The sequence below is a fragment of the Mastigoproctus giganteus genome, chromosome 3, assembly GCF_048544385.1.
Source record: "Mastigoproctus giganteus isolate SK-2022 chromosome 3, ASM4854438v1, whole genome shotgun sequence".
NCBI classification, from domain to species: Eukaryota; Metazoa; Arthropoda; class Arachnida; order Uropygi; family Thelyphonidae; genus Mastigoproctus; species Mastigoproctus giganteus.
Genome location: NC_143577.1, coordinates 227,748,235 through 228,035,352, shown reverse-complemented (window position 1 = coordinate 228,035,352; position 287,118 = coordinate 227,748,235). Strand labels below are relative to the sequence as shown.

Sequence of the window (287,118 nt, the reverse complement as noted above, 5' to 3'; positions counted from 1 at the left end):
ATTTGAAATGGTATGGCAAAGTGGTAATCATCCTGTGATAATTCATGTTTGCAGTTATTTGCCGAGCCATTTTATAATGAGATTAGTAGAGTTGAAGTAAATGTGAAATTTTTCTAGACTCTTCTGTATGATCATTGCAGTTATTGTGGATTCATTTAGTGAGACTAATTGAAGTTACACTAATTGTAGATTCAAGTATATATGTATAGTGCAGAACTTACTCTCCTTGCGTACACATAGGGGGGCAAAGTTTATTGCACGGTCCGTTATGTCAATCTTGCACATTTTGTAATTTTAAGTTTCCTAAGGCCCGCAGATATCTGATCCGACTCTGCTTAATGCAGCTTTGTAATATAATTACAGATATTTATAAATTATTTTTCCTTGTCAATATTTTTAATTTGTCTGCTGTTTCTTGCTGAATATATGTACATTATGATATCACTGTAATTAAAAGCTATGAAGCTTGATTCATCACAAATAATATGTATATAGAATTTCAGATTCTCTATTCTCTGAATGTCTTTATTTATAAAAGGTGCCATTGCTAAAGTAACAAAAAAAATGCTGTAATTAAAATACAGAATGTAATTTGTATGTGTGTGTATATATATATATATATATAAAATAATAAAACTTCTGTAATTAAAGTGGCTTTGGTTATTTGTTTAATCAGAAGAAATAACATTTTGGGATGCTTTCATTAACCCCCCTCAGTAGGTATGTTTTCATAACATGCTCAGAAGTTTTAGGTGGGGTGGGTCTTGTTCCCCAGTTTTAAACTCTTATGGTACATCCATTTTTCAGTATTTTTCATTTGTTTTATCACTGATTACCAAAACTATATAGACTCTGAATACAAAATATCATTTTCATATAAGGAAGGTGGATTTTTTGACTCCAGTTTTAAAAGTGTTTACTTTTAAAGTTGGAAATAAACAGCATGGAAATAAATATTTCTCGGTGAATTTTTCCTGTTAGTAAAGAATACTATAATTTTTTAGGATGTCTAATATTACATTCATATTTACAGTAGTTATTTTTAATGAAAATTTTAAATAACTTTCAAAATTATTGACACAGCAGCATATGAAGATTCATTACTCACCATTACAAAAATGTCAAGGATACTGTTATCATTAAAAATATAAAATTTCAAGTTCATATCAGCAATAGTTATATTTTAAGAATTTTTTTAGTAAAATCATCTAATTTAATTTTTGATAAAAATTTATCTGGCACTTTTTCAAAGGAATGGCTTGCAAAGGACAAACTATTACATAAATGAACAAATAATAAGGGTGACTTGAAATTGTTTATGTAAGCTCCCTCACTCTCAATGGGAGTGTGAAAAGAGACTGCTCAAGCCATAAAGTCAGATATCGTGTGAAGAAGTAAGCAATGCTGACAGTGCGTCCATTGAACTAACGTTAGTTGAATAGTCAGACTGCTTTTTGCTTAATTTGTCACAATTATGTTATTGACTCCTCAAAAATTGTGGTATTTCAGCCTCTTTCAAAGCTACTAGCACTAACCAAAAACAATGTACTGACCATTTTTTTACTGCATTTTGCTGTATGGTGACAATAAATAGATGGTATTATTATCAAAAAATTTATTATATTTTATTTGAAGGTAGTGAGGCTCTCAGCAAGTTAAAAACTTTCTTTGTTTTTAAATGCTCTAAATGTCTTTGGCTCTCTACAGAATTTGATCCCCCATGTGCTTAAAGAAGGGTTAATATAAATACTGGAGTTAAAAAAAAAAGTCATACAGGCTTTTGCTAAAATTCAAAAGACATCCCCCTTATTGCTAAATGGCCTTTAGATGGTTCCTTCTATACAATATGATTCATAAATAGAGCACACTCTTTTTGTTGCTGTTGTGGCACAAAATTTATAGCTTATATTCAAGATGTGTATGGGATGTGGAAATCTTGATACAGTCTCTTTTTTTTCATATTTTTGACTCCAGTATAAAACAGCATAACTTCTAAACTGGTAAACACATTTACCTCTGCATGTTGAAAAAAGACTTTCAGAATTGGTTGAATTCTTCTGGTGTGTTGCTGAATCCTATATTTATTGCTTAGATTCATCTGTGTACTTCTGAAGCATACATCGTACCCAGTGGTGGGAATCAAAAAGTTCTCTATCACTTTACTTTCCCTTTTCAAGGTAAAAAAAAAAAAGAAAAACCAAACAAAGGCCAAAAATAGCATAGCTTGCATGGCATTCAGTGTGAAACGGCCTTTAGAGACTGGTTTGGGAAATTCTAGGAACAGGTTTGTGCGAACCGGCTAAATTCCACCACTGATCGTATCCCTCTAGTGACCCCAAAAATATTTATGCATGAAGCAGACTCAGTTTCCTATTTAAATGCAAAGTCTTACACATTCATTCTTGGCATGCATAGCATGTTTTCCAGTTCACATCTACATGTCAGTTTGTTTTGGTCAGCATTTGACAGTATGTCAATGAGTGAACATAAAACTTTGTTTACAGCTGGGCAAGTGCCACAGAGACAACCTGTTGTAAGAAGCTTATGGTGATGAAGTTTTAATGTGTTCTCTTGCTCTAGAATGGTGTTGTCGATTTTTGCAATGGAAAAGGGAGTGTCAAAAATGCTCCGGGATTAGCCAGCCCTCCCACTGTATATTTGGATGAAAGCATCAACAGAGTCCATCCAGGAATTTTTGCAACATGATCACTAACTAACTACAGATTAGCTGAACATAAGTAAAAACAGTTGTAGTGAAATTTTAACTGAGATTTGGTAATGATTTTTGAAACTTGACAGTTTTGCAAATCAAAAGGCAAGTTGCAACCACCATTTCCTTATACCACATGTCTCAAATGCTGTTTATTGTTCCATGCTGTGATTCCCCTGTAAATGTGACTCATTTTAAAGTATGGGATTGCCATAAAAATTGGCCAGTTTTTATATGCAAGTGGGAAACTTGACTTGAGCACAAAAACAGGATTGAAGCATATATAAATATTATTTATTACTTTTTTAACATCAAAATGCTGCAATAATAAAATATTTGTTTGTGGGGGGGGGGGATATGCTCTGAAATTGACCATTTCAAAAGTTTGAGTACATTCAGTAATATTTCCTTCCATGTGAGTACATGAAACATTTTCATCCTGTTTACTGGATTGAAATTTTGGGATTTTTATCCAGAAAACTGACCAAAGAATACATGCAGTTATACAGAGAATATACTAATGACCTTGGTTGCTTTGGCATTTAACATATAAATGGAGTAACAGCTGTCAGTGTTGACAAGAAGTGATTGTGCATCAATTCAGGAGTATTTACTTATGAAAATGCAACTCCAGGTGTTATGCAATCTTATCGGTGAATACAGCAACTTTTGGAGTGATATACTAGTATCTCTGCTTTCATTTGCTTAACAAATTTTTTTTTTTTTGTTCATGCTAACTACACTTACCTTAAACACTGGTCACTAAGTGGCACCACCCCAGCCTCCACATAGGGTTGCTGGTAACCTGGGAGAGGAAAGCAACCTTCCCAGAACTAAAAGAACAAAATGAGAAATTCCAAACCTTCTCTAGGGTCTTCTGCAAACACCCAACCAAATCAACATCCGAATAGTAAGGAAATGAATACTGTTAAAAGACAAAGACAACTAGCCAGAGACTGGTTCGATGTTTATAATCATGCATACAACTGGAGAACAGGTGATAGGGAAAATGTCATCCTTAGAGATTGGTAGTATCCCCAAAGCAGTTAAATGGCTGAGATTATATTCAAGACATTCAGAGAGCTTATTAAATGCTATGAATTTTGGAGGAATATTGATATCAGTAGCAACACTACTCTTCATTATGAGGAGTAATATCTGAATGGGATTTACTCCACATCCCAGAGGAAATTGCTATCAAACTTTAAGGACCAATGGGTAACCCAAATCAAATGAATTTCCATCCAAAGAGATGGATATATTATCCCCACCAAGCACCTAATACTTTGACATACCTTGGTTCCCAACCTGTATAAAAGTGGGATATTTAAACTCTTCTGTGAAAAAGAAGACTGATGTTATTAATTACAGTGTCCAAACTTTAAGAGTGAACACCCAGTGCATTGAACACTTTGCAGTGTTCTTGTTTATACTCTGGCATGACCATCAGGTCAGTGGAGTTTACAATAAATCAATCAGTACAAATTGTTAAATCGTATTTAGCAGTCACGGGCTTGAACCCGGGTCCACTCAAAAAGTGTGCTACTGCACTCAGCTATGTCAGGCCTTCTTGAACATCTATAAAATAGGAAGGAAAAAGATAAACATAAAACCAAACTGAATATTGCATATTGTGAAGAAGGAAAACTACTCTTACCCAATATCAGCTAGTTTTCCTACGCTTACACAATAACAAACAAAACTTCTATAGGAACACAAATGGAAATTGCTATTCCTCCACCTGAGTTTTTTGCTCCTTAAGCAAGAGATCTGCTAAGCAAACCACAAACAAACAAAGGGACAAGCAAAATACACCCATATCAGTTCCTTTGAATACTATACAAAAATGGATTAGCAAAGAAACATTGACGATCAGTGTGCATTCTCCAAAAGACAAAATGGGCAGTAAATAACAATCCTTGAGTTATTTACAGAAGATATGGATCCTGAATGTCCATATTTTCAAGAAAAAAAAAAAAAAAAAAAGGACAGACATATAAAAGAGAAAAATATAAACCAGTTTCCAAATAATAAACAAGACAATGGAACTGATCAGGGTTTTAGATTTGAAATTTTTTGTTGTGGTTTTATTCAGTCTTTGCAGTATGCCATAGCTTCAAATTTTGGGATCATCACTAGATTTAAGGTATGTAAACAAACCAACCAGCTAATATTTATGGATAAGGAGTTGTATATCATTGAACCTCTTTTGAAGTTATACAGCTCCTTATATGCATAAATACTAGTTGGTCTGTGTTTACATAGCTTAAAGCTACAATGTACAGCAGACTGTAGAAATAACAGAAGATTTGAGCTAACAGCACATTGAGATCAGATGTTAACATACACTGCAGATGTCTTGCGGTGCCGAAAAGAGGAAAACAGCAAGTCATGTGATTACTGTATTTGTTTACGCTTGTCATTTTGAAAGTGAATTCTGTTCTGATATCGCAGATTATACCGCTGTTTTACATTTATTTTAAATTAAAAACCCCTCACTATGGCTCCTAAAGTTAATAAACCTCATATAGAGAAGAAAAGAAGAACATTAAAGCTTAGCGATAAACTTGATATAATCCAAACTATTACATTAGTGTCATCCAGAAAGTTAATTCATATACCCACATCTACTGTGTCTATAAATTGCATGTATTCTCTAGTCAATCTGCCTGTTTTACTGGATGAAAAACTCCAGTTCCTGGGGGGGAAAAACCCTTGCTATCTACACCTGACACCAACTAACTCAGCCACAGAGTGAAAAAAAAAAAAAAAGCCCATAAAAATTACTTACATCATCGACGGGATTTGAACCTAGGACTTTTCCACCCGGTGTGGAAAGGATGGTGGTGATGATACCACTGTACTACCCATGCAAAGTAAACTTGATATAATAAAGAAAATAGAATGGGGCATAAGCAGCAGTGTATTAATGGCAGAAAATAACATTTGGATCATCAACATGTTTATGTTATTTTATGTGCAGTTAATAAAACTGCATTCTTAATCACTCTATTTCTTATTTAGCTTCATTAGTTCTGCATTAAATATATTAAAAATAAAACTTTCTAGATAACAGAAAAATCAAAATAATGGTACTTTGAATTCTCGAAGGTGCCATTATTCTGAAAGTCTGCTGTATATCACAAAGACTGAATTGGAGATGGCCCAACACATGGCAGTGTGATGGCAAACAACTCTTCCTACAACTCATTCTAACCAGTACCTTGGAAGTAGTAGTCATCAGAATAGTCCTAGAAACTCTTTACAGTTTGTTCAATTCACTTACCACCTGCAAATGATATCTTGCAAAATATATCTAAATGAAACCATTTCACTTCCTCCTTTTTGGCCTAATATATATCACGTTTATAACTCACTGCAGGAAAGTACACAACTACACAGGCAAGGCCAAATTATCAAACATATGCTCAAATGTCAAAACCTATCCAATCCATCTGATAATGGCTCCAACTTTCATTTCCTAACATGTACCTCTCACCATTCAATTTAATAGTTTGTTTGTTCTTCTTCCCTAATCCCAACTTTAAACTGGAATTAGGGAAGAGGAACAAACTGGGATGTTGAGAAAAATCCTTCTGGCAGTGACCATTATCCAGTAATCACTACCATGAGCAACAGCCCTTGTTGTCTTGGTCGAATTCTACTTTAATTTAAAATATGCAAATTGGGAAATGTTTCAATGCTTAGTACAGTTTGATCCAAAAATAGTCTGCAAAGAATCAAGCTCTACTGTAAAACATGTCACAGAGCAACTTATACAATCAGAAAACCATGCAATTCCAAAAAAAATTCAAGTGCCTCCCATCTTATCCTAGCTAAGAGCATGGTGGAGCCAACAATGCATTGAAACTGGAAAAGTACAAAACAGCTTGGGATACTTTCTGCTGTTATCCATGGAAAAAATGAAGAGAAAAAAAATCATGGATTCATTTGCTTCTGTAACCTAATCTACCAGGCTCGAAGTAGTTTGGAATACAGAATGTCAGAAAAATATAAATCATCCCTCTGAAATTTTGCAATATAAATGTCAAACCATAGCATAATCTGCAGCCAAAGCACTGACAGAAACTTTTGCCAATGTCTCAAATGTCTTATCCAGATTTTCTACCTATTGAAAAATAGAATGAAAATCACAGACTAAGTTTTACATCCAAAAAACTTGAAACCTTTTACAAGAGGATTATATAATGGTGAGTATGGACTTGGCACAGCCAGGGTCCTGGGCTGGATATCATCATTCTTCTCTTTCTTGGTGATTTCTCTCTTTCAGGGTAACTCAGATTTTTTTTTTTTTTTTTGCCTGGTGCAGCAAAAGCCTCAGGCTTCCTTGCACCATATGGCTGATAATGATAATCTCTTACAAAATGAGCACAGTGGTATACCTCACAAAATCCACTATATGCTGAAACACCTCAATGAATCGTGTAGACAATTTTTTCCTCCTACATAAATCTTCATGGAGGAAAATTTTCCGGACGTTTGGCTTTGAATAATTGTCCTAGCAATTCCAAACACCCCCTTCTGCCTGTAATATAATCCAAAAATGACATAACTATCCAACAGCCTTAACCAGTTGTCTCTGCAAAGTCCTTGAAATATAACTAAATGCATCACTAACACGGTACCTAGAAGAAAACAAACTTCTACCACCATACACAATATGATTCCAAACATAACAGGTCCACAATGGATAACTTAGGATAGAAGCCAGTATCTGAGATGCTGATATACATGGTAAGCTGCAATTTTTTGATCAATGGATTTGCTAATTTTGGGGGGGGGGAAATCAATTGGTAAAAAAAAATAAAATTTGTTTTTTTATTTCTCCTCTAACTAAAAATGTGTGAAGTGGATGAGGAAGGAAAATGGGAGCATCTGTTAACACATATCACCAAAGATAGGGTGTTATAATGTGCCACAATTCCTATTGATTTTTTTTTTATGAAAACCCCAAACAAAAGAGGTATTAGAACCTATAGTACTTAGTACTGTGCTTGGGTTGGAGGTTGAGAAGACAAAAGAAGATATTTGTTGATATTAGACTTGAACTACTATAGACTGTAATTTTCAGGAAATACGTATCAAGGAAGGTTACAGAAAACGGCAGCTGAATGAATAAACGAGGATGATGAAAAGTTGGTTCTGTGAGTTTGAAGTTGGACAGTAAATGGATGTTGGCTGGTGGCAGCTCGTGTTCAGCCTTTTTTGAAAGAGAGAGTGGGAATTATAGAAGCCAATTCAGAAGAACAGTGCCCATGGAAGTATCTGTAGAAAAGGCATGCAGCAGAAACAGTACGTCTATATGAGACAGCGAGTGGAGAGACTGTTAGAGAGGAGTCAATAATTAACCTAACTGCCCTCTTCTGAATAGAATCTAGAAGCCTGAGAGAGGTTTTGAGGATTTGAGGATAGAATTTGCGATTTGTACAGAGTGAACAGCTGTTTGGAAGAAAAGTAAAAACGAGAGTGAAAGAGTAAACCAAGTTTTTTAGATGCAGAGGAAGCAATATTTGTAATGTGCTTGTGCCAAGAGAGATGAGAAGTCAGGATAATCCCCAAAAGATATATCATTTTGCCTAGAAATCGGAGTGTCACCAAAGAGAAGCATAGGAGCAGAAGAATCCTTTTTGTGAGATATAAGACAAGACTGAGTTTTAGAAGGATTGAAATCAACTAAAGTTGTCTTTGCCCCACTGGAGAATTACCTACAGATAGGCTTTTAAGGAATTGGTAGTGGATATTCGAGAAGTTGAAGCTGATTGAGCAGGGCAAGGTTTCTCAAAATGGAAAGTGGAATGCAATGTGCTATCAGCAAAACTATGGATAGGATTTCCAGTCAATGGAAGAAGGTCATTAATATACAAGAGGAAAAGAGTGGGGAAAAGAACTGAACCTTTGGGGACACCAGCATTAGTGGAGAAGTTAGAAGACAGAGAGCCATCACACTCAGTGAGTGATCAGAGAGAAAACAGGATAACCAATTACAAAAAACAGTTGGCAAACTATAAGATGGAAGCTTGTTTAGAAGACCTTTATGCCAAACATTATCAAAAGCCTTTGAGATGTCAAGAGCAACTGCTTGTGTTCCACCGAACGTTTCCATTGAATTTGTCCATAAATGGGTAATATAAGCCAGAATATCACCAGTCAATCGACACTGATGGAATCCATACTGGTGATCGTTGATCAGACGAAAGATTTCTAGGTAGTTTAAGAGTTGGTGGTTAATTGATTTCTCCATTATTTTAGAAAGAGTAGAAGTAATTGCAATGGGATGATAATTGGATGGGATTGATTTGTCACCCTTTTTAGGAACTGGCTGGATATGAGCAAATTTCCAAGCAGAAGGAAAAACACCTTTGGAATAAGAAAGTGAAAAAAGGCGGCAAAGAACAAGAGGAAGTTCTGGAGCACAGGTTTTGAGAACAAGTGGAGAAATACCATCAAGACCTGCTAATGCGCCAATAAAACCCAACCAACCAACCATCAAGACCTGGAGCTTTCTGAGCATCAAGATTCATCAAAATCCTTCTGACATCCTTTTGACGGAAGACCACAGGAGGCACTGAATGGAGCGTGTTGGGAATGGTGGCAGGTGTTTTACCAAGATCATTAATACATGAGTTGAAAGAAAAATGGGATGCTAGCAGGTCAGCTTTATCCTTGGCTGAAGTGACAACAGAACCATCTGGTTTTGACAGGTGGGAGCAGAGATGGGCAAAAGTTGTGGCCAGTAGCTTTGGAAAGAGACCAGAATGCTTGGCTACCATTAGGGCAAGAAGCAAGTTTTCTACTCTTAGCCTGTTCAAAATCTAGTTTGGACTGATTAATAACTGCTTTACAATTGTTGTGAACTTTGGTGTAGGCACAAAATGAAACTGAAGAATTGGAAACTAGCCAATTATGATATGCAACGGTCTTCTCTTGAACAGCCTTAGCACATTTATTGGAAAACCAAGGTTTACATAAAGGATGAGATTTTAAAGTGGAGTGTGGAATAAAGGATTCCATTCCTACAAGAATAATTTCACTGACACGATCTGAGCAAACGTTGACATCAGAAGTTTTTAAACAGTAAATCAACCAAGGAAAAGAAAAGAAATCTTGCAGGTCATCCCATTTTGCATTCTTGTAATGCCAAACAACACGAGATTGGGAACAGCCATGAGCTAAAGGCTCCATTGGAGAAGAGACAATCACCAAGTTGCGATCTGAGGTGCCTAAAGGACCACTCACTTCAACTGTGTACTCAGATGGGTTGTTTGTGAGAAAAAGATCAAGCGTGTTGGCTGTGTGGTTAGGATTTTCCAGTATTCTTGTAGGTAAATGAGCAATCTGTGCAAAGTCATTAGTAATTGCAAAAGCCTCAGCATCTTGACCAGCTGGGTCAGTATGACTAGAAAACGGAAGCCAGCTGGAGTTGTGAACATTAAAATCACCAAGGAAAATTACCTCTATGTTAGGAAAGTTGGACTGGAGAAAGTCAAGTTGCAAAGAGAAGAAGTCAAAGAGCTGCAAGTGATTAGTGGAGTTGGGAGAACGGTAGAGGCAACAGATGAATTTGACACAATGAGGTAGAGAGATTTTAAGCCAGAGGAGATTCCAAATTACCAAGTCTCTGACAGGGAATATCGGAACGGACATATGCACAAGTACCACCTTTAAGGCAAAAGGAATCATACAGCGAATAATTTGGGCAACTGAGATGAGCAGTAGTTGAATCAACTGATAACTGAGATTCTGTCAGAAAAAGTACATGGGATTTGGCGTATTGCAAGTGGAAAGGGACATCGTTGAGATTAGAATTGAGACCACATATATTTGTGAAATGAACTAGGAAGTGATTGTGGCCATAGTGGTGCTGATCTAAGCAGACTCTGTAGTGGCTCTATTTAAAGTCACATGCATAAAAACTACTATGTGGGCATCACTTTTTACAAAGTTATGACCCATTATGTCTGTAATGTATGACTGCCACTGATTTGGAAAAATGGGATATCTTAATAGCATCAGTGTGATCTTTGAGTTGGTTCTCTGGATGATAGATAGCCTTGCAAATGGCTTGCATTAATCTCTGTAGGATATATGACCCCACTCCTTTGCATATGGGTAGTATAGGTATTTTCAAAGGGAGAGGGAGTTATATAGTCTGATTCTCTACCAGGGGTTTGTATAGTAAGTAGGAAGACCTTATTATATACAGTGAAAATTTGAAAATGAGACATGCTTGGAAAAAAAAAAAAAAATGAACCATGTATGAGTAAACTAACCTTGGTTTATTCAAAGTAACTTCCTCCTGCATCCACATATTGCATGCAATGTTCACAAAACAGCTGATGGAAGGCTGTGACTGGTATACCATTCAATGTTCTTGTCACAGCTCTTTGAATGGTTTAATTGTCATGAAAATAAGAGCCTTTCAGTGATTACTTAAGCTTTGGGAACAAAAAAGTTGCACGGGGCTAAGTCTGGTGATTACAGTGGGTACGACAGTATGCAGACTTTTTTGCTAGTCACAATTTTTTTCTCCCAAACAATGAGAGTCTTGTGGCTTGGTGCATTGTCATGCAAGAGGAGGAACCAACTGCCATCTTTTCCATACTGAGGCTGCATACAACAGATCCTCTACAACAAATTGTTTTAAAACATCCAGACAAAAGGCAGCAATAACACTTTGGCCATTGGGCATGAAATCTTTGTGCACAATTCCCTTGCTATTGTAGAAAGTGATAAGCATGGTTTTGATTTTTGACCTTTCTCAATGAACTTTTTTGGCTTTGGGAGTGTTTGCTGACCTCCACCCACACCACTTTGTCACTTCACTGCAGGGTTGTACTGAAAACTCCACATCTCATCACCTTTAATGATCGAATTCAGGAAGTTCAGTTTTCTTCCAGCAACCTCAAATGAGCTTTCTGCAGTGTTCAACTCATGCCTGTCACTGATCATCTGATAATGAATGTGGAACAGACCATGCACAGATCTTTGTTTTCTTCAAATCCTGGCCTATTATTTGTGGAATGGTTTTCTTATTAATGCACAGATCAAAAACATTCAGAGCACTAGGCTAAGTCTGGTGAATATGGTGGATGTCACAGTAAGCAGACTTTTTTTCTATCCAAAAACTCCCAAACATAAGGCATTGGTAAGGATTTTCCCCTCACATTTTCAATCAACTCTTGTTTGAACCATTTTTGCTGGGATCTAGATGTATGTTGTCTTCCAGTAATTCTCTTCCATGTGAAATGTTTATGCCTATTGAACACACATGCACAAGACAGACAATTCTCACCATATCGTTGTTTCATCATTTGAAATGTTTCCATGGCACTTTTTCCCAGTCGAACACAAAATGATGTTTGCTCTCTGCTCCATTGTCCCTCCACAATACAAATACAGGAGAGACGTGCAGTTCAGCTCACACTACATTCTGAAATGGCAGCAATTTCCACTGATCTTGACTGCCGTGCTTGAGGAATAATTACTCTTTCATTCATATTTACTTCTAGTAGATGGCAGCACCAGCACTTGTCTCCTAACATCAGTCTTGTTTTCCAATTGCTGCCCTGGGTACAAACCCCTTTCTACAGTAGGAAGACTTACTTCTCCGGTATTGCTGGAAAGGAAAGTGTCTGTCTGGAGATGAACAGTGTGTAAAGTGTTTCTAGTAGTATGCTTGTATTAAAAAAGTTCTCAGTGGTTAAGGAGATGCTCACGATAATTACATTTTCTAAGATCTAATATAACTCTAATTTTTTTTTTGCTTGTCTAATCCATTAGAACAGAGTGACCTTATTCTGTCCATTAATTGGAGGATTCTTCATACTCTTGGAAGGTGATTCTAAAGGTACCCTCTCATTAAAGGGTTCTTCAGTCACCTTTATCTTGTGTATTTTCAGATGTGAATGAAAAAAAAAAAAAAAAAAAAAAAGGTGAACTGCAGCCATTATCAATCCACTGCAGAATGAAAGCTTCCTCAACAATTCACAGTGAGGGAAATGGACCATAATCTGCCATGCTGGTCCAGTGTGGGTTGGCAGATCGACCATATTTAACAGTCAGAGCTTGAACCTTGGTCTACTCAAAGAGCGTCTGCTACTACACTCCTGCTCCTGTGAATACTGGATCCTAACTAAAGATTTGTCACTCTTTAGTGGCAAATCTTTCATCATGTTATCTTTATAACACAATACTAGTCTTGTCCCCAAGTGGCTCTCTCCTTATACTACTGTAGACATTAATGACAATGGGATGGTGTCAGAGGACAGCTAGAATGCAACCCCATTTCTCAAATAAATTTGGTAATCAATCTCCTCAACACAGGCACTGATGGAGAAGTATTATGATGTTGAAAAGCTGGTAGGTTCTGACAGATCATTTTCCAATTGACTGCAGATGGATCCATTGCTCCTTATGTTCTGACATTCCTGTGCGACTAGAGCCCTGCCAACATGTCTGAGTGCCTTCCTGTGCCTGCTGAATGCCAACAGCATCTTACTGTTTGGGCATTATAACCCACATAAACAGCAATTTTCTGTGTTGCTCATACAGCTTCTGACAACCCAATGATTCAACTGCTTTTCAATAGCCCATCAGCAGTACATAACAGTCTAATGTACTATCAACGTTTTTGTAATGTAGTTTACTTAATTCTTCCTGGATTTTAATAACAATTGAAATATAACACTTATTTAATGTGCATTAAAGGCATTGCTTATCTTATGGTCATTTGTTTACTTTTCTTTGCCCGCTAATGTTTACACACATTTTTATAATAGCTTCAGATACCAATGAAGTCAATGTGCTAATTGTTTGCATCCGTATACATTACAGTTATGTGTGCAATTTTCAGTTAAATGCATTATTTCTAGATGGAGTAATTTCAATGTTGAGCAGCATTTATTCTATTGGCATGAAAATAGTAAAGCTTAAAAAATATAAAAAAATGTGCATAATGAAATCGTCTAAAAAAAAAATGCTTGCTTAATTAGTTCACATTTACCCTCACTGTACAAAGGGTACTAGGAAAGTTTTGCAATACAGCTTTGTTTATTTAATTTTTTCAAAGTAATTTCCTCTACATTCAATACACCTCTCCATCCTCCGAAACCAATCTTTAAACCAGTTCTGCCAAGTTTCACTAGGGAGTAAAGCACACTCGTTGTCCCAAGCCCGTAGAAGGTCCTCATCACTGGAAAACCGCTTCCCTTTTAGCTTCATTTTCACATGCGGGAACAGTGCAAAGTCACAGGGAGCAAGGTCTGGACTGTAGGGAGGGTGCTCGAGAAGTTTCAGTCCTGTCGTGGTCAAATATTCGGTGCAGGCTTTGGCACGGTGAACTGGAGCATTATCGTGATGGAGGTACCAGGTGTCCATTCTTGACTTTGGCCGCAGGTTCTTCATAGATCCAATGACTTTAGGCAGGCATTGTTCAGTATACCACTTAGCTGTGACTGTCTTCTGCGTGTCCAAAACGACACGTTCCACAATTCCACTCGATTTGAAAAATACAGCTATCATTTTCTTCTTTACAGATCGGGATTTTCTGACAATTACGGGTGTGTCGTCATCATCAAAGACCCAAACTTTGTTTTGAGCCTTGGTCGGCAGATTGTAATAGTACAGCCAAGTCTCATCACCTGTCACGATGTTGTTCACATACCGAGATTGTCCCTTATCAAACTTTTTTAACATCTCCCGGCACCAAGTCACACGTCGTGTCATCTGCTCTTCAGTCAGTTGATGCGGCACCCAGAGAGAACAGTTTCTTCACGTGCAAATGATCTTGCAGAATCGAACGAATTGCTGGTGCATTTAGGCCCAAAGTATTCTCTATCTGTTGGTATGTCACTCGCCTGTTTTCGTCAAGCATTTTCCTCACAGCAGTAACGTTTTCCTCCGTAACTGACGTTCGTGGCCTTCCCGGCCTCTCAGAATCCTCCAGAGTGAAATTTCCCCTTTGGAATTCTTTATACCACCTGAATATCGTTGTACGATGTGGACAATCATCATCTAGTGCAAGAGTCATTTCTTCTAAGCACTGGTCTATGGTTAAACCACGCACGAAATTATACCGCAAAACTGTCCTTATCTCATTTCGTGACCACGATGCCATCGCAAGCACTTTACACTCTCACTACTAATGAATAACTGAGCCCATCTACTTGGGGCCCGGCTACTATGCACGTATGAACATGTCTCAACATGCAGCAACAAGCAGCTTCCTGTGATTCATTGTTGCGTCATATTGCAAAACTTTCCTAGTACCCTTTGTATATTCATTTTAAACAAGTTATTTGATATAGTGTGTTACACTTCAGATTCATTACATTTTTATTTCTTATAGTAACTGAAGATTTTATGTGTTTAACAGAAGTGAAAAGTAAATGAGTGATTGTTGTTACTTTAGAATGTACATAGCTCCATGTAATACACTCCACATTTTGCAATACTTTGTAATCAACAGCACTGAAATATAACACGTATTTCAATCTGTGATTTAATATAAATTAAACAGTCTAGTGTACTATCAACATTTTTGTAATGCAGTTTACTTAATTCTTTTTCCCGATTTTAATAACAATTGAAATATAACTTATTTAATGTTTCTGCTATGATTAATACAATATGCAAATAGCAATAATTCATGACTTGTGTATTAATAAACTGATAAAAAAAAAACTTAGCTAAAAAACAACTGTTATCCACAAACCGAGATATCTGGTTCTGGGCATCTGCCATTTGCTCATTCATTCCTCCAATTAGGGATGAATGAATGAATCCACTGCTCCAGCTAAAATATTTGGTATATGAATAGCCTCTGTGATATGCATGAAAAAAATATGTATATATCGGATTTCTATTGGCCAGACTAATGAAATCTCTTTTTAAAAGCTCTAAATATAAAATTTCATAAAAATCCATCTACTATGAGCTGAGTTTTATTACATGCAAACAGGTGGGCATGATGAAGACAATAAGCACTTTATGCATATATGATAACATGCCTAGGTAAATTTTATTCTGGCTATAGCCGGAATAAAATTGTCAAAAGTTGTTCCCCAAAGCTGGCCAGCCGTTTAGATTTCTCTATATTTGCATATTTATGATATCTAAAACGCATCACATTTATCTAAGTGTGTTAGATATAGTCAGAACCTACAATTCCCATCACCTAAAATCAACCCAACAAGAAAATTCAGCATAAGTAACTTATCGACCCAAGTTTCGCTTCTTGAAGCAGGGCTTTGGCTGATATCAATAAAAATCATGTAATGATATTGAATGATTTGTTGACATCAAACTCCATGATGCATGTTTTGACCAATCATAACCAACAGCTATTGCATGTTACGTTAAATGCTTTAGCAAATATCCCTAATCCAGCATAGTGTAATGTAATTAAACTATTACATAAAACTGAATGGAAATTAGTTATGTAATCAGTAATGTTAACTACTATCGAAACAATGATAATGGCAAAGAAACATCAATTTCTTTTATTTGTAATCAATAATGAAGGCAATATTAAAGAAACATAGAAACTTTTTGATACTTACATATTAACGAGAGACCGTACTCTTAAAAAGTCAATGCTCTTTCAATTTCGGTCAACACACTTTCAATTTTAGGTAACCTAACCTTTTACAAACAAACAGGTATAATCTGTAATATTTAATACTATTTGTTTGTAAAAGAAGGTTAGATCACCTAAAATTTGAAAGGGTATTGGCTATTTAAAAACTAGTGCTATGCGATGGCATCACATTTTAAAATGTTAAAAAAATAATAATAATAAATACATAAAAAGTTTGGTTTTAACTTATGTGGCATGCAATGTAATTGACAATAACTATTAGTTCCATTTAGGCAGTAGTATAGCCAGGGTAGGGTCAGCAAGTACATTGTACTCCCTGATGCCGAAATCTGGTATTGTGGCACTTTTTAGCATTAGGCAACTGGTGCCTTTGACAAAAAAAAAAAATTATGTGCTGAGCATGCATAGAGAAGTTAAGTGAAACTTCTTTTGAAGCATTTTATTATTTAAATGTTACAGTGGTTACAGTTTTACAAGTTTATTACAAAGTTTTTACAGATCTGTCCTTTGTACTCAATGGAGGTAGTTTCAGTGGTTACATTGCACGTATAAGTTGTAAGGCTTTCGCTTACTATAATAGGGTCAATTTCTATGGAACTGGAGAAATCACAAGATTCTAAGAACTTGGCTAGTGGCATCATTGGCAGAAGTTAAGGCAATGATCAACTAATGGCAGGTGTCCTGTTGAAGGCCAAAAAAAAAAAAATAGAGGAACATTCAGGTGGATACGAACAGTCTGTAAATCAGGGATAATTAAGGGGGGGATAAAGTAAATGAAAGCCCTGTATATATGGGAGAAGGGAAAGGAGAGTTAGTCGTTTGTGAGGTGTGGTATGGAAAGGTTGTGATAGGGTTCTGTCTCGAGAGCAGTCGAGTAGTGAAGCTGGAGTTGGTGAGTGTTTTTTTTTTAGTGACTCAGTAGCACCATGGTGAGACTGAAGAAAAGTGGAAATTTTAAAAAAGGGTAACGAAGAGGGGGCTGTAGAATTTCATGGAGTCCAGATGAAGTGTTAGGACTAAAGAGCAGAGAAAGGGCCTGATTTAACAAGGGTAGGTGCATCATCTGAATAACAGAAAATTTCAGAATCTTCAGACCAGAGCAGTTATTCCAAGAAGGGAAAGGAAGAGCCTAGACCTTCCTGAACCGTGAGTAAAGAAGCCTAAGCTAATTTATTACAAGGAAAATGAAGTAATGGAAATTCTATACTAAAATTCAAATAGTCGTTTCCCAAGGCTATTCAGTCTTCCTACTGAAGTAAAACAGGGAGAGTACTAATTGTCTATAGCCCAGGTTTTAACCCTAAGGGGTTAAAATCTGTAAATTTCTGGGATTTGACTGATGTTAATTAGCTACAGTTTGAAAGTTATAGATTTGTGTGATTGAGAATTTAGGTAATATGAGATAATGGTAGGGTAACAATTGTTTTGTTAAGGATAACCTAGTGTATGATGATTGTTTCATTTAATTATAAGGAAAAACTTCCCTATGTTTGTTAAAATAACCCATTGTTTAGAAATTGCCACATTAAAGCTTCCTTTTGTTAAATTATCCAATGTGATGTGTAATTTGTTTTGCTCTGCTCATGTTTTCTCTCAGAACTTTGGAATCTTTTAGTGGTCAGAGGCTCTACAAAATATATAAACATGTACCACGACCTTATATATAATAAATAAATAAATTTTCTGTTTATACTCCGGAACGACCAAACGGTCAGAGGAGTTCACAAGATAGACAGAATACAAGAAACAGCACCGTATTTAGTCATGGGCTTGAACCCCGGTCACTCAAGGCACGTGTACTTATGCACCCACACGCCTGACCAGGATTGAAACTTAATTTAGAATAAAGTAGGAGACAAACCACGACCCTGTACCTAGCAGAGAAGCACAAATGGTTCTAACCAATACAAAAAGAAAAATCTACAAAGTGCTCTATACAACTTACAACGCTCGCCATTAGTCTTCGCCATGTTGAATTATAAATTTTTTTATGAAGTGCAGTAGAAAATGACGAAAGAAATATTTTGGTTTTTAAATTTTTAAAATCGGACTGCTAGAAGCTGAGATATAGCGATTTAAAACGTAAACGCGACACGCCTGCGAGTTACACCGTGGCTGTGCTGTAGGGGTACTGATTACGTCATACGTCGCTACTATGAATTTCATTTCGTGTTGCATTTTCGTTGCGATTTTTGTTAATCCACGGACGCAAGTTACTCTCATGTGAAAACTGCCTGGGGCGCACCTAAAGCAGTTTCACTTCAAAAATCCTGACTACGTCACTGCGTTTAGGGATAACCAGCGAGAAACATTCATCACCGGGTTTGATTGTCAACAAACAATCCAATAATATCATTGCGTAATTTTCATTGATATCGGCAAACAAGCAGCTTCGGAAAATAAAAACTTTGTGGTTATTAATTGTCAGTATGCTGATCTTTCTCCTGTGCTGTGGTGATAATTGCAAAATTTCTGCTAGTGCAGCGGCGTAAAGTAAACCTTTGGCTGATGGCATTGGTGGACTTTGCTTTGTTATCTTTTTCTGTGTTAAATCAAGAATAATTCATATAAAATTCAATAAAAGTGAGGAGACGATGAGCAGCAATGAGACAGAGCACTTTCGGTAGTAATGCCTTGAAAAATTAGCATAAAAACTATTGCCAAGATCAGAGTTATCTGCGATCTTTGGCACAAACAAACCTTGAAGTTATAAAAACTTTCGCAAGATTTCCTACTGAGTATGTTAGAGAGAGAGAGATGGGTAGGGGAGGGGATAATAGCATTGACTGAATGCATCCTTTCATCAAATTCAGTACGTCAAGTAGTTTCCAGCTATCGACGAACATAGAGAATGATAAGAATGGGAACGCTTAGTTTAAAAAAAATAATAAGTATTACACATACAGTCCACAGTAAAGACTTTTAATGTAAAATAAGGCCAAAAATAAAAATTATTAAAAAGCGACTAGTGAACCTTTGCGCCTGTTCTTGTATTCTTGCATTGGGGAAAGTTTGCTAGAAGATCACGTTCCAGACTCTTTCCAAATCATAATTTCACACAAGAAAAAAATGTACAACTGGAGATTAATACTTATGTTAATATTATTATGTGCTACCATACTTATAGCCAGCCCACTTAACGGTAAGTATTTTATTTTATTTATTTGGTTAAAATAAATTAAAACTATTTATTATTATTCAAAAGATAAAACAAAGATTTATTATTATTATTGTTGTTATTATTATTCAAAAGATAATAAATAAAGATTATAATAAATAGAATAAATAAATATATCGTACTGTATTGCATTATCATTATTATTATATTTTTCCCCACTGCCGGTAAAATTTACGCCCCTTTGTAATGAAGCTGCGCTTATCTACATTTTGTGCGCCTTTCTGCACGAAGGAATTTTGCTTTGGGGAACGCTGGACCACACAATATTTCGTGGTTTCAGTGCAGAATTGGTTTGGAACCTTATACCTTTTGTTATAACTATGGCATTGGAGAAATTATAAATTCTGTACTCCCAACCTCCCTGTACCTACCACATCTTCCTTCCCCAGCAGTAGCGGTATAGCTGGAGGCACTCGGGCAAGCATCTGTTAATTTTTTGAGGATTATCCCAACCCCTCGTTAAAAATAAATAGTTTGGTAAAATTTAGCTGACTGACTATTTTAACCGGGAATGACCCTTAACTTAAATTCTTCTCTAGTGAGCTTCTTTTTAATTAACTGGAAGCACACCTATCGTTATCACTGTGTTGTAATCATTTAGCATGCGTTTTTGGGCCACCCAATTCATAGTTTGCAGTGGATGCTATGCATCCACTGCAAACTATGAATTGGGTGGCCCAAATTGGCAATTGGCATGGATGCATAGCATCCATGCCAAAGGCATAGTTTGCAGTGGATACATAGCATCCACTGCAAACTATGCCTTTGGCATGGAGTCTCCTCAGGGAAGGGGATTTGACGACATTACCCCACTTGCCCTAATCACATTTCCATTGTGTGTATGTAACTGTATTCTATTTTTTCAGAGCGATAAAAATGGACTTCAAAAACATAATGAAAAAAACAAAAAAAAAAAACAAAAACAAATATAACATCAAAATAATAATCAATTTACTTTATTTATACAAATAATGTTTAAAATACAAATACAAATGTTTTGATATCAAATAAAGAAATAAACACAGGTTTAAAATACAAATACAAATGTTTTGATATCAAATAAAGAAATAAACATAGGTTTAAAATGGAAATTATTAGTTTAAATTATACTACTCATTTAATGGAACAAATTAACCAACTGCTTCACAAAAAAATGTGTAAATCGATGTCCCCGTTTTGTCTATCTTCTATCAATTTCTTATTCATGCCCTCGTATTTATGAGGCAGAAGATTTCCAACATTTACTAATCCTACTATTCTCTTAAAGTTAGCTTGTTGTTTTTTTTAAATATAAATATCCGTATATTAACATGATGGTGCCTAGCAGATTTATTTAAGGCGTAATCACATCCTTCCACATGATTTATTGTCCGCGGCGACCAAAATTAACATGATGATTCCACAGTGATGGCGCAATTTAGCCAGCGGGTGGTTAATTGCATTTTATTCCTAAAATTAGTCACAGGGGCTCACATCTGGTGAGTATGGACTTGGCACACCCAGGGTCCTGAGCTGCATATCATCATTCTTCTCTTTCTTGGTGATTCCCTTCTACTTCTCTCTCGGGGTTACTCAATTTTTTTTTTTTTTTTTTTTTGCCCGGTGCAGCATAAGCTTCAGGCTTCCTTGTACCATATGTCTAATAATAATAATGAAACCTCCACACCTGTACGCAGTACTCAAGGTGTGGCCTGACCATTGCCTTATACAAAGGGATAATCACCTCCTCTTCCCTGCTAGCAAAATTCCTATATATCATTGACAATATCCCATAACCTGCTCTGGCAGCCTGTCTACGCTGCTCAGAAAAATTCATATCTGACTGCACAATTACCCCAAGATTTTTTTCATTCACCACCTCCCTGAGTGTAGTACCACACAGTTGGTACGTTTCTTTGGGATTATTTCTACCCATATGCAATACTTTGCATTTGTAAATGTTAAATTTCAGTTGCAATTTCTCAGCCCATCTGCCCAAATTTTCTAGATCCTGTTGCTGTAGCACACTGTCATTAACAACCCTACCAAACGTTTATATCATCTGGAAACTTCCGCATTAAGCCTTATATACCTTCATCAATATCATTGATAAATATACAAAACAACGGTGGGCCCAAAACCGAACTCTGTGGGACCACTAATTATTATTATTAGCTATATGGTGCAAGGAAACCTGAGGCTTATACTGCACCAGCCAAAAAAAAAAATGAATTACCCTGTGTGTGTGTGTGTGTGTGTAAGAGAGAGAGAGAGAGAGAGAGAAGGGAATCACCGAGAAAGAGAAGAATGATATACAGCTCAGAACCCTGAGTGTGCTAAGCTCATACTCACCAGATGTGAGTCCCTGGTGTTAATAACATTAGTCCCCGAAGAGCAGCGTCCATTGATTACTACTGTCTTCTCCTACCCAAACATCCTTTTATCCCTTGTTGCAACTTACCCCTTAATACTATTCTGCTCCAATTTTTACAGTAATCTTCCATGCGCAACAGTGTCAAAAACTTTCCCGAAATCCAAGTATATGATATAAAAATTATTTTTTGCATCCAGTTCCTTTGTAACCACATCATAATATCCATCAAATTTGCCAGACGATTTTCCCATACAAACCCATGCTGTGTCTGAATTATTGCTGTAGTCTTGTCTAGATGATCCTGCAATGCATCATCTTTATCCAGTGACTTTATTATTTTACTGGGAACAGAAGTTCAACTAACTGGTCTGTAATTACTCGTATCACCCCCCCCCCCTTGTGAATGGGAGATACATTTGCACATCTCCAGTCCGTGGGAACTTCTCCTTAGTCCAAGGATGCTTACTTCCTTTGCCGCCTCCTAACTGAATAGATCCCATCCACCCCCGGTTCCCTTTCTTATCTTTAACTTCAACAATTTCTCCTCCACCTTGCTCTCAGTTATTACAAAATCATTAAGCACCCTGATAAACTTCTGGCATTTTCCTCCCTTAACAACTCCTCATGTGTGAATGTAAATAAAAAATACTCATTCAGACTTCACTAACTTTATGACAATTTATTTATTCCTCGATGTATGCCAATTGTAATCCTAAATGTTGTACTTTCTTCCAAATTGCTTGACTGAAATTAAATAAACAGCGCTTAATATCAGCATCAGAAAATGTTTCTTCTATGGATCTGATCACAGCACTTTCGTAATCAACTTGGAATTTCCTTGGTTGAAACGTTTTCCTGATTTGCAATGCTTTCTGTTGAATTATCGGAACATGCGATTGTTCCGATTAATTGGAACAATCGCATACTACACAAGCACCCCGGATCCAGGATAAAACTTCGCAGTAGCAGCATGGTCTAATGATAGGTATCGGTAAGATTCTGAAGCAGCCAGCACACAAACTATAAATTATAATATTATAATAACCTTAATAGGTATTAGGGAAGGTCACTACCATGGAAAGCATTCATTAGGGCATATACAATTATGGCAAGGGCGATTAGTGCAAGTGAGACTAAATCGGATGTGACAATAAATATTTCGTATTTCTCCTTATAAAAATCAGTGAGCTGTATATTAACCCTGAATCTGCATTATTTGTAGGGAAGTGACCAGAAGTTCATATGGGGTACAAAGTTTTTTGTTTTCTTGAGCAATAAATGAATGTGTGTATAACTGCTTTTTTAATGAACACATAAAAAATATTATTTTAACTTAAAAAGCTAATTTTACTTTTTTTTTTTTTTTTGATAGGATCTCAAACTGGATAGTAAGAAAGCTATTACTAATTGAAATTGAACTGAAACTAAACTAACTGAATTGTTTGAGACCAGTGGATCCACAAAAACAATATTTCTTTCATAGTTTGTGCCTTCATCTGTTATCGTCATAGAGTTTCTTATTTATTATTATTATTATTATTAGCTATGTGATGCAAGGAAGCCTGAGGCTTATGCTGCACCAGCCAAAAAAAGATTCCCGAGTTACCCTAAGAGAGAGACTAAAGGGAATCACCAAGAAAGAGAAGAATGATGATATCCAGCTCAGGACCCTGGGTGTGCCAAGCCCATACTCACCATATGGGGTTAATTTTTTGAAAAATATTATTTGTCAACACAGAATAGGTTGTTTCAGTTGTTGTTATTTGGTTTTTAGGAGCATTAGCAACTAAGGCCACATTGCTCCGGGGGGGTCATTCCCTGACCTTTCCGCATCCTCCGTATTTGGTGGGATCACGGGCTCGAACCCCGGTCTAATCAAGAAGCGTGTGCTACGCACTGCTGCTCCTGCCCACCTGGCTACAGAGGCGCCAGGTTGTTTCAGAACCAGTGGCGTAGCCAGGGTAGGGTCAACAGGTACATTGTACCACCTTGATGCCAAAATCTGGTATTGTTGCCCTTTTTTTAGAAGCAAATGGCTCCTTTTTTGAGGGAATTGTAATTGGTGCCTTTTTTTTCTGAATGCACCTGCTGACAAAAAAATCCTGGCTACGCCACTGCTCAGGACCGATCTTAGGGTACAGGAAGCCCAAGTGAAAACATTGGCGTCGAGGCCCCCGTTCACCACAGTTTTGATCCATTTCTATGCATACTGTATTTCCCTTAAATAGTTTTGACTGATTGCCAGTGGCAATCAGTCAAAAGGCATACAGTGCATCCCACCATATACCCTCTCCAGGGCTGTAATACCCTGATGACGATAAGGTAGGCAATGATAATGGCATATAATGCAAGAAAGCAAGTTTATAAAGCATCAGCCAAAAATAAATTCTCCCCAGATAACTTGTTCATTTCTTCCAACAATTTGTCTGGTTCTTCCTTGAATTTATTCAAACTACCCATCTATCCTGTAAGTGTCCCTCCTCAATTTGAATTCATACCCCCCCTCCAATGTGTAGTCTGAGCAGGAGGAAAATGCCATCCGTACTGAGTTTGCTCAATCCATTCAAAGCTTATTATTATTATTAGCCATATGGTGCAAGGAAGCCTGAGGCTTATTCTGCACCAGCCAAACAAAAAAAAAAAAAAAAAAAAATTCCCGCGTAGGTATCCATAAAGAAGAGATATAGATGTACAGTAAATATATAAATTCCTTTATTGCACATTACCAACATAATGTCTATTATTGGCAATAAAGGAATCTAATAATAATAACCCCTATCATACAGGTAGTATTAAAAAAGACAGAAAATTTGAGAACAGTTGGGTAAGGACCCTACAGCACTTATATAAAGTTGCAGATTGTTACACAGTGGAAAAACTACCAAGCTTAACAGGTCCACTTCTGTGGCGTGGGGGAACAATTAGAATCGTATGGTTAGCGAGTGTCCTATCGTATCCCAAATATTCCATGAGCAAACGATTTAATGAAGATGCAGGTTAGGGAAGCATGTCCACATTATGTAAGCACTGCCGGGAAATAAGGCACACACGTGGACGAGCTTAAAAATAGCGTTTGGGACAGAGGTTATTATTTTTAGCCATATGGTGCAGGGAAGCCTAAGGCTTATGCTGCACCAGCTGAAAAAAAATTTCTTAATTACCCTGAGAGAGAGAGAGAGAGAGAGAGAGAGAGAGAGAGAGAGAGAGAGAGAGAAGTAGAAAGGAGTCACCAAGAAAAGAAGAATGATGATATCCAGCTCAGGACCCTGGGTGTGCCAAGCCTATACTCATCAGATGTGAGCCTGGAGTTGATGTAATTACTAAAAAAAAACATTTTTGCTAATCGAGTATGTACATAACATTACAGATGCATGTAAGCAACCAGAACAACTTTCCAGTATACTCTAGTCTATTCCGAGCTCTAGTTTGGGACAGAGCACAAAAACGGCGGGAGAACTAGTCTTAGAATGGTTTCAACTTAACGTCATGCCACCAATAACGCCCAGAGGTGAAAGGTATTGTACCTGATGGCACCCAAAACTATTATCTGATATTGGCCTGGTATGCGACTTGCCGATATAGGCTAGTTTACCTCTATTTCCAGCATGTCTGCAGATACAAAAAAAAAAAAAAAAAAAAAAAAAAAGAAGACTATGCCATTCTTCTCTCTAAACAATTTTCTCTGCACCACTGCAGACGCTTAGGACGATGGGATGGGGTCAGAGGCAGATGAGCAACTGACGGCAAGAATGCAGCACCCTTTTCTCGCAATCGTCTGATGATTGTGTTCCCCTGGATGTAGTCAGGTACAGTTATAATGTTGGAAATCTGACCGACATGTTTTCTATCGCTAATTAGCGATCCTTCTGTTCTTTATTCTGATGACACCAGCGTACTGGTGACGACTCCGAATACTTTCCTGTAACCATTTTTGTTAACAACTTCAACTGTTCAGGCATCACTTGATGTGTTGACAAAATAGTTATCAATGATCCAACTTCTTATTGGCATTGACACAATCTTAGAGCATTATTCCCTCACCGTTTTGTTGTATTAGGGTTTTAGGAGCATCAACGACTAAGGCGATATTGTACTCCATATGTACTGTCTGTAAATTACATGCGTTCTGTGGTCGATTTTGTTTGTTGGATTCTGAAAAACCTGAATTTTCGGGAGAAGAAACCATGCCAATCTCGCCTGAGACCGACTTACTCAGCCACATTGTTAAAAAAGGCCCATAAAAATTCCTCGTCATCGACGGGACTCGAACTCAGGTCTTTTCCATCCGGTGTGCATTGAATGGCGATTCTACTAACTGTGCTACCCATGAGGGTCCTCACCGTGTTAACCCTGCACTGGTTATGCTGGGTTAAAGTCAGTTGCTGCTTCAAAAACTTGACAGCACGTTAGTTGCTCAAGGTTAATCGCTCTAATTTTTACTCATCATCAACCATTTTCAATCCACTACAGGATGAAGGCCTCTCCAGTTCCTTCTGTTTTGTGCAATGGCCATCCATTTACTACCCACAAACTCATGAATTCCATCTCGGTTGTTGTCTTCCAGGTTTTCTTCTAGCTCCTCTTGGGTACCATTCTGTTATTTTCTTAGTCCATCTGTCATCATGTCTTTGAGCTATATGTCCTTTCCAAGACCATTTTAGTTCTTTAATTAAGAATGTCCTTGGAGTTTGATGCCTAATCCATGTTTTTCTTCTTATCTAACAGTCTGATTCCCAATATAATTCGTTCCATTCTTCGCTGTGTAGTTCTCAGCTTCTCTTCCATGTCACGGTGGGAAGTATACATTGGTTCATTATTTTACGTTTCAGAAAAATTGGGATATTGCTCCTCAGTATGTGACTATATTTCCTGAATGCTATCCATCTGAAATTTATTCCTCTTGACTTCCAGCCATTTATCATTATTACAGCTAATGGCTTGTCCCGGATAAGTATATGACTCCACCTTTTCAATTACTGCTCCTTCGATCATTATTTCCCTTTCTGTGGCATACTTTTTTTTCACCATTACTTTTGTTTAAGCCATATTCATCTTTAGTCCAAAATCCTTACTAACTGTGCATAACTGATTAAGATTTTCCTCTAATTCTTTGGGATCGTGGCTTATAACCACAATGTTATCTGCAAATCGTAAATGGTTTAGGTACTCTCCATTCACATTGACTACTTTCTGCAACCAGTCTAATCTTCTGAAAGCTTCAAGGGCAACAGTAAACAACTTTGGAGATGTCTCCTTGTCGAACTCCTTTCTCAATTTAAAATTTGCTACTGTCTTTGTCTATTCTAATAAATGAGGTATTCTCATATATTTTCTTCAAAATCATAATATATGGGGTATCTATGCCTTGTCTTTCCAGTGCCCAAAACATTGCCTTTTGCTGTATAGTCAAATGCCTTTTTATAATCCACAAATGCCAGGCATAATGGTGTTTTATATTCATTTGCTTTCTCCATTAGCTGTGATAATACATGAAGGTGATCCATAGTTGAGAATCCTGTCCTAAAGCCAGCTTGCTCTTTCGGTTGATTCTCATCAAGTATTCTTTCTAATCTGTTAGTCCTTTCTAATCCTTGTGAACTTGTAGATGTGGAATAACAAGCTAATTGGTCTATAATTTCCAATTTCTGATTTATCTCCTTTCTTATGCAGCAAAACTATGATTACATTATTCCACTCCTTAAGCATCACACCTTTTCTAATGCATTTTGTGAAGTCTTGCCAGTTTTTGTGCCACGTGTCTTCCTCCCAATTTTAACAACTCTACAATAACTTCTTCCCCCGGGGCTTTCTGATTTTTCATTTTCTTCAAATGCATGTTCTACCTCGTCAGGAAGGATACCAGATATGTTTTATGTGTTACTTATCTGCAATCCATCTTTCCCACTGCTTGCGACATTTCCTCATTCCTTATATAATTCTCTATAGTAGTCTTCTACTATTTGAATTATGCCTTCTCTGCTATTTATAAGTACACCATCGCTATTCTTCAGTTTCAGTATCATTTGCCTTTCTGTATTACTGCTCATGGCTGCTGATATAAAGATCGATGCCAGCAATTTTGGAATTGAAAAGTAAGTTTAAGGATTACACTTAGAAAGAACCTGTCAGATCCAGCATGATCATTTACTATTTTTGCTACAGAGGTTAGGCACATATACACGTTTTTTTTTTTTTTTTGGCTGGATTATTATTATCTATTATTATTGGTTAAATTTACAATATGGTGCTTACCTATGGTTCTTTGTGATTAGAAACCATTGACATGTTTAGCTCCGCCCACTACTTTGTCATGATTGGCTACTAATCACTGCGTAGAGTGAGTACCATTCTGAGGGTTAGAGCCGGCAAGAATGTGCTGGACAGGACAAGGACCTGACCTTCTCTTGTAGTAGAAGTTTTGTTAATATATTTTACAGACACAAATATGGTAACCGTAATATTATAATAATAATAACTAGGGAGCTACGCTCGCTTCTTTTGATAAAATAAAATACAGAAGCTTTCAACTCTGTCTCTCTTCCTCAGCTATGAATACATAAATACGTTACTATATCCTATATACGTTACTATATATGAATACATAAATACGTTACTGATGATCGGCCAATAGCCGTGAAACAGTGCTGTCTGGGTGGTGGTACTCAACTGAGAATAAGTAACAATAGCCTTCTCTATTAGTGAAGAGTTACTTATTCGAAGTAGTGCAATATCATGGCAACTCGTTGTGAAGGCAGAGCACAATATGAGAAAGAGCAAATGATGCCTACCACAACTACTTTGTAGTTTATTAAGAGTTATCTATGGTGTATTTAAACACCGATATTATATAGATACCAAACTCTTAAAGTATTATGCCTTGCGCATTTATTTATTTTAAAAAAAAAGTTACTATATCCATATAATATCGGTGTAGATACACCATAGACAACTCTTCAAGAAAAACTACAATCGTAGTGTGGGAGGCATCATTTAATCTGTATCTCATATTGTACTCATTCACACATTACCATGTATTGCACTACCTCGAATAGGTAAGGCTTCACTAATAGAGAAGACTATTGTCACTTATTCTCGGTGGGCACCACCACCCAGATGGCACCATTTCAAAGCTAGCTGGCTTTTCATAGATGGGTGCCTTTCACACTACGATCGTAGTTTTTCTTTAAGAGTTCTCTGTTGTGTATCTACACCGATATTATATATACATATAGAATCTTAAAATATTATGCCTTGTTGCATTTAGTTTATTTAAATAAAAAGTTACACATGGAAATCTGATTGAGGTGTATAAAGCCTTGAATGGTTTGAGCATACTCAGTGCAGATGGGATTCTTCCTCTTGCTCAGAATAATCGCCTGAGAGGGCATAAATTCAAATCGAGGAAAGACAGTTGTAGGATAGATGTGCAGAAGTTTGCCTTTAGCCAGTGGTTGGTTGATTGCTGGAACAAACTTCCATCTGTCGTAGAAGTTGATAGCTTAAACAGATTCAAGGCAGAACTAAGACAAACATTTAGAGCGGGTGGATGAGTGAAATGAGAAGGGGGCGTGTGTGTTTTTTTGGCTGATGCTATATAAGCTTGCTTTCTTGCATCATGTGCCCTTGCTAATGCTAAATCAAGAATGGTACCATATGGTCATGTTAGATAAACATATCGTGTGACCACGCTTAAACAGACGTTTGTTTTACCATGTAACTCGCATCTCTCCTCCCATTGGCTGAATAAATATCATTAGGAGGAAAATTGTTTTAATGTATAGAAAGAAAGTAATGTACACGAATACACTATGTACAAAGTGTGTTATTCTACTATGTATTTTTATGTTTTGTACAATCTTTGTTCTGTTATCTTTTTTTTCTGCTCTGTTATACACTTGTTATGGGTGCATGCCTGTTATGTATATGTTAAAAATAAATATTAGACTTAAAGTAGTCAAATAGACTAAAACATTACAGATGTCTTAGTCTATTTCTCATTAGTCTATTCGACTAATGAGAAAAGGTTAGGTTAGTTTACACTACCAAATCGGAATGGATTCATGCGAAAACTGTGCGATTTCTTCAGTGTACGGTACTAGTTAAAAAGGGTTAGGCTAGTTTATATACTAATTTTATGTTAATTAAAATAATAAAAAAAATTACATTGAATAAGTACTGTAAATATATATCAGTAAAAAATAAAGCACTGATCTATAAGCAGATTCAAAAAACGGAGATCATTTCTTATTAGTTCACTTCTCATTCTTCATGATTCCACCAAGTTTCAGGCATGCTAAGTATTGTTGTGGACCAAGTTGTAATCACTGGACAAAATCCATTGGTATTGTGGAGAGCTTTAGCTTTTTATAATTCATATTTGGGACAGCCACCATTGATACTACATGGCCTTAACTGAAGAAACTCGTTCTAAAACAAATAACCAATCGACATTTGGCAAGGATGATTTTGAATGCCCTTTAAAAGATTTCCAACCAAGAATCTTATTGGAACCTTTTGATGCTGACTGCTCAAATATCTTAGCCAGCACATACATCTCCAGACTCCATGGCTAAAGCCATGTGACCTTCCAGCTACAGACCACAAACCTCAGTTTACCTTGAAGAGCATTTCATTGTTAGGTTCACATCGCTCATATCTGGTATGGGCTTGGCACACCCAGGGTCCTGAGCTGGATATCATTTTTCCCTTTCTTGGTGATTCCCCTTCTACTTCTGACTTGTTCTCTCTCAGGGAAATTCAGAGATTTTTTTTTTTTTGGCTGGTGCAGCATAAGCCTCAGGCTTCCTTGCACCATACAGCTAATAATAATAATGTTTTAATAAGAGAATTTTTTTGATCCTACTGTCATTGTTCCCATCCAAAAGATGCAGGCATTAAAATAAGCATTGTACTTTAGGCCTATTTCAGAAACCTGTTCATCCTCTTCTGGATAAAATGTTCCACCACATTACAGGGGGTTTTCTGTTAATTTGTTAACAAGGGGCTTGCTCAAGAATTTCAGCTAGGGATCATCCCTGCTTAAAATAACCCGTTAAATTTTATCAAACTATATTTCTTTAACATTTTCTTGGATAATTCCCAAAAAATTTAACAAGGGCATTATCCAAGCGAAATTCATTGCACGAATGCCCAATCTCCATCTAGCACACTCCTGACAGCAGCTCCATCATAAAAGCAACAACAAATTTACTGTGGACTTACCCAGGTGCCAAAAGCAACTAATTTTCTTAGACATTAAACAAATCCTTGCTGGCTTTAGAACTGGTTCAAAGCTTGCAATAGTTTACCTGCATGTCCAGTTCTGCTGCAATCAACATCTTTGTACTTCTTCGACTCTGAGATATTACAAAAAAAAAAAAAAAAAAAAAATCTCAAATGGAATGTTCTGAAGTTGGAACAGGAAGAAAACACTACATCTGACAAGTCTTTTGGGTGCTGCTCAGTGTGGAATACTGTTATACCTTTTCCGTTCAGTACCCTTTTATTGCTGGCAGAGAGGACACCCTTAGTTGTGCAGTTGATCTGAGTACTGACTTCAATTTTGTTCCTTTGCTACAGCCAAGAAATTAGTAAAAGTAGAGACATGCGATGCTTGAAAGCAAGCTTATGTAGCATCAGCCAAAAAACAAAAACCATTTCACACATTCATTCCCTCTAAAAGTTTGTCCAGTTCCAACTTGAATTTATTTAAGCTATCAACTTACACAACAGATGGAAGTTTGCTCCAGCAATCAACAACCTGCTAGCTAAAGGCAAATCATTTTAACCACACCTTGTATTTTTCAATTTGGAAATAAATACCAAAGTGGGTTTTGAGTGCTTTATAATCTTCAAACAACACAGTTTACCTATTCATTATGCCACTGAAGGAATAGCATAAATAAAGGGTAAGTTATTCACCAATAATAATGCATTTAACCCTGCTTGTCCATTCAAGTTACCTAGAGAATTCTATCGTATTCCTTGGTGTAGCATACTCAACTGTCAATTTTACATTAACACCAGACAACTGATGCCGCTCTGTTTCTACGGCTACCTGGGATTGATCAAACTTGGTAATAATCTGACCACTTGACAAAAAAAAAAAAAGCAAGAGTATGTTTGTATAGGTAGTTTGTAGACCAGAAAGGTCTACAAACCCTGACTCCAGAACTTCTTAATCAGTGGACCACTTCCAATTCACCTTTGATAAGCATATCCACCCTTCAACATTTTCCTCTCTCTCTCTCTCTTGGACACATTACGTTTAGACTGAACAATAAAAAAAATGGCCTACTGATTGAGAAGTTCTGGAATCGGGTGCTTTCCAGATGTAGTGGTCAGAAGACCCTTGACCACAGTGTAGACCTTTCTGGTCTACAAACTAGCTATACAAACACACTGTTGCAATTTTTGTGTGAGTGAGATAATTAAGCCAGAACCACTCGTTACAAAATTAAGATTTGGCTTCCTTACATGAGGGCACAAAATTTCACATCTATAAGCCACTAGTTGATTGAACAAACATATTTTTACAACTGCATCACATAAAGTTAGGTCCAATGACAAATTTCATAAAAGCTTTGGACAGGAAGGTTTCGATATTTAAAACAAAAGTTTCCATGCATCAGTGGTGCTGAAATAAAATCTGAATGTCACAAAATTATTAATATTTTTAGTGCTAAATCTTTTGGAATTGAAAGCTTAGGACCCTTCAGGAAAGTTTGTGAATTTTCAGCAAAACAGCAGATAACTATAAAATCTTGATTTCAAGCTTGTCAAAATCTTGGTTGCAATTAGACTTTTTCCCAGATAATCTTGGACATGTAAGTGATGAGCATGGTAAACATTTTAATCAAGAAATTTTACTGTGTAGAGATGTTACCAAGGAAGGTGGAAGCCTAGTCTGCCACCTTTTGATTGATCAGAGAAGCTTCTGATAATTACAAAAGAAAAAGTTGACTATATTTTTATGCCATTTATTAAAAATCAACGTGTTGCTTACTTTTCAGATTCAAATTTGGATTCAGCTCATCAAAATCCATGAGATGTACCATATTTCAGGAGGGGAAAAAAAATCAGAAACTTAATTTGTTGTCATTTTATAAGTACCATAATGAAATTTCTCACCTCCAATCTCAGGACTCCACGAGCCTGACAAAATAGTTAAAATATGTTCATTTCATTTATGAAACTCCTGGCTTTACTATACAAACTGGTTAAATTTTTTATTTGACCATCTTATATATCCATTATAGTTGCTTAAGCAAGTTTTATTGGCTGATTTGTTTTCCATATATCTCATTGAGATTTCTCCCAAATGCTCTCAAGGGGAAGAGGATACAAGCATAACCATGATGCATACCACTATTTAAGTTTCCAAATGATCCTCTATCCTCTCTCTAGTTATCAGTTTCCCTTAACTTTTAATGCCTCCTTTACAACTTCAGCAAAGACCCTTGTACCTTTTCTGTTCAAATGAATAGTGTTCTTGTTTAAGTTCCAGAGGTCACTAGATCAGAGGAGTTTACAACTTTGATAATGAATACAATCATTGACAATATTTAGCAGTCACATGAGCTTGAACCATGGTTCATTCAAGCATGCATGCTTTACACTTTGCTCTTGCACTTGACCACACCAGGCTTGACCTTTAAACATCTCCTATATAAGTTCTGCATGGTCCCCAAAGTCTGGATTTAATAAACAGTCCTCTCATCATAAGATGCTCCTATTGTGTCTGGGCAGAACTACAGACATCAGATTGACCTTTGACCTGACATGGAATTTTTACAATATGAACATTTACTTCTGGACTAAATCCTCAGATTGTTTTAAGTCATTAATATCCAAATGTACGAACATACCCCTTTAGTTCCTGTGGGAAGTAGTGTGTAACGTCCTCAATCTTTGCACCAAACAGATATATTCTAGTCCTATTCTTTTTTTAGAAAACATTGAGAATTTCCTCCCATTAAAACAGTTTTATATTGCATGCAACAAAGTTGATGATGAGGATAATGAACAGATAATTGAGGATGAGATAAGAACAAAGAGAATTTTGATGGAAACAAATATAGAGAATTAAAAAAAAAAATGCTTGTTTGGTTTATAGATTTGGAGAAAGTATTTAATATGGTAAATTAAAAAAAATGATGGAGATACTAAAGGACATGGAAATTGACTAGAGAGATAGAATTATATCTAGGTAGTTCAAAGAGTTATGCTGAGAATAGGTGTGGGTAATATAAGGAAAACAGAAGTAGGTGGAGGGTAAGACAAGGATATTGTCTCTCCCTAATATAAGGTCTGGAGGCCTTACTTTAGGAAGGATGCAGATCTGCTGGAACAGTTGCAGAGAAGAGCAACCAGATTGGTGAAGAGATCAAAAGGTGCTCTCACCTAGGAAGGCTTCAGTTCTGCAAACTGCAGTGTCTCGAGACACCTGTGGGAAGATCTGATTGAGGTGTTTAAAGCCTTGAATGGATTGAGTAAGCTAAATATTAATGGTATCCTTCCACTTGCTGAGACCACACGAGGGGGGCATAAATTCAAGTTGAGGAAGGATGGTTGCAGGATAAATTTGCGGAAGTTTGCCTTCAGCCAGCGGTGGTTGATTGTTGAAACAGGCTTCCATCTGTTGTAGTGGAAGTAGATGGGTTGAATAAATTCAAGGGAGAACCCAAAAAATTCTTGGAGGATACAGATGGGTGAACTGTTTTTTTTTTGGTTGATGCTATATAAGCTTGCTTTCTTGCATCATTTGCCATTATTACTACTATTCAGTATATACATAGTGGTAACAGTGAGGTTATGAGGATATAAGGAGATACAAGAGTGTAAAGATAGTGGATAAAACTGTATAGACAGATTTTCAGATATGGTACTGATATCTGATACAGAAAACGGTTACAGATAAGAAAACTTAAGGAAAGCTGTGAAAAATACAGGATGCAATCAATTGTGATAAGATTTAAGTTATAATGACAGGAAGGGATAAAAAGGAAATTGTTAAAGAGGATGATAAGAGCATATTATATGTAGATAAATACAGATATCTTGGCAGTCAACTAATAAGTGAGGGGAGAAGTAAACAGGCAACTGGAGACAGAACTGTAATGCGTAAGAGAGTACTTGTAAAGAGGATGCAGTTATTTACAGCAGAATGGATATAGAATTAAGGAAGAAGTTAGCCTTTAATGTGCATGGAGTTTCATGCTTTATGAGGATGAGGCATGGACAATAAAGAAGGAGGATATTAGAAGAATTGAGATGTGACTGTGGAGGCTTGGAAGTGTGAATGGATAGACAGAGTTAAAAATTGGAAAGTATTGAGGGTAGGAGAAAATAGAAATATAATAAAGGCTATAAGGGAAAATAAAGAAAAATTGGATTGGATGTGTACTGAAAGGAGAAAGTCTTTTAAGGGGTGTAATTAAAGGGAAAGTGGTAGGCAAGAAAAAAGATGATTTGATAGAGGCTGACAGGCAATATGAGGTGAAAGAGAGGGCTAAAGATGGAGAGACCTATTTAGTTACTTTGTCGTATTGCATTTTTAACATCTATAATGCTTTGCAAGGTCAACATAATCTTACCACAAATCCTAATACTGAAATAAAATAAATTTTTTTGCGGTTCATTTTATGTTCTTGGGTTATCAGTTTAATTTTTCATTATACTGTTTTTATATATTACTTTATATATCACACAAGTTATTCAAAAATATTTTTGCAATTAAGGTGTTAAGGATAGCAGAGGATAGCATTACTTTATATATCACACAAGTTATTCAAAAATATTTTTGCAATTAAGGTGTTAAGGATAGCAGAGGTATTAAATCTGGCAAACAACTTTTCAACCCGATATCATATGTTATTATCACACATCGTATGGGTAGCTAAGATGGTCATATTTATGGATGATTTTATTGTATTTGCCAAGTCTTAGTGCACTGATTTTTATTACAGCCACACTCTCAGGTGAAGGAAATTTATTAAGAGTATATATTATATAAAATTATTTCAAACTATAAAACAGAATAGAATAAGATTTTAATTTACATTTGTGTTTGTTCATGTAAAAATTCAACATTTGTTTCTGATTTTGTATGCAGGAAAGTCCCCAAAGTTCAGACAAAAGAGGAAGTTGGATGAGAGTATCAAAAAAGATTTCCAAAGTGTATTATCAAAAGCTAAAAGAGAAGATGGATCTCTTCATCCAAATGGTCTAATACAGGAATTCATCGATAATCCTTTTCTAGTTTCTGATTTCAACATTACAAACAGTGGTCCACTATCGAAATTAAGAGGTCAGTTTTGGGATATGAAACTATATGGCCTTCAAGAACTAGACATTCACAATGCAAAAATGAATCTTGCAATGATGACTGCCTCAGTGCAGTTATACTTGCCACTTTTGCAGCTTGAAGGGCAATATACATTAGATGGACGTGTTACTTTCTTTTCAATTTCAGGTGACGGTGCATTTTTTATGAATGTAAGCCATGCAATAGTTCATGTTTCGGTCAACTTAATTGCTGACGGTGAAAAAAATCTACAGGTTGATTCCATGTACCTTAATATAGAAGTTGAAGACATCAAATTGCATTTTGATAACCTTTTAGGTGGTGGTAGTTGGTCTACATTCACTAACAAATTGCTGAATCAACTGAGTGGAATTATTTTTGATCAGGTTAAACACTCGATATCAGAGACACTGACAGATAAGTTAAAATATATAATTGATGGCCATCTACAAGAAATTCCAGTTGCAAGTGCTGAACATTCTACTAGTATTTTAGATGACATTCTTGAACAAACTTCTCATCATATGAAAGAAAATAAAGTTGATCCTCTTGAACTTCCAGACTACAAAGAAATATATCAAAATCAGCTGTTATTCACTATGCGTGGTGAAGTTTGCTTAATACATGGAATTCTTCATGGCTTATCTACAATTCATCGTACAGGTGATGTTATAATAACTTATGAGAATGACATTATATCTTTGGAAGCAAATCTTGGATTTGAAAACCTAACTGGAGGTTATGATTGGAATGCCCATATACTAGGTATTGGCCCAATTGGATATGCTTCCTTGTCAATGAGTAAACTGTCCGCTTTCATCAAGATAAGTCAAGAACTACAGCTTGGAAGCAAACCACAAATTGAAGATTTTGCGGTAAACAACATTAGCCAAATACAACTGAACATTTCTGGACTGGGAACATGGGATGTTATACTGAATATAATATTTAACATTGTTACTGGTACTTTGAAATTTTTCTTGGCAAATGCAATTACTGGTACAGTTCAAAGAAGCATCCAGGAAGAGCTTGATAACATGCCTATATCATTATTTTTAAATTAAAAATTTTTCCTGTATCATTCATTTTGTACTATGCAACTTGGCTATGAACATTTTTTTAAAAATGTCATTTGCAATATTAGTGAGATTAAATTATATTAATTTAATATACAATTAAATTCTAATTTAATATTAGAAAATGGAGCACCGCTATCAAATTCCTGTTTTCACTATTAAGAAGCCACATTCACATGCCTAACTTTTTTTATTTCTAGGAAAAAGTTTGATTTTTTGAATTCTGCTCAAAGTATACATGACTGATCTACTATTGAACTGCAACTTATAAAATGTGATTTTTTTATTTTTTTAATAGAAAATTTAAAAATGCATTTTTTTTATATATTTTAAACAACAAAAAACCTTTCAATTGCATAATGGTTTCCTGAACTGAAAAATGGAAGTGACTAATAAGTAACTTCCACTGTCCAGTTCAGGAAACCATTATGTGCAAGAAAATTCAAACTTACATATATATGCTTATCAAATAAAGGAATAAACAGATATATAATAATCAGGCCTCCGTAGCTGAGTGGTCAGGAGCTGGAGTACAGTAGGACATACTCAAAGAGTGCACACAAGAAAATTTAAAGTTTCATATTCATACTTTATGATTGTAATCTCACCCCCATTTTTAAAACAAGAAACCATCAATAACAATTATGATGTTTAAAACATTTTGTACAACAAATAAACATAAAATAAAGAGTATATAATTTCTGTAGCAGATTCATCAAGCAGTGGCAAGAAACATATCTGACTGCATTGCACTGAAACTAGCATGATGAAGTGAAAGACAAAAATAAAAGTGGTTGCACTGAACTTGACAGATCCTTTATACATAAAATTCCAAATAAACAATAATGGTTAATTTCCAAAACTGCTGAAAGAAAATTCTGTCTATATTTAGGAAGGTATACCCTGAACCAACAATTAATACAGAATAGTTATTTTGGAGCAGGACCTCTTAGGTGCTGTGCAACTAATACCAGATTAAGAGGAATAACACAAAAGAAATAACCTGTTTACAGGGCATCTGCTACAGTGAAAATTCCCAATTCTTGCATTTCTGTCATGGCCTGTTACTATCAGCAAAGTGGCCATTGATGCCACCTCAGATGTTCCATGATCCACTTGCTACTGTGAAGCCCCAAACAAAACATTTTCTTTTCCATTATTTTTCGTAGTAGGTGTTGGTGGTTCCTAGAATGACTATGGAAAGCAGTTGCACCTTACCTCATAAGATCCTATGGTGCTGTGCTTATCTGGGTGAGTGTTGCTCTTGCTTATTTGGTTTTTCTTATTTTTATTTCACAGTGTCATAGCTTGCTTTAAAAAAATTTGTTTATTTAACTGCTTGATAACGGTTTTCATCTTTCAAGTATTTTTTGTTGCATTTTCACTGAAATTTTTATACAGGATACATGTACAGTATTTCTAATTTAGGCGTCATTAGCTTTTAGAATGCCAAGCTCTGCCCTCATCAATGTGTATCAGAAGACAACGTATGCCACCCTTATATTTCAGTCAGTGTGGTATTGAAATTGAAACTCCTGAGAGAGAGAGAGAGAGAGAGAGAGAGAGAGAGAGAGAGATCTAGAAAAGTGTACTAGCTGATCATCAACACTTATACTGTTCCCTGATTTGAAATGACACACTTTAAAGGATACTCTGTTTTGATGTTACAAGCATAGGAGTGAATATAAGTTCTCGATGCTACACTGCACTGGTTGCAGAATACCATCCTAAAGATCCAAGACTGTTAAAACAAAATGTCATCACGTTGCATGACACTGCTACAGAGTTACAAGTGAAAAATCCCAAGTCCTGCCTGCCAACAAGCAATTTTCATTTCTTCAGTCTGATAAAACAACACAGTGGGTCTTGTTCTGTGAAAATTTTTGGAGACTGATTACAGAGGCCATCATCATCGTCATCAGCCATTTTCAATCCACTGCAGGATGAAGGCCTCTCCAGCAACTTTCCAGTTCCTTCTGTTTTGAGCACTGGCCATCCATTTACTACTCAAAAACTCATGAATTTCATCTATCCATCTCCGCCTTTGTCTTCCAGGTTTTCTTCTAGCTCCTCCTGGGTATCATTCTGTTATTTTCTTAGTCCATCTGTCATCAAGCTATGTGTCCTGCCCAAGACCATTTTAGTTCTTTAGTTTTGATAAGAATGTCCTTTACTTGAGTTTGCTGCCTAATCCATGTGTTTCTCTTCTTATCTAACAGTCTGATTCCCAATATAATTCGTTCCATTCTTCGCTGTGTAGTTCTTAGCTTCTCTTCCATTCTTTTGGTGAGTGCCCAAGTTTCACTTCCATAAGTCATGGTGGGGAGTATACATTGATTCATTATTTTACGTTTCAGACAAACTGGGATATTGCTCCTCAGCATGTGACTATATTTCCTGAATGCTATCCATCCAAAATTTATTCTTCTCTTGACTTCCAGCCATTTATCATTATTACAGCTAATAACTTGTCCCAGATAAGTATATGACTCCACCTTTTCAATTACTGCTCCTTCAATCATTATTTCCCTTTCCGTGGCATACTTGTTCATCATTACTTTTGTTTTAGCCATATTCATCTTTAGTCCAAAATCCTTACTAACTGTGCATAACTGATTAAGATTTTCCTCAAATTCTTTGGGATCGTGGCTTATGACCACAATGTCATCTGCAAATCGTAAATGGTTTAGGTACTCTCCGTTCACGTTGACTCCTTTCTGCGACCAGTCTAATCTTCTGAAAGCTTCCTTAAGGGCAGCAGTAAACAGCTTCGGAGATATTGTCTCCTTGTCGAACTCCTTTCTCGATTTTAAATTTGCTACTGTCTTTGTCTAGTCTAATAAAGGATGTAACACTCTCATATTTTCTTCAAAATCATAATATATGGAGTATCTATGCCTTGTCTTTCCAGTTTCCGAAATATTGCCTTATGCTGTATGGAGTCAAATGCCTTTTCATAATCCACAAATGCCAGGCATAATGGTGTTTTATATTCATTTGCTTTCTCCATTAGCTGTGATATTACGTGAAGGTGATCCATAGTTGAGAATCCTGTCCTAAAGCCAGCTTGCTCTTTCGGTTGATTCTCATCAAGTATTCTTTCTAATCTGTTAGTAATGACCCTTGTGAACAACTTGTAGATATGGGATAACAAGCTAATTGGTCTATAATTTCCAATTTCTGATTTATCTCCTTTCTTATGCAGCAAAACTATGATTGCATTATTCCACTGCTTAGACATCACACCTTTTCTAATGCACTTTGTGAAGAGCCTTGCCAGTTTTTGTGTTATGTCTCTTCCTCCCAATTTTAACAACTCTACAGTAACTTCATCTTCCCCCGGGGCTTTCCGAGTCTTCATTTTCTTCAATGCATGTTCTACCTCATCAGGAAGAATATTGGGTATGTCGTATGTGTTGCTACTTTGCAATCCATCTTCCCCACTGCTGGTATCATTCCCTCGCTCCTTGTATAATTCTCTATAGTAGTCTTCTGCTATTTGAATTATGCCTTCTCTGCTGTTTATAAGTACACCATCACTATTCCTCAGTTTCAGTATCATTTGTCTTTCTGTATTACTGCTCATGGCTGCTGATTTAAATCCTTTGTTTTCCCTTAATGCTTGTTCTACTTTTCTTGTGTTAAATCTTCTTATGTCCTCTCTGAGTCTCTTTCTAATGGCTTTGCATAACTCAGTATACTCAATTTTCTCCCTGTCAGTGTTTTTCTTGCTCTTCATTTGTCGTCTTTGGTTCATCATGACAAGTGTTTCTTGACTAATTTTTTCTTCTTTGGATTTCTGTTTCCCTATAGGTTTCTTGGGCTTTATCACTTTCAGAAAGTTGTAATATTCCTCGTCGATATCTTGGTCCTGAGCAGTCTGCAGAAGCTCAAACTTGTTCTTAAGTTCCAGTACATACTGCTTTTTCTCCTCCTCTGTTATTTCAAAGACCTTTGTATTATTTACTCGAGTCAGTTTTTTCCTTTCCTACATCTATATCAAGTGTACATCTTACCATTCTGTGATCACTTCCAACATTTACCTTATTCAGGACGGTAACATCATTCACAATATATCTTCTGTTAGTGAGGATGAAGTCGATTTCATTAGTTGTTAATCCATTTGGACTCTTCCATGTCCACTTTCTGTTCACCCTTTTCTTGAAAAAAGTGTTTATTACTGACATTCCTTGAGATTCTGCAAATTCCACAAGTCTTTCACCTCTTATTTCTTTCACCAATTCCAAAATTTCCTATAATTCCTCTTTCTGCGCTGTTTTGCCTTTTTCCAACCTTAGCATTGAAGTCCCCCATAATAATAGTGTAGTGGGTTTTCTGCTCATCTAGAAGACTCAATTTCAGTGTACATTTCTTCAACCTCTTCATCATCATGGCTCGATGTTGGTGCATAAATCATTATAATCTTTAGCTTGTACCTCTTCGAAATCTTGAGTATTAGTCTTGACACCCTTGGTGATGTACTTTTGAATTCCAAAATGTTGTTTTTAAAATCTTTATGGACCAGAAACCCAGCTCCACCTTCACTCCTTTCACTGTTTCCATTGGTGTACAGCAGATTTCCACTTGATAAACTTATAAGTGATTCATTTCTTCTTCTTGTTTCAGCCAAACCGATGATATTCCGATTCACATTTTCTAATTCCTTTTCCAGCTCTAATATCCTGTCTTCACCGATGAGTGATCGTACGTTATAACAGGCCAAGTTCAATTTCCGTGCATGGCAGCCTGGTCGTACCCAGAGATTCTTAGCACCCTCTGCTTCCACTCTGATCCTCTCGCTGCCGTAAGAGGGAGAGTGAAAGCTGCTGGGGACTGAGGGCCATTTGTATTGTTGTGTTCTCATTGCTGGAGGGTTTGGTCTTTTCCTCTTCACGCTGACCAGGCGTCTTGAAGAGAACCACTCTACACGTTCGTTGCCACCTAAGTGACGTAACAGGGCTTACCATCGAGAAGGTGTGCATGAGTGGATTTTAGGGAGGCAGGCCAACCGGACTTCTCCTAAATCTTCTGTAATAGAGAGATATTGGATCCATCAGTGTTTTAGGCTGAGTGTCTGATAACACACAGGATACCTGTTCCCCTCTAAGCCCCTTACAGAGGCCACAGCATGCCAATCCAGTTCAAGTGACTTTCATGTATAGCATCTTACAAGGGTATGCAAGCCCACGTGTGTGTGTGTGTGTGTGTGTTCACAGGTCAATTTGAATGTTTGTCAGGCTAGAAAACAAAATAAATTGCAGAGAAAAACTCTACTTCCTCTGCTTACTACAAACCCCAATTGAAAAAGCCATTAAGGATTCCACAGCCTCAAACAGGGTTCAAGCCCAGACCTCTCAAAATGAATGTAAGTTGCAAAACCACTTTGCCATCTAAGTAGTAACCATTTTGCTTCCTCTACTGTTGGTAGTAATTTATTTTGCAATACATACGAAAATCAGTTAAGCCATATCTCTCAGAATAACACTTCTAAAGATCCAAGGTTGTTAAAACAAAATGTCATGATAGTAGTAGTGGCATGTGATGCAAGAAAGCAAGTGTATGAACTTATGCAGCATCAGCCAAAAAAAAAAAAAAAAATCACACCATTCCCTCCAAATGCCTGTCCAGTTCCTCCTTAAATTTATTTAATCTATCAACTTTCACAACGACAGATGGAAGTTTATTATTGCAATTAACCACCCGCTGGCTAAAGGCAAATTTCTGCACATCTATTCTACATCTGTCTTTTCTTAATTTGAATTTATGCCCCCTTAGGTTCGTAATCTGAACAAGTGGAAGGATTCCATCAGAATTCAGCGTGCTCAACCCATTCAAGGCCTTATACACCTCAATCGGATCACCGCACAGATACCTAGTCTCCAGCCACTGCAATTTGCAGAACTTAAGCCTCTCTTGGTAAGAGGATCCCTTCATTTCCCTCACCAATCTTGTTGCCCTTCTCTGTACATGCTCAAGCAAATCTATATCCTTCCTAAAATGTGGCCTCCAGACCTGTACGCAGTACTCAAGGCGTGGCTTGACCATTGCCTTATACAGAGGGACAATCACCTCCTTTTCCCTGCTAGCAAAATTCCTATATATCATTGACAAAACCCCATGACCTGCCCTGGCAGCCTGTCTGCATTGCTCAGAAAACTTCATATCTGACTGCACAATTACTCCCAGGTCTTTTTCATTTTCTACCACCTTAAGTGTAGTACCACACAGTTGGTACATTTCTCTGGGGTTACTTCTACCCATATGCAGTACTTTGCATTTGTCAAGGTTAAATATCAGTTGCCACTTCTTAGTCCATCTGCCCAAATTATCTAGATCCTGTTGCAGTAGCACACTGCCATTAACAACCCTGCCAACCTTTGTTGGCAGGGTTGTTAATGGCAGTTTTGGCTTTGTCGACACTAAGCCTGATATACCTTCATCAATATCATTGATAAATATACAAAACAACAGAGGACCCAACACCGAACCCTGTGGGACTCCACTAATAACATTAGTCCATGAAGAGCAGCACCCATTAATTACCACCCTCTGTCTTCTCCCACTCAACCATCCTTTTATCCATTGTAGCAACTTACCCTTAATACGATTCTGCTCCAATTTGTACAATAGTCTTCCATGCGCAACAGTGTCAAAAGCTTTCCTGAAATCCAAATATATGATATCAAAATTATTTTTTGCATCCAGTTCCTTTGTAACCACATGATGAACAAAGATTTCTTCAATTTCTTCAGGTAACATGAGTAATTACAGACCTGTCAGATTAACATCTTCCAGGGAAAATAATGAAGTCACTTGTTAAGGAAGTAATGCAGAACCATCTGGACAGGATGCAATTATACAAAATTATACTGCAGTCACAGCATGGATCTGAGACTAAACACATGAGGATATAAATTTAAAGTTGAGGAAGGATGGTTGTAGGATACATGTGCGCAAGTTTGCTTCAGCCAGTGAGTGGTTGATTGTTGAAACAGTCTTCCATCATTTGTTGTGGAAATGGATGGTTTTAATAAATTCAAGAAAGAACTAGAATAATTCTTGGAGGGTAAGGATGGGTGAAATGTGTATGTGTGTTTCTTTTTTTTGGCTGATGCTATATAAGCTTGTTTTCTTGTATCATTTGCCACTACTACTATTTGTTATGTGTATTAATGAATGCAAGATATCTCCAAGCATGATAAAATTACTCTTCCATACTACAATTCAGAACTGTAGCATGCATGGTTTGAATAAATCCAAGGAAGAATTAGAATAATTCTTGGAGGGTAAGGATAGGTGAAGTGTATGTATGTATGTGTGTGTGCGCATTTTTTTGGCTGAAGCTATATAAGCTTGCTTTCTTTCATCATTTGTTACTACTACTATTTGTTTATGTCGGGATTTATTGGGCGCATCGGCAACTATGGCCATAGTGTGCCATACATATGGTACTACTATTTGTTATGTGTATTAATGAATGCAAGATATCTCCAAGCATGATAAAATTACTCTTCCATACTATATTCAGAACTGTAGCATGCATTTAAAAAACAAGGTATACATTACACATTCACTGTCTGATGAAACAGATTCAGAAAAAGTTGCAAAATATAAAATTAGCTTTTATTTACATTTGAAAATAATTTTTATACATGTTTCTTGTTTGCCTTCTGTTCCCCCACCCAAGGATGGCAAAAACCTTACTTTTAAACTGGTACACCTCTCAAATGGCTGATTCTAATTCATTATATAATAGTGGAACTTCCTCGTACAAAAAAGGTGAAGTATGCTCAAATTTTTACCCTCTGCACACAGTTTATTTGGACTTTATTTATTATAATTTTTTTTAATATTCTCTTCAATCTGGGGTAGCTTACAGTGCTTTCCTAGGTAATTTTTTGTCACAGTTCCTCCAATAAAAATTTAAGAAAAAATTTTATACTGAATAGAGAGAAAATGTGATAAAAGTTGTCAATATCCTGAATTTAATTTCACTGCACAATTATGTATATTTTTCATTTCCCTGACAATAGCTACTTCCTGTGGAAGCAAAGCTTTCTGCCACTGGGGATTCTGCTGTGTTGTCTAATGTAAGAGTGCAGGCTGAAGGATTGAGCTGAGAGCTTGATGAATCTTGCATTTTAATGCCTTCAATGGCATCAGCACTGTTCTTCAAGCCCTCATTATATGCCACATCAGAACACCAAATTTGCACTTAATTTCTTTGCGCTCTTTACATTGAAAATACACCTGGCTTCTGCTTTGGCTGTATCATGCCCAACTATAAATGGCTTAGCAATAATACAGTGAACTTTATAAAACCCTGATTCACAGAACTGTCTCTGGCAGATTCCCTTGTGCCTAATCATTCCCACTACTTTGAGCTGTTTGCTTTGTTACTCTAGTCTGAGGCACGACATTAGCTTATATTTAAATTAAAAATACCCCACTGAACTAAGAATTAAGTGTGATATATACAAGTACAATAATAATGCTACACTATTTCCAGGTTATGAAGCAGTAAATTTATAACTATACAAATCACATTTGTATAGTTATAAATTTATTGACAGTAAATTCAGAGATTTAATAAAAACACTTCTAATATTAATTCAAGTTTTTATTATGTTCTTATTATTCAAATAAGTCCCAATAATCTATATACATTAGCTGGCTGAGAGGTATTTGGTCAAAAAATCAGATTTTTGCTCATTTTTTTAAAAAAGAGTTTATATATTATAATTGAAGCATGAAGTTATTTATGTACAAGTTCAATACATTACAACTTCATTAAAAGGTAAAAGTAACCTTGTAAAAATTGAGCAGTTAGTACAATAAATGTTACAGATCAAAATAACTACAAAAACATTTTTGAGGACTGTGCTCAGATATGGCAAGATTAGTCAACTTTTTATACCATTCTGGTTGTGTAACATGGCTGCATTAGCCCCTGTTGATTTTTCTAATCATGATTGACAGCTGGGCATTTTTCATTCTCAATGTGTGTTCAAAGAGAACGTGATACACTTTGCTGATCACTGATGCTTTTGCTACGAATTTTAAGAAGGGGTGAAAAAATTCACTAAGTAGCTTTCAGAACATTTTCAAAATTCTTACTATTTTAATATAAGGTAAAAAAAAAAAACGAAGGTCTGAGATGCAGAATTTCCAGAGCGTAGATGTAAAAGGCTATTATCACAGTTTTAGAATAAGTAGTTGGAACATGAGCAATAGCAATATGATACATTTTGCTAATAACTGATACTTTTGCTGACACATTTTAATATCAAAAAAGTAACAATAAAAAAAAGGCCAAAGGGTCCAGGATTCTGAATTCAAAGGAGCTGGCTCTTGACACTATATATATACTGCTGCTATCAATTTACCAGTTGCTCATTTATCTTTGATTCTTTCATTTTCTCATCTAACTTGTCTTAATTATCGGGATAAGTTAATAAAGTTCTAATTTTAAAGGAAGACAATATTTAATATTTTATGAAACTAACAAATGCCATTAATCACAGTTTACTGTACAGCTATTGCACTATCACTGGTGCTGATTGTGCAAAAGTGCTAATGAGTGAAATGCTGCTTTCTGCCAGTGTTTAAATACAGCGTATAATTGTCTCTTTGCACACCCTTAAAAACCGCTACGTTTCAGCAACTAGGACAGAATAAATTTCACCGTTAATTATATACAAAATAGGCAGAAGCATTTATGAAATTCTGAACTTTTTTAAAATATTTAACAGCTTGTCATTTACAAATACAGTAATAAAAAAATTTCCATTCTTTTGTATTGCTAAAGACTTTATGTCATCCCTTGTGGCAACTGTCTGAAACAGAATTTGACACTCCTCTATCAGCAATGTGTTTATAGTGGAAAGATTTTACAGTGCTAATGTGATTCACATGCAATGAAAATTTCGTATAAAATTCACTCATAAGACATTAAACAGACCAGTGAACAAATCTGAAATGGCTGGTACTGAAACCAACAGTGAGAAGTAGCACTGTTAGTGGGAATCAGACAACATTGCATATATTTAAGACACAATGCTACAAAGTCCCAGGAAGTATTTAATGTTTAATTAAAAATAAAATATAGGGTGTTTCTAAATTATACTGACAAAATTATAGGGGTATATCCAAACAAGTAAAAAAGTTCATATAAAATTCATGTGCCCAACTCTAGACAATTGCAAAGCTATGGCTGTTTGAATTAAAAAAAAAAATTGCTATGGGGATCTGAATGTTAAAAAGTAATAAAACATAAATAAGAATAAGCAGCCAGTTACATAGTGAAATGTTTATTCACACTAGATGTGTACCTGCTTATTCTTACTTATTACTTTAATTTTTTTATTACTTTTATCATTAAAAACTCAATAACCATTTTTTAAATTCAAACAGCCATTGCTCTTGCAACCGTTCAAAACTGGACCCACTTATATAAGCTTTTTTACTTCTTTTGTACATAAAAATACCCCTATCTATAATTTTATTGGTGTAATTTAGAAATACCCTGTATATAAGGGTTGCATACTGATACCTGGCATCTCATAAATAAGTTACATAAGAGATTCCATATACATTTCTCAGCCCTAAAACACCTCCTTTAATATAGTTCAGCTTGCTTTAACTATACCTGAAGTATTTTATTGCATTTTCACACCCAAAGTATTTTATTGCATTTTCACTGTTCCTTCATTCATACTTGATGACATAATGGAAAAAATAAATCTAGTGCTACACCTTAGTCTCTGCAATTTCAAATAAAACGACCACTAAGTGAAGTTTTTTATATGATATTTCAATATGCTTGGAAATAATAAAACTGTTTATGTAGAATATAAATTTGTTAAGCTTGTCATTCACCTAATATTAAACGATGCATGATTAAGCCAATGATGGCTAACACTCAAACTTGGCATAAAATGCAATTTTGTCTGACGGTGGTAGATAGTATCCATATTAATTAAACTGCTCGGTTCCAGGTGGAATAACATACTTTAAAAAAAAAAAAATCCTATATTAAGAAAAAATAAATACTATATCTTTACTTTTCATAAAATATATGAATATACAAGAAACTATTTTACAAAAACATTGGTATCAATTTGAAAACAATCACTTACAAGCAAAGAATTGAGCTGCCCAAAACATACAGCAGCAAACATCCCATAATCATATTCTATTGCTGAAACTGACTCTGCTGTACATGTCCACCTCACCACAGACATGTTCTATCCCTTGCACCCCTCAAAAGTAAGTTTTGGACACAACACTGGTAAGTTACAATGCTAAAATATTTATTAATTTAGCATCATGCAACAAAAAAATTTAAAATTCCTTGTTCAACCTATGCAACATCAGATACTCTCATGGTCTTGATAAAAGGAAACAGAAATTGATTTAGGGAGTAACTTAAAGGAGCAATAAGAATGAAGAACTATAAAGATTTTAAAGATAGATTTCAAACTTCATTAATCTGTGAAAATAATCACTTGGAGAAATTTTTACTGGTTCTTTGCATGACAAATGCCAATCTGAGCGATTTTTCCTAAATATTACGTACATCACTTATCTGAGAAAAATAGGGCTTTTTCATAAGGCCATACTTTGCATACAGCTTTACCCCTTAGAAGTCCGACAGGGACAGGCCCATATGTACGAGAATCAGTTGAATTTATTTTATTGTCGCCTTCAAGCCATACATGTCCTTGAGGAATAAACTCTGAACGAAAGCCTTTTCTAACCTTCTCACCAGGTAGTGCTACAATACGTTTACAAATATACTGTCTGGGATTTGTTGGAGAACGAGCTATAACAATGTCTCCTTTATTGATTTTTCTCCTCAAGATTGATATGTGCTCTGTAAGGATTACATCGTTTGAAAATATTGTAGGTTCCATAGAAGGTCCACTACATATCACAAAGTCTCCCACAAATTCCATAGTACAATAAATTACGCATCCAAACTGGATACCATATTTAGCAGCAACAAAGCTATGGCTAACAATTTTTTGGAAAACTTTCCTTATTGTAGCTGCAGTAGCCATTTTCAACTTGCAAATTCACAACCTAAAAAAGACAAAACAGAGAAGGTGGATTATGAATATATTACGCCAGTATTTCCCAAAATTTTGTCTTTTATGCACCCTAAATTATATAGGGGCACCCTTATTTATTGATAATATATATAAATATAATATTTTACTGAAGAAAGATAATTTTATAAAATTTAAAAAAAATTTTAGAATATTTTTCAGGACAACAGAATATTTAAATGCAAAATACGCTTTCCTTAAAAACTATTTGTAATAAAAGTGCAGTTAATAAAAAGAAGTTATTTCTTCTAATCAAACAATTTGCATTGCTCATGAAGGGGCATCTTTCCGCCCCTATACTTTGGGAAACACTGAATTCTGCTTTTAGATTAAAAAAGAAGTACGAAAAAAAATATATGAATTAAATTAAAATAATTAACCCATAACTGGGCAAGTCATGTTTTTTTTTTGAGATATCACACAAGCACTTGGTTAAATGGGGTAAAAGTTATTGTATTTATAATCTTAAAAATTGGAAAGAAATAATTCTAAATTGTTCATTCTTTGATGCCACCTTTATTTTCAGTTTGTTTAAAATCCACTTTTTATATATTAAAAACATATATTTTAAACCATCCTCTGCGACACTTCAGACATTTTTCATCATCTCTCTTATCCAAATATTTTTTAACATTATTTCCGTTATTATCTTGTCTGACAGTGAGTGAAATGTCAGTCAAAAAATCCATGTCCTTCAATATTTGGATATACAGTAGAGCGTTAGTTATCTGGAATAATTAGTGTCAGACCTCTTCCGGTTAGCAAAATTTTCCGGATAATCGAATGCAAGGTAAGATTAAATAAATTCTGTTATAATGTACTAAAGTAAAATAAAAAGATTTTAAATAGCATGAAAAAAAAAAAATTATTTAATTAAAAAAATAATAATAACTTATACATAAAAATTCATGCATTTACATTTGTAGGTATATTCAGAAAGGTATTTTACTGCAAATTTTATGTGGAAAAAATTTAAAGTAATTGTTTTAAATAATGTTCGATCATTTTTTGTTTCATTTGTAGTTGTGACTTATTTTTTTGCTGTTAAATCTCTCAAGTTCCTTAATAATATCAATTTGATTATATCACATTATTTCTGGTTTTCTGCCCATTTCAGTGGTTTTTTTTTCGTTGACATTTTACTTTAAAAAAACTGAGAAAAATAATAAATTGCACAGTTTCGCGCTGATCATTCTTACTGAATTTGGAGCTAAACTAAACATAACATGAAGTGAAGAGGACAGAATATGTCATGAAAAATTTAGTTTATGGAAGTGAATGACTAAACTCTATCACTCATGATAGAGTTTAAATTTTCTTAAACCCAAGAAAACCCATCAGTCCTAATCCAACATTTCACCAGATATATGACATAAAAAAAACACAGAAATACTCTCGTAGCATAATAAAAATTTGTCTCAAATACTACCATTAATAAAAAAAAAAAAAAAAACGGAGAGATAAATTAGCCTTTCAAATTATTCTGGCTAATTTTTTTTTTTTTTTTTGCTGATTTACTTTAATTGACTTCTGGATAACCAACGTTCTACTGTACTGCCAGAAAAACGGAGTAGGTGACAAATGTCACTAATTAAAAATTCTTATCTGTCAGCACATGCATCATATAATTATCACAATAAGCTTAATTTTATACTGCATTTTTCCTTTTTGTGTGATAACTAACTGAGATTTCTGGAATTTTCAATGGAGAAATTAAAGAAAACACTTTTGTTGAAAGGTACGGGGGGGGGGGGTTGCTGTGTGGAGAGAGAGTAGATGAGGAGTATGAAATCACCGAAATCATGTGGGGTCTTGAAGACTCCAGGGCACCTGGTTATGGGTTAAACAGTGGAAAACCCATGTCATTAGCTTCTAATTTCATGATGAACTCATTATCCAGTAGAATATGGTTATCAATAATTGACAAATTATCATTTTTAATTTATTCATTAATGAAGACAATTACAGCAATGACTTCTAGTTACTAATGTGAATATAATTAAATACAGTATATAGCAAAGGCTTTAATTTTCATGCTTCTATATCTATCTGCTCGATTATAAATGCATAATTAAAAGCAGCTGGTTACAGCTGGAAATTAAAAGTGAAAACAAATAGAAAAAGAAAACATTAAGACAGCACCCATTAAGAAGTGCAGCTCTCTAAAGGATCATCATGAAAAACCACTAGTGTATGGCAAAAAGTTAACTATAAAATAGCCCAATTACAGTTTTTATTAGAAAAGTAAAATTAAAATGTTAAAATATATTTATTGAAAAAACATTAAAGTAAATAAACTGGCAAAAAGCTGTCTCTTTTTTTCAATATCATCAATATCACCTTCAGATGTCGTTAATGTGCATGCAAGAAGAAATCATATTTAACAACTGGAGAAGCAAATATGTTAAGGGAGCTTAAACTTGAATTGTTCACAAGAACCTAACATTATTTCAAACTGCATATGCTGGAAATTTTTACTGGTAACCTAATGTTAAGGGTGTTTTCGTGCATGCTCTTAAATTTTTTAACAGCTAGTGTTTCCATGGTGCAAAATTTATATCCTGTTTATAGAAAGAATAATCAACAAGCATGGCTAATTTTGTTTTAATAACACTTATGAAAGCTGTAGTTATGATAGTAGGCAAGTATTTGGAAAGTTCATAACTGAAAGAGGTAGAATCAATGTATTTTGCTGAACAACTTTCTTGACAATTTATCAAATTGATTACATTGTTTTAGATATGATTTATGTGCATCTACCTTGATTTTTAAAAAAGAATCTATTTTTGAATAAAACTTTAATATTTATAACTAAGCAGATATAGATACAAAAATTAATGCTTATATTATAATTACATACTTTATTTAACCCTATCATAAGTGAGTTCCCGCCCCATAAAAAAAAACCCCTACTTTCTTCAGTGAGTTTTCGATAGTGATGGGCTCAGTGGAGTGAGTTTAATTATGAAAATTTTGAAGTACTGTATTTAAAAATGAAAACTTTATATATAAAAGCTTTTAAATATTAATTTCTTCTTATTCTGACTCAACTACCCATTATTAAAGTAAAGATTTTCAAAAACAAAACCAGAATTTAGAAAAATATATTTAAAAAAAAAACAACAAAAACTCTTATATTTAAAAAAAAAATTTTTGGAGAAATATCCTCCTCATCTATTCATGTATGAAAGAGACCTGGTAGTAATTGTGCAGTCAGATATGAAGTTTTCTAAGCAGTGCAGACAGGCTGCCTTGGGGTATTATCAATGATATACAGGAATTTTGCGAGCAGGGATAAGGGGGTGATTATTCCCTTGTATAAGGCAATGGTCAGGCCACACCTTCAGTACTGCATACAGATCTGGAAGCCTCATTTTAGGAAGGATGTAGAGTTGCTGGAACAAGTACAGAGAAGGACAACAAAGGGGTGCCTTAGGAAGAAAGGCTTAATTTCTGCAAATCACAGCTTCTGGAGACTAGGCACCTGCGAGGTGATCTTATCAAGGTGTATAAGGCCTTGAATGGATTGGGCAGGCTCAGTGCTGATGGGATTCTTACTCTTGCTCAGATTACAAACCTGAGGGGGCATAGATTCAAACTGAGGAAAGACAGTTGTAGAATAGATGTGCAGAAATTTGCCTTTAACCAGTGGGTAGTTGATTGCTGGAACAAACTTCCATCTGTTGTTGTGGAAGTTGATAGCTTAAATAAATTCAAGGCAGAACTAGACAAACATTTGGAACAAATGGATCAGTGAAATGGGAAGGTTTCTTTTTCTTTTTTTTTGGCTGATGCTGTATAAACTTGCTTTCTTGCATCACATGCCTCTACTAATGCTATTGTATCACTTGATTTGATTTTGTTAACTTCTAGATTTACATTCCAGAAAATTCCAGCTTTTGTGAACCAAAATCAGATAACAAGGGCTGAAAGGTGAAATGTTCTCTGGTCTTCAGTCATTTTCATGCTTCCACCTATTAAAACACATATCTACTATTAGTTTGAAACACAGATAAGAGATAGCAGCCTGAGTGGAAAAAAATTAAGACAATTCATATATAAATGGATGCTTTATTTGAAATGTACTTAAAATTACCTTCATAACTGTAGATCTAAGTATGTACTCCTCAGGTGGGAAGCCCACACATTTAAAATAGATCATGTTCACTCCTGAAAGGGTGAACCGGATCAATAATTAATCAAAAATAGTTTAAGAACAGGACTCAATAAACACTATCGCAATGCTAACTAAAATATCCAGCTTGCCGACTAGTATTTTAAGTTGAATGGAATGCAACAAAGAGCAGTGACTAAACAAATCATATCCAGCTCTCATTAGGAGAGTATTACTTGGACAGCACTTTGTGATTAGTTTTATATTCAACACTAACACAGCAAACTATATCCATTTTAATTAATTAAGTCAAAAATAAATAAATATTCCAGTGCTGTTCATTCCTGAAAACATTACGCTGTTTATGTTACAGAGCTTTGTTGGCATACATGATGGTCATAAGCTAGTAAGTTATCATCTTATTTTAATTTGGGTTACTTCAAGTACACTGGCAATACTAAATATATCATTTATAATTAATTTAACATACATATATATACACACTGGTGTTCAAAGAAAGTGCATCACCTAGGAATTTCACATTTCTAACCCTTTTTCACAATGGTATGTTACATTAATGACATCACAAATAGAAATATAAACAAAAGATATTTATTAATAGTTAAGGCAAAGCTAAGGCTTGAATTGGTGGAACCCATGTTTAATCTCCAGAGCTAAGTTCCGGTCAGCCATTCCCCATCTCTTCCATCATGCAGTATGACTGATGATTTTTGAGGTTATGATGAACATCATTAGTAAGTCCAATCTTCCTTACATTTTGAAGGTACAGCTCTAAAACAGCATTCGCAGGCCGGCCGCTAGTTAATACACCAGCCCGAACACGTTGGTAACTCTTTAGGAGGCTTCCAGATCAGCTAGTGTATAATCTTGCCACCTCTACTTTACCAGATAGTGACTGGGGTGACTGGAGTATGTATGTGGGGGGGGAGGAGGATTGTCGAGGCCACGTTATGTCAGTGGATCTGGGTATATTCTTACCATGTGTATGCCATATCCAAAAATTTCATTACTTCATACAGCATGTCCCCGCCACTTTTTTTTACTATTGAATACACCATGAATTGTCAAACTAATAGAGTAAGCTTATCTGCAAAAAAACACTTCCTAGTTCATTTCACAAATATACGTATTATCAATTATAATCTCAACGACGTCCATTTCCAATTGCGGCCTGCCAAATCCCATGTACTTTTTCCTGACAGAATCTCAATTATCAGTTGATTCAACTACTGCTCATCTCAGTTGCCCAAATTATTTGCTGTATGATTCCTTTTGCCTCAAAGGTGGTACTTCCTGCATATGTCCGTTCCGATATTTCCTCTACATCATCCTGTCAAATTCATCTGTTGTCTACCGTTCTCCCAACTCCACTAACCACTTGGAGCTCTTTCACTTCCTCTCTTTGCAACTTGACTTTCTCCAGTCCAACTTTCCTAACAGTGAGGTAATTTTCCTTGGTGATTTTAATGTTCACCAAGCCGGTCTTTAGCCAGCTGGCAGTTGATTGTTGGAATGAACTTCTATCGTTGTGGAAGTTGAAAGCGTAAATAAATTCAAGGAAGAAGTGGACAAACGTTTTGAGTCATTTCACTCATCCAAAAATGGATGGGTTGAAATGGGAAGTTTTTTTTTTTGCTGATGCTGTATAAGCTTACTTTCTTGCATCATATGCCTCTACTAATGCTAAAATCCATTTCCAATGAATCGAAAAAATCTTATTCCCTCCCCCTTAAATCAATAACTGAACATTGGTTTCTGCTAAAAATAAATGCTGAAAGTAAGTTTTTTGACAAAAAAAAAAAAAACTCATCTGCAAGGATGGAAAAACTCCATGAAATTCCTCCCTCCTACCTACAATAACAAAATGAAACGTTTCTAAGAAATCAAATCATGTGACTTTCATGTTCCATTAAAATATCCTGGCTTCTCAATAAAATAAAATAAAATAAATTAATGAAGAAACATCGGCAATTACTTAAAAATTACGCATATAGAAGAGATTAAATAGTAGGTTAAGAAAATGAACATCAGTGACTCCGCCTTCCCCCGAAAATCAGGACCGTCCGATCACCTCACCTCCACAGCAACCCCCACACTTTATTTAGAAATTTAGACTTAACCGTATGCAATCATTAACTAGAAGGCGGAAAAAATACCCTCCTCTGACCACCAATACAAAAAAAGCAGCTATTGGTTTTTTTTTTTTTTTTCGCAATAGATAGAGTACTGAAATGTTTCTGAAACTATCCCTGATAAAAATATTACTTTAAGCCTTTTTGTAAATTCTCATATTATGCTGCATTATTTCTGTGAAGTTATTTAAAATATTGTTGCTTGTAGAGGGTAGGTGTTTGATTATTACCTATATTGTAAATATTTTCCTTGCCAAGAAAGTCACATTTATTTACCTAATATTTAATGCAGTACACTGCAAGCTTACAAATAAATAGTTAAAAGTAATATACACTTACAGATTTACACTTTCATTGGCTTCATATGCGTATTATATTCGTATAGATGAGAAAAATACAATTTATAACCTAAACAGTGCTTATGCATAGAAAAAAAAATATAAATGATGAATACATCGAGGCAAACAAACAAATACTAAGGATTGCATGCCGGCGAACGTCACCTATATTTTCCAGGCACCAAAAAAAACATAAAATAAAATAAAATAATAATAAATAAATAAATGATAATAAAATTTAAAAATAATAAAATAATAATAAATAAATAAATAATAACAAAATTTAAAAAAAAATAAAATAATAATAAATAAATAAATGATAACAAAATTAAAAAAAAAATAAAATAATAATTATTAAATAAATCATAATAAAATAAAAAAAAATAAAATAATAATAAATAAATAAATGATAACAAAATTTAAAAAAAAATAAAATAATAATAAATAAATAAATGATAATAAAATTTAAAAAAAAAATAAAAAATAAATAATAATAATAAAATTAAAAAAATAATAATAAATAAATAATAATACTGTATGTATTCAACAAGTATTCGCTTAATCATATCAAGAAAGACTTGTTCAATAATGAATAACGCAATTTTAAAAATATTTGCACAAATCCAATTCTGTAGAGACTCTACACAAATTATATAACGCAGAGAGGAAGGAGGTCAGGAAATAAGCTGCGTTAACGGTGAGGTGAGCCCTCACGAATTTCACTTAACAGGTTTTTCGTAATAATGAGTAAATCAGTATGTGTACTTAAACTAGAATATTATGGCTCGCAAAACAAGAAGGAAATCTCATCAGTTCTACGGTAGTAGGGCTATTAAAGAAATATAGGTTACAAGTGTTGCAAGCTTCTCTGGTATTTTGTGAATCTAGCTAGTATACTAACTAACACATCAAACGTATCTGAACATCCTTCTCAATGTAGAGAATGATGCCAATGAGATGTACTCAAAGCATTAACAGGTCTAAATATGTGCAGGAAATAGCAGAGATCTATCCTCTCATCATTCTTGGATAAATCGTAAGTAGGCATTTATAGCGTTTCAAAGAGGCTTAATCGTCAGATGCCACATCAGGCATTTGTCACTGCGTGTGAGAAACACGCAAACACAAGAACAGATCTCTAAATAGAAAATTTTATGAAACGGAACGCTCGGTGTTAAAATATCTTACTTTTAATAATAATATGACAAATTCAAACGTGACATTGCCGATGCGTGCCACGAAATGGAACAGCCTTCGGTGCTAGCAGGTCCATTACAAGTCCTACAACCTTACAAAGTTAACCGTAAAGAATGCAGTGGTACAACGCTGACAGTGGTAGAGAATGAAAAGGACCTGGGGGTAATTGTGCAGGCAGATATGAAGTTCTCTGAGCAGTGCAGACGAGCTGCAAGAGTAGCTCATGGTGTCTTGTCAATGATATACAGGAATTTTTCTAGCAGGGACAGGGATGTGATTATTCCCTTGTATAAGGCATTGGTCAGGCCACACCTTGAGTACTGTATACAGGTCTGGAGGCCTCATTTCAAGAAGGATGTAGAGCTGCTGGAACGAGTACAGAGAAGGGCAACAAGATTAGTGAATGGAACAAAGGGTTGCTCTTACGAAGAAAGGCTTAAGTTTTGCAAATTACAGAGCCTGGAGACTAGGCATCGCCGAGGTGATCTGATAGAGGTGTACAAGGCTTTGAATGGCTTGAGCATGCTCAATGCCGATGGGATTCTTCCTCTTGCTCAGAATAATCACCTGAGAGGGCATAAATTCAAATTGAGGAAGGACGGATGTCGGATAGATGTGCGGAAATTCGCCTTTAGCCAGCGGGCAGTTGGTTTGTGGAATAGACTTCCATCGCTTGTTGTTGAAGTTGATAGCCTAAACAAATTTAAGGCTCAGCTGGACAGGTATTTCGAACGAATTGAGGGGTGAAATGGGAGTAGTGGTTGTTTTTTTTTTTTTTTTTTTTTTTTGGCTGATGCTGAATAAGCTTGCTTTCTTGCATCATATGCCTCTACTAATGCTAATGCTAATGCTAATGAAAAAGAACACGGGTAATGCACAAAGTCAGATAGGCCCAAAGAAATGACCGATATGAATCACTGATTCCCAAAGAAAGCGATGAAAAGATTACATTACCAGATGCATGGAAGAGTTCCTGTGAGTCTATACATGGTCTGTAGGGAGATGTACTGCACGAGTTTTCCTGCAGGAGTTACTGTTCTCCAAAATATTAACGAACACTAAACGCTATTTAGAGCTGTTGCCTAGCATGCCGTTCTTCGACCATGGAACAATGAAAATAGGCCCTTTGAGCAACGAGTTGACTTATACAATCTTCAGATCAGGATGTCGAGTCTGGATGTGGAAATATAAACTTTAGTGTAGTGTCCACGATGAAGCTCGAAAAGAGGGGGGATAATCGTTTAGGACAACTCTCCCTAGCTTAGATAAGATTGTTATTTTTAATGCGAAATGCTAGTTATACATTGACATCTTGGACAATTCTGTGATGCCCACACTTTGGAACTTCTTAGGAAACGGGCCTTCCATGTTCCAGCATGATAAAGCTCCTCACATTCCACCTCATTTGAACTGATCTGCCCAATTTATCCATGTCTATTTTGAGTAGCATAACCCGATTACTCCACTCTACATTATCAACAAACGTACACATTAAATCTGATGTACTTTCATCCACTATTGAGGAAAGACAGATGTAGGATAGACGTGAGGAAATTTGCCTTTAGCCAGCGGGTGGTTGGTTGGTTGGTGGAACAGACTTCCATCCCTTGTCATGGAGGTTGATAGCCTGAATAAGTTTAAGACTCAGCTGGACAGGTATTTCGAACGAACAGAGGGGTGAAGTGGAAGTGGTTATTTTTTATTTACTTATTTATTATTTTTTGGCTGATGCTGCATCAAGCTTGCTTTCTTGCATCAAATGCCTCTACTAATGCTAATGCTAATACTACATAATTTTGCTCAATTCTCAAACGGGAAATTCAATCCGAGAATTTAATCTTGGAGGGAGTTGTAGTTTAAGGGTATTACATATCATACAAAGGATTATGAAATTTAAAGTACCCCCCCCCTTTCTTTCGCAGGCTAATTTTGTTGCACTCATTCAGCAGATCCACATCCTTCCTAAAATGAGCTTACAAGATTGTATGCAGAGGCCTAACCATTATCTTATACAACGAAATAATCATCTCCTTGATCCTGCTGGAAAAATTCCAGCGTATCTTTAGCAGAAGCCCGGTGATGCCCTAACACGCTGCCTCCACTACAGAGAGAACTTCATGTCAGACTTTACAATTGTTGTTGGGGTTTTAGGCACACCAGCAACTTAGGCAATATTTCGCTGTATATACAGGGTCATCGAAAAAAGCGTCCGTCATTTCCCTTTTAATTATCTTCTGAAATATTTGATCGATTGCTGTGATTGTAGCAGCAAATAGTGTGGTAACTCACTAAGTTTTATTTGATACCTCAACAATGACCTTGGCTGCGCCATGTGTGCGCAGAATGACTTCTACGCGCACTGCCTCAGTCAGTGTCATTAAGATGGCCGTGCAACAAAAAGCGCAGTGTGTGTTGTGGTACGCTGAATTTAAATCCGCAGTAACAGTGCAACGTCACAACACACACTGTGCTTTCTGTTGCACGGCCATCTTACTGAGCCGGTGTGCGTATGTCATTTTGCGCACACTCACGGCGCAGCCAAGGTCTGGCTTGCATGTGATCTGTGGTCGATTTGCTGGACGAAAAACTCGAGTGTTCGGGAGAAAAAAAATATGCTATCCTCTCCTAAGACCGACTAACCCAATCATGAGAAAAAGACCTAGAAAAATTCCTGGCGTTAATGACTGGATTCGAACTGAGGTCTTTTCCACCAGGTGTAGAGAGGACGATGATTATATCAACTGTGCTAACGCCGAGGGCGATTTTACAATTACCCCTAGGTGTTTTAAGTTCTCCACAGCCTTGAGTACGGTTCACTCAATTGAAATTTTATTCTATCAGTGCTCCCAAAAATGCGTTTATCAACGAGAATCCTCAATTGCCACTTCTCAGCCCACTCCCTAATTTCTCCATATATACTAAGCCACATGTTATATTGTAGTATTACGGATTCCTGTTGTTAATCATTCAACCAACCTTTGTATCACATGAAAACTTAGACAATAAGCTTGATATGCCTTCATTATCTTTAATCAGTAAGTGATCCAGAACTGAATTCTGATTCCACTAATAACATTAATCCAAAAAGTGTGGTGCCCATTTATAACCTCCTTCTGCTTCTGAACCATCCATAGTCTTAACTTTCTCCTGTCCCACACTGCTCCAATTTGTGCAGTAGCCTTTCATATGGAAGTTTAAAAAGATTTACCAAAGTCTAAATACACAATGTCAAAATGATATTTTCCATTCCAGTTCCTTTGAAACTGTCATAGTAGCTAATTAGGGTTGGTCATAAAAGATCCTCCCTTAACAATCCATGCAGTTATCGAATATATAGTTAATAGTTTGTTGGGTGTTGCAGAGTTTGAGGTGCATCAGCAACTTAAACCATGTTGCCCCGTACATAATGTCTGCAAAGTGCGTGTTCTGAGGTCGATTTGCTTTTTGCTGGACGAAAAAAACCGTCTTTGCAGTAAAGACCATGCCCCCCTCGCCTGAGACCAATCAACTCAATCACGTTGTGAAAACTTCCCTGCATCATTGATGGGATTCGACTCGGGTCTTTTCCACCTGGTATGGGGAGGACAGTGATTAAAGCAACTATGCTACATGTGAGGGCTAGTCTTAGCTTTATTTCTTAGCACACAAATACCTGAAATAATAGGTTATTCTTGTAGGGTTCTGTGCTCCATTATAACACTGGTCAACAAGTTGAAATTTTCCCATAAAAGATGTACTTTTGTAAACCAGTTTTCGTGCTGATTTTAAATGGGTTCTCTGTTTTTCTAGAATGTGGTTTTCGTAATACAACTGCCCGAAACATCAGTTAAGACTATTTCATTAAAAAACACAAGAAACTGGTTCAATTTTTATCACTTTTATAGTTTAAACCAATACATTTTATACGCATAGTTAAAATATACAATTGTACCCACTTAAAAAAAAAAAAAAGATAAGTAGTTTAAAAATATTGTGCGAATGATTTCGTTTTGTAATTTGCATGGAATATCACGGAACATACTACAGTAGTCTGCCAACATGCGCTCATCCCAGAAATCTTAATCACGATTGTTGACTTAATATCTTAATGCAATTGTTCTCCTAGCTGGTCACCCACTTTGCCAAGATTTTTTGTAAGAAGTCTAACGTGAATACAAAACACGAAGTATTACATCCCATTCTTAATATGCATCGACATTTCTGAATTCCACCTTTGCATGTGGAAGACTTCATGCATCTGAAGATAAAGGAACCACTAGGTGGCAGTGATCACAGTGTGCTGAAGTCGGATTTAGTCAGAGGTAACTACCATCAGGGGTAAAGGGAAGGATTATTGCTTTCGTAAAGGTGACTACGGTGGTCTGAGACAGTATTTAAATTCTATACAGTGAGACCAACTGATGATGTTACCAACAACAAATTCAAAATGGGAAGCATTCAAATAATTGATCTTGGAAGCTACTAGGCTTTATATACCAATTAAGAAATATTGTTCAAACTTTAGGCTTAAATGGATGTCAGATGAACTGAGACATATGGCAGAGAAGAAAAATGCATGGGATACATATAAATTAATGGGCGACATGGAAGCCTAGGATAGATATAAGCTGGTCTGTAACCAAGTCACAAAGGAGATTAGGCAGGCAAAGGCAGATTATGAGAAATCCTTGGCAAAGGATGCAAAGAAAAACAAAGAGTTCTTTACCTACATAAACTCTATAAGGAAAGGGATGAATCAGATTGGTCCACTCGATATTGATGGTTCAACTGTTGATGATCCTGCTCAGGTTTGTTGTTTGGTTTTAAGAGCATTAGCAACTAAGGCCATATTGCTCCGGGGATATATGGTGGTCATTCCCTGAACTTTCTGCATCCTCCGTTTTGGTGTCACGGGCTCAAACCCTGGTCCAATCAAGAAGCATGTACTACACACTGCTGCTCCTGCCCACCTGGCTACGGAGCCACTGGTGGCCAACAAACTGAATTAGTATTTTGCATCTACATTCACCCATGAGGAGTTATTCAGGGAGGGGAAATGCCAGAGGTGAGTTAAACTCTGGCAGTGAGCTGGATGATTTTGTAATAACTGAGAGGAAAGTGGAGGAGAAATTGTTGAAGATAAACATAAAAAAGGCACCTGGGGTGGACGGGATCTATCCAGTTATATTAAATGGGACAGCAAAGGAAGTAAGCAAACCCTCAGCCATAATTATGAGAGCTTCTTTGGATTCAGGGGAGGTACCCATGGAACTCCAATTCACAAAGGAGGATCAAAAGGCAACACAAATAATTATAGACCTGTTAGTTTAACTTCTATTCCAGGAAAATTAATGGAGGCACTGGTTAAAGAAGCACTGCAGGATCATCTAGACGAGACTTCAGTTATAGCCCAGACACAGCATGGTTGTTAAGGGAAAGTCTTGCCTGACCAATTTGATTGGATACCATGATGTGGTCACACAGGAACTGGATGTAGGGAATAACTTTGATATCATATATTTGGATCTTAGAAAGGCTTTTGATACTGTTGCACAAATTGGAGCAGTGTGGCATTGGAGGCAAATTGCTGCTATGGATAAAGGGATGGTTGAGTGAGAGAAGACAGTGGTAATCAATGGACACTGCTCATTGTAGACTAATGTTATTAGTGGAGTCCCTCAGGGTTCAGTATTGGGTCCATTGTTTTCTGTATTAAATGATATCGATGATGGTATATCAAGCTTAATGTCCAAGTTTGCAGACGATACAAAGGTTGGCAAGGTTTTTAAGGACACCAATGACAGTACGCTGCTGCAACAGGATCTAGAAAAGTTGAGCAGATGGGCTGAGAGGTGGCAAATGAAATTTAACATTGACAACTGTAAAGTACTACATATGGGAAGCAGTAACCCCAGAGTAACGTATCAACTGTGTTGTACTACACTGACAGTGGAAGAGAATGAAAAGGACCTGGGAGTAATTGTCCAGGCAGATATGAAGTTTTCTGAGCAGTGCAGACGGTCTGCAAGAGTAGCTCATAGTGTCTTGTCAATGATATACAGGAATTTTTCTAGCAGGGATAAGGAGGTGATTATCACTTTACATAAGGCAATGATCAGGCCACACCTTGAGTACTGTATACAGATCTGGAGGCCTCATTTTAAGGATGTAGAGCTGTTGGAACGATTACAGAGAAGGGAAACAAGATTAGTGAATGGAACAAAGGGTTGCTCTTACGAAGAAAGGCTTAAATTTTGAAAATTGGTCTGGAGACTAGGTGATCTGATTAATGTGTATAAAGCCTTGAATGGTTTGAGCATGCTCAATGGTGATGGAATTTATCCTCTTGCTCAGAATAATCATTTGTGAGGGCATATTCAAATTGAGAAAAGATAGATGTTCAGAAGTTTGCCTTTAGCCAGCGGGTGGAACAGACTTCCATCCTTTGTTGTGGAAGTTGATAGCCTAAATAAATTTAAGGCTGAGCTGGACAGTACTTGGAACGAATAGAGGGGTGAAATGGGAGCGTTTTTTTTGGCTGATGCTGCATAAGCTTGCTTTCTTGCATTATATGCCTCTACTAATGCTAAGACCTGTTTTTGTGGTTACCCAAAGTTTCGTTAAAGCTATTTGAGAGCTTGCCGTGCTTTTTGTTCTGATATATTGAGGCTTCTATCAAACCTTTAATCCTGCAGAAACTCTGATTTGAGGTCCTAGAAACGTTCCCACTTTTTTTCCCACCACAGATCTTCCGACATTTCTCTTAAGTAACGAAATCCTCTTGAATTCATCTTACTCATCACTTTCAGAAAACTTCATTATGCTAATTTTAATGTGGAAGGAAAATTTTCATTAAATCCACTAATGAAACATACTAAACATTACTCCTTGGCTCATATCTGCTTCCTTCAGATGTTATATCCAGTGCAATAGTCTGTGGTAAAAGGGCTAACCCATAGGCAATAGAAAACAATATTTTATAAAACGATCTTGCATGCTCTCTTACATATCAATGATTTTGAGGACACTGCAGATGATTGCTGTACTGAATTGCTTTGAGTAGTGTCATTCTGTTATAGAATGTCCTGAGATCAATATAGTTGGTAATGGGGATAGACAGCTTTAAATCCTAGTTATGCAAGGTAACAGCTCTCAAAATGCAGTATGAGTTGTCAAAGAGGATCCATTCAGAAGTAATCCATACTTGTGACAATTCCTTAGTAATTCCATTCATATTATGGCATTATCAGTGCAGTGCAGACTGTTTACTGCAAAGAATTTTTGCCAAAACTTGGTTTCTTTTTTGATAGACATTTTGACCATAGCTTTGTCTGCTTTAGAATTGAGGCAAGATTGGCTTTATCCTTGAGGACTAGCTCTAATGTGGTCATTCAATACATCTTGGGTAAACACCTCCCTCTCCAATGCCTCTGTCAAGTTGTACTCAGGGTTGGCAGACGTTTTCAGGTCTCAAACTTTCATACCTTTTCATTTCGCCTTTTAAATAATTGAATACACGCTCTGAAGGTACTGAAATTTGCATACTGTCATCGTGAGGGATGGGTCTCATCTGAATCCAGGTTGGGATAAATCATCTTTTTTTCCTTGGAGCAAAGATTGTTCCACCTCATCCCACAGGTGCTCAATTCAATTTAGATCTAGTGACTGGGAACGCCACTTCAGTAGGCTGAACTCACTCATGTTCTTGATCCAGTTTTGTACAGTTATGGTCCTGTGAATATTATGCATTATACTGCAGTTACCGCTGTAAGAACTATTTGCATATGGATAAATTGCAGCCATTAAGGGATGCATTTGGTCAGAAACAATTTCCAGATAACCTATGACATTCAAATGTTGCTTAACTTGTATCAAGGGCCCAAAGGCACCATGAAAACTCTTCCACCACTAGTCGATACATGGCAAGTTTGGGTCCTTGGACCCATCCTATCTGCTCTATATTCTGGTCTTCCCATCAGGAACTGGGATTCATCACATCAGATATTTTTCAAGAGAACTGAAAACTATCTAACTGTACCTTATTTTTTGTTGATAGGAGTGGAACTTTGTTGTCATCAGCTGCAATATCCCAATCCATGACCAGGTGTGAACAATTGAGCATTCTGAAATCTCTTTGGTTACCATATACTGGGTTGACTGATTGCAGCCTCTAGATGGGCTCTGTTGGCATTACTTCTTTGGGCTGTTTCTGACTACAGGCTATTGACTGGATGTTATTTGGTTATTGGACCAAACTCAATACTCAGCTGTGTGAAAACCACAGCAGAGTTTAAAGTTTCTGAGATATTCATACAGTGCTGTTGACTACCATTCCACTTTCAAATTCAGTTAAATATTACGTTTAGTCCCGTCAAACACTGAATTGTGCACATACCAAATTCCTATGTATCTGCTCACTTTTATATTATATGTGATACTGTTACTGAAGTAGCACTGCATTTCATGAAAAAGTGGCCACTCAGTATATAAAAATAAAGGTTGGGTAAATTATATATAGCATGAATAAATGTGCAATTAATGTATCAAAAAATAATTTTGACATTATGACTTGAATTAATAATTTAAAGTTTGTTAAGCCATTAGTTTTTGTCATTAGGAAGTTCTAAAGGACCATACATGGCTCAAATACAAACAACACTTAGATTAAAACTGCTTTCCTAAATTTCACTAGCGCATAATCTTGTATTATGCTGTATGTATTATTATACGTAGGCACATGCATATGCCCTCTACCACATTTGGTCCCCCAAAAAGTTGAAATATTTTCAGAATTTTGACTGTATAAAATAATTTTATATATATATATATATATATATATATGGTATATATATAATCTTTATTTAATTTTAAATACACAAAATGTTCTAGCAGTAAGGGTCTCAAAATACCACAGCATATTAGCTCCGCCTCCGTAGCTGAGTGGTCAGGAGCAGGATTGCAGTAGCACACGTCCCTTGAGTAGACCGGGGTTCAAGCCCCTGACTGCTGAATACGGTCGATCTGCCAACCCACACTGGACCAGCATGGCAGATTATGGTCTATTTTCCCTCAGCATGAATTGTTGAGGAGGCTTTCATCCTGCAGTGGGTTGATAATGGTTTCACTTTACCTTTTTTTTTTTTTTTTTTATGATCTAAATGCACCCCTAGTATTATGTTGGTATAACTGAGATTATTCTGTTCAATTGAAAGCATAAAACCACTGATTATTTAGGAATCCTAATCAGTGGTGGTGACAAGCCTATTTGTTCTTCTCGACTCTGAGACCCCCTTATTTTGGTTTTTAAAAATTTTTTCAGCTATCACTACAAATCACAAGATAATAAACATCTTGCAAATTAATGGCCAAAGCTGTAATATCAAGCAAATATATTTTTGGAACCATCATAAGTTATCCAGGGATTGGCACCATAAAATAGCACAACAGATTTTAAATTACAGGACAGTTTGGTTACAACTAGTAACCAGATCTTCTGGCACCCACCCATCATATTGATCAACATGATTGTTCAATTCTGAAATCTAAAATATTTAAATAAACTAAAAATGTGTCTAAAACAGAACTATAAAGAATTACCACCACTTTTAACACAATGCAGCAAAACAACCACGTAGCAGAATCACAGATAAATAAATTACTCATTAAGATAAGAAATAGTTTTACTATATGATAAAGTCATGCTATAGGCAAATGACATGAACTTCAGCCAAAATCAAATTCTTCTTTCTTGTCTTCATTATAGGTGGAGTTTAATTGCAAAAGCAGGATAGAATTTAAAGAGCAAGACTTTTGCAAATTGGAATGGGTAGTGGGATGAATGATCACTAAAGTTACAAAAAGCAGTCTGCAACTGACCTTTGCTTTATAGTTCACAATATACCCAAGGAAGTTAATTATTTTAAAGCGATCAAGATACTGGTCTGATTGAAAAAAAAAAAAACAAAGAAAAAAAAAGCATACTGTAAAGTGCTGATCCACATTTGCCTACAACTGAAACACATAAGCTGTGAGCTTTGAGTAATAATTTAATTACCCCAATCATTCAAAGAAGCACTAATAACTACACTACACTGTGGTTTACTTTGTAACAAAATGTTTTTTGTCAATAACACTATATGCAGTATCGCTGGCACACAGATGTATTATAATTAAGTTTCTGTGAAGAAACCTATCTCCATGAACATATTTTAAAATTGCTCACTCCTGCTATGGTAGTGCTGCCTTAGTTTCAGTTTCAGTTTTAATTGAATTAATTAATTTGTAGTCCAGAAGGCAACCGATTCATTTTTCTATTAAGTAATTTGTACTTCCATTGGCAAACTGTTGATTCCCTGACAATTTTATTTTTTATTTAAAGCTGTTTTATTTAAAGCAAAATTCAGTGCAGTACCATGCATAAAATGTGCATTATATGTAGCTTGCACTAAATTAATGAATTTGAAATTTTATTCTCTTATAGCATAAACTGTTTAAAAACAAACTTTAAATGAACAACTGATAAGTATTTTTTTTTTACATTATATAGACAGCATATTGCACTATTATGTGCAAAGTGTTCTAGTTGTTACTTCTCAGAAAAGTTTTCCAAAAGATTATATGTCCGCTGTAAATTACAAGTGTGATTTATAAATACAGTTGGGTAAACAATTTAAAATTCTATCACCCTTTTTTGGCTCTACTTTTTTGTTTTTTCTGGTTTGCTCAGTTAAGACCTTGGGTAACTGAGGTCCTATTGTATACCAAAAATCTAAATTACCAAGGGATTGTTCCAGAAGTTTGTTCAGAAATTGTCAATGAAAATTTGTACTTATTTTTCCATACAAATAATGCAAATATTATTGTAATTTATAAGAAACATGAGCAACAAACATTTTATTATAAAACTGAAATTAATAAATAAAAGAAAATCTGTAACTCACAGTAATTATTCAACAAAAGAAATCAGTGACCTGTCATTTGAATCATCTTCCCGCTAGCAAGCTCATCTATGTCCATTTTCAAAAATTGTATGGATTGCTAAGGTGATCAAATGACACTCATTTGATCACCACAAGCAACCTTTGTTTTTCTCTTCCCAATTTTTCACATCACTTTAAACTTTTCTTCAGCACTGCTTTCAACTCACTCACTGCATCATGATAACAATGAATATTTTACTGCTTTACTAGTTGTATCACGGAACAAGAAAATACACGGGCTGTGTTAGGGTAACTAAGAGCAAGAACAGGTGCATGAATACTAATGCCAGGAACATAGTAAATAATTTTGATGAATTTGAAGTGCCGGTCAAGTCATCAAATGCAGACATTGTGGGGATATCAGAGACATAGTGTTACTCAGATATAAGGGATGCAGAATTTGAATACGGGGAGTACAATGTATGCAGAAAGGACAGACAGGATAGTAGAGGTGGACGGGTTAGGCTCTTAGTTGAGAAGCACAAACTCTAAGGCAGTGCAACCAGTTGACATGAGTGGCCAGTGCAATGTGGAGTCAGTTTGGTGTGACATAAGCATTGGGATAACAAAAATGAGAGCAAGAGTGTTATAAACCAAATGAGTACAATGAACAACTGCTCAGAGAGTGGACCAGTAAGTCAGAATGTCTTACAATAGGGGATTTTAACTTTCCAAATATTGACTGAAACTTGTGGGTTGGTCACTCACACACTAACATGACTTTTGTGGATTCAATGGATGACTGTTTACTACAACAGCACACTAGAGAAGCAACAAGAGACCAACAATCTTTACCTAATTATCAGCAGCAATTTCTCACGCATTAAGAATCTGCAGATAAAAGAACAATGTACTGATGTGAGATTTACTTAAAGATGTAACTACCATCAAGGGTAAGGGGAACAGTTTTTGTAAATGAGACTACAGTGGTCTCAGACAGTTTTTAAATTCTATATGGTGGAACCAACTAATGTTACCAACAACAAATTCTAAATGAGAAGCATCCAAGGAAATAATCACAGAAGCTGCTAGCTTTTCATATGAACTACAAATTACAGTTCAAGGCTTAGACCTAAATGGATGTCAGATGAACTACTGAGATATGTGGCACAGAACAAAAAAGCTTGGGATGCATATAAATTATCAAGTGATACAAAAGCCTGTGGCAGATATTAACTAGTTTGCAATCAAGTTTCATAGGAGGTTAGGCAAGGCAGTTACAAGAAGTCTCTGGCAAAGAATTAAAAACAAACACAGCACAGGCTTCTTTATTTATATTAACAGTAGAAGGAAGGGGCTGAATCATATTGGCCCATTTCGTGTTGAGGGTTTAACTGTGGATGATCCTGCTCAGGTCGTTGACAGGCTGAATAAGTATTTTGCATCTATATCCACACATATTCTTTCTTTAGGGAGGGATCTATCCGATTATATTAAGGAAGACAGCAAAGGAGGTAAGTAAACTCTTAGCCATAATTGTGATAGCATCTTTGAGTTCAGTGGAGGTTCCCTGTGGATTGGAGATGTGCAAATATCCCAATTCAAAAAGGGGATCAAAGGGTGACATGAGTAATTACAGATCTGTTAGCTTAACTTCTGTTCCAGGGAAAATAATGGAGTCACAAGTTAAAGAAGTAATGCAGAATCATCTAGACAGGAGTGCAGTTATATTTCAGTCACAGCTGTTTTCTTAGCCTGGCAGGCCTCACATGAAGCAATAAGCTGATCCATGTATATCTTTTAGATTGTCGTGCTTGTATATAACATTGATACTGCTTTCATTAATTTGTATTTGACCAGCGGGGAAAAAATCAAAAGCAGAACTATACTGAAATGCCACCTTATTGGTGTGTACCCATTTTCATAATTCAGGAAGCTTCTATATTTCTATTACACAACAGAGAAATTTAATTGTGCAAAATCATGTGGCTGCACCAGCGTAATGCTGAATTGTCCTTCCACACATTGCGGAAAATATGCCTGGACTTGAATTCTGTCAGTGACTCAAGGAACTTTTATAAGCTTTTTTAAATACTGCAGTTGAGTCAATAGTTCTTGGTAAGCACGGTCTTTCCTCCCCCACCAACCTTTTTTTTTTTTTGTTCAGAAAATCAACCAGAGAATATGCACAATTTACAGATATATAATATGGGTGCATGAGCTACTTGCTCAGATATTTTAAAATTGAAAATAAATAAAATAATAATAATAAAAAAATTTTCCTGGACAAGTTCAGGTTATACATTAACCTGACTATCAGTCACACAATCCACTCGTAAAAGTGTGCTGGCACAGATTCTACCATCACTCTCAAGGACCCAACACTGTAGTTAAGCGTCATAAAGGATTTAGGGGTTGCCTATGATACAAAGTGATTTCACTGCTATATTGAGTCCCTCCAGGCCAATAGCTGCCATTATTAGCTTATCACAAAGTAGCAGCTTAGACAAGCATATGATAGCTCCATAACAGTGATACTTCTCAAAATGATCATTTCATTCTTCTTTATGCTGCAGAGATACGGACATCATCACCTAACACCTTTGTAAATAGAATGTATACAGCTGAATTTTGATTGTTAAAGTGGGTGGTAAATGAACATCACTTTACCTCATCAGTTTAGGACCACAAAAATGGCTAAAATAATTCCAATACCAAGATTCCCATGCTGATTGAGATCAGATAGTTATCAGGACCATTAAATTATTAGCAAGTATAATCTAAATCCTGAACATCTGGTATACATGCATGTGGAGTATTCTGGAGCTTAGAGGGGAACAGGTATCCTGCGTGTTATCAGACACAGCCTAAAACACTGATGGATCCAATATCTCTATTACAGAAGATTTAGGAGAAGTCCGGTTGGCCTGCCTCCCTAAAATCCACTCGTGCACACCTTCTTGTTGGTAAGCCCTGTTATGTCACTTAGGTGGCAAGGAACGTGTAGAGTGGTTCTCTTCAAGACGCCTGGTCAGCGTGAAGAGGAAAAGACCAAACCCTCCAGCATGAGAGCACAACAATACAAATGGCCCTCAGTCCCCAGCAGCTTTCACTCTCCCTCTTACGGCAGCAAGAGGATCAGAGTGGAAGCATAGGGTGCTAAGAATCTCTGGGTACAATCAGGCTGCCATGCACGGAAACTGAACTTGGCCTGTTATAACGTACGATCACTCATCGATGAAGACAGGATATTAGAGCTGGAAAAGGAATTAGAAAATGTGAATTGGAATATCATCGGTTTGGCTGAAACAAGAAGAAGAAATGAATCACTTATAAGTTTATCAAGTGGAAATCTGCTGTACACCAATGGAAACAGTGAAAGGAGTGAAGGTGGAGTTGGGTTTCTGGTCCATAAAGATTTTAAAAACAACATTTTGGAATTCAAAAGTACATCACCAAGGGTGTCAAGGCTAATACTCAAGATTTCTAAGAGGTACAAGCTAAAGATTATAATGATTTATGCACCAACATCGAGCCATGATGATGAAGAGGTTGAAGAAATGTACACTGAAACTGAGTCTTCTAGATGAGCAGAAAACCCACTACACTATTATTATGGGGGACTTCAATGCTAAGGTTGGAAAAAGGCAAAACAGTGCAGAAAGAGGAACTATAGGAAACTTTGGAATTGGTGAAAGAAATAAGAGGTGAAAGACTTGTGGAATTTGCAGAATCTCAAGGACTGTCAGTAATGAACACTTTTTTCAAGAAAAGGGTGAACGGAAAGTGGACATAGAAGAGTCCAAATGGATTAACAACTAATGAAATCGACTTCATCCTCACTAACAGAAGATATATTGTGAATGATGTTACCGTCCTGAATAAGGTAAATGTTGGAAGCGATCACAGAATGGTAAGATGTACACTTGATATAGATGTAGGAAAGGAAAGGAAAAAACTGACTCGAGTAAATAATACAAAGGTCTTTGAGATAACAGAGGAGGAGAAAAAGCAGTATGTACTGGAACTTAAAAACAAGTTTGAGCTTCTGCAGACTGCTCAGGACCAAGATATCGACGAGGAATATTACAACTTTCTTTACGACGAGGAATATTACAACTTTCCTTACATTTCGAGGGTACAGCTCTAAAACGGTTTTCGCAGGGCGGCCTCTAGTTAGTACACCGGACCGAACCTATTGGTAACTCTCTAGGAGGCTTCCGGATCAGCTAGTGTATAATTTTGCTACCTCTACTCTGCCAGATAGTGACTGGAGGGAGTCCGAGTAGTGTGTATGTGGGGAGCATTGTCGAGGCCACGTTATGTCAAGGATCTGGGTATATTCTTACCACATGTACGCCATATCCAAAAATTTCATTACTTCATACAGCATGTCCCACCCACTTTTTCTTACTATTGAATACATCATGAATTGTCAAACTAATAGAACAAGCTTATCTGCGAAAAGATCTAAACCTCCCAAGGACTTCCTAATTCATTTCACAAATATACGTGGTCTCAATTCTAATCTCAACGATGTCCATTTCCACTTGCAGTCTGCCAAACCACATGTACTTTTTCTGACAGAATCTCAGTTATCGGTCGATTCAACTACTGCTCATCTCAGATGCCCAAATTATTCGCTGTATGATTCCTTTCGCCTCAAAGGTGGTACTTGTGCATATGTCCGTTCTGATATTCCCTGTCAGAGACTTGGCAATTTGGAATCTTCTCTCTTTGATCTTCTCTGGCTTAAAATCTCTCTACCTCATTGTGTCAAATTCATCTGTTGTCTCTACCGTTCTCCCAACTCCACTAATCACTTGGAGCTCTTTGACTTCCTCTCGTTGCAACTTGACTTTCTCCAGTCCAACTTTCCTAACAGTGAGGTAATTTTCCTTGGTGATTTTAATGTTCACAACTCCAGCTGGCTTCCGTTTTCTAGTCACACCGACCCAGCAGGTCGAGATGCTGAGGCTTTTGCAATTACTAATGACCTAGCACAGATTGTTCATTTACCTACAAGAATACCGGACAATCCGAATCATACAGCCAACACGCTTGATCTTTTCCTCACAAACAACCCTTCTAAGTACACGGTCGAAGTGAGAGGTCCTTTAGGCACTTCAGATCACAACTTGGTGATTGTCTCTTCTCCAATGGAACCTTTATCTCATGGCTATTCCCAACCTCGTGTTGCTTGGCATTACAAGAATGCAAAATGGGATGACCTGCGAGACTTCTTTTCTTTTCCTTGGTCGGATTACTGTATCAAAACTTCTGATGTCAACATTTGCTCAGATCGTGTCAGTGAAATTATTCTTGCAGGAATGGAATCCTTTATCCCACACTCCACTTTAAAATCTCGTCCTTTATCTAAACCTTGGTTTTCCAATAAATGTGCTAAGGCTGTTCAAGAGAAGAATGTTGCATATCGTAATTGGCTTGTTTCTAATTCTTCAGCTTCATTTTCTGCCTACACCAAAGCTCGCAACAATTGTAAAGCAGTTATTAATCAGTCCAAACTAGAGTTTGAACAGGCTAAGAGTAGAAAACTTGCTTCTTGCCCTAATGGTAGCCGAGCATTCTGGTCTCTTGCCAAAGCTATTGGACGCAACTTTTGCCCATCTCTGCTTCCACCTCTGTCCAAACCAGATGGTTCTGTTGTCACTTCAGCCAAGGACAAAGCTGACCTGCTAGCATCCCATTTTTCTTCCAGCTCATGTATTAATGAACTTGGTAAAACACCTCCCACCATTCCCAACACAGTCCATTCCATGCCTCCTGTGGTCTTCCGTCGAAAGGATATCAGAAGGATTTTGATGAATCTTGATGCTAAGAAAGCTCCAGGTCCTGATGGTATTTCTCCACTTGTTCTCAAAATCTGTGCTCCTGAACTTACTCCTATTCTTTGCCGCCTTTTTTCACTTTCTTATTCCAAAGGTGTTTTTCCTTCTGCTTGGAAATTTGCTCATATCCAGCCAGTTCCTAAAAAGGGTGACAAATCCCTCCCATCCAATTATCATCCCATTGCAATTACTTCTACTCTTTCTAAAGTAATGGAGAAATCAATTAACCGCCAACTCTTAAACTACCTAGAAACCTTCCATCTGATCAACGATCGCCAGTATGGATTCCGTCAGTGTCGATCCACTGGTGATATCCTGACTTATGTTACCCATTTATGGACTACTTCAATGGAAAGGTTCGGTGAAACACAAGTAGTTGCTCTTGACATCTCAAAGGCTTTTGATCGTGTTTGGCATAAAGGTCTTCTAAACAAGCTTCCATCTTATGGTTTGCCAACTGTTTTTAGTAATTGGTTATCCAGTTTTCTCTCTGATTGCTCACTGAGGGTGATGGTAGATGGCTCTCTGTCTTCTAACCTCTCCACTAATGCCGGTGTCCCCCAAGGTTCAGTTCTTTCCCCCACTCTTTTCCTCTTGTATATCAATGACCTTCTTCCATTGACTGGAAATACTATCCATAGTTTTGCTGATGATAGCACATTGCATTCAACTTTCCGTTTTGAGAAATCTTGTCCTGCTCAATCAGCTGCAACTTCTCGAAAATCTGCTACCAATTCCTTAAATGCCGATCTTCAGATAATTCTTCAGTGGGGCAAAGACAACTTAGTTGATTTCAACCCTTCTAAAACTCAGTCTTGTCTTATTTCTCGCAAAAAGGATTCTTCTGCTCCTATGCTTATCTTTAGTGACACTCCAATTTCCATGCAAAAGGATATATCTCTTTTGGGGATTACCCTGACTTCTAATCTCTCTTGGCACAAGCACATTACAAATATTGCTTCCTCTGCATCTAAAAAACTTGGTTTTCTTTTTCGCTCTCAGCGTTACTTTTCTTCCATACAGCTGTTCACTCTGTATAAATCGCAAATCCGCCCTGCCATGGAATATTGTTCCCACATTTGGGGTGGTGCCCCCCAAAACCTCTCTCAGGCTTCTTGATTCCATTCAGAAGAGGGCAGTTAGGTTAATTAATGACCCATCTCTAACAGAGTCTCTCCACTCGCTTTCTCATAGACGCACTGTTTCTGCTGCATGCCTCTTTTACAGATACTTCCATGGGCACTGTTCTTCTGAATTGGCTTCTATAATTCCCGCTCTCTCTTTCAAAACAGTCCGAACACGTGCCGCCACCAGCCAACATCCATTTACTGTCCAACTTAAAACCCACAGAACCAACTTTTCATCTTCCTCATTTATTCATTCAATTGCCGTTTTCTGGAACAACCTTCCTTCATACGTATTTCCTGAAAATTACAATCTACAGAAGTTCAAGTCCAATGTCAACAAATATCTTCTTTCGTCTTCTCGACCTCCAACCCAAGCACGGTACTAAGTACTATAGGTTCCAATACCTCTCGTGTTTGGGGTTCACATAAAAAAAAAACAAAAAAAAAAACAACTTTCTGAAAGTGATAAAGCCCAATAAACCTATAGGGAAACAGAAATCCAAAGAAGAAAAAAGTAGTCAAGAAACACTTGTCATGATGAACCGAAGACGACAAATGAAGAGCAAGAAAAACACTGACAGGGAGAAAATTGATTATACTGAGTTATGCAAAGCCATTAGAAAGAGACTCAGAGAGGACATAAGAAGATTTCACACAAGAAAAGTAGAACAAGCATTAAGGGAAAACAAAGGACTTAAATCAGCAGCCATGAGCAGTAATACAGAAAGACAAATGATACTGAAACTGAAGAATAGCGATGGTGTACTTATAAACAGCAGAGAAAGCATAATTCAAATAGCAGAAGACTACTATAGAGAATCATACAAGGAGCGAGGGAATGATACCAGCAGTGGGGAAGATGGATTGCAAAGTAGCAACACATGCGACGTACCCGATATTCTTCCTGATGAGGCAGAACATGCATTGAAGAAAATGAAGAATCGGAAAGCCCCGGGGGAAGATGAAGTTACTGTAGAGTTGTTAAAATTGGGAGGAAGAGACCTAACACAAAAACTGGCAAGGCTCTTCACAAAGTGCATTAGAAAAGGTGTGACGCCTAAGCAGTGCAATAATGCAATCATAGTTTTGCTGCATAAGAAAGGAGATAAATCAGAAATTGGAAATTATAGACCAATTAGCTTGTTATCCCATATCTACAAGTTGTTCACAAGGGTCATTACTAACAGATTAGAAAGAATACTTGATGAGAATCAACCGAAAGAGCAAGCTGGCTTTAGGACAGGATTCTCAACTATGGATCATTTCATCTTCATGTAATATCACAGGTAATAGAGAAAGCAAATGAATATAAAACACCATTATGCCCAGCATTTGTGGATTATGAAAAGGCATTTGACTCCATACAGAATAAGGCAATGTTTTGGGCACTGGAAAGACAAGGCATAGATACCCCATATATTATGATTTTGAAGAAAATATATGAGAGTGCTACCTCCTTTATTAGACTAGAAAAAGACAGTAGCAAATTTAAAATCGAGAAAGGAGTTCGACAAGGAGACACAATATCTCCGAAGCTGTTTACTGCTGCCCTTGAGGAAGCTTTCAGAAGATTAGACTGGTCGCAGAAAGGAGTCAATGTGAACGGAGAGTACCTAAACCATTTACGATTTGCAGATGACATTGTGGTTATAAGCCACGATCCCAAAGAATTAGAAGAAAATCTTAATCAGTTATGCACAGTTAGTAAGGATTTTGGACTAAAGATGAATATGGCTAAAACAAAAGTAATGATGAACAAGTATGCCACGGAAAGGGAAATAATGATTGAAGGAGCAGTAATTGAAAAGGTTGAGTCATATACTTATCTGGGAGAAATTATTAGCTGTAATAATGATAAATGGCTGGAAGTCAAGAGAAGAATAAATTTTGGATGGATAGCATTCAGGAAATTAGTCACATACTGAAGAGCAATATCCCAGTTTGTCTGAAACGTAAAATAATGAACCAATGTATACTCCCCACCATGACTTATGGAAGTGAAACTTGGGCACTCACCAAAAGAATGGAAGAGAAGCTGAGAACTACACAGTGAAGAATGGAACGAATTATATTGGGAATCAGACTGTTAGATAAGAAGAGAAACACATGGATTAGGCAGCAAACTCAAGTAAAGGACATTCTTATCAAAACTAAAGAACTAAAATGGTCTTGGGCAGGACACATAGCTCGAAGACATGATGACAGATGGACTAAGAAAATAACAGAATGGTATCCAAGAGGAGCTAGAAGAAAACCTGGAAGACAAAGGCGGAGATGGATAGATGAAATTCATGAGTTAATGGATGGCCAGTGCTCAAAACAGAAGGAACTGGAAAGTTGTTGGAGAGGCCTTCATCCTGCAGTGGACTGAAAATGGCTGATGACGATGGAGTATTCTGTTGCTTGCCTTTAGGACCTATGTTATGTCTCCTGGTTGTTTTGGATACCAGTGGCTTGTAATTCCTGATGAGATGGGAAACTGGCAGATGAAATCATTTATTCTATCATTTATATTTTTGGCTTATCATGCATTTACTGCATTTCAGCATGACTGCACTGGAATAGAGTAAATGTAAAACACACTCATGACAAAAATCAGCATGAATTCAGATAATAAAATATAGTAGAACCCCATTAATCCGGACCAGATTTTCAGTCGGAAAAAATTCTATCAAAAAAATATATATATTTCTTTTCACTGACATTTGGGAGGGGGTTTAAAATTTAAAACAATAAAAAAGATAAGCAATCAATAACAAAGAACACCACACACCCAAATTGCAACTAACACAATACGTGCAAGAATAGAGTAAAAAGTTACAAATAGGAATGAAGAGAACATTCTGAAAAGTTATTTATGTTTTTGATATGATTGATGATTTCATGGAAGGGGAAATGCATTTCACCATAACGTAAAAACCCACAGAATTCCAGCTGTCAGTATTATCGCAAATTCAATAAGATAGTGTTTACTATCTGTTTATAATAGATTGCACTAACAGAAAAGCCTAATAAACAGAGGACTGCTAATTGTTTTATGGTTTTGACCTCCAGAAATCCAACCGGACCATCTGGTATGGCTGGAAACAATTGTAGGGTAATCTCGAGTGCTGGCCTATTCAGTTGACAGCTACAGCTAGCATTGTCCATGCATACATATGTTAATTTTGAAAATGAGTTTCAAAATTAAAGCAAAAAAAAACATTGACTCTTTCAAATAAATTTCTCGAAAATAGTTATTTGTTTTGTGTTATAATATATATATATTTTTTGTTTAATTTTGTGCAATATAATGTTCTACATTAAAACTTTATTGCTTTGTACAGTATTTTGTTTACTTACCATGTTCTTTTACTTTTTATAATTTTTACTTTAAAATACTGTTTTATTAATTTAATATAAAAACTAATTTAGTTAAAATTTTGTTATTTAGTAACTTTAAATAAAAACTGGTACATTAAAGATAGCTTTCGGTTAATCCGGACTTTCACTAATCTGGATCGAGTGTAGTCCCGTCAAGTATGAATTAATGGGGTTCTACTGTATATAAAAAAAACTTTAAATTCCTGTTTATTACAGGGTACTCTGCTACCCTGTAAATTAACATTTAGTCTCAGGTGCAGGTCAATTTAGGGTTGAAACTGTCACACATTAATGTCTTTTATTACACAGAATGACACAATGATGTCACAATACTGTGTTAACAATTAAAAAGAGTGTTCACAGAAAAAGTTGGAATAAAGGTTTAGACTTGGTTGATGCCTTAATTAATAGCACTCCCCCACACAAAATGTCTGCAATCACTGGAACAAATGCAGCTGACATAAAGCTTTCCAAAATGCAAAGATGTTATTATATCTAGTGTCATATTAATTTTGGCTATTGACAAGGTGTTAAATGAAGTGAAAATGATATATCTTTCAATTTCACCATTTATTTTAAGCACAAGGATATGTTTTCTATATGTTTAATTTTGATAGCTTGATTTAAGTAAATATTCCTATCAATTATACACCATTACACTCAGCTTCTATGATCAGCTTTTGAATATACAGGGTGATTCACTACCAGTGCGAAAAACTTGCAGGAGGTATAGGGGGCACAAAGACGAATCGGAATAACATAGCATTGCAGGGTCCGAAATGCCTTTGTCATGCGGTAAAGGATGTTGAACGGGAGGTCGCGTGAACAGCGATCCCGCTGGAAGTCAGCATTTGCGAACCGTTTCTGTTGAAGAAACCAAGTAGCAAAAGTCCTCTGGAGTGGATAATCCGCAGGCTCCAATGATTGGATGCATTGCAGATGGTATGAACTCATTTGGTTTGTTGACAGTATCCTCCATACAGTGGATTGGGAAATACCTAATCGTTGGCCTATCGCTCGAGTACTTGTACTCTGATTGCCTTCTGTAAGACGTAGGACATTCTCCTCATTGTCTGGCGTCCTCATCATTCGCTCTCGATTCATGGTACCTCTCGTGAAACAACCAGTCTCACGTAACCTTCTGTGTACATGTGCAAAAATTGTATGATGAGGAGCACGCCTTTGCGGGAAACGTTCCTGGTACAAGTGCAGAGCGGTGCACCCGTTACAGGTCCGCAGCTCCATACGCGAGGTGCATTTCGGCCAGTTCAACGTTTGAATACTCGTCCATCCTACTGCCTCGGGAACCGGTTCGCAAATGCTGACTTCCAGCGGGATCGCTGTTCATGCGACCTCCCGTTCAACGTCCTCTACCTCATGACAAAGGCATTTCGGACCCTGCAATGCTATGTGATTCCAATTCGTCTTTGTGCCCTCTACACCTCCTGCAAGTTTTTCACACTGGTAGTGAATCACCCTGTATGTAATTAGTTGATGTAATATCTAATTGCTTTCAGCAGCATTGGTTTGTTTTTCAAAATTCAATATTAATCTTGAACTCTAATATATTATCATTTGATTATATACACATACTATTCTATCAGAATTCATGAGACAACTTGTTATGAATACATGCTAAGTACTAAGGCAACTAATTAGACTATGAGTCATCAGTATATTGTATGTAACAGCATAAATCCTTTGATCAGTTTGCCGGACTAAAAATTAACATTTCTGAGACATAAAACCATGCAATCCTCATCTAAGACCAACTCAACTATATGAAAAATCTGATAAAAGTTCCTGCTGTTAAGATGGGATTCACACAGTTTGAAGGATGATGACTATACCCATTGTGCTAGCCACAAGAGAATCCACTTATGGAAAAACTGCATTTATTCAAAGAAATTAGCAGTTCTTCCATTTTATTGATTATAATAAATATTAATATTGAAATTAATAGCATGCAAGCCAATCCTTAGCTGTAATGACTGCTTCAATTCATTTGTTGAAAGCTTTGTACTAATTTCTGGAGGAAACCTGGTATCCCGGTCCTCCTTTTAAAGGAGGCCCTCTTTATTAGTGGACTTCACAAATGCTTGAAGCATTTGTAAGCACCACTAATAAAGAGGGTCACCTTGGCCTTCTCCTAATTCTGGGTTACAGGTTCGTCGTCAGGAGGTTTGATTGGATTGAGGTCACTATTTGAATGTTATTCTGTTCAAGCCAAGTGCTAACAGTCTGTTTTTTGACATGTTGGAAGAATCGACATGTGGAAGGGTTGCTTCCACAAAACTGCTAAGCATGGCGCACAAAAATTCCCAGAACAATAGTCATGTAGCATTCACAGTTCCGAGCAATGCATCCAGTGCCTAACCACACGAGACACCCTACCCCCAAACATGCGCTGTGGATAAATTTTCATTGATCCATGCCAATTGACAGTGTGCATCTGTCATTTGTTTTTATCACACTTGTAAGCCGCAGCTCTTTTACAAAAATCCATGTTATGCAGCTCATGTGGAGTTACGCACACACACACACACAGAGAGAGAGAGAGGTTTCCCTGTGGCTGTTTGATTTATATACAGGGTTGTTAAAATTAAAGTATCCCTATGTAGAGGGCTCTGGAGTGAGTTCTAAGGCTCATACTGAAGAGAAATTTGGACAACAGGTACAATAAAGAATGCGCTCGCCATTTATTGGAAAAAAAAAATTAAGTTACAAAATTTGTCACTATATGGCGCTGTGGCAATACAACTCACTTGAACAGCACTACAATTGTTCAGTGTGTCCCTCCATTTTGGTCAACAACAGCTTCCATTCAAAGAACAGCATTTTCTACAGCAGAACATAACATGTCAATTGGAATAGCCAGCACATGACGTCTAATGCTGTCCTTCAGATCTGCCAGAGATTGACATCCTTCCCGATACACTCGGTTCTTCAAAAAACCCCACAACCAGAAGTCGCATGGGGGTGAGGTCTGGTGATCGGGGTGGCCAAGATGTCTGGAAACAATGGTGGATGTGGGGTGGCGAACCATCTTGCATGAATATGGTATCCTGAAGGCACCGACATTGCTGCAGCTCTGGTATTGCAAAATTTGCCAACATTTCATAATATCGCTGTCCAGTGATGGAACAGGTGCAGGGTCCAGTCGGTGTTACCTGTTTAAAAAAATATGGCCCAATCATGAATGTGGCTGTAAATCCACACCACATATCACTTTTGTAAAATGCAACGAGACCTCTTGGATAACTCAAGAGTTTTGTGTTGCCCAAATGCGACCATTGTGCGTATTCACTTGTCCACTTAAGCAGAAGTGGGCTTCATCACTCCAAAGGATGTTCCATGGCCAAGTGATATCCATTGTCATTCGCACCAGAAACTGAAGTGCGTATGTGAAATGAATATCTGCATCACCATGATTTAGCTGTTGTAGCATGTGCATCTTGTAAGGATAGTACTGCAACACCCGATGCATTACTAGACTTACAGTGGAATATGGCATGTCCACTTCACGAGAAACAGCTGGCACACTTGCGCTACCACATGGAGATTGACTTGACAAATCCATGACAGCCATAGCCACATCTTCAACACAAGAGGAGTCCACTCGTTTTTGACCTCTACCTGGTTGAACACCAAGATGTCCTGTCGTTTCAAATTTCACAATCATTTTGCTGACAACACAAACAGTCAGGTTCACGCCTTATGGGCTTCTGATGCCAGAATTCTCTGATAGCCACAGCTGCATTGTTGCTGTTCTGATAGTACAGCTTCACTAATAGCACCTTTTCCTGCAATGTTGTTGGCATTACTGCTGTAGTGCAGGCAAACATCTACTGTATGATTTTGAAGAGACTGCTTTGCTTTTATACAGTACAGTAGAGCTGAGTAGTGGAGCTGTGGCAATAACTTATGATTATGCAAATAATGTAAGTTATTTGCATAATCGTAACTAAGATAGTTACACGCCATTCAGTGACAAATTTTGTAACTAATTTTTTTTCCCAAATAAATGGTGAGCGCATTCTTTATTGTACCTGTTGTCCAAATTTTTCTTCAGTACGAGCCTTAGAACTCGCTCCAGAGCCCTCTACATAGGGATACTTTAATTTTAACAACCCTGTACATCACCTGATAAATTTCATACTTTATACTAATGTTTTGTTCTTGAGTAAATTCTCAATATTGATAGTTCCTATTATTTTTGTTTCTTTCTTACTGACCTCTAATAACCAGCTGTTTAAAATTCAGATGCAAGTCTTCTAACCTTCTGCGTTTTATTTTCTCTCAAACCCCTGGCTAACTTAGTAATGAAAGCTCTCATCTTGAAGTTTTCTTGATGATCAGCAGTTAATTTTTACTGATATTAGGCAAGCATGTGGTGTAAATAATATCAGCTTACTTATAGTGGAGACTGTGTGTTGTGCATTTTTATCTTTGAACAGTCTGCAGATAGAGTTTAACAGTGCTATTTTTTTTTTTTTTTGTTATTATTATTATAATGCACACTGAATAAACCTCTCAGTAGACATTCCATTTATGACCGACACAGGAATTTTGTTCATTGTTTTGTTGGTCATTGCTATATGCCAAAAATTTGGAAGATCACAAGCAAATGACACTATGGAAAACATAAACAGCTTTTGTCCAAATTCCTAGAAAACCAAAATTGAGTACAGAGTTATACATGGCATGCTTCAAATCCCCATGATACCACAAAACATGGCAGTATTTTTGTAATCTATCTTGTAAAATCGCCTGACCAGTGATTGTCCCAGAATACACTAGAGAATCAAGCTATCAACTCACAGTACTCTAAGTCTAAATTGTGGGAATTCTGGGCACAGCTAATCTTAGAAAGATCCAAACTGTAATACTATCATAGATGACAATCATGAATTTTACATAATTTTGGCAGAGATGGACAAACATTTCAGCAACCACTTCATCTTCAGAGATGAGCACATTTTTCATTTGAATGAACTAGTGAACAAACAAAATAAAAATTCCAGGGAAGTGAGAAATCACAGAACTATGGAGAACTTATGCATGATAGGGTTCAGCACTTGGTTCATTACTGTTTCTAATATTCTTTAATAATATATTGATACAGGTATTTCAAGTTTAATGTTCAAGCATGCTGATGATATATAAGTGGACAGGGTAGTTATAATCAATTATAATCAGGGTATGTACTTCAACAAGACAGATAAATTATGTGTATGGACTGAGAAATGGTAGCTGAAGTTTAATACTGGAAAATGCAGGGTTTTTCATCTGGGTGAGAGTATTTGGTTATTTATTTTTTAGGAGCAGTAGCAAATAAGGCCATATTGCTCTGGGGATATGCGGTGGTCATTCCCTGACCTTTCCGCACCCTCCGTATTTGGTGGTCACGGGCTCGGACCCCGGTCTAATCAAGAACCATGTGCTATGCACTGCTGCTCCTGCCCGGAGGGGAGAGTAATCCTCGAGTAATATACCATTATATAAAGCAATGGTTAAGCTGGATCTTGAATACTGCAGAAGATAGAGAAAAGTTACAAGGCTAGTTACAGGCATAAAAGGATATTCTTATGAAGAGAGACTTGAGTTTTGTAAACTACAATGTTTAGAAATCAGGCATTTTTATGCTTAGTGACGTGACAAACGCACAGGGTCAGAAATTTAAATCAAGAGTTAAAACTTTTATGGGTGATTCAAATATTATTTCATTGATTTGTTTAACTAGGTAAATAAATGGGATGTCTTGAACATATCAAAAAAAAATCCCTAAGTGGGTGAAAATGGGATTTTTCTTTCCTAATTTTTCCGCCATTTAAATAACACAGGAACGAACTTTTCAAATTTTTATCTGCCTGCGAAACATAAACAAGGGTTATTTTGTGCTGCAGAAATTTTCACTTTAATATATTTACTGTATTATTTATTTTCAATCTTATTACATGAAAAGCCCTGAATTTAAAATAATGGAGCCATGAAAGAAAGAGGAAAAAGAAAATGCACATTCAATGACAATTTTAATTGTCATTGAATGTGCATTTTAAGAAAGAATTCATTCTTAAAATGTTCTCCCAAATCAGATTTAAAATGTGAAATTTGTTTATTAGGACAATTTTCAATTGGTGGAAGTGGAAGGTATGACATTTCAAAGCACACAGCCTCATCAAAGCATGGGAAAGTTTTAGGTACTACAAATTTTTCTTCTATGCTGACAAGGTTCTTTAAAAATAAAGCATTCAGAAATGAAGAAATGATTTTAGCAGCTGAAAAAGGAACTTTTGCCTGTCATAGTATATCTCATAATCATAATTTCTGATCAATGGGCTGTACTTCAGACATTATATGGAAATTTTTTGAAAAGAAGTTTTCTGCAGGCAGGATGAAAAGTTGTTGTTGTAGTAAGATTTTAGGAGCATCAGCGACTAAGGCCATATCACTCCGTGTATATTGTCTATGTTTTGAGGTTGATTTTTTTTTGCTGGACGAAAAACCAAAGTTTCTGGGAGAAAAAAATAACTCAGCCACATTTTGAAAAAGGCCCATAAAAATTCCTCCCATTATTGATGGGACTCAAACTCAGGTCTTTTCCACCCAGTGGGGGGGGGCGGGGGGCGGTGACACTACCAACTGTGCTGCAAACAAGGGCATAATGAAAAGTGAAGCAATCATTACCAATGTGTTTTTTCCTAATGCGCTAAGTAATTTAAAAGACAAAATCACAAATGTAACATTATCTGTGTTTTCTCTGATATTTCCAATCACAGGGACTTGACAATGAAATATTATTACCTATTTTACTTCAATACTTCAATTTTGAGAAAGAAGTGCATATAAAATAATTGCACTGTCAGCAGATAATACAAACACAAATTTTTGAGGTAGAGAAAGAAGAGTCCAGAATACTGTTTTCGAAATGGTAATAAGTTATCTGTGTAAAAATATTTATGGAGTTAGTTGTTGTGGATGCACATTAAATAACAGCATTGAAATTGAGGAAAATACTTTACCCATTTTTGTTGAACTTCTGTTGATAAAAATTTATAGCATTTTCACATTTTTACGGTCGGATGCACTAAAATTAAAGAAATAGGTAACAATGTGGAAACTGAATATAAAAAAAATATTAAGACATTCATAAAAAATGCTGGTTGAGACTAATCCTTCCCTCCAAAGAGTTTTAGCATTATTTAGTGCTTTAAAATCATATTTTTTTGAGGAAAGAGATTGTTGTCCAGTATTCCTTTAAAGAGATTTTTTTAAAAATCATATGGATGAAATATGGCTGCATTTTATCCACATCGAATCAGCTTTTTTTTTTTTTCACAAAGTGGTACGGATTATAGAAAGAACAGATATAACCAGTGATTTAATTGACAGCCTAAAGTATTGGTTGGATAAGTCTTCCATACCATTAAACATTCAATCCCATTTCAATAAGTAATAATGAGCAGTTGGTATATAGGAACCATGTCAAAAATTTTTACGACGTTTGTATAAATTATTTACAATCATGGACTAGTCATGTGCCTATAAAATAACAAAGGTAAGATTCTTTGCTTTGGACTTCATTGATGGGGAATATAGATTAGAATGGTGTTCAAGAAACACTTCTGATGCTTCAAAAAAAAAAAAAAAACTATCCATTTGTTACAATTGAAGATAACCTTCTCACTGATGAAATAAGGAGAATTAACATGTTTTTTACAGAAGAAAAATTGCAGGAATGGAAGGAAAACAAAATTAGAACAGACAAAAAAGTGGGTTGAAATATTTAAGCATTTTCTGGATCAACATCTTGATGTTAGTAACGTAAAAAAAGTTGTTGAATTCTGCTTGAATCTTCAAGGGATGAATGTTTGTGTGGAACAATTATTTTCATTAATGAATTGGTTGTGGACATCAGAAAAAATACAGTTTAAAGTGGAAATGTTGTGAGCTATACTAACAGTGAAATTCAATTTTGAATTTCACTGTTAGGAGTTTTATGAATATTTGTTAAAAAATCCTGATGTAATAAAAAAAATAAATTCTGTGGAAAAGTACAACTTTAAACAATAAACAAATTTCATTCTATTAAAAGTAAATATTTTTTCTTTGGAAAATATCGCCTTTCAGTTTCTTTTAAATGTAGATGACAACAGAAGTAATGAGCTAAAATCATATATAAATAAGAAAACTTCACTATAAAAGTCCCTTCTTACTGTGATGCAGTCTCTTCTTACATTTGAAAATTTCCCTCCTTAGCTTCATGAAAAATTGGTCACCTTACTGTACTGTGATGGCGAAATATTATTCCAACCTCCTCATAAAGTTTCCAACCTTTCCATAAAGTTTGTCTAGTTCAGTCTGCTTGAGGCAAAACAGGACAAACTTTTGAATGGATGGGTGAAACAGGAAGAGTTTTTTTTTTTTTTTTGGCTGATGCTATATAAGCTTGCTTTCTTGTATCACATGCCTCTACTAATGCTAATAAAGCTATGTGTTGCTATAAAAGAAAAAAGATGAGGAAAGTTGTCAAAAGGTGTGCCCCCTGTGCATTCCTTGCATGCTGCAGTGAAGTGTGCTCACGAATGTGGGTTTGAAATATTGCTGCATCCTGCTTATTCCTCTGACCTTGCACCCTCACATTTCTTCCTCTTTCCTGCCCTGAAGTTCTTTGGAAAACGCTTTGCTGCTGCTGATGATGTGATTTTTGCTGCTGAGTTGTGGTTTGAAGGAGCCAGAGGACTTGTACGAAACTGGCCTGCAGAAGTGTATTGAGAGGTGGCAAAAATATGTCATTTTGTCTGGCGACTATGTTGAAAAAGTGTAATACATGGTGTTTGTTTCAACCTTCTATCGTAACTACTTCTGGGTGAATACAAATCATTTTTGAATCTCCCTCATATATGTACAAAACATTTAATTGAATAACTATGTTCAGTTTTTCAAATGTTGGCATAACATTTAAAAAGAAAAGCAAAATACTTTATTCAAGCCAGTGAAAGGAGCAAGGACAGACTTTCTGCATATGTGAGGATAAGGTTCTCAAGTTCGTTTCCTTGAGGAGTTCATTAAATTGCCTTTTTCATAACTTTTTTGGTTCATAAACAGAAAATGGACACAAGTTAATGTCACTCACTAGTGATTTCTTATTGCAATTTTCCATTTGGTAACACTGAAAAGCACTTAAATGGCTTTTCTCTGCATTTCTAATCTCTTCTTTAAACAGACTTGTCAAAGGTTGTCACTGCTCTATAAGTATTCCAATGCTGAATGTAAAAGAATTTTCTAAAAAAATAGATAATAATAACTTATGGGAGATAAAGTGAAAAAGGATGGTTCTTTACTCACATGAACAGTAACTTACATTATGTGATAACTTAATGTCACAGATCCTAAAAGGGTCCACTCATATAATCCACCTACAAGATTAAAGCACTGAAAAATAAATTTTTGTGGCACAATTGGAACTTAAACCAATAAATGTTTTTACAATATTTAGAAAAAATATTGTGATTCAGGAAACAATGTATACAGAAATGTTCTTGTCTGATTATTCCATCAAAAAAAAAAAAAAAGTCATATTTTAATTTAAATATCTGTAAACATTTTTAAATAATTAAAATTAAAACAAATTTTTTAGCAATGAAAATTGATTTTATTATATTTTTTAAACTAGTTTTATTTATAGTAAAATCTAAGCACTTATTCCCTAATGATGTAAATTACTACTTGATTTATAATTTAATTAATAATTTAATTTCTGATAAGCTGAATTTTGATTTTAACCCCCTTTCTCCTCAGTCACTCCTGCAGATAAAATATATGTGTGCACACACGTGCATGTGCTGAGAACTGGAATCCTTATTTCAGTTGGGTTAACTTCAGTTTGATTCTGCCATTTACTCCAGATATTACTTAGTAATACCAAAGGACAAGGACAGAACTATCATTATATACAATAATGCCCTAAGCAGAGACTAAGAAGCTGTAGCATCTTTTAGAGTCACAATTGGTGTACAAGGATGATGGTATTTAAGTTGGTAAGAGATAAAATATAAAATTAAAGGAAAAAAAATGAAATAAATAATTGCAGAAGTTAGCAACACTGCAATCAAAATTCTTTTTACTATTTTCAGAGAATGAAATACAAACCCTAAAAATAAGAGATAGACTTTATGAGGTGCATTATAAATGGCTACTCTACTTCATGAGGGTAAGTTATCAAGGAAAATTAAGGATAGGTGAGTGAAGTGACCAAACAATTTTATTTCATCAGTTTGTGTGGATGCACTTGAAAGTAAGTTTTAAAGCAAAAATCCACAGCTGAATCAATTAACTCAATAACCATATATGTAGAGTGAATCAAGTCTGCATGTTTTATTGCATTTCAGAACTGAAAGCATCTCCAAATTACTTTGTAATGTTTTCCATATATATATTTATATATAAGTGACAAAAAATGGGTAAACAGACCAATGCATTTCTGTAGTTAAAACTCAACTGGATTTAAGTAAAATACTTAATTTGTTCACAGCTGGATAATATAAAAAAAAATTGGATGCTAATTATTTCAAATTCTAAATATACAGTGCAACCTTGATATGAAAGGGGATATCAAGGGAAAATTTCAATACCCGCCTTATAAGTGAAGCACATTACACCTAAAAATAAAACTGAAGCACTTTTTTAACATGAATACACAACGATTAAAAGATGACCTATTAAGCAAACATTTCTATGTAAGCAAATTTTATTTCACAAGTTTTTTTTTTTTTCTTTTAGTTTGGCTATTTTGCTTTTGGTGGTGAAATGGCTTTAAATAACAAATGCACCAGTACTATAGTTTTTTTTTTTTTTTAAATAATTGTCTTTTAAGATAAAAATATTAATACAGCAATGCTTCATATACTTTAGAAAAATAAAATTTCAAAATTGTCAATTTTTTATAATGTTCCCATGCTTCCAAATGAGACATTTTACAGGGAATCCAATTTACAGAATAGTGTATACTGTAAATAAGAAATAAGGAACAACTCAGCAACAAAATCATAGGACCACATAATCTAATGGCTTGCCACAGCCAAGTATGCAAAGTTACAAAAAAAAGCTTTGTTCTTTTCTAACAGGTACCCTTTGAAACTGACTTGAGTAAATAATACGAAGGTCTTTGAGATAACAGAAGTGGAGAAAAAGCAGTATGTACTGGAACTTAAGAACAAGTTTGAGATTCTGCACTGTTCAGGACCAAGACATCAACAAGGAATACTACAACTTTCTGAAAGTGATAAAGCCCAAGAAGCCTATAGGTAAAAAGAAATCTAAAGAAGAAAAAATTAGTCAAGAAACACTTGTCATAATGAACCGAAAATGACAAATGAAGAGCAAGATAAACACCGAAAAGGATAAAATTGAGTATACTGAGCTATGCAAAGCCATTAGAAAGAGACTCAGGGAGGACGTATGACGATTTCACACAAGAAAAGTAGAACAAGCATTAAGGGAAAACAAAGGACTTAAATCAGCAACCATGAGCAGGAATACATAAAGACAAATTATACTGAAACTGAAGAATAGCGATGGCGTACTTATAAATAGCAGAAGACTATTATAGACAATTATACAAGGAGCGAGGGAATGATGCCAGCAGTGGGAAAGTTGAATTACAAATTAGTAACACATACGACATACCTGATATCCTTGACGATGAGGTAGAACATGCGTTGAAGAAAATGAAGAATCAGAAAGCCCTGAATGAAGATGAAGTTACTGCAGAGTTGTTAAAATTAGGAGGAAGAGACATGACACAGAAACTGGCAAAACTCTTCACAAAATGCATTAGTTAGAAAAGGTGTGATGCCTAAGGAGTGGAATAATGCAGTCATAGTTTTGCTGCATAAGAAAGGAAATAAATCAGTAATTATAGACCAATCGCCTTGTTATCCCACATCTACAAGTTGTTTACAAGGGTCATTACTAACAGATTAGAAAGAATACTTGATGAGAATCAACCGAAAGGGCAAGCTGGCTTTAGGACAGGATTCTCAACTATGGATCATTTCATCTTCATGTAATATCACAGCTAATAGAGAAAGCAAATGAATATAAAACACCATTATGCCCAGCATTTGTGGATTATGAAAAGGCATTTGACTCCATACAGAATAAGGCAATGTTTTGGGCACTGGAAAGACAAGGCATTGATCTCATATATTTTCTTCAAAATCATAACCCCATACAGTATGATTTTGAAGAAAATATGAGAATGCTTCCTCCTTTATTAGAGTAGACAAAGACAGTAGCAAATTTAAAATTGAGAAAGGAGTTCGACAAGGGGAGACAATATCTCCAAAGTTGTTTACTGCTGCCCTTGAGGAAGCTTTCAGAAGATTAGACTGGTTGCAGAAAGGAGTCAATGTGAATGGAGAGTACCTAAATCATTTACGATCTGCAGATGAAATTTGATCATAAGCCATGATCCCAAAGAATTAGAGGAAAATCTTAATCAGTTATGCAGAGTTAGTAAGGATTTCGGACTAAAAGATGAATATGGCTAAAACAAAAGTAATGATGAACAAGTATGCCACATAAAGGTTTGTTATTTTGTTATTTGGTTTTTAGGAGCATTAGCAACTAAGGCCATATTGCTCCGGGATATGTGGTGGTCATTTTCCTGACGTTTCCGCATCTTCCGTATTTGGTGGTGACGGGCTCGAACCCCGGTCTAATCAAGAAGCGTGTGTTACACATTGCTGCTCCTTCCCACCTGGCTATGGAGGTGCCTGCCACAGAAAGGGTTATAATGATTGAAGGAGCCGTAATTGAAAAGGGTGGATTCATATACTTATCTGGGACAAGTCATTAGCTATAATAATGATCAATGGCTGGAAGGAAGTCAAGAGAAGAATAAATTTGCATGGCCAGCATTCAGGAAATATAGTCACACACTGAGGAGCAATATCCCAATTTGTCTGAAATATAAAATAATGAACCAATGTATACTCCCCACCATGACTTATGGAAGTGAAACTTGGACACTCACCAAAAGAATGGAAGAGAAGCTGAGAACTACACAGCGAAGAATGGAACGAATTATATTGAGAATCGGACTGTTAGATAAGAAGAGAAACACATGGATTAGGAAACAAACTCAAGTAAAGGACATTCTTATCAAAACTAAAGAACTAAAATGGTCTTGGGCAGGACACATAGCTCGAAGACATGATGACAGATGGACTAAGAAACTAACAGAATGGTACCCAAGAAGAGCTAGAAGAAAATCTGGAAGACAACAATGGAGATGGACAGATGAAATTCACGAGTTCGTGGGTAGTAAATGGATGGCCATTGCACAAAACAGAAGATTTGTTTGTTTGGAAATTTTGAGGTGTATCAGTGTCTATGGCCATAGTGTGCCATAAAACAGAAGGAACTGGAAAGTTGCTGGAGAGGCCTTCATCCTGCAGTGGATTGAAAATGGCTGATGATGATGACCCTTTGAATTGTGCGATTAAAATATTCCTGAAATTCATCCCATAGGTGAAAACCAAAGTCTCAGAAATCATTTTCCATAGAAAATAGTGTAATATGGATGTAATATGGTTGCATTCTGGATTAGACTATAGGGACCCCCCCCCTACATACACAAAACAAATGAATTTTACATACTGCAGTATAATTACAGAGAACACTAACTGCATTTAGTAGTAGCAACTTATAAAAGTAGACAAACTGATCATCAATTCATGCAAATTTGCATCACGTCTTTAGCAGTTTTTGCCATTCGAAATGTAATTTCATCCTTGAAAAGAAATGTTACATGCTGTTGTTTATAAAAATTTCTAACTAAACTGCAAGTAACAAATATAGTAGCTAGTCACCCCTCTCAGAAGAAAATGTTTAGTTTAATATGTGCAATTATCATTTCACTGATGTATCTTTTATTCCATATCTAATTGAAGTGTGATGGGGAGAAACTTAATACTTACAATAATTACTCTTGGATAACTACTGTTATTTATAAAGGATCAGACTATAGGGCTTAACTATAGGACTGTAGAACTCAACATCTACAGTAATCACTCTCATACAACTACTGTTTAAGTAGTACAGAAGTGAGGTATTATTTCAATAGGTATTAAAACAGTTTAAAAAAATAAAACTTCTAGGTCAACTTGTGAACAAACGGTTGTTTCTAAAAGAGCTTAAGCCCAGAAATTGCAGAAAAACACAATACAGGGAAGTGTTATTTTCTCAAACTATAACTACTATTGTTGATAAAAATTTAATCATCTAATTGAGGAAATACTATAGAAGGGAATAACAACAGCTCAATGGTCCATACTTTGGAAACCACTGCAGTAGGTGGTTCTGATCTGTGAAGCATAGTTTACTTCTGTTTTTTCTTTCTTTCTAGTGTCTATTGTGAAATGTGTTTTGCCATAAATTGCATTTTTTATGCCCCTTGGCGAATACGATCACACTCGTGATACACAAAACTATGGTATAACCAGGTGGGGTATATCGAGGTTGCACTATAATTCTAAATATTCTTCCATAATAATTTACTAATTAATTCTACTAAAAAGCATTTTATCAAGTAAAGAAAACGCAACACTGCTCACTTCATTTATTTTTTTTTACTGCATTCACTTAATATTCTTTCAATTTAACAGGTGAAATTTACAACCATTTATATAATTCAGCTTTTCACAAAGATATGTTTTGGAGAAGTAAATGAACTTTTTATGATGGTTGAAAATTGCATTAGATATTTTTCCTTTTACAAAACAAAAGAAACATTCTAATTAAAAATAATTGAGCAATTCAACATTTCATCTCCAAAACCTATCTTATTATTTTGACAATATTTTTGAACATGCCACCTTAAGGCACAAAAGAGTCATTAAAGAAGACATCTCCCACACAAATCTAATTTCTGTAAGTCACTAAACATAAATGTATTTACAGAAAAAAAAAAAAAATTGTCTAATAAATATTTTTCTTAAGAATGAGGATCAATTATTATCATTATATAAAATACAAAAATTTTATAAGCATCATGCCATATGAAAACTGAGTATGGGTATGATAAGAATATATCTTTTTCCAGGCCACCTAGAATAAAATATTCAAAATATAATTTCTGGGAATTAAAAGTATAATTGAGGTGAGGGGGGGAAAACTTAAGAATTCATGGTGTGAGACTTATGGAAAGAATTATTATTATTTTAATTTCTCACACTGAGCACAACTCTACATAGAAATCAAATTACTAGTTTTAATTCCCTTCAAATTGGCTAAGGCATAAATAATTATTCCATATATATTTATATCAAAGACTTAAAAACATTCTGTGTGTTGGAATTAGAGTAATTTATCACTAAACAAAGTACTAACGCTATTTATGTTAATACTTAACATAAAAATAATCGGTCATCATAATTTTTTCCATATTAAAGTCTATATATATAAAAAAAAAAAAAAAAAAAAAAAAAAAACAACAATTATTAAAGTAACTGCTATCAGTATCTTGCCATTTTGCTAACATATGCAAGATAATGATATTAAAATTAAACTCCAACAACATATACTTAACCATCTAGCAGACATTCAAAAAAAAAAAAAGAGAAGGAAGAAAGAAAAAAAAAAAAAAAAAAAAAAAAAAAGACATGCAGTATACACAGATTACTAACTATTTTTCTTGAAAAAAAAAAAAAAAAAAAAAAAGAGCAAGAAATAGTTTAAAGTGATGTACTTTTGAAATTTTAATCTTTTTTCTAATCCTATATCAACAGTCTAGTTTTCTTATCTAAAAATATTTCTCGGCCACTATATAGACAAAATAAAAGGGAAACAACTCCATGGAAAATTAACGAAGGAGCAGGAATGTGCCTGCTCCTCTGTCTTAACATGCACTTTTTACATGCCCAACAGAGCTGTAAGTTTTTTCACACTTATATTTTTCAATTGAAAAAAAATAATTATTCAGATTTAAACTAAAGACCATACTGAAGGAATATTAAAATTCACACATGGGATTTTAATGGATATTTTAATTTTTATTTTTGGTGCTAGGATAATAGAGCATGCCAGCCAGATGGTTAAAAGTCATTTGTCATATGCACAAAAATCTAGTCAGAGAAAGTTAAACATGCTGAATACATTTGTTTCTACAATACAATAACAAACATTTTAAAAAGGTGGAAAGAATTATATCTAACTACATTGTTTAGACAAGTCACATCTCATAGGACAACACAAAACATGGATATCACTGAGTTCCATTCCCTTCCCTCCCCCAAATAAAAGAAATAATTTATAACTAATGACAATACAGAGTATAATATATCCCTTTTTTGATTTTTGTAAGCATAAATTGTTTTAATTTTCTAAAATCTTAGCAGTATTAAACAAGGACAGAAATTTAAAAAAAGAAAAATACCCACCTGGTACCATCTATATTTCTCTATGAATATCGTCTTACAGAATCAAGGACTGATGGTTAACAAGAACTTAAGCAATTTCCAAAGAAGTTATATCAACATCATTTAATATAGCCACTTAAAAGCCTCTCTTTATACTTTAGAATAACAAATTGTTTAACAGCTCATTTTTTTAAGTTCATAATTCTATTGGTAAATTCTGAAAATTGCACTATATATATATATATCACCATTATTTTAACAATAACAAAATATGTAACATAAGATCCAGTTTCTTTCAAATACCTTCACTGATGTTGGTCCCAAATTTTGATATTCAATGGCATGCCCATTCCAAAATTCTTTTAGATCATATAAATTTGAGCTATATAAGTTTTATTTAAATATTAATAAATGTAGACCATGCATATAAATACAGAAGGATGATGTAGCAGTATTAACAGATAAAAAGTAATCTGTTGTTATAGTTATTTTATTTCAAATAAAAGTTCAGCAATTGTGACTAGAACCTGGAAAATTTTTTATTAATTGCATACTGCTGTTTTATGAGCAGATTTTTATAGTACATGTGAAGCAAAATGAGGCAGGATACTGAATAAGTAGTCCTAGATCTTTGAACATACTTCTGTGACACTTAAAAGACTGCAGTCATTTTTATACAAGCACAAATATATGTATGCATATGTTAGTATTTATGCATATATACATATGTGCATGTATAAATATATATATATATTTATGTATATATATATATATATATATATATTTATATATAGCTATACATGAAACAGTAATATTGTCAATCTGAGTCATCCAGAAGATCATCTAAGGAAATTCTATTTGGTTCACTAAGAAAACTAGACTCTGAAAATCTTTGAGTACGAACTTGTCTGTTATTACTATGATTGCTACTACTATTACTACTAGTGCTAATATGACCACTTGTTTCACATGAACTGCTGCTGCTGCTACTACTACTGTAACTGCTACTGCTGCCATCAGGTGGACTGCTAACACATGATTGATCCTCATGAAATAATGTGCGACATATTGGACAGCTGGCATGCTGTGATATATACATAGAAAAATAAACATCAGAAGTTATTAGGCCACATACAATAATAAAAAATAATGTTTCAATATGTCTTATCAAATACAAATACTCTGCTCAAAAACTTCAGCACTAGACTGCCTTCTGAGTATTCAAATAGGTATTCAAATAACAGGTAGCCGAACATACAGCTAAATTGCCTCTGCTAGTGCCTAAAAGTAGTTAGTTTTATTTCACTCCAGTTCCTGTAATGATGAAAGTGCAAAGTTTGGTTTTTTTTTGTTTTTTTTTTTAATTTGATCGTTGTTGGTGCATCGGCTTCTGTGGCCATAATGCACCTCCCAAGGTTTTCTGCAGTACTTTGATCCAAGCCCGAGGCGGGATTCGAACCTGCGATCTTTGGGTTGCTAGGTAGGCACTTTACCCACCCGGCTAGCCCGGTCGGCAATTTTGGTTTTTGTATAAATACACTCAGATAGCATGTTCAAAATTTAAGTAACAAACATCACAATAACAAGAGTTTTAATTGGTCAAAAACATTCATATTTACATAGCAGTTACTCCATACATTTGCATATGAATGAGGCTATAAAAATATATAAATGGAAGTGAACTTATTGAGGAATGATGCACTCACTCACCAAAAGGAACTCATTATCCAATTGTATCTTGAGATCATATGTAGGCTCAAAAATCTCATCTTGTATCTCCTTGATTAGCAGGCCCCATGAAATGCAAGCAGGTTGGTATATTTTGATGAAGGCTGTTGTTTACCCATACCATGAGGTGGATAGATATACTGACATTCTGATCATGGTATCATTTATTAAATTTCTCCCAGGCTGGGATACAATGAGAAACTCTTTATTGCTTATTTGATGAAAATATTTAATAACTGATACATGGAATAAAGGCCAGTGGTGATCTCCTCTATTATATCCTGTAAATCTCCTGCAACTTTATATTCAATATTGGGGTTCACATAGGTCCACCTTGTCATATGTGTTCTGGTTCCTATTCTTTCACTGTCAACAACTTGTCAGCCTAAGCTATTATCCAAACACTTTTTCTACTGTATGATAATGACAGCCATATTAGATTGATTCTGCACAAGCCAATATTCACATCATATTTTTTTAAGACACTGGCCTGGTCTGCACTGTGTAGGAATTTACACATCTCACTCTATGCAAAGTGCAGTTAAATGCATGTAAGTGCATATAGAGGTTTAAGTGCAGAGTGACTTTGGTGATGATTTCAGTATTTTTTACCTACTGATTCTGATCTTTGTGTTTATCAGTTAAATTCTGAACATGAATGTAGCATTGGAAAAAAGGCTTTGTGAACTGGGATTAAGCACATAATAAACAAACCTTGTCACCACCACCAAACTATGGAAATAAAAAACTTTAATCAAATAAAACTGGACAAATGAAAATAAAAGGTTAAAAGCATAAAAGTAATAAAATATAAAAAATAATAGACTAAAAGCATTAAGACACAAGAGGAACATAAAGTAAAAGCATTAAAATAGTATGACACACATTAGAAGCTTTCCAATGTTCAGGAATATTAAGAAGTCATGCTATCTGCACATAAGAAAAATATTAAATTCTAAACATGCATGTGCAATGTTCTGAAGCAATTCTATGTGATATCAGCTATCGCACAGAATCGGTAACTCAGGGTGTCAAGATTTCACCTCATAAAAAGGTTATCACCATAATATAGACAGGTAATCTTGCAAGGATGTGGCCCTACCCATTTCACAGAATTTATCCCCAAGAGTCAACCAGTTACATGGGCTGAATGCCTGAGAATGAGAAAGGCATGTGTTAACAGGCATGTCAAATTCCTCTAGGCTCAGAGCCATGACACTGCACTGCGATACCTCCAAGAATTTTTTCATCTCAAGATTTCACCCCACCTTCCCCAACAACAACTTCTGAACATGTTGCTAGTGCCTGCCATCAAGACCTCAATGTCAGTGCAGAAGTCACCAAGCTACCTACTGAGAGCAATAACTGTTTCATTCAAGTTAACATGTGAAGCAAGATCTGTTGAAGCCATCAGTAACCATTCTACCCAAGCCACAGCATTAGAAGGAGAAACATCACAGAGCCTGCACTAGATGCTTGGATGAATGGAAGAGGGATGACTTGAGACACATGGCTGAACGGATGACCCAAAACACATGTTCAACAGTCGTCAGGCTTCTTAGGCCACACTGAAAATAAGAAAAATGGTTATGCCATTGTAGCAGATAATGCTTCTATTTACTACTTGTAATGTGTCTTATATTTTGGAAAGCCAAAATTGAAAAACAGTGGCTGATAAGTGCAGTTTTTTCTTTGATTTTAAAAAATATTTTTTGTACTGAGTTTAATGTACTTTTAAATGTTATGTGAAATGTGCTTGAAATGACCCTTAAAAATGTATATATACACACATACTCCTCAAGAAACATACACAAAAAAAAAATTACATATACATAGGTCTGGAAAGGGTTAATCTATGTAGTATCATAACTAGCCAAGGAATAACATGAGTAATCACTAATGGTCATCTCTGTATTGTTCAGAATTTTCATCTAAATTCAAATATGCACTTTAATTCTCACAATAAAATAGCACAGTATTTATTTTAACTGGTTCATTAACAGCTCTTTAGTAATACGAGTAGTCACAGATAGCTATCTCTGTATTCTTGATAAGATTTTTCACCTAATTCAAATAATTACTTTAATTTAAAATAAAAATAGCACAGCATTTGTCATAATTAAGTCACCCACTTTATTACTTATATATATACTTTTGGATATTGCTGTCTAGACTTGATAATGATATCAATAAGGATTTTGAGATGTCATCAAAATTGTCATATAAAATGGTCGGGTTACTGGAATGTTTTTTAATGTTTTTAGGTGTGCGCCTAGGGCATCAATTTAACACAGTAATTGCAATGAAGAAAACAAATAAAAACTATCGTAACATTTCTTTAACATTTCACATTGCAAAATCTTTTGCCTGGCCTTACAATGCTTCCCAAAGAGAGATGACTTTTGTTGCTTATTCTCAGTAGAATGTCACCACCACCATGGCACTATTTTGGGAATAGTTGTTCCCTCTATAGTAGGTGAGTAGGCATCTTGAGTGAAGAGCAGACAACTTTGTGGTTTTGTCAATTATATTAAGGAATTTTGCTACCAGGGATAAGGAGGTGATTATCCCTTTGTATAATGCAATGGTCAAGCCACACCTTGAGTACTGCATACAGGTCTGGAGGCCTCATTTTAAGAAGGATGTGGAGCTGCTAGAACAAGTAGAGAGAAGGGCAACAAGACTGGTGAGGGGAACAAAGGTGTGCTCTTACCAAAAAAGGCTTCAGTTCTGCAAACTGCAGCATCTGGAGACTAGGCACCTGCGAGGTGATCTGATTGAGGCATTTAAAGGCTTTGAATGGATTGAGTAAGCTCAATGCTGATGGGATTCTTCCTCTCGCTCAAATCACACAAATGAGGGGGCACAATTCAAGTTGAGAAAGGATAGTTTCAGAATAGATAAATGGAAGTTTGCCTTTAGCCAGCAGGTGGTGGATGATTGCTGGAACAAACTTCTATCTGTTGTGGAAGTTGATAGCTTAAATAAATTTAAGGAAGAACTAGACAAATTATTGGAGGGAATGAATAGGTGAAATGGGAGGTGTTTGTTTTTTTTTTTTTTTGGCTGCTGCTGTATAAGCTTGCTTTCTTACATCATTTGTCACTTCCAATGCTAACTCAGAAGTGGAATATTTTCACAAAATAAGAGATGCCAAAAGGTGTATGAATTAAAACATAATGCAATTCATGGCCTCTGTAATTAGAGGAATTAGTTAGTTCCATGTATGTTTTACTTCCAAGAAATTAGATGGATGATTTTTCTTTTTTATTCAAAAGTTAAAAAAGAAAAAAAAAAAAAATTAATTACTTGTTCCCTTTAAAAGTTTTAAAATATACAAGTCTCAGAAAAATTGTTCCCCTCTGAAAAGAGTTAATGGAAAATCAGTGAGCTAGTTTACTGAAGAAAATTTCAAGGTACCCAAACAAAGGTGTATGAGCAGTGTATATCTGAATGAGGTCTCATTTGGGTTTTCATAGGGATGAATGGTCCCCCCCCCCAGCAAATTGCTTTTCCTGTTGGATCACAATCTAGAACAGCTGGTCAGCGTCAGCTTCAATGAATGTCAGAACACATGTGCAGACAAACAGTTGTGCAGAGTGAGCAGCTATATTTTTGTAAATACAGCAGGGATTACATTATGTGGGTATTTTTATATTAATTAATATTTTGTCCACAAAGTAAGTTATTAATACTTGAAGAGATGGCAAAAATTGCTTTTTTAATAACCAGTGGCAGACTTCAGTTAAAAATAATAATCAACAAACTTACGATGAAGTATTATATAAAAAACCAGTTTGAGTAACATGAAATGTCAGGCTATTCGATCTCATTATATTGATCTGATATTTGCTTAAAAACTGGTATCCTAAAACTATCCCAAAAAAGTGGACTTTACTATTTTTAATTTTGTAAGAACAATCTTACTCTGTAAAGGTATTAGAATTTAAATAATTAAAAACACTAAAAAGAACCAGATATTCTTAATTCCTACAGAGCATAAGTGATAGAACTGAAAAGCCATAATATGTTTAAGTCACTGATGACAAAATCATTATATATATAAAGAATTTTTAATACAATGATCATTTACAAATATATGTATTGATAACACAACAAAATAAGAATTTCTAAGCACAAGAATATAGTTAATAAAATTACAGTGTCTGGAGACAAGGCACCTGCGAGGTGATCTGAATGAGGTGTATAAAGCCTCGAATGGTTTCAGCATGCTCAATACTGATGGGATTCTTCCTCTTGCTCAGAATAATCACCTGAGAGGGCATAAATTCAAATTGAGGAAAGACAGATGTGCGGAAGTTTGCCTTTAGCCAGGGGGTAGTTGGTTGGTGGAACAGACTTCCATTCTTTGTTGTGGAAGTTGATAGCCTAAATAAATTTAAGGCTGAGCTGGACAGGTATTTGGAACGAATGGAGGGATGAAATGGGAGCGGTTTTTTTTTTTTTTTTTTTGGCTGATGCTGCATAAGTTTGCTTTCTTGCATCATATGCCTCTACTAATGCTAATGCTAAATTCTTTCTTGTTCTGCCATTCATTTGTAAAAGTGTCCATGTAACTTGGTAAAATTTCATAATGGTCAAAACAAGTTGCCATACTTGTTTTTTCCATTACAAATATTGATCCACTTCCAAAATAAAGTAAGACATCCTAAGCAATCTTTAGACTGACCTGAAAGCCAAGGAGCGAGGCAAGAAATGAGTAGGAGTTGAGTAAAAGGGTATACACATGTGGCCCAAGATTTTGGCAGCTCTGGCAAACACTAAGTTTTTAATTTATATTTAGTCATTTTATTGACTTAATTGTTATACTAAATTATTTTCTATAAGTAGCTTTATAGTTCTAGTCAAGCTCTGTGGTTTATTTTGAATTTAGATAGCGATTTTGAAAGTTAACGTTCAAATTTACCGTTCGTACATGCCTCCACTGTTATACAATATGGAATGTTTGTTTGTTTGTTTGTTATTTGGTTTTTAGGAGCATTAGCAACTAAGACCATATTGCTCCGGGATATGCGGTGGTCATTCCCTGACCTTTCTGCATCCTCCGTATTTGGTGGTGATGGGCTCGAACCCCGGTCTAATCAAGAAGCATGTGCTACGCACTGTTGCTCCTTCCCATCTGGCTATGGAGGCGCCTCTGGCACAATATGGAATAGTGTAACATAAATCCCGAAGTTCATAGCATAAGGTTTAATGTAAAACTAGATAGCAAAATACATAGCACTGTATTAGAAATTTGTTAGATTAGTATAGTATCATCAATCGCTGAGTAAAATATATTAATCTTATTACATTTCATTGTTAATTAAATTATACTTAAACAGAATCATGACCCAGACTAGAGCAGCAAAGCAATGGACACAAAGTAACAGGAGTGCTGTGGCTCTGGGGAGAACCAAAGAGGGTGATTCTCCAATGCATCACAGTCTAAAAAAATGTGTGAAATGTTTGCAGACCTTTCTAGAACAGGATATGCTAGGTGCAGAGACTGTGAAGAAATTAGGCACCAACTCAGCATTCTGATGGGCACCTAGGAGAGTTTGAGGTGGATGTCCTCGAAGAAATTAATATGAGGGGTCCATCAAGCTCTCAGCCACCCAACTCAATGACAGCTCACTCCTGTGCATCAGGCAACACAGCAGCAATCTCCAAGGCAGAATACGCTGGTCCCACAGGAACTAGTTATTGTTGGTGACTATTGTCAGGATGACCTGGGAATATATATTATGTAAAAAGGACAGGTGGAACAGGACCAGGGTATGTCTGCCATGGGCGAAAGTTGATGACGTAGGGCAGATATCATCTTTTAAGGGCACAAAAGGTGATATTGTTGTACACATTGGCACTAATGACTTTAAGAGTAAGAGTCACGAGTTAGGGTTAAATTTGAAAGTGGCTGCAATTCTGCCCAGACACAGGAGGGAGTATATGATGAGAGCCTTGTCAATCAATTCGGCACTGGAGAGATTCTGCAAGGCTCATTGGGTAGAATTTTTTTCAGTGTGGTCTGTGTTTGCTAACTGCAGAGACTACTTCTACAGGGATTTGGTTTTTTTTTGGTTTTTTTTTTTTTAGGAGCATTAGCAACTAAGGCCATATTGTTCCGGGATATGCGGTGGTCATTCCCTGACCTTTCCACATCCTCCATATTTGGTGGTGACGGGCTCGAACCCTGGTCTAATCAAGAAGCGTGTGCTACGCACTGCTGCTCCTTCCCACCTGGCTACGGAGGCGCCCCTTCTACAGGGATGGGATACACTTAAATAGAAAGGGTGCAAGAATATTTGCTGATGCTATCAAGGCAGTGTTAGGTGGGTCGGAAAACTGCTAGCTCGAGGGATTCACGAACTAAAAGATTAACAGTAGCCACAGGCAGAGGCGAAAATGATTCTTGTACTGCTTCTATTGTAATGAGCAGCAGCCTAGAGAGCAAGCTGCTGGGGATTTCAAGAGCTACTGGGAGTCATCATGGAACAAGTAAATACATGGGCTCTCTTAGGGTAACTAAGAGTAAGAACAGGTGCATGTATACTTGCATGTACACCAATGCTAGAAGTACAGTAAATAAATTTGATGAATTTGAAGTGCTGATCAAGGAATCAAAGACAGATACTGTTGGGATATCAGAGACATGATGTCACACATATATAAGTAGTGCAGAATTGAAATTTGGGGAGAACACTGTGTACAGAAAAGGTAGGAGGGGTTATGCTGCTAGTTAAGAAACATAACATCTAAGGAAGTGCATCCAGTTCACATGGATGAACAGTGCAACGTTGAGTCTGTTTGGTGTGACATAAATACTGGGAAAGGGGAAATGAGAGTAGGAGTGTGTTATATAGGCCTAATGACTCTGATGAGTACAACAAACAATTGTGCAGAGGAATAGAGTGGGCCAGTAAATCAGAATGTATTGTAATGGGGGATTTTAACTTTCCAGATATTGACTGGAACTAGTGGGTTGGTCACTCGCATGCTAGCAAGACTTTTGTGGATTTATTGGAGGATTGTTTACTACAGCAACATGTTTGAGGGGCACCCAGAGGGAGTAATATTCTTGATCTGATTATCAGCAGTGATTATGCATGCATTAAGAATTTGCAGATAAAGGAACCACTAGGTGACAGTGATCACAGTGTACTGATATGGGATTTACTTAAAGCTGTAATTAACATCAAGGGTAAAGGGAAGGGTTTTTGTTTTCGTAAAGGTGACTACAGTGGTTTCAGACAGTTTTTAAATTCTTTACAGTGGGATCAACTGATGATGTTACCAACGGTGAATTCTAAATATGAAGCCTTCAGGGACTTAATCTTGGAGACTAGTACGCTTTTCATACCAACTAAGAAATATTGTTCGAAAGTTCAGGTCGAAATAGATGTCAGATGAATTAATGAGGTTCGTGGCAGAGAAAAAAATGCATAGGATGCATATAAATTATCAGGCGACACAGAAGCCTATGGCAGATATATGCTAGTCTGTAATCAAGTCACAAAGGAGGTTAGGTAGGCGAAGGCAGATTAAGAGAAATCTTTGGCAAAGGATGCAAAGAAAAATGGCAATGAGTTCTTTACTCATTGTTTCTAGAAGCAAGTCGATGAATCAGGTTGGTCCACTTGATATCGATGGTTCAACTGGTGATGATCCTGCTCAAATAGCTGATAAATTGAATGAGTATTTTGAATCTACATTCACACATGAGGAGTTATTCAAGGAGGGCAATGCCAGACGTTTATCAAATTTTAACAGGGCGCAAAGTGATTTTGTAATAACTGAGAGCAAAGTGGAGGAGAAATTCTTGAAGTTAAACATGAAAAAGGCACCTGGGGCAGATGGAATCTATCCAGTTATATTGAAGGAGGCAGCAAGGGAAGTAAGCAAACCCTTAGCCATAATTATGAGAGCACTCTTAGAGTCAGGGGAAGTCTCCATGGACTGGAGATGTGCAAATGTATGCCCAATTCACAAAGGGGGTGGCACAAAGCTTGACACAAATAATCATAGACCTGTTAGTTTAACTTCTGTTCCAGGGAAAATAATGGAGTCACTGGTTAAAGAGGTGATACAGGATCACCTAGACAAGATTGCAGTAATAGTTCACACAAAGCATGGGTTTGTTAAGTGCAAGTCTTGTCTGACCAATTTGATCGGATACTATGATGTGGTCACAAAGAAATTGGATGCAAAAAATAATTTTTATATCATATACTTGGATTTCAGGAAAGCTTTTGATACTGTTGCACATGGAAGACTGCTGTACAAATTTGAGTGGTATGGCATTAAGGGAAACTTGCTGCAATGGACACTGCTCTACGTGGACTAATGTTATTAGTGGAGTCCTCCAGGGTTCTGTGCTGGGCCCATTGTTGTTTTGTGTATTCATCAATGATATCGATGAAGGTATATCAGGCTAAATGTCCAAGTTTGCAGATGATACAAAGGTTGGCAGGGTTGTTAATGACAGTAAAGACAGTATTCTACTGCAACAGGATCTAGAAAAGTTAGGCAGATGGGCTGAGAAGTGGCAACTGAAGTTTAACATTGACAAATGCAAAGTTCTGCATATGGGTAGTAGTAACCCAGGAGAAACGTACCAACTGTGTGCTACTACACTCAGGAAGGTGTAGAATGAAAAAGACCTGGGGGTAATTGTGCAGTCAGATATGAAGTTCTCTGAGCAGTGCAGACGGGCTGTCAGGGCAGGTTTTTTGTCTATGATATATACGAATTTTGCTAGCAGAAACAAGGAGATGATTATTCCTTTGTATAAGGCAATAGTCAGGCCACACCTTGAGTACTCCATACAAGTCTGGAGGCCTCATTTTAAGAAGGATGTAGCTGGAATGAGTACAGAGAAGGGAAACAAGATTGGTGAGAGGAACAAAGGGGTGTGCTTACAAAGAAAGGCTTAAGTTCTGGAAGTTGCAACATCTGGAAACTAGGCACCTGTGAGGTGATTTCATTGAGGTGTATAAGGCCTTGAATGGTTTGAGCAGGCTAAATGCTGTACTTCCACTTGCTCAGATTAAGAACCTGAGGGGGCATAGATTCAAATTGAGGAAAGACAGTCGTAGAATAGATGTACGGAAGTTTGCCTTTAGCTACCGGGTAGTTGATTACTGGAATAGGCTTTCATCTGTTGTTGTGGAAGTTGATCGCTTCAATAAATTTACAGCTAAACTAGATAAACATTTGGAGTGACCGAATGGGTGAAATGGAAAGGTTTTTTTTTTTTTTTTTTTGGCTAATGCTGTATAAGCTTGCTTTCTTGTATCATATGCCTCAAGTAATGCTAATGCTAAGTTATTACTACCTAATAACTGTATGACTGGTGAACCACATCATTTACTTGTATACTTCAAAAAATCCCGGTTGAATAGATTCTTCATCTTGGTAAAATATCCACTCATATATTTTTTTGAAAAATTAATAATAAAATTTACTAATAATTTACACATTAAGTAATAAGAATAGCACATACCAACTTTAACCAAGGAACAATGCATCCTTTATGATAATGATGCTGACAAGGCAGTTCTTTTACTTCTTCTCCAAATGTAAAATCTTCCATACAAATTGTGCACTGCAATGCTTTTTCTAAGAAAAAAAAAAAAAAAGAGAAAAAACACTAAGAAACTAAAATGTTTAACAAAAAGCAAATTAAACAAAAAATAACTTTAAGTCAGTGTTTGTATAATAGTATAAATGCCACAAACTGAAACCCGATACAATTTTTAAAAAGGAGAAAAAAAAACACTAAAAAACTAAAATGTTTAACAAAAAGCAAATTATACATAAAATAACAACCTTAAGTCAGAATAGCATAAATGGCACAAACTGAAACCCGATACTTCAAGCAAAATATGAAAGGAATTTAACAATATGTAGAAACTGTGTTAGACTGAACTGTAAATTTGTTCAAAATTTGCATATTTTTAATAATAAGAAGAGTTCAAGGAATTACATCACATGAAATAATATCTGCCTCTGATTGGTATATTGCATCTTTATACAATCTTATAAAATTTATAACAAATAAATATTTAGACAAGATTTATGATTATTGTTTATGCCTAATTTATGATTATTATTAAAAATATATTAATATCCTGTTCTTCTATCTCTGTCCTGGGTAAAGCCACATGAAATACTCTGATGAGGTTTGGATTTAATGCTGTGAGCTGGAAAATCCACAAAATATTTTAAGTTGCATGGGATGTGTAATTTTTATAAATACAGGTATACCTCAATTAACGAATAGGATGCATTCCACGAAATTACTTCGTTAAGCGAAAGTTCATTTTCAGAGGTAAAAATACTATGGCCAGAATAGGGATACGTTCCTACGTAAAGAAAACGAAAAGCTTTTTTTCGAACAAAGAAAAGTTTTATTAAATAAACAGTCAACTTACATACAAAGTGAAATTACATTTTAAAATACGAGTCTAAAGTTGATTGTTTATGCTTTTTTCTCTTTCATTTAACAATTGCCTATACGGAGTTATTGCATTTAACACTGATCAATTAACAATAACACTTCTTCCTAAATCAGTATTATTTTCACTAAAAAAATTTAAAACATTTTCAATGTCATTTAAGCACCTTTTTAAATCTTTGGTTGTTAACACTTTTTTGGCAGGAACTTCTTTAATTTCGTATTCATTTTCTTTGTCTTCGTTGCTAACAAGGTTTTCTAAATCTTTCACTGAAAACCATCATCTTCTGCATTCAATAAATTTCTAACATCCTCTTCATCGACATTTTCGAAACCTATTGATTGAGCCATCTGGATAACTTCATTTCTAATTTCTTGGATGTTATTTTCTTCTTCTAGTACAATTTCTGGCCATGTTTTGTGCCAAACTCTATTTAAGCATTTCTTAGTGACTTCTTTCCAAGAACTATCAATGTTTTCAATTGCGTTTTTAATGGTGTAGTTTTTCCAAAAAGTTTTAACTGTCATTTCCTCTTTATCCTCTAGTTCAGTTAAATTGCTTAATGTTCGACGCAGATAATAAGCTTTAAATGATGCTATTACTTCCTGATCCAATGGTTGAATCAGGGAAGTTGTGTTTGCTGGAAGAAACACAACTTTGACAGAAATACATGTGTCCAACGCGTTAAGATCAGTAGGATGTTCTGGAGCATTGTCTAACAACAAAAGAGCTTTTTCTTCAAAGTTGTTTTTTTGACAATACCGTTTTACTTCAGGACAAAAGTGGTTAACAAACCAATCAGTAAATAACTCCTTGGTAACCCACGCTTTTCTATTTGCTTTCCATATTACAGGTAAATTCGTTTTTATGTTATCTTTTAACGCCCTCGGATTTTCGGACTGGTAACTAATAACAATTTTAATTTATAATCGCCAGAGGCATTTGATCCAAAGAGTAACATTAAACGATCTTTGGCTGCTTTGAACCCAGCAGCTGATTTTTCTTCAATAGAAATGAAGCTTTTTGATGGTAGCCGTTTCCAGAACAAACTGCTTTTGTCAACATTGAACACCAAATTTGGTGGAAAATTTTCACGTTCAATTATTTCCTTTAGTTTTTCTGGAAACTTATTTGCAGCTTCTCCTGTTAATTTTACACTATGAATCCTGGCCCATTTTTTAAATTTCTCGAACCAACCACGAGAAGCCCCAAAAGTTTCCGTAATTTCTTCAGTTTGTTTAGATTTCATGTGATTAAACAAAAATAATGCTTTTTCTTGAATCACCATTTGACTTAAAGGCATATGATGTTGTGACATATCATCTATCCACAAACTTAACATTTTCTCCATTTTTTCTAAAATTGGACTCCTTAAGCGAGTTAATTTTGCCGCTGTAACGTCTGTATAATTCTGAGCAGACTGTTTTATTTTTTCTGATTGACTTAGTATGGTTGTTAAAGTTGATTGCGCTAATCCTAAAGAATGTGCCACATCGGATTTTCTTTTGCCGCTTTCAACACATCGTACGATATTTAGTTTAGTTTCCAAAGAAATTGCTTTTCTTTGATTCTGAGATTTTAACTAAAAAAAAAATATTTCTATTAAAATTTACAAAATCTACATTATGTAATGCTATCAAAGAACCAACGTCAATTATTGCAATGCGCTACACTGAAACAACGTCAATCATGTATTGCAATGCACCACACTGAAACACACCCTATGAAGTGTAAACGACTAAATTAGGCAAATGACGCGCAAAACTGTTATAACAGACAACCCACAGCTCGGGAGCACTCGGGAGTACGTAACAAGTCTACGTCAGTCACCAATCAGATGATTGTCGGGCCTTAAATTGGAATAATTTTTATGTTAAATGGGGCTTGAAATTGCGGACTTCGTTATATCGAAGCTTCATTATCAGAGGTAACGTTAACTGAGGTATGACTGTATTGATGTTACTGAAAACTGAGTAAACAGCAAATTATGAGTGCAATAACTATCAACTAGGTAAAATACAAAATTATTATTATTATTATTATTAACATATGCGTAGTTAACTAGAATGTAATATTATCCCAACGGATGTTGACATAACAATACTAAATTGAAATACCTACTGAACAAGAAAATACCAGTAATAATCTCCAGGTCCTTTTCAAACACAGTCTTACTGGTTGAAGGTATGTGGCAAAGAATAATAGACCAAACAGTAGCATAGGAAGGCCTTGGGGCAGGTGCCAAGGGTGCTGGTATCAAGTAAGGCATCACTGACAGGCCACATGTTCCGTGCCAAGCTGTTTGACACCCAAGGCTAGCTGATTAAATGGCACCCCTAGATGATGTTGCATCAGGATGCGAGCAGAGGGTGGGGTGGAATTAAATTTCACCCAATGGTGTGTTTTCAGAGGGCGATTCAAGCCTATATGCATCCTTAAATATGAGTATATATCATATAGCAGCATAGATCTATTTGCCACCAGAACAGAACTTTGAAGGGATCAATCAGGCAACTGCTTCGTTAGCAGTTGCCTGATGGATGCCCTCAAAGGATTTAAATTGAGGGGCCCATCAAGCTCTCAGCTGCCCACATCAACACCAGAGCTTGCACTTGATCATCATGCAACACAGCGGCAACCCCAAAGGCAGAATGCGTTGGTCCCACAGGAACTAGTAGTTGTTGGTGACTCTATTATCAGGGAAACAGGGAACATGGTATGTAAAAAGGATAGGTGGAACAGAACTAGGGTATGTCTGCCAGGGGAAAAGGTTGATGACGTTGTAGAGCGGATATCATCTTTTAAGGGCACAAAAGGTGATATTATTGTACCCATTGACACTAATGATATTAAGAGTAGGAGACTGGCGGAATTACTTAACAAGTACAGGTCACTGTTGAAAAAAAAAAGCCGTGAATTAGGGTTGAATTTGAAAGTGTCTGCAATTCTGCCCAGACCCGATAGGAGGGAGTATAAGATGAGAGCCTTGTCGATCAATTCAGCCCTGGAAAGATTGTGCAAGGCTCAAGGGGTAGAATTTTTTCAGCTTGGTCTGTGCTTGTTAACAGGCGAGACTACTTCTACAGGGATGGGATACACTTAAATAGAAAGGGTGCAAGAATATTTGCTGATGCTATTGAGGTAGTGTTAGGTGGGTCGGAAAACTGCTAGCTTGGGGGGGGATACAAGGAACAATAGATTAACAGTAGCCAATGGCAGAGGTGAAAGTGATTCTTCCACTGCTTCTATTGGAATCAGGGCCAGTTTTACGTATAAGCAAAATAAGCAGTACCTTAGCTTTTATTTATTTTTTATTTTTTCCCGGGGCCCCCACAAATCGGGGGCACCGGGAAAAAATAAAGAGATAATAAGTGTATTTTTTAGATTTTTTAAAATTAAACTTTTTGGGGAAAGCCCAAAAATTTTGTGCTTAGGGGGCCCCGCAATACCTAAATCAAGCCCTGATTGGAATGAGCAGCAGTCTGGAAAACAAGATGCAGGGTATTTCAGAGACAGCTGGGAGTCATTGCGGTACAAGTAAACACATGTGTTGTGTTAGGGTAGCTAAGAATAGGAACAGGTGCATGTATACTTGTGTGTACATCAATGGAGTTTGGTAAATAAATTTAATGAATTTGAGGTATTGCTCAAAACATCAAAGGCAGATATTGTTGGGATATCAGAGACGTGGTGTCACACAGATATAAGGAATGCAGAACTGGAATTTGGGGAGTACAATGTGTACAGAAAGGATAGGAAGGGATGAGGGGTTATGCTATTAATTAAGAAACACATAAAATCCAAGGAAGTGAAGCCAGTCAACATCGCTGGACAGTGCAGTGTCGAGTCAGTTTGGTGTGACATAAGCATTGAGAGATCAAAATTGATAGTAGGAGTGTGCTATTAGGCCTAATGGCTCTGATGAGTATAATAAGAAACTGTACAGGGAAAGAGTGGGCCAGTAAATCAGAGTTTTATAATGGGGGATTTTAATTTCCCAGATATTGACTGGAATTTGTGGGTTGGTCACTCACACACTAGCAAGGCTTTTGTAGATTTACTGGACGATTGTTTTCTACATCAGAATGTTTGGGAGGCAACTAGAGGGAGTAATACTCTTGATCTGATTATCAGTAGTGATTCTTCATGCATTAAGAATCTGCAGATAAAGGAACCACTAGGTGGCAGTGATCAGTGTGGTGAAGTGGGTTTTACTCAAAGAAGTAACCACCATCAGGGGTAAAGGGAAGGGTTTTTGCTTTCGTAAAGGAGACTACGATGGTCTGAGACAGTATTTAAATTCTATACAGTGGGACCAACTGATGATGTTACCAACAGCAAATTCAAAATGGGAAGCATTCAAAGAATTTATCTTGGAAGCTACTAGGATTTACATACCAACTAAGATATATTGTTCAAGGTTTAGGCCTAAATGGATGTCAGATGAACTAATGAGACATATGGCAGAGTAGAAAAATGCATGGGATACATATAAATTAATGGGTGACATGGAAGCCTATGACAGATATAAGCTGGACTGTAACCAAGTCACAAAGGCGATTAGGCAAGCAAAGGAAGATTATGAGAAATCCTTGACAAAGGATGCAAAGAAAAACAGAAAAGAGTTTTTTACCTATGTAAACTCTAGAAGGAAAGCGATGAATCAGATTGGTCCACTGGATATTGATGGTTCAACAGTTGAGGATTCTGCTCAGGTAGCTAACAAACTAAATGAGTATTTTGCATCTATATTCACACATGAGGAGTTATTCAGGAAGGGGAATGCTAGAGGTGAAGTAAACTCTGGCAGTGAGCTAGATGATTTTGTAATAACTGAGAGGAAAGTGGAGGAGAAATTGTTGAGGATAAACATAAAAAAGGCACCTGGGGTGGATGGGGTCTATCCAGTTATATTAAAGGAGGCAGCAAAGGAAGTAAGGAAACCCTTAGCCATAATTATGAGAGCTTCTTTGGACTCAGGGGAGGTACCCATAGACTGGAGATGTGCAAATGTGACCCCAATTCACAAAGGAGAATCAAAGGCTGACAAAAGTAATTATAGAACTGTGAAATTAATTAACTGTGAAATTAAAACATTAATTCCAGGAAAATTAATGGAGGCCCTGGTTAAAGAAGCACTGCAGGATCATCTAGACAAGACTTCAGTTATAACTCAGACACAGCATGGTTTGTTAAGGGAAAGTCTTCCTAACCAACTTGATTGGATACTATGATGCAGTCACAAAAGAACTGGATGCAGAGAATAACTTTGATATTATATATTTGGATCTTAGAAAGGCTTTTGATACTGTTGCACATGGAAGACCGCTGAACAAATTGGAGCAGTGTGGCATTGGAGGCAAATTGCTGTTATGGATAAAGGGATGGTTGAGGGTGAGAAGACAGAGAGTGGTAATCAATGGACACTGCTCATCATGGACTAAGGTTATTAGTGGCGTCCCTCAGGGTTCAGTGTTGGGTCCATTATTGTTTTCTGTATTTATAAATGATATTGATGATGGTATATCAAGCTTAATGTCCAAGTTTGCAGACGATACAAAGGTTGGCAGGGTTGTTAAGGACTACTGACGCTATGCTGCCGCAACAGTATCTGGAAAGGTTGAGCAGATGGGCTGAGAGGTGGCAAATGAAGTTTAACATTGACAAATGTAAAGTACTACATATGGGAAACAGCAACCCTAGAGCAACGTATCAACTTTGTGCTACTACACTAACAGTGGCAGAGAATGAAAAGGACCTGGGGGTAATTGTGCAGGCAGATATGAAGTTCTCTGAGCAGTGTAGACAGGCAGCAAGAGTAGCTCATGGTGTCTTGTCAATGATATACAGAAATTTTTCTAGCAGGGATAAGGAGGTGATTATTCTCTTGTATAAGTCAATGGTCAGGTCACACCTTGAGTACTGTATACAGGTCTGGAGGCCTCATTTCAAGAAAGATGTAGAGCTGCTGGAACGAGTACAGAGAAGGGCAGCAAGATTAGTGAATGGAACAAAGGGTTGCTCTTACGAAGAAAGGCTTAAGTTTTGCAAATTAAAGTGTCTGGAGACTAGGCACCGGCGAGGCGATCTGATAGAGGTGTATAAAGCTTTGAATGGTTCGAGTATGTTCAATGCTGATGGGATTCTTCCTCTTGCTCAGAATAATCACCTGAGAGGGCATAAATTCAAATTGAGGAAAGACAGATGTAGGATAGATTTGCGGAAATCTGCCTTTAGCCAGCAGGTAGTTAGTTGGTGGAACAGACTTCCCTCCCTTGTTGTGGAAGTTGATAGCCTAAATAAATTTAAGGCTCAGCTGGACAGGTATTTCGAACGAATGGAGGGATGAATGGGAGTGTTTTTTTTTTTTTTTTTTTTTGGCTGATGCTGCATAAGCTTTTCTTGCATTATATGCCTGTACTAATGCTAATGCATGCATGAATGTATAGCAGTTCACAATTCATTTATTATGTATGTTCTAACTTCTGAATAAGTTAGAAGTTATATATACTGTGTATATAGTGTTTTTGTGCTTGCTATATAAATAAGTAATTGCGAATATTGTGATTTATAATTTAAATAAAACAACAAAATCCCAATTAATTACTTTTAGACATGCCAACAAAGAAAACAAGTGGGCATGAGTACTTCATAGAAACACTGCATAAAGAAGGGGGGGGGAACGTTCCGATGGTTTACAAAACTAGCTTACAATAAGCCAATCAAAACCTGAAAGTGACCATGAAAATGAACATAATTTGAATGAGGATGAAACAAATGGTGATACCACTGAAATGGCAGCCTAAGAAAACGCCTAATGACTCTGATGAGTACAACAAATAATTGTGCAGAGGAATAGAGTGGTCCAGTAAATCAGAGAGTCTTATAATGGGGGATTTTAATTTCCCAGAGATTGACTGGAATTTGTGGGTTGGTCACCCACACACTAGTAAGGCTTTTGTGGATTTATTGGATGATTGTTTTCTACAGCAGCATGTTTGGGAGGCAACTAGATGGATTAATACTCTTGATCTGATTATCAGTAGTGGTTCTTCATGCATTAAGAATCTGCCGATAAAGGAACCACTAGGTTGCAGTGATCACAGTATGCTAAAGTAGGATTTACTCAAATAGGTAACTACCATCAGGGGTAAAGGGAAGGGTTTTTGCTTTGGTAACGGTGGTTACGGTGGTCTGAGATAGTATTAAATTCTATACGGTGGGACCAACTGATGATGTTACCAACAGTAAATTCAAAATGGGAAGCATTCAAAGAATTAATCTTGGAAGCTACTAGGCTTTTCATACCAACTAAGAAATATTTTTCAAGGTTTAGGCCTAAATTTCATAGTAAAGAAATATCTATTAAATTCAATAATAGAAGTTCACCCACAATGCTCAAGAACGATAAGTTTAAGAATAAAAGGTAAAGAAAAAGGAATCTTCATAAAAATAATCCAGGTATATGCCCCAAACTCCTCACATGATGATACAGAGACAGCTGCCTTCTATTCAGACCTACAAGAAACCATAGATAACAGAAACAAAAAAGATATTTTAATAATAATGGGAGATTTTAATGTAAAAGTTTGGGGCTTTTTGACAGACTTCAGCAAAGTATCAGGAAAGTTTGGGATAGGAAATAGAAATGAGCGAGGAGAAGAACGCTTGAACTTCTGAAAAGAAAATAAACTATTCATCGCCAACACACTGTTCTACCACAGATCTCAACATAAGTATACATGGACAACACCAGATGGAAATACAAAAAACTGTATTGACTACATTTTAATAAATAACAACTGGAAATCATCCATTCAAAATGTTAAAACTCTTAGAAGTGTGAATTTTGACACTGACCATGAAATGCTAGCAGCAACAATTAAATGGAAATTTAAAAATATGAAGCCAAAGAACAATAGAGCAACATTAAATATATCACGATTTGAAGAAGACAAAATAAAGGAAATTTATGGGAAAACACAACAAGGAAAATTAAAAGATATAAACTATTCATCATCTATGGAAAATATATATGAGAAAACTAAACAAATGAATAAAGATGCAGCCTTAGAAACCTTGGGAACAAAACCAAAACCAAATAATCCTTGGATTACAGAAGAAATTTTAGATGTATGGACGGAAAAAAGACAAATGAAAAACCTCCTAAATAAAGAAAATAGTAAAAAAAAAAAAAAAAGGGGGGAAAATATAAAACCCTAAAAACAAAATAGACAACCTATGTAAAGCTGCTAAAAAGAAATGGTTGGAAGACAAAGCAAAGCAGTGCAAAGAGGCAAATAAACGTCACAAATCTAAAACAACTTACTGGGTTATAAAGGAACTCTCTAAAACACTCATCCCGAAAATACTGACAATTAAAAATAAAAACAATATAGAAACAGAAAACACGAAAGAAATTAAAAAAATATGGAAAGAATATTACCAAACCCTGTTCAAAGGGGAAGGAAAAAATGCTCTTGTCTTAGATAATAGAAGAGATAAAGCACCCTCAATAATAAAAGAAGTTCAGAAAGCAATTAACCAAATGAAGAATGACAAGGCACCAGGAAATGATAATATCCAAGCAGAACTATGGAAATTCAGAGGCGATGCAATGTTAAAACATGTCGCACAATTGTTTAATCTAATTTTATTTACAGGTGATATACCAGAAGACTGGAAAAGTGGAATAATAGTACCTATACACAAAAAACGAGATAAAGAAAATTGTTAGAATTATAAACCCATTACCCTTTTAAACCATATATAAAAAATATTTATAAGGATCTTACAAAATAGGATACTTAAAATATGAAGAAACAATAGGGGAAGAACAAGCAGGATTTAGAAAAGACAGTCAACAACAGACCAAATATTCACACTAAACATCATTGCAGAAAAATATTGGAATAAGAAGAAACCTCTTTATCTGTGCTTCATAGATTTCAAGCAGGCATTTGACTCTGTAAACAGAGAAAATTTAATGAAGCAACAACAAAAAATCCCACCACTTGATTATGAAATAACCATGTTTGTAAACAATTTCTACAAAAATACAAGAGCAATAGTAAAATTCAACAACCTTAAAACAGAGAAATTTGAAATAGAGAAAGGAGTCATGCAGGGATGCCCTTTATCTCCATATCTATTTAATATCTACCTAGAAGAACTAATGAAATCAACTGAAGAAAAAAAAGAGGCACAATAATAAATGGAAAAAATATAAACCACATAAAATATGCAGATGATATTGCGATTTTAACAGAAACCAAAGAACTAAAAGAAATATTAACTAACATCGATAAAGCAAGCAACAATTATGGAATTAATATTAATATAAATAAAACCAAGATAATGCAAATCGGAAAAAACATAGAAGACAAACATCCAAAATCAACAAACAGAACAAGTACAAAATTTGTATACCTGGGCTCTCTAACAACTGGAAACCTAAGTAATATTGACCAAATTAATCACAGACTGAACATCGGATGAACAAACATGAACAAACTCAAAAACATATGGAAGAGCAATAAATCTCAAATAGTCTAAAAATTAAACTATATGAAACTGTCATCATACCCACTGCAACTTATGGATCAGAGATTTGGAGAATAAATAAGAAAATAAGACAAAAAATAATGTCATTTGAAATGAGATGTCTAAGAAAAATCAATAAAACAAATTGGAGAGAACATAAAACTAATGAACAAGTAAGGGGAGATCTAAATTTTGAAAGCAGAATAATAGAGCAGATCTACAAAAAACAACTTCAGTGGTTTGGACATGTGAACCTGATGAAACAACACAGGCTGCCTAATATAGTACTGACAGGTAGAATCAGAGATAAGAGACCACCGGGAAGACCCAAAAGCGAATGGCTCCAATACCAAAAGGAAAACACAGGCTTTCAGAGTTATCAACAAATGATGCCAAATTCAAGAGATCAACAACAATGGAGGACGATATCTAAATAGAGACTCAACCCATGCCAAACGGAAGAGTAGAATGATGATGATCAATGAAAATTTTGGATACAGAAAGCAAACATGGCAAGAACACACCCAGCTCCTTGACATAACGTTGCCTCAACAATGCCCCCCCCCCATATGCACTACTTTATACAGGGGTTATACCTAGTTTACTAACAGTCTCACCATTGTAAAGGTACAAGCCGAGGATCTGGCTGTCACAGAACTGGACTTCACTGAAATTTGGTCCACTTGACTCAAGTTTCACTTGAATATTAGTTTCCATCAGTATTTTAGATGCTCAGGTAGCAAGCCCAGCTTATTAAGATAGAAATAAAAGTCCTTCATGTAAAGAAATTTAAAACCTTTTAAGTTTTCAGAGTAATTTTTAACAGACCATCCAATATGAAACCATGAGTCTGAATGATTTTGTCTGCTTTGGAAAGTTGAATTTAATCCATTTAATGCAAAAAAAGTGAGGAAAACATGAGTACTTTCATCTCACGATGAAGAGTTTTTTCCTTAATGGCTGTTTCAGACTTTTTATTACGGTCTTCTCCCCACCAGCAACTAACTTTATGCAGATGATGCCCTGATCTTGAACAAATTTGTCAAGGCTCGTAATGAATGTGATTCTAATATTAATTAAATGTTGAGATTGATCCCTGCCCAGTGGAAAAAGGTATAAAAAAGTTTATTATTAATTTAGTGCATATTTCATTATATGTTGAAGTGAATGAATGATGCCAAATTGATTTGATTTGATCCAAGAACATTTATTGTTGCCACATAGCATTAAATTTTGCTTGTTATATGAATATCTGATAGATATTGATGTTTGATACAAAATTTCTGCAATCCTTATAATCTACCTTTGTACAGAAGACAAACATCTTTAGGAGTTCCTCTTAAATGTTAATTTGTCTTTCCTATGTTTGGGTTAAATTTTCATACTGGCTGGTTGCTTCCATAACTCATGTCTAAACAAAGACTTTTTTAAAAAAAAGTAACTTATTTAGTGAACTTATCTACACATGTTTAAATGTTGACTGTAAACTATGAAATTAAATGCAAGTGTCTATTTATAATGATAACTGCAAGTCCAAGCTAGGGTCTGAACATATAATAGGCTTTTCAGTGAATTCAGGCATCACACTAACAGTTTCTCTCAAGTATTTTGCACTTGGTAGACATAAATTTCCTTTTTAACATTAAAGCATAACATTAGAACAATCTTACTTTTTGATTACATTTGAGTACATTACATGGGAATATTTAATAAAACAAGATTTTCCATGTGATATATTTAATTATTTTATTTGCATGCAAGGATAAATTGATACATTTCACATTCCTATATTTAAATCTGTCTTTAGGCCTCGATTTTGGGTTGTATAAAAATAGAAGTAGAAAAGAAATCAACAAAAGTAACTTTACAATAAAGACTAATAAATAGAAATTAAATAGAAAGGTTGCAAGAATATTTGCTGATGCTATCAAGGCAGAGTTAGGTGGGTTGGAAAACTGCTAGCTTGGGGGGGGGGATACACAGGCTAATAGATTAACAGTAGCTGCTGGTGAAAGTGATTCTTGCACTGCTTCTATTGAAATGCAATTGAGCAGCAGCCTGGAAAGCAAGGCAATGGGGATTTCCAGGACTGCTGGAAGTCATAGTGGAACAAGTAAATACGAGGTGTGTCTAAAAAGTAATGAGGCTGAACGTGTGGCTCAAAAACTGGCAACACTGTAGCCACACCTCCGACACCAAATGCTATCAAGTTTCAACTTGATAGCGTTAACATGTTTGACTTGACAATGAGTTGTATAAGTGTGTGTAGCAGTGATGCTTCACGAAAATGGAAAAACAAAATCTCGAGCAGCGTTGCGTGATCAAATTTTGTGTCGAACTTAACGAAAATGCAACAGAAACTTACGAAAAATTAAAACGGGCTTATGGAGAGCATGCTTTATTGAGGGCACAGGTTTCTAGGTGGCATAAAGCATTTTTAGATGGCCATGAGAGCATAGAAGACAACCTCATTCTGAAAGACCTTGCACGTCAAAAACGGACGAAAATGTGACCAAAGTGAGGGCTCTCGTGAGATCTGATTGAAAGTTTGACAGTCAGAATGATTGGTATTGAGTTGAATTTGAATCACCAAACCGTTCATGACATTTTGACCGAGGAATTGGGCAAGCAGAAAATTTTTGCAAAGCTGGTTCCTAAAAACCTCACCAACGAACAAAAGAAAAACCGAAGGAATGTGTGTCTGGACCTTCTTGAACGCATCGAAAATGACGAAAATTTTTTCAAACATGTCACAACAGGTGATGAAGCGTGGATTTTCAAGTACGATCCTGAAACCAAATGACAAAGTTCAGAGTAGCACACGAGAAACTCACCGTGCCCAAAAAAAAAAAGCAAGAATGAGCAAATCAAAAATCAAATCCATGTTAATTTGTTTTTTCAACAGTCAAGGTGTTGTTCATAAGGAATTAGTGCCTCAAGGACAGTTAATGAACAGTACTATTTTGTGGTCCTTGAACAACTCAGAAAAAGGGTTAATCGTGTCCGGCTGGAGATTGCGGACTCTTGGATGCGGCATCACAAAAACGCTCCCTATCACACTGCCATTTCCGTGACAGAATTTTTGACCAAAAAGGGTATTCCAGTGGTTTGATCCGTTGACTTCTTTCTTTTCCCCAAGCTCAAATTACACATCAAAGGTTGTCATTTTGGAACTGTGGACAACATCCAAAAGGTCATGACAGACCAGCTGAAGGCAGTTTCAGTTGAAAACTTCCAGCACTGCTACTGGGAATGGGAGCAACGTCTCCGGCGGTGTATGGCTTCCCAAGGGAACTATTTTGAAGGGAATAATGTTGATTTGTAGTTCAGTTGTTAATAAAAAATTTTATAGCACCAGTCTCATTACCTTATAGACATACCTTGTACATGGGCTGTGTTAGGGTAACTAAGAGTAGAAACAGGTGCATGTACATCAATGCTAGGAGTGTAGTTAATAAATTTGATGAGCTTGAAGTGCTGATCAAGACATCAAGGGCAGATATTGTTGGAATATCAGAGACATAGTGCCACACAGACATAAGCAGTGCAAAATTGGAATTTGGGGAGTACTATGTGTACAGAAAGGATAGACAGGACAGGAAGGAAGAAGGGGTTATGCTGTTAGTTAAGAAACAAAATCTAAGGAAGTGCATCCAGTTGACATGGGTGAACAGTGCAATGTTGAGTCTGTTTTGTGTGACATAAACACTGGGAAATCAAAATTGAGAGTAGGAGTGTGTTATATAGGCCTAATGACTCTGATGAGTACAACAAATAATTGTGCAGAGGAATAGAGTGGGCCAGTAAATCAGAGTTTCATAATGGGGAATTTTAATTTCCCAGAGTTTGACTGGAATTTGTGGGTTGGTCACCCACACACTAGTAAGGCTTTTGTGGATTTATTGGATGATTGTTTTCTACAGCAGCATGTTCGGGAGGCAACTACAGGGAGTAATACTCTTGATCTGATTATCAGTAGTGGTTCTTCATGCATTAAGAATCGGCAGAGAAAGGAACCACTAGGTGGCAGTGATCATAGTGTGCTGAAGTGGGATTTACTCAAAGAGGTTAACTACCATCAGGGGTAAAGGGAAGGGATTTTGCTTTCGTAATGGTGATTACAGTGATCTGAGACAGTATTAAATTCTATATGGTGGGACTAACTGATGATGTTACCAACAGTAAATTCAAAATGGAACCATTCAAAGAATAAATCTTGGAAGCTACTAGGCTTTTCATACCAACTAAGAAATATTTTTCAAGGTTTAGGCCTAAATGGATGTCAGATGAACTAATTAGATATGTGGCAGAGAAGAAAAATGCATGGGATACATAAATTAACAGGTGACACAGAAGCCTATGATAGATATAAGCTACTCTGTAACCAAGTCACAAAGGAGGTTCGGCAGGCAAAGGCAGATTACAAGAAATCTTTGGCTAAGGATGCAAAGAAAAACAGCAAAGAGTTCTTTACTTATGTAAACTTTAGAAGAAAGGGGAGGAATCAGCTTGGACCACTTGATATCGATGGTTCAACTGTTGATGATCCTGCTCAGGTAGCTAAAAAACTAAATGAATATTTTGCATCTACATTCACACATGAGGAGTTATTCAGGGAAGGGAATGCCAGAGGTGTATTAAACTCTGGCAGTAAGATAGATGATTTTGTAATAACTGAGAGTAAAGTGGAGGAGAAATTGTTGGATAAACATAAGAAAGGCACCTGGAGTGGATGGAATCTATCCAGTTATATTAAAGGAGGCAGCAAAGGAAGTAAGCAAACCCTTAGCCATAATTATGAGAGCTTCCTTGGAATCAGGGGAGGTACCCATGGACTGGAGATGTGCAAATGTGACCAAAATCCACAAAAGGGGACCAAAGGAAGACACAGGTAATTACAGACCTGTTAGTTTAACTTCTGTTCCAGGGAAATTAATGGAGGCACTGGATAAAGAAGCATTGCAGGATCATCTAGATAAGACTTCAGTTATAGCTTGGACACAGCATGGGTTTGTTAAAGGGAAGTCTTGTGTGTCCAATTTTATTGGATACTCTGATGTATTCACAAAGGAACTGGATGCAAAGAATAATTTTGATATATATTTGGATCTTAGAAAGGCTTTTGATACTGTTGCACATGGAAGACTGGTACACAAATTGGAGCAGTGTGGCATTGGAGGAAAATTCGTGTTATGGATAAAGGGATGGTTGAGTGGGAGAGAGTGGTAATCAATGGACACTGATCATTGTGGACTAATGTTATTAGTGATCTCTCCCAGGGTTCAGTGTTGGGTCCATTGTTTTCTGTATTCATTAATGATATTGATGATGGTATATCAGGCTTAATGTCCAAGTTTGCAGACGACATGAACGACACTAATGACAGTACGATGCTGCAACATGATCTAGAAAAGTTAAGCAGATGGGCTGAGAGGTGGCAACTGAAGTTTAACACTGACAAATGTAAAGTACTGCATAAGGGAAGCACTTCTGAGTAATGTATTAACTATATGGTACTACACTCACAGTGGTAGAGAGTGAAAAGGAGCTGGGGTAATTGTGCAGGCAGATATGAAGTTTTCTGAGCAGTGGTGACAGTCTGCAAGAGTAGCTCAGGATGTCTTGTCAATGATATACAGGAATTTTTCTAGCAGGGATAAGGAGATGACTATCCCCTTGTATAAGGCAATGGTCAGGCCACACCTTGAGTACTGTATACAGGTCTGGAGGCCTCATTTTAAGAAGGATGTAGAGCTGTTGGAAAAAGTACAGAGAAGGGAACAAGATTAATGAATAGAACAAAGGGTTGCTCTTATGAAGAAAGGCTTAAGTTTTTCAAATTACAGTGTCTGGGGGACTAGGCACCTGTGAGGTGATCTGATTGAGGTGTATAAAGCCTTGAATGGTTTGAACATGCTGAATGCTGATGTGATTCTTCCTCTTGTTCAGAATAATTGCCCGAGAGGGCATAAATTCAAATTGAGGAAAGACAGTTGTAGGAAAGATGTGCGAAAGTTTGCCTTTAGCCAGTGGGTGGCTGATTGCTGGAACAAACTTCCACCTGTCGTTGTAGAAGTTGATAGCTTAAAGAGATTCAAGGCAGAACTAGACAAACATTTGGAGAGAGTGGATGGGTGAAATGAGAAGGGTGTGTGTGTGTGTGTGTGTGTGTGTTTTTTTTTTTTTTTTTGGCTGATGCTATATAAACTTGCTTTCTTGTATCATGTGCCCTTGATAATGCTAATGCAGTTATGTCTGCAAGACTATTATAAAAAAAAATAACATTAAAAATCAGAGAAATAATACAGAAATTAATGCTACAATCAGGTAGCATTAATTTGTTGTATTAATTTTGTGATAATTTAGTGTTCCTTATTTTTATAAGTCTTGGAAATTTTCAAGAATTCTGATACTGATAAATATGTATCACCACGAATATTTTAACTGAAATTAATCAAATATATCTAACCCTAAGGGAATGTTAAATTAAACTAACTTCAATGATATAAAAAATTTGTTAGTGAAATTATGTGACCAAGTACTTAAATGGATTACAGTTCAGAAAATATAATATTTAAAATATATAAAATTAGGAATGCATACTAGAACTGTCACTTTATCCTAGGAGTGAACCTTATTGCACTGAGGAACATGAGCTACAGAAATGACAAGAAAAAGGACTAGGCCTTCTAAAAACAATTATTACTTTTCCATCAAACAGTATAACAAGAATGTTTCTCTAAGCACGGAGGGAAGGGCAGGGAGGGGAATTACCAGTGCTCCAATGAATCTGAGCAATGGAAATGTATAGTAAGAACCATGAAGTAGTTACTTCATAGTTATTACTTTTTTTAAAATAACTAAATGCACAAGGCATAATACATTAAGAGTTTAATATCTATATAATATCGGTGTGTAGATACACCATAGACCAGTGTTTCTCAATCTTTTTACTCTCGTGGCAAATTTTCCAAAAGAAGAAAAATTTCGCGGCACACCTACGTAGTCATAGAAGAAATTTCTAAATTAAATAAATAGAATGAAAAATAATATTAACAATTTTTTTATTTATACTTATATTATATCTGTGTTATGCAAACAATTCTTACAACCAAAATAAAATATTCGGACAATGATGTTAAAATAAAAACGACGCTAGTTTTTTTTTTTAAGATTTCGCGGCACACCCTTTGAGAAACACTGCCATAGACAACTCTTAAGAAACTACAAAGTAGTTGTTGTAGGCATCATTTGCTCTTTCTTATATTGTGCTCTGCCTTCACGACGAGTTGCCATGATATTGCACTACCTCGAATAAGTAACACTTCACTAATAGGGAAGACTATTGTTACTTATTCTCGGTGAGTACCACCACCCAGACATGTTTCAAGGCTATTGGCCTATCCACCCACTGATACTTTGACCAGTAGTTTTTGCAAACTACTGGTCAAAAAGGATTTAAATCATGAATATTTCTTAATTTGTATTAAAATATCATTAATAAAGACAGTCCAAAGGGTTCAAGTTACTAATCCTATAAATCAGTCAAGGATCCCATAAAACCACAAACAACTGGTGTTATTATGATGGCCTTATTATCAAGTATAGCGTGATGATGATCAAATTAACAACAGTTAATTTGATATAATTTTTTTACACAAGTCCTTTTTGTAAAACTAGTAGAAACAATAAAAGATAATTTAGATGATTGGTAACTGCCTTAATCTGATACTACTTTTAATTCTTTATTAATGTATACACAATTAGGCATTCTTTTCCAAAATATGCCAGTTTTATCAATATTACTTCTCCATCAAATAATATAGTAAGAATATTTCCTTAAGCACTGAGGAAAGTGGGGGGGGGGGAAGGTTCCAGTGCTCCAATGAATCAGAGCAACAGTCCTGTATAGGAAATACCACAAAGTAAAGGAAATACCACACTTCATGGTTCTTACTAAAGTTAATTATTATTTCAGCACTTTTATAAGTAGATTAGTTATATATTTAAAATAAACATCTTACAATGTGAGGCAAAAGAATTACCTCATAAAATAACAAAAGATTTTCATTTTTATGTATCTATTTCAACTATCAATTTTGGAGTAAAATCAAATAAAATTAAATTATAAGTTTTTGCGAGAAAGAAAAATTAGTAAATTAAGTCACAAAAATAAAGCAGTTACTTCTTCAAATTTATCCTAAAATTAGCACTGATAATCTAAAATGATATAAACAGAAACACAAATTTTCTTTATGTGATTATTATTATTAGCCAAATGGTACAAGGAAGCCTGAGGCTTTTGCTACACCAGCCAAAAAAATTTCTGAATTATCCTGAGTGAATGAGAGAGAGAGAGAGAGAGAGAGGTTGGTTGGTTGGATTGGATATTTTACTGGCGCATCAGCTTCTATGGCTATAATGCATGAGAGAGAGAGAGAGAGAGAGAGAGAGAGAGAGAAGTAGAAGGGAATCACCAAGAAAGAGAAGAATGATGATATCCAGCTCAGGACCTTGGGTGTGCCAAGCCCATAATTACCAGATATGATCAATAGTTTTGCCTCATCCAGTACAAATAATGAGAAACACTTATTCAAAGTAACAGTGCAAGCTTTGTTAAAAATTATACCTAAAACATTAGATCAAAATAGAGAGGGGGAAAAAAATTTTCAAATATATCAGAACAGATTTAACCCCTTCATGGATTATTCTGAGATCTCGTTTTTAGTTTTAAAAGTTATTTGGAACTAAACGAGATATCTCGGGATAAAAGCAAACAATAATACCTCCAAATTTAGGACTGAAACGTATTTTCTCGGGCATTTATCTGGCTAATGCAAAATTAGCCAGATAAATCCAGAGATTTCTCCGAGTGAACTCTGAGATTTCTCGGGATTTTCTTATGCCTGGCAGCAGACGACTGGCTTTCATTTTACTTATATTGTACAGCAATGTCAGAATGTAGTTAGACCACAATTATTGCTTATGGCGGGAGGTTACTGCTTGTGCGTTCCACTTGATTTTTTTCAATTTATTTATATAATGAGTACAGGTAGTTCTCGACTTTACAGGTTAATTCGTTATTGGTTCATTATTGGCTTGGTACTCGTTGGTTTGTTGCTTGTTTGTTGTTTGTTATTTGGTTTTTAGGAGCATTAGCAACTAAGGCCATATTGCTCTGGGGATATGCGGTGGTCGTTCCCTGACCTTTCCGCATCCTCCGTATTTGGTGGGCACGGGCTCGAACCCCGGTCTAATCAAGAAGCGTGTGCTACGCACTGCTGCTCCTGCCCACCTGGCTATGCAGGTGCCATCTTGGTTTGTTGCACAAGGACTCATCTTCTTCAGAAATGCTTCAAGAGGCATTTATTTGGTTTTTAGGAGCATTAGCAACTAAGGCCATATTGCTCCGGGAATATGCGGTGGTCATTCCCCGACCTTTCCGCATCCTCCACATTTGGTGGTGACGGGCTCGAACCCCGATCTAATCAAGAAGCGTGTGCTACGCACTGCTTCTCCTTCCCACCTGGCTATGGAGGCATATGTTTCCAAGATAAACTTCTCTTTTCTTTATAAATTTCAATAGCATGCATAAGCATTTTTTAACGGAATGCACAACTTGCAACTAACACTATTTGTGCAGAGTAACAAGTTTACAAAGCTTAAAAAAACAAAATGAAGAGAAGATTCTGAAAATTTATTTATGTTTTTTTATACAATTGAAGATTTCAGTAAAGGGCAAACACAATTCACAATAATAACACAATAATAACAATAAAAAAATTTCTGTTTATACTCCGGGATGACCAAACGGTCAGAGTAGTTCACAAGATAGACAGAATACAAGAAACAGTACCGTATTCAGCAGTCATGGGCTTGAACCCCGGTCACTCAAGGGATGATAACGTAAAAACCCACACAATTCCAGCTATCGGTATTTTCACAAACGCAATAACATCGAGTTCACTACCTGTTTATAATTGTTTGCAGTAACAGAAAAGCCCAATAAACTGGAAAGTGCAAATTGTTTTTATTGTTTTATGGTCGTGACTTCCAGAAATGTACTTTAGAAAAATATCACAAAGCCGTTCAAAACTGGTTCTTATAACATATGATAACGATGAAAGTGTAGTGCGTTTAATGATTTGAATTGGTAACTAATAAATTTACACTATAAAAACAACCTTTTAGGGAGTTATATAGTGAAAATTTGAACTTCCAAGGTCGTGGAATGAATTACCAAACAAGTAATATAAAAAAAATTTTTTAAAGTCAATTCCTACTTAGGTCAACAAAGAAAAATTTTATTTTAGTTACTTTTTATTAAATAATTACAATTAATATAAATATGTACTCTCTCGAGAAACAATGCCTTAACGTGGCAAGAGAGTTTGCGTACATTAAAGAAACTGAAAGCTATACCGTCGGGAGCTATATGCTTCCAGAAGGGCCTCCCATGGCGGAAAGGTTTCAGTGGAGACGTCAGACGAAACCTGTTTCAAAAGGTCCACACACGACCTTTTCAACTAAATTGTGATCCAAGAAAGCAACGGGAAACTACTTGGATTATCCTTCCCTTGAAAACTTCAATGATAGCAAGCAAAATAAACCACGGCCCCGAGTCTCGGCGTCCCTTGAATGGGACAGGGGTGCTAAGAATCTCCGAGCTTGCATCGAAGAATTTTCTGAAACTAGCTACATGGAACGTTAGAAGCCTACTACAACCAGGAAAACTAGCCAATGCTTTACAAGAAATGGAACGCATTAACATCAACATACTTGGGCTAAGTGAAACCAAATGGCCTGGAACAAAGAAGTTTATATCAAACGACCACCACGTCTTCTATTCCGGAGGAGAAGAGAACACCAAGCAGACGTATGGCATCGCTTTCGTTGTCCACAAACAACTGGCCAACAAAGTCACCAGTTTCACCCCAATATCGGAACGAATTGCACTACTACAGTTAGCAGGCAACAAGATCAACCTGAATGTGCTCCAGGTCTACGCACCAACAGCGGACAAAGACGATCAAGAAATTGAATTGTTCTACGACAAGCTAAGCAACACTTTAAAGTCGCTGAAGAAGCACGACATTACGGTCATCCTCGGTGACTTTAATGCCAAAATCGGTCAAGGAAAGCTACAAAACATAGTCGGAGAACATGGCTTGGGGACACAGAATGAACGAGGCGACAGACTCGTCCAGTTCTGCCAAGAAGAAAAATTTAGCATTGCCAACACTTGGTTCAAACTACCACCTCGACGACTATACACCAGGACCTCACCACAAGACTCTGACAACAATATCATCAGGAACCAAACTGACTACATCTTAATCAACATCAGATATAAGTCAAGTGTCCTCAAGGCAAAAACTTACCCGGGAGCTGAAATATCATCAGACCATAACCCAGTAATAGCAACACTACATCTCAAATTACGAGCAGTCAAACGCACAAGCGCAACAAAAAGAATCGACCTGGAGAAACTGAAGAACAATGCCAACAGGCGACAAGTACAGCTTCATCTCAACACTACAATCCGATTGATCAAAGCAGTAACAACAGACGTGCAAGCGTTCGGGCGTTCACTCAAACAGTGCATCAATGAAACAGCAGAAACCCTGCTAGGACATCAGGCGTCGAAAAAGAACAACGGTGGATGACCCAACACATACTAGACCTAATGGATGAACGGAGAACATTCAAAAGCAACAACAACCGGGAAAAATACAAAGAAATACAACAAAAGATCAAACAGGAAATCTGGAAGGCGAAGGAAAAATGGATGGAAGAGTGTGCAGAAATCGAAGACCTAATCAAGAAAAATGACAACTATAACCTGCACAAGAAGCTCAAAGAAGCTGGAAACATCTACAAACCGGCTCCTATCCCAAGCTTATATACGGACAATCAACCTATACTAAGCAAACAAGCCAAACTCGACACCTGGAAGAGCTATATATACAATCTGTTCGGCACCAACAGAAAACCGGCAGAAACGCAACAAACACAGGAAGACAATTTCCACATATTAACATCTGAAGTGAAACATGCCATCCGAATAACAAAGCCAGGCAAGGCCTGTGGACCTGATCAGATTCATGTGGAACTGCTGAAACAACTAGACTACAGCAACATCCAACAACTAACGAAATGGTTCAATCAAATCTACAACAACAACGACATTCCATCCGAATGGCTCCAATCCATCTTTGTGGCCCTACCAAAAAAGGCTACCAGCCGGAAATGCGAAGACTTCAGGCTGATCAGTCTAATGAGCCAGGTGCTAAAAGTCTTCAAGGTGATTCAGCAAAGGATAAGATGTAAGTGCGAAAGTGCACTAGGAAACACACAGTTCAGATTCTGCAGGGGACTAGGCACCAGAGAAGCAATTTTCTGTTTACAAATATTGCTACAAAGGTGCTATGAACATCAAAAAGACGTATATATATATATATATATATATATGTTTTATTGACTACGAGAAAGCCTTCGATTCAGTAGACCACGACCGCCTAATTGACCGACTGAGAAAACTTGGGCTTGAAAACAACGATATCACTTTATTACAACTCTCTACTGGAATCAAACAGCCTGGCTTCACTATGACAATGACCTGACAGACCCAATTCCAATAAAAAAAAGGCGTCCGGCAAGGCTGTCCATTATCTCCCATTCTTTTTAACATCTATTTGGAAATGATCTTCGACCAAACACTGGCTGACAAGAACATCGGCATAAAAGTTAACGGACACTACATCAATAACTTAAGATATGCCGATGACACAGCACTAATAGCGGATTCAGAACAAGATTTACAGACCATCGTGAACGAAGTGGACACAGAAAGCCAAGCATGGGGGCTACGAATCAACAAAAAGAAAACACAGGTGATGAAGGGCAGCAGGACTGCAAGCAAAATCACGATCAAACTAAACAACGAAAAATTAGAGCAAATACACCGCTTCAAGTATCTCGGAGTACTCATTGATAACCAGTTGAACCATGAGGCCGAAATCAAAAGCAGAATTGAACAAGCCAGGCAGGCATTCACCAAATGGAAAACCCTCCTCACCGACAGAAGCTTGAACATCATGCTCAAATTACGCACATTGAAATGCAATATCTGGCCAATATTGCTCTACGGTGTAGAAACCTGGACTCTAACATCAGCCACTACAAAAAACAGCTCCAGGCCTTCAAAATGTGGCTCTACCGAAGAATGCTGAAAATCCCGTGGACAGCCAAGATAACCAACGCACAGGTCCTGCAGGACATGCACACGGAACGGGACCTGCTCAAAACCATCATCAGCAGGAAATGCAAATACCTAGGTCACATCGCTAGGAACCAACAAAAATACCACCTACTACCACTCATCCTGGAGGGAAAGATCGAAGGCAAGAAATGCCCAGGCAAACCGAAAATGGCATGGCTAGATAACATCAACACCTGGCTTCACATGACAACAGCACAAATTCTACATGCAGCGCTAGACAGAGAACAATATCAAAACGAAGTCGCAAACGCCATTCGGCAGCATCGAAGAAGAAGATAAATATGTATATACATATGACAGAATCACAATATTAAGTGGCAAAATAGAAAGCGAATTATTTTTATTCACATGTTTCATTTTCCATTTTGTTCCCTCCTTGACTCAGACTAGGACCCAGAATGAAAAAAGAATCTGAAAAAGAAATTTTTTTCCAGCGATCTACATGCTTCGCCACTGACGGTATTTATTCCTAAATTTATATCCTGCTAAATATCTTATATAAGAGAAATTTTTTTCTCCCATATAAAACTAAAATTAATTACAGTCCACTCCATCAGTGGCCCTGATGATGGAGTAAGGCTTCTTACAACAGGGGGGCACCCGGTACCCTGAGGGGAACGCTAGCGACATAATTATTTTACTACCCTATGCCATTCACCTTCTCGACACGTAGCTCAATCTTAAGGTTAGGTAGGAGAAGTGACCAACAATTGATGACAAAGATTTTAAGGAGAGAAATCGGAATTGAACCCAAAGCATAAAATTTCTTCAATTTTATTTTTTGAGAAAAATCCTTCATTCTAACCACTAAGCCACAACTGCTAACTCATTCTCGAAAATCATTTGGATAAAACGTCTACTTAAAGCAAAAATTTTCAAAAATTTATCAAAAAATTATTGATTTTCGCAAGAATTGAACTCGCATTCTTCACCTTCACGTGAAAAATACTGAAATCCTTGCATTTTACCGATTGAGCTACTGCCTGTTGATTTCAATTTTCATTACAAACTGCTAAAACTCTATTTAAAGTATTAAAAATTATTTGAAAATCAAATAAAAAAATTTTATGCTTCGACGAGATTCGATCCGAAGGCACAAAGATTCTACGCCGACGCTCTACCAACTTTGCCATTGCAAGACAAATTTCTTTTAAATTTATATCCTGCTAAATATCTTATATAAGAGAAATTTTTTTCTCCCATATAAAACTAAAATTAATTAATTAAATTTAATTAATGAATTAATATTTGAAAAAACTGTATTAACATCAAGTGTCATCCACTACAAGTTTAAAAAAATGTATTTGAACTTGAGTGGATGAATAAAAAGTATTTTATTAACGATTGAAAATTTGAACAAGATATATAAATATATATAGGGAGAGTGTGAACTAATAGTAGGAATTGAAAAACAATGTGTTATTGGGTTCACATTACATTATTTTCGCGATATGATGGTAACAGATTAATATTGTAAAGCAGGGTACACTGTATTGTATAGCTACACGCATGGTTTGAAATGCGATATTTATGAATGTTTAACATTCATTTTTTTGCAATTAATGTTCACATTTTCGATTTGGTTGATACTTATAAAAAAAAAAAACCTCGTAAACCCGTAAAGCGAGAATTGCCTGTAGTGAAGAAGAGATTAGTGATGATTCATATTGTGAATTGGAAACTTCTGGTGAATCCGATTCTGATAAATCTGTTTCAGGTTTTGATTCAGATGATGTTGTTGTTGTTATTTTGGTTTTTAGGAGCATTAGCAACTAAGGCCATATTGCTCCGTGATTAAGCGGTGGTCATTCCCTGACCTTTCCACATCCTCCGTATTTGGTGGTGACGGGCTCGAACCCCGGTCTAATCAAGAAGCATGTGCTACGCACTGCTGCTCCTTCCCACCTGGCTACGGAGGTGCCTTGATTCAAATGAAGAAAATGGTGATGTCAGTGTTTTAGATGCTAGACAGTGGTTCAAAATTGACTGCATTAAAAACCCTCCCCCCAGCCACCTCCAAGATTTCCATTTGCTGCACAGCCAGATCTGAAAGCGATAATATAGATGAAATGACTCCCATAGACTTTGCTTTATTTTTTGTGAAGAACTAATCAATCTAGCGTGCTCTGAGACAAATAAATTTGCAGAACCAAGTGGTGCTCGTGATTCTAGTTGGACTCCAGTGATGCATGCTGAATTGAGACTATATTTTGCTCTGAAAATGCTGCAAGGTATCGTGAAAAAGCCTGAAGAATATATGCACTGGTCAAAAAAGCCATTACTTGAGACACCAGTCTCTGGAACTATTATGGCTCTTAGGTGTTAAAAAGATAAAACAATACTTTAATTTCTCAGATAATGAGTCTTATGATGCAAATATGCACCCAAATCCAAAACTGAACAAGATTTATGATGTCTATTGCTTCTTAGAAAATAAATTTAGAATTCTCTATGTTCCTAAAAGAGACATAACAATAGATGAAAGCTTGATGTTGTACAAAGGAAGACTCGGTTGGGTGCAGTACATGCCATTGAAGTGCTGAAGGTTTGGCATAAAGTATTATGTGCTGTGGGAATCTGAAAGTGGCTATGTTTGGACTTTCATAATATATGTAGGAAAAGGTACAGAAATGGATCCAGACTTTATTGGTCTTCCAATGTCTACGCAAGTGGATTTGACTCTCATAAAGCCTCTCTTTGGAAAAGGATATTGCCCCACATTAGACAATTATTATACCAGTCTTCAATTAGCTGATATTCTCATCACAAAGAAACCTGATGTTTATGGTAGAGTGAGAGAGGAAATGCCAAAAAATGCTGAAGAAGGAAAAGCTGAAAGGCATGTTGCTGCTTTTCAAAGAGGGAAAGTTGTGGCCTTATGTTGGAAAGATAAAAAAAAGATGTAGTGTTGTTATCTACAGTCCATAATCCTTTTCAGGAAGAAATAGAAACTCAAAGTAGTTTGTGACTATTACTTTTCCATGGGAGGTGTAGATAAAGTTGACCAGCATTTGGCAAACTATCCCCTGCCCAGGAAACGGATTAAAAAATACAGGAAGATTTTCTTTCACCTAATGGACCTATCTGTGTGGAATTCATTTCTACTCTATAAATCCATGATTTCAAATGGCCAAAAAGCTCTTTCACCCTTGAATTTCAGATTTGATTCATGAACTTATCAAGAAATATCACCTGCAAATTCCACCAGTTAGAAAAGGAAGACCATCCTCAACATCCCACCCAACTCTATTCACCAGGCCATTACCCCATTGATATTCCACCAACTGAGAAGAACTTTCCAACTAGAACTTGTAGGGTATGCTCCAAAAAGCAGAACAGAGATGGCAAGAAAATTTGAAAGGAGACACATTACATGTGTGAAACATGTGAAATTGGCCTTTGCATCACTCCTTGCTTCAAAGCCTACCACACCAAGTAAAATTACTGTTCATTTTTCATGAAATGCCGTTTTTTTTATGGAATGCCTTTTTTTATGGAATTCAATTTGCCTTTCAGTTCCTTTCTTTTAGCTCAAGCACTAATTTATTAAAAAAATCTCTATAATTTGCATACTTTTTGGCATACACAAGATAACTCAGGATAGCTCAAATGGGTTAATTATTCCCATGTATTTTCTACTAAAAAATTTATAAAAAACACAAACTATACAATGAGTATTCGCATGATACATACTTTTAATCTGTAAAATAAAAAAAGTCAATCCGTTATGGCACATTTTCAGGAAAAAAATGTTCCGGGAAGGGGTTAAAGAAAAATAGCAACACAAATGAAAACTATAATTCTTAAAAATATTATCCATAAAATTGTAAATTTTTGTGATAAAGCTCCATAATTTTCTTTGTATCTAACAATCTTTAAGAAGTAAGCATTTTTGATGCTCAATACAAAAAACTTACCTACTTGCTCCATAGTAATATTTACAGTTGAAATTTCTTCTATTTCCTCCTGAGATAGAGGTGGAGGTCCAGATGCATCTGTATGATTTAATAACTGTGAAAAAAAAATAAATAAATTCTACAATACAAGCAGAAAATACTTGCATATACATTACATACAAATGTTTGTGAAAATGCAGTGTCATATTCATTCTAAAATGTACTACATATATTGTTATGCATTCATATAAAATAATAATAACATTCATATAAAATAATAATATAATACTACAGTCCATTCCGGTTATTTGGGACACATCGGGACTAGTGCATTTTGGCCCGATTAAGCGGCTGCCCCAATTATCCGAAGTTTCACGTAAATAGTCAAAAATACAATGTACCCCCCCCTTTTTTTTACAATTGGTTCACTGTACAATCAAATCACGTTACGACGAACTCAACATAGTAAAGTACCGTTCACTATACGATGTGCAGTAAGCGCCAGTCATTGTGATCACGTTTGTGAATTTAATTTTAATTCTATTAAACAGCGATTCTAATTAGCAAAAATAGGAGGAATATTATCCACAGGCTATAAGATATATTATAAAGCAAAGATATATTAAGCACAAATTTACCCTTTATTACCTTACCAATTAAAAAATACGTGAAAATCGGGAGAATTTACGTGATAATCGGAATAATTAATACGTACTGTAATATGTACATGCCAACTAGTTGACATTTCTGTTCACTGACATTTATGGGTGGGGGTTAAAATTCAAAACAGTAAAAAGATAAGCAATCAATAACAAAGAACACCGCGCGCACACAAATTGCAAGTAACACGATACGTGCAAGTGAGAACGGAGTAACGAGTTAAAAAGCTTTAAAAATAGGAATGAAGAGAAGATCTGAAAATTAATTTTTTTATTTGATTTAAGATTTCATGGAAGTGTAAACACATTTTACCATAATAACCCACAGAATTCCAGCTGTCATTATTATCGCAAATTCAATAAGATCGAGTTTACTGTCCGTTTATGATAACTTTCACTAACAGAAAAGCCCAATAAACAGGTGACTGCTAATTGTTTTTATTTGTTTTATGGTTGTGACCTCCAGAATTTCGACCGAACCACGTGGTACCGTCGGAGACAATCGTAGGGTAATCTCCAGTGCTGTGGTCTCCTGCCCCGATTAAACGGCATGCTGTCCCAATTAAGCGAAGTAAACCCTGCCTATTTTCTCGATTGGATTTTGTTTTTTAAGATTTGCCCCAAATAAACGGCTGCCCGATTAACCGGTGGCCCAAATAACCGGAATCCACTGTAATAACATTCATATAAAATAATAATCTAATCTTACACAAATTTTATTTTACGTAAATTAAAATAATAAGTTAATAACAGATATTCTGTCCAGACATGGTCATGTTACAGTCAGCTGTATGGGTTATGGATATTACTAACCCATACTGTTTCAATATCTTTGAATAGTAGATATACTCCAAATTTCATTATGCCTGGGAAAGTATTGTAATATTTTCCTGAACATAATAAATATTTGAATTAAAATCCAAAATTAATGAAGCAAAATACTACACTGAAGCAGGTTATTTCAAAGTGTAGCACGTTTTCAGGTGGTGGGAATAAGAAGTTAAAAATGGAGAACAAAAACAATTGTTCAGTCTCTACTATTTCCATTATTGCAATATATATAGAGTCCAGTCACAATATTATGACCACCCCCCAATGCAGACATCACACACGTCTAGCAAATCATACAGTGCACGTGTCAAGTTTACACACTGCAAGCATATAAGGCTTGATGTTCAGCATCCATGAACACAATAACAGCCTTTGTCATCGGCAAGGTATGCAACCTATCAAACCTGGAAAAAGGCATGATTGTTGGCTATCGGGCCAGGGATGCCAGCATTATCGAAACAGCAGACTTTGTGAAATGCTCACATGCTGCAGTGGTGAAAGTGTATCAAGATTGGCTGAACGGGATAGTTTTGATGACTCGACGTGCCAGTTGTGGAGCCCCATGTGCCATTGATCCCAGAGGTGAATGTCTGCTGAAACGGTTGGTCAGGATCGATCAGCGCGCTACTGTTGCTCAACTGGCTGTCCAAATGAACCATGGGGCCACCAGAAAGGTCTTCAACATGACAGGGCAGTGAACCCTGTTATGCATTGGACTCCGGAGAAGATGCTTGGTGACAACACCCATGCTGACGGCCGTCCATCGCAAACAACACCGTCAGTTTGCACAGCAATACCGACAATGGACCCCAGCCATGTGGCTTCTCTGATGAGTCATGGTTTCTGCTTCACCGAGTGGATGGACGGTGGCATATTAGGTGTGAAACCTCCAAGAACAGGCACCCAGACACGACTGTTGGCAGAAGGCAGGCTGGTGGGGGCAGCGTTATGGTCTGGGGAATGTTTTCATGGCATGGTTAGTTAGTTAGTTATTTGGTTTTTAGGAGCATTAGCAACTAAGGCCATATTGCTCCGGGATATGCGGTGGTCATTCCCTGACCTTTCCACATCCTCCGTATTTGGTGGTGACGGGCTCGAACCCCGGTCTAATCAAGAAGCATGTGCTACGTACTGCTGGCTACGTAGGCGCCTTCATGGCATGGCTTGGGTTTGCTGATACCCTTGGAGGGCACCCTGAATGCAAATGGTTACCTATCGATCGTCGCTGATCAGGTACACCCGTACATATTGACCATGTTCCCTGGGGGCGATGGTGTCTATCAGCAAGACAATGTGCCATGCCATGTCGCCAGAATTGTCCGTGAATGGTTTGAGGAGCATGACGAAGACTTAAAGCTACTCCTTTGGCCACCAACTTCCTCGGATCTTAACCCAATTGAAAATCTATGGGACCACCTCGGTCAACACATCAGATGGATGGATCCTCCACCAAGGAACCTATAGGAACTCCAGGGTGCACTGCAGTCTGCATGGTCACAGATACGCGTAGCAACTTTCCGCAGGCTTACTGAGTCCCTCCCACGGCAGCTGGCTGCGGTGCATGCTGCGAAAGGGTTTGGGTGGGTATTTGATTTTTTAGGAGCATTAGCAACTAAGGCCATATTGCTCCGGGATATGCGGTGGTCATTCCCTGACCTTTCCGCATCCTCCGTATTCAGTGGTGACGGGCTCGAACCCCGGTCTAATCAAGAAGCGTGTGCTACGCACTGCTGCTCCTTCCCACCTGGCTATGGAGGCCTGCGAAAGGCGCATATTCTGGATACTAGGTAGGTGGTCATAATAATGTAACTGGACCCTGTAAAGGTCAAAAATAATTTTCTTAATAATAAAAAAATATTAAGTTACATTATAATCTAAAAAACTCATCGGCCATTTTTTATCATCACAAATTTTAGTCTTTGCTGATTGTCATCTGACTTCTTTGCCTGTAATTTTGTCACTATTAGTACTTAGTACTGACAGTTTGACTTGTTTAGCTAAAGTTTATTAAATTATTTAACAAGAGCTTATCATTGCAATACTCATCTCTAAATCCGTAAATTAAGAAAATGAATTCATAGAAGGTGAAAGATGAAAAGAATTAAACTATTAAAAAAGATGCCCTAAGGGTGCCTTCACAGCCAAATGAGTGAGCAGCAAATTGCAAATTCTTGGAACCCAAGCTGTCTGCAAATTCCAAAAAATTTTGGGGATTAAAATTTTAGAACAATAAATTGTATTCACCTATTAAAGAATAAGTTTTTTAAGCGTATTTGCAATAAAGGAAATTTATTTTGTTCTCCACTTTTTGCACACAACAACAGACTTCTAATGTTAAATGTGGATTAAAAAAAAAACAAACCTCTTCAAATTTCATTAAAATTGGAGAAATAAAATATGGAGGCACCTTTACTTTTATTTCTTCTTTCACATTTTATTTCTTACACTTTAGTGCCTACACAGTGGCACCTTTAGTCTGTTAAGTATCTAGTTTGCACTGATTAATAACTGCTTCACAATTGTTGCAAGTTTTTGTGTAGGCAAAAAATGAACATGGAAATTTGGATGCAAGCCGATTGCGATATACAATATTCTTATCTTGAAGATCCTTGTAGCCTTTACTGAAAAGCAAGGTTTAGATAAAGGACAAGATTTTAAGGTAGAGTGTGGAATAAAGGATTTCATTCTTACAAGAATAATTTCACTGACATGATCTGAAAACACTGAAATCATAAGATTTAAAACAGTAATCCAAACAAAAAAAAAAAAAAAAAAAAAGAACAGAAATCTCACAGATCATTCCATTTTGCATTCTTGTAATGTCAAACAACACAAGGTTGAAAACAGCTATGAGAGAAAGGCTCCAGTGGAGAAGAGCCATCACCAAGTTGTGATCTGAGGTGCCTATAGGACCACTCATCTCAACTGGGTACTTGGAAAGGTTGTTTGTGAGAAAAAGATCAAGAGTGTTGGCTACTTGGTTAGGATTGGCTGGTATTTTGATATGTAAATGAACAATCTGCAAGAGGTCATTAGCAATTGCAAAGCCTCTGCATCTTGATCAGCTGGGTTCATATGACTAGAACACAGAAGCCAACTGGAGTTGCGAACATAAAAATTGACAAGTAAAATTACCTCACTGTTGGGAAAGCTGGACTGGAGAAAGTCAAGTTTTGAAAGAGGAAGTCAAAAGAGTTCCAAGTGATAAGTGGAGTTGGGAGAATGACAGAGGCAACAGATGAATGTGACAGAATGGTGGCAGAGAGATTTTTACGCCAGAGAAGATCAAAAAGAAGAGAATGAAAATTACTGTCTCTGACAGGAAATATTAGAGTGGACACATGCACAAGTATCACCTTTGAAGCCAAAGGAATTGTACAGTGAATAATTAGGACAACTGAGATGAGGATTCTCAGTTGTCCTAACAACCAATAATTAGGAATCTGTCAGAAAAAGTAAGTGAAGTTTGGCAGACTGTAAGTGGAAATGGTCATGGGTGACATTGCAACTGAGACCATGTATGACCGTGAAATGAATGAGCACGTGTTTGGGAGGTATAGAACTTTTCTCAGATAAGTTTGTTTTATTAGTTAGCTAGAGGTTAGCTGAAGGTAACCTCAAGTTTTTCCCTTACAAATTCCAGGCACATAAATCTGCTGATCGAGACAAACATAATCCAGCAAAGGCAAATATAATGTTCAGCAACAAAAAAAAGATGGACAAGATGAGAGGAGCGGATTAAGAACCATAAAGATTCAGGACGATACTCATTTCCATTTGAAAACATGTAAATGAATTTTATTTACATGTTTTGGGAAAATGCATTTCCTGATGCAACTGAAGGGAAACTTCATTGTATGAAATGCATAATACTGTACACTAAGTGTAAATAGCATTAATGGCACACTACAGTTTGAAGATAAACACAAAATTAATATTATTTATTATTTTTTTTCATTTTAGCCCCAAAACGTGAAAGGTATTAGAACCTACAGTACTGTAGTTCAATGTACAGGTTGAAGGTTGAGAAATCAGAATTAAAACAAGACAAAACTGGGTTTTAGAAGGACTGAAGTTTTCTTCTCCCATGGAAGAATTATCTGTAGATCAGAATTTAAGGAATTAATGGGCTATAAAATATTTAAGGGCAAAGGCCTCATGCTACGAGGTAGAATGACTAACATATAGGTTAGTGCAAAAGCATCATTTTAATGTAGCCATCTACCAAAGTAGTTAAATAAATTAATTAAATTGGCATTGTTTTGGTTATATCTCACATTGTGCCCACCCACCAAAGAGAAGCCAACAAGCTTTGAAACGGTACCATCCGGGTGGTGGTGGTATCTGCTGAGAATAAATAACAGTATTCTTCTCCACTGGTGAAGTGTTACTTATTTGAGGTAGTACAATACCATGGCAACTCATTGTGAAGGCATTCACAATAAGATATAACCTGAAAACAATGCCAATTTAATTACTTTGGTAGATGGCTACGTTAAAATGATGCTTTTACACTAACCTATATGTTAGGAACTAATATTTGCTAACTTTATCATTGGTTATCCATTTTGAACTGGGCATTAAACAATAACTTTTCTTTAAGTATAAAAAGATTAGTAACTTCTAAAATTACTTCACTGAACATTCTTCATCTTGTTAGATTTACCAACTGTTCCCTCTGAACTCAAATAATGCCATCACAAATTCCCTTGTGAAAATTAAAACCCTCCCTTTACCTTTGACAATGCATATTTCCTTAGGTATGACTCATGTTAATGTATTATGATTACTACAATTATTTCTTTATGTGAAAATTTTCAATATTAATTGGAATCTTAGTGAAAAAATAAATAAGGTCATAATTCTGTTTTCCTATGAGGCATCTCTACAGCAGTCATATAATAAATCCAGACATGTACTGCTACCATGAGAGCAACCCACCACCAGTACCAACATATCTCTGGAAAAATGGAACTCCTCCATTATAGTACACTAGTATCTGCTCACTTACTAAGCACTTGTCTGTATAAATTAATCACTTTCACTCATTTGTTCTGTAGCACAACCCCCAAATCTCATTTTCACTTTCCCATCACTAATGTCACATAGGCTGACTCAATATCTCAACAATTCTTATCTATTAGATGTACTATACCTTGGGATGACACCATATTTCTAATATTTTTATGCCAGAACATATATATATATATATTTCAATATAGACATTTATATATGTGTCTATGCATGCACAGAGAGAGAGAATTCATACATTATATATACACACATACATACAAACCTCTAACAGGAAACTAACTGATTTTGTAATAACTGAGAGCAAAGTGGAGGAGAAATTGTTGAAGTTAAACATAAACAAGTAATATAAAAAAAAAAATTTTTAAAGTCAATTCCTACTTAGGTCAACAAAGAAAAATTTTATTTTAGTTACTTTTTATTAAATAATTACAATTAATATAAATATGTATATACATATGACAGAATCACAATATTAAGTGGAAAAATAGAAAGCGAATTATTTTTATTCACATGTTTCATTTTCCATTTTGTTCCTTCCTTGACTCAGACTAGGACCCAGAATGAAAAAAGAATCTGGAAAAGAAATTTTTTTCCAGCGATCTACACGCTTCGCCACTGACGGTATTTATTCCTAAATTTATATCCTGCTAAATATCTTATATAAGAGAAATTTTTTTCTCCCATATAAAACTAAAATTAATTACGGTCCACTCCATCAGTGGCCCTGATGATGGAGTAAGGCTTCTTACAACAGGGGGGCGCCCGGTACCCTGAGGGGCACGCTAGTGACATAATTATTTTACTACCCTATGCCATTCACCTTCTCGACACGTAGCTCAATCTTAAGGTTAGGTAGGAGAAGTGACCGACAATCGATGACAAAGATTTTAAGGAGAGAAATCGGAATTGAACCCAAAGCATAAAATTTCTTCAATTTTATTTTTTGAGAAAAATCCTTCATTCTAACCACTAAGCCACAACTGCTAACTCACTCTCGAAAATCATTTGGATAAAATGTCTACTTAAAGCAAAAATTTATCAAAAAAATTATTGATTTTCGCAAGAATTGAACTCGCATTCTTCACCTTCACGTGAAAAATACTGAAATCCTTGCATTTTACCGATTGAGCTACTGCCTGTTGATTTCAATTTTCATTACAAACTGCTAAAACTCTATTTAAAGTATTAAAAATTATTTGGAAATCAAATAAAAAAATTTTATGCTTCGACGAGATTCGATCCGAAGGCATGAAGATTCTACGCCGACGTTCTACCAACTTTGCCATTGCAAGACAAATTTCTTTTAAATTTATATCCTGCTAAATATCTTATATAAGAGAAATTTTTTTTCTCCCATATAAAACTAAAATTAATTAATTAAATTTAATTAATGAATTAATATTTGAAAAAACTGTATTAACATCAAGTGTCATCCACTACAAGTTTAAAAAAATGTATTTGAACTTGAGTGGATGAATAAAAAGTATTTTATTAACGATTGAAAATTTGAACAAGATATATAAATATATATAGGGAGAGTGTGAACTAATAGTAGGAATTGAAAAAGGAACCTGGGGCAGAGGAAATCTATCCAGTTATAATGAAGGAGGCAGCAAGGGAAGTAAATAAACCCTGTTCTCAAACATTTGAGAGCATACTTAGAGTCAGGGGAGGTCCCCATGAACTGACGATGTGCAAATGTATCTCCAATTAAAGGGGACTCAGAGAGTGACACAAATAATTATATCCTGAAAGAGGCCTCTGAGGTCGGGAAAACTCATGTCTAAAAAATATAAATTCATACACCGACCATTGAATAAAATTTAAAATTTAATATGACTACAATCTTTACACAAAAATATTTACAATAAACTATTGCGGAATGCTAAAAACTGTAATAAAAGATCATTTACAATAAAATTTGCTAAAATATAAAACATTAAAAGCGCTAAAAACCTGAAGCTTTCGGGAGCGTCAGCTCCCTTCTTCAACAGTGATATGACTTCCTGCAACATCTCCTTAAGTAGCAGGCTACTTAAGGAGATGTTGCAGAATTATGTCTAGCTAGTACTACCATGTTGTTTCAAGGAACTATGTATAAGCAGGTTCGCGGTACTGCCATGGGTTCACCCATTAGTGCCACCGTGGCCAATTTGGCCATGGAGGAGTTGGAAAGTAGAGTTTTTAGTGGGTGTTGGTTTCCTATTAGGAATTGGAGAAGATATGTTGATGATACCTTTGCCCTGGTCCAGAAGGGGAGGGAGGATGATGCCGTTTGCTGGCTTAATAGCTTCTCCCAATTTATACAATTCACCTCAGAGGTGGAAACGGGTGGTACCCTGTCATTTTTGGATGTTCTAGGGTGGGTTTTAGACTTAAGATGTCAGTTTTTAAAAAACCCATGTGTAGAGGTCAATACACCCATTTCAATTCAGCACAAGCTGGACAATACAAGAATAGTGTAGCAAAAGCTTTATTTGACAGAGTAAGATCACACTGTACCACTTCTGAGGATAAAGAAAAAGAAATTAATCGTGTCACGGCAGAACTTAGAAAGTGCGGATACCCCCAGAGGATCCTGGATAGATATAGCAGAGGAGTGTCCGAACGTAGGGAGCTGTTCGTTCCGGTAGCCACCGCATACATCCCCTACTATCCGGGCCTTACTGAAGATCTGGCAAGAATTTTACGGGGTTATGGGACACGCTGTGTACAGCTTCCTGGGCGGAGGCTGTGCACAGCTGTGTCTCAGGTCAAAGAGCGCATACCAAAAGATCTTAGTAGTGGAGTGGTTTATAGAATAGAATGCCCGGATTGTGGGGGAAACAAAACGACGGCTCAGGGATCGTCTGGGGGAACATTTAAATGCCATAAGAACCGCTGAATACAACAAGTCTGCTGTGGCCGAATATTTTTGGGAGAAGCAGCATCAAATCTCCCCGGAGGACGCTATTATTTTGGATCGTGCACATGGATACTGGGAGCGTAAATGGCTCGAGGGTTTACGGATTAGTTCATCCAGTAGGAATACCATCAATAGAGATAGAGGTATACGTATTAATCCTATCTTTGAAACAATTATATTAAGGTCGGATGAACGATTTTCTTTGCCACGTTCCCGAGACATTTCCGCTTCCAGTTCTGACCATGTGCCGATTGAACCACGTGGAGAAATACCACGTGTGGAGGTACCGTGAGCCTGCTACTTAAGGAGATGCTGCAGGAAGTCATATCACTGTTGAAGAAGGGAGCTGACGCTCCCAAAAGATTCAGGTTTTTAGCGCTTTTAATGTTTTATATTTTAGCAAATTTTATTGTAAATGATCTTTTATTACAGTTTTTAGCATTCCGCAATAGTTTATTGTAAATATTTTTGTGTAAAGATTGTAGTCATATTAAATTTTATTCAATTGTCGGTGTATGAATTTATATTTTTTAGACAAATAATTATAGACCTGTTAGTTTAACTTCTGTTCCAGGGAAAATAATGGAGTCACTGGTTAAAGAGATGATACAGGATCACCTAGACAAGACAGCAGTAATAGCTCACACACAGCATGGGTTTGTCAAGGGGAAGTCTCGTCTGACCAATTTGATTGGATACTACAATGTGGTCACAAAGTAACTCGATGCAAAAAATAATTTTGATATCATATACTTGGATTTCAGAAAAGCTATTGATACTGTTGCACATGGAAGACTGCTGTACAAATTGGAGTGGTATGGCATTAAGGGCAAGTTACTGCAATGGATAAAGGGATGATTGAGTGGGAGACGACAGAGAGTGGTAATAAAAAATTGACCCTGCTCTACATGGACTAATGTTAATAGCAGAGTCACCCAGAATTCTGTGCTAGGCCTATTGTTGTTTTGTGTATTTATCAATGATATTGATGAAGGTATATCAAGTTTAATGTTCAAGTTTGCAGATGATACAAATGTTGGCAGGGTTGTTAACGACAGTAAAGACAGTATGCTACTGCAACAGGATCTAGAAAAGTTAGGCAGATGGGCTGAGAAGTGGCAACTGAAGTTTAACATTTGACAAATGCAAAGTACTCCATATGGGTAGCAGTAACTCAAGAGAAACGTACCAACTGTGTGGTACTACACTCAGGGAGGTGGAGAATAAAAAAGACCTGGGGATAATTGTGCAGTCAGATATGAAGTTCTTGGATGCCGTCCAAGTAAACCAACTTCTCACTCTCCTGGAATGCCACTTCCAGATCACAGGGAACATATTATGCTTTCTCTCCTCTCTTCTGAATAACAGAGTTATAAAGCTTCATACGGGAGATCGCACCCTTACTAGATCCGTCACCGCAGGAGTCCCACAAGGAGGGGTCCTTTCGGGCCTTCTGTTTTCATCCATTATCTTCCCACTGGTTGCACATTCTCGATGTCTACTGAGCTATGCGGACGATATCAAGATCCTCACTCCCATCATCCCCGGTCAAGACCTAGATCTGGTAAAAGTGGAAATTAACAACACTCTCACCACAGTCACATCTTACCTCTGCCAGTTTGGGCTCAAGATCAATCCTGCTAAGTCTGAATTCATGGTGTATTCATTGAAGCAAACTCCTTCTCTCCAGCCTTCGGTCGGCAACACCCTCATCCCAATTGTGTCCAGCCATCGTGATCTGGGCATTGTATTTGACTCCAAACTTCGATTCAACGCCCACATGGATATGCTCCTCACACGTGCTTCAAGACTCCGGTGGATAGCAAAACAATATCTCCTTCATATCAGAGATAAAAAGATAACCGTGAGGTACATAAGAACAGTTATCTTTCCACCTTTACTCTAAGCGGCTGAAATTTGGGCGTCAGCGGCACCGTCAATAAAGAAACCACTCTTTGCCACAGAATTCTGGCTCCTAAAGTGGGCCAACAGGAAACACAACCTTCCAGCTCTGATTCGTACAGCTTGCCAACTCTCTCGGAATTCCACGGCTTCCCACCTTAGTCGACGACCAACGCCTCCTAGCAACAGTCAAGATGATAACAGGCATAATTGCAACACCTTCATTCTGGGATACCTGTGGCTGGAGGATCCCCCCTGCTGCCCTTAGAGCCAATCACGAGCTCTACTCGCATTCAGCACGACTCCATCTCTCTGACAGGTTCCTTCCTCAGCAGATGCTCAAGCAAACCCAGGCACTGGACGCCGACCTGAACAAATTCACTGCTGACCGGACTTACCGGAAAAAAATTATGACGAGTAGGACTAATCAGCAATGACTGATGTATACCTTGCATCTGTTCCTGTCTGATTGAGCTGGTGCTCTTATCTCGATGTTAAGTCAGCTCAATCAGATTTAACTCTCGTAAGGAGTTCTCTCCTTTGTATTATAATGCTTTCTTTGTAAAATTACCTTTTTGTAAATAATTGTTCAATTTTCCCGGAAGTTTGGGAAACTGTAAGCCCTTGGCTTTATGGCCATGAAGGGTAATAAAGATTATCTCTCTCTCTTTCTCTGAGCAGTGCAGATGGGGTGCCAGAGCAGGTCATGGAGTTTTGTCAATGATATATAGGAATTTTGCTAGCAGAGACAAGGAGGTGATTATTGCTTTGTATAAGGCAATGGTCAGGCCACACCTTGAGTATTGTATACAGGTCTGGAGGCCCCATTTTAGGAAGGATGTTGAGTTGCTAGAACGAGTACAGAGAAGGGCAACATGACTGGTGAGAGGAACAAAGGGGTGTGCTTACGAAGAAAGCTTAAGTTCTACAAGTTGCAGCATCTGGAGACTAGGCACCTGCGAAGTGATCTGATCGAGATATATAAGTTCTTGAATGGTTTGAGCAGGCTCAATGCTGACGGGATATTTCCACTTGCTCAGATTAAGAACCTGAGGGGGCATAGATTCAAATTGAGGAAAGACAGTTGTAGAATAGATGTGCGGAAGTTTGTCTTTAGCCAGTGGGTAGTTGATAGCTTAAATAAATTTAAGGCTGAACTAGGCAAACATTTGGAGTGACGGGATGGTAGAAATGGGAAGGGGTTTTTTTTTTTTTTTTTTTGCTAATGCTGTATAAGCTTGCTTTCTTGCATCATATGCCTCAACTAATGCTATACTTTAACTCCACGTGTCTATCTTTCTTGTACATTCTGTATTTTCTACATATTGGGACGACACCATATTTCTAATATTCTTATTATGCCAGAACATATATATATTTCAATATAGACATATCTATACAGGGTGATTCACTACAAGTGCGACAAACTTGCAGGAGGTGTAGGGGCACAAAGACGAATCGGAATCACATAGCATTGCAAGGTCCGAAATGCCTTTGTCGTGCGGTAGACAACGTTGAACGGGAGGTCGTGTGAATAGCAATCCCGCTGGAAGTCAGCATTTGCGAACCAGTTCCCGAGGCAGTAAGATGGACGAGTATTCAAACGTTGAACTGGCCGACATGCACCTCGCGTATGGAGCTGCAGACTGTAATGGGCGCACCGCTCTGCGCTTGTACCAGGAACGTTTCCCGCACAGGCGTGCTCCTCATCATACAATTTTCACACGTGTGCACAGAAGGTTACGTGAGACTGGTTGTTTCACGAGAGGTACCATGAATCGAGACCGAACGATGAGGACGCCAGACAATGAGGAGAATGTCCTACGTCTTGCAGAAGGCAATCCGAGTACGAGTACTCAAGTGATAGGCCAACAATTGGGTATTTCCCAATCCGCTGTATGGAGGATACTGTGAACAAACCAAATGAGTTCATACTATCTGCAACACGTCCAATCATTGGAGCCTGCGGATTATCCACTCCAGAGGACTTTTGCTACTTGGTTTCTTCAACAGAGTGCGGCAGACAGCGCATTTGCTGCGTCCGTATTTTTCACGGATGAGGCAAGTTTCACAAGAGAGGGAACCTTCAATCAACATAACGCCCATTTGTGGGCTTTGGAGAACCCCCATGGTACACGAACACGCGCAACTCAACGCCGTTTCTCTGTCAATGTTTCGGCTGGCATTGTTGGAGACCACCTCATTGGACTGTACTTCTACCCCCTCGTCTGGACGGTAGGGCATACTTGATCTTTCTACAGCAAGTCCTGCCCGAACTTATTGAAGAAGCACATGTTCCTCAGTCGTTGCGCCGCTCAATGTGGTTCCAGCATGATGGGGCTCCCCACATTACGTCAATGACGTCCGCCAACACCTAAACGTTACATTTGGACAGCATTGGATAGGTTGTGGTGGTCCGGTTCATTGGCCTGCTAGATCGCCGGACCTATCAGGCCTGGACTTCTTCTGCTGGGGTCAAATGAAGACATTGGTGTACGAGACCCCCGTTGATTCAGTTGAAGACCTCATCGCTCGCATCTATGTAGCTGCCGGGGAGATTCGAGACATGGCAGGAATCTTCCAGAACATTAGGGATTCCATGCGGCGGCGCTGTGAAGCCTGTGTGACTGCTTCTGGTCGAACTGTCGAACACCTTCTGTAGCATGGCTTTTTGCCAATGTAAAACTTGTCATTAAAATAATTTCTGTTACACTAACAAGTTGCTGTTTCTGTTCTTTTTATTTGCTTCTTTGTTCACGTGACCTCCCGCATGACGAAGGCATTTCGGACCCTGCAATGCTATGTGATTCCGATTCGTCTTTGTGCCCCCTACACCTCCTGCAAGTTTGTCGCACTGGTAGTGAATCACCCTGTATATGTGTCTATGCACACACAGAGAGAGAAAATTCATATATATCACTCACTCATTCACACCCACACACAGAGAGAGAGAGAGAGAGAGAGAATGTTTCAATAAAAAGGCATCTTGCTTATTTTTAGGTTTAGGCTACATGTCTGGACCTTTTTAGTCATATTTGGGCTGTTGTTGTTGTTTGGTTTTTAGGAGCATTAGCAATTAAGACCATATTGCTCCGGAATATGCGGTGGTCATTCCCTGACCTTTCCGCATCCTCCGTATTTGGTGGTGACAGGCTCGAACCCCGGTCTAATTATATATATTTGGGCTGGAATTTTTGAATTTGACGTTAAAACTGGACTAAGTATCACCAATTTAGATATTATGATTTCTAACTTTAAATTTTGATTAATCAACTGCTTTTTTTGCTTAATGGAAAAGTTGTTTCCCATTATCAGTCTAGTCTAAATGCATCATCATCAGTGTACTATGAAGCATTATGTATTCTGAAGAACATCGGTAAACCAATTTTCTTTGAAGAAAAACAAATAAAAATGGTTGTAGTGTGAGGAGACACAACAAAAACTGTACTAGATGGTTAAATGTGCATTCTGAAAAGTGAATCCACATACAACTGTTGTTTTTGTTTTAATTTTTTTTAAAAATAAAATCAGCTTATATTTGTTTCAGAAGTACACCAACAATTTTAGACTAAACCAAGGATGGAAAATTTTACTATTGGGGAAAAAAAAAAAAAAAAAACCCAGTCAATTAGGCAAAATTTTAATTTTAGAAATCATTTAGTAGCATCATGACATTTCCCTTTGGTGTTCATATCAGCCACCATTGATCTAGGGTGTTGCAATTTTATCGCAATGGTACAGATTGATTGCTAATATGACACAGTATGATGTCTCCCTTGTTGGAAGTTACTGAACTTAACTCCTCATTTCATCTACTATATTTTGTTGATGTACTTACTTCTATCATGAATGAGGTTGCTTTTATACCAAATCATGTCATGTGGATGGTGGGTAGTTCTTTTCAAATCCCAGAGGTATCCAGATACTCTTGAAAATATAGTATATTATTATCTGTTTAACATGATTTCTTGAGTGGCCAGAATTTTGAAACACCAGATAAAATAAAATCACAATTCAAAGATGACTTCCTTCCTTAATTCTTGCTTAAGTTTTAGTAATAAATATAAAAAAAAAAAAAAAAAACCACACACACACACACACACACACACACACACACACACACACACACACACACACACACACACACACACACACACACACACACACACACACACACACTTACATTTGAATAAACATGATACTTCATTTATTATCATAATAAAAAAAATGCAAAGTTCTCACTAAAAAGAAATTAAATCTTGTATATATATATATATATATAGAATAGTAAGGATAATATAAAGAATTATTAGAAAAAGTAAATCAATCCAATAATAATACCATCAGGGACCTAAGAAAACGCAAAAAAAATATTATCGCTTTTTACCGACAATCTAGATGACTTTGTAAACTCTAGAAGGATCTGTATTTATAAATGATATTGATGATGGTATATCGGGCTTAATGTCCAAGTTTGCAGACGATACAAAGGTTGGCAGGGTTGTCAAGGACACTACTGACACTATGCTGCTGCAACAGGATTTGGAAAGGTTGAGCAGATGGGCTGAGAGGTGGCAAATGAAGTTTAACATTGACAAATGTAAAGTACTACACATGGGAAACAGCAACCCCAGAGCAACGTATCAACTCTGTGGTACTACACTGACAGTGGTAGAGAATGAAAGGGACTTGGGGGTGGTTGTGCAGGCAGATATGAAGTTCTCTGAGCAGTGCAGACGGGCTGCAAGAGTAGCTCAGGGAGTATTGTCAATGATATACAGGAATTTTTCCAGCAGGGATAAGGAGGTGATTATTCCATTGTATAAGGCGATGGTCAGGCCACACCTAGAGTACTGTATACAGGTCTGGAGGCCTCATTTCAAGAAGGATGTAGAGCTGCTGGAACGAGTACAGAGAAGGGCAACAAGATTAGTGAATGGAACAAAGGGGTGCTCTTACGAAGAAAGGCTTAAGTTTTGCAAATTACAGTGTCTGGAGACTAGGCACCAGCGAGGTGATCTGAGAGAGGTGTATAAAGCCTTGAATGGTTTAAGCATGCTCAATGCTGATGGGATTCTTCCTCTAGCTCAGAAAAATCACCTGAGAGGGCATAAATTCAAATTGAGGAAAGACAGATGTAGGATAGACGTGCGGAAATTTGCCTTTAGCCAGCGGGTGGTTGGTTGGTGGAACAGACTTCCATCCCTTGTGGTGGAGGTTGATAGCCTAAATAAGTTTAAGGCTCAGCTGGACAGGTATTTTGAACGAACAGAGGGGTGAAGTGGAAGTGGGTTTTTTTTTTTTTTTGGCTGATGCTGCATAAGCTTGCTTTCTTGCATCAAATGCCTCTACTAATGCTAATGCTAATACTTCAACTGGGGCCAACCACCCAGAATGAAGGCAAAAAACGACAGGTTCTCTGTTTCTGTGATGATCAATATATGTTAAATAATTTAAATCTAAACCAAATATAAACCAGTATAGGCCAAATATAAATAGAATATAAATAAATCGAATGATGATAAAAGTTAAGAAAATTTAGAAATATTAGAATCAAAGGTAAGAAATATAAGTAAAATATAAATGTAAGCATATATTAATCATCATTGACCTGACAGAGAACATAATTTAATGATTAAAATAAGATTAAATATATAATACATACTACATATTGACCGTATCTAGGACATAATGTAATAGTCGTCAAAATAATATGTGGTGCCCCCTATGTGATGGATACGGTAAAAATAAATAAATAAATAATTAAATTAACGCATAGAGAAACATGCAGATAGTAAGAAGAAAAACTAAAGGAGTAGGAATAATAGAACCTGAACTCCACAAAGGCGAAAAATAGTGGTATAGATAAGAAATAGTTTCTCCTACGTCCTCGGATTGCCCTAATAATTTCGGAGAAATAAAAATAAAGAGTGTAGGACAGTTTAAAGACATTACAAGATATAAGTTGTGGCTCGGGTAGGGGGCACCACATATTATTTTGACGACTATACATTATGTTCTAGATACGGTCAATATGTAGTATGTATTATATATTTAATCTTATTTTAATCATTAAATTACGTTCTCTGTCGGGTCAACGATGATTAATATATGCTTACATTTATATTTTACTTATATTTCTTACCTTTGATTCTAATATTTCTAAATTTTCTTAACTTTTATCATCATTCGATTTATTTATAATCGATTTATATTTGGCCTATACTGGTTTATATTTGGTTTAGATTTAAATTATTTAACATATATTGATCATCACAGAAACAGAGAACCTGTCGTTTTTTGCCTTCATTCTGGGTGGTTGGCCCCAGTTGAAGTCATCTAGATTGTCGGTAAAAAGCGATAATAATTTTTTTTTTTTTTTTTTTTTGCGTTTTCTTAGGTCCCTATTGGTATTATTATTGGATTGATTTACTTTTTCTAATAATTCTTTATATTATCCTTAATATTCTATAGACATTATGGGTGTATTGCATGATTGCTTGCAACTGCATTGACTCATAAATATTAATTACATATTAGTTACAGTTATTGTCGTTTTAACTTTCTTTCTTTACTTTTTCAATAATTAAAAAAATATATATAAATATATATATATACGATAAAGGCAAAATACACATGACCATTGTGCCAAAACCTTACATGTGTAATTATAGCATCTAAGCCTTCTCTTCCCCAAGCATAATCTCCTGGATTTCCATGCAGTGGAAAGAAGCTGTAGGATGAAATGCAGTATTAATTTGAAGTTACTAAATTCATTAATAAAATAATGTTTTATTTGTTTTAATAAAAAATAGACAAATAAAACAAAATTCTCTATTTGACACTTAAAAACAGAAATAATGCTTACAAAGGATGTTCAAATTCTTCAGCATCTAGGAAGAAAATTAAATAAATATTGTCAGATCATCACATAAAACAGCATACTAAAATTATGGAACAATTAACTCACTCTTAAAAATATAAAATTCTCTTTTATTTAAAATTAAGCCTGAAAATCAAGACATTTATCAAATTTTTTACTTATTTTTGAATAGTATGTAATAGTTTTGAATAATATTAAATGCTTTGGTTAGTTTGCTTTACTGTCAAAACTCAGCCACAGAGAGCAAAAGACTCATAATTCTTTCTCTATAGCCAGGATTCAAACAGAGGCCTTTCCCACAGTGTGGAAGGACAGCAATCATAACCAATGTGCTACCCATGAGAGTAAATGTTTTGGTCTCATTCAAGTGACCAATACATATATATGGCATTACAAGGCAAATTTATGAGGTAGAACTAGAAAATTAAATATGCTGAATATGCATAATCTTGTGTTTGGAGTATTTACTTTTTTAGTTAATTTTATCCTGTATCACTGGGAATAATGGGTTTCTCAAAAAATCAGTGACTGGATTGCTTTGTTTCGTTAATAACCTAACCATGGAATTTTACTAATCTTTTATTATAACAATTAGTTATTTAAACTGAATAATTTTCCCAGTATATAATTACAGTAATATATATCTAATAGCTACATCAGTAAACAGTTTCACTATTACAAGGGAAAGAGTTTCATCAAGAACAAAGAGATGTAAAATTTAATATTAGTAGTAAATTAAATTTCTTAATATACATGGGTGGCATATATCAAATTAAGATTATTGCTGTTTCATAAAGTAACAAATTTTAATACAATATTTTATATTTTCCAGCAGAGTTCCCACTTTAAATGATTGAGAAATACAAGGGCTGCCCTAGAATAGCTGAAATAAAATTTATCATGAGTTTAATCATCCAAACTATTCTCCACCTACTGTACTTCCCTCAATACATCTATTTGTCCATTTCTTTCATTTCTCAGATTTATTATATTTTTATTTATATTGCATAGATACTTCCTTATTACTAGGCTCTCAGAAAATATAAGTTGCATGCAATTGTCTGCAATTACTGTATAAATTTTTCAGCTATGTTAATGGAATGAAAAAAAAAAAAGAAAAAAAGCTTAAAAAGGATGATTTCTGAAATCTTCAGCTTGCTATTTATATAACACATTAGCATCTAAGACCATATTATGATATGAATGTTATTGCTTGTATAAGAGTGTGTTCATGGGCCGATCTGCATGATGTGCAGGCTGAAAAAGTTGGAATAACTCATAGGGGGAACACTACTCCTGCCTGAGATCAGTTCATTGCAATCCTGATTCCTCCATTCTGATTAAATTTGAACCTGGGTCTATTTCAAACAAGTGACGAAACCACTAAATTACAACTAAAAAAAAAAAAAAAATGCCGACCAGGCTAGCCAGGTAGGTAAAGTGCCTGCCTGGCAACACAAAGGTCGCGGGTTCGATTCCCGCCTCGGGCTTGGATCACAGTAAAATACAAAAACTTTGGGAGGTGCAATATGGCCATAGAAGCTGATGCACCAACAACTAACAAAAAAAAAAAAAAAAACAACTAAAATAAAGTATCATAAGTAAAACTGCAAATGATATAGAAATTCATCAAAATGATATTGAAACTATACATAATATACTATACATACAGTTTCTGCTTCAATGGAATTCACAGCTTGAGGAATCTTGTTTTCGAGTTGCTAAAGATTGTTTGGCAGAAAAGAAACATAATCTTGACCATTTATATAGTCATCATAAGAGTTCGGTGCTGTGTCCATTGTTGTTTTGTGTATTCATCAACGATATTGATGAAGGTATATTGGGTTTAATGTCCAAGTTTGCAGATGATACAAAGGTTGGCAGGGTTGTTAACGACAGTAAAGACAGTATGCTACTGCAAAACTCAGGATCTGGAAAACTTAGGCAGATGGGCAGAGAAGTGGCAACTGAAGTTTAACATTGACAAATGCAAAGTACTCCATATGGGTAGCAGTAACCCAGGAGAAATGTACCAACTGTGTGGTACTACACTCAGGGAGGTGGAGAATGAAAAAGACCTGGGGGTAATTGTGCAGTCAAATATGAAGTTTGCTGAGCAGTGCAGATGAGCTGCCAGGGCAGGTCATGGAATCTTGTCAATGATATATAGGAATTTTGCTAGCAGGGACAGGGAAGTGATTATCCCATTGTACAAGGCAATGGTCAGGCCACACTTAGAGTACTGTGTACAGGTCTGGAGGACTCATTTTAGGAAGGATGTAGAGTTGCTAGAACGAGTACAAAGAAGGGCAACTAGTTGGATGAGAGGGAACAAAGGGGTGCTCTTACCAAGAAAGGCTTAAGTTTTGCATATTTCAGCATCTGCAGAGTAGACACCTGCAAGGTGATCTGATTGAGGTGTATAAGGACTTGAATAGGTTGAGCAAGCTGAATGTTGATGGGATTCTTCCTCTTGCTCAGATTAAGGACCTGAGGGGTGCAAAGATTCAAATTTAGGAAAGACAGTTGTAGAATAGATATGCAGAAATTTGTCTTTAGCCAGCAGGTGGTTTACTGGTGGAACAGACTTCCATCTTTTGTTGTGGAAGCTGATAGTCTAAATAAATTTAAGACTGAGCTGGACAGGCATTTGGAACGAATGGAGGGGTAAAATGAGAGGGGTTTTTTTTTTTTGGCTGATGCTGCATAAGCTTGCTTTCTTGCATCATATGCCTCTACTAATGCTAATGGTAATCATAAAAAGTTTCTGATATATGATGAATATGAATATATCATATATATGGCTTCATCTGGCCAATTTCTCATTCAGTAATCCTGTTACTGCATTATGACAATGGGGAAATGCCCCATCTTGTTGAAAAATACAACTTTCTCTGAAGTATTCATGATGAGGCATTAACCAGTTCAAGCATATCCAAATACACTATTCCATTTACAATATTTTCAACAGAGAAAAAAAAAAAAAAAAGACTAAATTTTGTTGGATACAGAGCAAAAAACATTCACTTTCAGCTTGTCTCACAAATGTTCAAACTGTAAGTGAGAGAATGAGTTCCCCATATCTTAAGATTGTGACAATTCACAAAGCCTGAGATGTGGAAACTGGCTTTATAGATAACAGTTCTTTTTCTGCTTCAATCCAGTTCAAAAGTTTATTACAAAATGTACACCCTGATTCTTTATCATTTATGGTTATTTCTTGAATAATCTGCCACTTGTAGGGCTTTATTGTTAAACTATTCTGTAACAGTTTCCAAATTGGCTGCAGCACACCTAATTATTGACTAGCCCTGCAACTGATTTTCTCATGCGGGCACCAACTTACTCAGTGGTTTTTTTCACATACACTTGGCCTACAGTGACTCAGCCTTTGCACAAACATCCAGTTTCTGAAAATTGTTTATGCCATGCATCATTATGTATGCTGATAATCATACTGTATAATATAATTTAAACAATAGAACCTGTGTGATGTCATCATATAAAGAACAAGAGTATATATACTTTGCCAACAACCATTAAATATAAAAACCTTGCTCATAAGTTAAATGGCATTACTGATTATATTAGATGAATGGATGGCACCTCCGTAGCCAGGTGGGCAGGAGCAGCAGTGCGTAGCACACACTTCTTGATTAGACCAGGGTTCGTGCCTGTGACCACTCCATATCCCTGGAGCAATATGGCCTTAGTTGCTAATGCTCCTAAAAACCAAATAACATAACAGATGAATGGAAAAAATTTAAAAGAACTTTAGTGGAAATTGCGAGCGAGAGAGAGGGGGGGCAAGGCAGAGGACAGGGAATTCAGAATACCATGGCAGATCCAGCAAACAGCTAGAGAAAAGAAAAAATATTTTGGAATATAAAGAAAAGTGCAATAGGACTACAGTATGTCTGAGAGAGAGAGAGACTAATGAAAATTTTGGGAGGATTTTGTAAAAAAACATGGAAACAAGTAACAAGAAGGGTGGAAAATGACTTCCAAGATAGTTTTTGCATTGCAATGATTTTCAGGAATGTGTTAATTATGTATCTTGAGGGTTACCTGTCAGAATCTTGTTAACAGGAGAGGGATACCTTGTTAACAGGAGAGACTGCTTCTAAAGGGATGGGATACACTTAAATAGAAAGGGTGCAAGAATATTTGCTGATGCTATTGAGGCAGTGTTAGGTGGGTCGGAAAACTGCTAGCTTGGGGGGGATACAAGGACTAATAGATTAACAGTAGCCACTGGCAGAGGTGAAAGTGATTCTTGCACTGCTTCTATTGGAATGAGCAGAAGCCTGGAAAACAAGATGCAGGATATTTCAGAGACTGCTGGGAGTCATTGCGGTAGAAGTAAACACATGAGTTGTGTTAGGGTAGCTAAGAATAGGAACAGGTGCATGTATACTTGCGTGTACACCAATGCTAGGAGTTTGGTAAATAAATTTGATGAATTTGAGGTATTGCTCAAAGCATCAAAGGTGGATATTGTTGGGATATCAGAGATGTGGTGTCACACAGATATAAGGAATGCAGAACTGGAATTTGGGGAGTACAATGTGTACAGAAAGGCAGGACGGGTTATGCTATTAGTTAAGAAACACATAAAATCCAAGGAAGTGAAGCCAGTCGACATCACTGAACAGTGCAGTGCCGATTCAGTTTGGTGTGACATAAGCATTGGGAGATCAAAATTGAGAGTAGGAGTGTGCTATAGGCCTAATGACTCTGATGAGTATAATAAGAAACTGTACAGGGAAATAGAGTGGGCCAGTAAATCAGAGAGTTTTATAATGGGGGATTTTAATTTCCCAGATATTGACTGGAATTTGGGGGTTGGTCACTCATACACTAGCAAGGCTTTTGTGGATTTATTGGATGATTGTTTTCTTCATCAGCATGTTCGGGAGGCAACTAGAGGGAGTAATACTCTTGATTTGATTATCAGTAGTGATTCTTCATGCATTAAGAATCTGCAGATAAAGGAACCACTAGGTGGCAGTGATCACAGTATGCTGAAGTAGGATTTACTCAAAGAGATAACTACCATCAAAGGTAAAGGGAAGGGTTTTTGCTTTCGTAAACTCTATAGAGTGGGACCAACTGATGATGTTACCAACAGCAAATTCAAAATGGGAAGCATTCAAAGAACTTATCTTGGAAGCTACTAGGCTTTACATACCAACTAAGAAACATTGTTCAGGGTTTAGGCCTAAATGGATGTCAGAAGAACTAATGAGACATATGGCAGAGAAGAAAAATGCATGGGATACATATAAATTAACATGTGACACAGAAGCCTATGATAGATATAAGTTGATCTGTAACCAAGTTACAAAGGAGGTTAGGCAGGCGAAGGGAGATTACGAGAAATCTTTGGCAAAGGATGCAAAGAAAAACAGCAAAGAGTTCTTTACTTATGTCAACTCTAGAAGGAAGGGGATGAATCAGATTGGTCCACTTGATATTGATGGTTCAACTGTTGATGATTCTGCTCAGGTAGCTAACAAACTAAATGATTATTTTGCATCGACATTCAGACATAAGGAGTTATTCAGTGAGGGGAATGCCAGAGGTGTATTTAAGTCTGGCAGTAAGCTAGATGATCTTGTAATAACTGAGAGTAAAGTGGAGGAGAAATTGTTGAAGATAAACACAAGAAAGGCACCTGCGGTGGATGGAATCTATCAAGTTATATTAAAGGAGGCAGCAAAGGAAGTAAGCAAACCTTTAGCCATAATTATGAGAGCTTCCTTGGACTCAGGGGAGGTACCCATAGACTAGAGATGTGCAAATGTGACCCCAATTCACAAAGGAGGATCAAAGGCTGACACAAGTAATTATAGACCTGTGAGTTTAACTTCTGTTCCAGAAAATTAATGGAAGCACTGGTTAAAGAAGCATTGCACGATCATCTAGATAAGACTTCAGTTATAGCTCGGACACAGCATGGTTTTGTTAAGGGAAAGTCTTGCCCGACCAATTTGATTGGATACTATGATGCAGTAAAAAAAGAACTGGATGCAGGGAATTACTTTGATATTACATACTTGGATCTTAGAAAGGCTTTTGATACTGTTGCACATGTATCTTTTGATAGTGCTGCACAAATTGGAGCAGTGTGGCATTGGAGGCAAATTGCTGCTATGGATAAAGGGATGAAGACAGAGAGTGGTAATCAATGGACACTGCTCATCGTGGACTAATGTCATTAGTGGAGTCCCTCAGGGTTCAGTTTTGGGTCCATTATTGTTTTCTGTATTTATAAATAATATTGATGATGGTATATTAAACTTAATGTCCAAGTTTGCAGACGATACAAAGGTTGACAGGGTTGTTAAGGGCACTACTGATGCTATGCTGCTGCAACAGGATCTGGAAAGGTTGAGCAGATGGGCTGAGAGGTGGAAAATGAAGTTTAACATTGACAAATGTAAAGTACTACATATGGGAAACAGCAACCCCAGAGCAACGTATCAACTTTGTGGTACTACACTGACAGTGGAAGAGAATGAAAAGGACTTTGGGGGTAATTGTGCGGGCAGATATGAAGTTCTGTGAGCAGTGCAGATGGGCTGCAAGAGTAGCTCATGGTGTCTTGTCAATGATATACAGGAATTTTTCTAGCAGGGATAAGGAGGTGATTATTCCCTTGTATAAGTCAATGGTCAGGCCACGCCTTGAGCATTGTATACAGGTCTGGAGGCCTCATTTCAAGATGGATGTAGGGCTGCTGGAACGAGTACAGAGAAGGGCAACAAGATTAGTGAATGGAACAAAGGGTTGCTCTTATGTAGAAAGGCTTAAGTTTTGCAAATTACAGTGTCTGGAGACTAGGCACTGGCAAGGTGATCTGATAGAGGTGTATAAAGCCTTGAATGGTTTCAGCATGCTCAATGCTGATGGGATTCTTCCACGTGCTCAGAATAATCACCTGAGAGGGCATAAATTCAAATTGAGGAAAGAGAGATGTAGGATAGATGTGCAGAAAAATGCCTTTAGCCAGCTGGTAGTTGGTTGGTGGAATAGACTTCCATCCCTCGTTGTGGAAGTTGATAGCCTAAATAAATTTAAGGCTCAGCTGAACAGGTATTTTGAATGAACGGAGGGGATGAAGTGGAAGTGTTTTTTTTTTTTTTTTTTTTGTTTTTTTTTTTTGGCTGATGCTGCATAAGCTTGCTTTCTTGCAGCATATGCCTCTACCAATGTTCTTTAGCTAATGCTAAAGAACAAAACAAAAATTTTTTCCTGTAATGGCATATATAATTGTATATCTACTCTTTCTTTTAAAGTTAAATCTTTACATTGAGACTGTTTTTTATTGTACATGGCTCTGTGTTCCTGAATTTTGAAAGCACCACCACTCAACTCAGTTAATACTCTTATATATATAATACCCTTGTATAGTAAATAAATTTGATGAATTTGAAGTGTTGGTCAAGACGTCAAAGGCGGATATTGTTGGGATATCAGAGACGTGGTGTCACACTGATATTAGGAATGCAGAATTGGAATTTGGGGAGTATAATGTGTACAGAAAGGATAGACAGGATAGGAAGGGAGGAGGTGTCATGCTGTTAATTAAGAAAAACATAAAATCTAAAGAAGTGCATCCAGTTGATATAGATGAACAGTGCACTGTTGAGTCAGTTTGGTGTGACATAAGCACTGCGAAAGCAAAAAGAAGAGTAGGAGTGTGTTATAGGCCTAATGACTCGAATGAGTACAATGAACAATTGTACAGAGAAATAGAATGGACTAGTAAATCAGAATGTCTTATAACGGGGGATTTTAACTTCCCAGATATTGACTGGAACTTGTGGGTTGGTCACTCACACACTAGTAAGACTTTTGTGGATTTATTGGATGATTGTTTTCTGCAGCAGCATGTTCGAGAGGCAAAGAGAGAGGGTAATACTCTTGATGTGGTTATCAGCATTCGTGTATTAAGAATTTGCAGATAAAGGAACCACTAGGTGGCAGCGATCACAGTGTACTGATGTGGGATTTACTTAAAGATATAATTACCATCAGGGGTAAAAGGAAAGGGTTTTTGCTTCCGTAAAGGTGAGTACAGTGGGATCAACTGACAATGTTATAAACAGAAAATTCTAAGTGGCAAGCATTCAAGGAATTAATCGTGGATGCTACTAAAAGTTTCATACATATTAAGAAATATTGTTCAAAGTTAGGCCTAAATGGTTATCAAATGAACTAATGAGACTCGTGACAGAAAAGAAAAATGCATGGGATGCATATAAATTATCAAGCTACTCAGAAGGCTAGGGCAAATATAAGCTAGTCTGTAATTAGGTCACAAAGGAGGTTAGGCAGGCGAAGGCAGATTACGAGAAATCTTTGGCAAAGGATGCTAAGAAAAACAGCAACGATTTCTTTACTTATATAAACTCTAAAAGAAAGGGGATGTATCTGATTGGTCCACTTGACATCGATGGTTCGACTGTTGATGATCCTGCTCAGATAGCAAACAAACTGAATGAGTATTTTGCATCTACATTCACACATGAGGAGTTATTAAGGTTTGAAAATGGCAGAAGGTTATCAAATTGTAGCAGGGTGCTTAATGATTTTGTAATAATTGAGAGCAAAGTGGTGGAGAAATTGTTGAAGTTAAACATAAAAAAGGCACCTGGGGTGGATGGGATCTATCCAGTTATATTAAAGGAGGCAGCAACGCAACTAAGCAAATCCTTAGCCATAATTATGAGAGCATCCTTGGACTCAGGGGAGGTCCCCACGGATTGGAGATGCGCAAATGTATCCCAATTCACAATGGGGGATCGAAGGGTGACACGAATAATTACAGACCAGTTAGTTTAATTTCTGTTCTGGATAAAATAATGGAGTCACTGGTTAAAGAAGCATTGCAGGATCATTATGGATTATGGACAGCAAACTGCTGTCCATAATGCATCATAATATTTTATCTGACATTCTTTCATTTCATTATGTAATTCATAAATGGTCCATGATCAAAGTGACCCAATAGTGTTAGCACAATGACTTTAATGGCTGCAACTACATAACTGTAATGCGCATAGAGTAGGTCTTGTCACGTGCTTGTTGTCAGTTGCCTAATTCTATATTCACCTTCTATTTGGCATTTTAGTCCCATCACCTTACACAAATGCCATTGTGTAATAAAAATGCAGGTACTGTAATTATACAGGTGTTTTGTTTTTACAATGAAATACACATATACATGGCATTTCAATTAAAAAGCACTAGAATCTATTTTGCTTAATTTCAAGTTTGTCTATTTGTTGTTTGGACCACTTTTTGTCATTTAGAGCTGAATTTTTTTAATTTGATGTTAAAATTGGACTAAGTGTCACTGTTTAGATTTTACAAATTTTAAATTTTAAATTTGCCCAATCAACTGATTTTTTTCTCAATGAAACATTGTTCTTTGCCCTTGATTTAGTCTAAAAACATCACTGGTGCACTCTGAAATAAATCTAACTAATTTTATTTGGATAAAAATACAAAACAAAACAAAAAAGCACAACAGCAGCATAAGTGGAGACAACACAAACTGTCTTCATTATATAGCCAGCAGTTCTACACAGTTAAATCCACACACTGAAGAGCAACACCATATACAACTAATTGCATCTGTTATTTTTTTTTCTCTTCAAATAAAACTGATGTTTATTTCCAAAGTAAATCAAGGACATTTTTAAGCTAAACTGAGAGAAGTAAACAACTTTCTACTGAGAAAAAAAAGCAGCTCATTAGGCAAAATTTAAATTTAGAAATATCAATTAAAAAGCACCAGTGTTTACCTTGCTTAATTTCAGGTTTAGGCTATTTGAGGTTTTTTTTTTGTCATATTTGAGCTGAAATTTTTGAATCTGATTTAAAATTGGAATAAACATTACCATTTAGATTTTACAATTTCTAAATAATTTTTTTTTTACTTTATAGTTTCTAAATAATTTTTTTAATATACAATTTCTAAATTTAAATTTTCTAAATCCTCAGTCTAATTTTTAAATCAAATTCAAAATTTCAACTCAAATACAATAATAAAGGTCCAGATGGCAAATACATTAAGTCTAAAAATAAGGGATAGACCCTGGTGCCTTTTAATTGTAATGCCCTATGTATGAATGGCATACTAGATGCACTTGTGGCTCAGGTGCCTCTCATAGCTGATTGTTAGAAAATCTAGCAAGTTAGATGTTCAATCACTGGATAATCAGTAAGCTAGGGTATTAACACAATACTGTACAATTAATATTGTAGTACACTGAGTGGACAGAAATCATGGGATACCTACCTAGTAACGGGTAGGCCCACCTTTCGCCTGGATAAGCGGGTGGGCATACGGAGAGGCTTTGAGTCCACTAGTTCACGAAAGAGTTCCACAGGTATTCCAACAATTCCTGCTGCACAGCTGTCCATAATTCTGTCGCATTCCTGGATGGAGGATCCAAAGCTTGAACAGACCTTTCCACAACATTCCAAAGATGCTCCACAGGATTCATGTCCGGTGAACAGGGAGATTCCATGGTGGTAAAAAATCTGGAGAATGCTCTTTGAACCATGTTCTAGTCACCACGGCTATGTGGAGAGGCGCAATGTCCTGCTGAAAGAGTCCATTGCCCTGTGGATACCAGATGACCATGAAGGGATGTAGATAGTCTGCAAGGATGGTCACGTAACCTAGACTGTTGAGAGATGCATCTAGACGTACCAGAGATCTCAACGTGTGCCAGCTGAACATGCCCCAGACCATTACTGACAGCCCACCTGCCTAAACAGTTCCTTGTTGACATACGGCTGCATAGCTTCATGTGGTTTCCGCTAAATACACACCCTCCTGTCCGCTCGAAATAATTGGAAACGGGACTCATCGGACCAGGAGATCCATCTCCAACCATCCAAGATCCAGTGCCAATGTTCTTTCATCCAGTCGAGGCATAAAGTCTTGTGTTTTGGTGTTGGGAATGGGACTCTGGTGGGTCGGCCGCTTGCAAGTTATGCAAGCGGCCGATCAGGCAATCATTGCAGCTAATGATCGCCTGATGGTCTTGGTGGAAATGTTTCTGGCAAACTCTCTTGTTGAAGTTGGCAGTGATTTGTGCCACTGTCACTCTCTGGTTGGCTGAAACAATGCGAGACAGACGTCAACTGCTACGTTCATCCACCACTTTCTCCGCCCACAGCGCTGTCCACAATGAGATGTTGTTCTAGAAATGGCATATTCCTGATACACTCTTGATACTGTTGAACGGAGATAGGGAAATTTCTGTACCACCTCAGCGATAGAGTGACCCATGCCTTGGGCACCTACTATCATCCCTCTTTCAAAGTCTGTTAATTCACGACATTTATCCATACTGACATCGAATTACCGTCTATATGAATGCAGTGATGCAGCGTACCTATATACCTGCCAAGTGGTGGGTTCGTCCACTAGTGAGAGGGGTGACAGTGTCATGTTGCCCAGGATCAGGTATCCCATGAATTCTGTCCTTTCAGTTTATTATGAAGTTCATACTCCAATGTGCAGCGAGTACACAGGAGTACAGAATAAACTTTAAAATTTTATTCTTAATTTTGACATTATACAAGATAATAAAATAAAACAATCATTAGAAAAAAGTCTTGTTATAAAAAAAAAAATCCCTGACTGCTTAAGGTCAATTTCATGAGAAGTCTGCAAAATCCAAGGACACCAAAAACTGGGGAAAATTAAAAGGCAACACCCTTTTTTCCTTACTCCAAAATACAGTTTTAAAGAATTTTTTTTATGGTTATAGTTTACCAATTAAAAAACAATTACTGATGCCGATGGAAACAAATATCATACTTGAGGACTAGTAAAGTTTACAGAAATTTTCTGGTTTTCGTAGCTACTCACATACCTTGCTTGAGGATTTTAATATTGCTTAATTTGAATAAACTAATCAGGTAATGCATTATATATTAATGCACCTTTTAATCCTTATACATGGCATATCATAATATGTGGCGCCCACTTCAGAGCTGCATTTAGGACCTAAAATCAATAAAAAAAAGTTCATGTAAACATAGAATCGATTTTGCCTTGTTTCTGAGTTACAGCAACTATCTGCTTATGTTTACAGGAAATGCTCAAAATGACCACTGCACAACTGAATACATGCATGCATGCAAATGCCATCATAGACCTCCTTACCCGCTCAAAAGTTCAGGTGTCTGTTGGATTTGCTGTTCTGGTGTTGTGGTCTACCACCATCTGAAACTTGTTTTCTAAACGAACCAATTACTGCAAGCATTCATGTATTCTCAGAAAGGTCTTATTTGCCACACAACGATTGGGGAAGTTTTCTGCATGCAGACGTCTTGCCTCAGCTGCAATGCATTTAGCAAGTCCATACACAAGATACGGCTGCCATCTCTCGATTTGAATAAGCCTCCATTATCACAGAAAATGCACGGTATCAAAATGTCACTAAAGAGCTCCAAATGTAGTGTCAGTAGAACTAACTAAAATCACTCAAAGAACACTATGGGATCTTGTTTACATAACTACAGTAAGGCCCTCTATGAGATATCAAGCATTATTTGTACACAGCCGAATGGAGCCAGCTATGCTAACTCAATTTATGGAGAGAATTTTTGGAACACAAAAACTCAGAAACTAGGTGAAATCAGACCTATGTTTACACAAACTTCTTTTTTTATTGTTTTTAGGTCCTAAATCCATCCTTGAAGCGAGTCCCACATGTTGTGATACACCCTGTATACATTCACAACTTAAGTGCATATCTTTAGTTCCTCACAAATTTGTCTTGCAGATCTTTTCTAGATGAATGTTAATAGAGTAGGATCATGATTATCCAATCTTGTACTAATTTGAGGTCTCTATTAACTGAATCAGATGGTCAAAGCCAAAAGAGAAAGAGAGAAAAAAAAAAAAAAACACAAAGGACAGTACAGCAAACTTTACAAGAATGCCAACTAAGCTTTGAGTAAGAGAGATTTCATCCAGTCAACAGCACTGGTCTTAGAATGATGTATGGTCTGAGGAATCATGTCACTGCTCAAATTGAAAAATATTAAAATTAGGAATATTTGCAATTAAAACAAGATTGAATATGTTTTTTTGTCAAAGCTTAAATTAATATGATTACCATATTAAAATATTACACACTGATTCTCACATCCAGATGTCATGTTTAATGACAAAAGTTCTCAAACTTATAATTAGTAATATCTACCCTAATATTTTTGAAAATATTAAGAAAATACAACTAAAACAATGTCCTTAATTTAAAAAAAAAAGTACACTTATCACACTGTCCTGAATATCAACCTGTGCATTTAGGAACTTCTTAAATAGTTATTACTTTTCTACATTGACATTTTATTACTTTTCTACAATGACATTAATTATAGCCTGATGATTTCTAGTTACTGGGTCTTACTAATCTAATATTAAAAATAGCAAGACCTTCATTTTACTATTAGATATTTTCCTACAATAAAAAGTAAAATATTTAATTTTACTCTTTATTGTAAGAAACAATAAATTACAGAGAGTAGCATTACTTTGTGTAACACTACATATACTGTGCATTTTACACATATTACTATATTTCATTTAATAAAAGCTTTTAAAAATTACTCTATACATACCTCCATTTTATTGAAATTAATATAAGTATATAAATGATTCTATATAATATTAGTGTAAACACACCATAGACAACTCTTAAAAAAACAAACTACGTTAGTAGTTTTACCTGTATCTCATATTGTGCCTTCCTCCACAACGAGTTGCGATGTATTGCACTACTTTGAATAGGTAACACTTCACTAAAAGAGAAGACTATCATTACTTATTCTCAGTGGGCACCACCACCACCCAGCAGCACCACCACCACCCAGCGGCACCGTTTCAAGGCTTGTTGGCCTTTCAACAGTGGGTGGGCAGGTATGCTGGTATTGCAGACATGACAATCCAGTCGTGAAGATAATCCCACAATATGAGAGATGCCAGAAGGTGTATGTGATAATATTAAGTAAAATTAAATGCAACAAGGCATCATATCTTTAAGAGTATAATAATATATATAATATTGGTGTAAACACACCATAGACAACTCTTAAACAAAAAAACTACATTAGTAGTTTGAAGGGCATCATTTTATCTGTATCTCATATTGTGCTCTTCCTTTACAATGAGTTGCCATGCACGGGAACTCCCTAACTTACGTAATACTTGACTTATGGAAATTTGACTTTACATATGTTTTTGCTGGCCAGTGCAAACTTAAAAAAATCGTGGAAATGTATTTTCCATTCCATAGGAATAAATGGAGGTATCGTGAAAATATCGTAATGTAAACCAATTAACATAGTGGATTTTTTTTTTTTTTTTTAATTCGTTCGAAGTGCTTGGAAGCTGAAAATTTCACTATATTACTAAACTATTTATCTCTCTAAAAGGTCATATTTACAATGGAAATTGCACTACCCTTTCATCATTATCATATGTTCCCATTATAAGAATCAATTTTGAACGTCTTTGTGATATTTTTTGTGGGTTTTTATGCTATTATGGTGAAATTGAAATGTTCCCTTTCACCGAAATCTTCGATCATATAAAACCCAAATTTTCAGAAACTTATCTTTGTTCCTATTTATGTATTACAATGATGAAGGGAAAGCGACCAACGAAAAGTGCAAGTGATGGCAATGCCAGGAAACGAAACAAAATTGATTTAGAAATGAAAATGATTAAGTACGAAGCAAGACAAAGTTTGTCATCTATTGCAAGGGAATTAGGTCTCGCTGCTTTAACAGTGAATACTATTTTAAAGGACAGTGCGTGTATAAAAGAACACATCAAAGGATCAATGCAAAAGATCAACAGTGATCACAAAACAGCGTTCAGGTGCTATATCGAAGATGGAACAGCTGTTAATAATATGGATGGAAAATAAGATTCAGAAGTGAGTGTCCCTGAGTCTAATGACCATTCAAGCAATAGAAACAAGTATTTATAAAGATATTAGGTATAAGTATGGCAAACCCCAACCCAAGTTTGTGGCAAGCAATGGGTGGTTTAATAAGTTCAAGCATTGCACTGGTTTCCACAACGTTAAAATATGCGGTGAAGTCACCAGTGCCGATTCTGCAGCTGCAGAGAAATTTTTTGATGTGTTGGAAAAAATTATTGATGAAGGCGGCATTCAACACAGCAAATTTTTAACATTGACGAGACTGCTCTGTATTGGAAAAAAAAATGTTGGATCGAACATACAGTGTCAAAGAGGAAAATACAATGCCAGATTTCAAGGTGTCAAAAGATAGGGCCATGCTCTTGCTTGGGGCTAATGCAGTGGGAGATTAGAGATTAAAACCACTGCTTGTGTACCATTCTGAAAATCCTCGTGCATTTAAATGCATCAATAAAGCCACCCTACCGGTGCATTTCGGATCGAACCAGAGAGCATGGATAACAATATCTCTCTTTGAGGATTGGTTTAAATGCTGCTTGATTTCCAAGGTTGAAAAATATTGTAAAGTCAATGACGTTCCTTTCAAGATTTTGCTTCTATTAGATAATGCTCCTGGACATCCTATGCATCTAGATGATTTCAATTCGAACATGAGAGTCATATTTCTACCGCCAAACACGACTTCACTCATCCAACCTATGGATCAGGGTGTTATTTCGAATTTAAAAGCATACTATTTACGCACAACATTTGCTTAGGCATTGTCTGCAGTAGACAATGAGAAAAATTTTATGTTAAGAGACTTTTGGAAATCTTACAATATTTACCACGCCATCTTAAACATTAATAAGGCCTGGGTGGAAATTACTAAAGGTTGTTTAGATGGCACATGGAAGAAAATATGCCCATGGTATGTAAAAGGCTTCAAAGGATTTGAAAAAGATGAATCATATGAAGAGGTTACAGATAAAATTGTAAAGGTTGCAGAGCTACTTCAGTTGGAGGTCGATGCCAAAGATGTGGAGGAGATAATAGAGGAAGTTAATAAAGGAAGAAGGAATAATCTAACGAAGAACTTATTGACTTGCAGGCAGTGATAGTGAAAGAAGAAAATGCTGACAGAGCTCAAGATGAACCAAATGAGGAGCCGAGACGCTTCATCACCAGAGAGATAGCAATGGCAAGGTTTGAGAAGATGGATCCTGACAGCGAATGATTCTTAAAAGTTAACAGAGGGGTTAATGATATGCTTGCTTGCTACAAAGAAATTTACAATGAAAAGACAAAAGCCACCGTCCAGTCATCTGACAATGATGCTCGAGAGGTAAAACTTACTGAAGTTAAGCCTGTCTCCTCTCTTTTTTTGTAATTTTATAAGTTTAAAATTTTTTTTTTAAATTGCACACTTTTGTAATTTTTCCTGTGCATGAGAAAAAATTGAACAAATACAATAAATAATTCTATTTACATGTTCATTGAACATTTCTTTTTTGATTCAATCAATTCAGCGAGCACAGTTGCAAGTGCTGCACAAGCATGGGGGAAATTCCAACTTATATAGCATTCCAAGGAACGCAATCCTTACGTAAGTCGGGGAGTTCCTGTATTGCCCTACCTCAAATAAGTAAAGCTTCACTAAAAGAGAAGATTATTGTTACTTATTCTCAGTGGGCACCACCACCCAGACAGCACCATTTCAAGGCTTGTTGGCCTTTCGTTGGTGGGTGGGCAGGTACCCTGGTATTGCAGACATGACAATCCAGTGCAATACATGGCAACTCGTTGTGAAGGAAGAGCACAATATGAAATATAAATAAAATGATGCCCTTCAAACTACTAACATAGTTTTTCGTTTAAGAGTTGTCTGTGTTTACACCAATATTATATAGATTATTATACTCTTAAAGATATGATGCCTTGTTGCATTTAATTTTACTTAAATAAATGATTCTAAACCCCTATAAAAAAAAAAAAGGCAAAAAATTGGACTTTTATTATCCATTATCTCAGATGGTTTCAGTCCCCAACTTAGATAATCAAGGTCTCACTCTAAATTTATAACTAATTCCTGTTATATAAAATGTTTTTTATTTATTATTCAACATTAAAGTTTTTATTCAACTTAAATGTGTAGATTTGCCTCAGATGCAAGTTGCGTCTGATCATATCACATAAAATAACAATACAAGTTAAGCTTCCTACCTATATAATTTAATTTAAAAAGTAGGGCAGAGCCACATTTAGGGCTGCCCTAAATTTACTTGAGTTACTTTTAATTTGCTCAAGTCTCTTAAAACTTGCACTTTTATAACATCAGGTTGAAATATTGTGGTATATTTAAGCTGTAAGTAAGTAGTATTTTTTACTTATTCTGTTTAATCAAAACATTTTTGTTACATATACAAAGCAAGCATGAATTATTCACAAATAAGTAAACATTAAAAAGAAAGGGATGATATTGATATTATCAAAGAGAGTTTATCAGATATACAAGATAAAAAAACACTTCTGAAATTTACACAATGGTCAAAGCCAAAAGAGAACAAAAAGAAAAAAAGAGGACAGTACAGCATAGTAGTACAGTAGCAGAAGACTCCATATATACTTGCTTGTATAAGTGAAGCTCTGCTTCTAATAATTTTAAAATCAGCTTACTAAAATTACTTATAACATACAGTGATTTTCTTACCTCTTCCTTCTAATAGTGCAGCTAGCTGCTCCCAGAAACTAAAAATTAAATTGAATAATTTTATTCTATAGATTCTGCACAGTGATAACACAAAAATTAATGGTATACATTAAAATTCCTTGTATGAGATACCTAATCAAGTTAATATAAATATATTTAAAATATATATATATTTTAATAAATACTTAAAGCTGTTAGTATTTATTAAATACTAAATAAAATACTAAAGACAGTCTGAAAACTGTGATGTGGAGGTGAAGACGTGTTGCCTTGTGAGTATAAAGACTGCACTGTTCGACTGCAGTAATCTGAAACCAGAATGGAGAAAACGTGTGATCTATCAGACTTGGAAAAAATTCTTATCGTGGATGCACATTTAGCAGAAGCCATGATTCAAGAAACGAAAGACAACTGGTTTCTCAAAAGCACCCATATTAAAGGTTTTTAATGACTTGAAAGCAAGGGGATCTTTCACATCTCAAAGGTAATGTGTTTAATCTGCCATATGTAAATATGGCAGAAAAACAATACTTCAAGAGTGAAGCCATTGCACTTTAAGAGGACATCCAGTGTGCAGAAAATAACATCTGAATTCAACAAAGCTCAGAACTGCGCTATTTCAACCAGTACTAAGTGCAGGGAATTGAAGAAATTGGGTATTGGCAGTCATCTGCTTATTCAGAAGTCATTTGTTTCAGAGAAAAACAAAAAAATCTGCTTGTAGTGGTGCTGAGAATATCATGATTGGATAGTGGAACAATGGAAGAAAGTCGTGTGGTCAGATGAATCACAATACATTTTGTTTTATACTGATGGTAGGCAGAGTGTGGCAAGAATTTCATGAAGTGATGGACCCTGCTTGCCACGTTAAGCCATTTCAAGCATCTGAAGAATACATTATCATGGTATGGGAATGTTTTATTGGCATGGACTGAGTCTGTTGATACTGGTGGAAGGTCAAATGTCATCTAGGGAGTAACTGAATTTTGTATCAGATCTACTGCACCCTGCTATCTTACACTTTTATCCTGAAGGTGATGGCTACTCTATGGATGATAATGCAACAAGGATCGTGCCAGAATCATGCAAGAATGTTTTGGAGAACATGAAATGGATTTCCACCATCTTTTCTGCCCCCACAGTCACCTGATTTTAATCCTATTGAGAATGTGTGGGATATACTGGAGAAAGTTATTCAGCAACAGGACTCTTCAACTCTTCCTTCAATTTCGTTGCAACTACGTGATATTTTTCTGGGAGAATGGTTACAGTTAGACCAAAACACACTAAAACACCTAACAGAATCCATACTGCGCCACACACTTGCTGTTATTTAAAACAAAGGTAGCCCGATTCGATACTGAATAAAGGTTCGTATTTTTTGGTTAATGTGTGTATATGTTACATTAAAAAGCAGCGTGCGTACCCTGTACACATGAAAGATCTTTTTTTTTTTAGGTGAAAACATCTATGGCAGCATTGGTAACAGATATAAATATCTCTGGTAAAAATATCCCCAGAAAAAATCCCATTTTCTAATTATTATTATAATACTTAACCCACATTACTGACAATAATCACAATTTAATTATATCGAAATCACAGATTAAAATTTGTAAAAAATCATACAAATTATAATCAAACATTTAAGTATTATAATAATCTTAATATACTTAAATAATCTTAATATACTTAAAGGCTAAACTCCATTATTTGGGTACTACTTGTCTCCGTGCAGTGTGCGTTGTTGTAGAAGGGATTGATTGTACGGTCGAATTCTTTGATTGGGTGATTATCACGAAGGCGTTTTCTTTCTGATTGTTTTGTGTCGTCGACGAGGGGGGGTGTTTAGCTCAGGTAGAGCATTTTTCCTCCCATCCCGCTGTTTTAAAATCAGTAAACGAGTTTGTGATTTAAAAACAGTGTCAAGTGGGGGATAAACACCCTAGGCATATCAATCTAGGAGGACAGTGGGCAGGGAAAGCAGTATCAAATTTTGCAATTTTTTTCACTATTTAATATTAGAAGTAACCATTAGGTTACTAGAAGGACAGTGTCTTCCAACATTTGAATTTTTAAAAATGTTGGAATCACCATCGTGTCCATAAGCATCAATGTTTATTGCAGTGAAACAGTAGTGTGTATTGATTTCTGCATCACAGTATCAAATTTTGCAATTTTTTCACTGTTTAATATTAGAAGTAACCGTTAGCCAAAATATGGAGTTGTACCCAAGTTCTGGAGTTTTACCTATTTAAATAATCTTATTATAATAATAATAACAAGAAAATGGGATATTTTTTCCGGGATTCGACGGCACTAGAGAAAAACCGTTGAAATTTTTGAACAGTTTGATCAAAACTTATTTACTTACACTACTTAGGAGGTTGATGTTGATCAAAATCTTGCATTTTATCCTTGCATAATATTACTACCCGCTTTCTTGCATAATATTCTGCTTTTATTCTTCCATAATATTACGTGAAACTTATCGCAATTGTAAAACCATTTAAATTTTTGAACGGTTTGATCGAAACTTACTCATGCTACTTAGAAGGTTGATGTTGATCAAAATCTAGAGAAGCAGATTTTATTAAAGTCTGCATTTTATTCTTGCATAATATTACTACCCACTTTCTTGCATAATATTCTGCTTTTATTCTGGCATAATATTACTACAGTAGATAGGCGCCCCTGTAGCCAAGTGGGTAGGAGCAGCAGTGCATAGCACACGCTTCTTGATTAGACCGGGGTTCGAGCCCATGACCACCAAATACAGAGGATGCGAAAAGGTCAGGGAATGACCACCGCATATCCCTGGAGCAATATGGCCTTAGTTGCTAATGCTCCTAAAACCCAAATAACAACAACAAGTACAGTAGGCTTTCAGAATAATGGCACATTCGGGGATTCACGATGCCGTTATTTTGATTTTTCCGTTATCTAGAAAGTTTTATTTTTAATATATTTAATGCAGAAATAATTAGGTTAAATAAGAAATAGAGAGATGAAGAATGCAATTTTATTAACTGCACATAAAAAACAAACATGTTGACGATCCAATTTTATATTTTGCCAATAATGCACTCCTGCTTATGCCCCGTTCTATTTTCTTTATTATATCAAGTTTGTCACTAAGCTTTAATGTTCTTAATTATTCTTCTTTTCTTCTCTATATGAGGTTTATTAATTTTAGGAGCCATAGTGACTGGCTTTTAAATTAAAATAAATGTAAAACAGTGGTATAATCTGTGACATCAGTACAGAATTCATTTTCAAAATGGCGAATTTAATAAATAAAGTAATCATGTGACTTGCTGTTTTCTTTTTTTAGGCACCGCAAGACAGCTGTGCTGTATGTAAACATCCGATCTCAATGTGCTATTATCTCGAATGTGCCGCCGTTTGGGGTGCCATTATTTCAACAGTCTACTGTACTAGCTGCTTACTCTACCGAATCAACACTGCTCAATTAATATGATTACTAACATGGGAAATATATTGTGTAAAAAGGATAAGTAATATGACCAGGGTATATCTACCCCGGGCTAAAGCTGATGATGTAGAGCAACTACCATCTTTTATGGGCAAAAGGTTACATCATTGTAAAAGTTAGCAGTAAATCACTAGAGTAAAATCGTTACCGATCAATTTTACTCTAGTTCTGCAATAGATGTTTTCACATCAAAAATTTTGTTAACAATCAATTACGCCATTTCTCACACAAATGCCTACAAGCATCTACAAATAGATCTAGATATGACAGATTTGCACAAGGATGACGTTTAGTACAACACTGCTCAATTAATATGATTACTAACATGGGAAATACATTGTGTAAAAAGGATAAGTAATATGACCAGGGTTATCTACCACGGGCTAAAGCTGATGATGCAGAGAAACTACCATCTTTTATGGGCAAAAGGTGATATCATTGTAAAAGTTAGTACTAATGATATTAACATGTTCACTGTTTCTTGAAAGCAAATATGTAGCTTCAGATTTTAATCCACTTGGTGGGAGAACCACCTTATTTTTAGAACTTTGAAAAAAGAAAAACCAGACATTTATGTTAAGCAACCTTCACTGAGGTAGTTGATTAATTCAGTCATAGTGTGAAGAAAGCCCAAAAATGTTTCTGCCCTTTCCAGTTCAGACTGACTTAATCCCACAGTTTTCAATCTTGAGTTGAACGTGTTGTCAGAAAAGCCAGCAGCAAAAGTGTTAAGAGTAGGAGATGTGAGGATTTATTTTACAAGTACAGGGCACTGTTGAGTAAAAGTCAAGAATTAGGATTAAATTTGAAAATCCTGCAATTCTGCCCACACAGACAGCACATTATGAGACCCTAGTAATCAACTTGGCACTGTGCAAGGCTCATGAGGTAGAATTTTTCTCAGCATGGCCTGTACTGAGAGCCCACTGTTAAAGGAGTGACCATTTTTACAGGGCAGGGATAGGATACACTTATATGGAAGGGGAATAAATATTTGCTAATGCTATCGAGGCAGTGCTAAGTGGGTTCGAAAACTGCAAGCCTTGGGAAAATACACAACCTAATAGATTAACAGCAGCCACAATCAGAGGTGAAAGTGATTCATGCACTGCTTCTGTCAGGGCATACAGCAACCTGAAAAATGAGTTGTCAAATATTACAAGGCCTGCTGGAGAGGGTCTCTGTAGGAAAGAAAATACGTGGGCTGTGCCATGATTATTAAAAGCAAAAACAGATGCATATATATTTGCTTGTACATTAATGCGAGTATAGTAAACAAATTTGATGAATTTGAAGTACTGGTTTAAATCTTCAAATTCAGACATAGTAGGGATATTGGAAACATGGTACCCCTGAGACATCAGGGATGTGGAACTTGAATATAATGTGTACAGCAATGATATGCAAGACAGGAGAGGGTAATGCTCTTGGTTAAGGAGCACACAGAATCTAAAGCAGTGCACTGAAATGACGTGGGTGGCCAGTGCAATGTTAAGTCAGCTTTGTATGACATATGCACTGAGAAAACTAAAATGAGAGTAGGAGTCTGCTATAGGCCAAATAACTGTGAAGGGTACAATGAAAAGCTATTCTAGCAGGTAGAGTGGGCATATAGATTGCAATGTTTATGATGGGGAACTTTAACTTTTCAGATATAAAATAGAACTTGTGAGTTGGTCACTCACACAATAGCAGAAAGTTTCTACATTTATTGGACTGTTATCTACACCAGCATTAGCATTAGTAGAGGCATACGATGCAAGAAAGCAAGCTTATGCAGCATCAGCCAAAAAAAAAAAAAAAACACGTTCCATTTCACTCCATTTGTTCCAAATGCCTGTCCAGCTCAACCTTGTATTTATTTAGGCTATTAGCTTCCACAACAGATGGACGCCTGGTCCACCAATCAACTACTTGCTGGCTAAAGGCAAATTTCCGCACCTCTATTCTACAACTATCTTTCCTCAATTCGAAACTGTGCCCCCTCAGGTTCTTAGTCTGAGAGGAGAAAGAATCCCATCAGTATTCAGCTTGCTCAACCCATTCAAGGCCTTTAATACACCTCAATCAGATCACCTCACAAGTGCCTACTCTCCAGGTGCTGCAATTTATAAAACTTAAGCCTTTCTTGGTAACAGCACCCCTTTGTTCCCCTCACCAATCTTGTTGCCCCTCTTTGTACTCATTCTAACAACTCTATATCCTTCCTAAAATGAGGCCTCCAGACCAGTACACACTACTCTAGGTGTATCCTAACCATTGGATTGTATAATGGGATAATCACCTCCCTGTCCCTGCTAGCAAAATTCCTATATATCATTGAAAAGACTCCATGACCTGCCCAGGCAGCCCATCTGTACTGCTCAGCGAACTACATATTTGAGCGCACAATTACCCCCAGGTCTTTTTCACTTTCCACTTCCCTGAGTCTAGTACCACACAGTTGGTACATTTCTCTTCGGTTACTGCTACCCATATGCAGTAATTTGCATTTGTCAATGTTAAATTTCAGTTGCCACTTCTCAGCCCATTTTCCCAACATCTAGATCCAGTTGGAGTAGCATACTGTCTTTACTGTCGTTAACAACCCTGCCAACCTTTGTATCATCTGCAAACTTGGACATTAAACAATGTCCAAGTTTGCAACTGAAGGTATATCAGTGTCCAACACTGATATACCTTCATCAATATCATTGATAAATAAATATACAAAACAATGGGCCCAACACCGAAACCTGGGGAACTCCACTAATAACATTTGTCCACGAAGTGCAGTGCCCATTGATTACCACTCTCTGTTGTCTGCCACTCAACCATCCCTTTATCCATTGTAGCAACTTACCCTTAATGACATACCTCTCCAATTTGTATAGCAGTCTTTCAGGTGCAACAGTACCAAAAGCTTTCCTGAAATCCAAGTATATGATATCAAAATTATTTTTGGCATTCAGTTCCATTGTAACCACATCATAGTATCCAATCAAATTGGTCAGACAAGACCTCCCTTTAACAAACCCATGCTGTGTCTTAACTATTACTGCAGTTTTGTCTAGATGATCCTGCAATGCTTCTTTAACCAGTGATTCCATTAATTTCCCTGGAACAGAAGTCTCTAATTACGTGTGTCACCCATTGATCCTCCTTTGTGAATTGGGGTCACATTTGCACCCCTCCAGTCCACGGGGACCTCCCCTGAGTCCAAGGAAGCTATTATATTATATTAAAGGAAGTAAGGATTTGCTTACTTCCTTTAATATAACTGGATAGATCCCATCCATCCCAAGTGCCATCCTTATGTTTAACTTCAACAATTTCTCCTCCACTTTGCTCTTATTTATTACAAAATCACTTAGCTCCCTGTTAGCATTTGATAAACTTCTGGCACTCAACTCATTGAATGACTCCTCATGTGTGAATGTAGATGAAAAATACTCATTCAGTTTATCAGCTACCTGAGCATGATCATCAATGGTCAACCCATCTATGTTAAGTGGTCCAATCTGATTGATCTCTTTCCTTATAGAGTTTACATAAGTAAAGAACTTTTTGCTGTTTTTCTTTGCATCCTTTGCCAAAGATTTCTCGTAATCTGCCTTTGCCCGCCTAGCCTCCTTTGTGACTTGATCACAGACTAGTTCATAAAACTGCCATAGGCTTCTGTGTCACCTGATACTTTATATGCATCCCCTACAATGTTCTTCTCTGCCACAAGCCTCATTAATTCATCTGCCATCCATTTAGGTCTAAACCTTGAACAGTATTTCTTAGTTGGAATGAAAAACCTAGTAGCCTCCAAAATTAAGTCCCTGAAGGCTTCCCATTTAGAATTCAACATTGGTAACATCATCAGTTGATCCCACTGTACAGAATTTAAAAACTGTCTCAGACCTCTGTAGTCACCTTTACGAAAGCAAAAGCCTTGATGGTAGTTACAAATTTAAGTAACTCCCACATCAGTTCATTTTGATTACTGTCACCCAGTAGTTTCTTTATCTGCAAATTCTTGTTAAAAAAGCATGTTAGAGAGGCAACAAAAGAAAGAGTACTCTTGACCTGATTATCAAGGTGACTTGATGCATTAAGAATCACTAGTGGCAGTGATCATAATATATCGATGTGGGATCGACTTAAAGATGAAAATTACTGTTGAGGGTAAAGGAGACAAGCAGTTTTTAAATTCTTTTCAGAGGATCATGTGATGATGTTACCAAATGCAAATTATAAATGGGAGGCATTCAGGGGAGTAATTATAGAAGCAACTAAGCTTTTATATTAACAAAGAGATATTGTTCAAGGTTTAGATCTAAATGGACGTCAGATGAACTAATGTGACTAGTGGCAGAGAAGAAAAAATGCATGGGATTATAAAATAGCAGGGAAAACATAAACCTAAAGTACGTGCAAACTTGTCTTCTATCAGAGTTCGTCAAAGAGTTCTTTACTTATATAAACTCTAGAAGGGGATGAATCAGATGGGTCGCTGGATATTGATGGTTCAATTGTTGATGATTCTGCTCAGGTATCTAATAAACTAAATGAGTATTTTGCATCTACATTCACAAATGAGGAGTTATTCAGGGAGGGGAATGCCAGAGGTGAATTAAACTCTGAGCTAGATGATTTTGCAATAACTGAAAGCAAAGTGGAGGAGAAATTGTTGAAGATAAACATGAAAAAAAGGCAACTGGGGTGGATGGGATCTATCCAGTTATATTAAAGGAGGCAGCAAACAAAGTAAGTAAACGCTTAGCCATAATTATGAGAGCTTCCTTGAAATCAGGAGAGGTACCCATAGACTGGAGATGTGCAAATGTGACCCCAATTCACAAATGAGGATCAAAGGGCAACACACGTAATTAGAGACTTCTGTTCCAGGGAAATTAATGGAGGCACTGGTTAAAGAAGCACTGCAGGATCATCTAGACAAGACTTCAATTATAGCTCGGACACAGCATGGTTTTGTTAAGTGGAAGTGTTGTCTGGCCAATTTGATTGGATACTATGAAGTGACCAAAAAGGAACTGGATATAGGGAATAACTCTGATATCATATATTTGGATATTAGAAAGGCTTTGGATACTGTTGCACATGGAAGACTGCTGCACAAATTGGAGTAGTGTGGCATTGCAGGAAAATTGCTGCTATGGATAAAGGGATGGTTGAGTGGGAGAAGACAGAGTGGTAATCAATGGACACTACTCTTCATGGACTAATGTTATTAGTGGAGTCCCTCAGGGTTCATTGTTGGATCCTTTATTGTTTTCTGTATTTATTAATGATATTGATGATGGTATATCAGGCTTAATGTCCTAGTTTGCAGACGATACGAAGGTCGGCAGGGTTGTTAATGACAGTACGCTGCTGCTGCAACAGGATCTAGAAAAGTTGAGATGGTCTGAGAGGTGGCAACTGAAGTTTAAAATTGACAAATGTAAAGTACTGCATACGGGAAGCAGTAACCCCAGAGTAATGTATTAACTGTGTGGTACTAAACTGACAGTGGCAGAGAATGAAAAGGACCTGGGGGTAATTGTGCAGGCAGATATGAAGTTTTCTGAGCAGTGCAGACTGTCTGCAAGAGTAGCTCATTGTGTCTTAACATTGACATACAGGAATTTTTTCTAGCAGGGATAAGGAGGTGATTATCCCCTTGTGTAAGGCAATGGTCAGGCCACACTTTAAGTACTGTATACAGGTCTGGAGGCCTCATTTTAGGAAGGATGTAGAGCTGCTGGAGCAAGTGCAGAGAAGGGCAACAAGATTAGTGAATGGAACAAAGGGTTGTTCTTACAAAGAAAGGTTTAAGTTTTGCAAATGACAGTGTCTGGAGACCAGGCACCTGAAAGGTGATCTGATTGAGGTGTATAAAGCCTCGAATGGTTCGAGCATGCTCAATGCTGATGGGATTTTTCCTCTTGCTCAGAATAATTGCCTGAGAGGGCATAAATTCAAACTGAGGAAAGACAGTTGAAGGATAGATGTGCGGAAGTTTGCCTTTAGCCAGTGGGTGGTTGATTGCTGGAACAAACTTCCATCTGTAGTTAGTAGAAGTTGATAGCTTAAACAGATTCAAGGCCGAACTAGACAAACATTTGGCACTAGTGGATGGGTGAAATTAGATTTTTTTCTTTTCTTTTTTTTTTGGCTGATGCTATATAAGCTTGCTTTCTTGCATCATGTGCCTTTACTAATGCTATCAAGTCATTAAGAGGGCAAAGCAAGCTAAGGGGGATTATGAGAAGGTTCTTGGCTGAAAATGCAAATAAAAGTGGCTAAGAATTCTTTGCCTGTGTTATAATTAGAAGGAAAGGAATGAACAACATTGGCTCAGTAGATATGAATAGCCTAACTATTGATGATCCTGTTCAGGTTGCTGACAAACTGGAAGCTAAATGATTTTGTGATAACTAAGAAGCAGAAAATGAGGTAAGCAAACGCTTGGCTATAATTATGAGAGCATTCTTGGAACTGGGGAGGGCTCCTATTGATTGGAGGTATGCAAATGTTTCTTCTATTCGCAATAGGGGATCAAAGGATGATGTGAGCAATTACAGACCTGTAAGCTTGACTTGACTTCTGTTCACAAAATGTAATCAGTGGTTAAGGAAAGTACTGCAGGATCATCTTAACAGGAATGGAATTATATGGAAATACTGCATGTGTTTGTTAGTATTAGTTGAGGCATATGATGCAAAAAAGCAAGCTTATGCAGTATCAGCCCAAAAAAAAAAAAAAATCTCTAGTCTGTGGGGACCTCCCCTGAATCCAAGGATGCTCTCATGATTATGGCTAAGGTTTTGCTTACTTCCTTTGCTGCCTCCTTTAAAATAACTGGATGGATCCCATCCACACAAGGTGTCCTTCTTATGTTTAATTTCAACAATTTCTCTTCCACTTTACTTTCAGTTATTACAAAATCATTTAGTTCTCTGTTAGAGTTTGATAATCTTCTGGACTCCACTTCCCTACAGACCTCCTCATGTGTATATGTAGATGCAAAATACTCATTCAGTTTTGTCAGCAACCTCAGCAGGTTCATCAACAATTGAACTGTTGCTGTCAAGTGGACCAATCTGATTCATCTCCTTCCTTCTAGAGTTTACATAAGTAAAGAAGTCTTTGCAGTTTTTCTGTGTCCTTGCCAAAGATTTCTCATAATCTACCTTCACTTGCCTAACCTCCTTTGTGACTTGATTACAGTCTACCTTATATCTACCATAGGCATCTGTGTCTCCTGATAATTTATATGTGGCCCATGCATTTTTTTTTCACTGCCACAAGTCTCATTAGGTCATCTGACATCCGTTTAGGCCTAAACCTTGAACTGTATTTCTTAGTTGGTATGAAAAGCCTAGTAGCTTCCAAGTTTAATTCCTTGAATGCTTCCCATTCAGAATTTGTGGTAACATCATCAGTTGATCCCACTGCATAAAATTAAAAAAAATCTGAGACCACTGTAGTCACTTTTACGAAAGCAAAATCCCTTCCCTTTACTCCCTGATGGTAGTTACATCTTTAAGTAAATCCCACATCAGTACGCTGTGATCACTGCCACCAAGTGGTTCCTTTATCTGCAGATTCTTATGATTGTTAAGGGGGATCCTGTCTGACTAATCTGATTAGCTACTATAATGCAGTAAAAAAGGAACTGGATGCAAACAATTTTGACATCATATATTTAAATTTCAGTAAAGTTTTTAATACTGTTCTGCACAAAATACTGCTGCAGTATTTGCTGCTGCTACAAATTGCAGCAATACAGCATTAAAAACAATTTACTACTATGAATAAAGGGATGACTGAGTGGCAGAAGACAGAGGGTAGTTATACACTCATCAGCCAAAATATTATGACTACCTACCTAATAGAACATTGAGTTGCCTTTTGCCATGATAATCACCTAAACCTGGCATGGCATCATCTCCACGAGACTATGAAGGATGTCCTCGGGTATCATGTACCAGCTGGACAGAACATTAGCATTAGTAGAGGCATATGATGCAAGAAAGCAAGCTTATGCAGCATCAGCCAAAAAAAAAAAAAAAAAAATCCACTTCACCCCTCCGTTCGTTCGAAATACCTGCTGTCCAGCTGAGCCTTAAATTTATTTAGGCTATCAACTTCCACAACAAGGGATGGAAGTCTGTTCCACCAACCAACTACCCGCTGGCTAAAGGCAAATTTCCGCACATCTATCCTACATCTGTCTTTCCTCAATTTGAATTTATGCCCTCTCAGGTGATTATTCTGAGCAAGAGGCAGTATCCCATTAGCATTGAGCATGCTCAAACCACTCAAGGCTTTCTACACCTCAATCAGATCACCTCGCTGGTGCCTAGTCTCCAGACACTGTAATTTGCAAAACTTAAGCCTTTCTTCGTAAGAGCAACCCTTTGTTCCGTTCACTAACCTTGTTGCCCTTCTCTGTACTCGTTCCAGCAGCTCTACATCCTTCTTGAAATGAGGCCTCCAGACCTGTATACAGTACTCAAGGTGCGGCCTGACCATTGCCTTATACAAGGGAATAATCACCTCCCTATCCCTGCTAGAAACATTCCTGTATATCATTGATAAGACACAATGAGCTACTCTTGCAGCCCGTCTGCACTGCTCAGAGAACTTCATATCTGCCTGCACAATTACCCCCAGGTCCTTTTCATTCTCTACCACTGTCAGTGTAGTACCGCAGAATTACCCCCAGGTCCTTTTCATTCTCTACCACTGTCAGTGTAGTACCACAGAGTTGATACGTTGCTCTGGGGTTGCTGTTTCCCATATGTAGTACTTTACATTTGTCAATGTTAAACTTCATTTGCCACCTCTCAGCCCATTTGCTCAACCTTTCCAGATCCTGTTGCAGCAGCATAGCATCAGTAGCATCCTTAACAACCCTGCCAACCTTTGTATCTGCAAACTTGGACATTAAGCTTGATATACCTTCATCAATATTATTTATAAATACAGAAAACAACAATGGACCCAACACTGAACCCTGAGGGACTCCACTAATAACATTAGTCCACGACGAGCAGAGTCCATTAATTACCACTCTCTGTCTTCTGCCTCCCAACCATCCCTTTATCCATAGCAACAATTTGCCTCCAATGCCACACTGCTCCAATTTGTGCAGCAGTCTTCCATGTGCAACAGTATCAAAAGCCTTTCTAAGATCCAAATATATAATATCAAAGTTATTCCCTGCATCCAATTCTTTTGTGACTACATCATAGTATCCAATCAAATTGGTCAGGCAAGACCTTCCCTTAACAAAACCATGCTGTGTCTGAGCTATAACTGAAGTCTTGTCAAAATGATCATGCAGTGCTTCTTTAACCAGTGCCTCCATTAATTTTCTGGAACAGAAGTTAAACTCACAGGTCTATAATTACTTGTGTCAGCCTTTGATCCTCCTTTGTGAATTGGGGTTACATTTGCACATCTCCAGTCTGTGGGTACCTCCCCTGAGTCCACGGAAGCTCTCATAATTATGGCTAACGGATTGCTTACTTCCTTTGCTGCCTCCTTTAATATAACTGGATAGATCCCATCCACCCCAGGTGCCTTTCTTGTATTTATCTTCAACAATTTCTCCTCCACTTTACTCTCAATTATTACAAGATCATCTAGCTCATTGCCAGTGTTTACTTCATCTATGGCATTCCCCTTCCTGAATAACTCCTCATGTGTGAACGTAGATGCAAAATATTGATTTAGTTTGTTAGCTCCCTGAGCAGGATCATGAACAGTTGAACCATCGATATCAAGTGGACCAATGTGATTCATCCCTTTCCTTATAGAGTTTACATAAGTAAAGAACTCCTTGCTGTTTTTCTTTGCATCCGTTGCCAAAGATTTCTCGTAATCTGCCTTTGCCTGCCTAACCTCCTTTGTAACTTGGTTACAGATCAACTTATATCTATCATAGGCTTCTGTGTCACATGTTAATTTATATGTATCCCATGCATTTTTCTTCTCTGCCATATGTCTCATTATCATGGATGTTCATCTGACATCCATTTAGGCCTGAACCTTGAACAGTATTTCTTAGTTGGTATGTAAAGCCTAGTAGCTTCCAAGATAAGTTCTTTGAATGCTTCCCATTTTGAGTTTGCTGTTGGTAACATCATCAGTTGGTCCCACTGTATAGAATTTAAATACTGTCTCAGACCATCGTAGTCGCATTTACGAAAGCAATAGCCCTTCCCTTTACCCCTGATAGTAGTTACCTCCTTGAGTAAATCCCACTTCAGTTCACTGTGATCACTGCCTCCTAGTGGTTCCTGTGTCTGCAGATTCTTAATGCATGAAGAATCACTACTGATAATCAAATCAAGAGTATTGCTCCCTCTAGTTGCCTCCCGAACATGCTGATTTAGAAAACAATCATGGCGACCACGGAAACACACAAAATGCTTGTACATGCTCCTTCACCCATTCCTGTACAATGCAGGACTTGTGAAATGGGGGCATTGTCTTGTTGAAAGAGTCCAGTGCTATCTAGAGACACAGTCACCATGTTGGGAAAAGCTTGATCCAAAACAATGCCAGGATTTGGCATTGAGGGTATGTTCAATGGAGATGACGGGACCCAGTGATATTCATGAAAACACCCTCCAAACTGTGATACCACTGCAGTCAACCTATTTTTATCCAACCATGGAGTCTGGTTGCAGCTGTTCACTGGCTCACCACTTAATATGTTCCCGTGCATTGGCATGACGGAGCTGGAACCTTGATTCATCAGACCAGGCGACTCTTTTTCCAGCTAGGATAGGTGCTCCTGTGCCCACTGCAAGCAGAGATGTCGATGATGGTCAATCAACATGGACACATGACAATTTACCTACTCCACAGGACCATCCGCAAGCGTGTCCATGGATGGTGTGCTCAGAAACGTTTCTCTGTGCACCCTGGTTGTAGTCTGCCATTAATTGAGGGATCGTGAACTGTCTGTTGTCGCAGACAGCATGTGCCAACCAGCATTTACCTTGCCTATCAACCAGTGGTGATCTCCTTGTCCTAGCATGTTTGGTGGTCCTATTTCCCTCTTTAGACTATTTCCATCAGATCTTCACTACAGGGGCAAAAAAGCTGACAATGCCTGGGATGCCAGGTTTTTGGGATGCCAGCCCAGCCTTCCTAGTGCTACAAATCATTCTCCACTCAAACTCCATCAGGTCCTTCCCTTTCCCCATTGCAAGGGCTTCATACTGACAAATTGATAGGCACTACCATGTCGTCACTATATATGCTGCATTGGTCAATGATTTCACTCCTAAATATTGTGGCATGCGTTCCACCATCCCACAATACCTAGGAAGACAAGGAGGATCAATGTTTTGGCTTATGAGTGTAAATGGGCACTACTCCTCTTGAACTAATATTATTCATGGAATCCGTCAGGATTCAGTGGCATGCCCTTTACTGTTTACAATATTTATTAACAATACTGATTAAGGAATATTAAGCTTATTGTCTAAGTTTGCAGTTGATAAACAAAGGTTGGTAGGGTGATTCATGATATGAATCAAGGCATACTCCTGCAGCAAGACCTAGAAAAATTGGGCAGACGGACTGAGAAGTGAAAATGGAGATTTAACATTGATGAATGTAATTTACTGCATATGGGCAGCAGCAATCCCAGAATAATATACCAATTTGATGTTACCACACTCAAGGTGATGGAGAATGAGAGAACCCGGGGTAATTGTACAGTCTGACATGAAGCTCTCTGAGCAGTTTAGACAGGCTGCTAGAACAGCTCATAGGACTCTTCAATGATAATACAAAAACTTTACCAGCAGAGACAAGGAGGTGATTATCCCATTTTATAAGGCAATGGTTAAGCTGTATCTTGAGTGCTGTTTACAGGTCTGGAAGCCTCATTTTAAGGATGTGGATCTCTTGGAATGATTGCAGAGAAGAGCAATCAGATAATCTCAAGAACACAAAAGAATACTCTTACCATGAAAGACTTCTGGTCTACAAATTGCAGCACTTGGAAACTAGGCATTTGTGAAGAGACCAACTGAAGTGTTTAAGGCTTTAAATGGATTGAGCAAAGTTGATGACAGTAATCTTACTCTTTTCTTGTACAACACACACACACAAAAGAGCATAAAACTGAGGAGAGATGTGCAAAAATTTGCTTTTCAGCCAGAAAGTGAGTAAAAATAAGGAAAGATTAGGCATATTAGAAGGGATGTACAGATGAGAAGAGTAGTATTTCATTTTGACTTATGCTGTATAAGCTTGCTTCTTTGTATCATTCACCCCTATTAATAATAAGAGTAATAATAATAGCACTTGTAAGACAAAACATGAATTAAAACTAGGTATTAAATTAAGAAACTAAATTAACAGTTCTATCATTCTATTTTGAAAATTAATGTTTAATCAAAGCACTCCACAAAAATACACAGCAAAAATTACACACATGATTGCATACTTAAGATGAATGTGCCCAGATACCTTGAACAATAAAGTACAGTTTAATTTTGTTCATTTTCATAATTTGTTTCTAGTTCCCAAGAACTACAGTTCAAGTCCACAGCAGTTGAAAAAGGTAGTCACTAATTGCTACCAAAATGCCACAAGAACTGTTAAGTTATTGTTTATTTGTTCAAACAAACAATTTTATTCTATAGCACGTGATGATATATACAAGTATAATATAATATACAAGTACAAGTATAATATACAAGTATACCAGAACATTTGATAGAGTGCAACAATTAAACATTAGTTTGCACAACAGAATCGCTTGGAGTACTGTTTATTTAGTTTTTTAATTTAGTTAAAATTAATTAAAAATGTTCTTGTCCACCAACCAATAAAACAAAAAAAAAAAAAAAAAAGTAAAAAATAACATTTTTCTTTTAATCTTAAAGAATACATTTTTTTCTCCTTCATTGAGCAAAATTGCTGATACAGAATCAATAACAAATATATCTTCTGTTATCAGGCCATGAATAGAATAAGTTAACTGTAGTCTACTTTATATTCCATGGTTTGTGGGGGGAGGTGTTATCATTACACAGTTTCTATTTAATGGCTTCTGTCTCCAACACTGATTACAGAAGTATCGTAAAAAATATAAATTCAATAAACTCATGATTATCTGAAATAACTGAGAAGCATGAATAATCGAGAGAACACAGATAATCCGAAATTCAATCTTGACTTTCATACACACTTTTCTTCATAACACACACACACACACACACACACACACACACACACACACACACACACACACACACACACACACACACACACACACACAAAACTATAATGTTCTTTCCTTGTTTTTCCCCTCTTTCCAAATTGCAGTTCTTTTTGCTTAATGGTTAGCATAATTTTCTTTCATTTTTAAGCCATTTCAACCAGAGTTTGCAAAATTAAATATGATACTGTGCACTGTAGATAAACAAAGATGAGTTCATTTATGAAACATTCAAGGTTGAACCCGTTGTTTGGATTTTAGTATTCTTATATGACACATTTTTACCTATAGTGTATTTAAAATATCACACTTATCTGAACTTTCTGTGACTTTGTTGCTCATTTTCTCCTAATACTGATTTTATTATGGAAGTAATTGTGCAGTCAGATATGAAGTTTTCTGAGCAATGCAGACAGGCTGGTCATGGGGTTTTGTCAATGATATATAGGAATTTTGCTAGCAGGGAAAAGGAGGTGATTGTCCCTCTGTATAAGGTAATGGTCAGGCCACGCCTTGAGTACTGTGTACAGGCCTCATTTTAGGAAGGATGTACATTTGCTTGAGCGTGTACAGAGAAGGGCAACAAGATTGATGAGGGGAATGAAGGAATCCTCTTTACCAAGAGAGGCTTAAGTTCTGCAAATTGCAGTGGCTGGAGACTAGGCACCTGCGTGGTGATCTGATTGAGGCGTATAAGGCCTTGAAAGGGTTGAGCACGCTAAATTCTGATGGGATCCTTCCACTTGTTCAGATTACGAACCTAAGGGGGCATAAATTCAAATTAAGAAAAGACATGTAGAATAGATGTGCGGAAATTTGCCTTTAGCCAGTGGGTGGTTAATTGCTGGAACAAACTTCCATCTGTCGTTGTGGAAGTTGATAGGTTAAATAAATTTAAGGAGGAACTGGACAGGCATTTGGAGGGAATGGTGTGATTTTTTTTTTTTGGCTGATGCTGCATAAGCTCATACACTTGCTTTCTTGCATCACATGCCACTACTACTATTCATATATGTTAATTGTTGTTGTTATTTGGTTTTCAGGAGCATTAGCAACTAAGGCCATATTGCTCCGGGGATATGCGGTGATCATTTCCTGACCTTTCCGCATCCTCCGTATTTGGTGGTCACGGGCTCGAACCCCGGTCTGATCAAGAAGCGTGTGCTACGCACTGCTGCTCCTGCCCACTTGGCTACGGAGGCGCCCATATATGCTAAGTAGAATTTAGAAGATCAATTGAAGATTGTTATTGCAAACATTATTTTAACAAAAGTGCCTGGCAATTGACTTACTGAATTCTGCACAATAGGTTATAAAAGGTGACTTATCTGACGTTCCAAGTGAAGAATTTTTTTTCTTTGTTTGTCTATTTCAATGGCTCTAACACATACTACTACTACATTCATTTGTCACAACTGTCATCTTATAATTTCACCTTCAACTGTCAAATTTTTAAATTTTCACTGCTTCAAGTGCTTATAACTATGCCTAAATTTCTTCCTAGTTATGCCACTCCCATTTTCAGTCTGTCCAATCACTGGTGACTTATGTACTGAACTAAACTAACTAGTTTTCCACAGTTTTCTTAACATGGGAATTTTGAAATGTTGTACACATGCATATATACAGTGGAAATTTAATGGAAGTTCTTATTAAATAAATAATTTTAAAAAAATTATGGAAATGTCCAAACACAAAAGATGCATTAAAAGCTAATAGTGATTAGATCTTATTCAGGAATTATACAGTATAGATAGTATTAGTTAAAAAAAAAAAATCGTACGCAGTGGGTCTTTCACTACGATAAAATAATCTATTAAATGGGCCTCTATAACGTTGTGGCATTCCAGTAATTTGAATAACATCATCCTCATTGTTTGTTGAAGGATTTTCTTCTTGGCCTGTCTGTTCCAAAGGCTCTAACATGCGTTGTGTCTGTCTTTGTCGATACCTTTGTCGCCGCTGCCGCCTTCTAGTTTCAGCTTCATCTAACCCACCTAGGTGTGACTAAAAGGAAATAATAAATAAATAAATAACTGGAAAATTTTGTAATTCTAAGAAGAGAATATATACTTAGTCAACAGGTAGTGAAAAGATAACTATTTTTTGTCAATACGAAATTCATATGTAGTCCAAATGTCATTTAACCAGACTGGAGAATATTTTTGGGCAGTATTTTCTATTCCATTATTTTTCCTTTTGGCAAAGAAAGACATTTCACAATGAAATATTCTGAAATGCCCATGGGAAGAGTGAGGAAAAACTGTGACAGGCATACTCATCGCACTCACAAGGAATGTCTTTTTTTTTCCTTTTTTTTTTTAGTGCATCTACTACTTTGGTCATGGTGTACCAGTTCATATGATATCCTATTTCATAGTTTTTATTTCGTATTTTGCAGTAAAAATGTGTGTTTGCCAACTAATTTTCATGTAAGCTAAAAAAGCAAGAACAGCTCATGTGGGAACTTACTCCCTTCACCTGATACTGACTAATTAGAATCCATACTAAAACTGAAATTCCTCTAGTGTGCAATGGGAAGAATGACAAAACATTAAGGATCCCTTAGGTCAGTGTCGTGCTAATAATGTGAAGGCCGTAAGTTCAATTCCCAAAGGAGTCAACCCTTACTTTTGGTTAGGCTGTATCTTGAATAACACATACTGGTCTGGAAACCTTATTTTAGGAAAGATGTAGATCTGCTGAAAAGGGTGCAGAGAAGGGCAACAGATTGGTGAAGGGGACAAAAGGGTAGTCTTACCAAAAAAGGCTTCATTACTGCAAAGTGCAGCATCTGGAAAATCAGGATCTCAATTAGATTGCCTCACAGGTGATCTGATTGAGGTGTTTAAGGCTTTGAACAGATTGAGCAAGCTCAACGCTGATGGCATTCTTCCTCTTGCTCAGCCTATACACATGAGAGAGCATAAATGCAAACTGGGGAAGAATGGTTGCAGGATAGATGTGTGAAAGTTGGCTTCAGCCAGCAGGTGGTTGATGGCCGGAACAAACTTCCATCTGTTGCAGAAGTGCAAATAAGTGAAGTTTAAATAAAATTCAAGTAAGAAATAGAGACAAATTAAACCATTCTGCATGGTTTAATAGTTGTTTTTAACTCTTTTTAACCCTTTTTTTTAGAAAAGTTATTCATTTTTTTTCTGTCATGTACCTTTTTTCTTTACGTATCACTTAAGTTGATATATAAAAGTTGATGTCACGAGTTGTATTATTGAATGCATTAAGTTAGGAGTAAATGCTGGGAATTTGTAAACTAAATTTTCACATGTTGGCAACACTGCCTTCAGTCATTTGTTTTTTGACCTTGAGAGCTCCATGCAGCAGTGTTCATCAGTATGAGCTTAGTTTATTTTTGAGGTTATCATGTCAAACTTGTGCTGAAAAGCAAGTAAAATGTCTTCACACAAGTGGTTGAACAATCCAAACTTATTTTGTTATATTTGTGGAAGTTACGTAGTCCTCAAGCAAAGACAAGATATTACAGAATTTGTAAAAAAATGTGTACTGTGCTTATTTTGGAGTGAAACTGTGACCAAGATAAAAAATATGCTCCACAAAGTTTACCGAACCTGTGTTGAAGCATTGAGATTGTGGAAAAATGGAAAAAAGAAGGCTATGCCATTTGCAATTCCCATGATTTGGCAGGTGGCTACAAACCACTGTGATAACTGTTACCTTTGCTTAGTTAATGTAGAGGGATACAAGGCAAAGACTAAGAAAGGCATTGTGTATCCTAATATTCAATCTGCCGTTAGACTAGTCCCACATGGAAATCTTTTTTGCCGATTCCATGCCTTCCACTAATATTGGAGAATATAGCTAAAAACTAAATTTGTACTAAATTGATCACTCAAGAGAAGCTAAAACAAGGTATTTTTGTTGAACTTCAAATCTGCAAACTAATGAAGGACAGATTTTGAGGGAATTAAGAATAAAAGAAAAAAACAGGCATGGATTAGCTTCATGTCTACTGGTGAAAACTTCTTAGGGAAAAAAGATCCAGACTACAAGCATATAGTTGAAAATATGTTGGCAAACCTCAATAAGGTAGGCTGCAACATGAGTGTCAAGGTACATGTTTTACACTCCCACATCAACTACTTCCCGGAAAAGCTAGGAAGTGCTAGTGAAGAACAGGGGGAGAGGTTTCACCAGGACATTAGGGACATGGATATGAGGTACCAGGGATTTGATTTGATTTTTATGGCACAAAAGGCAGGCCATGATGAGTACCAGTGAAGGTGGAATGTTAACATGATGGGTGACTATTGTTGGATGCTGAAGAGGGCCTGTAACGTAAAACAATCTCCAATAAAATCAAAGAAATTAAAATTTTACCCATCGCAGATCAGTTTTTAAAATGAAAGGTGAGTATTTAGTGGGCTTTTTTACCATATTGCACTTTTTAATAGTGTTTCCAACATGTATTTAAATATAAGTGTCTGGTAAAAGTAGCATTTTGTTATAATTTCAGTGCACAGATTCTGCCAAAATTATTAAAATTTGTGAAAATTCAAAATTCCTTTCGTGATTTTTGTAGAAACCTGACGTGATGAACACAAATGGAAGTTATGTTTGAACTCAGTACTAGAAAATGATTCAGAAATATTCTTTTCTCAGAAAACATCAGTGAATTTTTTTCAAAATGCAGAGTTGTGTTATTGGCAAAAATGGACAGGTAATGTGGGATTCTTTTTTTTATTTGGGTGATGCTTTATAAAGCTTGCTTTCTTACATAATTTGCCACTACTAATACTAATACGTAACGAGACCATACTTCTCATGCCCAGTCAACTGGCTAAAACAAAGAAAGCTAGTAAAAGAGAAGCTGAATTAATTAATTCTCCAGTTGAATTAAAGGCTAAATGCTTAACTTTTTTTGTGGATAATATTAAAAAACTTAATACGAAATCCCAAAGATGTAATAAAAATGTTCCTAAGTTAGAAAGTTAATGCTTTTATAAAATAAAATATAAAAATTATAAATCAGCTTGAAACATGAATAAGCTCTGCATTCAAATACTAATGGCATGAATGAATGAACTTCAAATACTAACATGAATAGTCAAACTAATAGAGTTTGTTATTTGGTTTTTAGGAGCATTAGCAACTAAGGCCATATTGCTCTGGGGATATGCGGTGTTCATTCCTGACCTTTCTGCATCATCCGTATTTGGGGGTCACGGGCTTGAACCACGGTCTAATCAAGAAGTGTGTGCTACGCACTGCTGCTCCTGCCCACTTGGCTACGGAGGCGCCGTCAAACTAATAGAACAAACTTATCTGTGAAAAGATCTAAACCTACCAAACACTTCCTCGTTCATTTCACAAATCTACATATATGTGGTCTCAGTTCTTCCAATGTCAATGATGTCCTTTTCCACTTACAGTCTGCCAAGCCCCACTTACTTTTTCTGACAGAATCTCAATTATTGGTTAATTCAACCACTGTTTATCTCAATTGTCCTAATTAATTTCTGTACAATTCCTTTCGCATCAAAGGTGGTATTTGGGCACATGTCTGATCTGATATTCACTGTCAGAGACTTAGTAATTTGGAATCTTCACTTTTCAATCTTCTCTGGCTTAAAATCTCTCTACCCCATTCTGCCAAATTTATCTGTTACCTCTATTTTTCTCCCAACTCCACTAATCACTTGGAACTCATTTTGACTTCCTCTCTTTGAAACTTAACTTTCTCCAGTCCAACTGTCCCAACAGTGAGATAATTTTCCTTGGTGACTTTAATGTTCACATTTCCAGCTGGCTTCAGTTTTCTAGTCACATGGACCCAGCTGGTCAAGATGTTGAGGCTTTTGCAATTACTAATGACTTCACACAAATTCTTCATATATCTACCAGAATACCCAGACAATCACACAGCTAACAGTCTTGATCTTTTTCTCACAAACAACCCTTCTAAGTATATGGCTGAGGCGAGTGGTCCTCTATGCATCTTAGATAACAACTTGGTGATGGTCTTTTCTCCAATACAGCCTTTCTCTCAAGGCCATTCTCAACCTCACGTTGTTTGGCATTACAGGAATGCAAAATGGGATGATCTGTGAGATTTCTTTTCCTTGGTTGGTCAGATTATTGTTTAAAATTTTCTGGTGTCAATGTTTGCTCATATTGTGTCAGTGAAATCCTTTATTCCATATACCACCTTAAAATCTTGTCCTTTATCTAAAAACCTTGGTTTTTCCATTTTTCCAATAAATGTGCTAAGGCTGTTCAAGATAAGAAGGTTGCATATTGCAATTGGCTTGCATCCAAATCTCCAGGTTCATTTACAGTACAGTTGTAAAACAATTATTAACAATATTATAACAATTAACAATAATTGTAAAGTAATTATTATGACATTTCAGATTTCTTGACAGCATCACATATCTCTATTAGAGATAACCTTGATTTCTAACCTCTCCTGGTCATTTGTCAAAGTCTCTCATCATTTGCCACCTGGGCTCCCGACCATATTAAACTGACACGTTGTTGTGACTGTATCTGGATCATTTACGGTTAGTATTTTGTCAATTACACAACAATCTACTTTGATTAATAACATAAATTATAGAAAGAATGACTGTTACTAACCAGCTGGGGTGCCACTGGCTCGGTACCAACCAGCCAGCGGCACTCAGCACAACACAGCTGGTACCTCTGACTAATCACATAATTGGTACATCTTTTGAGGATATCTATTGCTTTTAGATATCCTGTCCACAGATGTATGTATGTGTGTGTGTGTGTGTGTGTGTGTGTGTGTGCCAAAGGACTTTTTTTCCACCAGCAGTTGGCACACTTCAGAAGCTGATTCTTCTTCGTACATTCCTTGAAAGAATGACCATGTCTGGCACAATGGCAACAGAACACGTCTGCCTGTCAGTATCTCGCATTATGGCCATAGGCCATACTTTGGTAGCATTGTGTTGGCATCGAGAGGTCCCACACTCGGTGCGAGCCCCAGTCTATAAATACTCTGTTTTGGGCCACCAGGAATCTACCGATGGCACCAGAAACCTCTAAAACAAAATTAAGGACAGAAGAACCTCTGGCCTTATTTCTAGTTACTACAGTGATTTCTGAGAGCATCTGCTGCAGGGTATCCCAATGTCTATGAAATTTCTTTCCCACAGTTCATTCATAAAATGTTCCTTGGTGACATCTCTGTTCAGACCAAACACTACAAGCTTGGGGTGTCTCCTGAGAGTCCTTTCCACCTCCAGGCCCAATTCTTTTACTTGTCAGCATTCGGAGATCTTCACTATGTCCTGTTCAGTTGCCGCTTCCATGGCAACTGATCAATCATGAATCAGTCTCGCTGCCACAATCTTGATGTGAGGGAGAATAGGACCAATGTTCTCCACCAATTCAGCCTTTACCTGGTTGCTATCAGCAATCTCTCAGATTTTGTCTTTATGATGATAGTTTTGGTCATAAACCATCCCTCATCTAGAGGTCTGGTCACTTCTGCATAGGTTTTGACTTGTGGAAGTCACCCTTCAAGTACTGTTTCTAATTTTGCTTTCAAAGTTTTGTTCTCCAGATTCACCTTCTGAACAAACTTCTCCATATGATCCCAATAGTACAAGACCTTATCTACTGCATTATTGGTGAAAGCAAATTTTGGATCTGTTATTGTCTCCCTAAGTCTTTGTCTGAAGCCATTTAGACCCTCAAAGCCTGTCTGGCTGATCTCTACACGACCTTGGCGCCTCTGTAGCCAGGTGGGAAGGAGCAGCAGTGCGTAGCACACGCTTCTTGATTAGACCGGGGTTCGAGCCTGTCACCACCAAATACGGAGGATGCGGAAAGGTCAGGGAATGACCACCACATATCCTGGAGTAATATGGCCTTAGTTGCTAATGCTCCTAAAAAAAAAAACCAAATAACAAAATAACTCTACACGACCCAATTCTTCAACCAACTCAGCTGACAGATCGACTTGATGTAAGTCACTTAGCGAGGGTTCAGTCTCAGAATTCTCTTCTACTTGAATTGCCACACCAGGCTTGGTGGCTTCAGAGGTCCTGGAATTCACCCCAGCACCTCGGATTTTCCATGGTGCCCATTTCAGGACCACTAGTTTCTTTGGAGATCACTCTTCAAGCTCCTCCTCAGAAGTCTCTGAAACCGCAACTCGAGGTGCAGCAGTCTTCTTTCTTCTTCTTGACATTTATCTTGACTTATAAGTTCCGCTACCTATTGATGGTACAACACTCTGGAGCAGATACAATCGCGGCAAATAGAGACCTGGACAAGATCAATATAAGTCACGGAATTTCAAAAACAGAAATCAAAACTAGCTCACTCTGCCTGGACATTTTTTTTTTTTTTGAGGGAGACTTAAGTTGCACAGGCTTGAGTACAGAGGCAACAGTTAAGGTCAGTGGAGACTTTCTGTTCTTCCCTAAAGCATTCTACTGAAAAGAAAAGGCATTGCATAGTTTCTTATACCAATAAGATTTGGAAATTGATGGGATATGGGTCACCTTGGAGGCAGCACATGTAGCAAAGCAACCATTTCTAGAGCAAAGGAAATGCAAGGTCAACAGGGCAAGAAGAAAGTATTTGCCAAGGGAAAATATTAAGAAGTTCAAGAGCTGCTGGAATATTTATGTGAAAAGCAGAGCTTTTTACAGAAAGAAGATATGTTATTCTTGGCTTGAGATAAGAAGGAGCTCAATAATTTTTTATATAGGTAAGTTTAACTCATGTTTGAATAGCAATGCTTAATAATTTGAATAGCAAAGGTAAGTTTAAATAAATGGGAAGGTGATTAGTGACAAAAAAGGATTCCCAGTTAAAGAAGAAGTTAGTAATATTCATGAATAACAGATCAAGAGTGTGGTCAAGTCTGGTAGGAAAGTCAACTACTTGGAATAAATAAGAGCATTAAAATATTGAAGCACTTTTTTAGCATTAGCAGATGCATATGATGCAAGAAAGTTCAATTTGAATTTATGTCCCTGAGGGGACATAAATTCAAACTGAGCAAAGACAGTTGCAGAATAGATGTGCTGAAATTTGCCTTTAGCATCAGCCAAAAAAAAAAAAAAAAAAAAATCCCATTTCACCCATCCATTCGCTCCAAATGTTTGTCTAGTTCTGCCTTGAATTTATTTAAGCTGTCAACTTCTACAGTGACAGATGGAGGTTTGTTCCAGTAATCAACCACCCGTTGGCTAATGGCAAATTTCAGCACATCAATTCTACAACTGTCTTTGCTCAATTTGAATTTATGTCTCCTCAGGCGATTAATCTTGGCAAGACGAAGAATCCCATCAATATTGAGCTTGCTCAAACCATTCAAGGCCTTATACACCTCAATCAGATCACTTCACAGGTCCTAGTATCCAGACACTGCAATTTGCAAAACTTGAGCCTTTCTTCATAAGAGAAACCCCTTGTTTCATTCAATAATCTTGTTGCCCCTTCTCTGTACTCGTTCCAGCAGCTCTATATCCTTCCTAAAATGAGGCCTCCAGACTGTATACAGTACTCAAGGTGTGGCCTGACCACTGCCTTATACAAGGGGATAATCATCTTCTTATTCCTGCTAGAAAAATTCCTGTATATCATCGACCAGACACCGTGAGCTACTCTTGCAAAATGTCTGCACTGCTCAGAAAACTTCATATCTGACTGCACAATTATCCCAGGTCCTTTTCATTCTCTACCACCCTGAGTGTAGTACCACACAGTAGATACATTACTCTGGGGTTACTACTACCCATATGCAGTAATTTACATTTATCAATGTCAAACTTCAGTTGCCACCTCTCAGCCCAATCTGCTCAACTTTTCCAGATCCTGTTGCAGTAGCATACTATCATTACTGTCATTAACAACCCTGCCAACCTTCATATAGTCTGCAAACTTAGACACTAAGCCTAATATACCTTCATCAATATCATTAATAAATACAGAAAACAACAATGTACCCAACACTGAACCCTGGGGGACTCCGCTAATAACATTAGTCCATGAAGGGCAGTGTCCGTTGATTACCACTCTGTCTTCTCCCACTCAACCATCCCTTTATCCATAGCAGCAACTTGCCCTTAATGCCATACTGCTCCAATTTGTACAGCAGTCTTCCATGTGCAACAGCATCAAAAGCCTTCCTAAGATTTGAGTATATGATATCAAAATTATTCTTTGCATCCAGTTCCTTTGTGACCACATCATAGTATCCAATCAAATTGGTCAGACAGGACTTTCCCTTAAACCCATGCTGTGTCCGAACTATAACTGAAGTTTTGTCTAGATGATCCTGCAGTGCTTCTTTAACCAGTACCTCCATTAATTTCCCTGGAACAGAAGTTAAACTAACAGGTCTGTAATTACTTGTGTTCCCCTTTGATCCTCCTCTGTGAACTGGGGTCATATTTGCACATCTCCAGTCCATGGGTACCTTCCCTGAGTCCAAGGAAGCTTTTATAATTATGGCTAAGGGTTTGCTTACATCCTTTGCTGCCTCCTTTAATAAACTGGATAGATCCCATCCACCCCAGGTGCCTTTCTTATGTTTATTTTCAACAATTTCTGATCCACTTCTGAATGTAATTCCTCATAGAAAATATCAAGCTTAATGTCCAAGTTTGCAGACGATACAAAGGTAGGCAGGGTTGTCAAGGACACTACTGACACTATGCTGCTGCAACAGGATCTGGAAAGGTTGAGCAGATGGGCTGAGAGGTGGCAAATGAAGTTTAACATTGACAAATGTAAAGTACTACACATGGGAAACAGCAACCCCAGAGCAACGTATCAACTCTGTGGTACTACACTGACAGTGGTAGAGAATGAAAGGGACCTGGGGATGGTTGTGCAGGCAGATATGAAGTTCTCTGAGCAGTGCAGATGGGCTGCAAGAGTAGCTCATGGTGTATTGTCAATGATATATAGGAATTTCTCTAGCAGGGATAAGGAGGTAATTATTCCCTTGTATAAGGCAATGGTCAGGCCACACCTAGAGTACTGTATACAGGTCTGGAGGCCTCATTTCAAGAAGGATGTAGAGCTGCTGGAACGAGTACAGAGAAGGGCAACAAGATTAGTGAATGGAACAAAGGGTTGCTCTTACGAAGAAAGGCTTAAGTTTTGCAAATTACAGTGTCTGGAGACTAGGCACCAGTGAGGTGATCTGATAGAGGTGTATAAAGCCTTGAATGGTATGAGCATGCTCAATGCTGATGGGATTCTTCCTCTCGCTCAGAATAATCACCTGAGAGGGCATAAATTGAAATTGAGGAAAGACAGATGTAGGATAGACGTGCAGAAATTTGCCTTTAGCCAGCGGGTGGTTGGTTGGTGGAACAGACTTCCATCCCTTGTCGTGGAAGTTGATAGCCTAAATAAGTTTAAGGCTCAGCTGGATAGGTATTTCAAACGAACAGAGGGGTGAAGTGGAAGTGATTTTTTTTTTTTTTTTTGGGTGATGCTGCATAAGCTTGCTTTCTTGCATCATATGCCTCTACTAATGCTAATACTAATGCTAATGAAAGAAAGATTAAAAGTACTGAAAATAACAGTACTAATGTTTAAATTAAGATGTTGAATAAGCCGAACAATAAAATCTATAAAGACCTGTTCTGAGCTAGGGAGAACATATATTAACAACATTTAAGCCAAAAAGCCCAAGGGCTTAAAAAAAAAATGGGGAAGAGCATAAAAATTGACATAACGTTCCCTTTTATTAATACCATTAACTGTCCTGTTATTCACATAAAATTTATATTTATAACCAACATTACTTCAAAAAAGATCCAAAGTGCCCTCACTAAGCCAAGTTTTAGTAAGGTGGCAGAGATATGGAAGTTAGAGGAAAAATGAAGAGTTTCAATATCTGACAGTTTAGTCTTAAAGATATGGATATTCTGACCAAAGAAGTACAGGTTGAGGAAGTCACTGCAATCAAACACAATATTAGCAACAGGAGCAGTTCTACAATATCCAAATGGTCAATGTAAAGGTTGGAGGTAGATGGTCCCAATCAACAAAACATGGTAAGTATTGAGAAAAAGACTAGAGTCAGATATACATGGGAGGAGTCCTTAAAGTACTGTTAAAGGAAGGCAGCAGGTAATTTCCTACTCCTTCTGAAGTCTACTCTTGTGTAATTAAAGGGTTTTTCTTTGCAGGAATGTTAAAGAGGTGTGGACAGCAATGGTATCCAGTGACGGAAGATCTTTGTTGGCAATCTGACAATCAAGCAAAAACTGTCTTGCATACAATAACATTGTGAAGAGGCAGAGAAAACAAATCACGTAGTTGAAATGTAACCAACCAAAGTGTAATACTGTAGAGCTGGGAATATGACAACACATTACATATAAAATTCACAAAAAATATGAGCTCACAAACACAAGGTTCCTGACGGGTAACCAGCAGTGTTGAGAAAGTCAAAACTGTGAAGCTGTGACTGCAGAAACATTTATTGTTTTGTTTCATTTCATTTCCTCTTCAATTCTACCAATGTTAACTTCTTCCTGTTTGTGAATGACATCCTAAAAACAAATTGATCAGTGTTCTACTGACTTCCTTGGATAAACTGTTCTCCAGCAATCTTCAATTGTGTCACTGATGATTACTGTTAAATTCTGAAGAAACAGAGTATCAGATATAAATAATTGGCTGAACTAGAAGTACACTTATCTCATTAACAGAGATTAAAATAGGGGAAAATAATAATTATTTCCCATGTTCTGCTTGGTTATTGAGTTCTTAGATATAATGTTGGAGTCTATTTACACTTTAATAGTTACCACACTTTCTTTTATAAAAGATCTGTCTTGTTCAGTCAAATCCTTAATGCCTTTCAATTTTTGTATTAAGAGAGAACAAATGAACAATGAATTATCATTACTGACCAACAGGTTTTCAAATAACAATTATCTCCATCAATTATGTATTACAATTACCAAAGAACTCCAAAAATTCTAGTCCCAATTTTTCTCATAAACACTCAATTTTAAATAATATATCTACTTAAGATTTATTCCTTGCTGGTCTCTAGCATTCAAACATATCTTTAATAACACTGATACACATGTGTTCTTTTTAGTATACAAATTATTCAATCTTTAACACTTAAACATTGAATACCCCTGAAATATAATAGTAACAACAAGGCCATTTATCCAATTCCTTGCTGTCTTTTAATTTCTAAAGGCTTTACAGACCTATAAAGGTATATTTATCCAAAATGCATTGGAGCTAATGAACCCACTGCCAATATTATCTCTGAGAAACATCCTCCTGTTAATTTTCCAAAAAGAAATTATTTATATTCAAAGCCAATTAACAAGTTTGCTGCCAGAATGCAACTTTGCATTCATTCAATTGTGGCCAATAAATGGGCACTGTAAAAGGAAAGGCATATGAAATGAATAACTGTTTGATAGTGGCACATTGATGAACCATGGGCTATTTGCATTATGGCTGGGATTTTGCTTAGTGTAGATTGCACTGTGTAGAGCAGCATTTCTCAAACTGTGTTCTGTGAGATGTAAACAAGTGTTCCGCAAAAATATCGTAATTAATAATTAAAAATATATATATATAAATAAATTTTGCATATTTTTTAGTGTACACCACTTTTGTATCATTATAATATTTAGCATAATTTTTTTTCAGTTATTAATATACTGGCAGAGACTAATAATCAAATAGACTGCAGAACACTATTTTTGTGGGCTTTGCATAGAGAAGTATGTGTAGAGGTAATGACACCTATGAAAAAAGTAGCAATGTGGTGATCCAGAATGCCATTCGTATATGATTTAGCCTGGAGTACACGGGTTGAAGAAGTGGACGAAGCGAACCGATATCATAACTAAAGGTGGTAGATGACTTTCATCAACCAGTGAAATACCACCACTTTGCTTATTGGAGGCTTGAAGTGGTGAAACCCATGTTTAGTCTCTAGAGCAAAGTTTCCGGCATCCCCCTTCCCCCCATACTTCCCTTCAACCCATGCACGGTACTAAGTACTATAGGTTTTGATACCTTTCGTGTTTGGGGTTTTCATAAAAAAAAATAAAATAAAATAAATAAATAAATAAATTTTTTTGATAATTTTAAGTATTTAAAGTATTTCGAAATATTATTATTAAAATATGTGACCAGAGATCTGTGGTTGTAAAAAGGAACTTTAAAACGAGAAGCAAAGTACTTCTAGTAGTGCAACTGTGGCCTTTGAAAACGAAAACAATATTGTCACACTTCAAAGTGAGGATGAAAAATTGCAGCCTTTCGTTCCCCAAAAATCCGAAGTTAAAAAACAGGAACCAACTAATAAAAGACCAAAATGAAAGTATAATGATAGTTATTTGAATTTCGGCTTTACATGTGTTGGAAATAAAGATGCTCCTGATGCACAGTGCATCATATATAATAAAATATTAGCAACAGTTCTTCGGCTCCCGCTAAACTTGTGTTTCGTAAGTGTTCCGTGAATATGTCGTGAGATGAAAAGTGTTCCATGACTAAAAAAGTTTGGGAAATGCTGGTGTAGAGAGTGCTATAAAAGCTGTATACAGTAATACCCCGACTTACGCTACCCCGATTTACGCGAACTCGGAGTTACGCGGTTCTTGATTTTTTTCGTTTGGCAACGCTGCCGCCCACTATCTTCAAGGTCGTTTTTCATATGTTATCGATATACGGTGCGACGGCGGAGAATGAGAGCGAAAGATGAACAAAATTCAACTTTGCTGCTTTTATGTTTTTTATATCAGTGAAGGGGAAACACATTTCACCATAATAACGTAAAAAGCAACACAATTCCAGCTATTGGTATAATCGCAAATGCAATTAGATCGAGTTTACTACCAGTTTATAACAGATTTCACTAGCAGAAACGCAACTGGATTTTTATTGTTTTATGGTAGTAACCCCTAGAAATGTGAGGTGTTAATAGTGTATCTCTGCCTTTATGGTGTTGTTTATTCAGTTGCTACATGCGTGAAGCTTTGTTTATGCGTATCAAGCGTGCCTCCTCGTTTTGTAATTGTGCTTTATTCCCTAAAAATGAGTAAAATACTTAATTAAAAGGTGTGAAAAGGAAGCGTCCTGGTGAAGACACTGCAGATTCAGAGAGAAAAAGAAAAGCAATTATCGATAAACAGAGGCGGACTGGGTCAAAAATTCTTACCCGGGAAAATTTATAGTGGCGTCATACTATGGTTTATGGCCAAAATCACACTGGCCCACCGGGGTTTCCCTGGTAAGGCTTATGGCCAGTCCACCTCTGTCGATAGAGAAAAAATATGAAATTGTGAAACGCTTTGAGCGAAATGAAAGACCATGTGATATTGCACGTGCTACAGGCCTAAATGAAGCAACGGCGAAAAGCACATGACAACTGCAAACTTGACAGGTTGAAAATTGAAAAGGGCTCAATTGTAAAGGGCTTAAAAATTTTAGAAAACATAGACTCCAACGAAGAACGCGTTATAGCTACAAAGCAAGGAATAAAAAAATTATTAGCTTGCTACGAAGAAATTCTGCGTGAAAAAAAGAACGCGCTGTGTCGTCAGACGAATTTGTTAGATTTTATGAAGCCATCGACATCGAAATAACTTTTTTACGTAAGTCATTTGTTTTTTTAATACATATTTTGTATTAATATGTATAAAGAACTGCAATTTTATTAATATTTTTCTTCTAAACTAGTGTTTTTGTTAGTCCTTGGTCCCAATTAAGCAAAATTTATATGTATTTATATGCAAAGTTGTACCCCGACTTACGCGATTTTCGTCGGACCCACCTATCGCGTAACTTCGGGGTATTACTGTACTCGGTTTGCAGTTTAATATGTTCTTTGCTTATGTTGAAGTTATTTTATCTACTTTAGTATTTTTTTATTTGCTTATATTGAAGTTATTCTACTTTAGTATTTTCCACAATAAGAAAATGTAAAATTTTTTAAAGATTATGCTTGTTGAATTTTAATTCTTTAGTTTGTGAAAAACAAAACATCATCCTTTGTATGTGTCTACTGAAAAAATTGTGTAAAAAGTGTTTTCCTATAAAATTTTACCCTAAAGGGTTGTTATAATGGATCCACAGCTTGGGACATCAGATTGAAAAGGAACAGGAATGGACATTACATTGAAGCTGATAACATTGAATCAACTCTTTATAATATGTCATCTGATACAGAAATGGAATTCTATTCAAGTGGTGCAAATTTTGAATCTCATTCAAATGCATCTGTTGTGATGATTCTTCACAGATGAAATTCCTACCTAATAAGCACTACTAAAAAGCAGTACCTATTTGTTTTAGCACCTCAAGGCACACAGAAAGGATCCTCACAAATATAAGCAGCAGTAAACATGTTAATAAGCATGCCTAAATTACGGCTGTAAAACTGCCAATAATGACATTCACATATCACTAGTTTAGTGATCAGAAAAGCACTTCGGAAATAATTCTTAAACCAAATACCTGTTGCATTAATAATATCATATGGAGAAAGAAATATTTTCATAGTAGAGTCCAAAAATCTCCATATTTTAAAATCCAGGATGTTCCCAACTTGCAGACAGACTGTATTTCGAAAGTATTAGCAATATAATATCTAAATGATGCAAGGAAGTACAACTTTTCTGTATCTGCCATAAAAAAATAAAAAAAAAAACCTATCATTCATACCTTTCCTTTTGCCAAGAAATGCCTATCCAATTCTGCTTTGAACTTTACTGTCGACCTTAATTACTGTGACAGGTAATTAAATCCAATGATTTACAACATGCTACCTGAAAGTAAACTTCATGTGATCCAGCCTTCTATACTCCTCAACATTTTCTATTTGTGCACCCCCCTAGTTCTCTCTTTTGCCACTGAAACTTGTTCATTTCACTAATTCCCTGCAGGGCTTTATGTACCTCTATCAGGTCCATCCCCTCCACCCAAGTTTGCTCATAAGTCAGTTGTTCAGAACACATTTTCCCACAGAGCATAAAGCATCATTTTTACAGAAAGTGTGAAACAAATGTAAACTCTGGCTAAAAACTAAATTAATAAAATAAATCAATTGGGGATTTCCTCTAATTTGTATTGTAGTCTCTCTGGCAAATTCAACCTGTGCCTTTCTTTTACCAAATTATAAAGTGACCATACCAAAGCTCACAGAAACAGCACCCCCCTTTTTTGTTTTTATATCATTTCAACTTTACCCTCTACACTTATTATATGTGCTGCACCATAATAACAAAAAATAATATTTGGCTAAAACAGCCAATATTAAGAGTAAAATAATCTTAAATGGGTGGTGAATGGCAATGGTAGTTTTATCTCAGATCCATAAAAGTTTTTACTGCAGTCTAGCCACTCAGAAATAAACACACATTAATTTAAAATAGTGTTTTTTCCCCTCCATGACATGTTTGCATTGTTGTAAACCATGGCACAGGGAAGTTTTTATTTTACAGTAACACAAATGGTTATTTGAACCCATAGTGCTTTAGTACCTTTTATGGGTTGAGAAGACAAAAGATACCTGTTAAGACGAATTTAAATAAATTATAATTTTTAATGCATACAAAGGAAGGTTGTTCCAAAGAATAGAAGTAGAAAGGATGACTGTTGCTATGAAGTGATATGACTGATAATGGAGAACTGCATTTTATCAGGTCCCACAGTTTTTAGAAATGCATTAGGCTGACATAACACACATTCATAGCAAATTCACTAAAATGTTGAGCATTGTCTTTAGAATGTTGTACTTGTAAACAACATTAATACAACAGCTTTTATTCATTTGTATTTGCCCATGGGGGAGAAGAAAAATGAAATAAAATTTTTCGTCAATACATATTTTTAAATTTGTACTATAATAAAATTATAATTATTTAAATTATTAATAAATTAGAATGTGAAAACAAGCTTACCTGTAGAACCTGAAGAAAGGAGTCAACACCATCACCAAAGTCATCACTAAAAGAAAAATGAAGTGTTCAAGATGTAAAGCCAGAAAATATGAAAGTTTCAGAAGCACTGTAAAAAAACTAAGGAAAAATAATCAATTAAAAATATTGCTGAAAATGTAATTTACTACATTTATTTTGGTTTACATGATGCCAACTCTGTCATAAATACTGTCAAAAATCAATTTTTAAAATTAAAAATAGTTATCTAGTTAAATGTTTTGATCTTATAAAAAAAATTAAAAGAATAAATCAAGATGGATAGTAAACAATAAATGGCATTCCAGGACAAAAATTTCATTTATGGCTCAAAAAATATAGTATATTACAGGGGCACAGAATAAGTTTTTTTAAATAAGGATTTAAAAACTGGGTACCCTATTTTAGAAAATAATATAAGAAATAATTACATATATAATTTAATTCTAATTAATTACAGAGACAGATATATACGAGTTTAAAAATTCACTGTGACTACATACATATCAAATATTAAAGACAGCTAGATTTTTACTGCCACAGTTCACAACAGGCATTGCATTTTTTTTGGCAGCACATAGACTTGAACCAGCAACAATATTACTTGTGGCCATGCATGCTAACCGCTGGACTACACTGGCCCAATAAGGCTTTAAAAAGTGTATAGCTGTAGCAGGACAAAAGTGCCATAGACATTATACAGTTGCTCTGCTATGCTATTAAGTCATTCTTCTCAATAACACTGATCAACACAAAATTTTATGAAAACGAAAATACCCAATTTTGACTAATTTCATGCTACTGAACACGAAAATCACATTAGAATTTGTCGATTGGCTATTGTTTTTGAATTACAGTTAGGTTCTCATATTAGCGAGTTACTCTACATTATCAACTATGGTTCTCGGCAAAATGTATGGCAACACCACAGTTTCAGTACCACCACACTCTTATCGTGTGATTGGAAACTGTTGCCTTGCTCTGCATCATGTGATACGTTGTTTTCATCTCAAATGCGTCTTCAACTCTGTTGCAGTAATCCTCGATTACAGCTAGGTACTGGGTGATTTATTCTCAATTAACAGTTGTTCTCTGTGAGATTCCTACTTTTTGTGCAGAATTTGTGTTGTGTAAGATTAATATGCCCCATAATTGTGTGAATAGTCTGGATGACTTCTGTTACACATGTGGAGAAGCCATGTTAACTTCAAGAAAGCATCCCTTAACTCGAGCCATAAAAAACAGACCTACTTCTTGTACTTTGGGTGTAAAGTAGGCGACCAGGACAAGAACCAGGCTCGACACATATGTTGCACTATCTGTTCATCAAAACTCAATGTGTGGGTGATTCGAGAGGGACGTTTTACGCCTTTTGCAATGCCCATGATATGGATGGAGCCAACAAATCATGTCACAGACTTACTTCCGTATGATGCCTTCTATTAGAAAAGGGATGGCAATGAAGAAAAAGTGGAGAGTGACGTACCCAAATATACCATCTGCAATTCGTCCTGTGCCTCATGGTGAACTACAACCTATTCCTGAACCACTCAACCAGTTGAATCCAGGGGTGTGTGTGTGTGTGTGTGACTGGGGTGAGTTTCATCCCCAGTGGAATAAAATTCCCCAGGCTAAAAATAGTAATTTTTATTTTAATATTCGTTCAAAGACCTCAGACGTTGAAATTTTCTTCTTACTGTGCTCTTTAGGATCCATATTATCAGTTTATACAATGTTGTAATTATAAACACGAAAACAGTCTCAATAAATTTGTGTCAAATAAATTCAACACAAAATCCCACAGCAACTAAGTGTGGTACTCGTTAGGTGGTACACAGCAAAAATAAATTGCTAAAATTCAAAAGACACGAAATTTTAAAAATTATTACCACACGCTGACTGCCAAAAATGAGTTAACTCGTATTTGGTGATCTGGCCCAGGATGCCACCTACGAGTTAACTCGGACTGGTATGACTTGCCTTTCAGGTGCAGCTATGAGTATATTTGTAGCAAGTACGTGCAACTGATGGATAGTGAGCTTCTGGGATAAGAATGAAAAATCAACCACGGCATCAGAAAACAGAAAATTTATTCAAAAATACATAAAGAAAAGTGTATTACTAAACTCACAAATCACTCATGAAAATAATATTGTTAATTTATGATATTTCTTGACGAATTTTACACAAAGAGCAGGCTTTTCTTGGCACATTGGACAATAATAGCATGTTTTGCGGTGTTTTTTTATTTCTTGTACATACTCGACATGGATTAGTTGGGCATGTTTTTTTTTTTTTTTTCAGCTGGTGGTATAGTTTCTAAATAATGAATTTCACATTCAGACAATCTTCTTTGGAACATTTAGAATTTTTTTCTCCAAAGATTCAATGAATGTTCTTCTGAATTTTATAGATTTTATGGTGGAACCTGTAACTTGACAGAAAAGGATGTATGTGTTATGTATATACAGGGTGTCTCAAAAATATTCGTACAAATGTTTAGGGGAGATAGGTAACATCTAAAGGAATGTGAATCGCATAGGAACCCATAACCGGAAATGTCACCATAAGTTGGTACATGGCTCTGTTCATCAGTTCGCGAGAGGGAAAATTTCTGGTTTACTCATTCAAGCAGTAGTCGCCGCACAAAGAGCATGCATCGATACACGAACTGTGAGCTGGCAGACATGCACCTAGTGTATGGATTAGCGAGGGCAATGGACGAGCCGCTCAACGAATTTATGGAGAACGCCTCCCAGACAGATATGTACCGGACCACCGTTTGTTTGCACGTGTGCATCAAAATTTGTGCGATTATGGGTCATTTAGAGGTAATAGGAGTAGTGCGGGCAGACCAAGTTCGACGCGAACTCCTGCCATTGAAGAAAGTGTGTTGAATGCCGTCCAGAATAATCCTACTACCAGCACACGTGCCATTGCCTCTGCCTTAGGAGTGTCTCGTTGCAGTGTACAGCATGTCTGGCACGACGATTCCTTACACCCCTTTCATCTCCAAAGGGTTCAGTTACTGCTCCCCCAAGATCATCCTGCACGTGTGGCTTTTGCGCAGTGGTTTCTCCAAGAAAGTGTTCAAGATTTGAATTTTCCAGCCTATGTTTTGTTCACGGATGAGGCTTATTTCACTCGGGAAGGCTTATTCAATCAGCACATTGCTCATGTGTGGGCTCACGACAACCCACACGGTGTGCGGCCCCATGCGGCACAACACTGCTTCGCAATAAATGTGTGGGCAGGTATGGTCGGTGACTGCTTAGTCGGCTCATACCTGTTACCATCCCGCATGAACTCCGCTAAATATCAGATCTTTCTTGAACAAGTTCTACCAGGGTTACTTGACGATGTTCCAGCAAATGTGAAACGCAACATTTGGTTTCAACATGACGGGTGCCTGCCCATTATGGAAGGTGTGTACGTGACCATTTGAACAGGCATTTTGGGCGTCGATGGAGTGTCCGTGGTGGATCCGCTGCCTGGCCCCCCATGCTCACCTGATTTATCGAGCCTTGATTTCTTTCTGTGGGGGGCCCTCAAATCTATCGTGTATGAATTGCCTGTGGAGACGGAAATGGATCTCATGGCGAGACTCGTCTGCGCTGCTGCTACTGTCAAAGAAACTCCAGGTGTGTTCGACCGTGTCTGCCAATCCATGCTGCGTCGGTGTCACGCATGCATCGTATCTCATGGTGGAACCTTCGAGCATCTGTTGTAACATCATGAAATGCATCCATCTCGTACTCCATTGTTAATATTATGTCAAATAAATGTTTGCCACTAATTACTGTCTTGTGTCATTTCTGCTTCTTGTACCTCTGCTACTACTTTCCTGTGACGTTTCTGGTTATGGGTTCCTATGCAATTCACGTTCCTTTAGATGTTACCTACCTCCCCTAAACGTTTGTACCAATATTTTTGAGACACCCTGTATATTTCTAAAATATGTGATTCAATTTTTTTTTCTGGCCATCTGATGGTTTTTCTTAGCACTGAATAATACAAGAGCATTTGATCCGATCGATCTATGCCTGACATTCCGTTACTGTAATCTTGAATTATGTTTGGCTTATCAAAATTTTTCCATTCCGGTTACGTACCTTGAACATTTCAACAACGTGTTTGTTAGAAATAGTGAGAACTTCTCTCTTATCCCTCCACTTATATCTACAACAGGGCCATTTCGTTGCCGTGTAACTTCCCTTTCTTCAATTTTCGCATCACCAAATTTTTTGGATTTTCTTTTCTACTGGTGCGTAATGTTCCACATACATAAGTTTTTCGAGCATACAATAATTTTGTCAGAGCAACAGAATTATAAAAATCGTCCATATACAATACATACCCCTTGTCTAAGAAGTCCTTAAGCAAGTATAGCACAACTTCAGCAGTATGACCTATGTTTTGTTCAGTTTCTGATTTACCAGAATAAATTTTTATTTTCATAACAAGGCCGTTGGACTCGCACAGTTCGATTCCGTATTTGTGCTTTTTATTTTTTATGTACTGGCGGAAATTCAGTCTCCCACACCACAACACCATTGACTCATCAATACAGATGTTTTTATTTGGTACGTAATTATTGTGCATAACATTATTGAAATAATTCAAAATCAGTCTTACCTTGTATAGTCTGTCAGCAGATTGTAATGAATTATTTGCGAAGTGAAAATGTCGTAATATCAACTGGAATCTATTTCGAATCATAAAAACTGAAGGAAAAGAACAAGGACTCATTTGTAACATAAGTCCAAGAAACACTTTCATTTCTGAGATGTCAGTGTCCTTCCATCTTGATGACCTGGCAGATTTTGGCGATTGTCAACATTTTTCGTTTTCTTGCAAAGCATATAAATTAGTTTGTTTGACTAATAATGTAAGAAATTCTTCCAAAAAATATAGGTCTACCAATTTTTGTACACTAAGTTCTGTTGTGTCCATTTTCAAACCAACGTTCTCTTCAAAAATAAGTTGTGGAGGATCTTGTGCTATTTCATTCCACAAATTATTGTCATTATTTGACATACTTGTCTGTGGAGAATTAGGATTATCTTTAGGCTGGGAGCTGGCTCCATCTTCACTATCCTCACTTGAATCGTTAGAAGGTTCATAATTGTCACTGTCAGAACCAGAACCGTAAGGCTCGTCAAAAACCTCTTCAAATTCTGAGTCACTCATATTAGCATAGAGCTCAAGCTCTTCTTCGGTCAGTGGTCTCTTCTTATTTGTTTTAGGGTCTTTTTTTTTTATAAAAAAAAAACAAAAAAAAAAACACGTAACAAATTACTAAATACAACGTACACAGCTCTGTGTCACTACTGCGGATTTACGCACAGCACTGACTCATATACGTCAAATTCTGCAGATAACAATACGTCTGAGTTAATCGAGTTAACTCATAGTTGGCTGCCGCGAGGAATTTTATATTACACACACCATCTGCGAGATAATTCAAGAAGCTTTTTTTATGAGTTTTGGTGATGAATATATATTATAATTTGGGTTTTGAATAATTTAACATGCCTAACTCAGATTGGCGTCGGAGACTCATTTACCCAAATAAGCCACAGCAGTCAAAGGCATTAAATAGGCAATATTTCTGGCTGCACAAATTGTAATAAAAGCCACTTATTCTGGCTGCACAAATTGTAATAAAAAGCCACTATTTCTTATTTCTAGTGTTGGCATTTTCATTTTATGGTTCCCTTTATTTTTACATAAACCATCTCTTGATAGCATTCTACACAAATTGTCTACTTGCGACTAATTCTTTGTTTGCATATCACAAAAACAAGACCGACTGGATTGCAGGCCATGAATAGGTTTGCTTGAATTAATCCCTCAGTGACAGATGTTATTGTAATCATAAAGTGTCCCACGGCTTTCAGGGAAAGAGCTAAACAATGTCTGGGCAGAGAGGAGTGTACTGCAGCCACTATTTCAATCGTCGGCAGTTTTGCTTTATGGTTTTCAGATTCCATTTTATTTGTTTTTTTCACAGCAAGAGCCTACTTCTGGCTAATTCTTCCTTTGTATACAGTAAACAAGACAATTTGGTCAGAGCCTACAAACAATACATTTTATAATCTTTTTATTATATATATATACAGTGGTGAGCTATAGTGGGCTCACATGGGCTTGCGAGGGCCCATTGTTAATTTTTTTGAAAATTTGCGAGCCCATTGTTGAGACGATCATTTATTTTACAAATTAAATCCTGAATGCAATTATTGAGTATCCAGAGCTGAAACATTTCGTGGGGCAAGCGGGGCCCCATTCCCAGCATTTTAATGGCTCAATCGATCGGTTATATATTTTAAAATTGCTTCATTTTTGGTTTAATTACAGTCGGACTTCTCTTTAACCAACTTCTTTATAGCGAATTTTTTTGATTCCCCTTGGTTTTTAAAATAGAACATTTTAAAAACTTTGTTCAATGGAAACATTTAAAATAGTTTCTGTTGAACAAAGAAAATTTCCATGTAACGAGCGGATTAGGAGAGACAACTTTGTATGCATTGTTCTCAACCTCTGGCCTTTAGGTAATTAGAAAGCGTGAATTAAGAGTGAAAGGGAATACCGTTTCACAATGTTAGTGGTGTCCATAAAACCTACACAGTCACATACCGTGCTAGTCAATATGCTTTCCATAGTCAGTCAGAGGATTAACGAGATTCCCCCACGGATAACAGCCTCTGGTTAACCTGTGTTGTGATTCCCCTTTACTCCGACAAACTGCATATGTTTTTCGGAGAAGTGAGTGATCCGCACCTTACAGTAAATTTCTCCTGTCTATGTTTACTTGGTCACAGTAGATGAATATCAGTGTGATTCTGACATTTTGCACAGTATTCAAAGAACTAGTGACAGTAGTGACGTAGGGGTGGGGAATTGAGGCAACTAAGATATTATATAAACTTTACGAAGATGAAATGTTGGCAGATTTTAAAATGTTATGGCATACAGGGAATAATTTAAAAAAAAAAAAAAAAATAAACCTATCACCAATCTCCAAAAAACTACCACGAATTAAGGATGATTGCTAAAGAACTTGATGTGGAAACTATAAAGATTGGTTGTGTGTTCGGGCCATGATAGGCAGCTTGTAGCTTGAGGACGGCAATTGTGGGTTGGAGGAATTATCCCACTTTGTGCAAACATTTTGAATCAGAAGTTAAATATTCCGGATTTTTAAATCTGGAATTTCTTAACCATTTAGCACTAATGATCGACATCCTGAAGGAGCTCTCTTACCTTTCGGAAGGTTTACAGAATCACTACGGTAAAAACAGATAAATTAATTATTCGAATTATCAATGCTATTGCTAATTTGAAAAATTATGAAGCTAAAATTGAGAGCATGTTGAAGTGGAAAGAATTTGAAGAAATCAAAATCGAAAGTAAAAAAATTACCCCATGACAAGTTATTAAATGCACTGTTTTATCCTTAAAGGATAAGTTATTAATGCAACAGGGTGATTTTAAATTAAATAAAGAAAATAGCGATACCATTGAAAGAAATTTGAAACATATGCTACCCGAAATCGTGAAATCTGAAAGAACTTTTTGTCTTGGTGGCAAGAAGGTGAAAACCGAATAAGAAATTTAAGTTTTCTCATAAAATATGAAATGAAAATTAATGATTTTAGAGATTTTGTCGAAGACAGTTTATCTTTAAAATTGAGTGAAATTCCCTTTTCAATTAAGAAAGCCTGAAATATCTTTGAAACCACTGCGATTAGCAGTGCTGAAGCTGAGTGAGCTTCCAGCTTAATGAATAGTATTGAGTGAATGAATGAATGAATAATGTTGACAATTAAACACGTTGCAGATTATGATGACCATACATCTAAATGGAAAACCATTGCTTCAATTTGATCCAGATTGTTACGTCAAATCGTTCCTCCATAATCATCGCTCGGCTATTGAACAAAGCAGAAGATCAACAACAAATATTAATGAAGAAGTAAATTATATATGGCAATTTTTAGAATAAATTTTTCTTGAATATTTGTGAAATAATTTATTTTTTCATGTAATCTGTGATTTTTTGTGTACTTTTTTTAGAAAGTTTGTTTTTATATTGTGGAATGTTTCGTGATAGTTTTTATGTTATTTGTGATATGAGAAATATTTCATGTTATTTTTTATTCGCAATATTAAAATTTTATCATGAAAAAAATGGACACATTTTTTTCATGATAAAATTAATCTTATTATAACATTCCCTAGTTGTTAAAAAAAGACGAATAAAAACGTTGTGCATGTGTCGAGCATGCACGGCAGATGGTTTATGCGAAACATCCTTTGCGTTTCTTTTAGGTATTTTGATTTATATATATAGATTACGAAATAAGAGCTTTTTCATTGTAAATATTTTATTGATCATTCACAGATTTTCATAATTTCTGCAAGACAAGATATAATGGATTTATGATAACTAAAGTAAGAGATGTATACTTACAAGTGCAACGTATCTAAATATCTCTGTAAAATAGCACCAATTGATGTACCAATCTTGTAGTTGAAGTGATATACGCAAGTGTTAGGAGCACCTAACAATGGAATGTAACGAAAATGCGAGACAAAAAAAGAAATTGCTGACAAATATTTGTATTTTTGCAATCACACTTACTGCAGCAGTAACTTCAGTAAGCATGATTGTGATGTTTTATTATTAAAAAATTCTAAAAAAGTTAGAACTCCAGACACTGTCATATCCAGTTATCATCGTAAGGTGAGGCATGACGACCAGATTTTTAAGTTTTTTTTTTTTTTTTTTTTTAGGTAGACCTAGGAATGTTTTACATTCACTTATATGCATGGCTAAGGGGGTACTAAGCCGCATCTGACCACCCCCCTAAACTGCCCCTGACTCGAGATATCATACTGTCACGAAAAATGCATCACACGCTCTAATCACACTACTATAGTGCGAGTGTGGGAAGTGCCTCTAATGAAAGCCGTGGATGACGTTACTTCTGTGACCGATCATTACTCAGTAGGAAGTCGGAAAAACTGCGAGCCCATTGTTAAAATATTCACAGCTCACCACTGTATATATATATTTATCTGTACTGTAATATTGCAAGATTGCATGAAGATATGTTTAGAATGCCTGAATGAGTTATTGGAAAATTAATAAATGAAGTGATTGATACATATGCAAAGAAAAAGCAAAGAAAAATAAGATTATTATAATACTTGCATATTTGATTATAATTTGTATGATTTTTTTGCAAATTTTAATCGGTGATTTTCATATTATTTAACTGATTATTGTCAGCAATGTGGTTTTTGTGAACTGACTATTAGTATTTAGATATTAAATAATAAATATTTAATTTTGTTTCCTATTTTTTCACATATTCTCTTATTATAACATTCATAAATATACAGATTTGTTTGTAACATATGCATATATTGTAAATACAGCAGACTCTCAATTAACCGGGACACTTCAAGACTCCAAATTAAAAAAAAACAAAAAAAAAAAAACACAGAAATCATAAAATTCAAGTAATAACTAGAATAGGTATAAACAGATGTTTTGCAAGCCGTAAATAAGCTACAAGAAGCGGTGTTATAAGTCATCATTGGGAGATTAGTGTACCTATTATCTTGCAACCCCCACTGTCTTCACATCTGCAGCTTGAAAAAAAAAAAAAAAAAAAAAAAAAGACCAAGTGTTTAGTTTGTTTTGGTGCATCACGTCGCATCGATTGTTGTTTAGTCAGCGCAACAAAAGGCAAATTTTGTTTCCTTATTTATGTCAGGGATATCAGAATTTCTATTATTATTTTTTTTATTAATTAATTTTTTTAAAATAAAATTTTTTTTTTCGTTCAGAAAAAGCGAAAATGATGGGCAAGAGTCGTTCTTTCAATTAAACAAAAACTGGAAATTATTCAAGTTTGAAAACGGTGCATCTGTCAAATCTCTAAAGAACCATTATAATGTTGGTGACCAAACCATATGCAACATTGTAAAAAATAAAGGGAAGCTATAAGGTTTAAAATCGATATCTTAAAAAATAAAGGGAAACATCGTATCGGACACGCGAGTAATAGGGGTTAAGTTTTTTCGTTTTTTTATATATCGCCATACTTTTTACGTAGGTTGCTGAACATTTTTTGATACAGTATGTCCCTGACTTACGTAGCTTCAGACTTACTTTACGTGATTTATATTTTTTTATATGGCAGAAAATTTCAGTGAAGGGGACATACATTTCACTATAATACTGTAACTTAAAAACCCACAGAATTCCAGCTATCGGTATTATCACAAATGCAATAAGATCGAGTTTACTACCCATTTATAATGAACTGCACTAAGAGAAAAGCCCAGTAGCCCGGAAAGTGCAAATTGTTTTTACTGTTTTATGGCAGTGACTTCTGGAAATGTGCTTTAGTAAAATGTGAGCTCGCATGGAGTGATAATACTGTAGTGAGTTTTCACTTTAACCCTGTAAAGTTCTTTTCAGAAATTTTAATTCTGACTGTCATTATGGTGCCAACTAAGAGAATAAGTGACATCGGTAATAGTAAATCTATCAAGAAAAGGAAAGCGATTGAGTTGGATCAGAAAATTAAAATAATAAGGATGTATGAAAATGGCCAAACATTAACAAGTATTGCTGGGAATTCAGATTTATCAGTGGCAACGGTGAACTCGATAATAAAGGAGAAAGAGAATACGAGAAGCAGTGAAGGGATCAGTACCAATGAAGTCAACTATACCAACCAAAGCTACAAAACAAATATCAGTTTTTACAGTACAATGACATGCATTTTTTCTTCCTTTTATGTTTTCTTTTCTTATGTGCCACTCTGGCTACTTCACCGCCATCCCCAGATAAAGTTTTTAATTGAACTAATTAAAAATATATAACTATTTTTCTTCATTCTTCTGAGGATATTATGTGGTTTTTGTAATTTTTCTTCATTCTTCTGAGGATGTAATGTGGTTTATGTAATTTTGGCATATCAAGGATATAGTAGCAATACTTTATTAACCATTCCCGAGTTAAGTAAAAACTCCTGGAAATTATCTCTTACGTATGTCGGGGACTTGCTGTAATTTTGGATTAACCGGGAAATCGATTATCCGGGAATTTTTTTTACCATCTATCCCGGAAAATGAAGAGTCTACTGTATTAAATAATATTAAAAAATATACACATATACTACATGTACTCCCCAAAGTTTACATTCCCCCCCCCCCCCCAGTGCAAACACTCTGGGTTCAACACTGCACTCGACCATTTTTCTGTACACTCTGATGAAGATGAAGACACCGATGAACATCAACTTGATATACACAAAGTACAGCAGCCATCTACATCAAGGGATCCCCCATTTTGTCCAAACCTTTGTCCTTCTGAACCACAAGATCACAGAAAGTGCGCTTAATGATCTCATCAGGGATCTCGAACTGCTGAAGAATAATAAGGCAAAGCTTTTGCCTTGAGGTTACAACAGTGGCATCTTCTGTGAAAGTGGCAACATTTCATACTTGAAATAAAGACTATGATAAATTCTATCAAAAAAAAAAAAAAAAAGGAACTCACTGTTTGTAAGGATGTTGATGATCTAATGGCAACAATGAACGTGAGGCATGTTCACGAAGAATGCGAATATTTATAAATGCTTCTGAGGTTAGCCTTAAGGCTGTGTTATTACATAATGGAGATATGCTGCCTGCCTTCAATACCTCTTGCATATGCCGTCCACAAAAAAGAAACATAAGCAAACATGGAGAACATCCTCTTAGGTATACACTATCAGAAGTATGAGTGGCAGATATGTGGTGATTTAAAGGTAACTGTAATTTTGTTAAGACTACAAAGTATTGTTGCTTTCTCTGCGAGTGGGATAGTCGTTCCAAGGATATGCACTATGAGAAGAGGAGTTGGCCTCAACGAAAATCATTAACACCTGGAATGAAGAATGTAGCATTTGAACCTCTGGTAGATCCAAATAAAGTTTTGCTTCCACCACTCCACATCAAACTGGGGCTCATGAAAATTTCATGAAGGCTTTGGAAGTAAAGGGTCCTGCATTCCCATACTTAGTACAGAGAAAAGACTTAGTACAGAGAAAATTAAGGCAGAAAATTGGTCCACAAATAAGGCAACTTTTCAAAGATGAACAGTTCGAATGTGTCCTTAGTGATAGTGAGAAATCAGCATGGAAAGCCTTTCGAAATGTTTTGACTGGTTTTCTAGGAAATGTTAAAACCAGCAACTACAGGGAGCCTGTGGAAGATCTCATTACAGGAATTCTTTTAATTTAGCACAGAAACATTTGCCGAAATAATAAGCAACAAAAAACAACACATTTCAAATTCACTGTCTATGTGTTATTGACTTAATACTCGCACAGTAAACCCCAAACAAATTTATAATGAACTTATAATCAGATTTTGAATTTAGAGAAGATACTATTTTAAAACAATTGTGTGGATTTCACGACAAACTATTACAAGGAATGGGGGATGAGTCCTACTACACAGTTATGGTTGTCATTGTCATCAGGATGGTGATACAATACATTCTTGAAAAATATTTTTAAAGGAAGCCCCACACACCATAAAACAAAACCATATGAAAAATTTTTTAAAAATTATTCTCATTCTCAGGATGCAGCCACAAAGTATGTGCATGAAGTTTAAAAAATATGAATGTTTGTTGTTTCTTTGGATTTAATGGCACAAGGGCAGCTAGGCCATAATGCACCTAATCTCAGGTGAGAAAAGACAAAGAGAAAAGAGTTTACTGAAAGGTTTTTCCTTAATATTTATAGCATGTTATGATATCGAATGCATTTGAGAGAAATAAAAATTCTGGCTACATTCGGTGTATATGCTAACAGTCAAGCTAATATAAGAGGTGTATACTTATGGTAGAAAAACAGGCCAAAGGTAGCTTGTCTGTTGTGTAAGAGACAATCTATAAGTAGATGTTGAACTGTGAGCTGTGTATTACAGTTTTGACATTCTGGACGATCGGTAACCTTAAGTAGGAGCAATTGAGTTAGGTGGGTGTGTCCTATTCGTAGTCAAGTAAGTATAACTTCTTGTCTGTTACCTCTGATACTAGATTTCCATGATTTCAGGTCTTTCTTTATACAGAAATTTTCAATTATACAAGACAAACAAATGAACAGTTTCCATTAAATCTTACTAAGCCACCTTTATAAATAAAAGTTTTTATGCACAATTTGTCTACTCTTAAAAATAAGTGTAAAAAATTACATTATTCAGGAAAAAATTTCCCCGGTTAATTTCAGTAAAAGGAAGGTTAAGTAAAAACCACATTAAATATTTATTAACAATTAATGCATTACTTGTGCATATCAATTACATCAACTAAAAGTGAGCAAAACTGCCACATACCTGACCGATTCTTCTGGACTACTCTCAAGCTCTTCTATAAATCCACTTTGGCATTGTGGACAAATCCATTCCTATGTAAAAAGGTTCCAAAAAAAGCTGTAAGTTGGTCAACTTACAAAATACAAAAATATATGCAAAACCTATATCATAATGAATCACATAAAGAAGCACAATTTGAATTGTAATGTAAGAATTTACACACACACACACACACACACACACACACACACACACACACACACACACACACACACACACACACACACACACACACACACACACACACACACAATTATTAAACTAGATTGAAAAGGGAATAAAATATGAGAAAACACTAAGAAAAAACTGAAAAATGTATATACAGCTTCTGGTAATTAATTTATATGCTAAATTATTTTACCCAGGGTCTTTTAATTGCATTTGCTTTCACCAGATTGCTTCCCAATGCTATAGTTCTCGCACATTTCATTTATCCTTGTGATATTTCATGGTATTGGATCTATAGTAAGGGTTGCTATACATCCTCTTTTATCTGGATTGTCTTTTTTGGGTAAAATTTTGTGTAAGGACAGATTTTTCACAAATTTGCAAAATGTCTGGCTTTTTGCTATTTCAGTGATTAAACGACTGCTTAAATTTAAAAATGTGTCTAAATCTCTTTAATTTATTAGCTTAAGTTAATTATTGTTATGGTGGCATCCACAGAATAAGATCTTTATGGTGGCATCACTCTTGGGTGCTAAATAATCTCAAATGTATTTAAGGCTATCAGGTGCTGAAGATATGGCTGGAACAAAGTAATGAAACAATTTCAGTGACCTATTAAGTGACCTTCTTGTGTTAAGCAGTGCATTTTTATTCTATAAACACTATTTATTAAGCACCAGCATGTCTAATATAACCAGAAAGCAGTGCATTCATTCCCCCATAGTTAATCTGGCCAGTCTGCAAGTATTTTTTCTTTTGTCAGAAAATTTAATTACATGTCATAACAAACAATTATACCATAACACAAAAATATAAATGGCAGTACTGTAAGCACTAAAAATAGATTTTTGAAACCCTTGAATTTTAAAAGAAATTTAATGCTACAACACTTTACAGTTACACTTCAGTTGAGGTGCTGTTTATATAACCATTTTACAGTGCAATGCTATTAGAGTAATTGAGAACAGGGAATACCTATATGTGCAATTAATTAGAGCAGCAGTTTTCCTGTAAAGTTTTGGTTTTGATATTTCATAAAGGAGCAAAGTACTGTAACTACACCATGCAGTTTAGTAACTGGAAGTATTAAAAATGTTCAGCACAGAGTTTCAACACTGCTAAAGACATTGTGCTAAACTCTGGTGTGTTGAACTCAAATACAAAAAAACATACAGTCATTAAAGGTTATTTTGCATGAAGATTATAAGAAGAATTTTCATGGGAACAGATAAAGAAAATACAGATGAACAGGTAATGAAGAAATTAAAATATTTTAGGTTAAGTTAAAATTTTTTGTTGATTGTCATGTGAGACAATCAACAAAAGTTAACTATGCTATTAATCCAGGAACGCTTTAAAATTTGCTAAAGACTTTTAAATAAAAATAAATTTAGGCCATTTTTAATATGGCATGATGGTGGAAGTGGCCAAGTGTCTATTTGGTACATTATGAATGCAAAAAAAAAAAAAAAAAAAAAAGCAATGGCATGAGATGCCTTTAATGCCTTGGGGAAGGTTTTATTCAGAAGAATAAATGCACAAAACGACAGAGTGACTGTGCCAGTCTGATTAATGCCAAGTTAAAAGGAAGAATGTATGTATTTTTTGGCTTAAAATGTAAATAAATAATAAAATATAATATAAAGGATTATTATATCAAAGGTAATACTCATATAGGAATCTAATTTCTCAATGGGTAAGCATAAGTAAATTAGCAGTACAGATGGTGGAAGGCAAGACACTGAATTTGGTAATCAATTTTAAATAGGATCCTCCACAACTCAAAATGTATGCCTGATTTTTTGTAATACACTCCAAGGTAAATACTTTATAAAGAACAAAACAACATAAAAAGCAATGCATCCTTAACTATAAACTAATTCATAGAACAATACCAGAAGTAAGTTTATGGTTTATGTCCACCACTTTCTAGAAAAGTTTCAACCGATAGCCTTGTTTATCAATCCAACTTAACAATATCTTGTCCCTGAATAGTTTTTCCCTGATCTTGACCTACAATCTAAACACATATTTTTTGTATTTATCCTCCTCTTGGAACTTTGCCAGTCAACGTGAGTCAAGATCATCAATTATATTAATCACTAACTGCAGCAAATACCTTCAATTACAGCAGTCTAAAAATTGTTCTGTAAGGGACAGAACAATTTCTGTGAGGAGTATTTACCATTAAACATTAATGGTAAATACTCCTCTACTTTAAATTAAATTATTAATAATAAAATTGGTTTCAGATGGGTTTTATTAATAATAAAACCCATCTGAAACCAATTAAAAGATATCAATAAATCTTAATATCTATTAATTTCATATAAATAATTAAATTATAATGTATATCAGCATATTATTTCAATTAATATTCCTAAACTGACCAATGTGTAATTATTTAAAAGAGCAAGCTATAATAGTGCTAAAAAGACTAAACAAATTGCCATTAATTTCCTCTCACCACTATTTACTAATGCTGTTCTTCCATAATGTTTCTCAGTTTGAAGAAAGTTAATCCAGAAGCTTCCTGGGAGTTCTCTTTTCACCTCACCACTGTCACCTATTTCCTCCCATGCATCCTTTTTCTGATGACACACAATACTTTAAAAAATATATATAATGACATTCAAAATTAAACTTTTTAATTTCTTCCCATTGCAGTTCCTGCAATTATATTATTTATCACATCTTCTTCCTTATTTTTTGATACAGATTGAAATAATTTAATTATGACTTTACAGAATTCTCACAACTCATTGAACTTTAACTTTTGTTTTCCCCAATTCATTGCTCTATACTTTTATAAATAAGGTGAGTTAAAGCTTGCCAAGAAAAGTCCCATCCTAACAAAACTAGAAGGGAAGAGGAGAGGAAAGAGTGACTATATTAAGAGCAAGTCTCATACATAAATTTATAAGACAAAACTATTAAAAAGATAGTATGTGCCCATAACAATATTCATATGTGGTAAAAGACATAACACTCAGGAGCCAAGTTTACCTAAGATGACATCATGATTCAAGTATGTCCAGAGCAAAGAACTAGCTATCACATTATAAATAACCTGTTTATGTTGCTGCTTTCATGCTGCTACTGCCACCACATTTTCCTTAGTACACTTTCTTGTTTTGAGTACAAAGGTAGCTACTATAGAATGTAAGAAAAGACTAATTTGATATGAACTAATGTGTTCAAAATATGACAGACAAAAAAAAATTCACCTTTGAGAGGAAACAGTAAAACATGACAACTATGAACTTGAATAGAAAAATGGGATACTGAATATGAATGTGATAAAGTCTCTCTCTCTCTAATTATTGTATTTCTTGTTAATCTGTAATAATCAAATTAAAAGATCACTACCTACTTTCCCCCCCTTTATCTTTTTTAATTATACTCCTGATCTAATATCACTAATATGCTAAGTTTTTAGCATTTTTACGTTTTACATTTTTTAGCTTTATTAAACTCTTCATGTTTTTATGCCCTTACAAGAATTTTTAATTGAAGAAAATATTCTCCTGATATATCATATTGAAAGCAAATTTCTTCAGTGAATTATCTATAAATTCAATTTTCCTACAATGAAGTCACTTTCTTTGGTAACTTGAATCAATTCCACGTGTACTAACTGGCTAACAGAAATGCTAAGGCAGTTGCAATCACTAATAAGCTAACACAGGTTGGTCACCTACCCCAGTGAGGCCGCCTCCGTAGCCAGGTGGGCAGGAGCAGCAGTGTGTAGCACACGCTTCTTGCTTAGACCGGGGTTCAAGCCCATGATCACCAAATACAGAGGATGCGGAAAGGTCAGGGAATGACCACCGCATATCCCCGGAGCAATATGGCCTTAGTTGCTAACGCTCCTAAAAACCAAATCAACAACAACAACCTACCCCAGTGAAATCCAAAACAAATTAATTACAAGTACAAATCATAAGCAACATACATAACTGACTTGGCCAATTAGGCTTCTACACAGTGAAATGATATGGATTTAGGGCAAAACCCAAGCTTGGTCAAAGGAAACAACAATAAAAAAAACAGTTCAACTGATAAATCCACTATTGCAGCTTAGTTGGCATGATACCTTGCCATCTGCCACTTCTTTGGAGAGGTTTGGGTTCAATTCCCATTGATGACCAGAGGATTTCTAAAGTCCTCTTCAATTAATGCTGTAATCAGTCAATCTCAAGCAGGTGGAGCTGAGTTGAACCATGAATTATTCCAGGTTTTTTTTAGCCTGCAACAAAATGTAAATTGGGCTGAGAACACACACACTTGTACACATATAATACACATACAAATATAAGCAACAAACTCTGGTGCCACTAAATAATAATTTGAATTCAATTGATAATTCTATTCTGTATCCCTGTTGTACCTATCCTAAGTTAAAACTTGGAGAAATATTACTGGATAAATCTGTCACTGAAGAAATGAGTAGATAACCTAGAGGGACATAAAACTGGGGCCTTGTCAAGGGCTCAAGTGTCTAGTGACATGGTGGGTGATGCACTCCCAATTCAGGGTTCAGTACTGAATGGTCAAGTGTATACTGGTCTAGTTGAAAAGAACTTATATTTTATCGAGAGGCTCTATTGTCTGGGAAAAAGGCAACATGTTTTGTAACAAGGATAAATGGACTAGAATCAGACTAAAAGGCCTGTTGTTAAATTAATGACTTTACAAACAGGTTGTCAGCTTTCAAAGTGGGTAGAGAGAATATTATTATCCATGTGGGACCTAATGATGTTAAACACACACTCAAACTGATACCTGCTAGAAAAGTTCCACAAGTCATAATGTATTTGTGTCTTCAATTCTGCACAGACATGATAGGAAGGATTATGCTGAAAGCATTAGTGACTAACTCAAGACTTGAGGGTCTCAGAAAGGCTTCGAGAGGGGATTTTTATTAGTAGAGCCCATCCTAGTAGGTAGAAGGAACAAATGTGGAGATGAAATATATTTGAAATAAAGGTAGTGCATAGATCTTTGTCAATGTCCTTGAGGAGGTCTTAAGGGTTCAGTGAAGGAGGAGGAGGGAGTAATACATACAAGCATTTCTCTGACAATTTGGATGAAAGTAATACCTGCACACATCTCAAGGAGATGTTTATTATTATTATTATTAGCTGTATGGTGCAAGGAAGCCTGAGGCTTATGTTGCACGAGCCAAAAAAAATTCCTGAGTTACCCTGAGGGGAAGAGAGAGAGAGAGAAGGTATCACCAAGAAAGAGATGCGATGCCTGTGGCAGATCCTGGGCATCTCACTTTGCGACCGCATCACTAATGATACCATCTGCGCCAGATGCCAACAGCAACCAACCATCGCCAACCAAATCCAGAATCGAAGGCTTAGATGGTTTGGCCACATATGTAGAATGGGCGTGAATAGAATACTATCCACACTCCTTTGGAGATAACGACCCACCCAATGGAGCATTCAACGGACCGTGCCTAGGAAAACGTGGGCCAAGCAAGTGGAAAATGACCTGAAGAGCCGACGTCTCGACCTTAATCAGGCCAGGGCTGATGCCATGGATCGTAAAGCATGGAAGAACATCACAGAGCAAGTCCGATTGCTTGTTCTTTTTGGGATTTATTGGGCACATCGGCAACTATGACCATAGTGCGCCGTACATATGATAATTATGCATGCCATTTCTTCTCAAATAGAGAAAATGGAAAAAAGGAACCAGAAAGTAATTTTTTTTTTTAGCTAACTAAAGGAGGTGATATACTTTAATCATCTTGAGAAAGTTATATACGCTTGAGACATTTGTTTCATTGTTTAAAAGTTGAGGTAAGAGTAGGATCTTTTGTTGTGGCTGAAGTGCAAAGATTCTGGCGTTCTCTTGTATATTTTGTGCATTCAACCAGAATGTGTTTCATTGAGAATGTGAAACACATTCTGGTTGAATACAGTGATGACATTGAGGGGTATCGCTCCTCTTAAAAGATAACCATGAGTGATATTTGTGTGACCTATTCGCAGATGAGCCAATATTACCTCCTGATGTCGGAATGAACTAAAGCTGAAAGGCCATCGCTCAAGTTTTGCTTGGCTTGATACTTCGAAGTTTATTATTAGGTTGATTCTCCAATGATAACTGCCATTGGCACATGCATTTTTCCTGGATTATTGGTCGATAGTCTTGATGAGGCACTTTCCACTTGTTCTCAGGTGGTAGGTGAGCTAATTTGGCAGCATTGTCCGCTAGTTCATTTCCAGGAATTGCCATATGTCCTGGGACCCAGCAGAAGCGTATGTTTTTCCAAGTTCTGATAAGGTATGTAAAGAGCTGACTATTCTTTTCACGACTGGGTGGGTGATGTTCATGGTGTTTTTTAGTGCTTGAAGTGCACTTAAAGAATCTGTGAAAATTATGCTGTTGTTAATATCAGAGGACTCAATATGATTCAGTGCAACCTGAATTGCTATTAGTTCGGCGGAAAATATACTGAACTCACATGATAACTGATAAGCTAATGTGATGTTTGGAAAAACTGCGGCAATTCAAACGTGGACATCATTCTTTGATCCATCAGTATGTACTATGGAAAAACTGGGAAACTGGTCCACTACTGCATGGTATAGTTGCAAGAAGTTTTCTCTATGCAATGTAGATTTATTCCATTCATGCAGATGTAAGTCACATGAAGGTGGAATGATATTCCAAGGAGCAAGAGAGGATGGGAGGCTATGTGCCACATTGTCTAAGGTTAAATTTAGTTCTTCTAAGAGGTGTTTTATTCTCATACCCAAAGGATGATTAGCATTAGGGCGGTTTTGGTATAACCTGCTGTGCTGTGATGTTATTTTTATTTGTTATTTGGTTTTTTTTTTTAGGAGCATTAGCAACTAAGGCCATATTGCTCCGGTGCGGTGGTCATTCCCTGACCTTTCTGCAAGCTCCGTATTTGGTGGTGACGGGCTCGAACCCCGGTCTAATCTAGAAGCGTGTGCTATGCACTGCTGCTCCTTCCCACCTGGCTACGGAGGCACCGTGCTGTTATGTGAAAAGTATGGGCCAGTTTGGGTGTTCTGGCATAGATCTAATTTTATAGGCATAACGTAGTATCAGTTGTTGTTGCCAGATTGAGAGAGGGGGGTTCATGTGCTTCAGCATATAAGCTATGTGTTGGAGACGTGCGATATGCCCCTAAAGTAACACGTATTCCACTATGCTGGATAGGGTCAAGCCAGCGAAGGGCACTAGGTCTTGCTGAACTATAGACTGGTGCTCCATAGTCAAGTTTCGATCTTATTAATGCTCTATATAACCGTAATAAAGTAAGGCGATCAGCTCGCCAATTAGTTGCAGAGAGAACCAGAATGATATTTAGTTTTTGTTGACATGATGTTCTTAGTCTTTTGATATGCTCAATGAAAGTGAGTTTATGGTCTAAAGTGATTCCTAAGAACCATATGCTGGGATGAACTGCTATTGGTTGGCGATTCAGTTGTAGCTCCAGATTGGGATGGAGTTTGCATTGGCGGCAAAAATGGATGCAAAATGTTTTTTCCGGACAAAGTTGAAATCCATTAGTCTGAGCCAATGAACAGATCTTAGTTATTGCCCCTTGCAACTGTCTCTCAATAGTATTAGCATTAGCATTAGTAGAGGCATATGATGCAAGAAAGCAAGCTTATTCAGCATCAGCCAAAAAAAAAAAAAAAAAAAAAACCCTCTCCCATTTCACCCCTCCGTTTGTTCGAAATACCTGTCCAGTTGAGCTTTAAATTTGTTTAGGCTATCAACTTCAACAACAAGTGATGGAAGTCGGTTCCACCAACCAACCACCCGCTGGCCAACCAACCACCCAAAGGCAAATTTCCGCACATCTATCCGACATCCGTCCTTCCTCAATTTGAATTTATGCCCTCCGAGGTGATTATTCTGAGAAAGATGAAGAATCCCATTGGCATTGAGCATGCTCAAACCATTCAAAGCCTTATACACCTCTATCAGATCACCTTGCCGGTGCCTAGTCTCCAGACTCTGTAATTTGCAAAACTTAAGCCTTTCTTCGTAAGAGCAACCCTTTGTTCCATTTACTAATCTTGTTGCCCTTCTCTGTACCCGTTCCAGCAGCTCTACATCCTATTCATGTTTATTCATGTTTTTCGCATGACACCAAATACTAAGGTCGTCTACAAACAGTGCTTTATCAATAGTGTTTGGAATTTGTCCGGCAATGGTGTTTATTGCAATTATAAAATGTGAAGCACTGAGTACAGAGCCTTGAGGAACTCCTTCTTCTTGTGAAAATACTTGGGACAGTGAGGTTTTAAATCAAACCTGGAATGTACACTTGCATAGGAAATTCTGTATGAAAATCGGGAGGTGGCCCCGAAGTCCATGGCGATATAATTCATGGAGTATTCCATACTTCCACGTGGAATCATAGGCCTTACTGATATCAAAGCAGACTAACACATGATGTTCCGATCTGAGGAATGCATTCCGAATGGAATTCTCTAGTCTGACTAGTATATCTAGTGTAGATCTGTTTTGTCGAACACCGAATTGTGCAGAATGTAGTAGATTGAAATTTTCAAGGTACCAGATCAGTCGGCGGTTCACCATCTTTTCGAGAATTTTGCAAATGCAACTGGTCAAGGCGATTGGTCTATAATGAGTGGGATTTGTAGGGTCTTTACCTGGTTTAGGAAAGGCAAGGACTGTAGCATGATGTGATTAGGGAATTTGTCTTCCAGGAAGAGTCTATTGAATAGATGAGGAAGTGACTGTAATGATTCGGTACTTAGTTTCTGTATCATGGAATAATGAATATTATCTGGTCCTACAGCACTGAGTCTAGATGTTGACAAGGCTCTATGTAATTCGTGGATAGTAAAAGGTAAGTTGTATTGTTCATCTCCTTTTGAAGAGAAGTTTAACTTTTGTTTTTCTAAACTTGTTTTTAATCTTCTGAAGGTCGGCGTATAACTTTCTATTGCTGATGTTTTTGCAAAGGTTTCACCTAGTATATTGGCAATTCCAGCAGGATCATTTACATTCTGCCCTCTCCATTTCATGATGGGTAGAGGTATCATTTTATATTTACCACTCATTTTTCTGATTGCTTTCCAAATTTTATGTGTAGGAGTTGCTTGATTGATAGTCGAAGTGAAGTGGATCCAAGCAGCCTTTTTATTGCAGCGTCTAACATATTTCGCTCTTGCTCTAGCGCGCTTATATTGAATGAGATTGGTTGAAGTTGGACTCCGGTGAAAATAATTCCAAGCTTTGCTCTTTTTTAGCCACAAGGCATTCATCACTCCACCAGGTTTTTGGATGAATCGGTAATTTTGAAGAGGATTTCAGCACGGTTTTTTCTGCTGCATGTAATATCGTTTTTGTGACATAGTCAACTGCTTCATCAGTTGTGGAATTTTGGATTATTTCGGGATCAAGCTTAGTTAATTTTTTATAGGACTGCCAATCTGCTTTATCAGTGAGCCAATGTGGAATTTTAGTAGGATGATGAGAGGGCTTATTAAGTAATTCAATTATTAGGGGGAAATGATCGCTATGTATAAGGTTGCTGAACAGATAGACAAGTCTATCGCAGTACTTGTTCCTGAAGGAAGGTGAACATATGTAGGTGAACTGTCATTTAGAAGAAGGAGGTTGTTATTATCTAGACACTGTTCAATTAGTTTTCCTCTTTGATCGATGCTTTTGTTACCCATTGAGTGTGATGCAAATTTAAGTCTCCCAGAATGAGGAAAGGTGTTGGGAGTTGAGCTATAAGATTATTGAGATCATTTTGTTGGAAGGTATAGCTCGGTGGGATGTATAAGGGGCAGATTGTCATATGGATGTCAGCAGCTACACGGACTGCTATTGCCTCGAGGGGGGAGTTCAGTAAGACCTGTTTGGTAGGAATATGTGGGTTTGTTAAAATAGCTACACCACCATGTGCAATATTCTGATTGGTTCTGTCTTTTCTAATAATGTTATAACGAGACAGTTTTGGTGTATTAGCATTAGCATTAGCATTAGTAGAGGCATTTGATGCAAGAAAGCAAGCTTATGCAGCATCAGCCAAAAAAAAAAAAAAAAAAAAAAAAAAAAGTAACATAAATAAATAAAAATAACCACTTCCACTTCACCCCTCTGTTCGTTCGAAATACCTGTCCAGCTGAGCCTTAAACTTATTTAGGCTATCAACTTCCACGACAAGGGATGGAAGTCTGTTCCACCCACCAACCACCCGCTGGCTAAAGGCAAATTTCCGCACATCTATCCTACATCTGTCTTTCCTCAATTTGAATTTATGCCCTCTCAGGTGATTTTTCTGAGCTAGAGGAAGAATCCCATCAGCATTGAGCATGCTCAAACCATTCAAGGCTTTGTACACCTCTATCAGATCACCCCGCTGGTGCCTAGTTTCCAGACACTGTAATTTGCAAAACTAAAGCCTTTCTTCGTAAGAGAACCCCTTTGTCCCATTCACCAATCTAGTTGCCCTTCTCTGTACTCGTTCCAGCAGCTCTACATCCTTCCTGAAATGAGGCCTCCAGGCCTGTATACAGTACTCTAGGTGTGGCCTGACCATTGCCTTATACAAGGGAATAATCACCTCCTTATCCCTGCTAGAAAAATTCCTATATATCATTGACAATACACCATGAGCTACTCTTGCAGCTCGTCTGCACTGCTCACAGAACTTCATATCTGCCTGCACCACCACCCCCAGGTCCCTTTCATTCTCTACCACTGTCAGTGTAGTACCACAGAGTTGATACGCTGCTCTGGGGTTGCTGTTTCCCATATGTAGTACTTTACATTTGTCAATGTTAAACTTCATTTGCCACCTCGAAGCCCATCTGCTCAACCTTTCCAAATCCTGTTGCAGCAGCATAGTGTCAGTAGTGTCCTTGACAACCCTGCCAACCTTCGTATCGTCTGCAAACTTGGACATTAAGCCTGATATACCATCATCAATATCATTTATAAATACAGAAAACAATAAAGGCCCCAATACTGAACCCTGAGGGACTCCACTAATAACATTAGTCCACGATGAGCAGTGTCCATTGATTACCACTCTCTGTCTTCTCCCCCTCAACCACCCCTTTATCCATAGCAGCAACTTGCCTCCAATGCCACACTGCTCCAATTTGTGCAGCAGTCTTCCATGTGCAACAGTATCAAAAGCCTTTCTAAGATCCAAGTATATAATATCAAAGTTATTCCCTGCATCCAGTTCTTTTGTGACTGCATCATAGTATCCAATCAAATTGGTCAGGCAAGACTTCCCCTTAACAAAACCATGCTGTGTCCTAGCTATAACTGAAGTCTTGTCTAGATGATCCTGCAGTGCTTCTTTCACCAGTGCCTCCATTAATTTTCCGGGAACAGAAGTTAAACTCACAGGTCTATAATTACTTGTGTCAGCCTTTGATCCCCCTTTGTGAATTGGGGTCACATTTGCACATCTCCAGTCAATGGGTACCTCCCCTGAGTCCAAGGAAGCTCTCATAATTATGGCTAAGGGTTTGCTTACCTCCTTTGCTGCCTCCTTTAATATAACTGGATAGATCCCATCCACCCCAGGTGCCTTTCTTGTGTTTATCTTCAACAATTTCTCCTCCACTTTGCTCTCAGTTATTACAAGATTCTCTAGCTTACTGCTAGAATTGAATACACCTCTGGCATTCCCCTCGCTGAATAACTCCTCATGTGTGAATGTCGATGCAAAATATTCATTTAGTTTGTTAGCTACCCGAGCAGGGTCATCAACAGTTGACCCATCGATCTCAAGTGGACCAATCTGATTCATCCCCTTCCTTCTAGAGTTTACATAAGTAAAGAACTCTTTGCTGTTTTTCTTCGCATCCCTTGCCAAGGATCTCTCGTAATCTGCCTTCGCCTGCCTAACCTCCTTTGTAACTTGGTTACAGATCAACTTGTATCTATCATAGGCGTCCGTGTCACGTGTTAATTTGTATGTATCCCATGCATTTTTCTTCTCTGCCATATGCCTCATTAGTTCATCTGACAACCATTTAGGCCTAAACCTTGAACAATATTTCTTAGTTGGTATGTAAAGCCTAGTAGCTTCCACGATAAGTTCTTTGAATGCTTCCCATTTTGAATTTGCTGTTGGCAATATCATCAGTTGATCCCACTGTATAGAATTTAAATACTGTCTCAGTCCATTGTAGTCGCCTTTACGAAAGCAATACCCCTTCCCTTTACCCCTAATGGTAGTTACCTCTTTGAGTAACTCCCACTTCAGCACACTGTGATCACTGCCACCAAGTGGTTCATTTATCTGCAGATTCTTAATGCATGAAGAATCACTACTGATAATCAAATCAAGAGTATTACTCCCTCTAGTTGCCTCCCGAACATGCTGATGTAGAAAACAATCATCCAATAAATCCACAAAAGCCTTGCTACTGTGTGAGTGACCAGCCCCCAAATTCCAGTCAATATCTGGGAAATTAAAATCCCCCATTATAAGACTCTCTGATTTACTGGCCCACTCTATTTCTCCGAACAGTTTCTTATTATACTCATCAGAGTCATTAGGCCTATAGCACACTCCTACTCTCAATTTTGATCTCCCAATGCTTATGTCACACCAAACTGACTCGACACTGCACTGTCCAGCGATGTCGACTGGCTTCACTTCCTTGGATTTTATGTGTTTTTTAACTAATAGCATAACCCCTCCTCCCTTCCTATCCTGTCTATCCTTTCTGTAGACATTGTACTCCCCAAATTCCAGTTCTGCATTTCTTATATCTGTGTGACACCACGTCTCTGAAATCCCCACAATATCTGCCTTTGATGTTTTGAGCAATACCTCAAATTCATCAAATTTATTTACTAAACTCCTAGCATTGGTGTACACACAAGTATACATGCACCTGTTCTTTTTCTTAGCTACCCTAACACAACCCATGTGTTTACTTGTACCCCAATGATTCCCAGCAGTCTCTGAAATATCCTGCATCTTATTTTCCAGGCTGCGGCTCATTCCAATAGAAGCAGTGCAAGAATCACTTTCACCTCTGCCAGTGGCTACTGTTAATCTATTAGTCCTTGTATCCCCCCAATCTAGCAGTTTTCCGACCCACCTAACATTGCCTCGATAGCATCAGCAAACATTCTTGCACCCTTTCTATTTAAGTGTATCCCATCCCTGTAGAAGCAGTCTCTCCTGTTAACAAGTACAGACCAGGCTGAAAAAAATTCTACCCCTTGAGCCCTGCACAATCTTTCCAGGGCCGAATTGATTGACAGGGCTCTCATCATATACTCCCTCCTATCGTGTCTGGGCAAAATTGCAGACACTTTCAATTTCAACCCTAATTCACGGCTTTTTTTCATCAGTGACCTGTACTTGTCAAGTAATTCCGCCGGTCTCCTACTCTTAATGTCATTAGTGCCAACGTGTACAACTATATCACCTTTTGTGCCCTTAAAAGATGATATCCGCTCTACAACGTCATCAACTTTTGCCCCTGGCAGACATACCCTGGTCCTATTCCACCTATCCTTTTTACAAAGCATGTTTCCCGTTTCCCTGACAATAGAGTCACCAACAACTACTAGTTCCTTTGGGACCAGCGCATTCTGCCTTGGGGGTTGCCGCTGTGTTCCGCGATGACCAAGTGCCAGCTCTGGCATTGGTGTGGGCAGCTGAGAGCTTGATGGGCCCCTCACTTGTAATCCTTCGAGGGCATCCACCCTATCCTTCAAGCTCTCATATAGGCCCATAACAACGCTGAGTTGTCGCCTTATCTTGGGGTTTTAAATACATCTTTTGGGGTATTTTGGGGTTTTAAATACATCTCTTGAAGGCAGAGACATATTGGTGAGTATTTACAGGAAAGATCGTATAGGTCATCGATACTGGCACGGAATCCACGACAATTCCACTCTATTATTCTGTTCATTATTTATCTCTTTTCAGACTTTCTGAGCGTTTTTGGGTTGCTGAGGTTTTCTGTTTTTCACTTTTGTTTTTATCTTTTTTTGGGAAGGAAGGCCTTTCGGTGTCCATGTCTTCTTCAACAAAAATTTGAAGGACAGGGTCATCTGCTGATTTTTCTTTAGTGTCCATTTGTTGTTGGTGACTAGAAGTTAGGATATGTTTTTCTTTGGGTCCTTGATCTGGAGTGTGTAGATTTTCTTGTAGTATGGAAATTGGTGCGACTGCTTGGGTTTGAGTTGCACTGTACAAAGATTTTACGTAATTCGAGAAAGACTCTTTTGGGGGTACTGTTAGTTCAGTTTGCGATGCAGTTGATTGAAATTTTTTGGTGGCTTGGGCATACGTAGGTCTGTTTGCATGAGTTGGTGGTGAGATGATTCTTTTTGCTTCTTGGTAAGAAACATTATGCTCTGTTTTATATTTCTGGATAAGTTTCTCACTTTTCCAGCACTCACATGTTCTAGCATAAGCAGGATGATCTTTTTTTGTAGTTTGGACATACTGATTGAGGAGCATTACAGTTTTCGCAATCGTGTTCAACTGAACCACACTTTGCGCAAGTAGGGGTTCCCCGGTAAGCTGTCTGGGAATGTCCATACTTCTGACATCGGAAACACCGTAGCGGGTTTGGGACATATGGTCTGACATTACATACCAGATATCCGGCCTTAATGGATGATGGACGATTCGGTTTATTAAAGGTCAAGATCAGATTGCGAGTAAGGATCAGATTGCCATCTTTTCTGGTGGTGATTCTCTTGACATGAATAACTCCTTGTTCTTTCAGTTCCTCTAGCATTTCTTCTTCAGATACATCTAGTAAGTCCCAGTCTGAGATCACTCCTTTAGAGGTGTTCAGTGATCTGTTGGGCATTACAGTTACTGGGAGTCCTGAAAAGAAATTAGTTTTCAGAAGTCGCTCAGAATGTTTGGCATTAGATGTCTCAATGAGAATATCTCCTGATCTGAGTCTTTTTACGGATTTCGGAGATCCTGCTCTACTTTCCAATTCCTTTTGAACTCTAAATAGAGAAAGTCTGCCAACTGCATTCTCACCAGTTGAATGAATGATCAGATAGATTGGAATTGGATAGGTCTCTGGCTCAGTTTTTTGGCGCTTTGCAGTTCCTGCTGTGGAACTATCTTTCTTTTTTGATATCTGGGTTGCATCTGGCAGTCCAGATAAGTCTGAGTTTGACTAACTCATGATATGCTCTTTTTGGCCTCGGGAGATTGTCTTTTTCTCCCAGGTTACCAGCCCCGCCACTTGGAGGCAAAAGCGGTGCCACCTAGTGACCCAAGCGAAGAAAAGGGTTAGTATTAACTAAAAGTAAAAGAGGGATTAAAGAAAGGTGGCTTTCCTTTCTAGGTTATAATATTTGAATATATCTATTTAATTATAATTTTCAGGAGTTATCGGACTTTCGAAACTCAGGAGAAACGTATTTACAGTTAAACATACTAGATAATCACTCTGGAAAGGCGCTGTTGTCACTAAAATCGCTTGGCACTCGGGGCCGAGCAAGTCCGAAACCCTGCGGCACCTACAGCAGCGTACTGGTTGCGTGGCCAACCACCTCCTCCAGCCGCCAGCTAAGGACCAAAGAAGAAAGATGATATCCAGCTGAAGACCCTGGATGTGCCAAGCCCATACTCACCAGATGTGAGCCCCTGAGGCAGTTTTTTGCATGAGGCCACAAAAGCTAGTGTTTCTGATACTGGAAAGGTGTGCCAAGGACCAAACACTAGAAAAACAGATTTAAACAACTTTAAAGGATGTCATAGTTTCTATAAATTCCATGTGGCTTTTTGTAAAAGGATTTGAATCCAGTGAATTTTTAAGATTCTTCTTAAGGAATAATTGAAATGCTTAGTCAATAAAAATTTCTACATAGCCTTTTGTGGACTTTTTAGAATAGCCTCCCATATTTTAGCATTAGCTAAGGCATATGATGCAACAAAACAAGCTTACAGAGCATCAGTCAAAAAAAAAAACAAAAAAACCCTTCCCATTTCACCCATCCGGTCACGCCAAATGTTTGTCTAGATCAGCCTCAAATTTATTTAAGCTATCAACTTCCACAACAACAGATGGAAGTCTGTTCCAGCAATCAACTACCCGCTGGCTAAAGGCAAACTTCCGCACATCTACAACTGTCTTTCCTCAATTTGAATCTATGCCCCCTTGGATTCCTAATCTGAGCAAGCGGAAGTATCCCATCAGCATTGAGCCTGCTCAAACCATTCAAAGCCTTGTACACCTCAATCAGATCACCTCGCAGGTGCCTAGTCTCCAGATGCTGCAACTTGCAGAACTTAAGCCTCTCCTGGTAAGACAACCCCTTTGTTCCTCTCACCAATCGTTGCCCTTCTCTGTACTTGTTCTTGTAACTCTAATCCTTCCTAAAATGAGGCCTCCAGACCTGTATGCAGTACTCAAGTTGTGGCCTGACCATTGCCTTATACAAGGGGATAATCACCTTCTTATCCCTGCTAGCAAAATTCCTGTATATCATTGACAAAACTCCATTACCTGCTCTCGCAGCTCATCTGCAATGCTCAGAGAACTTCATATCCGACTGCACAATTACCCCCAGGTCTTTTTCATTCTCCACCTCCCTGAGTATAGTACAACCCAATTGGTAGGTTTCTCTTGGGTTACAGCTACCCATATGGAGTACTTTGCATTTGTCAATATTAAACTTCAGTTGCCACTTCTCATCCATCCACCTAACTTTTCTAGATCCTGTTGCAGTAGCACAGTGTCTTTACTATCATTAGCAACCCTGCCAACCTTTTATCATCTGAAAACTTGGACATTAAGCCTGAAATACCTTCGTTGATATCATTAAAAAATACACAAAACAACAATGGGCCCAGCACTGAACCTTGGGGGACTTCACTAATAACATTAGTTCACGTAGAGCAATGTCCATTTATTACTATTCTCTGCCGTCTCCCCCTCAACAATCCTTTTATCCATTGCAGCAACTTGCCCTTAATGCCATACCGCTCCAATTTGTACATCAGTCTTCTATGTGCAACAGTATCAAAAGCTTTCCTGAAATCCAAGTATATGATATCAAAATTATTTTTTGCATCCAGTTCTTTTTTTTTTAATGAAAACCTCAAACATGAGAGGTATTAGAAACTACAGTACTTAGTACCGTGCTTGGGTTGGTGGTTGAGAAGACAAAAGAAGATATTTGTTGACATTAGACTTGAACTTTTGTAGACTGTAATTTTCAGGAAATACATATGAAGGTTGTTCCAGAAAACGGCAGTTGAGTGAATAAACGAGGAAGATGAAAAGTTGGTTCTTTGTTGTTATTTTTTGTTATTTTAGTTTTTAGGAGCATTAGCAACTAAGGCCATATTGCTCTGGGGATATGCAGTGGTCATTCCCTGAACTTTCCACATCCTCCATATTTGGTGGTCACAGGCTCAAACCACGTTCTAATCAAGAAGCGTGTGCTACGTACTGCTGCTCCTGCCCACCTGGCTACGGAGACGCCAGCATGCAGCAGAAACAGTACATCTATGAGACAGCAAGTGGAGAGACTCTGTTAGAGAGGAGTCATTAATTAACATAACTGCCCTCTTCTGAATGGAATTTGATGCCTGAGAGAGGTTTTGGGGGCACCACCCCAGATGTGGGAACAATATTCCATGGTACGGTGGATTTGCAATTTGTACAGAGTGAACAGCTGCTTGGAAGAAAAGTAATGTTGAGAGCAAAAGAGAAAACCAATTTTTTAGATGCAGAGGAAGCAATATTTGTAATGTGCTTGTGCCAAGAGAGATAAGAAGTCAGGGTAATCCCCAAAAGAGATGTATCATTTTGCCTAGAAATCGGAGTGTCACCAAAGATGAGCATAGGAGCAGAAGAATCCTTTTTGCAAGATATAAGACAAGACCGAGTTTTAGAAGGATAGAAATCAACTAAGTTGTTTTTACCCTACTGGAGAATTACCTGCAGATAGGCTTTTAAGGAATTGGTAGAGGATATTCAAGAAGTTGAAGCTGATTGAGCAAGGCAAGATTTCTCAAAATGGAAAGTGGAATGCAATGTGCTATCATCGGCAAAACTATGGATAGGATTTCCAGTCAATGGAAGAAGCTCATTAATATACAAGAGGAAAAGAGTGGGGGAAAGAACTGAACCTTGGGGGGACACCAGCATTAGTGGAGAAGTTAGAAGACAGAGAGCCATCTACCATCACCCTCAGTGAGCAATCAGAGAGAAAACTGGATAACCAATTACAAAAAACAGTTGGCAAACCATAAGATGAAAGCTTGTTTAGAAGACTTATGCCAAAAACGATCAAAAGCCTTTGAGATATCAAGAGCAACTGCTTGTGTTTCACCAAACTTTTCCATTGAATTTGTCCATAAATGGGTAACATAAGCCAGAATATCACCAGTGGATCGACACCAATGGAATCCATACTTGAGATCGTTGATCAGACGGAAGGTTTCTAGATAGTTTAAGAGTTGTTGGTTAAATGATTTCTCCATTACTTTAGAAAGAGTAGAAGTAATTGCAATGGGACAATAATTGGAAGGGAGGGTTTTGTCACCCTTTTTAGGAACTGGCTGGATATGAGCAAATTTCCAAGCAAAAGGAAAAACTCCTTTGGAATATAAGAAAGTGAAAAAAGGCAGCAAAGAACAAGAGTAAGTTCAGGAGCACAGGTTTTGAGAACAAGTGGAGAAATATCATCGGGACCTGGAGCTTTCTTAGCATCAAGATTCGTCATAATCCTTCTGACATCCTTTTGATGAAAGACCACAGGAGGCATTGAATGGAGCGTGTTGGGAATGGTGGAAAGTGTTTTACCAAGATCATTAATACATGAGTTGGAAGAAAAATGGAATGCTGGCAAGTCAGCTTTATCCTTGGCTTAAGTGACAACCATCTGGTTTTGACAGAGATGGGTAAAAGTTGCGACCAATAGCTTTGACAAGAGACCAGAATGCTTGGCTACCATTAGGGCAAGAAGCAAGTTTTCTACTCTTAGCCTGTTCAAAATCTAGTTTGGACTGATTAATAATTGCTTTACAATTGTTGCGAGTTTTAGTGTAGGCAGATAATGAAACTGAAGAATTGGAAACACGTCAATTACGATATGCAACGTTCTTCTCTTGAACAGCCTTAGCACATTTATTGGAAAACCAAGGTTTAGATAAGGGACGATATTTTAAAGTGGAGTGTGAAATAAAGGATTCCATTCCTACAAGAATAATTTCACTGACATGATCTGAGCAAACAGTGACATCAGAAGTTTTGAAAGAGTAATTCGACCAAGGAAAAGAAATCTCGCAGATCATCCCTTTTTGCATTCTTGTAATGCCAAACAATACAAGATTGGGAATAGCCATGAGATAAAGGCTCCATTGGAGAAGAGACAATCACCAAGTTGTGATCTGAGGTGTCTAAAGGACCACTCACTTCGACTGTGCACTTAGAACGGTTGTTTGTGAGAAAAAGATCAAGCGTTTTGGCTGTATGGTTAGGATTGTCCGGAATTCTTGTACTTAAATGAACAATCTGTGCAAGGTCATTAGTAATTGCAAATGACTCAGCATCTCGACCAGCTGGGTTTGTATGACTAGAAAACGGAAGCCAGCTGGAGTTGTGAACATTAACACCAAGGAAAATTACCTCACTAATAGGAAAGTTGGACTGGAGAAAGTCAAGTTGCAAAGAGAGGAAGTCAAAGAGCTCCAAGTGATTAGTGGAGTTGGGAGAACAGTAGAGACAACAGATGAATTTGACACAATGAGGTAGAGAGAGAGATTTTAAGCCAAAGAAGATTCCAAATTACCAAGTCTTTGACAGGGAATATCGGAATGGACATAGGCACAAATGCCATCTTTGGGGTGAAAGGAATCATACAGCGAATAATCTGGGCAACTGAGATGAGCAGTATTTGAATCAACGATAACTGAGATTCTGTCAGAAAAAGTACATTGCGTTTGGCAGACTGCAAATGGAAATGGGCATCGTTGAGATTAGAACTGAGACCACATATATTTGTGAAATGAACTAAGAAGTGTTTGGGAGGTTTAGATATTTTCACAGATAAGCTTACTCTATTAGTTTGACAATTCATGGTGTATTCAATAGTAAGAAAAACAGGGGGGGAGATATGCTGTATGAAATAATGAAATTTTTGGATATGGCGTACACATGGTAAGAATATACCCAGATCCTTGACATAACATGGCCTCGACAATGCTCCTCCTGCATACACACTACTCGGACTTCCTCCAGTCACTATCTGGCAGAGTAGAGGTAGCCAGATTATATACTAGATGATCCGGAAGCCTCCTAAAGATTTACCAATAGGTTTGGTCCGGTGTACTAACTAGCGGCCAGCATGCGAACACCACTTCAGAGCTGTACCCTCGAAATGTAAGGAAGATTGGATCTCGCCACGATGTTCATCATAAACTCAAAAGTCATCAGTCATACTGCGTGATGGAAGAGATGGGGAAGGGTTGACCGGAACTTGGGTTCCACCACTTCAAGCCTCCAATAAGCAAAGTGGTGGTATTGCACTGGCTGATGAGAGTCGTCTACCACCTAGTATTACCTGGTAACACAGAGGGGTAGCATTCCTCCATGTGGTGTGGTGTGGGTGCCACACCTCAACCCCTGCTTAAGTTGGTTCACACCTGGGTGGTCACCCACAGTGTGCATGTGCATGGGGGTTATACCTAGGATTACTAACAAGTCCCACCATCATGAAGTTGCAAGCAGAGGATTTGGCTGTCACAGACCGTCCGGACTTCGCCAAAATTGGGTCCATTTGAATTGAATGTAAAACGAATATAAGTTCCATTAGCGTTTTAGACTCCCAGCTAGCAAGTACAGCTTGTCTGGCATATCTGAGAGAATGTCTGTGACAACCTCAAGAAACATTGTGACCACACAATGGTCCTCCACAAGTTCGATTGTGACCACATTTTATTAGCCAATCAAATTGGTCAGACAAGACTTCCCCTTAACAAATCCATGCTGCATCTGAACTATTACTGTAGTCTTGTCTAGGTGATCCTGCATCAATTCTTTAACCAGTGACTCCATTATTTTTTTTGGAACAGAAGTTAATATCTTCCAGGTGCCTTTTTTATGTTTAACTTCGACAATTTCTTCTCCACTTTGCTCTCTGTTATTAAAAAATCATTTATTATTATTATTACTAGCCATATGATGAAAGGAAGCCTGAGGCTTATTCTACACCAGCCAAAAATAAATTGAGTACCCTGAGAGAAAGCTAAAAGGAGGAGGAAATTATCAAAAGAGAGAAGAATGATGATATCCAGCTCAGGATCCTGGGCGTGCCAAGCCCGTACTCACCAGATGTGAGCCCCTGGGGTTTAGCTCCCTGTGAGTTTATTAAACTTCTGTCCTCCCTTCCTTACAGAATTCCTCATGTGTGAATGTAGATGCAAAACACTCATTCAGTTTGTCAGCTACCTGAGCATGATCATCAACTGTCGAACCACCAACATCAAGTGGACCAATCTGATTCGTCTCCTTCCTGCTAGAGTTTACATAAGTAAAGAAGTCCTTGTTGTTTTCCTTTGCATCCTTTGCCAAGGATTTCTCGTAATCAGCCTTTTCTTGCCTAACCTCCTTTGTGACTTGATTACAGACTAGCTTATATCTGCCATAGGCTTCTGTGTCACCTACTAATTTATATGCATCCCACGCATTTTTCTTCTCTGCCATGAGCCACATTAGTTCATCTGACTAATGCAAATCCTTCCCACTAATGTTATTAGTGGGACTCCACTAATAACATCAGTCCACGAAGAGCAGCACCCATTGATTACCACCCTCTGTCTTTTCCCACTTAACCATCCTTTTATCCATTGTAGCAACTTCCGGGTAAAATTGGCAAAAGATGGAACAAGGTTAATTGCTGGAACAAACTTCCATCTGTTGTGGAAGTTGATAGGTTGAATAAATTTAAGGAGGAACTGGACAGGCATTTGGAGGGAATGGTGTGATTTTTTTTGGCTGATGCTGCATAAGCTCATACACATGCTTTCTTGCATCACATGCCACTACTACTACTACATCCATTTAGACCTAAATCTTGAACAGTACTTCTTGAATAGTAGCTTCCAAGATTAATTCCCCAAAGGCCTTCCATTTAGAATTCACTGTTTTTAATATCATCAGTTGATCCCACTGTATAGAATTCAAAACTGCCCGAGACCACTGGGTTTGCCAATAGGTTTGGTCCGGTGTACTAACTAGCGGCCGGCCTGCGAACATAGTTTCAGAGCTGTACCCTCGAAATGTAAGGAAGACTGGATCTCGCCATGATGTTCATCATAACCTCAAAAGTCATCAGTCATACTGCATGATGGAAGAGATGGGGAAGGGTTGATTGGAACTTAGCTCTGGAGACTAAACATGGGTTCCACCACTTCAAGCCTCCAATAAGCTTCCAATTCTATATGGGAAGCCTTCAGGGACTTAATCTTGGAGGCTACTACACTTTTCATTCCAACTAAGAAATTCTATTCATGGTTTAGGCCTAAATGGATGTCAGATCAATTAATGAGGCTCGTGGCAGATAAGAAAACAAACCGAAAAAACAAACCTTTACAAAAACCCTTTCCTTTACCCTTCAACGGTAGTTACATCTTTAAGTAAATTCCACATCAATAGACTGTAATCACTGTCACCTAGTGGTTCCTTTATCTGCAAATTCCTAATGCACGAGTCATCACTGCTGATAATCAGATCAAGAGTATTACTCCCTCTGGTTGCCACTCAAACATGTTGCTGTAGAAAACAATCCTCCAATAAATCCACATGTAAGTCTTGCTAGTGTGCGAGTGACCAACCCCGAAAAATCCCCCATTACAAGTCATGCTGATTTACTGGCCCACTATTTCTCTGCACAATTGTTCGTTGTACTCATCAGAGTCATTAAGCCTATAACACCTTCCTATTCTCATTTTTACTTTTCCAGTGTTTATGTCACACCAAACTGACTCAACATTGCACTGTCCACCCATGTCAACTGGATGCACTTCCTTAGATTTTATGCGTTTCTTAACTAACAGCATAACCCCTCCTCCCTTCCTACCCTGTCTATCCTTTCTGTACATACTGTACTCCCCAAATTCCAGTTCTGCACTGTTTATATCTGTGTGACACCACGTCTCTGATATCCCTACAATATCGGCCTTTGATGCCTTGATCAGCACCTCAAATTCATCAAATTTATTTACTATACTTCCAGCATTGGTGTACACACAAGTATGCATGCACGTGGTCTTACTCTTAGTTACCCTAACACAGCCCAGGTATTCACTTGTTCCACCATGACTCCCAGCAGCTCTTGAAATCCCCAGCAACTTGCTTGCTGGGCTGTTGCTCATTACGGTAGAAGCAGTGCAAGAATCGTTTTTGGCTCCGCCTGCGGCTACTGTTAATCTTTTAGTCCGTGAATCACCGCAAGCTAGCACAGTTTTCCAACCCACTTAACACTGCCTTGATATCATCAGCAAATATTCTTGCACCCTTTCTATTTAAGTGTATCCCATTCCTGTAGAAGCAGTCTCTCCTGTTAGCAAGCACAGACCATGATGAAAAAAATTCTACCCCATGAGCATTGCACAATCTATACAGGGTCGAACTGATTGAAAAGGCTCTCATCACATACTCCCTCCTATCGTGCCTGGGAAGAATTGCAGACACTTTCAAATTCAATCAAAAACCCTAGCTCATGACTTTTTTTCAACATTGACCTGTACCTGTTAATTAAATCTGCAGATCTCTTACTCTTAAGGTATTAGCTTCAGCATAATTGTTTTTTGTTGATCACTTCTTTTAAGATTTACTGCACTATTTTACCAAGAATTTGCAGGGTTCTATAAATGCATTCTTGAAGGTGCTTGAGTAACATTTACCTTTACCCAAGGCTGCTACCTAACTTCACACTTTCACTTTTTGCGCACACACACACACACACACACACACACACACACACACACACACACACACACACACACACACACACACACACACACACACACACAAAGTCTGAATCACCTGGTCAATCAATCACTTTAACATGTGATCTTGGTCTATTACACCCAGCTGTCAATCAGTTAACAACTAGCAGCTGAAAACTTAACACTGAGTTCACTTCACTCTATAAAATTGACTCATTTTCCAACTTGTTGACAGAGCTTATTCTGAGTAACATTGCACTTAAATGATTCAAGGAAGCAAGCTCATGAAGCATGAGGCACACACACACATAGGATAACCAATGTCAATGTCCCTTGCTTCATTTATCCATTTCTTTCATGTATTTGTCTGATCTTTCCATGAATATATATAAAATCTCCACATTGATATTTCATTTATATTGACAACAGTACGTGGTAGGTGTGAGTTTATTCCAAGATTCATTCACTCTTCAGCTAAAGAAAAAAATTCAGACATTTATTCTACAATTAGCCTCTTTCAATTTAAATTTATATTCCTCATTTACATCACATGACAAGAATAACAATGCCCTCAGCACGGTTTATTTAACCCTTCAAAGGACTTAAAACTTTGATTAGATACAGTTGGACTGTGAAATTGAGTAGTTTTAATAAATTTAAAGGACTGGACAACTCATTAAAAGGAATGGGGAAATGAAGTGAATGAGTGAGAGAGAGAGAGAGAGAGAGAGAGAGAGAGAGAGAGAGAGAGTGTGTGTTTTTTTTGCTGATATAAGCTTGCTGAATTTTGCTGATATAAGCTTGCTTCCTTGTGCCAATACTAAATTTATAAGCTATGCTCTGATATTATGGTTAAGGCCATGTTAAAGTTATGCTCTGATATTTATAATTACAATGGAAAGTTAAGCATTTTAAGGAGAGAATATGACAAGAAAGTTGGTTATAGAAACCAATTATCATGTATAAAAAGTTATAAACATGTATGTTTAAAGGCTATTATATTATTTGTAGTTGGATATCACATGCTGCTCATTAGGGATCAACTGATGATGTTACCAACGTTTAATTCTATACTGGAAACCTTCAAAGACTTAATCTTGGAGGCTACTACACTTTTCATTCCAACTAAGAAATACTATTCATGGTTTAGGCTTAATGGATGTCAGATCAATTAATGAGGCTTGTGGCAGAGAATAAAAATGTATGGGATGCATATAAATTATCAGGCGACACAGAAGCCTATGGCAGATATAAGCTAGTATGTAATCAAGTCACAAAGGAGGTTAGGCAGGCAAAGGCAGATTATGAGAAATCTTTGGCAAAGGATGCAAAGAAAAACAACAAAGAGTTCTTTACTTACGTCAACTCTAGAAAAAAAGGGATGAATCAGATTGGACCACTTAACATAGATGGATTGACTATTGATGATCATGCTCAGGTAGCTGATAAACTGAATGAGTATTTTGCATCTACATTCACACATAAGGAGTTATTCAAGGAGAGGAATGCCAGAAGTTTATCAAACTCTAACAGGGAGATACGTGATTTTGTAATAACTGAGGACAAAGTGGAGGAGGAATTGATGAAGTTAAATATAGGGAAGGCATCTGGGGTGGACGGGATCTATCCAGTTATATTAAAGGAGGCAGCAAAGGAAGTAAGCAAACCCCTAGCCATAATTATGAGAGCTTCCTTGGACTCAGGAGAGGTCCCCATGGACTGGATGTGTGCAAATGTATCACCAATTCAAAGAGAGGGGCTTCAAAAGGTTACACAAGTAACTATAGACCTGTTAGTTTAACTTGTTTTCCAGGGAAAATAATGGAGTTACTGGTTAAAGAAGCATTGCAGAATCATCTAGACAAGACTGCAGTAACACTTAAGACACAGCATGAGTTTGTTAAAGGGAGGTCTTGTTTGACCAATTTGATTGGATACTATGTGGTTACAAAGGAACTGGATGCAAAAAATAATTTTGATAACATATACACGTACTAGGATTTCAGTAAAGCATTTGATACTGTTGCACATGAAAGACTGCTTTACAAATTGGAGCAGTATGGCATTAAGGGTAAGTTGCTACAATGGATAAAGGAATGGTTGAGTGGGAGATGACAGAGAGTAGTAATCAATAGACACTGCTCTTCATGGACGAATGTCATTAGTGGAGTTTACCAGGGTTCAGTGCTGGGCCTATTGTTTCTTTGTGTATTCATCCAAGATACTGATAAGAATATATCAGACTTGTTAACGACAGTAAAGACAGTATGCTACTCCAATTGGATCTAGATAAAAGAAAATAATAATACAGTATACATCCAGTGACAAATTTTAATGACTAAAAATGGAGCTTTCAGGGTAAATGGACTCTTTCTTCAGCATTATAACGTATACAGATTCTAACAAAATATGGACATTAGAGATAAAAATTTAACATAGAAGAATTGTGCGTGCTCTGGTGCGTACATGGCTGCGTGATTGAACATTCATATACTAGATTGGCGTTCATTGTTGGTATACAGGTGTGTGTGGGTTTGCTGCCAGTATTTGTCGAGCTTCAAGACAGTTGATTCCAAGATAGGGTGTAGTCTCGTGCCCTTGCAGCGATTAAAGGTTCTTGAATTGCATGATATGTTTAACAATTCTAGCCAAAGGCGGTGGCAGAAGTGCCAGGGTTGATCGATCACTTCGTAATTGCGTTTAGGGTTAAGGTCATGGTGAGTCGACCAGAAATGGTGTGCGATTGCAGAGTGGTAAGTGTCACCAAACAAATCAATCTGTCATGCTTTGCAAGACAGTCTTGACGAGACAGCTCGAGACACCTTCAAGACTGCCTTGCAGAGCATGACAGATTGATTTGCCTTGGTGACACTGACCACTCCACAATCGAGGGAACATTTCTGGTCGACCCATCATGACCTTAACCCTAAATGCGATTACGAAGTGATCGACTAATCTTGGCACTTGCACCACCGCCTTTGGCTAGAATCATTAAACATATAATGCAATTCACGAACCTTGAATTGCTGCAAGCGATGAGATTACACCCTATCTTGAAGCTCGACAAATGCTGGCAGCAAACCCACACACGTCCATGTACCAACAATAAACGCCAATCTAGTATATGAACGTTCAATCACACGGCCATGTACGTACTAGAGCACGCACAACTCTTGTATCTGTTAAATTTTTATCTCTAACGTCCATATTCTGTTAGAATTTGTATACGTTATAATGCTGAAGAAAGGGTCCGTTTATCCTGAAAGCTCCATTTTTATTCATTAAAATTTGTTACTGGATGTATACTGTATTGTTATTTTCTTTTAGTCACGGAATCTAGTACACAGGCTCTTTTTCATTTATGTAGATCTAGATAAGTTGGGCAAATGGGCTGAGAAGTGGCAACTGAAGTTTAACATTGACAAATGCAAAGTACTGAATATGGGTAGCAATAACCCAAGAAAAACGTACCAACTGTGTGGTACTACACTTAGGGAAGTGGAAAGTGAAAAAGACCTTGGGGTAATTGTGCAGTCAGATATGAAGTTTGCTGAGCAGTGCAGACGGGCTGCCAGGGCAGGTCATGGAGTCTTGTCAATGATATATAGGAATTTTGCTAGCAGGGACAGGGAGGTGATTATCCCATTGTACAAGGCAAGGGTCAGGCCACATTTAAGAGTACTGTGTACAGGTCTGGAGGCCTAATTTTTCAGTTAGGAAGGATGTAGAGTTGGTAGAACGAGTACAAAGAAGGGCAACAAGATTGGTGAGGGATAACAAAGGGGGTGCTCTTACCAAGAAAGGCTTAAGTTCTGCATACTGCAGCATCTGGAAGGTGAACTGATTGAGGTGTATAAGGCCTTGAATGGGTTGAGCAAGCTGAATGCTGATGGGATTCTCATCTTGCTCAGATTAAGAACCTAAGGGGGCAATGATTCAAATTGAGGAAAGACAATTGTAGAATAGATGAGCGGAAAGTTGCCTTTAGCCAGCAGGTAGTTGATTGGCGGCACTTCCATCCTTTGTTGTGGAAGTTGATAGCCTAAATAAATTTAAGGCTGAGCTGGACAGGCATCTGGAACAAATGGAGGGATGAAATGGGAGGTTTTTTTTTTGCTAAAGCTGCATAAGCTTGCTTTCTTGCATCGTATGCTTCTATGATGTAATTTAATATTTCTTGCATCGCATGCTTCTATGAATGAACCTTGTTTTGCGCCATTCCAAAAGCCGAGCCTTGTTTTGTGCCATTTTTTACTGCTGAATTCTACCGTGGTTTAAATTGTGAAAAACAGGTGGCATTTTAGGAATTTCTGCATCAACAATATGATATTGCCATCATATCATTGATGGGCTGCTAACTGATTATAATGTTAAACTCTGATATAGGTTTAAAAGCACTTCAATTAGCCTAATCAAGCTTACACTGTGAAAGGATGACATTGCCTCCTACTAAATAAATTGCTATTTATACTTTGTATGGTCAGGGCCACAGAAGTTTAGAACTCCACTGCAACTATTTTACTGTAATTGATATACTAATGCAACAATTAACAATGGGCTGTGCATTTTTTGTAGCAACATAATGACTTCATTTTCCAACATGTGTACTAGTTCTGTCCAAGGCTGTGTACATTACCCAAGAATCACAGCCAATCCAAAAAAAAAAAATTCTGTTTTCCTCTATATAGTCACCACTATCAGAAGAATTTACAACTTAATAGCTACTTAAATGCAGAAGAAAAACCAGCATAACAGTTAACAATCGTCAGTGCAATTTTGATGTCAGTATACAGGGTGATTATTACAAGAAATTCGTCACATCCATATAAGCTCTCCTACATCTTCAGCAACAATTTCACAATTCAGATTTCTCCTTGTCCACTCTTCATCAAAGATAAAGCATAGAGAAGAAGAATCCTTGCTGACAGTTCCTAACTACAGTCATCCCAGATGTTCCTCCACATCTGCTATGTTACCACATTGCGCAGTATACTTTGTTTATGTCTTGGCTAAAGATAATATCTGGGGATCTGATTGCCTATCAATGATTTAAACTACCCACATTCCTAAGAAAACTGTATATAGCTTCTAAAATTAAGTTATGCCTACAGTCGTTTTAATCAAATAATTTGTCACTTATCCTTTTCATTTCAATGTTAAATCCCTGGAATTCTAGGCAGTGATTGGCATTTGTTTCCCCCAAATGCAAATAAAGAGTGTTATTACATGCATTTATTTGAATAAAGTAATATACTTCTCCCTGTGAAGCAGTGCTTTTTATTTGCGGTGAATGAGGTGTGTAGTGTAATACTGAGAACTTGTGAAGTTCCTTCACAATATGAGATTTAATACACTTTGTAGCAATGATTTTTCTCACAGCTAAATACAGAGATTATTGCCTTACCTGCACAAGAATTATGTAGCAGCAAAAAACATTTAAAATGGAAGATATTAAGAATCTTCTTACAGAGGCAATAAATAGGATAAGTGAAGAGGAGTGGTCAAAATGTGTTCACCACATTAAAAAAAACCCTGAGAATGTAAACAAACAATGGAAGTAATAGTTGGTCTAACTTCAACTAAAAATTAGTAACTTTTGCTGTTTTTAAAATTTGATTTCAATTTTAGCTTATTTCTTGTAAAAATGTACATAGGCTGATAAATTTATCCTTTGATAAAAGTAGACTAAATGCATAATATTCTCAAAAACTGGAAATCTGTTTTCAGTTTTTGTACTTTAATTTGTATACCTTGCAGCACTTATGAAACATGGAACATGTGATTTCATGTGATGTCGTTGTTTAAAAAGTTTCCTTTCAGTAAATGATAGTAATTCTTTGGCACATTGCATTCATTCTTGCAACCCAACTGAACTGTGTGACTTTTGGTGGTGCTGCATGCCTGGATTCCTGTACATGCAAGGAAATACCACTGTGCTTTGTTTGTAGATTGTGCTGATTGTTCAAAGCAACTGAACAATATGCACATTTGAATTGATTGGTTCAAGCCCACTGAACCACTAAACACAGTTAATGATAATACTTATTGTCAAAATGAGTAGCAGTAAACTCCTTTTAATTGTGTATTTGCACTGAAGTATAAACAGAATATACATTATTGCTTGTACTACACTGGCATGTTCGCATGTTTGTTTACTTGTGTATAAGAACAAATAATATTAATTTATTGCAAAGTAGAACATACTTAAAACAATTTATAAATTTTTACAATTACATACAACTTTACAATTATATATTACAATTTATAGAATTTTTACCAAATTTATAGCCATGAGCTGCCAATGACCAACTGAAAACCTATTACTTACTCATTTCAGCTCATTGTTATTTAATCATTGCTTTCAGTAAGTGTAGGTTAAATAAATGATGAGGTCAAACAAATTATCATTATGAGACAGATACAAGAATTTTTATTCATTTCTTTTGGAAAGTGGACATATTATTTTGATGTGTCTTTTCTCAACCAAAAGTAAAACCGTTGAGTACAGCAAAAACTTCTAGAGAAAACTCTATGACAATAAAGTGAACACATAATGACTTATTGTTATAAGATTAAATTAAAGAGTGAAGATTTATTTTTTTGTTGTTATTTTTTTATGCATTTATATTTTTGAACTGCAAAGAAGGTACTGAAAAAAAAAAAAAAAAAAAATAGTCCCCAGCTATATAAAGTTTGGGAAACAGTAGCACAAGTCACTTGTAAGCCTTCTTAAAAATACAAATCACTGCAAAGCCTATTTATAAATTAGGGCCAATGTTTAAACTTTAATCCCTTTGAAAAGCAGGTAATTAATACTATAGACATAATATAGCTTACAGTATTTCATGAATGTGGTGTAGATGCATTTTATTAGATGCATTTTATGCATCTAATAAAATAATTGATGCATTTTATTGATGCATTTTATGCATCAATTATCTGCCACATCTGAGTTAGCACACAACGGCATTACATTAGGCTATGATTTAACTTCTCAAAAACACTAGTATATTGGATTCCCAAGAAAATTTTACTAAATTAATAATGGCAACATTACAAATGCATTTACACCAGGACTCCATAAATGTCAGGAATCTATATCTGGTTTCGGAAATGGTGTTTTAGCATTGTAAAAGTTCCTCCCCATCTTTTAAAACATGAACTATTCATTGCTTTAAATATCATTCATTTCATGAGTTTGGCAGCCTAAATTTAATAACGTGTATGTCATCTGCATATTCTGAGAAGTTTATAGTCATTAATTTAAAGTTGTAGAACTGCAGTTTGTAGCCTTCAACACATGTATATTTTAAATTTACATAAGTTTTATGGAATTGAGTTTAGTAAAATAAATGCTGCATTAGCTTGGTCACTTGCTATTTTATATTCACATCATAAATAAAGATAATAAGCAGTTGGCAAAATTGGTGGTTAATGCCTTGGCGAAATATTTTGCCAAAATAAAATTCAGCTTGAAAGTAATTTTTAAATGATACAGTGTATATATTATTTAATTTATTGAACTTTGCAACAACATAAAAACTTGTTACCTGCATTTGTAGTGTTCTGCTGCATTATTTGAATGTGACTGAAGTTGGGTGCAAGTGCTACATGCACATAAGTATATATAACTATCCTGATTTTACTAAGTAAGGTGAGCTTTAATTTGTGATGTCATTTTTCAAATTATTAGGTATCCAACAATCCATTTTGGATTATATTTTAGAAAGTTTCTCACTGTAATTTCGAGAGTTTAGTGTCAAACAACGTTAACTACAAAATCATTTTGTAGTAAACGTTTTTGTAATTAACCAAGAAAAAGTCATTTGACATTTTCTTTGTTTACCAGAAATGTGCTTATAGCCCAAGCTAACCTGTAAAGTACTAGAGAGATACAGTTCTACGACATGATATGCATTGTTAATTTGTATAAAGTAAAACTAAAGTTGTCTCAAAACAAAAATTGCATTTTTGTTTTGAAATTGTAGTTACTTTGTTTGACACTAAATCCTCAATTCATAATAGGCCATTGACATGGACAAGGAGGAAAAAAAACTCTGGTGCAAAGAATTGAAAGAAGACAGCAGCTAAAGAAATAGAAAAGCAAAAACAAATGGGACAGTTAAATAAGTATCAGTGCCTTAAAGATTGGAAGATTCTTTGGCTTCATTTTGTTCCAGGGCTAGTCCTTGCAATCCACATCATGTGCAGAAAACTGAAAATAAGCAGGTCACAGCAGGAAGATTCAAATGCATCCTAAGTTCTTTGAGCTGGTGCAAATCCATTGCAATCATCAGTGATGATTGCAATGGATTTGCACCAGCAAATTAAAAAGAGGAGCCAGCATCGGTAGTATCTTCTTCTTCTACCTCTATGGAAATGGATGATGATCATGACAGAAGATTATTCTGCTTCCTCACATTCATCAAGTGATCCTCAGCCAAAAATAACAGATAAAGTAAGAAAAATTCTTACAAAACTTGGACCAATCCAAAGAACGAATATAATTTATCCAAAAAAACGAGAGAAAATTTCAGCAGCAATCAGTGCAGAAAATTAAGCAAGTCTGAAAAAGTGCAGAGATGTTTGGTTATTATATTCTCTTAACCTTAACAGTGTCCATTATTATATTTAAATCTGGAAATATTATTTTGAATAGTTAATTTCTAAACATGGTTGTTCAAATTGGCAAAAATTTTATAAACACATGAAACTTTGTTGGCCTATCTAAATAATTATAAAAGATGGATGGAATTTAAGAAATCTCTTAAAAACAAAAGTACTATTGACTATGAAAATGAAAACTTGCATGAAACTCAAATAGCAATCAATGGTAGGCAGTTTTAGAAAGAATAATATAAATAATGAAATTTTAAGGAAACTGTTTAGCTTTTACATGGTTCTTTAGATCTGGTGAGTATGGGCTTGGCACACCCAGGGTCCTGAGCTGGATATCATCATTCTTCTCTTTCTTGGTGATTCCCTTCCCTTTTACTCTCTCTCTCTCTCTCTCTCTCTCTCTCTCTCTCTCTCTCTCTCTCTCTCTCTCAGGGTAATTCAGAAATTTTTTTTTGGCTGGTGCAGTATAAGCCTCAGGCTTCCTTGCACCATATGGCTAATAATAAGAACAATAATTAAATAATGGTAATTTTTTGAAATTTGTTGAGCTATTTGAAAAATTTGGAAAGAGGCTACAAAAAAGAGTTGCAAAAATGCATCATTACTTGCTCTCTGTAACAGTACAGTGGTTTCATCAGTTTCCACTCATTTTGGAGCAGTTTGGGTTCAAGTCCTGTTGTAGACTGAAGGAATTTCTAACGGCTACTTCAATCAGGGTTGCAGTTAACTGATCTCAGGTGGAAGGAGTGGGTTTATTCTCATGATTTAGTTTAATCAAATCTGTTGAAGCCCTAAATACCTCAATCAAGTCCCTATGCACAGGATCAAGTCTTCACACACAACTGAATTCTCACTCTGTTGGAATAATTCTTTATGCCAATAACAAACTTTGTTGCTCTTCATTGCGCCTTTTCCAACAGATCCATATCCTTCTTGATATTAAGTCTCTTACACTGTGTATATTATATAATTGGCTCTTTTGTCCTTACTAGAAAAATTCCTGTGTGTCATAGATAAAACTATATGAAGTTCACTCACATGCTGAGAGAACTTCACATAGAGGACTACTGCCAGAGGTGAATTAATGAAATGCTGGCCATAGACAGAACTTTTCAAAGAGGCAGCATGGTTAAGTTTTTGATTTGCTGTGAGAACACTTTAATATAGGGAAAACAAGAAACTACCTGCCCCACAGTAAAACAGAACACCTATCATTATCTTCAAGATAAAAGATTTTTTCTACAGCTACAGAATTAATTGAAGAGGTAGAAATTGCAGAAGTATTTGAGCCTGTTGAAAGGATAAGAATCCAACATATAAACCAGCATTTTAGTTATGAGAGCATGAACCTATTCTGGATCCTCAAAACAAATTTGAAGTCTTTGATTTTATGCTGGATGACACCTATCTTTTACAGAATTAATACATTGTCTCAATTACAAATGTACTGTAAAATATTTCAGTTCCTATATATGATATTCCTGCTTTAAAATTATGTGATCCAATGATGTGTTAAAGAGTTCTCAAGTGTTACGTTCAGCATGGACAGATGGAAGTTATTCTAACACAAATGCTTTAGAATTGAACAATGAGCGTCCAAACTTGTGCAGCTTATTATCAGAAGAACTATTCCCTTTAACGGTTATAAATTATGTTAACAAAAATAATTAAATCAATATTTGCCCAATGTTTTTATTTCTTTGAGAATTTCAGCAGTGCCTATGGTCAGTAGTGAATATCATTTTCTAAATTAAAATTTATTAAAAATAAATAAATGTTCTTTTTATAATCTGGAACAACCACATTGGTCAGAGGAGATTATAAGTAATCATTTTGACAATGAATATTATCAACCATATTTAGCAGTCATGTTAGCTCAAATCACTCAACTCCAATGCATGTACTACTGCATTTCACAGGACAGGTTAGTGGAATTAGCTAAGTTGGAATTGTCAACTGACCATGAGAGAACATCATTATTTTGCAAATATAAAAATTAGGCATGTAAATTTATAATAAATACAGGAAATGTACACACATTGGCCAAAAAAATAGGAACATTTGTATTAAGACAGTAACAGACAGAAGAAATGCAAATAGATACAAAGAAAACTGTGATATGGGATGGCGATGTGTTACCTTGTTGAGTACAAAGACTGACCAGGCTGTTCGACTGCAGTAATCTAAAGGCAGAATGGGGAAAACCCATGATCTATCAGATTTTGAAAAAGGCCTTATTGTGAGTGCACTTGGCACGAGCCATGGTTCAAGAAACAAAAGACATAACTAGTTTCTCAAAAGCATCCATATCAAAGGTTTATGATGACTGGAAAGCAAGTTGTTCTTCCACATCTCAAAGGCATAAATGTGGCAGAAAAACAGTACTTCATGAGCAAAGCCATACTCTGAGGAGGGTTGTATGGAAAAATAGAACATCCACTGTGCAGAAAATAACATATGAATTCAACCAGGCTCACAACTGCTCTATTTCAACCTGTATCATGACAGGGAATTGAAGAAATTGGGTATTGGCAGTCACCTGACTATTTGGAAACCACCTGTTTCACAGTAAATCAAAAAATATCTATTTGTAGTTGTGCCGAGAATGTCATGATTGGACAGTAGAACAATGGAAGAAAGTTATGTGGTCAGATGAATCATAATACACTTTGCTTTGCATGTGAACCAAGAAAGGTTGGGAACCTCTGCTCTAATGCCTCTTGTGCTTGTGGTTTTCATTAAAAAAAAAAAAAAAACCGTAGCTGTACTTAATTTTTATTGTGGCCACCTTGTTTCAACATGAACTCAGAAATTCTGGTGGCCTTTTGATCTTCATGTGAGCACAATCTCCATACATTCAACCAATTTCACTACTGCTGACAGAAATTTCAGAGCTTCTGTGAAAAGTAGACAAGGTCTTAACAGGACTGACATGAGAAACATTTAAAAATCAATGAGGTGGTTATTCTTCCACATGCCTGGAGAAGAGTTAAATCAAGAACTGCATTTTAAAAAAAATAAGGACTGGGCCGAAAGCCTTGTGACCCAGCCCTTAGGCAGGTTTAGAGATTATTAATATTGATGTGTCCCTTAATGGTTTCATACATCAGTGCCTTTGCCTTTGGTCAGTGGTTACCGATGATACGGGGGTCTCGGCAGATAAAATTCTCCTTATTCGATCAGATATTTTAATTGTATCTATCATTTATCTTTTGGCCTTTTAGTTCACAAATCCAGCAACATGAAAGCACAGGCATCAAAAGAGCCATCACTACAAAAGTATATGATACTACTGAGGTTACCTCAGAAACATCATATACTTTTTTAGTGATTCCAAAAATAATTTCATTCTGTTTCAATGGAAAAGCTGTTTTTTAAGTGAGTAGTTTGTAATTATTGCCTATTGATCCACTTGCTTGCACATTTTCAAATACCTAATCATAGAAATTTGTTATATAAACACCCTTGCAGCTTGACGAAACATACAAAATATTACGCCTTCAAGTGTCACATTGACTCGTTCAATAAATTTCTCAAATTTTTAAAAGAAAAATTATGGCAAAAAATTAACTTGGAAAAAATTATCTTTAAAAAGGACTAAATAACCATGGCAGTCATTTTGACCTCCACAGTTAAAATACTGATTTTGGATTAGCTGTGATTGTCCATTAATTCCAGTTGTTTTAAAGTAACAGTTTCAATCAATGAAAAAAATTAAAAATGCTAATACCCTTGAAACTTTGGTGATTCAACTTCAATTACATTTCAAGTCGTGACTAGTTATATTACCGAAGCACATAATGGAAAGAAAAGCTACCCGAGGTACTATAGTTTCAAAATAGTTGCCATATGCATATGCACCAAATATATAATAATCACTAGTACTTAAATGACACAGAAAAATGAATGAAATTCATACACATTAAGAACTATATCAATTTTTTTCTGTAATACTTCAAGAAAACTATGACCTAAAACTAAAAGATTAAGATTACTTAGTGGCAAAACTACTATATTTCTATTTACACCACTGTGGGAGGGGATGCCAATGGTTAGTTCTGTGGAAAACTATAAATTCTGCCCCCCCTCCATGCCAGATTCCAAAATAGCACTCACACATGTGACCACTGTTTGCAATCTGGTAATGGAGGGGGGGGCACAATTTATAGTTTTTCCGCTGATTACTAATATGTCAAGAATACTGGAAGAATTTTACAAGGATGATGCTAGATGATGATGATGATGCATACTGAAAATTTAGTATTAGTAGTGGCAAATTATACAAGAAAGCAGGCTTATAGAACATCAGCTAAATAAAAACTACCCACTTCAGATGTACAACTACCTCAAGAGTTTGTCTAGTTCTCCCTTGAATTTATTCAAACTACCCATTTCCACAACAGCAGATGGAAGTCTGTTCCAACAATCAACCACACACTGGCTGAAGGCAAACTTCTGCACATCCATTCTATCTCAATTTTAATTTATGCACGCTCAAAGTACACAGTCTCAGCAAGAGGAAGAATGCCATCAACATTTAATCCATTCAAGGCTTTAAATGCCTCAATCAGATCTCCTTGCAGTGCCCAGCCTCCAGATGCTGCAATTTGCAGAAGTGAAACCTTTCTTGGTAAGAGCAACCCTTTGTTCCCTTTACCAATCTCATTGACCTTCTCTGTACCCATTCCAGCAGATCTACATCCTTCCTAAAATGAAGTCTTCAGAACTGTATACAGTACTCAAAATGCAGCCTAACCACTGCCTTGTACAAAGGGATAATCACCTCCTTATGCTTGCTAGCAAAGATCCTGTATATCATTGACAAAACCCCATCAGCTATCATGGCAGGATGTCTGCACTGCTCAAAGAACTTCACATCTCACCACAAAGTTACCATCAGATCTTTTGGTATGTTTGGTAACTCTTTTGGTAACATATCACACAGTTGGTATGTTAATTTGGGATTACTGCTACCCATATGCAGTACCTTGCATTTGTCAATGTTAAACCTGGACTGCCATTTCTCAGCCCACTGACCCAATTTTCCTAAATCTTGTTGCAATAGCTTCTCTGATTAACTTGTTAACCACCTACCAGCCTTTGTATCATCTGCAAATGCTGACATTAGGAACAATATACCTTCATCAATATCATTAATAAATACTGAAAACAAGGCTAGACTTCCCCAGGGTTCAGTGCTGATGCTGTTTTCACACCAGGCACCAAACCATGGGGAAATCAACTAATAACGTTAGTTCACGAAGAGTAGTGCCCGTTGATAATCACTTCTCTCACTCAACCATCCCTTCATCAATAGCCATAACTTGTCCTTAATGCCACATTGCTCCAGTTTGTACAGCAGTCTTTTATGTGCAATAGTATCAAAAGCTTTCCTCAAATCCAAATATATGATATCAAACATTTTTTGCATCTAATTCTTTGGTCACTGCATCATAGTAACCAATCAGATAGCTTAGACAAGACTGCCCCTTAACAAATCCATGCTGACTGCAGTATAATTACATTCCTGTCCAAATGGTCCTGCATTATTCTTTAACCAGTGACTCCATTATTTTCTCTGGAACAGATGTTATGCTAGGAAGTCTATAATTACTCGTCACTTTTTGATTCTCCTTGTGAATTTTGGATACACTTACACTTCTCCAATCCATAGGGATCTACTCTAAATCCAAAGATTATGGTTAACAGTTTGTTTACCTCCTTTGCTACCTTGCTTAATATAATTGGACTGATCCCATCCAACCCAGGCCCCTTTTTATGCTTAGCTTCAACAATTTCTCTTCCACTTTCCTTTCAGTTATCACAAAATCATTTAGCTTCCCATTACAGTTTGATAAAGTTCTGGCATCCCCTTCCTAAAGAGTAATTTATATCTACCATAGACTTCTGTATCTCTGATAACTTATATGCATCCCATGTTTTTTTTTCTTTTCTGCCACAAATTTCATCAGTTCATCTGACATCTATTTAGGTGTAAGCCTTGAACAGTATTTCTTGGTTGGTATGAAATGCCTAGTAGTTTCTATGAATATTTCTCTGAATGCTTCCCATTTAGAATTTGATGTCGGTAACATCATCAGTTGGTCCCACTACATAGAATTTAAAAACTGTCTGAGACCACTGTAGTCACCCTTACGAAAGCAAAGCCTTTCTCTTTACCCTTAATAGTAGTTACATCTTTAAGTAAATTCCACATCATACATTGTGATCAGTGCTACCCAGTGGGTCTTTTACCTGCAGATTCTTAATACGTGAAGATTGCTATTGATAACCAGATCAAGAATTCTCTTTCTTGGTGTTGTCTCTATAACATGATTCTGCAGAAAACAGTCATCCAATAAATCCACAAAATCTTGCTGGTGCATGAGTAACCAAACCACAAATTCCAGTCAACGTGTGGGAAGTTAAAATCTCCCACGAGACATTCTGATTTACTGGCCCACTCTATTTCTCTGTACAGTTGTCTAGTATACTGGGATTCATCACAGTCATTAAGCTTACAGTACACTCCTACTCTCATTTCCCAACTTATGTCACACCAAGCTAACTCAACAGTGCACTGGCCACCCATGTCATTTGGATGCATTGTCTTAGATTTAATATGCTTCTTAACTAGGAGCATAATCCCCCCCCCCTCCTGTCTGTTCTTGTATTCTGTACTCCCAATATTCAAATTCAGCATTGCTCATGTCTGAGTGACACCATGTGTCTGATATTGACTAAAATGTGTGCATGTGATGACTTAATCAGTACTTCAAATTCATCAAATTTATTTATAATGCTTCTAACATTAGTGTACATACAAGTATACACCTTTTCTTACTCTTAGTCGTCCAAATACAGCTCAAGTATTTTCTTGTTCTGTAATGACTGGCAGCTGCGCTTGAAATCCCCGACAGCTTGCTTTTCAGGCTGCTGCATGTTCCTACAGATGCAGTGCAAGAATCGCTTTCACCTATGATTGTGGCTCTAGTTAAATCTATTAGTCTGTGTATTCCCCAAAGCTAGCAGTTTTCTGACCTGCCTATCACTGCTGCAAAAGCATCAGTAATTATTGTTGCACTCCTTCTATTTAAGTGTATCCCATTGTTGCAAAAACAGTCTCTCCTGTTAACAAGTTTTTTTTTTTTTTTTTTTGATTTGGTAGTTGTTGGCGCATCGGCTTCTGTGGCCATAATGCACCTCCCAAGGTTTTTGCAGTACTTTGATCCAAGCCCGAGGCGGGAATCGAACCCGCGACCTTTGGGTTGCCGGGCAGGTACTTTACCCACTCGGCTAGCCCGGTCGGCTCTGTTAACAAGTACAAACCATACTGAGAAAAATTCTACCCCATGAGCTTTGCACATTCTCCCCAGGAACAAATTAACTGACAATGCTCTCGACACGTACTCCCTCCTATCATGTCTGGGCAGAATTGCAGGCACTTTCAAATTCAATCCTAACTTGTGACTTTTTCTCAACGCTGCCCTGTACTTGTTAATTAAGTACTTTCATCTCCTACTCTTAATATCATTAGTACCAACGTATACAACGCTATCACCTTCTGTGCCTTTAAAAGATGATAGCTGCTCTCTATGACATTTACTTTTGCCCCTGACAGAGATATACTGGCCCTATTCCTCTTGCACAATATATTTCCCAGACAATAGAGTGACAATAAATACCTCAAATCTTATAGTTTAAACAAACTTGAGTTCTCGCATTAGTTTAACTGAATGTGGGAAAACCCTTTGACTGATTTGTCTGCAGTGTGGAAAACATTTTGCATGTAAAGCCATTTTGGATGTAAAAAGCCATGCAATCCCTGCTTAAGACCAAATAATTCAACCATGCTTGGAAAAAGCACAAAGAAAAATTTTCTAATTGGTTATAGAATTCAAACCTATATTTTCCTCCAGACTAATTGATCATAATAGTAGTTGTAATGGCAAATGATGCAAGAAAGCAAGCTTATATAGCATCGGCCAAAAAAAAAAAAAAAAATCCTACACACTTCACCCATCCATACCCTCCAAGAATTTGTCTAGTTCTTCACTGAATTTATTCAAACCATCTTCTTCCACAACAACCATCCACTTCCACCATGACTAGTGGGCTGTTGTTGTTATTTGGTTTTTAGGAGCATTAGCAACTAAGGCCATATTGCTCCATGATATGCGGTGGTCATTCCCTGACCTTTCTGCATCTTCTGTATTTGGTGGTGACGGGCTCGAACCCCGGTCTAATCAAGAAGCATGTGCTACGCACTACTGCTCCTTCCCACCTGGCTACGGAGGCGCCTGACTAGTGGGCAAGTAGCAAACTGAATATATCACAAGGCATATAGAAGTTCTTTAATAAAACTATTTTATGGCACAATTCCTAATATAGTATTATAACTGTTCTTTTAATACGATCAATTTTTTTTCATTTATGAGACATAAGTTGGGGCAACTTCTAGGAGAGAGCATGCTGAACATGGAAGGAAACTGCACGTTAGGCAGTTCCCTCTGTTCAGTGCATTCAATCCTACTGATTAAAAAATTTCTTAATACTATCTATTTGGGCAGCAAAAAGGTATAATTCTATAATACTCTTGCCAATGCTTTTAAAATTCTGTACCTCACTCCTTTTAAATACCTGATTTGTTAAGATTAGTCATAGGAACACAAGCATAGGTGCAGTCCTTGGACTTAGTTACAGTTCCAGTTCTTAAAAATGTGTCACAAGTCAAAATTGATTTTCACACAGAAACAACGATATAACATTTCTGATCAAGGGTTCGATATGCAATATTTTATAAAAGTGAATGAAAATATTAGATTTGGTAATTGTATTCCTACTATAGTAGAAATGATTCAAATGCCCTCCTGTAAACTTTGTTTACAGGAGGGCATTTGAATCATTTCACTCTATCAAAATTTCATCCTAATGAATGATTTTAACAAAATCATTATTTGTTCAGGTTCTTCTAAACTTTTCTAATACACAGAATCAGTGATTTCTGCTTTATTTAATTTAAAAATTTGATTTTAAAATCAACATTATATATATAATATCACAAACTACATACTAAAAAATAAAAATTTAAAACGTAAAACTAAAAAAAACAAAATTCTAAATATTTGTTCAGGATTATCGTTTATAAATCATAGTTTATTTATAAGAAATACAGTGCCAAATAAAATTTTAAACAATCACACATTCATAAATATGGTATAGTACATAATTTTCATATATTAATTTCTCTTTTTAACGTTTAACTCTTTTTTTGTTCATTAATATGATAATGTGTAGGTTGGAATTGTACTAAGTTAAATTAAATTACTAATTCTAATGGTTTATTTCGATGATTGAGTGAATATTTTATTCATAGAATGTTCCTTGAACAAAAGACTAGAAATGATATAAGCACAAGGCCTCTTTTGCTATATCCGCTTTGATAATTTTTAAAAATTCTTATTTGGGGGGGGGGGGGGCGAGAAGAGAAGAAAATAACTAATGATGATCATACCTTTTTTTTCTGTGTGCATGTGTATGTTAAAAGGTGGCAGTATGCAGAACCATTGCATACCAGAGAAAGAGAAATAATTTGTGCATAAATAACCATTTTAAAATATGACAAATGTAATGAACGGCATGGAATTCTTTTGCAACAATTTTATAACTTCCATTTTTTTTAAATTTATTTATGTTTTTTTTTTTCTGGCAAATCGTCCCATAGTTGCATTTACAACATGGGTATACATCATTATTTTAATATAAAATATTTTCTTTTATTTTAAATTGAATGCACTTTAGGCATAGGTAGATTATGCCTAAAACTATTTGCTGTACTGCATTTTTCATCAAAATAATTTAATTCAAATACATCATAAAGCACTGATAACGAAGGCAGTTGTCTAATGATATGGAAATCTTTTTGCTATAATGAAATTTTTGTAAAAATGGTATTCATTGTAATGGGATTTCCTATATTATAATTTCATCAATCTATTATTACTGGTATCACTTTTCTCCATGAATATAATGACTTCTTTTATATTTCTTTACAACACTGCTTGAGCACCAACCTTTCCTCTTAACAGATATTTTCAAGGAGGAAAGGAATAAACCACAAATTCTTAAAAATTGTAAAAATAACACTGCCATTTAGCACTGGATAGCAGACTGGCTGAATGACATGTTTCGTTGTATACAAAACCAGTAGCAAAATTGAGTCAGCATCATGCTCTAAGTGTATTTTTAAACCTTTAAAAATATCATGATTTGACTTTTTAAACGATTTTCGTGTATGTAAATTTTATTTTAATTTTATATTTCCTACATTGGTAATGTATTTGTTTTGTTTGGTGGAATGTAATAATAATAAACGTGATGGTCACAGTGCCTTTACTCATAACATCAGCTGGAATTGAAGAGTGGCGTAAATCGAGAACCACCTATATTCATATATATTCAATTTTTCCAAGAGGAAACGGTGCTTGTACTTGCATAATTCATTTCAAAGTAGTCCGGAGACTAATTTTAAACGAAATTTCCCATTCCTCTGATTACTTTCTTTACGTGATACTGCACTTTATATCACTAGCAGTTACTATAAGCTATAAACATCAAGTAATATCTTAATGTTTATTTTTGAATAAAATGGAATATGTAAAAATCAAAAATTAACGTTTTTCCTATTTCACGAGTGTTATTCCACATTCATCAAAGCTATTTTACAATACAATGTTCAATAAATATTATACTTTTTTTTGGTATAAACTGCTGCATAATCGTATTAAAAGGCAACAGAGCACTGTTAGGCCGAGACACCAACCGTGTACTTGACCCATTGGTGACTAATGCACGAGGACAGGGTGATTTCCCTTTAAACGGTTAGGTGTACGTGTGTGGGCTGTTTTCCATTACAGTAACATTGTGAATTCTGAAAGAAAGCAAAATTAATATTTAACTTACAGGTATCACAGGATTGACTTCATCTTTGCATTGATGGCAGAAAAACCGAGAATCCGGGACAACAGCATCAATTTCTACTGCTGCTTCTGCCATATTTTGACAGCCGTTAGTCTCGGTCTTCACATCTAAGATTTATGGCATCGGTAAAAAAACACAAAGAACCCGCTTGATATATAACTGTATATTTGTGATGGTAACTTCCCAGGCTTGTATTACTGAAATAAAAATTTTGACTACCTAATCAAATTAATAACCTGCCTTCATCTTACGAATTTCATCACTAAATACAAAATATACCTAAACTCCTTCTCTAGCAACTGCCATCTACAATACAAGAATCCCGAAAAATATCGAAGTACCATACTTCAGAGTTTCACAAAACATTTCTTTAATACATAAAATTTTGATAATAATATAAAATAATAAAACACTCTGTTATCTATATCAAATTACTAGAATGTCAATAAACATTTCAATAATAGAATGAAAACATGCTTTTAGGTTTTTGCCTATATATGAACAAAATCACGAAAATTCACAGCTGTTCTTTGATATTTTAACAGGAATTTTAAGTTTCCGACCAGGAACATAACTACAACTGTTGGGCCCCTAACTATGGAAGGGAGATCTCTCCCTGATGTGCTCTTTAAAAGCCATGCAATATCAAATTTTCCTCTCCCAGCTCTTGTCCCTGCGGTAGTGGTTGGGGGTGTACAGTAGTGAAACTGCGAATTCTGGGCCCCTTGCGAGATTCATAAACTGGTCCTCCCCCCCGTGCTCTTTAACACCCATGTCAAACCGACCGTCTGAGTTCTTCCCGACCCCCAACCCCTACCGCAGGGACAAGAGCTGGGAGAGGCAAATTTGATATTGCATGGCTTTTAAAGAGCACATCAGGGAGAGATCTCCCTTCCATAGTTAGGGGCCAACTGTCCCATGATGTCGAACCAGGCAGTGTATTAGTTTCGCCACTTGAAGCATGGTAGATTCACAACTGTTTCCGAAGTACAATTGGTGCAGAACAGACGTTTAAATAATTGAAACTGGTTTATTTGGTGACTCAAGGTGACACACAAACGTTTATTAGGTTGCAGTGTTATTAGCACAGCTTAAATTTTAGATCGAAGTTATGTGAGCAATGCGCTGCCAAATCAATGGGTTCACTATATAATATAGATGGACTCGCCAGAGAACAACTGTCCACCACACAAAACTAACAATATTAACAAAATGTGGACTTCGCAACCCATTCATATTTAAGAACACTCCTGCGAGCCTGAAAGAACCAAGCATTGTCATCTCCACACTGAGCGTGAAAACCCGAGGTTAAAATTCGGTCAATAACGTGAGAATTTTTAAAGGTTCTTTTTACACTTTGGAAGAGTCACTAGGTCTCGGGAGAGGATTTTCTGATTTTTCTCCCGGAAAACTCGATATTTTCGTATCGAGTTTTCCGAGACGAAACAAACGGCAAATTGACCATAGAACACATGCAATTTACTGGCATAATATGTGGGTGGATGAAGTTTTTCTCAGGAAATCCTGACATAATAATTTTTTTTCTTCTTATTAGTAATTCAACCCTGGGGACTCACATCTGGTGAGAATGGGCTTGGCAAACCAAGGGTCCTGAGCTAGATATCATCATTCTTCTCTTTCTTGGTGATTCCTTTCTGCTTCTCTCTCTCATGGTAACTCGGGAATTTTTTATTTATTATTTTTATTTTTTTTTGGTTGGTGGAGCATAAGCCTCAGGCTTCCTTGTACCATATGGCTAATAATAATAATAATAATACAATACAATACAATACAATACAATACAATTTTATTTATCAAGAGAATTCGTTTACAATAAATGAACTTGTTAAGAAAAGTAAATTTCTTGACAACAAGTTGTAGTTCTTCCTTTACAAGTTTTGTACAAATTTGTTGTCTTACAGAAAAGACTATGAAGTCACTACACATAGTATATTCCACACTGTAAACAGAGGTAGTTTATCTGCATATCAATTCTAATCTACTGTGTCATTGAGTATCAAGAATTTTCTTATTAGGAATTTTAATTTGGAGATGGGATAACTTCTCCTGAGCCTGAAATCAATGCTAGCCAACAAGTTGTTTATTACATTCATTGTGTGCCTATCTCCAAATCTATTTAGTATCCTAGGGTGAGGCAAAGTAATTGCTTTTGGGTTCCTTAAATTATGTGAGACATTTCTTTGCAGATTCGACTCTTCAAAAATTGTGTTAAGATTTTTTAAGAATAGATTTAACTTCAGTTTTTGAACTGGATACAATATTTTATGTTTCAACAAAAATTGCCTTCTCTTATTCAGGTCATTCCAAGAGTTTGTCCCCATTAAAAGTTTCAGAATCCTATTCATTAAGTTGTCTATTGCCCTTATTTCTGTTTTATTTGCTCGTGCCCATATATTTACTCAATTATTTAGTGGGCTCGTGCCCACTAAATAATTGAGTTGGGAGTCCACTAATGCATAATATAAGGTTACTTTTGTTCTAAGATTTAACTTATTCTTATTGTAGTAGAAAAAGTACACATAAAATCTCATTTTTTTGTACAAGTTTGTTATATGCATTATCCAACTTAGACTGTAGTCGATCCATAACCCAAGGTAACAATGATTTGAGACTTCTTCCACAGTTAGACATTCGCAATTCTGGAAATTCTGTTCATGTAGACAATCATGTTTGTGCAATTTGATAGAGGGTTGAATGTCCAAGGTTTGATGAGGAGGCCTTATTACCAAAAATTTAGTTTTTTCAAAGCTGAGCGCTAATTTATTATCGTGCAGCCAAGATTGTAAATGTATTGCATCCTGTTGTAAATCATTTGCCATTTTTGTTAGGTCCTTTCCTATTGTATATAAGATTATATCATCTGCATAAATTTTTATAAAGGAGTTCTTAATTACTTCGAATATGTCATTTACATAGATGTTGAACATGATTGGCCCAGCATGAGTGCCCTGAGGTACTCCTCTCTTTACATTATGAGATTTCCCCTTTGTATTTTCTACTTCTACTGTTATTTTTCTCTTGGTTAAATAATTTGCTAGTAGTTGATTGAGTCTTCCCCTTATTCCATATTTCAGTAATTTCTGTTGCAATATTGGGATATCAATTAGGTCATATGCTTTGGTCAAATCTATAAATAAAATCAATATGAAGTTATTGTTGTTTAAATGTAAGTTTAGAGAGTCTATTAAGTTCTCTAATAATGTCTGTGTGCTCTTGCCCTTCTGATATGAGAATAGAGAGCTGTTTAACAGTCCATATTGATGTAAATATTTGCTTATATGGGAAAATATATAATTTTCTATTATCTTATTTAAAACTGACTGTATTGTTATTGGTCTGTAGTTGCAAAAGTCATCTGGTGGTCCCTTTTTATATATAGGAATTATCTTAAATGACAGTAAGTTTGTAGGATAGCTTCCCGACTCTAACATCCGTGCTATTAGCTCTACCAAGAGAACAGAGAACTGTTCTTTGTTTCTCTTTACTTCGGTTACTGTAATACAGTCCAGTCCGTAAGATTTCTTGTTCTTTAATTGTTCTATAATTTTAAGAATCTCAGTATAATGTGGAGCTAAGACTACACAAGAGTTCATTATCTGAGGAAGCCTATCTTGTTGAGTAAAGGAATTTTGGCAATAATGTATTAAATATCTGTTGAGATCTAATACAGCTTTGGCAAACCTATTTGCAGCCTCATATTGTTTGTTTGCACCAGAAATCTGTTCTACTAGTGTTTTAATTTGGTTTCCCCTTGACTTTTTCTTCCTTGTACTTAACATGTCATTTATAATGCTCCATTTATCCTTTTGTGTTATCTGCTTATCCATGAAAAGATGATTGTAATAAGTGTTTTTTTGCTTTTTTATCATACCTGTCACTTTATTTCTGAGTGTTTTATAATTGTGATAATGTTCTTTCTTTGATGGACAATTTCTAAACTGCCTGTAATATTTATCCCTTTGTACCATTAGTTCTTCTATTTCTTTAGTCATCCAAGGTTTCCTAAGCTTAATCCTGCTACTCCCAGTGTTTGTGTTGTTGGCTGTGTGATTAACTTTTCTCTCGGTATTAAACCTCGAATTGTTTATAATTTGTATTATCTTATTTGAAAAAACATTTACATTTGTTGTGTATGATGCTTGCTCTTGTATTAACAAGTTTCCTATGTTCTGTTTCAGTTTCCCTGTTGATAAATAATTTTTCTTCATAGCATTTGTTAATTTTTTTTCTTCTCATGGGTGTTGTTTTGAATACATATCTACTATTAGTATACATGTTCTGTGATCTGAAAGTTGATTTAATAGTATGTAGGAATTAGCATACTTCAACTTGATATTTGTAATTAGGTGGTCCAAACAAGAGCTGACTGTTCTATTACCCTCCATCCTTTGTTGTCTAGTTATTCCAATTAAGGTATGTTCAAATCCATAATTGTTTAAGATTGCAGAGTATCTGGGTATCACATTATCAGTTACATCGGCTAGTAAATTAATATTAAAATCTCCTACTAGTATGGTCTTATCTGTTTGTATGTCGTCCCATTGCAAAATAATGTTTTCTAATTCTATTAGGAAGCTGTTTATTGAATCTGATGGTGGCCTGTAAAAAGCACAAATCATGAATGTGTTTTCTGAGTCTTCTCCTAATAATTTGACACAGCAGTTTTCACAAGACTGAGTTAAGTGGTAAACCTGTATTGCCCTAAAGCATGTTCTATAGTATATTATTATTCCTCCACCCCTTCTCAACTCTCTCAATATATAGACCTTATCATAACCTTGTATGTTATAATTGGAAATTTCCTCACTTTTTATGTTAACCTCCGTTAAAACTATGCAGGAGATAAATTCTTTCATTGGATTTATATATTGCAAGAAGTTAATAATAATAATAATAATAATGACACAGCACGTTTACTATTCATCGGCACTTTGGAAAGTCTAGGAAGAGAGCCCTACTCAGGGGTGGAAATGCCTTTTCTGAAAGAGATGGATGGCTCCAGAACTAGGTAGGTCTTTATTTGTAATTTGTATAGTTGGTAGTAGTAATGGCAAATAATGCACGAAAGCAAGCTTATATAGATTCAGCCAAATAGAAAAAAAAACATAGTTCACCCATCCGTACCTTCCAAGTATATTTAAGTCTTTTGTTTAGTCTTCACCTTGAATTTATTCAATTCATCCACTTCCACAACGACAGATGGAAGCTGTTTCAACAATCAACCACCTGCTGGCTGAAGGCAAACTTCCGCACATCTACCTTGCAACCATCCTTCTTCAACTTGATTTCATGCCCCCTCATATGTGTAGTCTCGGAAAGTGGAAGAATACCATTAACATTCAGCTTACTCAATCCAATCAGGGTTTTAAACACCTAAATCAGATCTCCCCGTAGTTGTCTGGTCTTGAGAAGCTGCAATTTGCAGCACTGAAACCTTTCTTGCTAAGAGTACCATTTGTTCCCTTCACCGACCTGGTTTCCCTTCTCTGCACCCATTCCAGCAGATCTACATCCTCCCTGAAGTGAGATCTCAAAAGCTGTAAATAGTACTCAAGATGCGGACTTACAAAGGAATAAAAACCTCCATATCGCAGCTAACAAAGTTTCTCTATATCATAGACAAAACCCCATGAACTGTTTTGGCAGCACGTTTGAATTGCTCAGAGAATTTCATGTTAGACTGCAGAATTACCCCAGGTCTTAGTGTTAAACTTCACTGCCGTTTCTCAGCACATCGACCCAATTTTTCTAGATCTTGTTGCAGTAGTTCACCCTAATGACTGCCATTAACCATCCTACCAACGTTTGTATCATCTGCAAACTTAAACATTAACCCTGATTTATCTTCATCAATATCATTGATAAATATTGAAAGCAACAATGGACCCAGCACGGAATCCTGGGGCACTCCGCTAATAACGTTAGTCCATGAAGAGCAGTGCCCATTGATAACCACTCTCTGCCTTTTTCCACTTAACCATCCATTTATCCATAGCAGTAACTTGCCTTCAATGCCGAATTTCTCAAGTATTTACAGCAATATTTTATGTATCAAACGAACGGTATCAAAAGCCTTGCTGATATGAATGGTATCAAAAGCTTTCCTGATCCAAATATATGTTGTCAAAATTATTTTTTGAATCCAGTTCCTTGGTCACTGCATCATAGTAAACTATCATATTGGTTAGACAAGACTGCCAATTGAAAAATCCATGCTCTGATTGCAGTATAATTGCATGCCTTCCCAAATGGTCCTGCATTACTTCTTTTACCAGTGATTCCATTATATTCCCCGTAACAGACGTTAAGCTAACCGGTCTGCAATTACTCATGTCCTTTTTGATCCCCTTTATGAACTGGGGATATATTCGCACTTCTCCAGTCCATAAAGACTTCCCCTAAATAGTAGTAGTAGTAGTAGTAGTAGTAGTAGTAGTGGCACATGATGCAAGAAAGCAAGTGTAGGAGCTTATGCAGCATCAGCCAAAAAAAAAAAAAAAAATCACACCATTCCCTCCAAATGCCTGTCCAGTTCCTCCTTAAATTTATTTAACCTATCAATTTCTACAACGACAGATGGAAGTTTGTTCCAGCAATTAACCACCCGCTGGCTAAAGGCAAATTTCCGCACATCTATTCTACATCTGTCCTTTCTTAATTTGAACTTATGTCCCCGTAGGTTGGTAATCTGAACAAGTGGAAGGATCCCATCAGAATTCAGCGTGCTCAACCCATTCAAGGCCTTATAGACCTCAATCAGATCACCGCGCAGGTGCCTAGTCTCCAGCCACTGCAATTTGCAGAACTTAGGCCTCTCTTGGTAAGAGAATCCCTTCATTCCCCTCACCAATCGTGTTGCTCTTCTCTGTACACGCTCAAGCAAATCTACATCCTTCCTAAAATGAGGCCTCCAGACCTGTACGCAGTACTCAAGGCGTGGCCTGGCCATTGCCTTATACAGAGGGACAATCACCTCCTTTTCCCTGCTAGCAAAATTCCTATATATCATTGACAAAACCCCATGACCCGCCCTAGCAGCCTGTCTGCACTGCTCAGAAACTTCATATCTGACTGCACAATTACTCCCAGGTCTTTTTCATTTTCTACCACCTTAAGTGTAGTACCACACAGTTGGTACGTTTCTCTGGAGTTACTTCTACCCATATGCAGTACTTTGCATTTGTCAAGGTTGAACTTCAGTTGCCACTTCTTAGCCCATCTGCCCAAATTATCTAGATCCTGTTGCAGTAGCACACTGCCATTACTGTCATTAACAACCCTGCCAACCTTTGTGTCATCTGCAAACTTCGACATTAAGCCTGATATACCTTCATCAATATCATTGATAAATACACAAAACAACAGTGGACCCAACACCGAACCCTGTGGGACTCCACTAATAACATTAGTCCACGAAGAGCAGCACCCATTGATTACCACCCTCTGTCTTCTCCCACTTAACCATCCTTTTATCCATTGTAGCAACTTACCCTAAGGCTAAGGTTTGCTTACCTCATTTGCTGCCTCCCTTAATATAATTGGATAGATTCCATCCGCTCGAGGTGCCAATTTTTATGTCCATCTTCAACAATTTCTCTTTGAATTTCCTTTCAGTTTTCCCAATGTCAGTGAACTCCTGTTAGAGTATGATAAGCTTCTATCATCCCCTTCCCTAAGAATTCCTTATGCGTTAAAGTGGATGCAAAATATCTATTCAATTTGATCGCCAGGATCATCAACAGTTAACCCATAGACATCAAGTGATGCGTGATTCAACCCCTTCCGTCTACTGTTAACATAAGCATAGAAGTCTTTATTGTTTTTCTTTGCATTCTTTGCCCGAAACTTCTCATAATCTGCCTTAGCTTGCCTAACCTACTTTGTGACTTGATAGAGACTAAATTATATCTATCATAGGCTTCTGTGTGACCTGACAATTTATATGCATCCCATGGAATTTTCTTCTCAGCCACGTATCTCAATATTTCATCAGACATCCATTTCGGTCTAAGCCCCCCCCCCCCCCAGAAACTTGGGATTTTCGCCCAGCAGAACAGACAAATCGACCATAGAACACACGCAATAAGACACAAAGTATGGCAGATGAATTTAATTATTCGGGTGGCCTAAGAAATAGTTTGGTTTTGTGATCGATGCCATTCAGTGGGTCTTTTTAATTTCTTAATGCATGAAGAATTACTGCTTATGACCACATCAAGAATATTGCTTTCTCTTGTTGCCTCTCTAATATGCTGCTGTAGAAAACAGTAATGCAAGAAATCCACAAAAGCCTTGCTAGTGTGTGAGTGACCAACTCTTCTCTTTCTTGGTGATTCCCTTCTACTTCATGCTAGACGCTTGACCATTCCTCTGCCTGCAAACTTCGAATAGATGCGTCAAACAAAGCTTCTCATAGACCCCTCAACCAGATGTCAGGTTTGACTGCTTGATCCTTCATGCAAGACAAAACTGGAACTCTTATGAGAAGTGAGAAAATTCCACTTCCCAGAACATTGACTACCGGACGGGACAACAGTCCCATGAATGACTCCCAACTGTGACATTTTGCACAACCTGTTCAGCCAAACCAACATTGGATCGCCTCTGCTGGGCCTCAAGTTTTTCTGGATGGTGCGGACCTGACCCTGCAGTCTGGTTTGCTCCCACCCATGCACACAGGCCACATTGGCAACCTGAGCCAGCTCTCTTGTCTGGCTCACTGTCTCACCTCTTCCTGGCAGGTGGGGAGGGGACAGTAAACTGTCCCCTCCCCACACTGCCACCCTATTTCTTCCCTCTGGTGGGGCATGGGCATGCCTCACTGTAAACTGGAGTTGCCTTCCCTTTCGGCTCCATATTTCTGTCTCTTTGCCCCCCAGTCTTCAGCCTTCACCGCACTCTATCTGATAGCAACGTGAACACGCCCCACACAATCTAAAATCACCAATCTAAATTAATTTTGCCCAACATTTTGGACTTCTAGCGCTCCCCGCGACGCGTACGCGATTTTTTTTTTTTTTAAGGTCCTAGCCACTGAAATCTTAGGAAATTAGGTGGCAGGACCTGCCAGAGTGAACTATATACTAGGTGAGTACCTGGTCTGCCTCCACGGGGCTAAAGTGGGACAACGTCGGGCCTCAGTAGGGGTCTGGCGGCTAAATGACCAGATGAACAACGGTACAAGGCATCACACATATACAAAGTCCATACACTTTTAAATCTCTGGCTTTTCCAGTCAACTGGTTCACCCACAATGTAAACTACGCGGAGATGGGGGAAACCCCTGGTGCCGCTTGACCCTAAACACACTTTACACTTTACACTTTACTTCTCTCTCTCTCTCTCACACACACACACACACACACACACACACACACACACACACACACACACACACACACACACACACACACACACACACACACACACACACAGGGTACCCCTGGAATGTTTTTTTGACTGGTGCAACATAAGCCTCAGGCTTCCTTGCACCATGTGGCTAAGTAATAATAATAATAATAACCCACAAATCTCAGTCACGATCCGGAAAGTTAAAATCCCCCATTATGAGATATCTGATTTGCTGGCCCACTCTATTACCCTTTACAGATATTTGGTATATTCATCACAGTGATTAGGCCTACAACACACTCCTATTCTCAAGTTTGTTTTCCCAGTGCTTATATCACACGAAACTGACTTAACATTGCACCCGTCACCCAGGTCAACTGGATACACTAGTTTAGATGTAGTATTCTTCTTAACTAAGAGCATAATCCCTCCACTTCTCCTGTCCTGTCTGTCCTTCCTGTATGCATTGTATTACTCATTCCATAGCCGAATGGTTAGGAGCGGGAGTGCAGTAGCACACGCTCTTTGAGTAGACCGGGGTTCAAGCCCCTGACTACTGAATACGGTCGATCTGCCAATCCGCACTGGACCAGCGTGGCATATTATGGTCCATTTCCCTCGGCATGAATTGTTGGGGAGGCTTCCATCCTGCAGTGGGTTGATAATGGCTGCACTTTAACCTGCCCATATTCAAATTCAGCATTGCTTACATCTGAGTGACACGACGTCCCTGCTGTTCCTGCAATGTCCGCATTCAACGACTTAATCAGTGCTCCAAATTTATAAAATTTAGGAAAGTTTTAAGAAGATGGACCTCAACTGATTCAGGTTTATAAGGCCTTGAAGGGTTTGAGTATGATCAATGCTGAAAAGATTTTCCATCTTGCTTAGATTACGCACTTTAGGGGGCATAAATTCAAATTGAGGAAAGAAATAGACCTCTCGAAATAGACCATGTGCACCCTGTCATGTGGCGTTTTTTTCCAGGACAGAAACGGGATCTTCCAAGAAGGTAATGCGCGGTGTCATCGGGCTCCAGGGGCGTATTCAGGGTGGGCAGAGAGGGCATATGCCCCCCTTAACCAAAAATTTGAAATTAAAGAAACCGAATGCTGCAGGCGTTCTAAAAAAAAACCCAAGAGCCTGATCGCCATGCCCTCCCCCCTTACGATGATACCTGGATATGCCACTGTGCACTAATGGTTCGAAGAACACAATGAAGGTAGCACCCACCTTGATTGTCCTTCAAATTTGCCTGACTTAAATTCAATTGAACACCTGTAAGATATTTTGGAACGGGAAGTGAGATGTATGGGCAAGCAACCGTCATCTTTGCCGAGAAGTGGAAAGCCTTACAGGCAACATGGCTGCAGATCCCCAACGGATGTCTTCCTAAATCTAATGGAGTTAATGTCTAGGCGAATAACGACTATTTTCCGTGCAAACGGTGGCCCAACACGGTATTAGGTAGGTGGTTATAAATCAGTGACCACTGCGTGCATGTTATCGACAAAACTCGACAATTAAACTCGAATTTCGCTAGATTTTATCTTGAAATATTGACCACTCTTCATATGGTAACTATTCTTGTTTGTATACGTGCAAGTGAAGTCGAAGCCTTTTATGATCTGCTGGATAAAGATCTTGGCAAATTAGGGAAGAATGAAATAACGCTGGTAATGGGGGACTTCAATGCCAAAATTGGTGAAGGGAGCAGAATGGACCTGGTTGTAAATATGGACTAAGCAATCATATAGACTAAGACTCTAAGCAATCATATAGAGGATAGACTATTTGAATTCTGCCACGAAACCAATATGGTGATAACCAACACATGGTTCAAATTGCCTAAACGTCGCCTGTATACCTTGATATCTCCATCGAATCGAATAATGAGAATCCAATAATAAATCAAATAGACTACGTACTGGTGAACAAACGCTTCAGGAACTGCACAAAGCGAGTAACAACGTATCCTGGAGCAGATATTAATTCCGATCACGTCCCGTTAGTAACTGTTGTAAATAAACTTAAGGCATTTAAGAGAAGTCAAGTTACTAAACGGCTTGACATATCGCTGTTGCAGAACTCCACTATTAAAGAAGCAGTTCGGCAAATTCTTAACAATGAACTGAGTATCTTAGCTGAAGATGAGAAAACGAATGTACAAACACTGTGTGTAGATAGCAAAGTTTTTTCCCCAGAAACTGGGGAAAAAACAGGCAAATCGACCGTCGAGAAAAACAAGCAAATCGACCGTCGAGAAAAACAAGCAAATCGACCGTCGAGAAACACAGGCAAATCGACCAGAGAACACACGCAATTTACAGTCATAATGCCTATATATGTATATGTAAGAGTGGCCCTAATATAATAATTTGAATTTGAATTTGTACAAACACTGTGGAACAACCTAAGAGATACTTTGACAAGGTATGCACAAACCATTTAAAAGCAAGAGGAAAGCCTAAGAGAAAGCGTTGGATGAATAATAATATCCTAAACCAAATGGAACAACCTAGAAAGGCAAAAAAGTATACTCAAGAGTACAGGAAATACAAAAGGAGGTAAAGAAAGCAATCAAGACAGCCAAAGAACAATGGATGGCAAAGAATTGTGTGGAGATGGAAAAACTTGGAAAAAAACATGAAGTAGTAAACATGCACAGGAAAGTCAAAGAAATAGCCTTGATATACAAGAAGCGGCATGCTATAACTTTGTTTGATGACTCAAACAAGCCTATCGTAGACAAAGAAAAAGCTCGAAGGACATGGGAGTATTACATACATAAGCTATTCAGTGACAACAGAAGCGGTACAGAAGGCTCTGCATACAACTTGGAGGATCCAGAAATCCCCAAGGAAGTACTATATGCCATATCATTGGAAAAAAACATAAAAACTCCAGGGCCGGACGAAATACCAGTGGAGTCATAAAACTCGTTGAAGAAGAGACCATCAATCACATCAGAAAACTGTTTAATCGAATGAATAATACCGGTGAAATACCGATCGACTGGTTAAAATCAACGTTTATAACAATCCTTAAGAAGTCTAATCTGAAGAAATATGAAGACTACCGTCTAATCAGTCTGATGAGCCACTTGCTGAAGGTGTTTCTGCGGGTGATTAATTCAAGAATAAGAGCTAAATGTGAGTTTGATCTAGACGACAGCCAGCTGGGATTGAGGTATGCCATCGGAACGCGCGAGGCACTGTTCTGTATCGTCTTTCTTCAAAAATGTATGGACCTACAAAAAGACATATTTGTATGCTTCATAGACTACGAGAAGGAGTTCAACAAAGTACAATATCACAAGTTGGTTGAACTACTTCATGACCCCATCTAGATGGAAAGAATATCCGCATTATTAAAAATTGTTATTGGGGACAGAAAGCCACAGTCCAAGCTAGAGGATTAACATGTGTGTAGACATGTGTAGTATCTTATGTAGGACGGCACCTGAACGAAAGTTCAACTCCGTCTTTGTACACTGTGATGGTTACAGAGCACTGTAACAGGCCAGAAATGTGTGTAACGTTATGTTCGTGCAGTGTGTGTGTTGTTGTGTTGTTTAGTTGTTTCTGGCCGTTTTGTCACCAGGCAGGCGATCACCTGGAAAGCCTGCCCAGTGTCCGTCTACACCACGGGGAGGTAGGCCACAACTGTGCAAGAACCATGGCCAACCTCAACAGTCACGTACTGAATGTCCAAAGAGGGTTTGGAGCCATTCAAAAGAACCCCGTGCCAGCAAGCCGGCAACAGCGCACGCGCACGCACGCACGCACACACACACACACACACACACACACACACACACACACACACACACACACACACACACACACACACACACACACACACACACACACACACACACTCCCAGGAGATAGGACAGCAGAAGACGAAGAAATAACATAAAGTAAAAAAAATAATAATAAAATAAAATAAAATAAAAATAAATAATAATAATAATAATAAAAAATAATAATAATAAATAAATAAATAAAAGAAAAAAAAAATATATATATATTTATATATATAAGAAGAAAAAAAAATACATATATATATATATATATATAGAATATATATGTATTAAAAAAAAAAAAAAAGTAAAATAAAGTCTTTATCCATTTCTTGCCCACATCTTTATGCAGTGCTGCCCAAAGTGGTCCACAAAGAGAAAAGGTGTATTGTCAAACAGAAGTAGTAATGTCATTCAATCATGATCGGCAGGAACAAATTCTAGATATAATTCTGAATTCTGTTAAACTGGAGTGGTGTCAGAAGTCTCTGGTAGATGACGGTATCGCTGATCAGAGGTTTAGTTGAAGAGTCTTGATAAAGGATGAGTCAGAGAAGTGCAGCATCTGTTAAAATCTTTGCGTGGTCTTGAAAGCCACAACAGTTTTGTATATGACGTCATCCGGACGACAAGGCAGCGCACAGTTGTATTATGATTTATGATGCATTTTCAGTTTCATTTCTTGAATTAACATTGAGGTTGAGAGCCTTCCTGCGATTAAAAGCAGCATTGCAGAAGGTTTGAAGGGCCTGGAAATTGTTGACAGAAATGAGTATCTTCTCACCTCCGGGACACAAGTTTGGTACTGTTGCCTTAAGAGCCGATCTTAGATCCTCGTAAATGGAGCAATCAAAAAGTACGTGAGGAGAGTCTTCCGGTAGCCCACATCGACAGGAGACTGTATTGGAAAGTCTGAATTGGTAGAGTTTTGCGTTAAGCGAACCATGCCCAGTTAGTATGTAGGAGGTAAACAGTGAGGGTGAAAACCATTTTCTGGTGGATGATGAGAGTAGTGCAGTTACGTCGGGAACGAAGTTTTTGGTGATAGCTCCCTTTTCGGTAGAATTCCATCTATTCTGCCAGGTGTTCACTAACAAATTCCAGCATCTGGTTCGCAAGCTAGAGGATTAAGAATAAACAACATCAACATCCAACGAGGAGTAGCCGACCGGGCTAGCCGGGTGAGTAAAGTGCCTACCTAGCAACCCAAAGGTCGCGGGTTCGAATCCCGTCTCGGGCTTGGATCAAAGTACTGCAAAAACCTTGGAAGTTGCATTATGGCCACAGAAGCCGATGCGCCAACAACTACTACCAAAAAAAAAAAAAAAAAAAAAAAACGAGGAGTACGACAAGGCTGCATCCTTTCACCTCTCCTGTTCAACCTGTACTCCTACAAAATATTCAAAAAGGCAATGGAAGGTATAGACCTGGGAGTAAAGGTCAATGGAGTTGTCATAAACAATATGAGATATGCTGACGACACTCTCATTCTCTGCAACACGAATGAAGGTCTCTAACAACTACTCAAAAGGATCAGTTCGACTGGAGCAGAGCTGGGACTCAATATTAATGAAAAGAAAAACAAATTTATGATTCTTAGCCGCAAACAGTATGAAACTGCAGACCTATCACTCAATAGCAAACCAATTGAACGTGTCAGTCACTTCAAATACCTGGGAAGCACTATCACTGAGAACTTAGACCCCGAGAAAGAAATACAAAGTCGCATTGAAATCGCCAGAGCAACGTTCAAAAAAATGAGAACACTTCTTTGCAATGACAACCTCAAACTGAAATTAAGGCGACGTATGGTCAAGTGCTGCATCTTTTGTCTGGTCAGTACTTTTATATGGTGTCGCGACATGGACTCTCAAGGTAGATTCCCTGAACCGACTAGAGGCATTCGAAATGTGAATACATCACAGGATGTTGCGAATACCACGTACGTAACTACAACGAGGTCCTCCCCACAGCAAAAACAGAAATAACATTAATAACTATGTAAGAAATTCTCTTATCTTGGCCATATTCTGCAGGGAGAGAAATATCTTCTACCTTAATTGATTACAAAAGGCCAGACTGAAGGTAAACGGAGAATTGGTAAGAGGCGACCGTCTTGGCTACATAACATCCAATAATAGATTAACATTTGAAACGTAGAAGAACTGCTCAGACTAGCGGAAGACAGGAATGCTTTCTCCTTAGTAATCGCCAACGTCTGGGGGGACCGGAGAGAAGGCACATTAAGAAGAAGAAGAGTACGTACAAGAATAGTTACCACACATCTTAATATCATAAAACACAGTATTGGTTGCCTATTTGTCAAGGGAGAACCAGACAAATTCTTGGAAGGTACGGATGGGTGAATTGTTTGTTTTTATTTATTTTTTGGCAGATCCTGTATAAGCTTGCTTTCTCGCATCATCTACCATTACTACTATTTATTAAGGTCTATGAAGTGATCACCCCGATTGTCCTCTCCTAAATCCGGCAATGAATCTAAATCCTATTGTGTATACTTGGGATTAACTGGAAACGCTTTTTTGTGAGTAAATCATTTGCTCAAGTCACTCTAGATATTGAGGACAGGTTTGATACATGAATAGTCAATACTCGCTGTGTTACCTTTCATCAGGTATCACAGGATCGACTCCATGCCACTTCGTGACAGAGCAATGATTCGGACCATCGGTAATAAATGGTCCTAATAATGTGGCCAGGCAGTATGCCAACTTATCTGGAACGTTTGCCTTATAATTACCAATTGCCCTTTTAAAAGTGAGTTACTGGGACAAACGTGATAGTGATGGTGAAAATTCTAAGTGGTGGTGTGCATTTTGGATCCTTTTGCTTTCAGTTAATAGTACTATAAATGATATTATTAATCAAAGCAAAGAGGCGTAAGGAAACGAGCACATTCAGCATCATCCTTAAAAAACGAGATCTGTTTCCGTCTAGGTATGTATTCAATGTTTCCTTAAATTATCTAAGCTTTTCAGTTCCATAAGATTAGTGGTAATTTAATCTAATAGTTAACAACCATTTGGCTAAAAGAGGGATTTTTATACAGCCTACAACTATCCTTCTTTAATTTAAGTGAACGAACTGTAGTTTGTGCTATGCCATAAAAGAAAAAAACGTTATCACTGGCTGTTTAATTTACTGAGGCTTTTCAAAGTCTTAATTATCCATGAAGATATCTGGTCTTGCAGCTTTGAAACTCACAGAACTGAAGCCTTTATCTGTCTATCTGTGTTATTTCTATCTACCTATTTATTTATCTGTCTATCTTACAGGCTTATTTACTTATAGCGATAAATAAAGTTGTTTTTCTTTAATGCATCTCTTTCCATTAAGTCAACATTCTTTCTGAAATGGAAGCTCCAAACCTAAATTCAACACTCAAGGTGTAGCTTGAACAAAAGCTTTATATATGTATAATTAGCAATTTTTTTCCTCTTAATAAAATTCCCCTATATCATACATAAAACACCATTTACCCTCTTTGCAGCCTGGCTGTATAGTTCAGAGAATTCATTTTGGTCTGCATAGTCACTCCCAAGTCTTTTTTCATTATCAACTGCCTTAAACTTGTTGCTTTCCAAGAAATAATCTAATTTGGATGTAATTTTACCCAAATGTAGAACTTCACATTGCCACATGTTTGTCATGTCTACTTTAATTGCTATAGTCCAAATAAATACCGTATGTTCCTGCATATACGAAGTGTGCCAATAGAGTTCCTGGGCTGGTGCTGTTGCAGTCATGTTCAATGAATTTGAAAATAAACGGAAATGGTATGCTGTTCAAACTTCCCCCAACAGATGATGGTACAGAGATTGTTGCCCAGTAGGCTGACAGGTTGCAAGTAACAAAGAATTTATTTCGTTAGTAGCGCTAACGTTTCATGTCATGATTTTGCAATGGAGCAACAAACGAATATCAAATTTTGGTTTAAAGTGGGAAAATCTGCAAGATAAATGTAAAAAATGTTAAAAACTGTTTACGGTGATGAAACGTTGTCATACCATGGTATAAGCGATTCAAAGACGGAGGTGAGGATGTTCGCGATGATCAAAAAAGTGGGCGTCCGTCAACCTCTCGAAATTAGGACAGAGTTGCAAAAGTTAGAAATTGTGACAAGAGATTTTATCTTCAGAATGATGGCTGATGAGATGGATATGAATAAAGAGAAGGGTGATATGAATATGGAAAATATTCATAAAATTCTGTGTGAAGATTTAGGGAAGGGAAGGTCTGTACGAAATTAGTGACGCACAGCTTCACTGATGAGCAGGAGCAACGAATAGTGTCATCATGCGAAGACGTCGTCCAAACTTGTTAAGACAATCCTAATTTCCTTGGCTGTATTGTAACTGGAGATGAGTGTTGGGTGTTTCAGTACCACCCAGAGTCGAAGCATCAGGGCATCATCAAGGCCCAAAACAGTTTCGTTTACTGAAGTCCAGGATTAAGATGATGCAAATCATGTTTTTCGAAAAACAGATTCTTTGTGATTCACAAAGAATTTGTACTTGAAGGGGGAGCACATTAATGCGCTGAGTTCTATGTACAGGTGCTTCAAAACTATTGAAGCACATTTCCCGGATGAGGTCGCAATTTCAAGAGAAAGGCAGCTGGTTCTCGTTGCACAAAATGCCCCCGCCCATTCCATCCTTGTTATGAAAACATTTCTGATGAAACCTAGCCTTCTACAAATCAACTGTCCACCCTAGTCTCGCGACCAGAGAACTTCCTCCTCTTCCCCAAGGTGAATGTAGGCATGTAATAGTAAGAATAGCACCTGAACGTTAGTTTCAGCATCATCACAGGCGGAGTATACAGTGATATTCATCACAGTATACTCCGCCTTAGTATACTGTGATGAATACAGAACTCTGTAAAAGCCCAGAAATATGTGTAATGTTATGTTTGTGCAACGTGTGTGTTGTTATGTTGTTTAGTTGTTCCTGGCCTCTTTGTCACCAGGAAGGCGATCACCTGGAAAGCCTGTCCAATCTCCGTCTATACCACCGAGCGGTGGACCACAACTATGCATATACTGTGGCAGACGTCGACTAGATCGTACTGAATGGCAAGACGAGCTTGAGATCATTCAAAAAAAAAAAGAAAGAAAAAGAAAAAAGAACATTTGAAGTCCACTTGTGAAGTGCCAATGGATGCCATGATCTCCTACCTAGTGAGCCCAAAAACCGTCCTCGAGCAGAGGGCAAGACGTCAAGAAAAAAAAAATAATAATAATAAAAATAAAAAAACAAAAATCCTGCCCCACAGAAGTAATGAAAGTCGTTGGGTGCCAGCAAAAAAAGATAGGAGAAACACTTAGATAAATGAATTTGTAAAATAAATTAATTAAAAGAAATGTACGTATAAGAAAAAGAAATTAAAAAAAAATAATAAAAATAAAAATACTAATCCTGCACCCACATCGGAGAAATCAATGTGCGCCAGCAATCCCGTACAACAGGAGACCCAAATCCTGGGTACCAGCAAAAGAGTTCGCCTCGCAAGGTCAGAATTTCTGCCCCTTTAGGAGCTGTGGGGAAGCAGAAAAATTTTAACTTCGATCCATGGAAGGCGAAGGCAAGCAGGGCCATACAAAAGGTACTTGGAAACCCGGATGCAAAATGGGTTAAGGTACCTCGTTTATTTATGTTGAGAGTGTGATGGCTCCCTCGATTGGGGCTCCCTAGATCTGGGGGTCCTGGTGCGGCGCATCCTTGCACCCCCATTTGCACTACCTGAAGGCAAGTTAGTATCGTGAGGTAAGTGCAGCCAGTAAAGTCCAATCAGGTAGTCCGCTCAGGTGCCTCCTATAGTAAAGTCATTCCAGTTAAGGCCACATTGAAATCAGTTGTTCTGGGAAAACAAAATATCTAGCAAGATATTCTATCTAGGTACGTCATGTCAGGTAAGTAGGTCTATTTTATAATTTTGATAACAGTGATAGGTACGCAGAATACGCAAGTAATAGTTTCAGTAGAATCCAAGAATCTAAATCAAGTATCAGCATGAGGGTTTTTTTTTTTTTTTTTTACCCATGGTTTAAAGTTTAGGATACATTACCAGATCAATGAAAAAAGCCTGTTGAACAGTTAACATACAAATGAAGTACTGGTTGAAAGTTTGCTGTAGATGGCATAGGTGCATTTTCCAGAGGTCCGACAATTGAAGAAGAAGCAAGGAGGTGGAGCAGCCAACATCTGTTTTGTTTTTGTAAACACTCCTAGTTTAAATCTTTGGAATGCCTGAAAGGATTCTTCATTTTCCACGAGAATTGCTTCATTTCCTTACTATAAATTATTATAGTAAGATTTTATTATTGATCTTTGGTCATTGTAGTTGGAGCAATGAGAAATCACGTGACCCCAAGTTTCCTCGACAGCAAGAACAAAACTACGAGTTGACAAGGCCGAATTGAAATAATTTTGAATTTTTATTCGCGACCTGTGAATAGGAATGAAGAGTAAATGAAGACTAGGACTGAACTATTTCTTAACTCTTCTGGTGGCAAAGGAAGAGTTAAGATTCTGATATAAAGTTTCGCGTATCACATGCCGAGTTCGGCTGGTATCCCATCTGGTTTGCCAGATGTTTCAAATTTTTCCATATCCTGAGTTTCTCTTTCTTGATGTCTGCATCTAAATTACAGGTTATGCCAAGAATTCCAGTGGAAATTCTGTGTTTAATTCGGTAGCAGAGAACTTCGTGCACGAGATGAAGGTCCATTGGTGGCACTGCCAAGACCAGCAGTACAGCAGAGGATCTGCCTTGCAGGCCTGAAGCATGGAAAGGAGCGTAGATCTTTGAAGTATTTTAGTTTATCTTTAAATTTGATGTTTGTTGTCCTGTGAAACCATACACCATAGGCGTACGTAGCTATTGGGACAAAAATAGCCCTGTAATATAGAGAAAACGTTTTCCTATTTAATCCCCCATTCAGTCTTGGTGATTCCGATTAGAGCGTTTGTTTACTTTTTGATCTTTGAAGTCAGATAATTGACGTGGGCCACAAAATTTAATCGGTCATCCACAATAACTCCGAGATATTGAAGCTGTGGGACCATTGGGTTGAAATTGCCATTACTTTTAATGAACGGAGGTCTTACATGGTCAAATTTTCCATGAAAGTCATCATCTTTGTCTCTGAAGGAGATATACTTAGTTTTTTAGTAGCTGGCCCAAGCAAGAAGATCAGATAGGACCAAGTTGCCGCGAGACTCGAAATCCGAGCGAGATTTGCCTGCAAAGATGAGTGTCAAATCGTCAGCATATGCTATTGCGTGTGTCTCATCAAAACTGCGAAGTAATCAACTGTCTAGGACTATATTCCAAAGATGGGTCCAAAGACAGAACCTTGGGGATACCCTCTGGAGACTTTTCTTGTTACAGACTGCTGTTTTGAAATGACTCTGATATATCTGTCTTGAAAGTAGCTTTTAATTACGTGGAACATTTGTCGGGAGCAAGGTGAAAACTGTCCTCAAAAGAAAGATTTCAGCATGTTGACGACAGGGAGAACAACGTAACCGTCGAATTGAACATCATCTCTTTGAATGTCTTTGCTGACTCTCTTCAGAAACTTGTAGAACGGTATAATATGCATGCAATCAGGGGGTAATTAATTTGAATAAAATAAAACCATTTTTGAGCTCCTGCAGTTTGTGTTCTTATTATTACACCAGTCAGAGAAATTTATTGCCCTACATCGTAAATCGATTCGACGTATAAGTCACCACTATTTTTTTTTCCTTGAAAATTAATGCTCAGTCATATATTCATCATACAAGTCTGTCCCTTTTTTTTAATCACCTTTCCCATCTGGAGTAGTGGTATATTCAGTAAAATATTAGCATTAGCATTAGCATTAGCACTAACATTAACAGAGGCATATGATTCGAGAAAGCAAGCTGATGCAGCATCAGCCACAAAAAAAAAAAAAAAAAAAAAAAAAAACTCACTCCCATTTCACCCCTCCATTCGTTCGAAATACCTGTCCAGCTGAGCCTTAAATTTATTTAGGCTATCAACTTCAACAACAAGGGATGGAAGTCTGTTCCACCAACCAACCACCCGCTGGATAAAGGCAAATTTCCGCACATCTATCCTACATCTGTCTTTCCTCAATTTGAATTTATGCACTCTCATGTGATTATTCTGAGCAAGAGGAAGAATCCCTTCGGCATTGAGCATGCTCAAACCATTCAAGGCTTTATACACCTCAATCAGATCACTTGGCCGGTGCTTAGTCTCCAGACACTGTAATTTGCAAAACCTAAGCCTTTCTTCGTAAGAGCAACCCTTTGTTCCATTCACTAATCTTGCTGCCCTTCTCTGTACTCGTTCCAGCAGCTCTACATCCTTCTTGAAATGAGGCCTCCAGACCTGTTTACAGTATTCAAGGTGTGGCCTCACCATTGCCTTATACAAGGGAATAATCACCTCCTTTTCCCTGCTAGAAAAATTCCTGTATATCATTGACAAGACACCATGAGCTACTCTTGCAACCCGTCTGCACTGCTCAGAGAACTTCATATCTGCCTGCACAATTACACCCACAGGTCCTTTTCATTCTCTACTACTGTCAGTGTAGTACCACAGAGTTGATATTTTGCTCTGGGGTTACTGTTTCCCATATGTAGTACTTTACATTTGTCAATGTTAAACTTCATTTGCCACCTCTCAGCCCATCTGCTCAACCTTTCCAGATCCTGTTGCGGCAGCATAGCGTCAGTAGCATCCTTAACAACCCTGCCAACCTTTGTATCGTCTGCAAACTTGGACATTAAGCTTGATATACCATCATCAATGTCATTTATAAATACAGAAAACAACAATGGCCCCAACACTGAACCCTGAAGGACTCCACTAATAACATTAGTCCACGATGAGCAGTGTCCATTAATTACCACTCTCTGTCTTCTCCCCCTCAACCATCCCTTTATCCATAGCAACAATTTGCCACCAATGCCACACTGCTCCAATTTGTGCAGCAGTCTTCCATGTGCAACAGTATCAAAAGCCTTTCTAAGATCCAAATATATAATATCAAAGTTATTCCCTGCATCCAGTTCTTTTGTGACTGCATCATAGTATTCAATCAAATTGGTCAGGCAAGACTTCCCTTAACAAAACCATGCTGTGTCCGAGCTAAAACTGAAGTCTTGTCTAGATGATCCTGCAGTGCTTCTTTAACCAGTGCCTCCATTAATTTTCCTGGAACAGAATTTAAACTCACAGGTCTATAATTACTTTGTCAGCCTTTGATCCTCCTTTGTGAATTGGGGTCACATTTGCACATTTCCAGTCTATAGGTACCTCCCCTGAGTCCAAGGAATCTCTCATAATTATGGCTAAGCGTTTGCTTACTTCCTTTGCTGCCTCCTTTAATATAACTGGATAGATCCCATTCACCCCGGGTGCCTTTTTTATGTTTATCCTCAACAATTTCTCCTCCACTTTCCCCTCAAGTTATTACAAAATCATCTAGCTCACTGCCAGAGTTAACTTCACCTCTGGCATTTCCCTTCTTGAATAACTCCTCATGTGTGAATATAGATGCAAAATACTCGCTTAGTTTGTTAGCCACCTGGGCAGGATCCTCAACTGTTGAACCATCAATATCCAGTGGACCAATCTGATTCATCCCTTTCCTTCTAGAGTTTACATAGGTGAAGAACTCTTTTCTGTTTTTCTTTGCATCCCTTGCCAAGGATTTCTCATAATCTGCCTTTGCCTGCCTAATCTCCTTTGTGACTTGGTTACAGACCAGCTTATATCTATCATAGGCTTCCATGTCACCCATTAATTTATGTGTCCCATGCATTTTTCTTCTCTGCCATATGTCTCATTAGTTCTTCTGACATCCATTTAGGCCTAAACCCTGAACAATATTTCTTAGTTGGTTTGTAAAGCCTAGTAGATTCCAAGATAAGTTCTTTGATTGCTTCCCATTTTGAATTTGCTGTTGGCAACATCATCAGTTGGTCCCACTGTATAGAATTTAAATACTGTCTCAGACCATCGTAGTCGCCTTTACGAAAGCAAAAACCCTTCCCTTTACCCCTGATGGTAGTTACCTCTTTGAGTAAATCCCACTTCAGCACACTGTGATCACTGTCACCTAGTGGCTCCTTTATCTGCAGATTCTTAATTCATGAAGAATCACTACTGATAATCAGATTAAGAATATTAATATATATAATTAATAAATATTAATAGTTGCCTCCCGAACATGCTGATGTAGAAAACAATCATCCAGTAAATGCACAAAAGCCTTGCTAGTGTGTGAGTGACCAACCCAAAAATTCCAATCAATATCTGGGAAATTATAATCCCCCATTATAAGACTCTCTGATTTACTGGCCCACTCTATTTCTCTGTACAGTTTCTTATTATACTCATCAGAGTCATTAGTCCTATAGCACACTCCTACTCTCAATTTTGATCTCCCAATGCTTATGTCATACCAAACTGACTCGACACTGCACTGTCCAGCGATGTCGACTGGCTTCACTTCCTTGGATTTTATGTGTTTCTTAACTAATGGCATAAATCCTCCTCCCTTCCTGTCCTGTCCAACCTTTCTGTACACATTGTACTCCCCAAATTCCAGTTCTGCATTCCTTATATCTCTGACACCACGTCTATGATATCCCATCAATATCTGCTTTTATGTTTTGAGCAATACTTCAAATTCGTGAAATTTATTTACCAAACTCCTAGCTTTGGTGTACACGCAAGTATACATGCACTTGTTACTGTTCTTAGCTACCCTAACACAATCCATGTGTTTACTTGTACCACAATGACTCCCAGCAGTCTCTGAAGTACCCTGCATCTTGTTTTCCAGGCTGCTGCTCATTCCAATAGAAGCAGTGCAAGAATCACTTTCATCCCTGCCAGTGGCTACTGTTAATCTGTTAATCATTGTGTCCCCCCAAGCTAGCAGTTTTCCGACCCACCTAACACTGCCTCGATAGCATCAGCAAATATGCACTCTTTCTATTTAAGTGTGTCCCATCCCTATAGAAGCAGTCTCTCCTGTTAACAAGTACAGACCAGGCTGAAAAAAATTCTACCCCTTGAGCCTTGCACAATCTTTCCAGGGCCGAATTGATCGACAAGGCTCTCATCATATACTCCCTTCTATCCTGTCTGGGCAGAATTGCGGACACTTTCAAGTTCAACCCTAATTCACGGCTTTTTTTCAACAGTAACCTGTACTTGTTATGTAATTCCGCATGTCTCCTACTCTTAATATCATTAGTGCCAACGTGTACAACTATATCACCTTTTGTGCCCTTAAAAGATGATATCCGCTCTACACCGTCATCAACCTTTTCCCTGGCAGACATTCTCTGGTTCTCTTCCACCTATCCTCTTTACAAAGCATGTTCCCCGTTTCCCTGACAATAGAGTCACCAACAAGTACTAGTTCCTGTGGGACCAGCGCATTCTGCCTTGGGGTTGCCGCTGTGTTGCATGATGATCAAGTGCAAGCTCTGGCGTTGGTGTGAGCAGCTGAGAGCTTGATGGGCCCCCTCAATTTAGATCCTTCGAGGGCATCCACCCTGTCCTTCAAGCTCTCATATAGGCCCATAACAACGCTGAGTTTTCGGCTGATTTCCTTACACTCCTTACATCGCGCACACACAAAGACATCCACCATGGCAATATCATGTTCTGTACCCTATTGATCCACAAACATCAAGCAAGCAGTGCATTTAAAAGGCTGTGATTCAGAGGGCAACTGCCCCCCTCAGTTCTCCCCTGAGCCACAGCACTCCCATTAGCTTGAGCCTTTTGCTTTGCTAATCTGGTCTGAGTCATGATTTCGATTTAATTTCAATAAAATTTCAATTTCAGTATAAAATTATAACCCTAAACTTGTATCCCAACACAGTTATAACGCTATATATATTTTTCAATATCGACTATTTTCTACGAGTTCCGTTTATAGAACTTCCGTATCAAGGTTTGTATTAATTAATTATGTTACCTTTGTAATCTAAGTTGTTATATGTATTTAGTTAAAAAGTACAATTTAACTGACAATGAAGTTTAACAAGGTTAATAGATTTTATTGATTAATTGAAAATATTATATAATATACTGTACTATACTAAGCTAACGCTATCTAGTTCGGGATATAACGTTGTATCGTATAACAATGGCGACAAGTTACGAACGGCAGTAAATCTACCGACACTTAAGAAAATCACGAGTTTTTGGGAGAAAAACCATGCTACCCTAGCCTGAGACCAACTAACTCAACCACATTGTGAAAAAGACCCATAAAAATTCCTCGCATCATTGATGGAATTCTATCTCGGGTTTTTTTCTACACAGTATGTTAGGACTGTGATTCTAACAACTGTGCTACCCAAGAGGTTTTTTCCTATCATTAATCAACTATTATCCAATATAATATATCCCCACCAATAGCATATCATAAGTTTAAACTAGAAGAA

General features: G+C 36.8%; 3 protein-coding genes across 3 annotated transcripts; 1 reads left to right on the top strand and 2 right to left on the bottom strand.

Moving 5' to 3' along the window:
* Positions 1-27,926: 27,926 nt before the first annotated feature.
* On the top strand, positions 27,927-37,228 carry LOC150088810 (uncharacterized). The gene is made up of 2 exons (XM_090370330.1): positions 27,927-27,951; positions 35,973-37,228. The coding sequence occupies exons 1-2, from the start codon at positions 27,927-27,929 to the stop codon at positions 37,226-37,228; spliced, it is 1,281 nt and encodes a 426-aa protein (XP_090226456.1).
* An 11,591-nt stretch (positions 37,229-48,819) lies between these two features.
* On the bottom strand, positions 48,820-55,988 carry LOC150088809 (mitochondrial inner membrane protease subunit 1). Its single transcript, XM_090370329.1, has 2 exons — positions 55,957-55,988; positions 48,820-49,324 (listed from the first exon to the last, which is right to left on the bottom strand). Exon 2 carries the CDS (start codon positions 49,300-49,302, stop codon positions 48,820-48,822), a length of 483 nt encoding a protein of 160 aa, XP_090226455.1. The 5' UTR covers positions 49,303-49,324; positions 55,957-55,988.
* Positions 55,989-95,627: 39,639 nt separating this feature from the next.
* Positions 95,628-261,741, bottom strand: LOC150088808 (E3 ubiquitin-protein ligase RNF115-like). Its single transcript, XM_090370911.1, has 10 exons — positions 261,430-261,741; positions 217,680-217,750; positions 204,255-204,300; positions 188,114-188,337; positions 169,610-169,647; positions 151,919-151,943; positions 151,711-151,783; positions 133,741-133,834; positions 106,044-106,159; positions 95,628-95,897 (listed from the first exon to the last, which is right to left on the bottom strand). Exons 1-10 carry the CDS (start codon positions 261,520-261,522, stop codon positions 95,631-95,633), a joined length of 1,047 nt encoding a protein of 348 aa, XP_090227037.1. The 5' UTR covers positions 261,523-261,741; the 3' UTR covers positions 95,628-95,630.
* Between the last annotated feature and the right edge of the window lie 25,377 nt (positions 261,742-287,118).

Coding starts and splice junctions, on each gene's coding strand:
- LOC150088809 (XM_090370329.1), bottom strand. CDS start 49,302: ATGGCTACTGCAGCTACAATAAGGAAAGTTTTCCAAAAAATTGTTAGC.
- LOC150088810 (XM_090370330.1), top strand. CDS start 27,927: ATGCCAGCAATTTTGGAATTGAAAA. Junction 27,952..35,972: donor AGCAATTTTGGAATTGAAAA/GTAAGTTTAAGG, acceptor TTTTGTATGCAG/GAAAGTCCCCAAAGTTCAGA.
- LOC150088808 (XM_090370911.1), bottom strand. CDS start 261,522: ATGGCAGAAGCAGCAGTAGAAATTGATGCTGTTGTCCCGGATTCTCGG. Junction 169,648..188,113: donor CGTAGTGAAAGACCCACTGC/GTACGATTTTTT, acceptor TTTAATTTTTAG/TTTCTGGGAGCAGCTAGCTG. Junction 106,160..133,740: donor TATTACTATGGAGCAAGTAG/GTAAGTTTTTTG, acceptor TTTTTTTCTTAG/AAAAAGCATTGCAGTGCACA.